The sequence below is a fragment of the Rhineura floridana genome, chromosome 12 (genome assembly GCF_030035675.1).
Source record: "Rhineura floridana isolate rRhiFlo1 chromosome 12, rRhiFlo1.hap2, whole genome shotgun sequence".
Classification (NCBI taxonomy): Eukaryota; Metazoa; Chordata; class Lepidosauria; order Squamata; family Rhineuridae; genus Rhineura; species Rhineura floridana.
In genome coordinates, this window is record NC_084491.1 from 32,371,478 (window position 1) to 32,637,429 (window position 265,952).

A 265,952-nucleotide genomic window follows, 5' to 3' on the forward strand; every position below is an offset into this window, starting at 1 on the left:
AGGTTGGAGCTTGTATGTGTGATGGGACATATCCATGTTTGAAGACGTGGGTGTGTCACCGTCACATGTAGTGTGGCCCTCCAACATGCACCTTCTATATAATGAAAGAGGACAGGCTGTCACACATAAAATGGAAATGGACTGCCTTCAAGTGGATCCCAACTTATGGCAACCGTATGAAGAGGGTTTTCATGGTAAGCGGTATTCAGAGGGGGGTTACCATTGCCTTCCTCTGAGGCTGAGAGGCAGTGACTGGCCCAAGGTCACCCAGTGAGCTTCATGGCTGTGTGGGGATTCGAACCCTGGTCTCCCAGGTCGTAGTCCAGCACCTTAACCACTACGCCACACTGGCTCTCGTCACACATAAAGGTTTCCAAAATACTCACAAGCCTGGGTGTAGGGTAATCCTGTGTCTTACTCAGAAATATGTCCACTTCGTTCAATGGGGCTTACTCACAAGACAGGGACATAGGAAGCTTTCTTATTCTGAGTCACAGAATCATAGAATAGCAGAGTTGCAAGGGGCCTATAAGGCCACTGAGTCCAGCTCCTTGCACAATGCAGGAATCCAAGTTAAAGCATACCCGACAAGTGAGTCAGTCCATTGGCTCATCTAGCTCAGTACTGCCTACACTGACTGGCAGTGGCTTTCCAGTGTTTCAGGAAGAGGGCACCAGTCCTAACTGGAGATGCTTGCATTGCACCTGGGGCCTTCCTCATGCAGGGCAGCTGCTCTGCCACTGAGCTACAGTCCTTCCTAGTCCATGTGCTCAGAGATTGGCTGCAGCAGCCTGGTGGAAGTGAATGGCTCTGTCCGGTTTACTCCTGAGCATCCTCCCTGAATGGTAGCCTCGGGCTCATCTGAGCAGTTTCTGAATTCCTCTGCTGTTAGCAGGTGGAGGTGATGAAGTTCAGCTCAACAATTCAACAGGTTCTTAACTGCAAAAAAAGAAAAAGGTGGCATATCAGGACTGCAGAGATAGGATGACCCGAGAAGTATTGCAGTCATGGATTCTTTGGGGGGTGGGGTGGGGGGACAAACACACAGAGACTATGGATAAAAGTAACCCCCGCACACAAAGAGTAAAGCGTATATGGAGGCAAAATTATTACCGTGACAATGTCAGCTGGGGGCGGGGGGGAGGGATGATTCATTTGAGACAGCAGGAAAGGTGGTTAAGTCCTGCTAATATTTTGTACAAAGGTGCAATGTGGCGGGGGCTTCTTGCAGGCTTGCTGCATCAGCACTAAGGCTGTGGACACACACTAACGTGCTTGCTGTGGATAAAAACAGTTGTTCTCAATGCTGCTTTCAATCTAGATTTATTCTAGATCAGCGGTTCTTAACCTTTTTTGGGTCATGGACCTCTTTGAGAATCTGATGAAATCTATGGACCCTCATAAATAAATAAAATAAATATTTTTTTTTTTGCATTGGAAATTAATTTTTGTTTTGTGCCCAGTTCACAGACCCCCTGAAGCCCATCCATGGACCCCCTAGTTCGGGTCCCAGGTGAGTGAAGAAGGAAGTGGTGATCGCGATCTTGATCAACACCCACCCGCGATGTCACTGGGTAGACGTGGATACATCCCCCATTGCAAGGACCACTGACATTGATTTTCATCTGTTTTCAAATGGGCATGCTGCAGGGTAATGCAGAATCAATCTGCAATGAACGTTTATTTTCGGAATGAAACATGTTTCTCAGGAAGCCCTTTTAAGGAGCAAAAAATATGCAACAGATCTAAACTGTGTGTGGACTACCAAGAACCCCCCCCCGGCAAGTACTCTGTCTCCATGGATTTCTAGAATAAAATGTTGCGTCTACACAGCCTAAAAATGGAAGTGCTACTGGTTACAGAAGGGCTCCACATCTTTAATGCATATTCAATGCACATTCTTCCTTCCCCAAAGAAACCTAGGAACTGTAGTCTACCCTCTCACAGAGCTATAGTTCACAGCACCCTTAACAAACTACAGCTCCAAGGATTTTTGGGAGGGGTGGGGGATGTGCTTTGACTGTGCTTTAAATATATGGTGCATACACAGCCAAGGTTTGCAAAATTGATTACTGTGGGCAACTCTTAACTCAATATTAATGTTAACAAAATAAACATTTAAATGTTTCTGTGAGCTGCTTTAAATAGCTTGCTTGGGCAAATGATGGATTCATTTATTTTCTGCAATAGCTGGTTTCCAAGGGGGGAGAACAAAACATGCCAGTCACATTTATCATGAACAAATATTAGGTGCTGTCTCTCTGGTACCTAGGGACAGTGGAAATATATGGAAAGGCAGGAAGTAAAATGTTAAAATTAAAAAGGTATGGATCCCTTGAAAGAAAAAGAGGGAAAGTTTCTAGGAAGGTTTGCTTTGCAGTGAGAGGAAGAGGGGTAATGCACCTGGGAGAACCTTGTGCTAGCATCACTGTTGCCCCTGCGCGCCGTGTGTCTTGCATCCAAGGGCCTTAGGGAGAAACATATTTAAAGGACAAAGAATCTTGGGAACTGTAGTTTGTTAAGAGTACTGGGAATGATAGCTCTGTGAGGGGTAAACTAAAGTTCCCAGGGTTCTTTGGGAGAAGCCATGTGCTTTAAATGGATGGTGTGGATGTGTGCTCCTGGGAGGAAAAAGACCCTTTATGTAAGCCCATTCTAACGCAATATAGGCAGAAGTATTCTTTAATTCAATTTATGTGTGCATGTGTAATGTGTGTGTGTCCCTAGAAGCTCCACCTCTGCCAGCAGCAGTCTTCTGAAGAACATAACTGACTGACTTAACAAAGAAGAGAAGAGACGTAATTTGAATATAATAGACAATGAAAGCCTCCTAGTGAGAGCTCAGGATGGGATTTTTGAAAACATCTAAGCCATTCAGAAGCACAAATCTCATTTACTTCCTGTGGCATGTACATGTCAAATAGCTAAGGTTTCAATGTGCAAGTATATGTTTTGTTTCTTCAATCTTTCTAGTGCAGCATTCTTCCAACCATGTGTGACTCTGTTTATTTACTGGGGGGGCTCTCTCCCCCTGCTTGCTTTGCTTGCCAACCCCCATGCCCAAACATACATACATACATCCCAGTCACCCCCTAACAACCCCCAGGACCCCAAACACACACACAGGGACTCACTCACACAGTCTCCGAAACACACTGCCAGGCTGCCGCTGCCACTTACCCTCCACTTGCTCACCCTCCCCTAGCTACTCACCTTTGCCCCCCAGCCATTTGCCTGCTCTTTCCACACTTGCCCACTCACCTCACTCGCTGGCCCGCCTTCCCCACAGCCACCCACTCTCCTCGCTCACTGTACACCCAGCTGTCCCGTCCACTCACTCGCCCCCCGCCCCGGCAGCCATCCTTGCTTCCCTCACTCCCTTGCTTCACTTGCTGCCCTGCTACCATGCCCCAGCTTGCCCCCACTGGATGCTGCGTGACAGCTTAGGAAACTATTATATAGTTAGACTTATTTCTAAATAAGGCTGTTTCTGATTAAGTAAAAAAAATTTTTTTCTTGCTCAAGTTTTCATTGATTGATTAACTCTGCATACACTCACATATTAATAAAACAAGTGGGCCCTGCCATAAAAGGCTGCTGTGTTCCTGTTCAGGGTTCCAGCATATATATATATTGTGAAGTAGGCAGACCTCTTTTTTAGTAGAATGTTTCTTCTCTCTAGGACAGGGGTCCCCAACATTTTTTGGGCCAGGAGCACATTTGGAAATCTAAGAAACTGCTATGGATACCACAAAATAGAGGAAGGAGGGGGGAGGAAATTGTCAGAGCTGTGTAGTTAAAGGTGTGGATTGGTCTTTTGTTTCCTTTGATTTTTAATTTGATTTGACTGTTTTGTATTTTGTGTTTTGACATGTATCTGTATTATATTTTTGTTGTACGTCGCCTAGAGTGACAGGATTTTACCTGCCAGATAGGCGTCTAATAAATTTTAGATAATAATAATAATAATAATAATAATATAATATAGCCACATAAGGATCCATGCTCGGAGACCAAGTTTGCTATTAGCAAATAAGAAGGTGCTGAACAAAAAGTGCTTTGTTTTTCAATGACATGCACGTAAGTCAGAGCAGGCATCATATTAGACCAGGGGTTCCCCAACCGTGGTCCATGAACCACCAGCGATCATTGAGCTTCATTCAAGTGGTACGTGGTGTGTCTCCATTAAATATTCACATTGATTCTTAAATGTGTTTTGTATTTCTTCTTTTATTTCTTATATCGTATTGTATTGTATTACCATTTGAATTCTACGGGATGCTTATTATAATCCAGTAAAACACAATATAAGAAATAAAAGAAACAAACATTTTTTTAAAATCATACAGCATCTAGCACAGTGCATTATGGTTGCTACAACAGGCAGACAAATAATTAAGTGCTCCACCAAGACGATCAACAATTTTCAAGTGGTGTGTGGGGGAAAAAAATGTGTGAAGCATTCCCTCCTCTGTGGAAAGCCTCTTCAGATGACTCCTGCCTGCCATGTTTAACTCTCATTTAAAAAATACTTTTTAAAAACCCTGACAGTTTGAGAGCATCTTTTTAAATCATCAGTAGGGTTTTAATTGATTAATGGAGCCAGTTAATCAGCTAAATGTTGCAGCCTCGCTTATGAGCTATGTACACCGAATACCACCCTTAAGTGTAATACTGTATGTGGCAAGTTACAAACGTTCTTATGTGCAATATTCTGGTGTGTGTCCTGCCCAAACTCAAAGAACTCAGACATGGCTATGTTTTTTTCTTTTATTGAAGTAACAGAAAGTTTCAATTCAGTGCTCTTCATGAATCTCCCTACAGCTTACACAGAACTCAGCACCTCTCTAGGTCTAACTAGGCATAAATTTGCTAATTCCACACCCCTTCACTCAGCTTAAGTAAGGCTGGGAGGGCACTCTACTTGCGCGTGCTAACTGCAAACCTATGTCCTCACTATGGCAGGCTGTGTGGATCCAGAATTGGCCTCCACAGTCACTTACGGACCCACTGTTAAAGACCTTATCCTGGAAGACAATCTTACAGTAGGGCCCCACTCATACGGCGGGTTACGTTCTGGACCCCCGCTGTAAAGAGAAAACTGCTGAAAAGCGGAACTCATTGAATGGAATGGTGTGCGATGCCAAAACCGCCGTAAAAGCAGAACAAGCGCTGTATGAGTGGGGCTTGCGTCTAATTGAGACCGCTGTATTAGCGAAGCGCTGTAAAGCGAAGCGCTGTAAAGTGGGGCCCTACTGTACTCGGCCACGAGTGATTGCCGAAGAATGAATGCAGACAAAGACTCCGCCTCAGCTGTGCCTCATGAATTTCCCACTGCATTCTCCTCCTGGTGCGAGGTGAAGGCAGAGCCCCCGTCATCATCCCATCTTCCCCCTCAGAGGGAGGAGGGCTGCCTGCGGGCGACGTGGGCACAGGGAGAGGAGAAATTTCAGGCTGGGAAACAACCAGTCAGTCAGGTCGACTCTCCACAGGGGTATCTGGAACTGCTGGGGTTGAGCTGTCAAGGTCCAGAGCTGGGGCGCCTTCTGAGTCCAGCTCTCCACTTGGCCCCTCACCAGCTTGACCATCCCACTCTAAATCCTCCTCCTCCTCTGCTTCATTCTTGTCGGTCCACCTTCCTGCCAGCTGGGCTCACAACAGTGTGGGTAACTTGCTGTTTCTACCTTTGCATATAATTTTGAATGTTTTTTAAAAATAAGTTAGTTATAAATGTATGGCACACACTGTGAGGTTTCATGGCAAAGAAAAAGGAACTCATAGAAATGGAGTTATTTACCCAAACTGACTTTTCCGTTATAAACCTAGAGGGACATTTGTTTAAGCAAGGTAAGGGTTTTGAAGGAATTAGCTGGGGACTATTAAACCACACATTCAGCTGTAACTGCTTTAATGATACTTTCTGACTGATAACACGAATATGATTAATATTCCTTGCCAAGAGGAAAGATAAGCACTTTAGCGAAAATCTGAGCACCAATCTAGGAGAAGGGCTTCATTTGTTTTTATAGTCTTCTGTTATAATGTTCTTTCTGTTTGAAAAGTATGATGAACTTCTATGCAACTGAAGTTACTGGTGCTACTACATTCCTCTAATGTCTTGATAATATTTATCATTTATAAAGCACTTTCCAACCTAAGCACTGTACAATATAGTTAAAGGCCAAGAGGGTCTGCCCAGGGCAGATCCTTGGCAGGCCAAAAAGGTCCCGGGTTCAATTCTTGGCACTTCTGGTAGCAGGTGATGAGAGCCCCGTTTTGTCCTGGAAAGCTTCTTCCACTCAGAATAGACCGGGGGTGGGGCACCTTTGGCCCTCCAGATGTTGCTGAACTACAACTCCCATCATCCCTGGCCTTTGGTCATGCTGGCTGGGGCTGAGGTGACTTATCATTTAGTAACATCTGGAGGGCAAAAGGGTCCCCACTCCTGGAGTAACCAATACAGGGTGAGATGGACAAATAAAGGGCAATTTCCAACTCAGTAGTTCCGTTAGCTCAAGGACTTTTGGCTGTACAATGCAACTTTCCTTCCCTCTGCTCTGCCTGCACGCCCCCTAAATCTGTTCTGGGGGTTCTTCCATCCCTTGTAGGAATTTTATTTTGTGAGATATTTTTATAATGACCCAACACCCTTCAATAGGGATCCTACTACAGTAGGGCCCCACTCATATGGCAGGTTATGTTCCGGACCCCCGCTGAAAAGCAAAAACCGCCGAAAAGCAGAACTCATTGAATAGAATGACACCCGAAACCCGCTGTAAAAGCGGAACAAGCGCCGTATGAGTGGGGCTTTAGTCTAATTGCATCTAACTGAGACTGCTGCATTAAAGTGCTGTAAAGCGAAGCGCCGTAAAGCAGGGCCCTACTGTACCGTGCTTGAAGATGTAAACCTCAAGTTCATTGACATCTCCTCAACTTCTGAAGCAATGACAGATTAGACAAGTTTCAAATGATTTTAACGCTTTAGGGCTGTATTCAACACTCTCTGTCTGCTGTCATAGGGGTGAATTTTAATGCTGCACAATAGAAGAATTCAATGCAACAGTTATACTAGCGGAAACTTGTTATGCAAGAGATTGTACAACCTGTGCTGCAACAAAACTACCATCAAGTTGCTTGTGCATTCTCTTGTGCAACAACCTCTCGCTGGCACAAGACATTTTGCCGGTGGCACTAAATTAGATACATCCCTCATTAAACTGTAAGAATAACAGAATAAAGAATGTAAGAAATAACACATAAAGGAATAAACAACACATACATAGGTTCCCATGTGTCTGAGACCGTGTCCTTCTTGCTTCTCCCCTGCTCTTACTTCATTAGTTTTTCCATTCCAGATCTTTTCCAGCTCTCTACCTCTTTTATCTATCCAACCATAGCTTTTTATTCCCATGCTTTTTATTCCCATCTCCATCCAACTTGGAACGGCCCTTTCTGATTGGCTCCCATATCCACCATTAGTCTCTTGATGATAACCTTTCACCCGCTTCTTCGCGATTAGTGTCCCGGACAAGAACATTGCTTCATCCTGTCTTGCAATACATGTGTCTTTGGCCCTGTTCCGCCACTCTGCCTGAGACATTCCTCAAGCTATATACTTCCTTAGCTAAGCATTTTATTGCCAAAATCCATAATGCAAGCATATTAGCTAATGGAATACTGTGTTCATCAATTTCTCTAATTGAAATGTTAGCAAAGCATTTTGTATGTGCCTTGGAATGCTTCTGCTTGTGTTGTAAGTTGCTGTCTGCTTTTAGGTATGATGTGTTATTCAGTTTCATGATTCCATGTCCCCCATCTTGAACCCTCTTGATTTTCCCTTACTTGGTCATAAAATGAATGATATAAACCTAAATGAATATGCACATGTCATTTCAGTCCTACACCATCTGGAGCAGATTTGAGGAGGGGAGAGAGGGAAAGTCCCACTGCACAGCCAGATGTCCTTGCACTAACAGAACTACTTTACTGGATCCTGCCCAGCATGATAGGGAATAAGGCACCTTTCTAGATTATCTAACCTCTAAAAGATAACTGATGCAGTGATGACTACAGTTTAGATGACATGAAAGAGAAGTAGCTATAATAATTAAATGATCAAGGGACCGAACAACTCCTCTGTGAGGAAAAGTTACAACATTTGGTGGATTTTGTTTTAATTTTAGAAATAAAAGTCAGACAAGGAGGGCCTTGTATAAAATCATAGCTGCTGTGAAGGAAATGGATAGAGAGAAGTTTTTCTCTCTGATACTAGAAGCTGGGGTCATCCAAGACAGACCAAAAGAAGTACATAGTGCATACTTAAACCAATGCAGTGCTTTCAAAGGGGATTAGACAACTTCATGGAGGATATGGCTATCTATGGCTACTGCTCATGATGGCTGTGCTGTAGCTCCAGAAACAAAAGTGGTATGCCTCTGAGTATCAGTTGCTGGGGAATTTGAGGGAGGAGAGTGCTCTTGCGTTCATGTTCTGCTTGCATGCTTCCCATAAGCATCAGGTTGGCCACTGTGGGGATATCCTGGACTAAATGGGCCTTTGGTCTGATTCAGCTGGGGTCTTCTTATGGTCTTAAGGGGAACTCTCATTTTGGAGACTGCATGCCACTAAATACCAGTAATTTGAAAACAACAGCAGGAGAAAGCAAGTCCTGCTTCTGGGTTTCCACAGAATATCTGGTTGGCCACTGTAGGAAACAGGATGATGGACTAGATCAGCCTTTCCCAACCAGTGTGCCTCCAGATGTTGTTGGACCACAACTCCCATCAGCCTCAGCCAGCATTGCCAATGGTCAGGAAAGATGGGAATTGTAGTCCAGCAACATCTGGAGGCACACTGGTTGGGAAAGGCTGGACTAGATGGACCTTTGGTCTGATCTTACAGCGCTTTTATGTTCTTATGACTGAGTTTGCAGCCTGACTCAAAAAATAATGGGTGCTCACTTAACTCTTTACTGGCCTATGGCCAGGGAATTGCGGCCAAGGCAATGGATGAAATCCTATGCATGTTTCCACTGATGTAAGCCCTGCTAATATCAAAAGGACTTCCTTTCAGAGAAGCATGTGGAGGGCACATCCTTTACAACAGGAATGGGGAATCTGTGGCCCTTCAGATGTTGTTGGATTACAATTCCCATCAACTCTGGCCATTAGCTATGCTGGCTGTGGTTGATGGAAGCTGGACTCCACCAACATCTGGAGGGCCACAGGTTTCCCATCCCTGGTTAACAACAAGCAGAAGGTGCAGAATTCACTCTTTGTCATGTCACCTAACAGATGATCACATTGAAAGTCTTTGCTAAAGGTGCCAGAAAGCTGTTGCCAGTCAAGGATAGACAATACTGGGTGAAACAGATAGTCTGATCAGGTGTATGCTCATGCTTAGGACTGTGACCTTAAACTGTCCCATCTCCACTTGGGCGTAACAGAGATGCACTGTACTTAATCCAGTCCAGTGGGCAGTCATATGACCACAACAACCAAGATGGTTCTGGCAGAGTTAAATATGTTTTTTGTTTCAAACATTAAGTAATAAGACTGAAATTCACAGAAAGAAATGACAAACCGATGATGGATTATACAATTTTAATGCTCAAACTCCAGAACTTCCTTCATACAAATAGCCATTACGTACATGAATAGTCCCAGTAAAGTTAAATTTTTCATTGTGCAATTACTCATTTAAGGATCTGCAGGATCAGATATACAATTTCTTTCAGGAAACGTTTACTCATCACACTTACGAATTCATGGCTTGGATCCCACTAGGACTCATGGTGGGTTTTCATTATATATAATTCCCAGTATGGAAAGAGAAGCTGATTTCAGGATCAAATGTGTATCTTTCCTAAGGTGCTAGATTTCTGTTTAATGCATCTAGACCAAGAAATCACTGACGCACACATCATCTGATAACAAGACAGTAAGTTATTAAATGCAAGTAAATTAAGCTTACATTTTGCAAGCATAGATGCATATTCTGGGCTGCTCCTAGAAAGAAATACAACTGTTCCCAATGCAAATAAGCTAGCTGGGTTGACTGGGTGGGTCTGGGGAACACGTCTTTGCAAGAGGGGGTGTGGTACAAACCACCCTGAAAGAGGAAGTGATACAAGCCTTTCTGAAGCAGCCCTCCCCAGATCCCGAGGTCTGTGGCAGCTACTACCCAGTTCACAAACTTTTTGGTGCAATGTTCTTGAGAGGGTGGTAGCTGTCCAACTTTAGATGTGCTTGTAAGAAACATATTAGCTGGACCTATTTCAGTCGGGCTTCAGGCCCAGGTTCAGCAGAAAGGTTTTGGTAGCCCTGATTGAATTTTATCAGGAGAGAGACAGGGAGAGTGAGATCTTATTGATTCTCCTTGATCTCTTGGTCACTTTTGATACCACTGACTATGGTATTCTCCTAAAGCGACTCTGTGAGTTATGAGTTGGAGTCACGGTGATACAGTGGTTTTGCTCTTCCCTGCAGAGCAGTTTCTAGAGAGTGGCATTAGAGGAGTTCTGATTGGCCCCTTGGCAGTAGCACTGTGGGGTCCTGCAAGGTTCCATTCTGTTTCCCACACTTTTAAAATCATCTATATGATGCTACTGGAACAGGTCATCAAGATATATGGAGCACAGCATCACCCATACACAGATGATACCAAGCTCTGCTTCGCCACAACATCAGAATCAGGTGAATCTGTGTGGGTGCTGTACTGATGTCTGGAAGCAGTTATGGACTGGACGAGGGCCAATAAACTGAGACTGAATCTTGACAAGTCAAAGGTGATGTGGCTGGATGGTTATTGCGTCTGGATTTTTTTTTGGGGGGGGGACCTATTTGTAATAGGGATGAACTCTCCCTGAGTGAGCAGGTGCATAGCTTGGAGGTATTCCTGAACCTAGCATTGTCACTAGAAGTCCAAGTGGCTTCAGTAGCTAGGAGTACCTACCTCCAACTTCGGCTGGTTCACCACCTATGCCTGGACCAGAATAGCCTAGCAACAGTAATCCATGCCCTGCAAACCTCTGTTTACTGTAATGCATTCTATGTGGCGCTACACTTAATGCTTACCCATAAAGTCTGGAAGCTTCAAGCAGCATCATTAATTTTTAAAATTTGTTAGTTTTAAAAAATCAACTGCTCCTACGGGTTGCCCGCTGTGATGCCAAAGGTTTTTTTGTATCCCCCAATGTTGTTTTGTTTAAAAAAAATAATTTAAAATGTTTTAGCTGATTGATCCCATAAGTCCCCTACTCTGATGTAAAAAAATTTTTGTGGTCCTCCAAATTTGTTGATTTTAAATTTTCTAAAAACTTTTGATAAAATATTTTAAAAAATAGTATACCATAGATGTTCCACTGTGATATTGCGATGCCAAAATCATTTTTGTAGTCTGCCATCCAAAAACTGTCCATTAATATTTTTTAAAAAATATTTTTTCCACTGACCACTCCCACAGGTCCCCTGCTATGATTCTGTGATGTCAAAAGTTTTGTAACCCTCCCATGTGTCCTTTAAAAAGCCCAAGACACTTCAACGCTCCAGCCACATCCACTTTGAGATGTGGTCCCTGGTGGGTTGACCATGGCTGAATGCAGCCCTTGGCCTGAAGAAATATTAGCCACCCCTGTACTAAACCATGGCTTGGTCTTACATCTGAACCTTGCCTAGCATTTAACTATGGTTTGTATACTGCCAACAAAGCACAATCTGAAGCCATGGTTTGTTGCTCGCTTATCTTATGTAAGTCTGCTGTTGCTGGTATGTGTGAACCCAGCACCCTGCCTTAAACATGGTTTGTCTGACCACCCCAACCCATATGCTCACCAAATTAAAAGGGCACGAGGCAAGAGCATCTGGAAAACAAAACAAACTTTGAAGAACACAAACTGTAGTTTGTTTGATAGCCCATGGGACAACTCAGGGCTACCTTGCGGTTTGTTAAACAAACCATGGCTTAGTGTTATGTGCAAACCAGGCCAGCGCAACCCTATGTATGTTTACTCAGATATACCTCCCACTGAATTCAATGGAATTTCCAGGCACGTGGGTATAGGACTGCAACCAAATTGTTTTACTTTTTAGCAAGCTATTAGGTAAAATACTGCCTCTGTCAGCCTTGTAAATAAGCCCACAGAAGTGACTGGCCTGCAGTTTTTTACTAGGCTGGCAAAGGAGGGACCATCTCTCCTTCAATAGACTGCTGCATTTCTATGGTGGGTGCAGAAGACAAATGGAGCGCTTCATCATTCCTCTTCCATCTCACTTGCTTGTTTGCATGCAATTCCTTCTCATCTATGAGTACCAAGTGCTTAAACACATGATTTTCCTTATTTCTCCACAAATACAAGAGCTAGAGATTTGCTCTCTTTTTAAAGGAAAACTGAAAATTTAAGAGGGGTATTCAATATATCTGAGGGAGCCAGGATCCCCTCCCCACTGGTTGCTACAGACCTTCATTCTCCATATCTGAAGAGGCAATATACTAATATCAGATTTCCTCCAACAAATCCATTAAGACAAAAGACAGAATGCTTTGTTAATATCATTTCATCCATCTCCCCACTTAAACATCCTAGAATAATGCTCATTTGTGCTTTAGAATGTTTGATAAAATAATAATGACTTCCATTTATGTAGCATCTCTCATCTTGAGTCAAAGCATGCTGCCAGTCAGGCATGTTCAGAATTCCTTCACTTGCTGAAAGGCAGCCAGCTCAAAAGCACAAAGTGTTATATTATACAGGAAGTTAACCTGATAGAAAGCTTCCTACATTAAAGCACCAGTAAGCCCATAAGACATGAGGAATGAAAAATGCAGGCCAAGGGGCCCTGGGGAGAGGCAAAGGGCATTTTCACAATGACTACAAAAGTTCAAATAATGCCTTTTAGCGTCTAATGAGTCACTTATGAGTATTAATGCAACACAGAAAGTGGAAGTGATCCATTTGAAAAGCGGATGTAGTTTTTTATCCATGTAGTTCTTTCACTTAGATCACAGAGAAGAGAAACAAAGGCTTGGTAGCACTGTTTTTGAAAACTCACCAAGGCTGGAATGGAATGTATTCAAGATACTTTGTGGTCCATGCCTACCTCAGTAGACCTTATTTGCAATATAAATCTGCCTACCCACCTATTAGTCACTCTCTCCCACCTCTTGACATATATATTTATTTATAAGCCTTTTAAAAACCAATATTTAGACATCTCTGAAGTGGTATACAAAAATACAACATAAAACCAGTAAAATAATATCATAAAAACAGAGACGCAACATCAAAACCAGTAAAACAGTATCATAAAAACAGATTAAAAACTCTGTCATTGTTCATGACTCATGTCTCTTACTGGATGCTGGCCAAACTCCTCTCCTAACGCCTCTCTCTGCTATCTAGGGCTGTTTGTATTGGGGAAGATTCAACAATACATTTTCCACCTGCCTTCTGAGAAATGGTATAACCCAGAGATAATTTTACCTCTCCTTTTTACTGTGTTTGAATCCACTCAGAGATATAGAACTGAGGAACAGCAGCTATCCCTGATGAATTAACATGGGCTTTAAGTCGGTGTGCACGACAGAAGCAACATCCATGATAGCCTAAGGAGCTCGTAGCTGTGAAAAGGGTTTGTGAAATCAGAGATAACTGTTCACAACTTCTCTCCTTGGTCTCCTGCATTATGATGATATAGCTTGCAACAGGGAAGGATACAGAAAGCAGGAGCCTCCCCATTCTGAGCAAAATCAAAGATGTGTAAGATGTTGCTCTAGTGCACAGATACACCACTGTTCCCTCTCATCACAATGAGGGGTTCCATTTTGCATTTGGGGGATAAAGGGGACAAGGTTCACAGCAACATTTAAAGATGCACTCTTCAATTTTAAATTGCAAAGGAAGAATTTTTTATATTAAAAAAAAAGTTTGGTGTGGTTACTTTTTGGGGCAGCCACTGCAGTGCCCTCCAGACATCATCCCTGACTACTGGCCATACTTGCCTGGGGTGAGGAGGGTTATAGTCCAACAACATCTGGAGGTCATAACATTGCCTGCCTCTGCCTCCTACTAACTGTAGCAAAGTCATCTACTCTAGACACATGTCTTTCTGACACTCAGAACTTTTTATGCAAAAGCTTTTGTGCCTTTGACAAGCATATTTAGTACATGAACTCTTATTTATAGCAACGGTGTGTAGAACAAGTGCACAGCCCACCTGTACAGGTGCTAATTAATAATCTCACAGAGTGTTATACATTGGGCAGGGATGAGAAGATTGTGTCTCCCCCCCCCCCGTTAGGGTGGTCACTTACACGTTGCTGGACAAAGGAAAATGCATCGCCAAAAAAGAGGCCCCAAGAGGATACTGATTTGCATATGCTAGTACACTGTAAATCTAAAAATAATTGTTATTATTTAAATAGGAACACATCTCAGTGTAGAACAAGGCACTGTCCAAGCAACCTGTGTTGTCTGCTCAGGTGTTAATTCCTGATGGGCACCTTCAAGGCCCTTGCTGCTCTCTCTTCTTGGGGGTTTTATGGTTTATACCAGACTAGGTTGAGGCAGCCTTTCAAATACAGGACTGTCCTCCAGCAGGTAGGATACAGGGCTATCCTACCCTTGACATTCATCATTTCTCACCCAAAAGGAATCTTTAACCACGAAGAAATGGTTATCCTATCCCTCCCCAGCAGGGGTCACTTATCCTTTTCCTACTCATCTTTGTAATGCTTTGTACCACCCCACCAACAGAGGGCGCTACTAAATACGTCCTTTCCCTACAGGGGGCACTACGTCGTTTCACTCTTATCGCCCTGCTAAGGGGTGAGGGAGAGCGAGCGGGGCTGGTATAAGAGGATACTCGTGATTGGTGGGTGGTCTTCTTGCAATGTTGCGATAAGCTGAGGGCTTTGCTGTGATTGGTGGATAAAGGTCTCTAAGAGATGGGAGGCCCGAAAACAAATGGGGGGGTGTCTCTGACCCCAAAGAGTTGCCCCCCCTTAAGCCTGTTTCAAGATGTAGGCGGCGTGGGCTTCCCGGGGATGTTTTTGGCGTCATCCCTTTAGATGAGCGTGGCCGCGTACCAATCAGCTCACAGTTCTGGCTGCGGTTGCTAGGCAGATTATGGTAATGACCTAAGAGGACCCCCCCCCCGCTCTGCAGCTACCATTGTGAGGTGAGGACAGGTGGGCGGGTTTGGTTTGCGGTGGGGCCCTGGGAGCCGGTCTGGACACGACACCCTCACTGAGCCCCCTCAGGTAAAGCGATGGGACGGTCCGGGAGGGAGTTTGGATCAAGGTTCCCGCAAAACTCCGTCAAGGGTTTTGGGGGTTGTTGTTTTAGTCGCACCCAAGATGGCGCCGGGACCGGGACAAACCGTTTGCTCCTGCGGGTGGGGGAAGAGGTATAGGGCGCTGCCATTCCCCCTCCCTGCCGGAGAGGTACAGTCCGCTCCCCCCTCCCCGCCCTGATCGGGATACCCCATCCGCCCCGGACAGGGGGGAAAGGGCTGCCCCCATCTGCGCCTCTCCCCCTCCCTGCTTGGTATAGTCCGGGCCCAGGCACCTCACTGGAGTAGGGGGGTGTCGAAGCCATTTTAATGCCCCCCCTCCCCGACAGTCTGGATCTTTCACCCCACCAACGTCAGGTCTTTCCCCCTCCCCAACGGTTGGATTATTCTCCTCCTTGTCGGCTTGTTCAGTTCGTCCCCCTTAAACAGCACCGTACGGTGCAAGCTCGGTTGCTTCTCTCCCCCCTCCCATTGCCCAGAGTGGTTGGGACGGCCGGGGATGACCGTTGGGCGCGAGCCGCTGGGGCTCTTAACGCCCTCGCGCTGGGGGAGTCAGAGGCTCAGCGACGTTCGAATCGCGGCGCTGGCTCTTCCGTTTGATTGGCTGGAAGCTTTTGCGCGCCCCTTTCGCATATTAGTCTCTTCGGGGTGAGGGAGGGGCACGGCGCCACTTGGATGGTTGTTGGTGTTTATCTGTCACCCCCCCCCCCTGCGCTTTCCCTTCATAGGGAAACTGCCTCATCACCTCAGATTATTTGATGGATTGACCCTCAGGGGTGCTGCCTTCTCTTTTGGATTTTTCTCTGAGGCCATTTTTAAACCACTCCTTGGCTGTTGATGTGTGGTAGACAATCCCATAAACGTGATGTGGTTGAATAACATGACAATTTTATCTCTAGCGCACCTTGGTAGCTGGGGTGTGATTAAAAACTGGCCTTACCACCTCTAAGTGATAAAGGTGCCCATTTTACCACATGTTGGCAGCTGGGGTTTGGTAAAAAGTGTCCTCTTATATCGTTGATAAAGTGCCCTTTTTACCACATTAATTTAATTTGTTCGTTGCTTTTCTGGACATATACGTGCACTCAAAGTGACTTACAGTTAATAAAAAATTAAAATTAAAAAGCAAAAGATTTTAATATATATATATAAACAAAACAGTACATAGGCGGAGGAGCAACCCTTCCTGGGAAGGCTACATAACAAGCCCTCCAAGAGCCTTCCAAAGTTATACTGTCTGTGCAGGGGAAAAAATCCTTACTGCTTGATAGGGTTGAATGAGATGGCCATTTCACCACACATCTTGGCAGTGGTCATCTGGTCAAAACTTTTTTTCCTACCTGCTGATAAAGTTGACACAAATCCCATTGTAACATACTATTACTTGCACACATTGACACATGGCATGTGGTAAAAATATCCCTTACTGTCTGATAAAGTTGAATGAGATTATCCTTTTACCTCAACATTTGTGCTGCACATAGGCAGTTGGCATGTGGTGACAACGTTCTTTCCCATTTGTTAAGGAGAAATCAGATGTGTGACCTGGGTTTATTTTTTAAAAACTATTTGCACTGGTGATAATGGGTCTCTGAGATAGCTCACACAAGTGAATTATAAATATGAATTAGGCCTCTTTCAAGCCTTCTCAAAAAGGGACTACCAGCTCTCATCTGACAGTAGCAGTTTTTATTTTTATTTTTGAAAAAGTTACTGATAGGGTAAGGTTACTGGTGACTGATTTCCCCACACAACACTGCTTTACCACACATTAGCTGATGTGTAGATATTTTTTTAAAAAACCTCTTTAGCATTTTGATAAGATTGATAAAGATTCCTCAACACATTTTGCCCTGCCTTCTACCATATATTGAGAGTCAATGTGTAGTGAATATATTCCTCAACATTTGATAAAGCTAATGCAGATCACCAAGTTCCCCCCACCCCGCTAGCCATTTTACCACACATTTAAATTTAAAACATATCTCATCCTTCCCAGTCTCCAAGAAAGCTTGCATCAGACAATTGCATATATCAATTCCTTAGTGACAGTCGTTATGTGGCTAAAATGGCTCCAGCCACACGTCAGGCTTGGAGGATCTCCAAGGTTTGCAGAATTGCAACAGTCTTTAGGAAAGAAAGAAAAACATTCCAAAACCAGCCCATTGAGGACAGCATGTTCAGTGGTCATAGTAAGCTGACTGATGGTTGAGGAGGAGGTACTGAAAAGGAATGTTTTAAGCAAATAAACCCACGAGAATGGAACGGAGTGGCTTGAATCTTAAACAACTGCACTTCATGCTGCAACATTTTATACCCACTTAAGATATTCTAAATGTGTGCTAAATAAACACATGAGGGAAGGACAAGCATGCTAATTGTGGCCCCGTTAATCATTCCAGTTACCCTCCATGAGTTGGAGGGTGACTGACTGAAGTAATGTGGGGAAGCTGCCTATACTTTTGGAAGCTCCCTTCTTCAAACAGTCACTCTCCCACTCAGGCCAGACTCCAACCAGATGAGCATGGTGGAGTTGGCACACTCATTCCCACTCACTGCCTTTTCACATTTTTACTTAACATACATTTAGAATGCCTGAAGAGGACTTTTATTGCAAGTCCCACCTGTTTCCTCTATTTACGATGTTCACAGGTGAGTGCTGGTGCTCATGTAGTCAGAAAAGCACCATCTATTTTTAAGAGGGGAGGTATTGGGCTCAGGGAAATCTCAAAGTTTGCAGAAGTACAATTTTTTTGAAGGGGAATCCCTTAGGTGGGGGGGGGGAAATCCCCAATATAATCCATTGAGGACTGAGTATGTTCAGTGGCCACAGTATGCTGACTGATGGATGGTTATGAGGAAAAAACCATACCAAGGCAAGAGGGAGGCAGAATGCAGTTGAGTAGTGTGTCAAGGCATGGGTGGGTGACTGGAACAGTGAACAGGAGTATGCCACACATTTTGGCTAGTAATATAAATTACCTCTCCTTCAAAGGCTGCTAAAAAGGGTCTTTCATCTGACATTGGCAGTTTGTATGTATTTAAAATGATGGTGGTCTGAGAGGCTGACAGACGGAGCAGGGAATGGGGAACTGTTCATTTGTCTAATGGGGCACTAGAAGTTTTCTTATTTGACTACTTGATTTCCAGTTCTTGTTGCCATTGGTTCTCTAAGGATTCTTTCTTTTTTTTGCAAGAGAGCTGCTTCTAGTGTGCCCATGTGATGAAGGGAGAGAGATGCATCTAAATACATGAATTCTTTTTCATTCATTTACAGTAGAATATAGTCTTCCTTATTTCCCCAAGATGCGCTCCTCAGAACATAAGAGCCTGATGGATCAGGCCAATGGCTTATCTAGTCCAGCATCTTGTTCTCACATCTGTTCTTCCCAAATGCTTATGGGAAGCCCACAATTCCCAGCAACTGGTATTTAGAGGCACAATTCCTCTAACGGCAAGGTAGAAGCCATTGTGGCTAGTAGCTATTTATAGCCTTATCCTCCATGAATTTCTCCAATCTTATTTTAAAGCTGTCTATGTTTGTAGCCATCATTACCTTTTGTGGGAGCAAATCCCATGCCACCCTGGACTCCTTTTGGGAGGAAGGGCGGGATATAAATTTAATAACTACCATAACTAACTATGCACTGTGTGAAGAAGTAAAAAACTCCGCTCAAAGCAGTTTATAAAAGAATCTCAAAATTACATTCAAAGCTAGGACAGGAACAGAAATAATGTTGTGTCCAGTTCATATGGAACCAGAATGATCTAGTCAGCATTTCCTGTTTTCAGCCATGTTCATACCAGGCAGCAGCTCCCACCAAAATAATCTGAGGCAAGTGAACGGGGTGGAGTGGCTGGATCTCATTCAGCCTGAGATGGAAGCAGTCTTCCCTTGGTTGCATTTGGTAGTTGGCAGGCAACATAGTGTTCCTGCCAACTGTACCTCTGACAGGAAACAGGAAATATGAAACAAAACGCTGATGTGGAAATTGACATAAAGAGCTAAATCACCACTTATGTTCTTGTTATCCTGTTGATATTGAACAGGTTGATTTCTTTGACCACATGATCTCAGCTTCTGCAATTTAGGGTTGCTATGACAACTATGCTACCCCACTGCAATCATCCGGCAACTCTTGCACAGCCAAAACTGGGACATTCAAGTCAATGGCAGGATGGAATTGATAAAATGAGCTATTTTATTTTAAAAATAATTTTAAAAATAATTCATTAACAGCATGTTAGTACTTGTGTGCTTCACAGTATCTGAAGTGCTACAAATATTCCCATAAACTGGGTTTGTCACTGTCTGCAAAAGAATACAAGTCATCTTGGAGGTGGGGGGAAGGTGGTTTGTAGAAGTTACAAAGTGGTGGCCTGAATTGTGGCCCTGCCATGCAGGTGTGTGGTACATTTGGATCATGTCATATGGGGCCAGAGGAAGAGGTTTATTTTTATTTATTTATTTAGTTTAATTTATATACCGCCCTAAGCCCGAAGGCTCTCTGGGCGGTGTACAAAAAGATAAAAACAAGCACAATATATAAATACAATAAATAATAATAATAAAAAAACAAACAATAACGAACCAAACAACATCCAAAATACGGAAATGCTGTTTAAAATACACTTTAAAATGCCTGGGAGTATAAAAAGGTTTTCACCTGGTGCCGAAAAGATAGTAGCGTCGGCGCCAGGCGCACCTCATCAGGGAGACTGTTCCACAGTTCGGGAAGGCCCTGGTTCTAGTCATCACCCTCCGAGCCTCTCGATGGGATGGTACTCGGAGGAGGGCCTTAGATGTTGAGCGTAGTGTACGGGTAGGTTCATATTGGGAGAGGCGTTCCACCAGGTATTGCGGTCCCATGCCGTGTAGGGCTTTATAGGTCAAAACCAGCACTTTGAATCTAGCCCGGAAACAAATAGGAAGCCAGTGCAGACGGGCCAGAACAGGTGTTATATGAGCGGACCTTCTGGTCCGCGTCAACAATCTGGCCGCTGCATTCTGGACTAGCTGTAGTTTCCGAACAGTCTTCAAGGGCAGCCCCACGTAGAGCGCGTTGCAGTAGTCCAATCTAGAAGTTACCAGAGCATGAACAACTGAAGCGAGGTCGTCACTGTCCAGATAGGGACGTAGCTGGGCTACCAATCGAAGATGGTAAAAAGCATTCCGTGCCACCGAGGCCACCTGGGCCTCAAGAGACAGGGAAGGATCGAAAAGAACTCCCAAGCTATGAACCTGTTCCTTCAAGGGGAGTGTAACCCCATCAAGAACAGGATGAACATCCACCATCTGAGCAGAGAAGGCACTCACCAACAGCGTCTCAGTCTTGTCTGGATTGAGCTTCAGTCTGTTAGCTCCCATCCAGTCCATTATCGCGGTCAGGCAACGGTTTAGCACGTTAACAGCCTCACCTGAGGAGGATGAAAAGGAGAAATTGAACTGCGTGTCATCAGCGTACTGATGACAACGCAGCCCAAAACTCCTGATGACCACACCCAGCGGCTTCATGTAGATGTTGAAAAGCATGGGGGACAGTACCGATCCCTGCGGGACTCCACAATGGAGAGTCCAGGGTATCGAGCAATGTTCCCCAAGCACTACCTTCTGGTGGCGACCCACCAAGTAGGAGCGGAGCCACTGCCAACCAGTACCCCCAACTCCCAACTCTGTGAGTCTTCCCAGAAGGATACCATGGTCGATGGTATCAAAAGCAGCTGAGAGATCAGGGAGAATCAACAGAGTCACACTCCCCCTGTCCCTCTCCCGACAAAGGTCATCGTACAGGGCGACCAAGGCTGTTTCGGTGCCAAAACCAGGCCTAAAACCGGATTGAAATGGATCAAGATAATCAGTGTCATCCAAGAGCCCCTGGAGCTGGCCGGCAACCACCCGTTCCAGTACCTTGCCCAAGAACGGATTGTTGTGATGAAAGAGCTATGATGGCAGATATATCAGGCCAATTTTAACACAGAAACCATGTTCACAATGAAAGATGCATTTGTACCCAAAAGGGGTCCATTCTCAATCTGATTGTGATTGACACTTAAATTATTACATTGAATTTGGTTTCTACTCTGATTCCCAATTCCAGTTGTATAGGGCTAGTGCCAAACTAGTGTAGAGTGATGACTTGTCTTCATCCATAGTTCATCATAGCCAGTGATAACTTCCAGTTTAGTACCTGAGGTTCAGATTATGTGTCAGTACAGTGTTTTTCCTAAGATTACATCACCTACCAGTTTGTGTTGGGTTATAGCCATAATTAGCATATTTTGACTGTAATTTGTTCATGTCCTCCACCCTCATTGCCCCAGTGAGCTTATCTCCCTCATTCTAGTCTGCCTTGATTTAAAAGTGAGTGATGCTTTTTGTGTACCTGGCTATTAAATAATTTTACAATTGAATTCATAAAGTGAGAGATGCCATATTTCCATTTTAAGTACTCCATTATGTTTTTAGCTAAGTCTCTTTAATGAAAAGAAAAATTACACTGATTTCAGCATCTCAGTTTCAGTCGCTAGCTGTCACCAAGTATTAACCTGCATATAGTTGATCTACTCAGAATTATTATGTGTCATTTTACATTTTGGATATTTTCACTTATTTTATGGAGCTAAACCATTATTGGATCTGCTGTCTTTTGGCATAGGTTGAATGCTTTTCATAGAATTGTCTTGAAAGGGGGAAAGTGACCCATAAATTACCACAGATGAAACAGTGCTGCCTAGATATGTCATTTTCCCCCAGTGCTGAATGCTGAAGACACATCACCATTAATGCTCACTACAGTCAGCTTCATCCAGTTGCAAAAAACCCAGTATCCGTTTGCCACAGATGGCATTGATCAACACTGTTGCTCATACTACCTACCTCTTATCTGGGATTAAATGAATTTGTACTAATACATCGGGAAGAAACAAGGCTATGTGTACTCAGGGCCAAAGAAGTGTAAATTTTGCACCAATGTAATAAAAACAGTTAGACAACTGTATGTCACAACTATAGTATATTATACAAATTAAGCAAATATGCAAATACCTGCAAATATTGCATAATTTATTTTGGTTCAAGATTCTAGATTTTACAATAATTTGGAATGTTGATTAGCAGTGGGAAATACAATGAGGGAAGTTTATAGGAACGCAGTAGGAGCAGAGCTTGATGTATTTCATGCCAAATGAGAAGTGAACAGAGCAGTACTTATAGCCAAGACAGTGACAAGAATACAGCAGTGACATGGGCCTGCATTTTCATTGAACGTGAGGCCTTCTGTTCCTTTAATAGTTTAATTTATCTCTGGTAGAAGCTAGGAATGAGTAGCTATGCGTTAAGGACAATCATCTGTCCAAGATACTGAAGAAGACCTAATTTCTAACCCCTGGAAGTCTTACCTACTCTTTTGAGTTTCTTGGACTTTACTAGGCACTTGCCATTTGTTTTTTGTTTTTGCAGCCATGATGTGTAAAAGTGTACTAAAACGGGAAAAAAACCTAGCAAACTAATTGTCAGTATGTCTCTACTATTCTATGATTCTAGGGCCCCACTCATACGGTAGCTTATGTTCCAGACCTCCTCCTAAAAGTGAAACCTGCTGAAAAGCAGAACTCTGTCAATAAAATGCCACCCGACGGCTGAAAAATGGCGTAAAAGTGGAACAAGCTCCGTATGAGTAGGGCCTTACTCTAATTGAAAGCCGCTGTATTAGCGGAATGCCGAAAAGCGGGCTGCCGAAAAGCAGGGCCCTATTGTATACAAAGCCCTGAATAACAAGAGGTTCTTAGCAAGTGCATAGGATCCTAGGAGGGAGCCTTTGAATATTTTAATTGTCAACAATTATCAAATCAATTTGAATATTGATCTGAAATATTTCTACCAGGGGCTTTTATATTTCTGGTATAACACTCCCCTCTCCCATTGTGCTGTTGCTATGGTAGTTTCATCCTGACTTGAGCTGCAGTCCTATATACACCCATCTGGGAATTCGTACCTGGTTACACACTATTGAACTCAGTGGGGTTAACTGCCGAGTTGACATCTATACATTGCATTGTTGAGCACTGATTTGCTAGAGCAGCATGTTTTAGAATTGAGAATGAGTAGGACAAAAATATGTGTCATTTACATAATGCAGGTGGGGGTGACATGTCTGTGTTACCCCAGGTATATGTTTTATATTAAATTGTGTCACCCTGCTGGCTGTTGTTTGGATCCATGCAAAATAAACCCATTATGATTTCCTTCATATTAACTTACCCTGTAGTAGCCAAGCACCTTTCTAATGTGTTTTTGGCCACCTGCAGTCATTGCCAGCTGGGCAAACCAAATTGTAACAAACTTGCAAAGGTAGCTGCAGAACAAGGCTCTTTTAAGATCAGGGATTTATTTATTTTTATCTTTGGAGAATGTTACTAGATCTGCTTACCAATTTTGTGTGCTGAATAAGTAATAAAAGAAGAGATTATTGGAGAGTAAATTAAACATGTAGCTTTCTGCACTAAATAGTTACCTTTATTCTTTGGCAAATCCTGTGCATATGAGATAGTTTAGCAGATGTAATTATTTTGGAATTGTTGAGTGTGTCTGCTTCTTGAAGGGAAATTGTTCCCATCATTGCCTGTTCTAGATGTTCTAATGACATGAGCTGAGTCCCTCACAATCATGAAATTGTCTGAAAGTAATGAGGGGATTGGAGAGGTGAGAAATAGTAGCAATTTGCTTTTCTCTGGAACTGAACAGAGCAGAATATCCTAATCATGCATTGCTTTATTGGATTTGAAGGCTTTTATCGCATAATACATTGTCATATAACTCTAGCAGCAGTCCTAGAGTTTGTTGGGATAGAAAAATGGGCTTTTCCTGAGATAGAAAAATGAGCTTCCCTCTTCCTCCATTGATTTTAAGAGAAACACAACAGAAGCAATTGAATATTTGGTACATTTTCCTTGTCATTTTGAAGTGAATTAGAGAGAACAAGTGAGATCGATGTGATGTTCCTATATATTAGTGTATATATGGTAAGTGCTGGTTGTTTAGAGTATACATGGTAAGTAGTGAAAGAGGAGGGGGAGTGAATGGGCAATAGAATGCTTGATGATTGGCTGAATGTTTAAAATGGCTGACAGTATAAATGAAAGGATGACAGGTAAATCTGGGTGAATGTGAGGTGGTGAATTGTGGAATCAGGGGGGAGAAGAGAAAGAGTGGATTGCTTGGTGGGGTTTAGAGAGTTGTTTACCAGGAGGGAGGTGGAGTTCGGATTAGTATTGAGTAAAACCATATGCTTATGTGCCTTAAGAAGAAATCTTGTTAATCTTGTTAGCTTTGTTATCTGTAATAAATACTTAATTTGGTTTACCAAAGGCCTGATCCTTGGCTGGGGTTTCACAGACCAGAAGGGAGGGTAAGGTAATGACCAAGGCTGAAGGGGAACTGTAACAAATGGTGGCAGCGGTGAAGAGAATAACAATACCAGTATTCAGAGTCTCTGGGAATACTAGTATTGGGACGTTACTGGTGGTTGCCTAGCAGGGGGATCTGTTGAGATCTGTGCTAGAGCGGGGAGAGAAATCATAAGAGAGAGCGGTCCGGACTGGTGGAGTCCCTGGTGGTGCCTAGAGACAGGCAGTAACCATGAGCAGGTAGGAACCTGACAGGGAGAGCCAGGGAAGGACGCCTCACATGTGGTGTCAGTAGCGGTGGGATACGAACAACAGAGAATCCAGATACGAACCAAAGAGAGTCCCAAAGACACGTGGTGACAAAGGAGACTACGTCACAGGTGTTGGCTGTAGCAGTGAGATACGAATACTAGACAATCCCTAATAGTTGTGTGGCAAACAGAAATAACAAAACAAGATTTCTTGTGAGAGTGACTGGCAAAGAGTGTGTGGCAAAGAGTGAGTGAACTCAAACACCATGGCTGAATACATAAAAATGAAAAGAGAGGAGCTGGTGGAGAAGTGCATAACATTCAATTTACCTCATGAGGGTAAAGGGGTAGATGAATTGAGGGTAGCACTTATAGGATTTGCAACTGCCCAGCAAAAACAACCTGTCAGAGAAGAGACCCCAGAAGGATATTTAAGCAATCCCGCTTAGATAGAGTACTTGAGAGAGAAGTTGAGGATGGAAGGTGCAGAGAAGGAAAAACAGAGAGAGTTGGAAGCTAAGAGATTGAGGATGGAGGCTGAGGAAAAAGACAAGCAGAGAGAGTTGGAAGCTGAGAGATTGAGGATGAAAGGTGCAGAGAAGGAAAAACAGAGGGAGTTGGAAATTGAGAGAATGAGATTGGGGTTTGAGGAGAGGGAGAAGCAACGAGCATTGGATGCTGAATTACAAGTAGAAAAGTTAAAATTTGATAGAGAGAAATTTCACTCTGAGGAGACAAGGAAAGAGAGAGATGGAGCAAAAATAAAAATTACTCCAAAGGACTTTGCTGTCTATGAGCCTGGTCAAGATCCTCAAATTTACCTCAGCACCTTTGAAAAAGCAGCTCAGTTGTGGGGGCTACCTGAAGATAAATACATGCAGTATTTATCAAACCTGATTAAAGGGGAATTGGCTGAGGTATACCAATATTTCCCCTCAGACAGGCCCGTCACCTATGCTGAATTCAAAGAAGCAGTGTTTAAAAGATTCAGACTGGGGCCTGATTATTTTAGAAAGCTTTTCAGAAACTGCCAGATACAGACAGGGAGGTCTTTTGTGGAACTGGGAGCAAAGTTGATGGATATATTTGGAAAGTGGATGAGTAGTGCCAAAGCTCAGTCAGTGGAAGAGGTGAAAAGCCTCATGATACTGGATCAATTATACCATCAGTTACCACCAGAAATAAGGCTCCTGGTCAAAGACCGTTCCCCTACATCTGTGCAGGAGGCCGCAGAGATGGCGGATCACTTCGCCTCTAATAGAACTGGCTGGGTGGGGAAAACATCAAGAGAGTTTAAACCCAGACCATATAGTGCTGGCAGAAGGGATGTGGTACCACAGCGAGTGAGTCCTCCATTAAAATCTGAAGGGCACAGGACACCCCAGAGTGGATCTGTGTACCCTAAAAGTGAGGAGAAATTATGCTACAAATGTGGTAGACCAGGGCACCTACGTTTTCAATGTGAGGTTGCCAACCCCATTAGTAATCCTGCTCAGACAAGGGCAGTGAAAACAGAGCCCAAGGCTTTAGAAACAGCGAAAAAGGTTCAGTTTTGCCAGATAAACTGGACAGAAGTAACAGATCTTGATTCAAGTCTGAGAGAGGAAGTGAATGTACAAGGGGCAAATTATTGGGCATTGCTTGATACTGGTGCCGCTCAGACATTACTGAGGCCAGATTTAATAAAATCTGAGGTAATATTACCTCAGGAAACTGTGACTATCCAAGGAGTGAGGGGTCAACCAGAAAGTTTGCCTGTGGCCCTGGTGGAAATGACTTGGAGAGGCCGAGAGGGCCGATATAAAGTAGGCATTAATGCCCAGCAACAAGAACCAGTAATACTGGGAAGGGATGTAATGGGCGCCCAAGGAAAGATCTATGTAGTGACCAGACAGCAAATTGGCAGAGAAAAAGAAGCCATATTAAGGGGGGCTGAAACAAACAGGGTGGAATCTGTTAACCAGCCTCAGGTCACCATAGCAACCACTAGCAGGCCTGCTGAAGAAGACAAACTGTATCAAGTGGTCTCTGGGGAAGAAGCAGAGCAATTCAGGGAAGAGCTGCATAAAGATATCAGTTTGAAGCAGGTAAAGGAACAAGCCCTGACCCAACAGATTCCTTTCACTGACAAACTGAGGAATCAAGTTGTGTGTGAGAATGGGATTTTATATAGACTGTGGATGCCTGCTGAAAGAAAGGATGAATGTGAACCAGTGAAGCAATTGATAGTACCTAGCAAATACAGAACCAGATTGCTAGAGGTAGCCCACGATGTCCCATGTGCAGGACATCTGGGAATAAAAAAGACCAAGAGGAGATTGGCTGCACATTATTATTGGTCAAATATCTCCAAGGATGTAAAACAACATTGTCTATCTTGTGGAATATGCCAAAAGGTGGGAAAGAGTGGAGTAAAGACCAAGGCACCCTTAAAGCCCCTTCCTATAATTGGACAACCCTTTTATAGAGTGGGAATAGATTTGGTGGGCCCTTTTTCCAAACCCACAAGGCATGGCAAGAAATATCTAGTGGTGGTGGTGGATTTTGCCACCAGGTACCCAGACGCAGAAGCACTGAGATCTGTAGAAGCCCCTGTAGTGGCAGAGGCTTTATTAAAAATCTTTATGAGGCTGGGTTTCCCTCATGAAGTGCTGACAGATCAAGGCAGTGTATTCATGGGAGAAGTGATGCAATGTATGTGGAAATGTTGTGGTCTAAAACATCTAAAGACCACTACTTACCATCCCGCCACTAATGGGCTAACTGAGAGATTCAATGGAGTTTTGAAGGGCATGATAAGAAGCTATGTTCAAGATCACCCACAAGACTGGGATGAACGTTTGGGATGCTTCTTATTTGCATACAGAGAAGTCCCTCAGGAGTCAACAGGCTTCTCACCCTTTGAACTAATGTTTACTAGAAAAGTGAGGGGACCTTTGGAACTGCTAAAAAATTCATGGGAAGGAACTCTGGGAGAGTACAAAACTTCTGTAGTAGATTTTGTATTGGAATTCCGCAATAAATTAACATCAATGATGGAAGTAGTGAAAGAGAATTTGAGTCATGCACAGGAGAAGCAAAGTTACTGGTATGACAGAACAGCCAGAGAACGTGTATATGATGTGGGAGATATGGTTATGGCGTTCATACCCAGGAAACATGACAAATTACAGGCTAACTGGGAAGGACCATATACCATCAGAGAAAGGCTTGACACAGTGACATATGTAATCACCACAGACCAATTAAACAAAAGCAAAGTGGTTCATGTAAATATGTTGAAGCCTTACCATACCAGGGATGCACAGGTGTTGCAAGTTACCTTATTCCCTGAGGGAAGTGGGGCTGAACTTCCAGATTTGGTACAGGAAAGCAAAGACAAAGGAGGGGTAGATCAAGTGGAATGGTCAGAGGAGGTAGAGGAGGAAGTAAAAGAAGAGATTCTGAGAGTTTTGAAAACCTATAGGAATCTCTTTAGCAACAAACCTGGCCGAACCAGTATAGTTATACATTCCATTGATACTGGAGATCATGCCCCAATTAGATCTGTTCCGTACCGTGCGAATGGGAAAGTTTTGAATGAGATCAAAAAGGAGGTGGAAGATATGCTGGAATTAGGAGTGATCAGGGAATCCATCAGTCCCTGGGCCTCAAGTATTGTCCTGGTTCCGAAAAAAGATGGAACGACAAGGTTTTGCATTGATTATCGGCTAATCAATAAAATTACTGTCCCAGATGCGTATCCTATGCCTAGGGTAGACGCTATGTTAGAGTTATTGGGGGCAGCAACCATTATCTCTACACTAGATCTCTGTAAAGGATTTTGGCAAATGGAACTAGACGAGCAATCCAGAGCCAAAACTGCCTTCAGTACACCAGATGGGTTATATGAGTTTGTGACCTTACCCATGGGACTAAGGAACTCACCAAGTTCATTTCAGAGGCTAATCAATACTGTGTTGCGAGGCATGTCAGATTTTGCAGTGGCCTATATCGATGACGTGGCCATTTTTAGCAAGTCGGTGCCTGAGCATGTCCAACACCTGACAACAGTATTGGAGGCCTTAAGAAAAGCAGGCCTCACAATAAAAGCTAAGAAATGCCAGTTTGGACTAAAGGAAGTAATCTATTTAGGACATAAGGTGGGGAGTGGGAAAATCACCCCCTTATGGAGCAAGGTGGAGGCAATACAAGCGTGGCCGATCCCCTTAACCAAAAAACAAGTAAGGGCATTTCTGGGTGTGGCTGGATTTTATAGGAAGTTTGTGAGAAATTTTGGGGAAATAGCAACCCCCTTGCATGAATTAACAAAGAAGAAGTGTTCTGAGCGTGTGGTATGGACGGATGAATGTCAGAAGGCTTTTGATCTACTGAAGCAAGCCTTGTGCCAAGGACCCATATTAATAGCACCAGACTATGAGAAACCATTCATCGTGGCTACAGATGCGTCGGACCTGGCGCTGGGAGTCGTCTTGCTGCAGGAGAGAGAAGGCACCAGACATCCAGTGGCGTATCTGAGTCGCAAGCTGACGCCGAGGGAGAAAAACTATTCGTCGGTCCAGAAGGAGTGCCTAGCGGTCGTGTGGAGACTGAACAAGTTGCGCCCATACGTGTGGGGACGAAGATTCACAGTGACTACAGATCATCGGGCCTTGTTATGGTTGCAGACTATGAAAAACCATAACACTATGCTGCAGAGGTGGTCCTGGGCCCTACAGGACTATCAAGTGGACTTCCAGTTCATCAAAGGCAAGGACAATGTACTGGCCGATGGACTTTCCAGGCAAGTGGCTGGGACTGCAGTGATGTGACCAGACAGAGGAACAAAGAAAGAGATTTTCCCCATAGAGACTTTTATTTGTTAACGGGACGTATAAATCCTGGAACAGGAATAATACTCTGCAGTTGTTTAAGGGGGGGGAAATGTGATGTTCCTATATATTAGTGTATATATGGTAAGTGCTGGTTGTTTAGAGTATACATGGTAAGTAGTGAAAGAGGAGGGGGAGAGAATGGGCAATAGAATGCTTGATGATTGGCTGAATGTTTAAAATGGCTGACAGTATAAATGAAAGGATGACAGGTAAATCTGGGTGAATGTGAGGTGGTGAATTGTGGAATCAGGGGGGAGAAGAGAAAGAGTGGATTGCTTAGTGGGGTTTAGAGAGTTGTTTACCAGGAGGGAGGTGGAGTTCGGATTAGTATTGAGTAAAACCATATGCTTATGTGCCTTAAGAAGAAATCTTGTTAATCTTGTTAGCTTTGTTATCTGTAATAAATACTTAATTTGGTTTACCAAAGGCCTGATCCTTGGCTGGGGTTTCACAGACCAGAAGGGAGGGTAAGGTAATGACCAAGGCTGAAGGGGAACTGTAACAAATGGTGGCTGCGGTGAAGAGAATAACAATACCAGTATTCAGAGTCTCTGGGAATACTAGTATTGGGACGTTACTGGTGGTTGCCTAGCAGGGGGATCTGTTGAGATCTGTGCTAGAGCGGGGAGAGAAATCATAAGAGAGAGCGGTCCGGACTGGTGGAGTCCCTGGTGGTGCCTAGAGACAGGCAGTAACCACGAGCAGGTAGGAACCTGACAGGGAGAGCCAGGGAAGGACGCCTCACAATCGACAACAACAGTTCTCTATACAGTGCTTATAAAATGTTGGCTGCTTTGTAAGTCTTATGTGATAATGCTAAAAACAGTGAGGAGTGTTCAGTATTCTAGTCTTCTTACCTTCTTTCAGGATTCTTCATTCCATCCCACCCAAGATACTCAGTATTCTGGGTTATATTCAGTGAAGTGCTAAGAACATTCTGTCAGTGCAAGGATTTCTCCTTGCATAATTGAACGTTCTCCCCATCTTCTCCCCCCAAGTGCCTCCTAAATATTTTCTGGGCTTTCCCCCAACCCTCCAAAGCAAAGCACATGAGTCGGGGGGAGGAGAGGGGAAGTCCCACTGCACAAGCAGAAGTTGTTTCACTTGCATAATTATTTAGTTGAATACTGACCTCTGTAGCTGCTGAGCATGTTCATTCCTCACTGTACTATTTTGGGACGACTTCTACCCCCACTTACGTTTTCTTTCTTATTTTTTTTTCTGCTTCTGCAGACCTGGGTTCTCCGAGGCATGCTGATACCTCCCTCTTTTTCTGCCTCAGGGGTCCCATTCTGATGATGTTAAAAGCCATTAGCACAATCATCTCCTTTCCTATAGAAAAATAATTTAGGAACTCTTACAATTCTGAGTGAACAGCATCCTTCAACATCATAATGATGCTCTGTATGTATAATTGCCAGATCCCCAACTTTCTATCTCGTTCTAGTTTAACCAAGAAACAGAATGCAGGAGGGACTACAGTATGTAGATATGGTCTGATTGTGATATGGAGTATAGTTTGAGGAGAGGACTGTATCTGGTTTTCATCATGGTATTTTCAAGTGCACACTCTCTTTATGATATATAAGTTGATAACTGCCAATGGTTCCTATGTGGAAAAGCAAAGTGCTGCATTTGGGGACAATTACTGCGGACCTGAAATCTGCCCACTATGTAAGCCTTTACCTGTACCCTGGCTGGCATAATGATGAGGATTTTGCTAGTAACTCTTAAAATTGGGAGGGGTGGTGGAGATAATTTTGCTAGCAGTAAAAAAAATGGAATCATTCTTTGCTGTCATATTGTGAAAAAATAAACTACATATGACAAAGGAGGGTTTAGCCCCACTAATTTGTTAAAAACATACAGACACAATTATTTATAAATAGCCCAACTACCTGAAGCCATTTCCCACTGTAGTCAAACTCCCCTATTTCAATCATATGTCTAAATTTTTTTTGCTCCACTAAATGTAAATGTACTGCCTTCAAGTCGATTTCGACTTATGGCGACCCTATGAATAGGGTTTTCACCACTAGTGATATATACATTCTGTGGTCATACACTGCCTGTGTGCCAGTGTCCAGCCAAAAACCACCCTCACACAATAAGTATAGTTGGATGAATGACAAAGCAGAGAACAGGCAGCAGTCATGACCCAGTAGTCAATGAGGCTATAAACCTAAGGCACTTTCCAGCTCTTTGCTGCCATATTCTTCTCAAAGGTTCTCAGGAAATGCACTAACTTCCCTTCCTATACATGCTGTGATAATTAAGCTAAGTGTAGGATTTAGCTTTTTGCAGGCATTTGTGGTGTTGCTTCTCAGCACAATGAGCTGCTTTGAGCTGAAAGCCTGCATGATGACCCGCAGCATAATTCTATACAAAACTTGCCTTTCCTAGTAATTTTGCAGCCTTTGCGTATGGTTTTTGGTGAAAGAGAGCATTCAGGCCTTGGCAGCAACAACATAAAATGAATAGCAACTGCTGAGCTTGTTGCAGGGAGCCCTTATCTTGGTGCCTGCTCTACTGTATCCTGGGGCTAAATCAAACAAGTCCTTCAATGTCCTAATATTGTGAACAGAATAAGATTTTGACATAAAACAGTGGTTTTATGACATTGGGCAGAAGAGTGGTGATTCTCCTTGTAAAGCTCCAGTCCATTCACAAGCACGTCTTCTCTTCTCAAGGTTGTTTCACACATTTTTTTTTTCATATACAAATGTAGATAGCACAGTGTTGCTTTCAAAAATATTGTATACATCAAAGATACCAACATGATTTTCATATCTGATTGTGTACAGAAGTGTATATGGTTTTTCCCCTTGCTATTGTGTACAATGTAGCTAGCACATGGCATTAATATTCCAGCTGCTGTCTTGGTGGTTATTGATATTTCTGTGTCCTGGGGATACCCAGGTTTGGGACAGTTTGGGGCAATATGGTTACATGTCTGCTTTTCATGTGGTTAGTGCTGTTGGAAGTACAAAGTAAATTATCCTTTCTTGGGGAACTGCCTTCGTGAATATTCCAAGGATATTACCGGACAAACGGTGAAGCTGCTGTTAATATAATATACCTAGCTACCAAGAGGTGACTTGGTTTGTCCAGTTCCGGCCCTTGTGGGATTAGAACAAGGCCCAGAGGCAGAAGCCCCAACCAGTTGGCCAACTTGGAAAGCATGACAAGTTGATTGGTGCCCAAATGTTTCTGAAGATTACAGAATCTTTATGGCCCTTATTGGCTGAGCCCCTTATAGTGTCCTGTACATTTTGACTGTGAGCAGAACTAGCAAACTAGAAAAATCCCTGCCACAATCTGCTTGAGCTCTCTTCTCTAGTTCTTACTCCTATCATTCCTTGTTTATTCCTTACCATCCCACTGGGCTACCTCCTCAGATTTTATCATCAGTTTAACTCATTCTGACCAAACTGTGAATGAACATTATTTGGACCCCACTGATACCACTTAGCTGCCAGCATCTAAATCTCTGGGGAGTTCTTGGTTGTTGGCCTAGATCCTAGCTTTTCAGATGAAGATATTTATTTATTTATTAGATTTATATCCCGCCCTTCCTTCCAATAGGAGCCCAAGGCTGCAATTTAGAGTGTGTGTGTGTTTATGTGTTTGCAACAATGAAGATAAATACCAGAGAAGGATCAGTGAACTTAAAGAACACCTTCTTCTGAGAGGATATCCTCCACATTATTGATTGCAACATCCACCGAGCCTCCATTCTGTCCAGAGAAAACCTCCTCCATCATAATGAGGTTTCAAAGAACAATGGATTCCATTTGTGGTAGATTCCCATCCAGCATCTATCACCAATCAAGGAGAGCTACCGATTGCTAGTAAATTCTGAACATCTTGGTAGAGCCATCAACAAGCCTCCTGTTGTAGCATTTCGCCAGCCTCTTGATTTACGCAGACTATTAATGAGATCTGTGCTTATCAGCAATCCTGGGTCTCATCCTTGTCACTCCACAAACGCTGTTTCACCTGTGTGTACCTCATGGAGACAGCTACTTTCAAAAGCCTTAGGACAGGCAGAACATATTACATCAAACAGAACATCACCTGCAGCTCCTGCAATATAATTTATGTCATCGAATGCAAAAAACCCAGGATGTCATATCCAATACATAGGAAAAACTACAACTGACCTATGCACACCCTTCAGAAACCACAAATCGGCAATCTTAACAAAAAAAGTGGAGCAACCAGTTGCAAAACGTTTCAACACTGAGGGCCACAGCCTGATGGACTTTTCTATAACAGCTATAGAGATGCCAACAGATCCAGCAGCATTGACTAAAAGGGAGAACTTTTGGATATACTCTCTGGACACATTGGCACCACATGGTCTTAACCTGGAGGACAGTACAATCATTACTTAGAATAATTCACTGTTGTGTACAGAATTGTGAATTAGCTCTAAAAAATAATAGAATGGAAGACAGGGAGTTTTGTTAAGGATGCCTTCTGAGTGAAAGTTTTCTTACTGAACTATCTTTTCCCCTGTGCCAAAAATTACATCCTTGCAATTACAGATTGATTTCTTTTTACAGCAGAATTCTCAATTGAAGAATATTTTAACATGGATCAAATACACCCACAATAGTACTGGTTTTCTATTTCCTACAGAGATTACGTTTAGAGAGCCAAGTTGATAGTTAGGGTTTATTTATTTATTTATTAGTTGTAAGCCATGTCTCTTTGAAAGAGAAATTGTTTTTCTGTATAATTGCTACTTGGTGTGGTGATCAAAATGGCAAAAGGCCCATTTTACATTCTCCAATTCAGACTCCCTCAGTTCGATATATGTCTGAGCAGATTTATTTTCTAACAAAATTTCTCAAAATAGAATGTTGGTAAAGTTGGTACCTGAATCACTACAAAATCAGCTTATTGCCTAGTAGGTGCTTCTGAAGACAGAGCTTGGAAAAGTTACCTTTTTTAAACTACAACTCTCATCAGCCCCAGCCAGCATGGCCACTGGATTGGGCTGATGGGAGTTGTAGTTCAGAAAAGTAACTTTTCCAAGCTCTTTCTGAAGAGGAACTGCCTAATGCATTTATCTTTTCCCCAGTATCTGCACTGGAGAGAATGGTCTTCTCTTTCAGTGGCCGTAGTTCGTTTATCACAGAGACAGATAGTACACTTCTGTGTTAGCAGACATTGAGGAATCTTGGTTTACTGCATTAAAAGAGAACTGTATAACACTTCACTGCGATCTAACACAACGTTCCAAAGCATTACTGACTTCTACTATTCTTTACTAATTTCTATAAACTGACATCTAAGCCATCCTGTCTCACCTTTCACAATGTAAGTTGACACTGAAAGAAGCAATGTTAAAAAAGGAGGGGACACCATCTTTTGCTTCCCAACAGTACCTTTGGAAATGGCATTGTAGGAGAATATGGCAGGCATCTTGGGCAGTCATTATAGGAATTCTAAACCACTTGAAGTGGAAGGAAAATGTTGCTTATAGGAATTCTAAACCACTTGAAGTGGAAGGAAAATGATGATTAAAAGCAAGAAAGGAAGGGGGGAAATACTGCTGCTTTTACAAACCACCCCTGCCCTAGAAAACTGACTTTTTCCTGCCACCTCAAAACAACTTAATTTTTTTTACTCCCCTTCTACTCCCAGTGCCCACTTCCCATTTGCTGGATAAGTGTTCAGTGAAAGCTTTGTATTACAAAACAGAAAACAATGCCGGTAATTTTGCTGTACGGGGGCTAGAATGGCTGAGGGTGGCAGAATCTTAATCCAGGGCTGGAAGCTTGAACCTGTAGAAGGTGTTTCACAAGGCAAAAAGAGAAGGCCAGGCTCCTAGTATAACAACAAACCTGTCCAAAACAAAATGGTGTAAGATGTACTCTGCCTGAAGAAAACTTTGAGGCATGAGGACACACAATCCAAGATAGCTCATATAGCTAGGTACAAGCCCCCGATCAGCAAGCACTGGAGTCACTGATACTTCCCAGCTTTGACAAACCCTTCTTCTGAAGACATAGATGAAATTTTATTTGCTTTTTGTGTCTTTTGATGGCGCTGGTTTTAGAATATATTTTGAGGTGTTTGTACCTTGTACTTGAGTTTCTGTTGAAAGGTTATGTTGGGTGCTTCTATTGGTTGTGGGATCTTGCATCACTGAAAGTTCAGTTAATACTGGCCATATGTCAAATTTCCTGTGTACATATTGCTTCTATGTGTGTAACTCGCATATATATTGTCACATATCATGAATGTACATGTGTCATTTTATAGCAGGAAGCCCTGACTGGTAGAGGTTCCCTATGCCATAAACCCGTGACAAAATAGTCATGTGTGCATAGGGTTGCCATATTGCCCGGATAGCCGGGTTTTACCCGGATTCTATGCATGCCACCCGGCGCCCGGCTAGCCCCTTACGTGGCCCGGATTCTCAGCTTTAATTTTAAAAAAAATTAAGTTTCCAGGTGGTCTGGTTCTCGAGATATACATAAAAACGTCAGCCACCCCCCTCGACTGTTAAATCTTTCTTTAAACAGTACTGTACTATAGCACTTTGTAGCTTTAACCCCGCCCGTTCAGCATTGCAGCCAATCAGGGATTGTGTTTCAGTTTCATTGACCTCAGGCAGTGTCTAGAAAACAAAATGGTGGTTTCAACCCCCCCCCCCGTTTATTTGAAAATCTCATAAATTGAGTAAGTATATACATTTCAGTTTCTTTTCCTCTTGGGTGCAGGAGTCAGAGCTTGGGCAGTGTTTTGAAAACCTTCCCAATACTTGCTTTTTGTAAAAACAATGCTAATCCCATATGCCCACAGTAAATCCCATTTAATTCAATAGGACTTACTTTGAGTAGACATGGTTATGAATGTGCTGAAAATCAGTGGGACTTTGGAGTGAATACAAAAAATAATTATGTTTGTGTTCTAACTCTTTCTGTCTCCAGTCCAATTTTAAAGCAAGTAGGCAGGGCTTACTTAGGTATTACAGTTTTTATTCTGTAGGAAAGTAATACTGATTTTTTAAAAACTAATACTGATTTTTCTGCAATGACCAACTGGTTTGACAATAAACTATTATATGGGCTGTATGTATTTATACATCTGCTGTGTGTGCGTGTATGGAGTCTTTCCAACACCCCTGTGAGGTAGGGTTGGAAACCAATGCAGCTCACAACAAGAAATAAAGCCATTTAAAATCCAATGACCATAAAACAAGTATAAACAGTAGCAAAACAGCGTAAAGTGGCATGATTCGGAATTTTGGGTTGTGTGAATGAAGTTGCTTATCACTTGAGGTTGCAGTTCTGTCCCTGTTTGAGTAAGCCCCACTGAATACGCTGGGACTTGCTTCTGAATAAATAAACTTAGGATTGCACTATAAATATCTTTACAGTTTGTGTAAATAATAAATATATTTGATAGTCATGCTTATATACATATTTCTTCATTTATCATATTTTTGGTTTTTGGTTAGGAATCCTGACTGGTTGTGAGATGCTTAGTTTTTTGCCTTACTCATAGGAATCTTGTTGTGGTTGGTATGGTATTACATTTAGGAAAGTGTTACTGCCTTCTGTGTTTTTTTTTCCTATTTGCATTTTACTTATCTTTAACCTCACTCCGTTACAGCCATAGAAGCAACAGCAGCATATGCAAGATAATTAACTCCCATTAGTGATAAGAACAAGGATTTATAATTATTATTTCAATTAAAACAAGAGGCTTCTCAATACTTTGAAGAGGACCAGATATTTATTTTCTTTCTGAGCCCAGGACTGGGTCTTTCATGATGCCCAGGGAGCAGGAGAGTAGTCGATAAGACAGACATCCTGGCATTGGTAATCTAATTAGCAAGGTATGTGTGGGGTTGTTGCACACTTCCAGGCCCAGTTTCATTTTGAGTATGGAGGTGGAACCTGTGTAGATGTGGTTGAAAAATTTTGAGTTAAGCAAAGCTCTGCTTTTATAAAACCTAAGAAACATACAGATGCTTTGAATGTCTGAGTGCCTGCACCAGTGGAATACTGGAGGAACTTGTAAAACTTGCTGCAACAGTATTTAAAACTGAGCATGTGGTGTGAAAGACTCCTTTTCCTAACATTTTGTCTTGTTTTTCTCCACCCACCACATCTCTGAAATATATTGTATATGTTATGGTTAACCGTGCTGCTGCCCTGACTTACTTTATGTTTGTTGCTATTTTGTGTTTTTATTATGTTTTTATATTGATTGTGTATTTTTATTGTTTTTACTATATTTGTAAGCTGTGCTGAGCTCTGTTTTTAACAGCAAAAGGGCAGGATATAAATTCTCTTAATCAATCAATAAATACTCCATAGTGTTGGAAACTAGAGTCTAGGCATTTAAGGCTGAAAATGTTCCTTAAAAAAAAAAGATTTTTCACATCTTTCCCCAGTTTTTGGTGGTAATTCCTAGGCACAAAAACAAAACAACTGGACAATCCAAATATTAATATGCAAATAATTTGCATAATATGCAAATTAACCCACCCGGATTTGTGGAACTGGAATATGGCAACCCTACGTGTGCATGTTGCACAGGACAGTATCTGTCCTTTCCAATATGGAAAGTGATCCTCATAGTGAAACTTTGTTATATGTGAGGTGGCCCAGAGATAATAATGTAGACTTTGTAGGATCATTGGCATTGAACATGGAGGTGCTTTTGTTGCTTCTGGAAACATTGGGGATTTAATAATGTATTTTATATTGTTGTGACCTGTCCTGGGACCTGGTGAAGGGCGGATAATAAATTTAATCAACAACAACTGCAATGCATGGCTTTTTGGTCCATATTAATAGGGTGATATTGTTATACAGGGGCAGAGAACCCTTTTCAGTGAGGACTGCATTTCCTTCTGGGCAACCTTCTGGGGGCTGCATGCTAGTAGTGGATGGAAGAGAGGCAAAACTGGGCAGAGCAACTAATGTAAATGTACTGCCTTCAAGTCGATTCCGACTTATGGCAACCCTATGAATTGGGTTTTCATGAGGTTGAGAGGCAGTGACTGGCCCAAGGTCACCCAGTGAGCTTCATGGCTGTGTGGGGATTCGAACCCTGGTCTCCCAGGTCGTAGTCCAACACCTTAACCACTACACCACACTGGCTTATTTATTTATTTATTACATTTATATACCGCCCCATAGCTGAAGCTCTCTGGGTGGTTTACAGCAATTAAAAACAATAAAAACAAATATACAAATTTTAAAACACAAAAAACAATTTAAAAATACAATTTAAAAATTAAAAACAATTTAAATACACATGCTAAAATGCCTGGGAGAAGAGGAAAGTCTTGACTTACCTTTGTATGATAGGCTAGTTTCTACACACACCCACACACTCCTCTCTACTCTCCATCTAGACAAGCAAGAGGGCACATTCCTGTCAGGGAAAAACACTTGAGGCCCAAAGCAGGACTAGCAAGGGGTGTAGCCTGGGAAGACATGGCCTAGGGAGAGTTCCAGTGGCCTGGAGGGCCACATTTCACCATCAAGCCTGAGGTTCCCCACACCTGCTGTAATAGAAATTTTTGAAAGGAGTTTGAGATGTGTATGGCAGGGAAGTTCTCTTTTTCACATCCTTTCACTTTTTCATCTTTGGACTTTTTAAAAATTTCAGAACAGATAAGCTAAGCTTCCTCAATTACAGGTTCAGTATTTTGCACCTTAAATGACAGTTTTGAATCTTGTTTTATTATACCTGCTTCTTCCTTTTAACTGACTTTGAAGAGTTTAGTCACATTGTTTTTGTACAGAATCTTTCTGATAGCAAGCTCTTGGAGCTGGTGATATGGGATTTAGTTAAAAGTACATTCACAGCACAGATAGAGTGTGAAAACAAAAGACTGGGAAACATCAAAAGAGAAAATATGACCTTCCAGTATCAGTTGGAAACAGGACGGAGAACAGATTAAAGAGAGCCTTACAGTGGAAAAAATTCTGCCAATGACTGATTTTTAAAAAAATGGGGAGAAGGATGGTTAGAGCACAAGAATATATATATATATTACAGTGTGTATGTGTGTGTGTGTGTGTGTGTGTGTATATGAACGTAATTGTGATTAACAAAACAGAGGTTTTTATTGTATTAACAAAATGTTTCAGCTTCCGCTGAAATGCTAGAGAGCCAGTGATGATATGTTCTCATGTCACAACAGCATCATGTGCTGAATAATAATGATGGCTACATTAAAGCACTTTTCCCCAAGCACTCCGAACGTTTCATATATACCACCTCAGTAACTATTAACAGTAACCCTGTTATTGTTATAACCCTGCTAAGTTAGTGGTCAGACTTGGCCTGTCTACCTAATGACTGAGGTGAAATTTGAAGTGTTCCTGCCCTTAACTCCTATGTCACGCCAGATTTCATTTAGCGAAACTCATTGTTGTGTGAGATTGTTAGTTGGGCTTCAAGAGACACAGACAAGTTTAACTGGTAACAGCATCATGCAAATATTATGTTTGCATATGAAGTTATCACTCAATGTAATGCAGTGCCTAAGTGTTAGATTTGGATGGGGAAAACACAGATTTAGATTCCCCCCCCCGTTCTTTCAGCTATGAAGCTCATTTTGTGGCCTTGGCAAAGTCACTACTTCTCAGCCTAACCTTCATCATACCGTGAGGCCAAAAATAGTATTCTGAATTCCTTGGAAGAAGGAGGTGATACAACTGTAATTAATCACTGAAAGGGATGTTAGAGAATGCTGTCAAGGTGGCATTGCAATGAATTTAAAACAAAGATTTTTCTTGATGCAAGGGAACTGTGTGGGCTTCCTCTTGTGTCCTGATGTACTGTTGGCACTGCCTTCTGTCAGCCTTGTGTTGCTTTCCCACTCTAGGATGATGACACAATGCATTTATATCCTCCTGCCACTCGCCTGGCTTTCTTTGCAGCTGCTCTTAATGGCATAACATCTTTTTGCACTGGCATGGTTGCTTGCCCTCTCATCACACCTACGCTGCTACCTTCCTGTAAGATGTTAGCCTCAGGGATGCTGCAGACATGCAAGAGGTATTGGCTGATGTAGCATCAGCCTCACATTGCGGCAAGCTGCATGTGTTTTTTTCCTGACACAACACAAGCTGCCACTGACATGCTGCCGTTGATGTTCTGAATTTTGCAGTGGTAGCTGTCAAGTGCCTGTATCCTATATGAAAATAAAAGGGGAAAGCACAAATTATCTAGACAAGGGCAATGCTGTGATAGAAAATGCATTCCTCTCCTGTGGAGGAACAGACAAATTCTGAACATGTTAGAAGCCTGAGAAAATAACAATACTTTTGCAGGATAGTAGGGTATTTAGTTTATGAAGAAATAGTTTCATTGCAGTCTCTTCTGATAGTTTTTGCTCTACTGCTCTCTGGGCTTGGCATGGTCTTAGCTTCACTAGTACTGCAACCCTATGGGGTCATGTCACAGAATGAAAACAATGTCTGTGTCCTAACTTGACACTACCACTCTGTGAAATGAAGTTTGTTTCTGTATGCTGCCATCTCCCTGGAAGATCTACAGTGGCAAAAAAGAAAGAAAAAGAGCCCCTCTGGTAGATACATATGAGATAAGCAGAACATACCCACATTAGTCATTTTACAAGCAATAACCCAGAACTGCACAAAAAATGATCTATATTCTATGTGAAGGTGCTGAGAACACTGGAGCTTGCATCCAATACTAGTCCTACTTGGAATAGACCCATTGAAGTGAATGGGCATGACTAATTTAGGTTCATTAATTTAATTGGGTCTCCTCTGAGTAGGGCTTGGTTGGATACAACCTTGTTTCATTCTGAATGGATTATGCACATTTTAGCAAGTGAATCTATTTGTTTATATGTTTATCATGTTTATACCATCTTTCAGTTAAAAAAAACACCCCAAAGTGGCTAACAATAAAATTCACAATATAAAATAACCACTCCACATAAGATAATAAGGGTTGTATCCAACTAAGTTCTACATAAAGGAAACCTATTGAAATTAATGAACCTAAATTAATCATTATTATTATTATTGCTACATTTATGTCCCACCTTTCCTTCAAGGAACCCGAGGTGGCGTACATAATTCTTCTCCCACTCCATTATATTTTCACAGCAACCCTGTAAGGTAGGTTAGGCTGAGAGACTGACTGGCCAAGGTCACCCAGCAAGCTTCATGGCTGTGTGGGGATTAGGTCTCCTAGGCTGTAGTCCAACACTTTAACCAATACACCAAACTGATTCTGTCCATTAACCAATGGGTCTGCTCTGAGTAGAACTAGCATTGGATGCAACCCTATGTAATAATATAATAAAGCTTTATAAAAATAAAGTAAGAACAGATTAAAAAATGAAAAAAATGTTTTTGGCTCATTTGGGGAAAAAAATTCTGGTTGTGTGCCAAACCTCCATACTGTGTCCAACAGAAATTCTGCATAGCCTTTTCTTTGGAAAATTCTTTCCAGACTTTATGAATACATTTCTAACTTATTGGCTCAGAGGTGCATTAGATAGGGTTGCATTTTGATCATGTTTTTCTTATAAAGTTTTGCTCAGATACTGTCAGAGGTGGGGGGGGTCTAGGGGCAAGCAGACGGTTCAGCATGCAGCTCAGTCTGTGCCAGTGTGACAAATTGTTTAGATTGAAGAGCCAGGTTAGACTTGGAAGCTTTATAGGACTAAAGGGTACACCCTATTGGCTCCATGTGTCACCTGATCCTTAATAGGCTAGTAGCTGCAGTATCACCCTACAGCCTTTTGCAGTGGTACTGCATCACAGCAGAGATCAGGCAAACTATTTTCTCTGTACTACCTGTAAGCTGCCACAAAATCAGAGGGAATAAAGTGCCTAGAGCAGGTATGGCTAGAACAGTTATACCTGTGGCCCCCCCAGATGCTATTGGATTCTAAATCCCATCATCCCTGACCATGGGCCAAGCTGGCTGGGGCTGATGGGAGTTGGAGTCCAACAACATTTGGAGATCACAGGTTACCCATTCCTGGCCTTGACCCTATTGACTGAGTCCTCCCTTTGGGACCCCATCATTTAGAGATGCCCCTAAGATAACTTTCCTACCATTACTGCTCCATTGGGAGGACCTCAGATGAGATGCTGAACAAAGCTGCCATTATTATTACTACTTTTTATGGATACAACACAGTTTTTGTTTTTTCACTTAACATTATGTGGTGGATTATCTGTCAGTTTGACTGTTTTCTGGATGTATAGACTCAAGGCTTTTAACACCCTACAGATTTAATCTGGAAGACAATACATTCTATCCAGCCTTTGATGTTTTGCTGTTTGAAATAACTTTCTTGGACATGCCACATTTCTTAGAAATGATTCTGACATGAGGGATAAAACTGTTTTAAAAATGTCACCGTAGTGCTATTTGATCATTCTCTAGCGGTATCACACAATTAATAATTAACAATTGCATGGCAGGGAGGCTAAGGATGCACCTTCTGGCTCCACTGTTGCATACCTGTGGGCTCCACTTGCACTGTCCACACGTGGGGGGCTGTATAGATTGAAACCTGCTCTACATGGGCTCTGCAAAATGCCACTGGAGCATATTCCCCTACGCAAGCATTCCCCCTCCACACATGGCTGGCTGGGCGGAGGGAAGCCTACTCTCTCCCCCATGCCATCTTTAATCATGTGAGGGGGAATAACTGAACAGGGTGCTTGGCTTACAGCATTCAGTTGAAATCCCAGCTGTGTTACTGAGGAAGGCAGAAGTCAAAATTTTAATTTACTAAACAGTGTTAAATCTGTCTCTGATTCATCATTCACTTATCGATATATACCTGTGGGGACTGTTTCTCAGCTACTGTATAGAAATCTATACAGAAACTTGGAAACTCAAGGCATTTCCAAAGTAATCTGTGATATGACCCAAGGGGCTTTGGCCAGTGAATAAAAGGGGGGGAAATCCAGAGGGTCTGTGGAAGCCATTGGACATGTTTAAAGTAGTTCTTTGGATCCCAGCCGTTGGAACACTTGTGGAAGTTTTCCCCTTGTCTTTTGTAATAGTATATGGCATACTGAGATCAGTATCCTTGGGTTTGCTTGTGTGGTGCATGTAAAATTGCCAGATGTTCCTTATTTCAAGGGAGTGTCCATAATTTCATCCCCTCAGTGCTCCAGTGCTATAAACCATAATGGATGCCTTTTATTTACCAGTGCCTTAGCTCCCTTGAACATTGTAGCACAGAGTACCCTAGCTCTGCAATATCCTATTGGCGGTGGAGGTGGGGAATAGATTTGGCAGGCTGAGATCTTTTGCTAAGCCGGAGATACTGAGAGGGAAGCTGTGTTTGGCATCTGTAGCATTATATGCAATCCAATAATGTAAAGAAAACAGTGTTACGTTATGTTCAAACATAGATATAGTGTTGATTTTTCTACTGTTCCACTGAGGGACATTATTGTTCGCTTTTCCTGCATTATTGATTTGAGCCTTCTGTAAAAATCACATAGAAAAAAATGTACCAGCTCGGAGGCTGCAAGAGTTCTAAAATGCTAGCAAGCAAGATGAATAGAAGACACAGTCTTTGTCCCCCCCCTAATTTACAAGCCAAATACCATTATGTGGGCATAATTTATGTCTAAAAATAATTTGCATTTAAAATTCAAATGGGTGAAGCAGTTAGCAAGGAGCCTTTTGCTTATTTTCTTGTGCTTTGGCACAGGTTACTAACTATTAGATCAGCTCAGCCAGCCAGTCAGTATAAAGTTAATTGGACTTCCCGAAAATCAAATGGCCTCGGCCTTGAACTAATTCCTAAGAATGTGATTTAATAATGACACTGGAGACGAAGGACTGGAAAGGTGCTGAATGACTGTCTAAACCAATCAGCAAAGCTGTAAATTACACTTCTGAGATTCCCAGTGGCAGATTGAGACGCTTAGTTAAAATCTCAAGGGGAGGATAAAGCCATACATGGAAGCAATTTGTTAAGATGCCCGAGCTTACGTAAATTAGAATTTAAGCTTCATTTTTAATTTTCTCTCTTCCTCAGCATTTCAGCTGCCAGGAGAGATTGCACATGCAGGATCAGGAAGAAGAGCCTCAGATCAGTGGGGCTGCTTAAATTATGAACTAGAAAATTAAAACAAATCAATTAGGGCCTGAAGGGTGGGGTTGTGTTTGTTTTTTTAAAAAACAAGCCAGGGTCAAGTTCCAATGTAACATTTTTTGCATATGAAATGATTTTGAACGTCATCTATTGACCACATATGTGAAAAGGTTATTTTGGAACTGTAATTTGCATAACTTCCAAATGTCATTCGTGAATGTGAAATGTTGGATAGCATCAGCTCATTTAAAACAGGATAATTTTAGTTATAATTGGATAATTTGCTCAATGCAATAGCACCAAGTAGCTATTTGTATGAACAAGTCCATCAGTTGTTTCCTACCTGCAAAGAAAGAACAAACCTGATTGCTATGGAGCACCCCCTCCTGGTCAGCATAAAAGCAAGTGCTGTGTGCTGACTTTCCATACAAATCTGGCTTTGCATCTGCTGGAAATTCACTTTGATTTGGGAAATGCAAAAGAGCGGGTAGGGGAGACTTGCTTGTAAACCCCATTGTCCACCACAGTATTGAGTGTTGGGCTGTTCTCAGGGGAGTGCAGCATGGCAGGAAGTAATGTAATGAGCGTCTGTCTCTTCCAGTCCCAACATCACTATTCTGTATGATTGTCTGTACACCTCTTAAATGTGTGCTGCATTCTACATGCTGAAGATTTTAAAAGTGTAATATGCTTTCCCAAGTGACACCAGAAGTGTCTTTTTGTTTCTCTTGTGAAAAGTCAAGATCAGATGCTTGCTGTTGGTTGCCAATCATCATAATTGCCATAGGGCAACAGCATTGTGGTCTTCGCATACTCCAGAACATGCTTGGCATTCCTAAGAGCACATAAACTAGGGTTGCCAGGTCAGAAGCATCCCAAACCCTGAGATTTCAGGGGTGTGCCCTAGTGTTGTCATAGGGACATGCCCTAGTGATGTCGTGGGAGCACCCTAGTGATGTCATAGGGGTGGGCTGTAGTGATGTCATTAAGCATAATATATTAAGCATCAACCACAGTTGCTTGGAGCATATCACTCAAACAAAAAAAAGTTAACTGATTATAAGATAGAAATCTTAGCTAAATGAGGGTGTTTCCAGGTCCAGCTGAAGTGACAGCATCATTTCTTGTCACCAGTTTAGGGAGCCTGGATAAGAAACATTTAATCTAGCCTACTTGCTTCTGGCAAGAAGGATTTAAGTGCCCTCAGGCCAGGCTAGGCCAGGCCAGTCACTAGAAGGCTATTGTAGGAAGAAAGCCTAGTGTTGTGGAGATGTTAGATGGGTGCACTCAGGAGTAAAGGTAGATGCCCTGAAGGCTGCAATTCTAAATACACTAAGCCCCAAATAACTCAACAGGATTTATTTCTGAGTAGATATTGTTAGGATTGCGCTGTTGGTAAGGCTTGACTAGGGATCCTCTGCAAAAATATCGCTATCAAAGCCGGGTTGCCAACCCCCTGCCTGCAATGCCCTGCCTACCTTTTAACGTGGCTGCTCCAAACTTCTTTACAGACTTGACTCTTCATTGCAAAATGAGTAAGAGTTAAGAAGATGCTCTATTCTTTCCTGCCTACTCTGTGGGCTGCTATAAACTCACTTTGACAGCCAACCCAATTCCAGTGAGTAATAATTGACACATGGCTTGGTCTACCTTCAAAGGCAGTAGACTGGGAACAGCAGCAATTGAAGCCACACTTCCCAGTATGTGAATTCTCTTTTACCACTATTGGGCAAGAAACAAACCATCATGCAAATAACAAGGTGCATCATCAGTGGGTTTAAGGGGGTTGAGCTGACCACATGAAACCACTGTTGTTGCTTCTATGGATGTAAAGGAATAAGATCAGAGGTAAATGAAATACAAATAGAAAAAGAAAAAGAAAAGACAGTGATGATTTCCTAAATGCAATATCATACCAACCACAACAAGATTCCTATGAGTGAGACAGAAAACTCAGCATCCCACAACCAGTCAGGGTTCCTATCCAAAACTAAAAAGATCCTGGCAGCCAGTCAGCCAAGGTCACAGAAATCCCCATGCAGCACAACCTGACTTGGGCGCTGCAGTTAGTGCAGAATGCTGTGGCACAATTGCTGACATGAGTGAGACCCTATCAGCACATAATACCTCTCATCTGAAATCTGTAGTGGTTGCTGATTTGCTACCAGGCCAAGTCCAGGGTGTGCTTTCATGTTACGGGTTCCACATAGTGCTTGTTCTGCTCTTGTAAGAAAACAGTCCTTTAGACAGCACCTACGCTTTGAAACTCCCTACCTATTGACATTAGGCAGACACCTTCATTGTACTATTTTCAGTACCTGCTAAAAACCTTTGTTTAGGCAAGCCTACCCAGGCATCTAGAAGCTATTATGTTTTTCATCTGTTTTTAACTCATTGTTGGTTTTATTATTTTGAATGTTTTTAAATATCTGTCTGTAACTGTTTTTGCCCATACTTTTATTGTTTTAATTCCTTCTGTAAACCGCTTTGAGGTTTTTTACAATAAAGTGGTATATAAATGTTGTAAATAAAACACATAAATAAATTTTGGAGTCACTGTGGCCCTTGGGTCTCTTTCCTCTTTTAGGCACAAAGGAATCTGCCTAATACCGAGCCAGGCCATTTGATCCCATCTAGCTCAGTACTGATGACATAGACTAGCATTGGCTCTCCAGGATTCCAGGCATTAGTCTCTTCCAGATATTAAATTTTGCATGCAAAGCATGTGCCCTACCACTGAGCTACAGCCCTGTTTAAAAAAGTATATTTTAAAATTGTTCATTTCAATTCATTAATGAATGCACAGCATACTAGGGCAGATCCGCACCATGCATTTAAAGCACATTCAACATACATTTAAAGCATATGAATCCCACCACGGAATCATGGGAACTGTTGTTTGTTAAGGGTGGTGGGAACTATTACTGTGCGGGAGAAGCTACATTTCCCAGGATTCTTTGGGGAAAGTCATGCGCTTTAAATGCAAGTTGGATGTGGTTTAAATGTTCTATGTGGATCTGCATTGCTTCATAAACTTTGCCTGCATATAAATAATTTTAATTAAATTTTAAAAGATAAATAAGGTACAAAGTTTACTTGGTGACCATGGGTTACTCACCATCTCTCAGCCTAATCTGCCCCTCAGGGTGAAAACAACAGAGGGGGATCATGACCACCCCAAAGAAGGGCACACTTAAAATGTAGAGGAAATAATAGTTGACAACCATAGTGTGAAATCAGATACATATCAAGACATAGTATGAAGAAATATTTATCTAACAATGAATGTCAAAGATGTTTATTATTTACACAACCTGTAAATATATTTATAGTACAATCCTATGCATGTTTACTCACAAGCAAATCCCATTATGTTCAATGGGGCTTACTCAAACAAGGAAGCATGCACAGGTCTGCTATTCAGTGATAAGGAACTTCAGTCACCCAATCTAAAATTCAGAATCATGCCACTTTAAGCTGTTTTGCAATTGTTTTATACTTGTTTTATAGTTATTGGATTTTAAATGGCTTTATTTCTTGTTGTGAGCTGCCTTGGTTTCTAATCCTATCTTACAGAGTTGTTAAAAATATTCCATATACACACATACACCCCATATAATAGTTTATTGTTGAAACGAGTTGGCCATTGCAAAACATTTTTTTTAAAAAAGTATTAGTTTTTTGCCAAATAAAAGCAGTGACACTTAAGTAAGCCCTGCCTAACTGCTTTTTTAAAGAAAGGATCGGAGTGGGAGAGAAAGATTTATAACATAATTCTTTTCTATGTTCACTCAAAAGTCCCACTGATTTATAGCACAATCCTAACCATGTCTACTCAAAAGTAAGTTCTACTGAATTCAATGGGGTTAACTCCCAGGTATGTGGAATTAGCATTGCAGGTTTATTCCCAGAAAAGCTTCATATTGGGAAGATTTTCAAAATGGGTTATAAACAAGGCAAACTGCTCTGTTCAGCAATCCAGCAAAATTTAAACTTGTTCAACTTCTTAATTAGAAAAGTATAACACTGCAGCATGTACACTTTTTAAAACTTCTGTTCAAAAATTATTGGAAAGGTAAAATGTATAAAATGCCATTTTTCCAAGTAATAAAACTCCCCTGCATGTACACTTTTTTATAATTATAACTGAACTTGTGTACTGTGTATGCCTACCAAGATCCTGCTGTGATCTTCTATTGTAGCACAATCTTATGCATGTTTACTCAGAAGCAAGTCACAATCCTGTACAGAGAAAGTACTCTTTATGCTGCTGAAAGCGATATACAGTATTTACTAAATTCCTGATGTGAGACAAGCAGGAAAAGGAAACTGTTCTCAGAACATGAAATGGGGTTTTTTAGGTATTGCCTGGGGGAGTCAACAAGTCAATCACAACCTTGACTTCACTTACTGGCTAAAAGCCTGAAAGGGCAGGGATTAGAGCAGCTGGTTACTAACAGAAGTTGCAGGGGGGGGGCAGCGGCTGACAGTTTGGTTTATATCTTTTAAACCAGACCACTTAGAAACTTAATTTTTTTTTTAAATGAAAGCTAAGAGTCCGGAGATTAAGGTGACTAACCTGGAGAGGACCCCCAAAAACCAGAGTCTACGGGCAAAAACCAGACACCTGGCAACCCTAACACAAACATTAGAACCTGCTTAGTATGGGTTAGTAGCAGGGCTGGCACCAAAGGGCGGCCAGGTCAGGCCCTGGCCGACGGCCCTGCAGCCCAGAGGGGTCCCTAAAGAGCCCCTCACACGGGTGGGAAAGTAGCACTCCCCTGCCGTGGATCTCAGGGAGGGAGCTTCTAGGCTGTCCGCCTGTTCACTCGCTCCACCTACCTCTCCTGCCTTCTGCTGCTGTGTGTGCTGTGCATGCAGGGCTACCATCAACCAAGATGGTGGCAGAGGCTTCTTTAAGGGGCTGATATCTCTACCGCCATCTTGGTTGATGGCAGGCATGTGCGTGCACACGTAGAGTACCACACATGCATGTCATCAACCAAGATGGCGGCAGAGGCATCAGTCCCTTAGAGAAGCCTCCACCGCCATCTTGGTGGATGGCAGTCCCACGTGTGCAGCGTGCACAGCAGTAGGAGACCGGAGAGAGGTAGGTGGAACAGGCAGGAGCTATGCGCCTGGGCAGGCTGGTGTCCAAGGGCCCAGTAATGCCTTGCCCCGGCCCTGGTTATTATGACATCATCTTCCAAGTATAGGTCAGGGGTGGGCAGACTTCCAACTTGCAGAATCTACTTTGGTTTTTTTATTTTCATGTTTACTAGAACCTCAAGATCCACCAGGACATCCAGAGGCAAGAGACTTACACAGAAAATTAAAGAATTCTGAGGCCAGGAATTTGTTCTGAGTGCCTGAACTGAGGACAGCCAGTGTGGTGTAGTGGTTAGAGTGTTGGACTATGACCTAGGAGTCCAGGATTGAAATCCCCACACAGCTGGGTGACCTTGGGCCAGTCACTGCCTCTCAGCCTCAGAGGAAGGCAATGGTAAACCCCCTCTGAATACCAGTTACCGTGAAAACCCTATTCATAGGGTCGCCATAAGTCAGGATCGACTTGAAGGCAGTCCATTTCCATTTACCTGAACTGAAAGAACTCCCAATCCTTCCACATAAAAATCCACTGGTAGTTACCCCAAGCTTTCTTCATCTTAGCAATTTTTTCCCCCGCAAGGTAATGGGAGTTATTTTGTTGCTATTATTATTAAAGAATTGGGAGTCAAAAACTTTGCCAAATCACGCAGAGATTTTTATTTTTATTTATTTGGCAAAGTGTATATACAGCTTGATTGTAAATAGAACCTCTAAGCAGTTTACCAATAAATAAATTAAAAAAACATTAAAATTGTCAATAAAAGACAAAATTAAAAATAGGAATTTAAAAAAATCAAGATATAAAAACAGCTAAGCAGATTAAAACACATGTCAACTTCTACATGATAAACTTACCTGAACAAAAATGTTTTTAGCAGGTGCCATAGATCTATCCTGATCTATCTTCTTCCCGCATCTGATACAGGAAATTCTGAAGCTGATTTAAGCATCTCTTGGGCAAGGAGCCAAAGCTTTAAGTATATTTACATGGATAAGGATTTTCATTTTTAGGGTAGTAGCAAGATTCTCAGCGCCATGACTGGCAAAGGTTGTGGGTGTGAAAGTCCCTGTATATTCCAGGAATTCTCAAGATGAACTTGGGGATACCACTACAGTAGTGGCTAAACCTGCCCTGCTGCTTGTGGCGATTGATTGTGCTGTCTACTTTTGCACTCTCTCTCTTTGCTATGACCCAGATTACCTGATCACTTTGTCCCATAGAACTCAAGGGGAATCATGGAAAACTGAGCTAGTCCCTATCTATACAGGTCCACGCTAGAGCAGGATAAATCCCAGGAAGCTGGATTTTTATATATTTATATTGATTTCAATATATATGGTTAGTCAAGCTTCATGGCTCCCTTTGTGTCAGACACTAAATTTATTGTAATATATTCAGTTATTTGGTTTTTTTCCCCTCTTCCTTCCTTTCTTTCAGTATAGCCATGTAACAGAAGATTACCTTGTCTCAAGACATAGCAGCCAGATGGATCTTTTCAGCCAAGCTCAGGTTCGATAATTAGTTATCATACTATGGAGCCCCACAGCAGGGACGACATGGACTTGAAAGAGGAAACTGCACAGGTGTGGTCTGAATCAGCTGAGCAGGAACAGAATACTGCTCAGGTGACTAGTGGCTATAGAGTTCTCTAATTACTAATTTTCACATGGTCTATGTATGAATAGGACAACCTTGCAAATAGCCCAGCATGCTTCTTAAGAGGGGAGAGAGAGAGAGAGAGAGAGAGAGAGAGTGTGTGTGTGTGTGTGTGAGAGAGAGAGAGAGAGAGAGAGAGAAAATTGTCATTGATATATGTGAAACTTTGTCTTGGGGGTTGGATTTCTGCATGATACAGAAATTTGCCTGAGTTTACATTTTATTTTATGAAGTTCTCCTAAGATTGTAAATGCCTTCCCAAAAAGCTTTTGGGTTTTTAAAAATTCATTTTTATTAAAGAGAAAAGTAAAAATCATAAGCTATAACACAAGAAAGAAAAGAGTGAAGAAGAAAGGACATTATAATTTGTGTTCCAACATATTATTAAGATCTAATTTTCCATAAATCTAGCAATCTACATTCCTAAAACACATGTTACAAGATATATATGTGAAACACAAAGTAATACAAACTTAAATAAGAGCAAACATAGAGGGTTTGAGGAGGATAGCATATTCTATTATATATATTAACAAAATGCATGTAACGATTCCTTTTTTTAATACTAATCTAGAAAAAACTTAATTATAAGTTCAAAAAAGGAAAAAGGTTATTGGGTGCCCCAGATATTAGCCTATTCTGCCATGACTGTTACATTATAATAATAATATTATTTACAAAGAAGATAAAGTTCTGCCACATACTCAAAAAGGTGCCCTTTTTTATTTGTCCCTGGCTCAGTCTTCATTGGGGTTAATTTTTCAGCCATGGCAAGAAACCATATTTGATTAAACCAAGTTTTTTTAGTCCCTTCCACAAAGTTCTTCCAATTTTTAGCAATAACCATTTGAGCTGCTGCCAAGAAAAACCAAACCAGCATTTTACAGAGCAATCCAACTCGCGGGAAGCCGGCGTAAAGTTCCACCGCATCCAACTGTCATTCAGGAGCCTCTGGGTTGGCTGAATGGCAGCTCAGCTGGGAGCTGAGGCAGGGAACAGAAAGTAAAAGCTGGCTCTCCCAGATACCCCTACTGGGCAATAAGCCCTCTCCATTGACTTCTGTTGCAATTGTTTTCATAGACCAATCTTTTTCCTGGGTTAACTTTTGCCTGGATAGGGAATTGTAGGAGCACTCCAAACACAAATTGGATGTGGCCTAATGCCTCACCTTGGCCCCTCCCCTGACACGCCCCCAACACGGCCCTTTTTCAGGCCTTACACCGGTTTAAGCCGGTTCCATTTGCCCCGGTATCAGCTGAGCTGGCTGGGTGCCAGCTGAGCCGCACTGGCCTGGCTGATCCTCACCTGAGCCAGGCTGAGGGACTTTCGCCAGCATAACCTGGCTGAGTTAGGACCCAGTTGGCTCAGCTGGAGATCCGCTGCATCCAACTCCCTTCAACCCGGTGTAAATGCAAGTTGGATTGTGCCCTTAATCTATTCCATTTCGGTGGGAAAAGCTTTTGGTGAAGTTAATTGGATCACATAGACGTGCAGGGCTATGAGGGAAACCAGGGCCACTTAGACCAAGGAATTCTTCACATATAATTCCTCTGTGTGTAAGCACATTTATTTTATTTATTTATAAATATATTTGTGTACTGCTATTTCATTATTTTTAAAAAAAATCAAATTGGTTTACAAGAAATAAAAACCATACAATAAAAACCATTAAAAATACAGTAAAAAACAAAGATCAGCTATTGTAAAAAGATATCTTCTTAATTGCCTGCATAAGCCTGGCAGTACAGAAAGGTTTTCACACCATCCAGAAGAGTTTTGTGGCACTTTACAGACTCATACATTTATTATGCATAAGCTTTTGTGGACTACAACCCACTTCAACAGATGCATGAAGTGTTATGTTTAGTTACTGGCAGTGTTTGTTTTCCTCACTGGTATGGAGTACCAGTTTTTTTTGCTGTCTGTGGCAACCATTGTGTGCTGGCACCCATGGCACTATTATCAAGGTATGAGTACTGTCACCTCATTTTTTACTAAAAGAGCACTGGTTACTGGTATATACACACATGTTTTTTGGGGAGGGGGTTATGAACAGGCCAAATCGAAATGAAATGCAGAAAAGTACAGACAGTGATAATTATATAACTAACCTTTGTAATTCACAAATGGCTGTTGGTAACACAGACATCCTGGCATTGGTAAGGCCACTGAAGATGAACAATTAGGATGTAATCTCATTTGATCAAAGCATCCTTACAGTTGTAATTTTTCCCCTTGATACAGATTTTGTCTTCTTAACAGCTGTATAGCAGGCCCAGTTTCTCCCACTCACTGATCTGCATACAAGTGTTAAACATATTGGATTTTTGTGTACCATGATGCTAATAAAGGCACACAGTATTTTTTTTTTTTTTAGGAAATAAAATAGCGGCTGTGATTGACCTTGGTGGCACTAAATTGATTTCAGTCCAAATATCCCAGTTGAACTGGGTCTTGAATTGGACTGTTTGTGATTTATTTTCAGTGACCAATTTTTTTTATGAACATGGCATTTTAGGTTGGATTTTCTTGTTCAAATGAGTTTGATTATTTTTGTGCTGTTTCTATAGGAGTTGGCTATGTAAGTTGGACCATTACAGATATGCTTATAGTAAGTGTCCCCATACATTCTCATTTTGTGTCTGGGCACTACTTTACATTTATTCTCTGCCCCCGTTTCTCTCATCCTCTCCAGGTCCACTTTGTCCCTGAAGGTGGAACTGTGGCTCAGATTGTATACAGTGATGACCAGGACCGTCCTTCACAACAAGTGGTCTACACAGCCGATGGCACATCTTATACCTCTGTGGATACCTCGGAGCATACTCTGGTTTACATCCATCCTGTGGAAGCCACTCAGGCATGTGACATCCCACACCCCTATTTCTGCCTACCCATGGCTTCAAAGAGTAATAATTTCATTTGGGACTTGGGCCAGCTGCCTGCAAAGCTGTGTGAATGCCTAATAGCTCTCAGCTGTTCTTAATCATCTAACCATTGGTGAACGGGGAGTTTGGACTTTTAATTCTAAATGAGAGTGCAGATGTTGTAATCAAAAGCTGCTGGGAGGCTATTGAGTATGAAGTCCTGTCCATTTCGCTTCTCTGAAACTGGGATAATTTATCTTTTTTCTTCTTCAAAGACCACATGAATAATCATTGTAAAATTTCAGCCATTGCTGTATTCTATAAAAGAAGGGGGTTCCTAATTCATTCTTTCCTAAGTCCTCATTTGTGCTGCCAAGTTTAGGTAACCACTAAAAAGTCAGTCATTTGTATTTTTCTAATCATTGTACCAGCTCATGGTCTTTAAATGGTGACATTTATTTATTAGTTTCAAACTTTCTATCTTTAGGAAATAATTCTAACAATGATTTGTTTGCATTCTCCATGCAATACTTGTGAGATGCAGAGGGGTTTGGAATATGTTATCAGGAGTGCACTTAGAAGAAGAAGCAGAGGAAGTAGCTGCCTTAAACCAGGTCAGATCATTGGTCCTGCCAGCTCTGTACTGCTGATGCTGATTGATAGGGTTTCAGATGGGATGGGAGTCTTTCCCAGCCTTACCTGGAAATGCCAGCAACTGAAGCTTGGACCTTGTGCATTCAAAGCACATGCTGTAACCCTGAGCTATAGCCCATTGCCTGTTCACACAGGACACTGATCAGGCTTCTTGGGATTTTCCATGGTCTTGTCAAATGAGAGCACACTGTAGAACACACCTAGAACTCCTGTGCTGCACATTACTGAGAAAGATTAGTAGAGGTTGGCAAGCTGTCTTTCAGGGAAGCTTATCTGTCATTACTGATCTTCTCACTGAGGACTCCTTAATAAGCATCTGAGGAACTGCAGGAACATGGTTTGGAAACCCCTGGTCTGATCTAGATAAACCATATAGTAACACTAACCTACTAATTTTCCAAATCCCAGTGCATCCTCTACAGGAGATTTTAGGACCATCATCCTCACTAAGTAATGCAGCCGAGGCTCTGCTCACGGCCGGAGTTCGATTCCAATGAAAGGAGGAAGTCGAATCTCCGGTAAAATGGGTCGAGGTCCACTCAGTCTTCCATCCATCCGTGGTCGGTAAAATGAGTACCCGGCGTACGCTGGGGGGTAAAGAAAGGCCGGGGAAGGAACTGGCAATCCTACCCCATATATATGGTCTGCCTAGTAAATGTCGCAAGACATCACCCTAAGAGTCGGAAATGACTTGCACTACAAGTGCAGGGACACTTTTACCTTTTTAATTGCACTCCAAGTGTAAAGAATTACACTTGGCTTAAATTGCCATGCAAAGTTTTATTTATTTATTACATTTATATACCACCCTATAGCCGAAGCTCTCTGGGCAGTTTACAGCAATTAAAAACATTAAAAACAAATATACAAATTTTAAAACACAAAAAACAATTTACATTTTTTAAAAAACAATTTAAAAACACGAGTTTTGCTTTCAAGCTTTGATGTGACCATCCTTGACACTTTGAGTGTGTGTGCACATGTGTGTCAATGCAAACAACTTGCTACACTTTGGAAGCTGTATCGGTGCTTTCTAGATGAACACTGTATGTAAATGTAACATCAGTACTCCATGCTTTTATAGGCAGAATGCTGGCATTTTGAGGCTAGGAGTGCCTTTTATGATTGATATATTCATACACAAACATCCACACATACATACAGTACATGTAGGATATCAGAATTAATTTGTTGTAATGGCCAAGATAATCCACATGGTGAACATGGAATAAAATCAGTCATTTGTCATTTCCCTTTCAGCAAGTTTGCTCTATCACTGTGAGCTTCAAGTAACCAAACAATACTGAGACTCTTCTAATCATACATTATTATTCTGTTCAGACTTTGTTTACAGACCCATCCCAAGTAGCATATGTCCAGCAGGATGCAGCGACACAGCAGGTAAGGCCTAGGCATTTCTCTTTATCCTAATGCACTCCTATTGGTGGAGTATGCAGAGAGTTACTTTTCTTGGAGGCAGATTTCACTGGTATACTCCATATTTCATCTGAAATATTCCAAGTTCTCTCCCAGGCAGGAGGCAGCCAATCATTTTTTCAAAGATGGTAAGATAGATCTGTTGTTGCCTGTGGTGTGCATACTCATTTCTTTTGTCCTGTTATTGTCCCGGCAACACCCGTTTGATGAGATATGATAGTGGGACAGGAAAAAAAAGAAAGTATTTGCAATGAAGGCGCTATCATACCAGCTTCATATTGCTGATTAAGCCCATTTGTTTCCAGCCATAGTCATGCAATTCTAGAATGATGGTGATCACAAACATCCCTAAATTAAGAAAGTGCTTTTTAGTTTAGAAAAATGATGAGTTGAAGGGAACATGATAGAAGTGTATAAAAGTATATGTGGTGTGGAGATAGTGGATTAGAAGATGTTTTTCTCTTCTCATAATATTAGAATCTGGGGCCATTCATATGAAGCTAAATGTTGGAAAGCTCAAGAAAAGCAAAAGTATTTTTTCACACGGTGCACAGTTAAACTATGGAATTAACTCCCACTAGTTGTAGTGACAGCTACAAACGTGGATGGTTTTAAAAGAAGATTAAACAAATTCATTGATAAGGCTATCAGCGGCTGCTAGCCACAATAGCTATATTCTCCTTCCACTGTGAGAAGCACAGTGAATTCCAGTTGCAGGGAATCATGGGTGTGAAGAATGCTGTTATACTCTGATCCTGCTTGTGAGCTTCATATAGGCCACTGTGAGAATAGGATGCTGGACTAGATAGGCAGCAGGCTTTTCTTATGTTGTTAAGGTGCTCTTACTCTGGCCAGTTAAAATGATAAAAGGCCAACAAGTGTATTAGTGGTGTTCCTTTAGTTAGCCCTGTAAAGTCAGTTTTTAAAATATTAAGAGGATTGCTTAGCTGAGACTTCCTGTTCAGAAAAGATATGACTTTATCTTTCATTTGAGTGATAAAAATCAACCTGTTTTATTGTTTTGTATATACTCCCACATGATTGGGAAATAACAGTATTTCCTTATGTATTCTGGCAGAAGTTTTTTGAGTTTTTATTTGGGATATAACTGTAAAAGCTAAAAATTCCAATTACTTGCTGCTGTGTCTGATGTATATAGTCCTGGTTTTCTGCTTGATGTGCTCACTAGTGTGAAATTGACTACGAGCAGCATGAAATTGAGGGCTGGGGAGGTAAGGATTGGAGGATGCAAAAAGATGGGATCCTCTATTTGAAAAGCACTAGCTTCTCATTTCATCTCCTACTATGTCATAGGAAATGGATGATTAAAGTGGCAAGGTTTAGTATCCTTTTAGTCCTAAGCTACTATGTACAGCTACTATGTATGTATGTAATTCACAGTCATTTTCATAGCTGTATTAGTGACATATAAAGTGATACGATACATTTCAGTTAATATTCTGGAAATCTCTAGTACAATAGATATTAAGCCATCACTGTTTAGAAGACGCTAGGGTGTTTTTTGGATGGAATTTCCTCAAACTAATGATTAGATGCTTTTGGGCTTGGCTGCATGTTACACTCACCCAGCATAAAGAGCCAGGTGCTGATGGTTGTAAATTTTGAAGGCTCCCTCCTGACATTTAAGGGAAGCTGGAGGGCTTTGATTTACAGTCATACTAAGAGAGAAAAGAGGTTACTACCTGGTGGGCTTTTATGGTTATCGTTAATCTCTCTGAACCAATCTCCCCTGCTCCCTAACTGCTAGGGGAGATTAGCTGAGTAAGATAATTGGAGTGTCTTTCCTTTTTTTTTGTATGACTTCAAGTGAGGTACCTTCAGCTTTTCTTGATGGTCAACTGTTGGAAGGAAGCCTTCAAAATTCTCTATAGTCAGAGTATGGCAGCTTTCTATTTGGTGAGTGTATAGCCAGGCTGTTTGTCCAAAAATGAAAATATACAGGAAGCACAGGCTTCAAAAATGAAGATACCATATTGTAACTCTACCTCATACCCAGTAAACCACAGAATTGACCTATGGGAAACAAAAGACACCTTCGGTAAATTTTATTTATCCAGTCTGTGCTCTGGATTAGGTTCATTTACCCAGAAACCAAGATCAGATGACTAAGATTTACCAAACATATCTTCCATCTCCTGTAAGTCAGCTCCAGAAATCAGTAGTGGTACTTGCACTGACCCTGCATTTTCCCAGTGAGGAAAAGTATATGTCTTGTATGCAGACCTGCCAGGTGACAAAATGGATTCAAGGGAGAAGACAGGAGTGGTCACCTCTCATGGGATAATCACAGTTCCCTTCATGCCACTCTGGGCTCCTATTGGGAGGAAGGGTGGGATATAATAATAATAATCAATCTGCAGCCCCCACCCCACCCCTGAAAACCCTTTTAACCCTGAAAAGCTATTCCAGAGGGACCCTAGCTGCCTGGAACTATTGTTGGCAGGGAGGATAGCAGGGGAAACAGGTGGTTCTTTCAATTTCTAAAATACTTTCTAGCCAGAGTTTCAAAAATAACTTAAAAAGCAATGTTTGAAACTGTTTTGTCAAGCAAAGAATAAATATGAACAACATTGTTGAAGGTTCATATGGAAAATAGAAGAAAGGCAAGAAGAAACATTGTATAAATATAACATTAAAAGAGGTAGAAGCAATTGAGAAACAGTTAGCAAAGCATTAAAAAGTTGTTCATATGCCTAAAAGGATGACATGACTGGAACATAGAGCAAGGCTGTGATCACTAGGGCAGGGGGTAGAACTGTTCAATTTATGTTAAGTCATAAAAAATTAATAGCAGTCTGAAGTCGATGATTGTGAAGGTGTGCAGGAAAGAAATATGAGGGGGCAAAAATCATGAACATACATAAATTAGAATGAATAAATGAATGCTTGAAATAAGTTGTCAAAGAAAAAGTAAAGCCAGATAGCTGCCATACCTGTCATGCCAGCGGCATGAATAGCACGTGTTCATTGAGCAGAAATAAGGAAGACTAGCGTAGATAATAGCAGTATGACAGAGTTTATTAAGTTAAGTGTCATGAAGCATCATTTTGAATTTGAATCCTTTTTGTTTCAAATACTAAAAAGTCAAATGAAGTTTTTTAGTATTTGAAACAAAAAGAACTGAACAATCACCTGAAAATTACGATTGATGTTTTAAAGGAATAAAAGATGGGAGGGAAAATGTGAATTATTTGCAACATACATCTGCCGTACTAAAGTTTGACTAGTTTTTTAAAGAATGTGAATGTGTTTTAAAGTTTTTTCCTTAAAAACAGCAGAAAAAAGTCCCTTGAAAACACAACAGGAAAAAAGTAATAAAATCAAATAAAAGCTTGTAACTGTTTTGCCATTAATAAGTTTTAAATAAGAAAATATTACATGAAATGGAAATGGTCTGCCTTCAAGTCGATCCCGACTTATGGCGACGCTATGAATAAGGTTTTCATGGTAAGCGATATTCAGAGGTGGTTTACCATTGCCTTCCTCTGAGGCTGAGAGGCAGTGACTGGCCCAAGGTCACCCAGTGAGCTTCATGGCTGTGTGGGGATTCGAACCCTGGTCTCCCAGGTCGTAGTTCAACACCTTAACCACTACACCACACTGGCTCTATTACATAAATACTTTTAAATACATTTTTAAAAGTTTTGCATAGAATGATCAACATAAAAAAAAATTAGGATCAAAAGAATGTTGTATCAGTTTATAGTAAAAAGGGGGATGCAACACAAAAAGTAGGAGCAAAATATACAAACAGTCCCATTTTTTCACTGGTCTAAACATTATTAGTTTCCTCCTTGTACATGGTGGTTTACACAGTAGTGTAACCAAATAAATGTTTCTGTCTTGGAAAAATGGAAATGGACTGCCCAAGTTGATCCCGACTTATGGCGACCCTATGAATAGGGTTTTCACGGTAAGCAGTATTCAGAGGTGGTTTACCATTGCCTTTCTCTGAGGCTGAGAGGCAGTGACTGGCCTAAGGTCACCCAGTGTGCTTCATGACTGTGGGGATTCGAACCCTGGTCTCCCAGGTCATAGTCCAACACTAACCATTATACTACACTGGTTCTCTCTCTGTCTTGAGGAACTTGCAATACAATAAATCTGAGGTTCATAAGGAAACATCATATGCACTTATTATAAAAAGGAGAGATCCATAATGAATAGACCAAAGGAATGAGCACAACTCTTGCTGCTGAAAAGGAACCCTTCAAAGAAAAGGCACATCCATTGGTAGGACTCCCCACACTATAGAGTCCAGTGTAATTGTGTGACATATACCAGTTTACTCTGGAGTAGAATGAAGTAAAGACTGCAACATGCTATATTCCAGTTCTGTGACAAAAACAGGACAGCATCCATGTATTTTCATCAGTCCCTTTTCTTTTGGCCAAAACAAACAAATCATACCCTGCTTCTTTCTCATTGTCTTTGTGTGTTATTTCAGCAGGCTTGCAGAGGTAAAGAGATGCTTCAACCTAAACACAGACACATCTTGCATGTGGTACAAGTCATGTATATTTCTAACAGTTGCATGCATGCCTTACACAGACTGATAATAAGAAAAACATACAATTGTTACAAGTGTGTTATCACTATACCTCAACGCTTTTTCCAACAGCCCAGCGCAGCCTAGACATCAACACTGTTGGCAAACCAAATGTTCCCAGGGAGAGATTTTCAGTTTGTTTGTGAATGGTTATCATTTTATTAGAGCAGCTGCTAGCCCTGCAGGTGTTGCATATACCCTCTTCCTGTGAGAAATCCCTAAATTGCCATAACTGCTAAAATAATAATCAAGGTCCCTGCTGTTTTTTTTTGGAAAGACCTATTGAATCTTAGCTCTTCCAAAGCCTTTGTGTATTTATCTCTTGATTTCTCCCAGCACACATAACAGGGATGAAACAAGAATATGATAAGGCTGTTTTTCCTTATAAGCTGTTCTGATACCCTGTAGCAGCAAGTTTTGTGCTGACTTCTCCTAGCCAGCACACATGGAAATTTGCTAACGATGTCTTGTGGGTGTGTGCCTGGCAATGAGGAAAAAACACTCCATTCATGTCAGCTCCTTCCTACTTGCATTTTTTTCTTGTTTGTGGTCACTTTATTCCTTGAAGCTGTGTGGAACAATGATTTTAAGCTATTTCAGAGATTAAAGTGAAAAGGCTGAGGACAGGAAGAACAAAGCATTAGGGATTTGCACATTTGAAGTACAGGATATGGGACAAATGGTGCACCTGCTTTATGGGGTGTGTGACGATCCCTCCTGTGGCTACCATCCTGTCAGGTCCCTCCAGTCCGGATCCTCGGTTTTATTTGTTCTCTCACCGGCTCTAGCACATATCTCGCAAGATCCCACTGCTAGGCAGCAGCACCAGCCACTCCCTGGTTCACAATATTGCCTTAGGACTTTGCCTTAGTCCCCTTCTGGCTTATTGTTAATTTGTGTCTGGGTGCACTTGCAGGCCACAACCCCCCTGTATCTTTGTGCCCATAAAGCATACAGTCATGGGTTGCCCTGGATACTTGATGATACACTATCTCTTCACCGCTGCCACATTGATACTGTTTCCCAACCTTGGTAATTACCCTGCCTGCCCTTCTGGTCTGTGAAAGCCCCAGCCAAGGATCAGGCTTTCGGTAAACGAATAAAATATTTATTTATAAACACCAGGAAATAACAAGATTACTTTAGGTATATTTAACAAGTGTATGGTTTCATATAGTGTCACTTTTTATGTTTCCAGTCATATATAATCTGCCTCAATACCAGCCAAATATAATCCAACCCACAACCAACCGACCACCTCTCAACTGTCATCCTCTTATTTATACCTTCAGCCACTCAAACGCTCAGCCAATCATCATACAGCATTCTCCAGCATTCTAGCCCATGTACTTCCCCCTCTCACTCAATCCACTTACCATGTATACTTTAATAAACCTGCACTTACCATATTTACAGTTATCAAAATACAGGGGCATCACAGGGGGTTCCACATTATTATTATTGTTGTTGTTGATGATGATGATGAAACTGGAGTACTGTATACAGTATTTTGCTTGTCATACCATGGTATATCTGAATCCATGGTACAGCGAGATTTGTTATAATGAGCTTCCACTGTATTAAATATATAAATATCTTGCAATAACATTTTTTTCAGCCATTAGGGGGAATGCACTGGTACTATCCTCTGGAATGAGGATCAGCAGCGTGAGACTTCTGACTCTTTAGGGAGAGTCTGCCATGCCCCACTTCCATTATCAACCCAGAGGGAAAGGGGGATTTATGGCATATGGAACTTGGCAACAGGTCACTATAAGGAGAGTGGAGCATTGTGGCCTTGGCTAGCCATCCCTCCCTTCTCAGACTGGTTTCTCCTACAAAACATCTTTATGTCTAGTCCTGCAATTCATATGAGTTACAATGTAACTTAAAATGTTTACATTAGGCAGCTCCAATATATTTTTATAACAGAAAGAAAGCTTGCACCAGTCTTCATGTGGATGGGAGGGATGTTATGTCTCCATTATCTCTGTGTTCCCCTGCTGTTTGTTTTACTGATACCCACTTCTACCTATTCAGACACCTTTTGGATACTGTATTTTAAATCCTCTAATAAAAGACCTGGCATGCAGGACTTACTGCTGCCAAACAAATCTAAACAATGGACATGCCATAGCGCTAAAATGAGTGCCTGTGATTTTAGGTAACTGTGCTGTTGCCTGCTACTCCTCCTGCTGTTGCTGCTCAGAGCATGAATTCCACCAACCTCTCCGTGCTCGGCAACGTTGCCGAATCCCCACAGCCAGTGGCTCTGGAGCAGGATCCTCAAGCAGACAGAGTAAGTTGCCAGGCACCCCTTTCCTTTTAAATTTGAACTTTCCATTTCATTCCACCATTGAAAGAAATCATGGGCCACAAAACCAGGAGAAATTCAAGTACACTTTTGAAGAGAGTGGATACACTTCAAGGCTTCCAGCATCTATTTTGTGTTTTGTTAGCACCTCCAAGTCGACTGGCTGGAGCCAGGTGGAAAAATGTGGCCAGAGTGTGTGTGTCGGTCCAAATACAAAACAGTGGCTGCAAGGGCAGTACCACTTCCCTATTGCATCCCATGAGCCATACACTGGGGTAACTTGTGTGAACCTACCTGAGGGTTACATTTTATTTTTTTATTATTTGATTTTTCTGCATCAGAGGCTCCGCTCTCTGGCTTACCACTAATAGAGATTAGATTGGCAGGTATTAGGACATTACTTTCTCTATGGTGGCCCCCGAATTATGGAATGCCCTCCCAGATGAGATACGCCTGGCGCCTTCTTTGTTATCTTTTCGGCGCCAGGTAAAAACCTACCTCTTCGCCCAGGCATTTTAAGCTTAAATTTAATTTTATTTTAAATTTTAACTGTAATTGTATTTTTATTTTAATTTGTATTCTAATTTTGTTTTTAAATATGTTTTATATTGTATGCTGTACTCCACACTTGTTCGTTTTTAAATGTGGTTTTATCTTGCTGTACACCGCCCTGAGAGCTCGTTGCTATAGGGCGGTTTAAAAGCGTAATTAAATAAATAATAAATAAAATAAATAAATAAATAAAATTCCCCTCACAGTGCCTTGCCAGCCTCCTTTTTATCAGCTTTTGTTATGTGGCTTGGTAACTGTTTTATTCCACAAGGTCTTTGGGACTGATTTTAATTTGGCTCTCAGTTTTTTTAAAAAAATCTGCTGCACTTTTTGTGTGTTTTAATGTAATTTTCTTTCTTTCTTTCTTTCTTTCTTTCTTTCTTTCTTTCTTTCTTTCTTGTTAGCTCCCTTGGGAGAACTTGTTCTTACATATGCACTAGAATAACCTGCGAATGCAGTAAAAGCTAGGAGTGACTACAGACCAGGGAATCCAACAGAAACTCTAAAACTGATCAATAGAGCTGCACAAAGACCTGGTCAAAAGTAACTAAGTAATATCACTATTTTACAAGTAAAGAGTAATGAAGCTAAGAGATAAGTGATTAATTCAGTCAGTCATGGCAGAGATTTTTTGTGTGCGAGACAATTTTATTGTTCTTCAATCAGAAATCCTCACCCAGTAGATTCTGCTCTACCTTCTCCCTAGGTAGAACATACTAAACATTTACCTGTGGCAGTACAGAGAAGACTGACAGTGGTAGGCAAGCTAGATTTCAGAATGCTTATCTGCTATTACTGATATTCTTAGTGAGGAATTCATACAAGGTTCGAGGAACCCCAAATTTCCCCAAACCTAATTTGAAATATGCTGACAGTGGATTGTGCCTAGGACTGTGTGTATTCTACACATTTGTAGTCATACCATACCCTCAGGGACTTTTGTTATTTAGTGCAGAAGTCACCGTTCCAATAAGCTATTACAAACAGCAACTGCAGCAAACCCCCTTCCCCTTCTAGCACTTATTGTTGACAGTGAAGTTAAACTTCAATATTTGTGGCAAATGCCTTGTGAAATCTCAAAAGCCAGAGTACCAGCAGCCAGTGGGTGCCTTCCACCTTGTTCTCTATTGGGCATAGAAGAAGTAGAATAAACTAGCATTCACACATTTTTATTTGCATAATTTATTCATACTGAAGAATTTTACGTAATTAAGCTTACAGATTTTTTAAAAAGCAAAATTTGGGCTGCCTTGACCCACAATTTGGGTTCATTTTATTTACATGCAAAGTGTACATAGCGCTTAGTGTGCTCAGTGTTGTTTAAATATTTCCTTGAGTTTTCACTTCTAATTTAGTGAAAGACTGCAATGCTTTGTGGCTTGTTTTTGATAGCCTGTTCCTTAAGCTCTCTTAGAGTAACTTCCTCCCCTCTGCACATATATATTATACTGACTTGTGCCTGATCTGTAATTGCTCTATGGGCATTTAATTCTTTGTAGAAAATAAAATATAACACTCTGTAAAATTAGAGCACCCGTTGCCCTTAAGCAGTTAGGAGGCTGCTTTTTGTTATTAAGGTTTTAGATTTTAATTAGCTTGTTTCTTAACTGAACTCTGTGTTTTAAGTACATTGGTGTTGTTTTCTCTTGCTTTCATGGAGTGAGAAAATTATAGGCAAGATCATTTTAAGGGCACATTTTAATGTCAAACTAATTAAAGCTGAAAATGGAGACCCTGGGTGGCTTCACTTCAATATAGAGTAAGAAAAGGGGTATGTGAAAAGCCTTTTTGAGGATTCAAAGGTTTTTCTGATTTAATGCATTCTCACTGCCAGTCTTCATCATTATGTTTGTGCTAAATACTTTCGTAAGACTTATATATTGGCCCTGTGAAGGCAAGTCCCTAATATAGTCTCACTTTAAGGAGAAGGCCTGAGGCCTGAGATGATAGTTTGCCTAAGGCCACCCGCCCCGCCCCGCCCCGCCCCGCCCTGTGTTCATGGCTACAAAAGCATTTGAACCCAGCTCTCAGAGCCAAGTATGATACTCTGTTCCCCAGACCCTATTAGTTACTATTCTCCCTTTCCCCTGCAGGGGTCTTCTGTATCTTTAAAAGTTGTGCAGGGGGAAGGGAGAATTCCACCTTGTGGTTTTTCCCATTACAGTGTTGCAAGAACACCTGCACTTGGCTGACTTTCTCTTCTCCTAAAGATACAGGATCAGTCTCAGGTCATGAACCTGGCAACCCTAGTTACTATATATAATATTTTAACATGCTTGGCTCATCCCTCTACCTGATTATTCTTTTACACACTTGAGCAATGTGAGCACATCTGTAGTCAGAAAGTGGCAGTGTCTAAGGGGGGCAGGCTACCCTAGGGAGCAAACAGAAGGCTGCATGGTCTACGCTACTTTGTCCTCTAACACTTCCCTCCTTCCCTTAGCATCAGCCACCTGAGGCAGCTACCGAACTCTGGCTAATGGTAGGGCCAGCCTACTGAACATCCCTTCCAGCATTCCAAGCAACAGTAGAAGACTCAGTCACAATTCTGCTGCTCTACTTATTTGTACCACTTGCTGTGGTGTAACTCTGAAGTCCTGCTTGGGATAGCTCATCTTCCCCAACTTTGGGTCTCCAGATGTTTTTGATCTCAGACTCCTGCCATCCCTAGCCAGCATGGCCAATGCTCAGGGATGATGGGACATGTGGTCCAACAACATCTGGAGACCCAAAGTTGGAGAATGCTTCTATAGAAACTGCGGGACAAGGGCAAATGACAGGACTAGGAGGGACTAGGACAAGACTAGAAGAACTGGAACAGGTTCAGAAGAGGGCAACAAGGATGATCAGAAGACAAAGTCCTATGAGGAGAGACTGAAAGAACTGGGCATATTTAGTCTTGAGAAGAGAAGACTGAGGGGAGATATGATAGCACATATGATAGTACTTGAAAGGTTGCCACACAGAGGAGGGCCAGGATCTCTTGTTGCTCATCCCAGAGTGTAGGACACAGAATAATGGGCTCAAGTTGCAGGAAGCCAGATTTCGACTGAACATCAGGAAAAAATCCCTAACTGTCAAAGAAGTACAACAATGGAATCAGTTACCTAGGGAGGTTGTGGGGTGTCTGACACTGGAGGCATTCAAGAGGCAGCTGGATAGCCACCTGTCAGGTGTGCTTTGATTTGGATTCCTGCATTGAGCAGGGGATTGGACTTGATGGCCTTATAGGCCCCTTCCTACTCTACTATTCTATAATTCTAGAAGAAGAACAGGGTAGGAGGCCTGGCAGCTCCATTCTTTCCTGTAGCCACAGAAACTTGAAGGGTATAGGCAGCATCAAGCCACCCTTTAATAACGGACCTGGATGCAACCTTCATTTAATTCTTAGAGAAAACAAAAGGGGAAAAGAGCAGCCTGCCACTGGTTATTGCTGGGATATGATCATTGTTATTTTCTGAGTGTCATTCTGAATCTTTTTTTTTTCAGGTGTCAATACCAGTGCATAGCCAAGTTTTGCCTCCTATGGAGGCCGTGGATGATTCTGGTCCCCTAGAACCTTTGGACAACCCAATAAGTGATATGGAAGCAAAAGAGGATGATGATGATGATGATGATGACGAGGAGGAGGAGGAGGAGGAGGAAGAAGGAGAAGATACAGACATGGATGAATGGGATCCAGATCCACCTCATCCCTTTGACCCAAATGACCTGTGTAAGAATTCAAGGATGTTTGTTTTTATCTTGGCTCATCTCTGTTTCATTTACTACTGCAATATGTGAATGAATCCAAAGCCATTTCATTTGAAATATACTCTCAAATTGTGTTTTGGGGAAAAACAGCTATGGAATTGTGTTGAGTCTATCAATGCCTGGAACCAGAGAAGTCAAAGGAGTGTTGAAACTACCACCACAGAGCCAGAGAAGTAGGATCAGGCTTACTGGAAATACTTTGTGTTTACTTGAACCCCATAATTCATCAACCAGAGCCAAGTACAAAAGACAAACAGAATTAAAGGATATGCGATGGGCCATAGCTCAGTGGTAGAGCATCTGCTTTGAATGCAGAAGGTCCCAGGTTCAGATCCTGATGTCCCCAGGTAGGGCTGGGGGAGAGCCACTGCCAGTTACAGTAGACAACAATGAGCTAGATGGACTAATGGTCCAACTAGATATAAGGCTGCTTCCTGTGTTCCTATGATAGGGTGCTTCTGAGCACATTCTGAGCACAGTCTAAGAATAGGTTTTCAGTCCCAGAACTGACCTGACCTCACAATCCACTTCTTTCACACTCCTGGTAGCTTTTTTTTACTTTTCAGCAGGCTGATACAGGTTGGGAAAGTCATTTTTGTTGCTGGTATGTTAAAACTATTGGGAGTCAGAAACTATAGATCGCCAGATCTGCCTACTTATTCAGCTGCTCCTAGTAGCTCATCCCAGCTCTCCACTGCACAGGATCTAGCACAAAGCTACTAGCGCTGCCATAAGGGAAAGCTTCCTCCTCAGCGCCAACATATGGGGGCTCTGAGAACCCTTTTAGCTACTCATCTGTGTTGTGCAGAGAGACTGCGGAGGGCAGAGGGGAACAGAAGGCAGTGGAAAGAGCTAGGTGGGCTTGTGCACTTTCCTCTGAGCTGCTCCACAACCATTCGCCATCAGGGAACTTTAGGGCAAAGTGATCTGCATTAAAACTGCCAGATGCTGCTGTTCCCCAGGAATTGACATGGGGAGGTGGAGAGAGACAGCTTCTGCCCCACAGATGCAGCTGCAATGGAGATGGATTGATTTCAACTAAGGGATGCCCTTTATAGCACATGAGGTTGTGGTGTCCTGCAGTAGATGTCTGCAAACAATAGATGTCCTTTAGAAGAAGGAACACCTAGCTATTCTAAACGTGGAGGTCATCAGTTGCTAGTATTTGGTCCAGAGATTCTGTGACTCCTGCTTTTATTATGTTAATGAATGTGGGTTTATGTCATATATGTCTGCCCTTTCCAACTATGTCTTTCAGGGTGTGAAGAGTGTAATAATGCACATCCCTCAGTATGCCCAAAACATGGACCCTTGCACCCAATCCCAAACCGACCAGTGCTGACAAGAGCAAGAGCCAGCCTTCCATTAGTGCTTTACATAGACCGATTCCTAGGAGGAGTGTTCTCCAAGCGACGCATTCCCAAGCGCACACAATTTGGTCCTGTGGAAGGACCCCTGGTCAGGCAGTCAGAACTTAAAGACTGCTATATCCATCTAAAGGTAAAGGTGTACCATCCATTTGCCATGCAAACTACGTTTTATAAGAAAAGCATTTTGTGCTATACAGTTCCCTGGAAGGAACTCCACATGCTCATAAGAAATGGAAATGACATAATCATGCATTCATACATATCCAGTACACAATGCAAATATATAAGAGGCAAGACACACATATTTCATGTAGTGTCAGAAGCATCTTTGCATTCAATATGTAGTAATCCCACTTTCTTATGGAGAAGACATAATGATCAGAAACAAGTCTCATGCTAACTTAAAGACTATTATGGCATGAACTTTAAAAAATGAGAGCCTGCTTCATCAAATGCATGAAGCAGACAATGTGTATAAATCTCTGTCTATATGTAAACACTCAGTCCTTACTGAGTCACAGAGTTATTAAAATTGTTGTTGTACTACAGCATGAAGTACGTTGTGTAAGAGGTCTATAACCTCTTCAGGTTTTAATTAAGAAGAGGGAGAATTACCAGTGAAAGCAGGAAACAGATATCTGCTGGCAGAATTCAAGTTTAATTTAATAGCAAATGTTAGTGATAGCACTGAGTTTCAAAATAAGGGGGTTCAAATTTCAACAGTTCAACAACATCCCCTCCCTCCCAAAGCTTATGTCAAGGCCACACTCCCCCCCCCAAATTTGCCCCCACCTCAACTTTGTTTTTGCCTACTCATTGTGAACTCATCATTCGCTGCTGATCCCTTCCCTGATTTAAACATGGGGCGGGGAGGACTGGCGATGGAGTCTCCGTCAGGACTTCCCAGGCTGTCCCATGGGCCCTGGCAGTCCTATGGAGAAATATGTGTGTATTTAATGTTATTTATTTATTTATATATGCTTACTTGCCAAAACTGTATATTCACACATGCACACAGAAGTCCAGTGCAATAAAAAAGTCTGTTTTGCAAGCTGAGATAAAAAACTGAATGAACCATTATTTAGGGTTACCATCATTTTGTCATTTCAAAAAGAGTACATTTGGCTTCGATAAGTGAAAAGCAAGAGTATGCTGTTGCACCATCTCAAGAAGAGTACATGTACTCTTAAAAGAGTACGGTTGGTAACCCTACCGTTATTGAAAGCTTAGATAGCATACCTGAATCAATCAACTGAAGTAAATGACATGAGACAAAGTAATCTATGACAAGCTCATAGATGTAAATGGGTCCAGGCACACTCATTCTTGCAATATGGTGCTCCATTTGCATGATATCACATATGAGATAAACACCGTTTATAATGACTTAAGCAACCTAGGTTATGATGCAAGCTAACAAAAAATGCTGTCAAATCTGTCACTCCTCAGCAGCTTCATGCTATCTCTGCTCCTAAATATTTTTTTCTAGTTACCTGAATTTATGATGAAAACTGTTCCTTTCATAGGGGTCGCATCACACTGATCTGTTTTGTGTATATATATATTTAATTTTTCTTTAGGTGTCCCTTGACAAAGGTGACAGAAAAGACAGGGGCCTGCAAGAGGATCTCTGGTTTGAACTGTCTAGTGAGGCTCTTTGCAACTGGATGATGTTTGTGCGCCCTGCCCAAAATCACCTGGAACAAAATCTAGTAGCCTACCAATATGGCCATCATATTTATTACACTACAATTAAAAATGTTGAGCCCAAACAGGAACTCAAGGTAAGGGACAACCTTCATTATATAGCTTCTTTTGCAGGGTGAAAATAGGTTGCATGCATTTCCCCCCGAAACAGAACAGAACAGCTTTCCAGCCTGATAGAAGGTCTCCTTGGTGCAATGGGGCAGTAGTCATACTAGGAAGTTTGGCTGGCTAGCTGCGATGGCTGCCAAGTAAAGACAATAAAATAGCTGCAGCATCACCATCAATATGGCTTTGCGTCCCATGCCACACCCTACTCTTTGGAAACGTGCTGCTCTTTATGCGATATGCATAGTAACAGAATGAAATAACCACCTCTGATTTACTTACCTTTTTAGTTGGTCTGCCCTCAACCTAGGATGATTATGTGAAAAAGAGGACCGGGTTCCTGCGCCTTTAATAATTTTGTAGAAGAAGGAATTTTAGCAGGTGTACCTTGTCATGCAAGCTGTACCTACTGAAATTCCCTCTCCTGCACAACTATTAAAGGTGCAGGAGCCCAGTCTCTTTTGCATCTGGCCACTGTCCTGCTACTTGTTTGGGATGCAGTGATAGTTTATTGTGCTCACCCACTGAAGGAATCTGTTCCCTAGGAGACTTATTTTTTAAATGAAGGGTGTAGCTTCAGAAAGTAGATAAATCATTTAAAGTTTCCATTGATAAAAACTGATAAGGGCCAGTTGTATTCAGTGGAGCACATAGTTAAGGGTACACATTTACTGTTGCAGGCTTCTTAAGTTCTGATGTGTGACTCGCTCAACCTCACTTCTAACCATGGATTCATTCCTTGGTTTATGAGGGAATTATGGTTTGTGTTAATCAGGAAAGGATTGGGAGAGGGATTATTCTGGATTGGGAAAGGAAAGCAGAAGCATGCAATCAGAGAAGGGCAACAAGGATGATCAGGGGACTGGAAACAAAGCCCTATGAGGAGAGAATAAAAGGACTGGGCATGTTTAGCCTGGAGAAGAGAAGACTGAGGGGAGATATGATAGCACTCTTCAAGTACATGAAAGGTTGTCACACAGAGGAGGGCCAGGATCTCTTCTCGATCGTCCCAGAGTGCAGGACACAGAATAATAGGCTCAAGTTGCAGGAAGCCAGATTTTGACTGGACATCAGGAAAAACTTCCTAACTGTTAGAGCCATATGACAATGGAACCAATTACTTAGAGCGGTAGTGGGCTGTCCGACACTGGAGGCATTCAAGAGGCAGCTGGACAGCCATCTGTCAGGAATGCTTTGATTTGGATTCCTGCATTGAGCAGGGGGTTGGACTTGATGGCCTTATAGGCCCCTGCCAACTCTACTATTCTATGATTCTGTATAATTGTGAGGCTGGCTACTGATTTGCAAACTGGGTTTGTTTGGAACCTATATTATATCTGCACTAATCAATATAGTGGAGAACACTCAGAATTATCCTCAGGATTTGTTTTATTCAATCACAATTCTGAGACCACTATCCTGTCTACATAGTCAAAGCATTCAAGGGTGTATGGGCCACATGGTTTATTGTCTGTATTGAATCACTTTGGGGCCTCTGTGGGTTTGTGAACTCCACCTACTGGAAATAACAACCTGGCTGTTCACTTACGCAGAGATACAGGAGAAGGTGAGTCAAAACCTTTTGGTCTTGCTTGGGTCTGTTGACTGCTCACTCCAGCCACTGATTCACCTTGAATGCATAAGGAAATTGGAGGTTGAAATGAGTCTGATATCATACATCTCCTGGTGTTTTTTTTAAGTTTAAAATGAAAGTGCACTGAAGCATCTTGGTTTACTTTTAATTCCCTCTTCCACTTTTCCTTTGTGGCACTTTGCTGTGCCTGTCCATGAATATGATTGGCTTTTCTTTATGTCAAGGACTTTGTCAAATAATGAGGTACCATTTACTTCAATCAGCGTGCCTCTGAGGTCTGCAGTCTGGCCTGTGTGTATGATAATCCGACTTTTCTGCTTGTGATTCTAATCATCATGAAGTTATTTTTATCCTATGCTAAAAACAAACCAAGTGGAACTTAGAGGGAACAGTTGGGAGAATAGCTTTTTATATTAAGCTTACAGCTTGAGATCTGGAGGGCAGTCAAAAGATGAGTACTGCCATCCCGGTTTTTCCTGTTTCCTGCAGTCTCTGCTTCCTTTTCTGTCTTGCATCCTAATCCTGAACGCTCTTGAAATGTCTGGGAGGGATCAGAGTCTAAGGCCCTCACATGCCATGAGGGCTGTGTTCTCCCTCCACTGTCAGAAGCAGTATGCTCCCGAATGCCAGATGCTCTGAATCACAAGTGGGGAGAGTGTTGTTGCGCTCATGTCCTGCTTTTGGGATTCCCACTCAGGCATCTGATTGGCCACTATGAGAACAGGATGCTGGACTAAATGGGCCATTGGCGGTATCCAGCACACTCTTCTTATATTATTATGTTCTTAAGAGCTTGACAGGACTAAGCAGTAACTTGTGGTGTGTGTTCTAGCTTTAGCCCCTGCCTTACCTCTCTCTGCCTTAGTCCATAGCATGGTGGGGATGACGCTATTGACCAATAAATCCATATTATATATGCTGTGCCTGGATGTTACATAGCCTGAAAGCCCCTTCTGCATTGCAAGTCGTCCTAGGGAGGGGACACTTTGCAGTGGAAAGCAGGCAGAGGCTTTAGCCTTCCCCTGCCATCCACTATTCCCTGAAACGCCACCCCTCCAATCCCCAGTTGTTTTATTCCTCACCAATCTTCTGGACATGTGTTTTGCTTGTTTTTAAGATACCTTTGAAAGCCCTATATCACTATTGGAAGTGCTGCTAGTATTATTTTGTTTTCACTTGTTTTAAATGGTTTTACCTAAGAGCATGTGAAAGGTGAAATCCAAGAGATAAAAGAGAGAAGCATATTCTTTTTTCTTGCAGTATTACTTGTGACATTTTGAAAAGGGCTCCCCCACCCCCGCATACATTCATTATCATGACAATCAATGAATGAGAGTTTGTGATGAAGGTCGAACCACTCAACCACACTGCCTCACAGAATGCGTGCCATGCAGCATTTGAAATAAGATGAAATAAATCCTTATAGGAACAATCTTTTAAGAACATTGAGGGCTTGACATGCTTAAAAGGCCTCTTGACACTCGTACAAAAATTTGTTTTTGGAGCTCCTAAAGACACATGTTCTTGATTTTTTTTCTCTCCCTTTCATGTCAGTGCCATCCTTGTATGTATAAAATGAATAGTAAAATGCTGGCAAATTCAAGTGAGAGCTGCGTGATGTAGTGCAGGCATGGGCAGACTTCAGGGATCTACTTCGGTTTTTACTAGAAATCCTGAAATCCACCAACAGGAGTCAGGTGCAACCCCCTCCCCCCAAAAAATATACATGTGGAATGAAAGAATTCTGAGCCTAGAATTTTCTTTGGGTACCTGAACTCAACTCTCAGTTCCTCCACAAAAATAAGTGGATTACCCTCATCTCAGTTCCCCCCCCCCCCATTTCAGCTGTATAATATGGGGACCGGGGGGATCATTTTGTTGTTGCCATTGTTAAACAATAAGGAATGGGAAATCCTTGCTGATTTAACCAGAAATTTACCAGTAGGGCCCAGCTGTTTTACAGTGAACTGAGTGTCTGACTTGGACCAGAACGACATGGACTGCAATCATTGCTGTGCCAAGATGCTTTCTTAGGGATGCTGGGCCAGTCACTCACTCCCAGCCTAGATAATGTCCCAAGATGGTTGTGATGATGATAAAACAAGATAACCTCTGTGGGTGCTGCCCTGATCTCCTTTGTGGAAGGGGCCAGGTTACAAATGTGACAGACAAATTGTGTTTTTTTCAGACTCTGGTGAAATTTTAATTAATTTCATGTCCATCTGCTGCAGGTGTGGTATGCTGCTTCATATGCTGAATTTGTCAGTCAGAAAATCCATGATGTATCTGAGGAGGAAAGGAAAGGTATTTCTTTTTGCTTTTTCAACTGAATTTTTAAATCAGAGGTATGTTACAACACTTAATAGCAATAGCAGAACATCCAGCTAGACTCGAATAATAATTTGATCTATGTTGAGGCTATATTGCCAAGTTTTGTTTGTTGTTAAATACATTTCTACATAATTAGTGGTACACATTAGTAGAGGTTGCATTTTATTGATTCCAATGGTAAGAGCTGGTGTTGGCAAACATGGCCTAAATTGAAGTACCAAAAAAACCGCTCCTCTCAGTTCCCATCACTATGATGGATGGTGTGCAGCCGCTGTCAGCTTGAATCTTTATGGGGGGGAAGGAACTAGAAAAACATACAGATTCTAGTGGCTTTACTGAAAGATTCTGATAAATACTAAACCTCAGAAATCTAGACTGACCTACAGATTGAGCAATTCATCTTCTATGATTTACTGTGGCACAGAATTTCCATTCCTGAGAATTTCCACGTCTTTTAAAACAAAAATGCAGGCATTAAGTTCTCATGATGGAGAGATGTTTGAAAATGTGCTGGCTGGTGCACTGTGGACATTTCCATGCAATTCACATGTATTTCAAGCAATTTCTGCAGCAACCATATTCAATTGGCTGCATCTAATATCTTCCAAAGCTGCAATAGATAGGGCAAATACCCTGCATGATTTTCTAACTTTTCTTCTTAGATTCCAGGAATGTTTCCTCCCCCATACCCCTCCTACTATCCTCAGTAGTTAATATATTTAATTCCTGCCCTCTCCTAGCCAATAATTCTTTGTGCAAAACGCAAAATATTTAATTAAGAGTAAAACATGGAAATTGAGTGAGTTTTTGCAAAGTAAATGTTGTAGAAGTGAATAATTTATTTGGAATGCAGAATTTAAGTTACAGCAGTAACCAGAAGGGCTCTTTCCAATGGGTAATCTGCTGAGCTCCTGAGTACTTTTGTAAAGTGGAAGAACTAGAAGGGATGTATTCCCTGTCTGCTTGTCATCCTCTTTGACCTTCTGAAACTCACTCACGTTAGAGGAGGAGAAGATATAGCCTGTGAGCAAAAGATGTGTGGAGCCATGTTCCGTAGCATCCTGATCTCTGTGGCCCAATGAAAGTACTGGGTGGGAGGGACTGTTTGGTAGAAATCTTGAAAGCTTGATGGTGTCTGAAGTTTTCCTTATCGATTGGTCTAACCTGAAAACGCAGTTCTCCGAGAGCAAGAAAAAAACTGGCCGTGTTATGAGTGCAATCGACGGTTCATGAGCTCGGAACAGCTCCAGCAGCATCTGAACTCCCATGATGAAAAGCTGGACTTCTTCAGCAGGTATTTATCAGTGTGCAGAAGCTCAGCTTTTCAAACCTAAAGTTGTTCCCTGCAGGCTCTTGTTTGAAAGCAGAGGAGAGAGAAACAGATTTCTGAGGAAGAATGTACAGAGATATAGGTTGTGTGGCACAATCTCTTGGACTCAGGTGTTTGTCTCCTTCCCAAGAATGGGGTGGATTGCTCCAATGCCATGTAGAAGATGGGGGCTAATTTCAATTTCTATATATTCCAAAGGTTCAAAAGGCCAGGATAACAGCAAGTTAAGTAGGCGGCAGAATAACTTACAATGTAATCAGGGAGTGTCTTTCAGGCTTGTGTCCTCCTTGACTGTAGGAGTGGTCTTGTCTTGCATCCCTTTGCCCAAGTCCATTTGGGTTCAGAGGCTAATACATTGCAGCATACCTGTGCATTCCCCCATGCTGAATAGCTAATGGCCCATTGGGAGATCTCTGCGGCAGAGGTGGGTGGTTGCCTTATTGTGAGAAGTCATCCATGCCAGTAAGAGATAGGAGAGGTCCTCATGGACCATCCCAGTGTTTGATACTTTGAACCATGTCACTGTGTGTTTCTGTGTGGGTCAGAGCCAGAGCTGATAATGGGCAGAGCCAGGGACAAAAACTTTCTGGATTGACCAAACCAAAAGAAAGTCTGTTTTCCTTAAATGTTCACCATGGCTGCCTCAGAGTAGAATCCCCAATCCTATGCAGGTCTTCTCAGAAGTAAGCCCCACAGGGTTTGAGGGTATTACTTTCAAATAAATATACAGGGGATTTTTAAAAAAATACAACAGACCAATACAGCTACTGTTCCAGAAAACAAATGAACATAATTCCTTTCTGACTTTAGTGTGTTATGAAACCTGAAGTCTACCATTTTGTTCTTAGAAAGCTGGCAGGGGATTTATTTTCTCCAAGCTATAGAACCAGGAAAAAAAGCTTTGAAATAAGCAAGTAAAATGCTCCTTCCACTTGTCTTGGCACTACATAGAAGGAGGAGAAAACATTTTCAAAAGCCAGGAAAAATGAGAAAGTGCACAGGAAGGAAGGGACTCTGAAGGCATGGGGCAGCCTCAGGAGGTATTTGGGGCCAGATAAAATGAGGTTGAGAGCCACATGCAGCTCTGGCATCACAGCTTGTCCATCTGTGAACTGAATTGACATGTTTTATATCATATCAACAATCTGGACCATATTCCAGCAGCAGTATATCTCTGGATACCAGATGCTAGAGACAAACAAGAGGGGAGGGTTCTTGCTTTCATGCTCTGCTTCTTGGGGAAGGACTGTAGCTCAGTGGTAGAGCATCTACTTTGCATGCAGAAGGTCCCAATTCAATCCCTGGCATCTCTAGGTAGGGCTAGCAGAGATTCGCTATATGAAACCCTGGAGAGGCACTGCCAGTTAGTCTAGACAGTTCTGAATTGATGGACTAATGGTCTTACTCAGACTGTTCCTGTGCTAATGAGCTTCCTGGAAGCATCTGGTTGACCATTGTTGGAAACTGGATGCTGGGCTGTTTGGCCCTTCATACAACCTGTTTCCATACTCCTTATAACCACATGAATATATGTCTTTGCCAGCTGATAGATAACAAAGCTTTTCCAGATTTTATGGTTGGAAGACTTTTGTCAAACTGATTGGACCGGTTAAGTGTTTGACAAGACTGCCAAATGCAGATCCCTCTCCTTTAACCCAGACTTTTTTACATTTTGCAGAGCAAGAGGCAGAGGCCGTGGACGAGGGAAACGAAGATTTGGACCTGGCAGGCGACCAGGTCGCCCTCCTAAATTTATGCGCTTAGAAGTAACCAGTGAAAATGGAGGGAAATGTGCAGAAGGGACACAGGTATAGTTGATGGGAGTGGGCAAACATGTATCCAATGAAAACTGGAGAATGGGTCTGCTTAATCTCATTCCTGGTCATTCCCCCAGTCCATATAAAGTTGATCCAGAACTAGCTTCATGTCATGCTGTGTCCAAGAACCGGAGAAATGGCAAATACTGGGGGCAACATGAACAGGCAAGCAAGTAATCCAGGAGGGGGTAGGTCAGTAGCTTCTGTCAGTGGCAAATTGCCAGTACTGAACATGTACAACAGACATTGAAGTTATATAGCAGGCAGTCACATGGAATTGGCTTTCCAGGATCTCCTGATTCCCAGACCAAGAGGATTCTAGTCCATGGTCTTAGTATTCTGGAATGAACTGCTATAGTACTCTCCTCTGAGAAATGACTCTGATAATGCAGGGAATAGAAAATGGATGCCTGACCTGCAAGGGTCCTGGCTCAAGTCCTCCAGAGTCTGACCTTGCAGTAGATTTAATTCTTATAGTTTGATGTATCATTTAATTATTTTGATTATTTCATATTGTTTTGGCAGTAATCAAGGTGGAGGAGAGATGGAGTAGTTGCCCTAGTTTTCTGCCTGCTTTGCTCATACGCAGGCCACATATTTCCCAGAAGTTGGGGGAAACAACACAATCATGGGCTCTCTGGAATATCTGACATGTCATTCTCCTGGTCTAGAGCTTATGTGCCAATGTGGCTCTTGTGTGAGGAGCTCTCCCATTCATTTCAGTGGAGATACAGATTGATGCATTAAGAGGAATTCCCATCTATGTGCATGTTGCAGTACCCATGCCCTCCAAATATCACTAGATTGGAGTCCATGAGTTTTATTCAAAGCCTCGAGGAGGATCCAGTTGGAGCTGAGCTGAAATTATAGTCAGTTTAGGGGAAATGTTGCCACCACCAATTTTCAGCACTCTTTTCAAAGGTTTTTCATTTATTTTTGCCTATTTTTAGTGCATTGCACTTGCAATGTGCAGTTTCCAAGCAAGCCTAATTTTTGGATGAGAAATCCTTGAGCTTGTGTTCAAAGGACGAGCCCAGGAAAGTGTCTGAGTCTCTGAAAGAGTGAGGTGTGCAGTCAAAAGACTTTGCTCAGGAAAGCTCTGTGCCTCTCTGAGCCCTGCTTCAGCCCACATAACTGTTAATAGCCTTGGCCCTGCCCTCATGGATGAAGCTGCTCACACTTTTAAATTTTAGAACTTTTATATTCATTGGGCTCCTCTTATGCTTAGCTTGCCAGATGAAGCAAGTTTGAATGTGCATGATACTTACATCAACACATTGTAACAATTTCTGGCATTTTCCAAAAGCTGCTTTTTAGGTTTATGTTTAATAAGAATACTTAAGAAAACCTTTCAAGAGGGCATGTGTGCAGCAGCAGCTTTTTATGCGATCCGATGCTAGTGCTTAAAGAAGGAGAGTGTGCCTTACTTGAGCCATCACCTTTTGTCTCCTACTTCCTGGTTCTGTCCTGCAAAGTTGCACTCTGTTTTCTGGAGGAAAGGGGTGAGTAGTCATTGCCACCAAGCAGTTCCACATCCCTTCCCTGAACTTTATATCAAAAGTGGCTACATTGAGGATGTTGCTTATTCTTGCCTTTCCTCAAAAATAGACAGAGACGAGAAGGGGTGGGAGGCAGCCTCTCTTTCTCCTCCCTACCCCACCAATCCATTTCTGATGAGCAGCAGTTCTTGGCAGGATATTTTGGATGCAGCCACCTATCTTTAAAATTATTCCCTTCACTTAATGGGAAAAGCTTAGGGAGCGGAGTTAAAGAAAAGTCTTTATCTCCATTCTGTTCCTCCAGTGGGTTACTTGAGAGTAAGCACCCCAGCAGGAATTTGCTCAGAGGTAATTCTGTATTGCAAACTTTTAGCAAGATGAGGACAATTCTGAAAAATCATGTCCTTCTCTTGGTATGCAATGGATTAGCACTCTAAAGCCAGCAGTCTGGGTTACAGCCATTGCTGTATTATGGTACAATGGGTGGGGGATATAACTGCTACCTATTTGATCTGCAATTTCAGGACTTGCTGCATTTCTCCAGCAAGGAGCAGTTTGATGAGGCTGGGCAAACCACGCTGAATGGACTGGACCAACAGGAACAAACGGCGGTGCCACAGGAAACGCCGTCGTCATTGGATCAAGAGCCTGAGAGCCACCCATTACAGCTCCAGCCGCATGAACAGACTGTGGTGGCTACCCAGAGCACAATGACCGCAGACGACATGCGCCGAGCGAAGCGTATCCGGGTAAGTGAAGAACTTGGCAGCTGGCTAGGGTTGTTTGTACTCCCCACACGTCTATTGGTTTGCTGTTAAGGTCATCACCATTTTTACTGGCTCTGTTTACTGTGCCTTTAGACAGCAGACTGATACACAGAAATTAAGCAGGCAAAGTTTTTCCCCATGATTTTATTTCCTTGCTTAAAATGTTTTTGCCTCCTTAATTTCTGCATTACAGGCTATTCTGTAAAGAAAGGGTTGCCAATGTGGTGCCCTCCAGAAGTTGCTGGACTACAACGTTCATCGCCTGTGATGACTGGCCATGCTGGTTGGGGCTGATGGCAGTTGTAGTCCCAACAACATCTGCAGGGCACCACATTGACCACCACCCTTTGCTCTAACAGCTCAGAAGCAGGGCTAGTAAAAATAATGGTAATCTTATTTGTACACTATACTGGCATATGGTGAAAAACTGATGCCCGGAGAATCTCAGATTTCAGTTTATAAAGCAAAGGGTTTTAGTGATTTTTGGTCACAAGCTCAGACACCAGAGGGTAGAAGATGATAGACCTAGCAGTCAGTGGCCAAGGCTTCAGTGCCACAAATAATTTCCATGGCAATCTCTGTTGGTCTATTTACCCCAATCTCCATACCTTTCCTCCCCATTCCTTTCATTCCTTGCATTCTTTTGCCTTTCCAAAAGAAAAAAATATCTGAATTTTATGAAAATCTGTATCTTGTAAACACTGCAGTTTTTGCCAGGTAAATACATAAATCTGTATAAGTATATTTAAGTAAACACATATATTTACTTAATTTTTATATTTGTTGCTGGGTATAGAATTAGAGTGTCATTAGTTCAAAACTGGGGAAGGATGGTTTGATGTAAAACACACACAGCCCTGCTGATAATTTCTCACTTAGCATTTTCTACTAGAAGCTTGATTTGCCTGTTAGATAGTAATGACCTTTTACCTGAAATTGGTGTCGGTTTCTAAACTTCCTACATGCGACATTTCAGGCTGAGCACATCTCATCGCTTGTAAAAAGACAGGCTGACTTCACACAAAGAGGTTGCTGCCTCTTTGTGGATGCTTGATTTGCCTGCTGGTTATTGCTGACCTTTTTCCTTAAATTGGTGCCAATCTTTAAACTTCTAGCATGGCATTTCAGGCTCAGCACATCCCATTTCCCTGAAAAGACACACTTCTCACAGATTGCTTAGTGCCTTTTGCAAGGAAGAACTGGGCATCAATTTGATGTTCATTTGCTTCTTGATTCTTTCCTGGAAATCTAGTTCATCCAGGCTGGCAGGTGGGAGTATTCCAAACAGCCAGATGAGATGGTGTGGCCTGCTTGCAGCACCATCTGTGTGTATGTCGCAGCTCTCTTGGCACTAAAAGACATTGCCAAAGAGGCACCATGACCTTGGCTCGTATCCATTTTTCCTCATACGGCAAATATTATTTTTAATGTTAAAATTCTTTCTCGGGGCTGCAGACCTCGCCTCTTCCTTTGTGAGATTAAGGGCTACATTGAGAACTTTGCATACCAAGAACAAACACTTTGAACCTCTCCTTTCTGGCAGCAGCGTGCTGCTCTTCTGCCAAGTGTAAGAGAGAAATTCAGACAAGTCATCCTCCAAACTATTCAGTAGGGAGATCATTTGATGTAGCTTGAAATCTTTTTTCCCCACCCCTGCTTTTCTGTGCATAAGATTTTGATTTAAAAAACCCAACAAACAGCTGCAAACAGGTTGAACTTTAATTCATTTGTAGTGAGCATTTTTTTTAAAAAAAAAAGTCTGTGGCTGCCTTAAAGAAAATGAGCAAGGTTTAAGTTAATTACACCAGAATGATTCAACACCATTAAAGAACTTACTCCACGGACAGGATTGTCACATGAAGAGTAAAACTTGGAATGTTCACCTTCCTAAATACAGAAACAGCAATGCACATTGAATAGCTTTTATTCATATAATTGTTTCTTCAAGAATCTTGCATTTTTAAATTTCTTGTATTTAAAAAAATCACTTATTGTCTTACTTTAGATGATTTCATAGCATTCCAGAAGTAGGTTGGACAAGAAATGATTCTCAACATTCCCTGAATTTTTTTTTTACTTCAGCTTGAAATGCATTGGGCTAGAATCACTAATGGATTTTTGTGAGAAGTATCTGGATATTCAAGACTGAATGATATTCTATATGTATCACTTATGTGAAAACTAAATTTTATAGGGCTCCATTACAGATTATGACATTGGTATTTGTAGGCTGCTTGTGTATTTGGCCCTGCAGTGGGATTAAACTTTGCTATATGGAGTTTCCATCTTCTGCAGTGTTAGACAAGGTTCATTTCCTTGTTTTACAGACTGTGTTGGCATGCCACACCTTGCTACCTCCTGAATGGATTTTGGCCATAGTTCCTCATCATATATGTAGATTAAAAGGGAGGATACCCCTGCTCCTACTTTCATGTACTTGTAGGAGTTTTGATTTTTTTTTAATAGCCCCACATGGCATGCTGTGTTTGAAACTGAGAAGATTTGCTATTCAGAGTGGGGAAAAGTCCATAATTCCACTGAAGGAGTTCTTTGAAACTTGGTCTGTGTTTTATAGGTTAATGTTAGCCTTGGTAGGAGCGGGCTCTGGCACAGTAAAGGGGCTAAGGCAGCATTGATGGATAGGGGTCCAAACTGACTAAACAAAGTGGGCACATGAGCAAGATGGGATAGGCCCATGAGTATGTAGGCATAGAACAGTGTGGGAAAGTCAAATGGCTTCCATGAGTGGTAAAGCCTTGGAGGCTAGATAAAGGAAGCTGAAAGTGGTTGATTGCCTTTTGGTTACATGGCTTCTAGGCTGGGCAGGATTCAGCCTGGTGACCACTGCTGACTGGCCTAAACTGCCTGCAGTTCCCTCTTGCCTCAAGTTCTCCTAGTGATGTATGAAGAGTCGGCACTCCAGGTTGACCCCTTTTGCTCCTAACAGGGAAATATGGAAATTGTCTCATTGGAGCAGCTTGGATTAGGATAATAAAACTGGACGGGAACAAAGGGTCACATAGTCCAGCCCTCTTTCCAGCAGCAGCAGCACCACCACCAGTAGCAGCCACTCTCCAGCTCTAAACAGATGCTGCTGTGCAATCCAAACGATATTGAGCCACATGCAAAGAGTGGCTGTTCTGCAGGTAGTCCAGGATGACTCTAAAACAAACTCACAAATATGCCACAGAGATTGACTATGTTGCTCCCAGTCCATTTCTGGGCACAATTCAAGGTAGTGGTACTTAACCTTCACAGCCCTAAATAGCATTGAGTCCTGGGTTCCTGAAGGATCATTTGCCTTCAAGGGAGGGAAGCTAACAGATGGGTCCCTTGAAGATATGCATTTGTACCTGCGCTATTTAATTTATTCATAAATGATTTGGAGTGAAAAGTCAGGCAGCCGAGTCTGTAGATGTCACCAAATGGTGAAGGATGGTGGAAACTTGAGCAGATTGTGAAGAACTCCAAAATGGTCTCTTCCAGAAGACAACAAAATGGCAACTAACCTTTAATGAAGGAAGTGTAAAATGTGGCATATATATGAGAGAGAGAGAGAGAGAAATCCAATTTCATATGTACCCTGACGGAATCTGAAATGACTGTGACTCTCCAAGGAGGACATCTTGGGGTTGTGATGGATAGCTCAATGAAAATGTCCACTTATTTTGTGGTGGCAAAGGAAACAGCAAATTCCATTTTGGGGAAATATGAAAAAAGGGGATTGAAAAGAAAACTGCTTGATATTGTAAATCTCTTACCTAGTGCTGCCACATTTAGCATATTTTTTTGCAATTCTGGTTGTTATCTTAAGAAGGGTATTTTAGAGCTGAAAAAGATGCAGAAAATGGCAACTAAAGTGATCAAGCAGTTGGAACAGCTTCCTTATCAGGAAATGTGAAAGCATTTTTAGGTTTTTCATTTAGAAAAGATGATGTCAAAGGGCAGACATGATGGAGATTTATAAAGCATGAATGATGTGGATAAAGTGGATAGAAAGAAGGTTTTCTTCCTCTCTCATAATAGTCAGTTTCGCTCAGTGGAATTCAGGGCAGCAGATTTAGGACAAATGAAAGTACTTCTTCACACAATGTATAATTAGCTTATGGAATTTGCTGCCCAAATGTGATGAGAGCCACTGGCAAGCTGTCAGAGTAGTGCCGAGAGTAAGGTAACTGGATCCTATTGCTAGAGTCTCCAGACTTGAGGCCCCTAATGCCTTACCATTTAATTTTGATGCTTTTGTTAAATGTTTTCCTTGTTTCCTATTCCCCAGCTGTCACTTTTGTTAGCACACTTCCCAAACGATGAAGGATATGAACTTACCAGTGAGTCACAGGGGCCTTTTAAGCAGACTGGTAGCAATGGGTGTATAAAAGGCCAATGTGAGAGGCCAGTAGAGAAGAGTGTCGGCTTTAGGTATGGAGTGGGAAAACTGGTTTACATTCCAGATTATCCCTGAAGTGGACAAGGTGGTCCTTGTATACATCACTATTTCTCGGCCTAGCCTACCTGAAAGGGCTGTCGTGAGGATGAATATATGAGACAGGAGATAGAAATGAATATATGATAGGAAGTACAAATCAAAGCCTTAAAATTTTATTGATGATAATAAATTGTGGGTAATCATCAATGCTAGCTCTTCTCAGATTAGACCCACTGAAGTTAATAGACAGGTTCACTAATTTCAGTGGGAATACTCCGAGTAGGATTTAGTTGAATACAACCCAATGATGATAATAATGGAAGATGATTATGTTCCAGATTGATGATTGGAACAGGACTAGAAGAAACTGTCCCACTTAATATAAAGTTTAACAAAGGGATTTAATACTTTTGGCAGAGATTATGGCAGAACCTGACATACCCTATTTTTCCCACTACGAGAGCCTTGCAGTCTGATAATGCTAGCTTTCCTTCCAGGGTGCTACATGAATGACAGTGGCTATCATCTCAGTGAAGTTTATGTCAGAAAGAATTTTACTGGATTTTATCCTGCATTTATGAAAAAATATGTAAAGTTTCCCCCCATCTTATGTGGTACTCTCTAGGCTATTATTTGCTGAGAGGCATCTCTGCTCAGGCCTGATTCAGGACTGAAATTACAGAGAAGCCCCATGAGACAAGGCAGTGGTGGAGGGAAAACAATAGCACCCTGCTCCCTTGTTCCAAAGGGCCCCATTTTCAGAAAACGCTTGTTTTGGAACAGCGAGGCTTCTCAAGGCTGAAATATCAAGCTTCAAGCCTGTTAGTGCATTCAGGAAACTGGCCACTGCAGAAGGCAAGGCTTCTGTTTTACAGTCTGTTTGGTAACAAATATTTTCTCTGCTCTGATGCTTCCTGCTCAGTTGGAGCTGCAGGTAGGTTTGTTTTGTTTTGTTCCCCTCCCTCTGCCCTCCCTAAGTGAATAAAATTGCCTGCCAAGTTGTTTCATGCAGCTTCCACTGGATTTGCCCATCCAGGTTTCCCCCACCACCACCATTAGGTAGCTGCTTTTATCAGTCACTTTGTGGTGGACATCAGGTGTATCCCCTATATCAGGTGTGGGGTTCTTTTGGCCCTCCAGGTGTTGCTGAACTACAACTCCCATCCGTGCTTGCTGGGGCTGATGGGAGTTGCAGTTCAGCAACATCTAGAGGGCCAATGGTTCTCCAGGCCTGCCCTATATATATAGAGAGAGAGAGAGATTTCTGCACATAGAAAATTAGAAAGTTAAAAAAGCTCTTCTCCCTATCTGCAGGAAAGGTGAGTTCTTTTTTCACATAGGGAAACATTCAAGCATGTGGTTCCCCACTTCTGGCCTGATATGGTTTTGCCTCTGGATGGATGTACCATGTAATATTTCCAGATGTGTAGTTTGGTTCTTATTCTCTTATTATTGGGCTTCTGTTCAAATAATGGGCTGCCTGGTTCTTTGCCACAATGTTTATAGCAGTTTTAATTCGCTGAGTGCTCTATGCACTTGATCATGTTCACCCTCTCAACAGTCCTTTGAGGTAGGTTATTTATTATTTCCTTTTCCAGACATGTAAAGGCTGCGAGCTAATGATTCGCTTTAAGACGTCCAGGACTGGTTTAGACAAGCTGTGTCTGTGCATGAGCTTTGTTGCCTGCCCTGGATATACATTTCCATAGGGAAATTTTAGCATGTGAACTGAGCACAGTGAGATATAGTGGGCAGCAATTCCTGTGAATTCAGTGGCTGGAAAAACAAGATTGCAGCAGCTGGAAAAGAGAACAGACTCTGCTGGGATTGCAAGAACCTGTTGGATATACTTATAACTGCTGTATTCAACAATTTTTCATGCAGGAAAGTGGCTGAGGAAGATCGGGATCATTTGCATGTAAGAACAAGGACATATTTGATTCAGACCCAAAGAACCTTCTGTATGCCTGCAGTGCATCTGAGTGTATCCAGAAGGACTCTGAGTTTCCCGTCTGCCCACATTCCCTTGCGCTTGATTAAATGCTACTCTGGAATGTCCTCTGACCATCAGGAGCAGTAGGTGGAGAGAGTTATGTGGACTGCAATGAGGAGGAGGCCGACGAGTAGAAGAAGAAACACTAGTGACCATGTAGCCCTTTAGATTGCATTTATTGTATGCTGTGCAACAGCTCTTGCTCATATAGCAGAGGTATCCTAGGGCCAAGGCCAACTCTAATAGCGTTTAGGATGAATATTGGTTTCTTCTAAGCAGCCATGATCCAGAAAACCTCATATCTGTTTACATGGTATATGTTCAAGGAACACACAAGTTCTTTTCCTTTTTCCTTTTTTTTAGCCAGCACTGGAGAAACCTAAACTGATTTCAACCAATATTTTTTGTCATGGAGGATGTTGAAGTTCCATGTGCTGCTCTGTGTGTTGTGTAAGAGGATGGTGGGTCACCTGAAGGAGAGACCCTGGCAGGTGTTCTTCAAGCCCCTGTAAACCCATCAGCTCTATGCATCTGACAGGCACTTTCCATTTCCAACCAGAGCTTTGTCCATGTTGCATTAAACTTTCCTTCATCATACCTACTTGCTATGCTAACTTGGGAACATGAAAGCTTTTCCAAAAGGAGGCTATCTGCTGCCTGATATATGGAGATTTGGGGTGCATACTAATAACTAGCATGGTTAAATACAATTGCTCCCCCAGTCTCGCCCTGGGATTTTTTTCCTTGTTGGTATGGATCAGAATTAATATTTAATGTCTTGAGAAGTAGAGTGGAAAACAGACAATGGTTAATAATAGAAGAGAAACTGCAGCCCGAGAGTGCAAATTTTCTTTAGTGTTTTCTCCCACTCTGTGGGGGTATAGAGAGTCCTGTTGCCTTTTCAATCTTCTGCTGCGCTGCTGTCTTGTAATTGAAGATCTAGTGTACAAAAACATAGAAATGGCTCCCACACCAGCTACCTGCCAACATCAAAATTCCTCTTTAATTACTGAAGCAAGACTGCAAAGCCAGCTGTGCACTGTTCCTACTGAAGCCAAAGCAGATATTAAGAGAAGACTCTGCTGAAATGGGTTAGAAGGACTAAAAGGACATGGGAAAAGAACGTTGAACATTTTAGTGCCATTTATATGGAAAGAAAGTGGTACTAAGAGCGAAGGTACACATAACATCAACAGAGGTGGTTTAGTAGCAACGCACATGCTTCTCTGTGAGGAAAAAATGATGCGGTTCTACAGGTTTTGGGAACTTGTAAAGTGAAATCAAGGGGAAGCTGATTCCTTTCTTACAGGGAAACAAATGCTAATTGTGGTGGTCCCTGCTTGTTAGTATATATGGCATCATCAATACGCTTCTTTCACCTTTCCTTCCTTCAATCCCAGAACAGTTTTACAACCTCAGATAATTTCTTTAAGGTAAAAAGTGGACACATGTATGCATATATGCTTCTTAATTAAAAATATCACAAGGCTACATGCTTGCCCCACACAGAATTGTCCTGTGATATAGAAAGTGACTTATTTTCTTCTTTCTAAAAAAAATTTTTTTGCAGTGGATAAAATCAATTTGCATCTGGAAACCATTTTATTAAAGGAGCAACGAGGCTTCTATTGCTGCGACAAAGAAACACTCTAACAGGAAGGCTGTTGCTTACATTTTGGTTCGTTGTCTCAGTTTTGAGGCTGCCTAGGGGCTATAGTAACCAAAACAATATTAAGGAATTCTGTCAATTTATCCTAATGTCATATCTATCTTTACTTCAGGGTGTATAATTAAGTTCATATACATAGCAGCAAAAAACTCTTCCACTGTAGATTAATGATAAAGTCAGAATCTGCAATGCTGTTTGTGAGCATAGATCCTGTAGAGGTTACTTGTTCCACATTAACTTTGCATGCAGGGTACAGAGATATGATATTATGGGTAGAGCACTTAGAGTAAACCCACTGAAGTTAATAGACATGACTGACTTTGGTTCATTAATTTGAATGGCTCTACTGTAAGTAGGACTTCATTGACTACTAACCTATGTATGTACCCTAAAAATTACACACTGGGCAGGAAAATGTTTATTGCAGGTACAGTTCAATCCATATACTAATTCATGCAAAAATTCCCCTTGGGTTTAGTGACTCTAAATCAAACCTGTATACTGTTCCAGAGGTATAAAATTTTACCAATTGCCCTTTTAATTCTGATTCCAGGCTTAGTACAGTAAAATCTCCCTTAACTGCTATAGTTCAGAACAGGTGTAACGCTCTGTATACAGATTTGTATAGCATGCATTTGTAATCCTATATAAAGAGCAAGGAAAATACAGAGTTACACTGGTAAAGGAGAAAGTTACAGGGAAAAACCCTTCATAATTGCTTGCTGTAATCAGTTTTTGTCTCATTTATAAATGGCATCAATTGTCCTGAGTTTTTCTAGAGCTAAACACATTTTTCTTCATGGCTAAGTACGACATGCCTATGTTTTTCAAGCCTGAACAACTAATATTTCAGTTGTCACTAAAACTTTGCCTCACATTGCCTTCATTAAGTTTCATTTGTTTTCCAGAGATCATGAATCATGTTAAAAAGAAAATGATGGGTTTCTGATATGCTTTCTGATTAACAGAATGAAAACTGATTTTTTTTTCTAGCGCCTCAGTTGTACAGAATGGAGAAGGAAAGAAGCAATTCCAGAGCATTCATATTAATGTCTAAAGAATTGCTGCTCCAATTCTTAAAACCAATTTAATGCCTCAGATTTTGAATAAGGCATGGCATGCCTTAATATTCTCCACAGGATCTTTTGTTAGATCTCAGCCAGAGTCCCATGAAACCTTTTCAGCAGCTAGCCTAAAGCACTGCTTCCTTTGGCAAGCAAAATAAAAGAATGAGTAGCCTGCTTCTCTCACACAGTTCTTCCAACAGAATTTGTTAGGCCTGGGATGGGAAGCCTATGGCCTTGGAGATGTTGTTGGACTACATCGTTCTTGACCACTGGCCATGCTGACTGAGGCTAATGAAGTCCAGCAGCATCAGGAGAGCCACAGTTTTCCCAACCCTGTGTTAGGTGAACCTGTGTTGATTGGAGTTTCTCCTCTTCAGCAATCTTGTATTGGTTAGAATTTCTCTCCTCCTCCCCTGATAATAAGCAGTTAAGGAAACCATTGCTCAGTGGTAGCAACCGTGCCACAAAGGTCCCAGGTTCAGTCCCTGGCAACTCACAGGGAACAGGCATCATCATGCTAAAAACATGCCCCCAAGGAAGGATTTGTTCCACAACAGGCCCAGCCTAGAATAAATTGCATTTCAAGCACCTGGAGTTATCACTCTTCCTCTCTTTATATAGTAAGTAAGTAAGTAAAATTTAATTTTTGTGTCGCCTATCTGGCCGAAGCCACTCTAGGCGACGTACAACATTGAAATTGATAAAATACAATATAAATACAGAATAAAATACAATGCAGTCCACCATAACCATTTTAAATAGCAGCAGTATAGAACAATGTAGGGCAATCAATAAACAATTTAAAACAATCATAGAAAAATTAGCCCACCCAGGAGATCCCGAAGGCCTGTCCAAAGAGCCATGTTTTTAAGGCCCGGTGAAATGTATCCAGGGAAGGGGCATGGCGGAGATCGAACAGGAGGGAGTTCCAGAGAGTGGGGGCTGCCACTGAGAATGCCCTCTCTCTAGTCCCCACCAACCTAGCTGTTTTCATTGGTGGGACTGAGAGAAGGCCCTGTGTGGCTGATCTAGTCGGGCGGCTTAATTGGTGGTACTGGAGGTGTTCCTTCAGGTAAACTGTGCCGAGACCGTATAGGGATTTAAAGGTTAATACCAACACCTTGAATTGGGCCCGGAAAACAACTGGAAGCCAGTGTAGATGAACTAACACCGGCGTAATGTGGTCACGGCGGCAGCTATTTGTGAGCAGACAAGCCGCTGCATTTTGTACCAGCTGTAATTTCCGGACCGTTTTCAAGGGTAACCCCACGTAGAGCGCATTGCAGTAGTCTAATCGAGAGGTGACCAGGGCATGTACTAACAGTGGGAGCTGATGAATTGGGAGGTAGGGTTGCAGCCTCCGTATGAGGTGTAGTTGATACCAAGCTGCCCGGCTCACTGCCGAAATTTGAGCCTCCATGGACAGCTTGGAATCAAGAACAACCCCAAGGCTGCGGACCTGATCTTTCAGGGGAAGTCTCACCCCATTAAGCTTCAGGTCAACAACACCCAACTTTCCCCTGTCACCCACAAGTAGCACCTCGGTTTTATCAGGATTGAGCTTCAGCCTGTTTCTTCCCATCCACCCACTCCCGGATTCCAGGCACTTGGACAAGGTCTCCACAGCCAACTCCGGTGAGGATTTAAAAGAGAAATAGAGCTGCGTGTCATCAGCATATTGGTGACACCGCAGCCCAAAACTCCTGATGATGGCTCCCAGCGGTTTTACATAGATGTTAAATAGCATGGGAGAGAGGATAGAACCCTGTGGCACTCCACAAGTGAGGGGCCAAGGGTCTGAAACCTCATCCCTCAATGCTACCTGTTGATGCCTGTCAGAGAGAAAGGAACGGAACCACTGTAAAACAGTGCCTCCCATTCCCAATCCCTCCAGGCGATCTAACAGGATACCGTGGTCGACGGTATCAAAAGCCGCTGAGAGATCCAGGAGGACAAGAAAGGTGAATTCTCCCCTATCTAATGCCCTCCTCATATCATCCACCAGAGCGACCAAGGCTGTTTCAGTACCATGTCCAGTCCTGAAACCCGATTGGTATGGATCCAAATAATCCGTTTCATCCAAGTGTGCTGACAACTGGCTGGCCACCACTCGCTCAATGATCTTGCCCAAAAATGGCAAGTTCGAAATGGGGCGAAAGTTGTTCAAGACTTGGGGATCCAAGGAGGACTTTTTTAAGATGGGTTTTATAATTGCCTCCTTGAGGGCCGGTGGCATTACACCCTCCTTCAAGGATGCATTTACCACCACCCTGATCCCTTCGCCCAATTTCTCCTTGCAGTTCATAAGGAACCATGATGGGCAAGGATCAATCAGGCAGGTGGTAGGCTTCACCGTTGAAAGTACCTTGTCCACATCCTCAGAAGGAAGAGGCCGAAACCGATCCCACTGAACCGGATTGCAACTGGTCAACTCTGGATCCTCTACTGCATCCACAGTGTACGGAATCAAGTTCTTCAGGTGTTCGACTTTATCGGCAAAGTGCCTTGCCAATTTGTCGCAGGAAGCCTTAGAATGCTCCAAGGGTTCCTGAGCAACTGGACCGACCAGGCTTCGGACCACTTGGAACAACTTCCTGGGACAGCACTCTGCGAATGCAATAGAGGCAGCAAAGAAATCTTTCTTTGTTGCCTTTATTGCCACCTGGTAGGCAGCTATTGCTGCTCTAACATGTGTCCGAGCATCTTCAGAGCGGGATTTCCGCCACCGGCGTTCTAGTCGTCTCACCTCCTGTCTCAGACTTCACAACCGGGGTGTGTACCACGGTGCTGTCTGAGTTCTGTTCAGGGGGAGAGGACGTTTCGGAGCCACCTGGTCTAATGCCCTGGTGATTCCCTCATTCCACTCCATCACCAGGGTTTCGACTGGGCGACCTTCAGCAGGTTCCAATTCCCCCAGCGCAGTCAGGAATCCATCCGGAACCATCAGGCGCCTGGGGCGGACCATTCTAATAGGTCCTTTACCCCTGCGGAGTGTGTGTGGCATCGAGAAGTCAAAGTTCACCAGATAGTGATCTGACCATGACACGGGGGTAAGAGAAATAGCCCCCAACTTCAGAGCACTCCCCACCACTCCCAGGACAAATACAAGGTCGAGGGCATGACCGGCTACATGGGTGGGCTCAGTGTTACTAAGGTGCAGTTCCCAGGAAGCCGTGGTTTCCAGGAAATCTCGAGGGGCTCCGATGAGAGTGGTCTCAGCATGTACGTTAAAGTCCCCCAACACTAATAGTTCTGGGGTCAACGTTCGCACATCCGAGACCACCTCCAGCACCTCGGTCAGGGAGTCTGCCGTGCAGCGGGGCGGGCGGTACACCAGCAGGATCCCCAAACTGCCCTTTGGGCCCAACCTCCAGTACATGCAGTCAACAAACTTGGTCCTTGGGAGCGGAGGCCTGGTGAAAATCAAGGACTCCTGATAGATGACTGCCACTCCCCCTCCCCGCCTTCCTACCCTCGGTTGCTGCGCATAATGGAAACCTGGCGGACACATGGCCTCAAGAATGGGAGCTGAGGCCTCGTCCAGCCAGGTTTCCGTAATACACACCAGGTCTGCGCACTCATCCAGTATCATATCATGGATGACAGATGTTTTTTGTGTCACAGACCTGGCATTACACAGCAGCAGTCGAAGGTCGGTAGGAATCCTGCATCCCCCAGTTGACTTATGGTTTTGGGCAGACCCGGAACAGGGAATGGGTATTACGCATCTATCCCCTGTTCCTCTAAATTGACGTGGTCTGCCCCTAGCATCAGTCCAGCGCCTGCCGCCCAATCTTGATATAACTTGGCCCCCATCCTTCTCTGTTCCATCCCCCCTTGGTTTACACATGCCCCTATCCCTGCTGCCTAATGGACAGGCCTGTCCTAAAACAATAATAAAAGCAAAGACCCACCCCGTACACCCCGGAGACTGCCAGCCACTCCTTTAAGACCGCAGTAAAAATAAAATAATTTAAATCATACACTGTCCACACTCATACATTCCAATGTACATTATAAATTATAAATTAAATCATAAACTATCCGCACTCATACATTCAAACATACATTTACTACTACACTATCACACAATCAATCTAACACACAGCAACAACAATCCATTTGATGGCTATAAAGTGAAAGTGGAGTAGTAGAGATGGTATCAGATGGTGTTAGATGGCATGACGTGACAACAAGAACACAGCAGAGTCCAGCAACAACGCCAGTGCAGAGATGGCACTCGCATCCAAGCGAGCTGGCAGGACAACAGCAATATCTTGTCTAAGAACCTGGAGTGTCATTACCAGTCAGAGCCAATGATTTTGGGCTAGAAGGACAAAGAACCTGACCTGTCCTAAAGCAGCAGGCAGTCTTCCTCTGATGTGATGTCATCACATCAGGTGTTTCCCTGACCCAGCTTCACATTATTGGCTGCTGGTGGGGGATGTGCTAGGTGAGGAAGAAACACACAACATGAAGATGCCTTGTCATGGGTTTTCTTAACGGAAAGGGGGGGAGCCTGACACAGACTGGTCATTTTTGGAAGCAATCCAACAGTCAGTGTGCGATTAACACATACAGATAAACCAGTTCAAAAATATATAAAGCATTGCTCACCCAAGATCTGTATACTGATATAGTCCTTCTAAAATTCCATACACAGTTCCATCCCAAGAAGAGCTTCAGAACAGACCATATGCACCTGGCAAGTGATGACTTCAGTGCGTTGAATATTCCATAAAGATAAAAATGTATAATCAGCCCCTGAAAAGACTACAGAATTTGCACATGATTAGCATTTGTCAGATTACTTTAGTGCAAGAGTGGGAAACCTGTAGCCCTCTGGATGTTGCTGAACTACAGCTCCCATCATCCCTGACCATTGGCTATGCTGGCTGGGGCTGATGGAATTTAGCAACATCTGGAGGGCCACAATTGCTTTAGTGGAAGGAGCTTGTTTCCATAGAAATTTGTAGCGCTCTATAGCCCCTGTGTCAGAATCTGTTGTCTTTAGGGGCAGGGCAACAACAAACGGAGCAAGGTGAAAGAGATCCATAGCCAGCATGAAGCATCAAGAATAAAGTCTTCTAGTTGTTCAGAGTAATGAGCAAGCCTGACCCAGAAGCATTTACAGAGGTCAGAAGGTGTCCCACCCAACCCCACTCTTGTCTGCTGGTATAAAAAAGGCTTTCTTGCCAGGTGCATTCAGTCCCCTTGCAGATCCCTTTTGGCCTGAGCTGGCTGGCAATGTACAAACTGAATCCCCATTAGAGATCCCCTGGGTTGACACCCCATATGCCCTGATAAGTGTGTGTCTGTGCTTTTGTGCATTTCATTTCACTGGACGGACCCATATTTTCTTCACCTATTTAAATGAATGGAGCAGCCCTTGCTGGCAGAAAAGCATCATGATGGTGACAGACCTAATGCTTCTGTAAACAAACTGCTGGATCAGGGTAAGAGTCTTTCAAAATGTGTCTCGATGGGAAATCATAATACAGACACTAAAGCCCTGTGCCTCTTCCTAGCTCTGCTGCTGAGTCAACGTTTTGTCCTTAGGCAAATCCATTTCCCTCTCTTTCTGTTTCTCCAAGTGCTTCTTGCAGATAGGTTATATATGCCATTTTTGGAAATTTAACTCTTCGGTGTCTTGTTTAGTTAACATGCCTTTGCTTGGATGTATCTTTTCAGAATGCTGCTCTCCAGCACTTGTTCATCCGAAAGTCATTCCGTCCCTTCAAATGCCTGCATTGTGGGAAGGCATTCCGCGATAAGGACAAGTTAGATCAGCACTTACGGTTCCATGGGAGGGAAGGAAATTGTCCCCTGACCTGTGACATCTGCAACAAAGGCTTCATTAATACCAGTGCCCTGGAGAGTCACATGAAATTTCACTTGGACCAAAAGACCTATTCTTGCATCTTCTGCCCTGAGTCTTTTGACCGCTTGGATCTGTTGAAAGATCACGTGGCAGTGCATGTTAACGATGGTTGTTTCATATGCCCTACCTGTAAAAAGCGCTTTCCAGATTTTATCCAGGTGAGTAATAGGTGGATTGAAAGTACTGACTTCCAAGTCTTTTTGTCACATTGGTGCCCAGTAGGGTCTCTGTATCGTTTTGTTTTCTCATGCTGAGAATCTGCAAGAAGTCAAAGGCAAGATAAATTGAAACATTTTCTTTACACGATCATTGCCGTGTAGGAAAAATTGTGCACACAATGATTTATGAAGTGCAGTTTGAGAGTTTATTCTGCTTTCAGTCCATGGGATGGCCAGCTTGATTTACTAATTAAAACAAGGGCTGGAAACCAGTTTGAATGTTTTAACTGATTAATCATCTGCCTTTAAAGTAATTAATTGATTAATACACTGAATGTGTTTTAACATTATCACGAACTCCATATAGATGCGTTTTTAGAGATAAGACTGAGATAACACAATTTGACAAACAAAAGCTATAATTTGTTACTGCAAATAAAGTCTTTACTATTTTTATTTTATTCATTACAGTTGCACCTTGGAACCAAAATAATTTCAAAAATATAAAAACTGCCCTTCACTAAATCTTGCAAATTAAAATTTGATCCTCAATGACTAAAATTGGCTTCTACTAATTGTTCAAGGAAATCTATAGTTAATTAAATTTATCAATTAAATCTTTTTTAAGCATGTTTGTATGCCACCTTGAGCTCTTCGGAGGAAAGGTGGGATACAAATATAATAAACAAACAAACTCCACACATCAAGAGTAATGATGCTGGAAGGGGGGGATGATATTACAAATGTAATGCTCATTTTTTCTTGTTCTTCATGGCTTCTATGCAGTCACACATACAGTTCTTTGCTTGCTCAGAGTTTTGTTTGGTAAGCTTCTGAAGGTAGGGTAGAGTTCAGGCAGGCACCGCACCCCTGCCCTCAATGCACATATATCAGTGGTCCCCCTCTTTCCTGCTCAGTTCCCTTTTGACTGCCACAGAGGTAGCATAGAACAATGCCTTACACCTAGGCAGGGCCGGATTATCCATTAGGCCTAGTAGGCTGAAGCCTAGGGACCCGGAGCTTTTGGGGGCCCGTGGGGCACTGGCCTGAGGACCCCTGGAGCTACAGAGGTCCCTCCACTCTCCTTCTGCGATCCACAGAAGCAGGACAGGAGCCACGGATCGCGGGACAAGAGCTTCTGAACCGCCCACCATCCCCCCGCTTCACTTACCTTTTTCTCCACTGTTTTTTGCGGTTTGCCATCAATCAAGATGGCGGCCGAGGTTTCCCTAAGGGGCTGAAGCCTCTGCCGCCATCTTGGTTGATGGCACACATGCGTGCCTAAGAGGAGAAGGGCCCCCCAAACACCAATCAGCCTAGGGGCCCTCCTCAGCTTAATCCCGCCCTGCGCCTAGGTAGACCATTGGTTCATCTTCCATTGTCTTTCCAGGGTTTCAGGCCCAGCCCTATCTGGAGATGTCAGGGACTGAACCTGCATGCAAAGCAGATGCTCTACCACTGAGCTACGGCTCTTGCCTATGTAACGGAACAGCTCTCTTGCTACAGTGTTCCCCCCCCCGTAATGATTATTACCACACAAACTACCTCTTTCTTTACTTCAGCTTTTATTCACTCTTTTTCTTATTCATGGTTATATCTGTCTTTTGTTTTGTTTTCTTGGTCACCCTTATGGGCATGGACTCTCTCCCCCCCTCTCCTGTTTGGCCTTGTGGTTCAGTTGGCAGGCTTTTTCCTGTGGCACCAAGCTGTCTCAAAATGATGAGCACAAGCTCTGTCTGTTGTGTTTGGGGGGCATCTCACAAAGTAGACATTTGCCATCACTGTCAAGTAGTTACCAGGTAGGCACAGAAGAACTGAGCCTCCGGGCTATGCATGTTCTTGTGAGAGAAGGCTCTTCAGATGGCTGACGAGGTCTAGACATAAGTGGAACATTCTAGCCACAATGGCTATGCTCTGCCTCTACTGTTGGAGGCAGTATGCTTCTGAATACCAGCTGCTGGAAACCATAGGAGGGGAGAATGCTCTTGTACTCAGGACCTGCTTGTGGGCTTCCCACAGGCATCTGGTTGGCCACCATGAGAAAAGGATGCTGGACTAGATGGGCCACTGGCCTGATCCAGCAGGCTTTTCTTATATTCTTATCTCAAAATCTGCTGTAAGCCAGCTCTGACTTCAGCTGTGTTGAGGGCTGACCCATCGTATCCTGTTGTGTCATCATTAGAGAAAGAGGGTTCCACTTGGGATGCTCATGCCATAACTACAGATCCCAAGACCAGGAATTTGCTTGCAATTCCATTGGCTGCTAGCCTGGCTAACCATACCCACAGCGAGACCGCTGCTTCTTTGATGTTGAAGCTGAAGAGTCTCAGATTCAAAACACCCACCATCTTCAGAACCCTTTAGGCCTAAAGAAGAAGAAACAGGTTAAATATTAGCTGGTCAAGGTTTCTAAGACATACGTACATGTATGTGTGACATCCTCCACATGTTACTTGTTTGCTGTAGGAAATTTATTATATGAAGAAGCTGTAATGATATGATCTGAGCAGTTATATTTCTCGTTTCCACTTCTGGAATTTTTACTACCCCATTTCATGTGATTTTGTGTTCATAATTAAATATGTTTTATCTGTAAAGTGGCTATTACTTCTCAACTTCCTAAGTGCTTGTATTGAAAAGATAAAAGTAACAAAAGCCCTCTGTGGTATCATTAGGTCTGAAAAATAGTAAGATTTCATGAGAGATCTGTTTTATCTTCAGTGCTCAGACTTTGAGGTTTCACTGAATATTTGATCAGAGATCCTGCTGTGAGCTTGATGAAACAAAGGCAGGATTCTTTCATGGGCCACTTCATAGTTTTCTGATAGGTTGAGGTATAGGAGAGACATCTCTGGCCCCAAACACTGAACAGAGCTGGATATAATGCTCAATCATAGCTCTATTATGCAATTGTTTGCTGAGTACATATACTCAAGAGGGTCCCAGATAAACATCTTGCACCTGAGTGTCCAGGGGAAGGACAGGGGAGTTTCCTGGGGCAGAATGTATACTGATAAAGGCAAGGTCAGCCTCTGTTCTCCCCCAGCCAGGTTTTAGAGTGTAGTATCTCAGGCATGATGCCGATGCTTAGACTGCTATCTGGCAAACAAAATAGAAGGAGAATGTATAGGTAAGCAGAGTTCTTGGAATGTACTCAAAATGAATCAATACCTGCCTAATGTTTGGATCATTTAGATCAGGTCCTGCTCTTGCAAGTGACAGGAAGGAAGAGAAATGAATGAGCATGTTGTTTCAGTAACAAAGATTACAGACATAACAACTTATGACATAATACAGAAAAATGATGTAAAACTTCATCCATCCTTTCCCCATCAAGCTTCTCTCCCTGTTACTCTTCTTTCTACTTCTCCCTACAACAAATGTCCAAATGACTCATTTTGCCCATACTCTGAATCACAGAACTCTTAATAAACATCTGTGGATCTGATTATAGTTCCCAAATCGTATTTTTTTTAAAAAACAACTCATTCACACAATGCCACCAGTCCCAATAACCGTTGATAAGTAAGGTGGAACATCTTTTTCCCAAGCTTCAACACCAGCCTTTCAGCCAGTAATGCAGTTCTCCACAGCCATAATTGATCATGCTTATCAATGGCCTAGATTAACTAGATATATCCTAGATGGTAGGATTGGCCAGTTCCTCTATTCTTAAAGCCACGCTATGCTGTGGGCCAGAATAATCCATGCCCCAACAGATGGTCAGGTTATATACTACTACAACAACAACCAAAACATAATATAATAATTATAAACCGCCTAAAAGCACTAGCCCTGCTGTACGAAATTTAAACATACAACACACCCTGGCTGCAGACTTAAGTTCTAAAATTGGCATCACCTAGCAAGAAGGGCTTCTCAGGAGGAGAACGTATGGACTTATATGAGACCATCAATGGGGGCGGGACTGAGGGACAAATGTCCCTTCTAAAAGATCCCCACAGTGATCTGATTAGATCTGTGCCTTTCCTAGAGTGTGCAAAAAAAAGTTATACAATTATAATTATATGAAATATGCAGTGTTTCATTTGTTTTCCTAACAAATGGAAGTACGAGCAATTTCTTTTTTAAAACACATCCTGATTAAAATGTGGTGAGGCTTCTGGGAGCTAGATAAAGATCATCCTAGGGCCATATTTGGTCCCAGGACCACCAGTCAGTCATTCCTGTTCTACTGATTATGACAGTTTTAAGATGCTAGTATGGTAAAAATGTTTTCCTTTATTGGAAACCTTGTTCTGCTTACAATGTATAATAACATAAGAAGAGCCTGCTTGATCAGCCAATGGCCCATCTAGTCCAGCATCCTTTTCTTACTGGCCAATCAGATGCCTGTAGGAAGCCTGCAAGCAGGACCTGAGCACAAGAGTACTCTGCCTTTGTGCAATTTTCAGCAACTGGTATTCAGAAACATACTGCCTCTGACCATGGAGACAGAGCACAGCCCTCGTGGCTAGTAGCCATTGAAAGTCGTATTCTCCATGAATTTGGCTAATCTTCTTTTAAAGCCATCCAAGTTGGTGGCCATCACTGTCTCTTGTGGGAGCGAGACACAACACTGAAGATGTTGTCAAGGACTATTCTTAGCAAGGTTACGTTGTTTCCAAAATAATCAGGTGAAGATTCATTCACATGGCTGCTATCTTGTTTGTTTTCTTATCAGCACTTCTGGTGCTGTGATCCACTCCTTTTGCACCATTTAGGTATGGTGTTTTGCTGTATCTGGGAAGATGGCTCTTAAGAGTTTTCCATCTTTGTTTCTCAGATGTTTAGAATTGGATTCTAAAGCCTCGCTGAAGAATTATTTCACGTACATTGTGTTTTTCTTGAATGGTTTAAGGTGTTTTTTGTTTTTTTTTACAGTTTTGTACGGAGATAGATACTATGCAAAGAAAGACAGTTGAGCAGTAACAGCAATAGAGTCTCCCACTAGTGTTACTAACTGGAATTGCCCGTTGGTCCATTTGCTGTATGTTTGAGCAATGATATTTTGGTTTCTTCCATTGATCCTCTCTCCAGGTGAAGAAACATGTGCGCAGCTTCCATTCAGAAAAGATTTATCAGTGTACTGAATGTGATAAGGCTTTCTGCCGCCCCGACAAGTTGCGACTTCACATGCTGCGACACTCAGACCGTAAGGACTTCCTGTGCTCTACATGTGGCAAGCAGTTCAAGGTAATGCAGTCAACAGGTTTGGTGTGTACCATAAGCAGTAACAGAGTGACAGCTTTCTCTTTTGTTGCCAAAACTGATTTCTCAAAAATAGCATTAATCTGCCAGCACACAAAGTCATGGTGATTTGGCACACACCAATCCACACTGTGTGCATTTTGCAATGTGCACATATGGAAGTGTGTGGGTAGTGCTTTACTTCAGCAACTCATGAGTGAGCAGCTCATCATGAAAAGCCACACTAGAAATATATTACTAGCTTGTGAGTCACAAATGTCTTCCTTTGATACCAATGTAATACACAAGTTCAAAGAATATTTCTGTTACTGTTACAATTTCTACTATGAGGCTAGACCAGCCTTGCGAACACATCCATAGAAATCACTCGCCCACACAAATTCTTACAAGCTCATTTGTGACCCAATTGGAAAAAATAACCAAGTTTTATAAATCGTTTTGGCCTTGTAGCCTAGAGGCTTATTTTACTTGCCATAAGTGACCAGGTGAATGGCTATCTACAACCCAAGATCCTATCATCTGGTATGAAACTTGGTCTACTAGCAGTGAACTGCAATCTGGAATGTGGATGTTTGCTTTCAACATTCAATTGCAAGTTCCTTGGGACTGGGGTGTGTCTTTTTTGCTTATGAAGCTCTGCAAAGCTCCACATATTGACAGAGCTTTGTATAGTAATAATAGAAATTTCAGTGTACACTTCTTAATGCTCAGCCATGTAACTAATACAAAAGGGAAACTTTAAGAAGGGCTTCACAGGAAGAGAACTTGTCCATGTTGCATCAGGTAAACCTATTGTAATTGGCCTAAATGTTGGTAGGATTTCCTATGGTAAAGAATCCATTCTCTTCAGCATTTTTTTGAGAGCAGCTGACAAAAAAAAAGGTTTTTATATCTTCAGCATTAGCCCTGGAGAATCTTCCTTCTTATGGAAAAGTACACTTTCTCAACTTTGGTAATGTTCATTTTTGACTCTGTGATTTGTCTAGCATTTTGTTTTCTTTCGGTAGCTTGTGGGTAACTAGAAGCATCAGCATTTCCCCCGTCATTATTTTTATTCCCTCACTTCTCAGAGAAAAGACAAGCTCCGAGAGCACATGCAAAGGATGCACAATCCGGAAAGAGAAGCAAAGAAAGCTGACCGAATTAGCCGCTCCAAAACATTCAAGCCCCGGATAGCCTCTACTGATTATGAGAGCTTCATGTTTAAGTGCCGTCTGTGCATGATGGGTTTCCGGAGGCGAGGCATGCTGGTTAGTTGAAGTCTAAGCCTCTCTTGAAGTCTTAGCCAATCAATCTCTGCCAATTAGAAAATGGTTTTACTAAGCAAGATGCCTTCTCTGAGCATGATGCAAATTTAGAGCAAAGACTGTAGGGGTTCAGAGACAACTAGCTTGCCATTGCGCTGTCAGAGAAAGCTTTTTTTTCTTGTTTTTTCCCTTCTTTATTCCTATTCATATTACTGTAATTATCACATGCCTTTCCTCCAAGGAACTCGGTGCTTCCAGATGACCTGTTTAATGAACATCCATCCTGACATGTTTGCAGAGAGATTAGATAACATTGGCCATTGAAAGAGCATTCATTCTGATTTGTTTGCGGGGAGGGAAGATGGTCATATCCACAGGATACACTGAAAGCACATTTTAAGTATATGGCTTCCCCCAAAGAATCCTGGGGACTGTAGTTTGTTAAAGGTGCCGGGAACTGTAACTCTGTGAGGGATAAACTACAGTTCCCAGGATTCTTTGGGGAAGCCATGTGCTTTAAATGTGCACTAAATGTATAGTGTGGATGTGACTGACACTGCATCAAAGCAAGTGTTATCTCATGCTTTCGAGTGCATTTTCTCATCACTTTCCTTACTACAAAAAATCTGATCTGTGGAAGAGTTCCAAATTATCTTTAATTGCATAAACTGAATTTGCTGAAAATAGCAACAGTCTGGAAGTGTCCTCAGTGTAGCATACATGATTCTATTCTGTGTTCTCCTCAAAACTGTTGAGAGAGTGAGCGACTGCTGCAAGGCTTATCCAGTCAGCCTGAGCAGGGATTTGAACTCTGATCTCCCAGATTCACCTTCAACACTCTGGCTAAGCATTATACTGGTTGTCAAAGTTAGGGCCAATTTGAATGAATCCTACGCAGCAAATGAGGTGTGCAGTGGTCTGTAAAATATCTATTAATGGTAAATGAGCAATGTGAACCATTCCCCACAAGCTGAGAACTGCCACAGCTTGCAAAAAAAGAAAAGAAAAAGGCAGCTGCCACATGTCCAGGAAAAGTGTTTGACTCTGCCCTCTCATGACAGGGTGATGTTATTATGTAGCCTTGTAAAATTACCAACACATGCTAGCTAGGAAAATCCGACAAGGAAATTTGCATTTTTCTCCAACTCTGTGGATTTCATACACCTGAGCAAGGTGCAGACATTACACTGTGCGGACAAGCTGCAGCAGCGTGAGCTTGTCTTGTCTGAATCCATACAACTTCAGCAGACACCCACCTGACAACTCAGCTCATATAAATTTACTGTGCCAGTAACCACTTGCTTTCAGCAGCGTTGCAGTGGCACAATAAGTACTGGACAAGTTACAAGTTGGGCACATGCTGGAAAAAAAAATCGCACAGCTGCTTCAGCGTGTGCTGAGCATACTGATTCACTCAAGTCCTATTCACAGCTCTGGTTACATGAGTTGGCCCTGTGTCACATGACATTCTCCTTAGGCACTTTAGTAAATCAGATTAAGCTCTCAGCATTTTTCAGTCCCTGTACTAGAGCAGTAGTAATAATACTTAGCTTTTTCACCGTTTATTCCAAGAGTTCACAGTGCTTCACATGCATAATCACAATAATCTTTACAAGAGCTTTGGAAATCAGGTCAGTAGGGGGACAAGGTGAGAGAGGGTGCAGCTTGCCTAAGGCCTTCTGGTGACAGGTGAGATTTAAACCAGGAACTTCCAGCTTTACAATTTAAGACTGCAAAAATAAAATGTGAAAATTCACCTTAGCACGTATCTACTAGTGCCAATATGCTTGTCTTTCTATCATCTATGAATATAGCAACCGGTAGAGTCTGATCCATTAGGGCGAATGGGGCACTGCCCTGCCAACCTTAGTCTGCCCTCAGCCAGTTGCCACCTGCCTGCCTTCCTGCTTATAACCGGTTTAGTGGGTGGAACTGCATGTCAGCGTCCTCCTCCTTAGTGTCTCTGTTGCCTCTACAGAATCTGCAGGGAAAAAGATGGGGCAAGACTAGGATTACTTGGCTCTGGCTCAATCTATTGTTGGTCTCCCTGCATTCCATCCCATCAGTTCTAGTGGGCAACAGCCACCACTGATGGCAGCAAGACTATTAAATGGCTGGTTGATGGCTCAGTTCCATTGCTAATCATTATCTGCACATAATTACTAACCATATTAGCAGTAGATAGATCTGACACTTCTCAGTAGGTCTGTATTACTGGGCCAAATTTATTTATTCATGACGTTATCCCACCTTCCCCCCCCCCAACATGCACATATTATCTTTATAACAGTATATGAAGCTGGGAGGTGATTGGCCCAAAGTCACCTAGTGAGCTTCATGGCTGAGCAGGGATTTGAACCTGGGACTCTCTGGTCTAGTCCGGTATTCTAGCTACACAGGTTCTCAACATCTCACTGGCTTTAAGCACAGGAGTTCCTGCTCCTTGCAGCAATATGAGGCAGTTTTTTTATCTGTTTGCTGTAACATTTTTTTAAAAAAACGTGTTGCTTTTTCATCTTAGGTGAATCATTTATCAAAGAGACATCCAGACATGAAAATAGAAGAGGTGCCAGAACTAACACTGCCTATCATCAAGCCCAACAGAGATTATTTCTGTCAGTACTGTGATAAGGTATGAAATGAACCTACCTATGGCACGGGTATGGAATCAAACTCCACATATGAATCTGTAACAGATCTTTAAATTTCTCTTCTGATTAATTTTTTTACTTGTTGAGAGGACCAAAAAATATTTCTGTCAGTTTCATAAATTAAATGAAAAAATGCTAGAAGAAGAAAAGTTGAGATCTGAGCTCATTGCCTACTTCTAAGAATCCAAATAGCAGTTTCATTAGGTTCTAGAGTGCTTTATAAATTTGGAGGCTTGTTGTATTGTGGTGTTGGATGATATAGAAGAGTCTTGCTCCACAAGCTGAAAGTTATTGTCTCTTTTGTTCTTCCAACTGGAATCTGCAGGATTTGAATAATCTACTTTAATATCAAATGCCTATGTTCCCAAAGTCGATCCAGATTAATCAGTGAAATTGGCCTAGTGTAGGGAGGTGACCACAATCAGGGAAACTGAGAGAACAAGAGCTTGAGATACTGTATTTACCTGGCATAATAGTTCCTAAATATCAACCTAGGATGCCGTGAATTTGATTCATACGCTCAGATACCAGTCAGTCACCTTTTCTCTTAGATACTGCTCCATAACGTTCTATATAAGCAAATACAACATGGAATTCTAGAATCAATCGCTGTGTGGGTTCATACTGGAGATTATCCAATACACCTTTAACAGTTGTATTTACAATCTGGGTGGCCAAAGAATGATAAAAGGGTTTTCAGTGCATACTAATGGATGACCGTGCATGCTAATGTGGTCGTTATTCATTAATGCAGAATAGAAATGTGTGATCTTGTATAATGATGTAGAATACCAAACAAAAGGCTCAGGTGATAGGAAACCTGTGGCCTTCCAGATGTTGTTGGACTATAGCTCCCATCATCCCAGCCAGCATGGCCAACGGTCAGGGGTGATGAGAGTTGCAGTCCAGCACCACCTGGAGGGACTCTGGTTTCCCATCCCCATCCTAGCTTATTTATAGCTTCCTAACGTAGTTAACACAAAAAACTTGTGTGTATGGTGTGCATATATGAAAAACAATGTATCTGATGTGATATTTAACTATTGAGCAAGCTAAGAAGTATTATTGTTACAGAGGATTGCATATGGTGTGGATGGAGATACATGCCTGTCTTCAGCACAGTGGTCAGTATTATTTATTCATGGTCCAAGTCTTCATCTCACAGGTTTACAAGAGTGCCAGCAAACGCAAAGCTCACATTCTGAAAAATCACCCAGGTGCTGAGCTTCCTCCGAGTATCCGAAAGCTACGTCCAGCAGGCCCAGGAGAGCCAGATCCCATGCTAAGTACACACACCCAACTGACTGGCACAATAGCAACACCGCCAGTTTGCTGTCCTCACTGTTCCAAGCAGTATAGCAGTAAGGTACTGTGTGTATATCATACCTCCAAATGTGCATTCTATTCACTGATAGTTTCAGCTGATTTTAATGTATAAATTCAGTGTGTCTATTCTTATATCACATTTTATCATCAGAGAAACCTAAACTTACCTTGATTGTTAAACTGGGAATTTGAAATACTTATTATTGCTATTATTATTAATTGTACATTTGGGAGCTTGGTGCACAGCACTTGGGTGAAATAAATTGCTCCCATTAGCTGGAATGATTAATGTTTCCATGGTTAACACTGATATTCTAACCATCCTGTAACTATCTTTTTTCCACCTCTCCACAGACTAAGATGGTACAACATATTCGCAAGAAACACCCTGAGTTTGCTCAGGTTCCAACTAACACAATACATGTGCCATTGACAACAGCTGTAATCAGTGCTGCCCCTGCAGTTTTAACTGCTGACAGCACTGGTGGGGAAACCGTTGTGGTGAGTATTTAAGGGTATAAAATCATATTGCGTACAGAAATATACTTCTCATAAAACCATTGGAAAATGCCAGGTTATGGCCCAGTTCAAACATAATGACAAACCATAGTTTCTTCTGACTGTGGCTAGCTAAAACAAACCAAGATATCATACCACAGTGTGATATCCTTGTTTATTTTAATTAAGCACAGTTAGGATAAACCATAGCTCCCTGAGTTGGACATAATGGAGAACTGTAGCTACCTAAAAAATGAATGCTGAAGCTTTCAGGCTGCTCCTCTCATACATGAAGGAGAACAGCGGAGTGAGTAGTGCATATGCCCAATACTTTGCAAGGTCTTTCTCATAATGACAAAACATGGTTTGTTGTTCCATTTGAATCAAGTGCATCTGTTACATCTCTTGTACTGGTTCTGTTTCTATGCCTTTAATTGCAGCATAACACCTGAAAATTAACCAGTGAATCTATTTCTCATCACTTTATCTCCCTGCCAAGAAAAATCCCTACATTCTGTCATGCTAAAGGCACAGGAGTAAGTGTCTGTATTCTGAACCAGTGTGTTTTCTGAGAATTCTAGAGGCTGCCTGAAGTAGAACAGGGTACAGTCTTGCAATCTGGGTTTCACCAAAGGATGAACAACCATGGCTAGGCTCTTCCCCAGCAGATCTTTCTTAGCAGACTATGAAAAGTGGTTCCTTGAGAGCAGGAAATTCAAAAACTATTGCACTATAGAAGGCCACATTCCATTCTGGGCAACCTTCCAGTTAAGACTGGTTGGCCAACTGCGTCCGTTTCTAGAGATGTCCGATCTGACGAGAGTAACACATGCCTTAGTTACATCCCGGTTGGATTACTGCAACGCACTCTATGTGGGGCTGCCTTTGAAGACAGTTCAGAAGCTTAAATTGGTTCAACGTGCAGCAGTGAGAATGTTGACGGGAGCAGGCCTTCGAGCCCATACAACGCCTTTGTTACAACAACTCCACTGGCTGCCGCTTCGCTTCCGGACTCAATTCAAAGTGCTGGTGTTAACCTTTAAAGCCCTACACGGCTTGGGCACTGTCTATTTGTCTGACCGGTTGTCTCGTTATGAACCTTCCCGTTCTTTGAGGTCCTCGGAAGAAATACTTCTTATGATCCCTCCAGTCTCACAAGTTCACTTGTCAGGAACCAGAAATAGGGCGTTCTCGGTTATAGCTCCTAGTCTCTGGAATGCTTTACCGATTGAGGTTCGGTTGGCTCCTTCACTTGCGGCATTCCGCCGTCAGGTGAAGACGTTCCTTTTTCGGGTTGCGTTTAACTATACGTAGAATAGGAATTTTAATAAATCATGGTAACGAGTATATAATTACTGTATTTTTTAACTGTATTCAGTCTATGTAGATTTGGTATCTTATTGTTTTATTCTTTTTTACGTACTGGTTTTAGGTTGTTCGCCACTCTGAGTTTCTGGGAAAAAAATAGAGCGGGCTAGAAATATTTTAAATAAATAAATTTTAAATAAATGGTGGGTGTGGCCAGAGGCAAAAGTGGGCATAGCAACAAATGTAAATTTTACCTTTACCATTGTACAGTAGGCTAGTTCCTACACGCACACTCCTCTCTATCCTCCATTCAGATAAGCAAGAGGCATTATCAGTGTTCAAGGACACATTCCAACCAGCCAAAACATTTGGGATGTGAAGCAGAGCCCCTGAGGTATATGGCTTGGGGAGAATTTCAAGGGCAAGATAAAGAGGTGCATTTGGCCTACAGCGTGTGGCTTGGGGTCTCCTGCATGAGTCACTTAGAGCTATTTGCTGAGTAGGCCCCGTTCTCTAACACACCTGTTCTGTTTGTAGCACACTGTCATCAGGATAGCCTGGGCTGATGGGTAGATGGTACCACCTCTGGGGTACAGGGTTGCAGTGAGTAATATTTTGTACTTTTCAGCAATATGTTTCTGTGATTTGTGTCTACTGATTGATTTCAAATCTTTAGACGCAGACTCCTGAGCAATGAAATTACGACAAGGTTGCCAAGCGTTTGTCTGTCTATCTAACCATCCCTCTGCTTATGTTTCCCTTCTTCAGACAACAGATTTACTGACTCAAGCAATGGAACTTTCGCAGACACTGACAACTGACTACCGAACTCCACAGGGCGATTTTCCACGAATCCAGTACATCCCTGTGTCACAATCCACAGCTGGCTTACAGCAGCCTCAACACATACAATTGCAGGTTGTGCAAGTGGCTCCAGTGAGTTCTGTTTGGTTTACTTTTGTGTTTCCTGCTGTCATAGACACTGCAGCTGTGACATTGTCTTGGCCCCTCTTGAGAAAATTGACCATCATTTGAAGATGAAATAGAGAGGAAAGGCTTAGTCTAACCCAGTGGTTCCCAACCTGGGGGCCATGAACAGTAAAGAAATGATTTTTTTAAAAAAGCCTTCCCTCCATGGATGCTATATGCTCCCCACTGCTGCTGCAGACAGCACCTCCCCCTTGCTCCAAACCAGAGGGGAGGACTTTTGCTGAAGTGGCAGAGTGTTTTTCAGGTATGCTGAAGGCAGGTGTCTGCCTATAAAACAATCTGTGCACCTTGTTGTCTGCAGTGCACAATTTAGCATCCCCATCACCAACACATTGCTGCTTCTTGATTATTATTAAAGAAAAGGGAAAAAAGCACAGCAGGTTGGCTGAGGTTGGGATCTTGGTATTGCAGCAGAAATGTAATTTATTTATTATTGCATTTATATCCCACCTTTCCTCCAAGCTGCTCAAGGTGGTGTACATGGTCCCCACCCTTTTCCATTTTATTCTTATACCAACCCTGTGAGATAGGTCAGCTGAGAGACTGTGTCAGGTCCAAGGTCACCCAGTGGGCTTCATGGCTGGATGGGGATTTGAACCTGGTTCTTAGTTCAACACTGTAACCCACTGACATTGGGAGACAGGACTGTACATCTTCAGACTATGTGTGTGTGGGAGAGGGATACCAATTTGATCAACCTTTGCATTAAGAAAAGAAAGCAACACCTCCCTGTCTGCAGGGACCGTTTAATGGAAAGGGATATTTGGAGATATGATTTTGCCACGCACCATTTTTTCAATTAACAGGGACTAAAATTGCAATTAGCATGGGGCGGGTGGAGGTCACAAAATTTTTTGAGCTTACAAAGGGGGTCCCATACTCATAAAGGTTGGGAACCACTGGTCTAACCAGTGGGTTGGAGAAGCTTCATAAGCTGCTTGCCATTCCGGTGTAATGGATACAATATTAGACTTGAGCCAGGGAGATCTGGATTCAAATCTTTGCTCAGCCATGAAGCTTACTGAGTATAGTTGGGCCTGTCACTATATCTCAACAGGCTTGCTGTGAAGATTTTTAAAATGCAAGAAAAATGCCATGCATGGTACCATGAGCTCCTTGGAGAATGGGTGGAATTCAGATCAGATCAGATTAGATTAATTATGGCAGTGGGCATTTGGGATAGTTCAGGTTAAGAGGGTAAGGTCTGGCCTCTGCTTTGGAGGGATGCAATTGACAAATGGTCCCAGTGTAAAAACAAAATTCTCCATGAGTGGGAGGCAGGGGAGAAATCATGTCACAGGGTTAATGGGAGGGTAAAATATGAAATTAATATATATTATAATTTGTTGTGAGCCTTTCAGGTGGGCTGCAAAAGACATCAAAATTGATTTTATTTATTTATTTAACATTTATGTACCGCTTTATTGTAACAACACTTCTAAGTGGTTTACAAGAAATATTAAAATTATCAATAAAAACAGTTAAAAACATTTAAAAGACAAAATCAGCAGCAGCAAACTAAAAAGAGATTAGTATACATCACCATCTACATGTCTGGATAGGCTTTTCTAAACAGCAATGTTTTAAGCAGGCACCGAAAAGAATACAAGAAAGGCACCTGCTTGATTACACATACACACACACACAGATTTTTTTAATGTTATGTATACATTAAAATTAATTAAAATGCTAGATTGCATGATAGACATATCTTCTGATAATTCTAGATTTGAAAATGCAGAGCGGATAATCTTTTCAATCCTATAATTTTAGTTGTTGCTGATAACTGGCTAAACAGTGCTGCCTTTGAGTCATTCTGAGCATTTCAGTGCATATTCTTGTACAATTGCATTTCCTTTGTGGTTATTTGTCATGAAATTGCTAAAATTAATTGGGCTTTGTTTAGCATGCAAGATTCTAGAAATGTTTTCTGTGCCTGATTTAAGAATCTGCACCTAATTGTAATGTTAAAAACATACTTTTTACAGATATGTGAACAAATCAAGATAATTACTTTCTGCTGGTGGTAAATGTCTTGTTTGGGTTTAAGTGCAGGGTTTGTTTTTGTTTTTAAAAAACAGGGTTTATTAATCAGCATGCCTTCCCTGTTATACCTGTGATGTCTCATGATTACTTGATATATTCAGATTGTGTTAGTGTCCAGAGTTGCTATCCGAGGTCCCAGGCCTGACAATTACATTATGGGCTGCTGGTTCCCCATGGCTCTATCACACACTGCTACCCTTACAAATAAATGAGGAATCACATGGGAATCACAAGGCCAGTCTTACTATTAGAAAGGACAACATGGCCTTCTTAGGCAGCTGGTTGTGAGAGAACTCTTAAAGGTCAGCAAATTGTCTATCATTGTTAATTTTTACCATCATTTGGATATTCTGCCTCAGGCACCAAAATTTCATGGTCTCTTTGTGAGATTTTCAGGGGCCTGAACCTGCGGTATATTAAAGCAGGCCATTGGCCCATCTTTCCTAGTATTGTCTGCTCTGATTGGCAAAGTCTCTCTAAGGTCTCTGAGAACATTCCCATCCCTACTACATGAGATCCTTCTAACTAGTGATATTAGAGATTGAGCTGATGCCTTCTGCATGCAAAGTACATGCTGTACCATTACACTGGATCCCTTCCCATCTAGCTGACTAATTTTGGAAACAGACTAAATGGACCTTGATACTATTTGGCGCACTTTTATTTCATTCTCATTGGCTACCTAGCATGATGGAGCAGGAAAATGTAGGAAGAACCATACTAAACTTTTATGCTAGCATTGTTCACTCTTACAATCCTACCTGTCTCAGATATTTTGTACATTCTTACATTGCCAGACCAGTAGGAACAGTGTGAGACAATCATGCCCCCCCCCCCGGTGTGAATCCAGTCCTGGTCAGAGTGCTCTTAAGACCTGTCGCAATACTGAACTAAATGCAGCCACAGCTCTATCAGATTTATAGGATGGAGTTTGTGTTTTTATGGGGTTTTTTTCCTCCCAGGCTACTTCACCTCACCAGTCTCAGCATTCCACAGTGGATGTTGGACAGTTGCATGATGCTCAGACATACACGCAGCAGGCCATCCAAGTGCAGCATATCCAGGTCACAGAACCAAGTCCGACACCCCAAACATCCTCACAGGTAGGTCATACATTCACTTAATATATATGTCTATATATCTACATACACGTATACATTTATTTATTTATTTATTTAGTTGCATTTCTAAACCGCCCTATAGCTAGTAGCTCCCAGGGCGGTGTACAACATGATAAAACCACAATATTTAAAATACAGCAAGTGTGTATTGGGCAGACAATATAAAACATTATATAAACAAAGTAAAAGAAAACTAGAAATAAAATAAATAAGATTAAAAAGCATAAAATACATTAAAATGCCTGGGTGAAGAGGTGGGTTTTTACCTGGCGCCGGAAAGATGACAGGGAAGGCGCCAGGCGTATCTCATCTGGGAGGGCATTCCATAATTCGGGGGCCACCACCGAAAAGGCCCTAGATCTTGTTACTGTTCTCCGGGCCTCTGTATGGGTCGGGACCCGGAGAAGGGCCTTAGACGTCGAGCGGAGTGAACGGGTAGGAACATAGCGAGAGAGGTGTTCCATCAGATATTGCGGTCCAGTGCCGTTAAGGGCTTTATAGGTAAGAACCAACACTTTGAATCTGGTCCGGAAACATATTGGAAGCCAGTGCAGTTGGGCCAGAATAGGTGTTATGTGGTCGAATTTCTTCGTCCCAGTAAGAACTCTGGCCGCAGCATTCTGCACTAGCTGAAGTTTCCGAATCGTTTTCAAAGGTAACCCTACGTAGAGAGCATTACAGTAATCCAATCTAGAGGTTACCAGAGCGTGAATAACTGAGGCTAGGTTCTCCCTGTCCAGATAGGGTCATAGTTGGGCTACCAGCCGAAGCTGGTAGAACGCATTTCGTGCCACCGAGGGTACCTGAGCCTCAAGTGACAGAAGCGGATCTAATAAGATCCCCAAACTACGGACCTGTTCCTTTAGGGGGAGTGTAACCCCATCTAGGGCAGGTCTGACATCAGCCATCTGAGCAGAGGGCCCCCCAACCAACAGCATCTCAGTCTTGTCAGGATTGAGTTTTAGTTAGTTCGCTCTCATCCAGTCCATTATCGTGGCCAGGCAGCGGTTCAGTACAGCAACAGCCTCACCTGAAGAAGATGAAAAGGAGAAATAGAGCTGCGTATCATCAGCATATTGCTGGAAACGCACTCCATAGCTCCTGATGACCTCACCCAGCGGCTTCATATAGATATTAAAAAGCATGGGGGACAGAACTGAGCCCTGCGGGACCCCATACTGGAGCACCCAGGGACTCGAGTAGTGATCCCCAAGCATCAGCTTCTGGAGACGATTCCCAAGATAGGAGCACAGCCACCGCCAAGCAGTGCCTCCAACTCCTAAATCCGCGAGTCGCCCCAGAAGGATACCATGGTCGATGGTATCAAAAGCCGCCGAGAGATCAAGGAGAACCAACAGAGTTACACTCCCTCTGTCTTTCTCCCGACAGAGGTCATCATACAGGGCGACCAAGGCTGTTTCTGTACCAAACCCCGGCCGGAAGCCGGATTGAAATGGATCCAGATAATCAGTTTCATCCAAGAGAGCCTGGAGTTGGCGAGCGACCACGCGCTCTAGAACCTTGCCCAGAAATGGAACATTTGCTACCGGCCTATAGTTGTTAAAGTTATCAGTTACATACACATATATGCCACCCTGAACTTCTTGAGAGAAAGTGCGGGATATAAATTAATTAAATAAAAATTCACTAATTGGCAAAAAACCTTGCGGTTTAAGAATGTACCTATGGAAACAGATATTTCTATCACTTTAAAGTGCAGGGAAATTGGACAGCTATAGTGAATGCACCAAGGGTGCAGGAGACCTGACCTCCTCTCTGAGGTATTGTACTGCCCTACCAATTTGTAAAAATGCAAACACAGTTTGGGTTGGTCTTTCACAGTACAATCCACTTCCCATGTGGCTTGGAAGAATTTGGTAACATGTGCCTCTGAGCATATGGTGAGTGGTGGCAACACCTGCAATCAGCCCAAAAAACAGAAGCAAGACATGTGCTGTGCTTATCTTGTTTTAGTAGGGAGGAAGCAACAATATTAAGACAGTTGATATACTTCAGATATTCACTTTAAATATGTTTGATTTATTTTGCAATTTTAGTGAAGTTTCCTATGGTAATTTTTTTTTTGCTTCTGTTTCTGTGAATATGGAAGTACAACAACACTTTGCATAATTTACATTTAACAAACTCCAAAAACAATTGTGGAATAATGGCACTGACTATTCTGCAGAATAGTCTCCAGTGGACATGAGGAGTGCCTCAGTTGCACAAGATAAAACAGTGGCAGGTGAAATATATTCTAGCAAAATTTTAGGTGTGCTCTATGTTTTTAATTTACCATGTCCATCCTCTTCAAGTGGAAGCCTAGCAGGCTGAAAACATGCATCTTGGGCAGACCAAGTTTGTTTTTTCCAACAGCTAGCTTCATTGCTTAAGTAGCAATATATTGTAATCAGTAACTTTACATCAAACTGCAGTTTCAGATTCAACCGTTAATGCACTTAAATAGAAACAGAACATAACCTCCAGTTTGAAACACAAAAGGCTGCCTTAACCATCATATGATATTAACCCATAAAAAAGGTTTGAAATTAATAAAAATAAATTTGACATAGAGGATAAATAATAAGTAAAATCCATTTTTCTAGGTTAGATGGTTTGTAGAAACAGTAGTAACACAAGAAAGAAGCAAAGTAAGAACAACACCAAAAAAGAACACCAAAAAAATACAAAAAATGTAATTCTCCATCTTTGGAGATGCAGTCCTGATTACAGGTGTTGCCGCCACTCACCATATGCTCAGAGGTACATGTTACCAAATTTTTCCAAGGGGCAGAGCAATCCAAATGGTGAGAAGCCAGCGGGGGGGGGGCTTGCATAGGAGGGGCCGGCAGAAAGCTCTGCAGCATCCACTTCCCACTTGAGAGCCACCAGCCCGGCTCAGCACCACCTCCATCAGAAGCTGTGCGAACAAGTGGGAAGGAAGAAGCCTGCTGCCATGTACTGGCGTTCCAGGGAGTAAAGACTCGCCGTAGATGACCATTACAATTTGTTTACTTCACCGTTATTTTGGCTGGTGGAGATTCTGGGTGGATCAGGACCCAGGGGAGGGCTCCAAACATGAGGAGGATCTCGTGTAAGTCTGCTTCCGCGACTCTGCCCCCAGAACATCCCATTTTTGCGGCTTCCACTGGGCCCTCTGCCCACTGGGGGTCCATAGCATTTAACTCCCCCCAGACTAGTGGAAAGGTGAGTTGGACTGTGCCATTACACAGGAAGTGGATTGGACTGTGAAAGACCAACCCAAATTGTGTTTGCACTTTTAAAAATTTGTAGGGCAGTACAATATCTCAGAGGGGAGATACACATCCTGGTGCATTCCCCATAGCTGTCCAATATACACCTCCTGTATAGCTGCCCAATTTCCCTACTTTTTAAACTGATAGAAATATCTGTTGGCTATAGGTACATTCTTAAACTGCAAGGGGTTTTTTTTTGCCTGTTAATGGATTTCTCTGCTTTTTAATCCAGGAGGTAACAAATGGGATCCTGTGCAAGTTTGCTCAGAATGGATTGATCATTTTGCATGTTGAGTTCACTGGGATTTACTCCCCTGCAATCATGCTTGGGATAGATGAAACTGACAATGGGGGAGCAAGATAAAGAAGAGGGAGGGCTGGAGTGGGAGGGGAGGAGGAGGGGAGGGAAAGGGAAGGAGGGGGAGCAGAAAGGTAGGTTTGATCATTTGCATGCTTATTGAGTTCCATGGGATTTACTCCCATGCAATCATGCTTAGGATAGGTGAAACTGACCACAGGGAGGAGGAGAGAGGGGGAGGGGAATGGGAAGGGGAATGGGAGGGGCAGGAGGGAGGGAATAGGAGGGTGGAGGGGGAGGGCAGGTTTGATCATTTGCATACTTATTGAGTGTTTGGTATTTTAAAAATATATGTGAAATAGGAATAGTTTCGTGGTCCTGTTTCTTAGCAGAGATATAAATGCAAGCAGCGGGATGAGAATCAACCAGTCCACCCTTTCCCTCAGACACAAATAATTACAGACACAATCTTCTTAAGTAAAAGATAAAGAATGTTTACTCATGACCTTTCATATGTTCAGGAAACATAGGCTGTAGCATAGATAGAAAAGTAGAAGTCTCAGTCCATGATAATGGTCATCTTGGAAGAGAAGCATGTAGATGCTTCTCTCACCTCAAGCTTAATGGAGAATATGCAAAAATTACCAGACAAAGGAGGAGGAAGAGGAAGCCAGGTAACCCCACCCTTTAGGAAGTTACATCACTGGTAAACAGGTACATGGGATATTTCCCAAATATCCCTTAAAGAGTACATGCAAGTTTGCTTATTCTAACATTGAGTTAAGTGGGATTTACCTCTGTGCAATCATGTTTAGAATATGTGAAACTGATGTGGGGAAGGGGCAAGGAGGGGGAGGAAGGGTACGGGTAGGAAGGAAGGTGGGAGAGGGGTAGAGAGGGTGGAGAAGATTAGGTGGGTAAGCACTGGGCAGAGGGAAAGCCCCTTTCCTTTCCAAAAGGAAAACACTGTTAACAGTATCATTATTTGGGGGGGGGGGTTCTCCCACCTTTTTATTCTATAGCAGACACATGTAGTGTGCCACGCAAATTTAACCCAAAGCTGTCCCTGGCCACATCCACCCCAGGCATTTATTCCACTTTAAATAGGCATGGCTTCCCCCAAAGAATCCTGGGAAGTATAGTCTGAGAAGGGTGCTGAGAGTTGTTAGGAGATGTCCTAGTCCCCTCAGCGAGCTACAATCACCAGAATTCTCTGGGAAGAGGGACTGACTGTTTAACCACTCTGGCCACTGGAGCTGTCAGAGGAATACGAATCTCCGAACAACTCTCAATACCCTTCACAAACTACGCTTCCCAGGATTCTTTAGGGGAAGCCATGACTGTTTAAAGTAGAATAAATGTCTGGCATGGGTGTGGCCTCAATTTGTCAAGCGAAAGAGCTGCTAGTCTGACTTTCAGAACACTGACAATTGGTTCTTTTTGGGCATGCCTGCACTATCACAGATTTTCTTAAATTCCTTAAATTAATTAAAAATCACTCATGCTTTTTAACTTTTAAACTGTAGAAGATGAAGGTCAGAGTACAGGGCAAGGTCAGTAATAGGATTACAGGTACTCTGTGAACACAGCTGATTTTTAATTAATTTCAACAAATTATAAGACCACTGAAAGAAAAAAGTCCAGTGGGTCAGGATTTTTTCTTACTCGTTTTAAATTTTGAATTCTGGAGTCTCTCTATTTTGTATATTGCCATGAAAACATAGATGGTTGTTAAGCAAGAGTTTCTGAGTTCAGAGCTATATGTTTTGTAAGATTTCATTTTGAAATGAGTTTATGGGAAGCATCAGAATGGCATGGGGATTATTTTCAATTAAACATGGCAGAACGTGAACAATCCATGCTGGCTATATTATACACACACTCTCGTGGCTATATGATACATAGAGCTGCATCCAGTGTTTTCTGTCCATTAGTGCAAGAGTTTTAATGTTGTGCTAGAGTAATCCAATGCAGCAGAAACTCATTGCACAATCTATTATGCAACAAAGTTACCAGCAGCAACCTGCTTATCCATTCTTTTGTGCAACAATGTTCCCCAGTGCAAAAGATTTCACCAGTGGAACAAGCATACTGCCGAGTAACATAGTACTACACTGGATACAAGTCCGTACTCACTATACTAAAATACACAATTTAAGGCAGCGGGTAAGTTCCTAATCCTTCCAGTGAAATAGCTTGAAGTTTTGCACACAAGTCACTTTTAGTACTTTTGAGGTTGTACAATATAATCTATGCATTCTAGTGGTCAAATGTTGAAATGGATCTAGGAATCCCGAGTTCAGATTCCTACTTAATCAGAAACTCATTAAGTGACTTTTGGACTAGTTGCTTTTCGTAACCATTGTTGTGAGAAAAAAAATGAAAAGCCTTTAAATACTTTTTAGGCTGTTTTCTGCTTTATACAAAGCAATGTTTATTAATGTAAAATTGTGTAGTTGCTGAATTAATTGTGTTTATTTGTTCAAGCTAAAAGAATAAGAACAACAGAAGGTGTTCTTAGCTCCATGGTGGAAGTAGATTTAATCATTACTTCTTTTGGAAAAGTTATTGGTGTGAAGGGTGTGAAGGCAAATCTAGTAGGTGCACTTGCTATAGGTGCAGACTGAAACATTAATCCCTTACGTCTTGCTTTGTGTCGTGATTTTTCATTGACTAAGGAGATTAGCAACAGGGTTTTTCAAATGGAGATTGTGTGATGTTATTCTTGAGCTCCTGAAGACATATGCTGTAAACTGCTTTTCCCTTGTATTATTCTAGGTGGGAAGTCAGTCCCTGAGCCCTTCATCCCAACCATCTCAGCAGGAACTCAGCCCTTCGCAGATGCAGACAACCAGCTCCTCGCAAAGCCAAACTCTCCAATCACAGCAAGGCTCTTCAGTCCAGCAAACATATCTCTCCAGTACATGGAACTCATTCCGCAGCTATCGTATGTATCATAAATGCTATTCCTTGCTCTCTGAGGTGTTAAAAAAGTGCCTGCACCTCATTCACTGTTTCCAACCTGTGATCTAATAAAATGGTTGAGAAGCCCATTAAAAGAGGAACAATTGCTAGATGCCATGTTTAGCCTTGACAAGAGTCACACGAGTAGTTTACCAAGATCCCAGATGGCACCTTTATTTTTACTTTTTTAATGCTGCTTGCACCCTACAGATACTAGGGCCATTTGTTTTCAACCTTAACCTCAATAATCACAGTGGCCTTTTTAGTAATAATATTTATATTGAAAAACCACATACTGAAATATAGACTTAAATGGCCTGCAGTTAGTCCTCAGGCTTTACTTTTGATCTACTGAACATTTTTCATACTGATGATGATTAAGCTGTAATCCTGGAGTAAGCCCAATTAAATTCAGTGGGATTTACTTCTGAGTAGACATGGTTAAGACTGCAGCCTAACTGTATTTATCTTCTGAATTCTATCCTCTAGCCTCCGATATTCAGATGATGCCCATCCAACAGGGTCAATATGTGATTGCAGAGACAGCCGTAGGTACTCCTGTTACTACTGTGAACACAGGACAAGTGAAAGCTGTCACCCAGGTAAGAAGGAAGATGGCAGCTTTAGGCATGGACTGAAATTATTCTCCCAGATTACTGAGAGAATATAGGTAAAGTACTTTGAACTAGAGATGCAAAATTTCCAGAAATTTTGAAGTCATGGAACAAAACCAGTTTTTTCCTGTTTTTCCCCCCAGAAAAAAATGGAAATTTTCAGAAAAATTGAAAAAATGCAATATTAGCACTTTTTACAGATTGAAAGGCACTTTGTTACTTCAGGAGTATCAAATGTAATTATGTACAAGTTGGTTTGGCATAAAATTATTACATTTGGTATATTAAAAGTACATTTTATTCAAACATTACAAATTGAATTTACTTTTTAAAATTTTTACTTTTTTTTGTAGCAAATGGATCTACAAGATCCTGAACTGTAAGGAACACCTGAACTGTAAGGAACCTCTTTCGTTTTCCTAGTTTATGAGCAGCAGGCAAAAAGTTTTTTAAAAAAACCAAAAGAAATCATCAACATTAATAACAAAGAAAATTATTTATGTTTCCGGTAGTCCTCCAATGTCAAGCAGATATAAAGCATCCATTCCCATAAAACGAACTGAGAAAAAGGAAAATGAAATGGACTGCCTTCAAGTCGATTCCGACTTATGGGCGACCCTATGAATAGGGCTCTCATGGTAAGCTGTATTCAGAGGTGGTTTACCATTGCCTTCCTCTGAGGCTGAGAGGCACCCAGTGAGCTTCATGGCTGTGTGGGGATTCGAACCCTGGTATCCCAGGTCATAGTCCAACACCTTAACCACTACACCATACTGGCTCTCTATGAGAAAAAGGGGGGAACCAAGATTCAATGAAACATTTTATTCATCATGCTAAAATAAAACATTCTATAAACCATTTTTTCTTCATTTTTTTCAATTTTTCAGAAAAACAAACAAAAAAGGCTTCGGAAAAAACCCGGAATTTTCCCATGCCTTCACATCTCTACTTTGAACATTTGAAATATGTGAGATACATGCTAAGCATTATTATTATGGCTGGACTAATAAATAAACAAAATTCTTGGATGTAATAATTGAAAGTTACATAGGGCTTTCTTGTGGTAGCCTATGGCTCTGAGCAATAAAGATTCATTTCATAGGGCCTTCCCTAAATTTTCCAGGACTAGTTACAATTTATACGCCTATGCACCCTTCAAAGCTGATACTTTCTATATTTTGTACTTGAATATTTGTATTCAGGTTCAGAATGACTTCTGAGAAATAGACCTAAGTGATGTGCTGGACTACAGGAATCTGTACAAGATTGAAACACAAACCAACATTCATAGTTTGGGAAAAAAAACAGAAATTACATGGTATATCCGTAAATATCTGAGTGTTTTGTTTTAGAACCTAGAGGAATTCTGTAAAAGTGCTTAGCACAATGAAAGTCTGTGACATTCAAGAAATCTGTACTTTATTTTACAAATATTAATTCAGAGTCATTTCAAATATCAAGAAATATTTAAGGAAGAACTAATCCAACTCCAAGACCTCCTTCTCTAAAAAATATATCATGTATGTGTCACAGGGTATAGCAAACACCAGTTTATTTTAGTGTTTCTGCTTTCGTTTAATTAATCCAACTTTTTTGTATATTCATTATCTGTTACATCTGAAGTTGAGGCAAAAATCATGTATTGAAGATATAAGAGAAAAACATGAAAAAAAGGATAACTTATATGGGTTTCTTTCCCTGTAGCATTATGTAATAGCTGAAAGTCCACCTGACCTGGATGTAAAGCCAAACCTATCACTTTCCAGTGGTGTAGAAGTGGATCTGTCTCAGCCATCAACACATTCTGACTCCTTGGCATCACAAACAGCTAATCAGCAGCAAACAACACAATACATCATAACAACCACCACCAACGGTAACGGAAGCAGTGACGTGCACATTGAAAAGCCATGAACTCCCTTCGTGGCAAAGAAATAAGGAGATCCAGTTGAATCTGAGAACTTTTTAGATCATAATCCTAAATATCTGAGGCACCAAGAGCTGTTTTAACAAGTTCATTTGTATAACTTGGAAGTTCTACGTCTCATGCTGTATTGTAGAATTTCAAGTCTAAAGAAGATACAGCCATTTTAAGATGCCACCATTTTTGGGACTCCTGAACAAAAAATGGTAAAACAAAATGGAAACTAAGCTTCTTCTGGACTTTATTTATTTATTTCAGATGAGCCTTTATTTTTCATTTGTGGATAAATTTACAACAGTGAAAGAAAAGATTTGCTAAACATGTAACTGCTGGTAGAATACGCCTCATGTCCATTTCTGATACCTAAAGGTGTTTGTTTGTTTTGGAAGTCTGCCTTAGTAGCTAATTACATGTCTTTTGGCTTTATTTCTTAAGTAGCCAAGGAAGAAGGAAATATAACACCTTGGGAAAAGGAAAAAGCAAGAAAAAAGCAAATTGTCTGAAAAGAAGGAGCAATTAGAAACCATTATTTCCCACACTGTTTGGGTCAGTGAAACTGTGAAGCTGTGCAGCAGATAAGTTATTTTTTATGCTTTCTTTTTGGGACCTTTGTGAACAGTTTACATGCCATCTGCCCTGTCCTGATACTCAGTTCTGGAGAGTATGAAGGAAGCAATCTCGGAACCCTCCCAAATCTCAAACCTATTCAAATCAGAGGAGCATATAAAGGTAACACTGAGTTTAAACCTTCACCTTTTTTACTGTGTTCTCTCTGTGCTAGAGGGATGATTTCCTTCCCCTGGAAACCAATAAAAAGGCTCAGTGATGTTTTAATGTATTCAGTGGCTTTCAATGTGTTTATTACCAACTTGTATCAGGAGAGAATGGACTGGTGGGCAGGGGAAAGCTGAAGTGTATTTTATTAAAGGAAAGAACAGCTTTGAACTGTGTTCCTTACACAGTTGCTTTTAGAGAGGCCCTTTCCATCACAGTACTGGAAGATAAATCTGACCTCCTTCAGTATCTGGAGGTATATTGCTGCTGCCTGAAAACCTTTTCAGTCTTCTTCCCCCTCCCACCCCATGCTAGGTGCTGTATGAAAAATTGCTGCTAATTCCTATGGGCTGTATCATAATATGAATGGCCTTGCACTCAGGAAGCACACACACAGACAGCAGTCCACTATTATTGGACAACAACAAAAACCATTTCAAAAGATTGCCTGGTTGAATAAGCCGGGGGGTGGGGGAGAGACATCTCCTATGTAAGGCATACTACTGAGATTCATGGGTCTGTGCTGGAGAGCTGTTCTGCTCTTGTAGACCTCCCATTCATTTCACGGCAGCTTGTGCTGCAAGAGGCATTTCAGGTAGGCTGAGGATAAAATCTGTGACCAGATAAAGGAGAAGCTGTTTCTTTAGTTTATTTGAGTGCAGCTCACATTCAAAAGTCTGCTTGTTTTTTAAACCAATCATTTCAACTGCAATATTGGGGAGAACAGAAGTTACAGTTTTCTTTACTGTTGTTAGGAGATATATACTAACTAATATGGATATATATATATTATCCATCCTAAGCTGTGTTTCTGGGATGCCACTGTGCACCATACTGCATTTATTCCTGGCACTAAGAGTTGTTGCTTCTTTTTCATCTTCAACTCTCTGTGATGTGATGAATAGTATATAAAATGCAGCAGCTTTATCTTTTCATTTTGAAGTCATTTAAATAGGAATAGAAGCTGTTCAGGCCATATCAGCCATCACACAATCAGCATGGCATCTCAGTCCTAAACCTATTACTTGGAAGAAAAAACCAATTAATTCCAGTAAAACAGACATCCATGTAATGCAGAAAGGATTGGAGAGAAAGAGATTCTGTTCTCAACAAACATTACAATGCTCCAAGCTTGATTTCATAATTCAATCTTCTTGCCCTTTATTAAAAAACATGGCTACTTTATTACTTCTGATTAGCCACTCTAGAAAAATGTAGGAGCAGATTTGCCAGGTGGTGGTATGGGGGGGAGGGGGAGGATGCACGAGGAGAGGAGAGGGAGGGGGACGTTCTGTTGCACACATGGAAATCCTTGTGTGACTGGAACAACTTGGTTAGATACAACCCAATGTACTTCTTTCTCTCAAACTGCTAAGACTGCTGGGCATTAACATCAGAACATTTCATGAGATAAGTTTGAAGCTTATCTAGTTGTCTTATTTAATAGTGTTATGTTTATTGTACATTCCGTGAATGATTGATGTATGTTAATAGTCTTCCTAGGTTTAAAAAGAAAGCAAATATTTTTCCCCATTTTATATATGAACTACTATTGATTTGTGGTTTCCTAGCGATTCTAACTTACTCCCTTTGGTGCAGGGATCTGTTTCACTCTTACATGTTGAGTATAACAATACAATCCTATACACACTTACTCAGAAAAAAGCCCATTGAGCCCAGTGAAGCTTGCTCACTAGTGTGTTTACGATTGTAGTCAAAGTAACGCAAGAGCCTTACGGTGCAATCCCGAACAAGTGTATGTAGAAGTAAGTCTCACTGACTTCAGTAGGACTTACACTGAAGTAAGTATGTGTAGGATTTCAGTCCTATTTATTTACATAGCTGTTTTAGAGCCTGAACCTTTTCAGCATGCCTAACTACATTGAAATCAATGAGCTTCAATACCTCACTCTCATGGAGGTCACAAGGATTTTTTGTTGTGGGGTGAGGGGAAAGGAAATACTCCAAATAAATTAAATATAACTAGCATCAGAGGTTTCCCATTTCTGGTGGATCTGGCGAGAAAGCAGTGGCGAGGTCTGGGCAGACCTGGCTGCTGAGAAACTTGTATTCCAGGTCTACTGCTCCTCCACTGGCTCTCAATGGGTAGACCTGCTGTCCATTTACAGATGGTCTTGCATCCAGACAACATCTTTCCACTCAGAAAAGAACCCTCAGTTCTTTTCCCTGGTTCCCTTCATCTCCACCAGCAACTTAACTGCACTGCTGCTACAATCAACTTAGGAACCTGCCTTATACCGATTCAGACCTTTGCTCCATATAGCTCAGGATTGTCTACTCTGACTGGCAGCAGCTCTCCAGGATTCCAGACAGGATTTTCTCCCAGGGCGACCTGGAGATGCAGGGGATTGAACCTGGGACCTTCTGCATGCAAGGCAGATGCTCTCTACCACTGAGCTATGGCCGTTCCCCACACAGTCCCCTTCCCACATAAGTTACCTAAAACACAGCTTAACAACCCTGGACTACATTCAGGGTTGTTATGCACTGCTCCCCCACCCCCTGCAATCGTCAGTAAAATGGGTGTAACAACATTGGGCTAATTTTCAGGGATGGTGTACCCTACACTATCTCAGTCAGTCTTGGTCCCTACAATATGGGTGTAATAATAACTTTTATCTGCACTGGCATTAATGAACTGATTTTTAAAATCTTTACAAACTCAGCAGGAAAATCCACGTGGTTTTGCATAAAATAAAACCTGAGTTAGAAAGGCCATGAACACCTGTCTTTGCTGCTGCTACTAATTGTTGTTTCTGACTTGATATACCACTCCCAATTCTAAAATCCTGGATACCTGAATTATTTTATGTGGGACAGCAATCACTCCTCCACTGGGGAAGAAGAGCAGAAAAGACTTAAACCAAGAGCCTAGAGATAATGAGTGTTTAACCTTCTCTTTGTCTCATTGGCTAGATCTGCGATGACTTAATTCAATTGGCTAAAAATACCAGAAAGTGGACAGGCACAACAAATGAGAATATTGCCTGTATGTTTTATCTAATATCTCAGGTTCTACAAATGATAGCCGAGAATCTCAGGATTATGGTTTGGGGGTGAGGAAATGCCCTCCCCTGCAGACACCCAGGCACACTCCACACAGAACTGCTATCCTTCACTTATTTTCTTGGGAGTCAGGCCCAATAATACTCAGCAGGGTTTATTTCTACTTCATCATGCAAAGCACCAGGCTGCAAGTGCTTTTCACTTAACTTTGTTCACCTGTACATTCACTTAGGAGATGAATTACAATCATTGTCATTTTATCCATGGAAAACATGTCCAAAGCAGAGCTGAGGAGGTATTTGATCCAAGGACTCCCAGGCTCAAGGTTAATAATAGTAGGTGCTTGCTTCGGCAGCACATATACTAAAATTGCATTAACATGGCTGCATAAACAGGCAGAAATCAGCAGGCAAAACATGTTTCAGTATGGAAGTTTAGTTATGCTGTAAGTTTTAAATGGTGCTTTCTCTATACTCTGTAGTTGTCAAAGGGCACAAGACACCTGCTAGAAAAAAAATCAGTATTGACTCCTGTTCACTTATTTGCATTGTAAAGTCCTGATATGACTATAGAAATTCTATGTATGTGGGGGATGGGGGAACAGCCAGAAGCACCTCCCTATATCTTCCACAGCAATTTTACATTTATGTTATACCAAAATTACAGTGCACACACACACACAGGCTCCTGCACTTTTAGCACCTATGTGATAGGCAGAAATGCAACAAGGTAAGCCTTGTGTATCACTGCATCTCTGTTGGAAAAACCTGTCTCTGTTGAGTATCTGCCTCAGGCAAAAAGAAAAAAACAACCCACCCAGCACCTGACAGGTCTTACTCCCAGCTGGTAACTTTAGTTTTGCTCATCACCAGTTTCATGTCAAACAAACTGAAGTACCACAGCAGGCTGTGTTTCATAGCCATACTCTGTCTATAAACATAAACACTTCTTCTGAGAGCTAATAAGAGAAAGCTGGGCCTGTATAATACACGTCCTACGAGAATAGAAAGATATCCAGCTCGATCCTATGATGCATGTTTACTCAAAGGTAATGCCCACTGAATTGGCCTTGGGGATAATTACTGCTAAACATGCATGCATCGTGGGATCGGGCTCAGTTGTACGCGCTTACCCAGAAAGAAGCCCTATCTTCCTCCAAAGAGCCTTGCAGTACATTAACATATTTATTGCAGCAGAACCATAAGCTTTCACAGACTGGAGCCCACTCTCAGATGCATGGCTACGTCGTAAAGGAGCTACATGCCTCTACGTTATTTTTGCTGCAGCAGACTAACTACAGAGGAGGGCTGTAGCTCAGCCGTAGAGCATCTGCCTTGCCTGCACAAGGTCCCAGGTTCAATCCCCAGCATCTCCAGGTAGGGCTGGGAGAAAATCCTGTCTTAAATTCTGGAAACCAGCTGCCAGTCAGTGTGGACAATACTAAGCTAGATGTAACTGTTACCATTGAACTCCTTCAGACTCAATTCCGAGTAGCTGTGCATCAGGATTGGGCTATATGTCGCAATCCTGTGCACGTTTACCCAGAAACAACCCCCACTAAAATCAATGGCTCCAATAATTTCCACGGAAGCAGCCTCCCGAATGCCATGAAAGACGCCCTGAAGACCCAAACGGAAAACACAAGGGACGCGGGGTAGTGACCTAAGCGCAGCCCTCGCGGCGCGGCGCGTGCGTAGAAGACACAAGAGGAACCCCGGGAAGAACACGGCTGCGCGCTCTCACCCTTTTACGCTACTTGCACGAAGAAGACAATCTGGGCCAAGGGCAGGGAGGCGCGCATGCGCGAAGTGTCGCTCGTTCTGTGGGCCGAAGAGCGACGAAACAGGCAGGGCGCGTTACCGCGCCTCCAATGGAGGGGGCTGTTGCCTGCTTCCGCGCATGCGCTTTTCTTCTGCCCTCTCCCCCGCCACCCCAGTCAACTTCTCGACCTGGAAACGGAATGCCTGAGCCGGGCGCAGGTGAGGGGAGTGGGGGGAAGCCACTCAGTCGCCTCAAGGGCTTCTGAGGCAATAAATGAAAGAGGGGTGTGTGTAGAGTAATAAAGGTCTCCTGTGGATCATCCTTTGAGGAGGGGGATTTGAAGCTTTGACTAGCTTAGTATTGTCCACACTGACTGGCAGCGGGTTTCCAGAATTTAAGACAGGATTTTCTTCCAGCCCTACCTGGAGATGCTGGGGATTGAACCTGGGACCTTGTGCAGGCAAGGCAGATGCTCTACGGCTGAGCTACAGCCCTCCTCTGTAGTTAGTCTGCTGCAGCAAAAATTACCTGAGATAATGTGGGGAGATAAGGGAAGATTAGGGGGTTCCTTGTGGGGGAAAATATTGGGGAGGCAAAGTTGGATGCGGGGGAGAACTGTATTTTCTCACTTTCTTCTTCTGCTTGCGTTCTCCTTCCTTCCCATCTTTCTCTCCCCCACCACCATTGTCTCTATTGCACTGTAAGCTCCTTGGAGGCAGGGAACTGTCACTGTTGCCTGTGCAAGTCTGCAGTAAGGTGCCCTCTGCACTGGTGCGTGATGTACAAATGAGGACCATTGCCTAATCAAAGAGACTCTTAGTTCATTAACAATGTGAGTTGTAGCTGATTGGCTAAGCTTGTTTAATGGGGAAAACTGTTCTACATGGGCAGAGGAACTGTGTATTTTTTGGGTGGTACGCAATTATGGTTTTGCATTGGTGCAAAACGCTTCCATTCACTTCCCCTTATTCACCCTAAAAAGTTACTGCTGAAATGAGGACCTTCTAGAACAGTATAGGGTATGACATAAAGGGTTGTGGTAATTATAGTGAAATAGGTGAAAGTGGGATGTTGTGCATGAGTGTAAGTGGAAATACACCACTGGAAACAGCCCTTTGTTTTTAGATGTTGCACACACGTATGTCTTCTACCTGGCATTTGCCATTTTCTCTCACACACAGGAGGGAATGCCTCTTCTAAGATGAAATCTTCAGTGATGTTGGTTTTCCAGAAAAATTTCCTATGCAGATTAGGGTAATTTTCCATTGAAAGGTCACTGGAGAGTGAGCTAATTTAGCTTTTTTATTTTACTTGTATTAACTAAGCTAAACACTTTGGGACTGCCCACCTTGCCTAATATTTATTTACAGTTGGCATCCATTCATTGTTACTAATGAACTTATGAAGCAGAAAAATTTCTTTGGAAAAATAAAATGGAAAATTTTCTGCCCCACATCACTGGAAATTTACTGTGTAAATTCTTACAAACGTTTGTACTAAAATTATTTTGAAAAATCTCTTACTTGGTAACTTGAAGGCATCTTATTAGCACAGCATAATATTTAAAAGGCGTTAATAGGTTGATCAAGATTAAGCTTTGGAGATACATTAGTTTTGATGCTATCAGGTTTATGTTCTTGTATTTTTATTGTTGGGCCTTGTTCTGAATTATCAGTGGATTTTTAAATGTAATGGTGTGTATTTATTATGAGATGCTTTCATTAGCCTGTTTGTATGGTTATTTCAATTTTGTAATTAGTGAATTATCTTATGTAAACTTTGTGATGTTGTGAGCTCATTCATTCATCATTTTATTTGTATGCCGCTTTTTCACAAAAAATTGTGCTCAAGGCAGCTCACAACAAGGTAAACACAAGTACATCTCAAAAACAATTGCAAAAACAATTTCCTAATAACAAAAACAATAAAGCAGTAACAACAAATATAACAGCAAGCAAAAATAACTTTTCAGTATTATGAACATAATAAAATAATCTTTAAAAACAAAGAAGTGAGCTGCTTTGTTTAAAATGGAAAAGTGGCATATAAGTAAACAATGATGATTGTGATGGTGAAGAAATATTATACCCCTCCTAGCAGAGTTGTTGCGGTTTATCCTCACAACTCAATGAGATATCAAGGTGACAGATTGTGATTCTCCCATTAACATCTACTAAGCTTCATGGCTGAGCAAGGATATGAACCCAGATCTCCCAGGTCCAATTCTAAGCACTCTACTAGACAGGCTGTTCAGTGGTCTGAAGTTAATAAGCCTACATATAAATCCTGCTTTTCCTAGGATCAGGTCTAAAGCAGGTGCAGGGAATTTTTGGCTGTCTGGATGTTGCTGAATTATAGCTCTCATCATTCCTGGCCATTGGCCATGTTTTCTGGGGCTGAGGGGAGTTATAGTCGAACAACATCTGGAGGGTCAGAGTTCCCCATCCCCGATCTAAAGGTACATGAGGCTGCCATCTGTCTGAAGCTAATCTGGTCTGGATCTGAGCAATGCTTGAATGGGAGACCTACTGAGTACAACAAGTATGCCTCCCTCCCATAATGGAGTGAAGTGGGATATAATTGTAAGAAAACAAATAAAATCTTGAATAGTCCTTATAAGGATGCTTTTAATAGTTTGTGAACTTTTTCTGATTTTTTAATATTTTGTTTTATTTAACACATTCAAGTAGAACCATAATAAGCTGTTATGATGTGTGAACAGTATGCACAGAAATTCTGTTTTGAATTTGAAACTAAATAACAATACTTCCAGCTATTGCTAATCTGATAGATGCTATCTCATTTAAAATAATAATAGACTATATTGATATCTGCATCTACTACTCAAGTTTAAATGTCTGAGGCAGCGAATTAAAGTTTAGGAATGCAACCATTTAACTGTGCACATCTATACATACTTTAGACATTTTTGGGTTTAGCTGTCAGATTAATTTTGCCCTTCCATGCTATATGTGGTGTTTTGCAGATAAGTGTTGTAGGCGTTTCAAATGCGGTAATTAACAGAATTCTTCATAGTACTCTAGAATGGAAAATTACCCCATGGCCCTTTTCCAGCTTGCATTTAAAAAGATGAATGGTGCTTTCCCACACTTTTTTAAGACATGTATGTAGGTGGAGAGATTCTAAAAGATGTTTGGGATTGTGAGTGCAAATGAATGTACTGTAGTTACTTTGGTTTGAATGTTCCATAGTAAGAAAACATGATCTTGATATGTCTAGGTGAACCAATGTTCTTGTTTCACTTTTAGCAGCCTGTAGTCATGCACAAAGCCAAGCTGTGATTTGTTTGAATGTCTAAACCCACCCCAGCAGACTAGCCCCATGGTTTGTTTTCTGGCAGCAAACCATAATGTGAAGCCATGGTTTGTTGCTGGTTTAGGAACTGTGGCTTGTTTTAACCATGGCTTGGTGTTATGTGTGAACCCAACAGCTTTGGTTTATTTAGCCACACCATCCCAGACACTGACCAAGCTACAAAGGCATAAGGCAAGAAGAGTTGGAAAACAAGCCAAACAAGGCATGTCTTGTTTGCTAAACTATGAGACAACTTGTGGTTTGTTGAACAAAACATGGTTTAGCGCTTTATGTAGATGCAGCCAGCAACTCTTTATAATGAAATTAGAAAGGTGTGTGGCCATGGAAACAGAATGTCCTCTTGCTGTCATTGGGATCTCAGCTTAATGAACCTTAGCTTAGACTAACCAGCCAAAAGGCAACAAATATTAAAAGAAGAACAATAATAATGTATACAACCAGATTTTCCTCTGAGGCTGTAGTGGGAATTCTCTTTGACTAGATGGCTGATGGTAAAACTTGTCATTGAAATCTGGTGTCTTGCAATTACTTAATACTGGCAGAACAGATAAGCTTCTGATTTTTTTTCTTCTGTAAGGGGATGAAATCACAGAGACTTCATTTTTTATTGTCTGAATTTTTGTCAGAGATAAGTGAGGTGTAGTTCTTTTGATAAATTATATGCATTAGTTCTTGTAAGGGGCACTAAATAAACACTCAACAGAAACTTGGTTGGTTTGGCAATATCTGTTTAATAAAATACACTGCCTTGAATGTAAATCTTGTTCATTTAAGAATAAATCTCTTTCCCAGGACCGATATATCAGATGGCGACTACATGCCTGCTTCCACCCTCTGTAACTGATGTGTGTTCTTCAAAATAGAAATAAAATACCACCAGTTCCAAGTGATGAAATCACCTTTTCGGTAATGTATCAAGGCTTGACACTGTAATTATTTTGGAATATGAACATTTTTCTGCCAAATAGGAATGTATTTTTATTATGTCAGTTAAATGTTGCTGTTTTGACATTGACATTGTTCTATAAGCATAGAGCTAATTTTTTAGTAGATTTTTTTTGTTTACTTGACCCTGGAACAGGCTTGCAAAAAAGTAACTGTCTTGGTTGCCTGTGGTGACTTCAGAATAGCCGCTTACTGACCAGGTGTTCTCCGGCTGCACCTCTATTGGGTTCGCGCTTTCCCTTCTCTCCTGTTGTTACACACAAATCCTGTAAGCCCTAGTGAGGAATGCAGCAAGGCTTGCTAGCTACTTTCTTTCTGCATATATGGACTCAGCAAGAGCCTTTGCAGACAGAGACAGAGAACAAACTATAATGTATTGCAACACAGCTTTTACTGATAAAACATGTTTAAAAATGTGAAGTGTTAAACTAGGCTACTTTGTCCCAGGGCAGTAAAAACCACCACCATCACTCCCCTCAATACATATTATTCTGGGAACAGCCAATGCAGTGCCCTACAGATATTATTGGAACTTCCATCAGTCCCAGCCAGCATGGCCAACAATCAAGGATGATGGGAATTGTAGTCCAACAACATCTGGAGGTCACCACGTTGGGTACCCCTGTGCTGCACCAATCCTGAAGTGTTGAATTTGGTCTGTACTAATCGAATAAATCTGGTTAATAATGAATCTGCTTCCAATGGAATTGTAAAAAAAGCTTGTTAGTTACAGTACATTTATTTTTGTTATAGGATTTTATTGTGGCATGAACCATGGATTCTCTGGATCACATGCTCACCGACCCATTAGAGTTGGGGCCATCTGGAGAAGGAAATGGTACACAAATTATGGAGGACTGTATGCTGGGATCAATTCGAATTAGCTTGCCAGAAGATCTCTTGGAAGATGTAAGTAGAAACTGGAATAATTCTTTTCTCCAAAATAATGTAAAACAACAAAAAAATCTGAGCAAGGACCATCTTTTGGGAGGAATAATTCAAGTGGTAGCATCACAGTAAGCACTAGATAATTGAATTAGATAGGAATAGCTTCAGGAAGGAATACCTCAGGAAAACTCACAAGCAAGGCACAATTGAGAGAGCCATCTTTTGTTACTTTTGCCCAGCATCCAATCCTTGAGTATACTGCTTCTGAGTATGAAAGTTGTTGTGAAGATGAAATAGAGTTTATGAAGGAAAGCTAAATAATGTATCTTTGCTTTTGTTGTCTGTAATAAATTAGTAAGTAGCCCAGACTGCATGTCCTGGTAAGCCATGGTTAATTGCTCACCTCAACCATTGGTTATGTTGTCTGGAACTGAGTCCAACAACATCTAGAGGTTCATAAGTTTCCTGTCCTGGTCTTACAGTGAGTGACATGCTATAGCATGCTGCTTGATAATTCCCTGCTTAGCTTCCCCCACCCCCACCCCTCTGCAAGCAGGAGCAACAGGCTATGAAGCAGGCTATTTCTTTCGAACCTGAGAACATGATGTGTTTCTCCTGAAACTAAAACTTCAAAGGATGAGAACCCAACTTAGCAAAAGCTGAATTACAAAATTGGGCTAAGTAATATGCTAGCTTGAGTTAGTGAAATGATTAATATGAATTTAATATAAATTTAATAAATAACACAACTGAACATAATTTAAACCATAATATACAATTAAAATATAATCAGTACAAACATTTATAGAGATGGGAAGCTTGCATAATAAACAATTTCTCACTATATTATATATCTGAACATGCCAACTTCACAAGGGAGTCCTATTGGTAGGACTTTGCAAAAGAACAATGCACACTATCAAGAAAGTCTAATCTTAGACTAAGTCTGTAACCAAATGCATTTTGATCTTTATTAGGTTTTCTTCAGTGAACAGTATGAATAATTTTTAGGTCATGATTGTAGTGAATATGACCTACAGATAGAGTGAAAATCAAGGATGACCATTTACACTTGCATATATATATATCCCTTTTCTGGATGTCCTTCTCACCATTGAAAACAACAAAATAGGCACTGATCTCTACAGCAAACCCACTGATGCCCACACCTATTTAAACTGGAAATCCTGCCATCCTAGGCATATAAAGAAGAACATTGTGTATAGCTTAGCTCTGAGAATCAAACTTATTTGCAACACTGAAGATAAATACCAGAGAAGGATCAGTGAACTTAAAGAACACCTTCTTCTAAGACGATATTCTCCACATATTATCAATTGCAACATCCACCGAGCCTCCATTCTGTCCAGAGAAAACATCCTCCATCATACTGAGGTGTCAAAAAGCAGAGAGCAACAGATTCCATTTGTGGTAGATTTCCATCCAGCATCTCCTAACTATCACCGAGCAATCAGGGAGAGCTACCCATTGGTGGCAAACTCTGAACATCTTACTAGAGCCATCAGCAGGCCTCCTGTTATAGCATTTCGCCAACCTCCTAATTTGCGCAGACTTTTGGTGAGCCACCTATCACCAATCCAGGGTCTCATCCTTGTCACTCCAAACGCTGTATCACCTGTGTGTACCTCAGGGAGACAGCCACTTTTACAAGCATTAGGACAGGCAGGACATATTACATCAAACAGAACATCACCTGCAGGTCCTGCAATATAGTTTACATCATTGAGTGCAAAAGACCAGGATCTCATATCCAATACGTAGGAAAGACCACAACTGACCTATGCACGCGCTTCAGGAACCACAAGTTGGCAATCTTGACAAAAAAAGTGGAGCAACCAGTTGCAAAGCATTTTAACATCGAGGGTCACAGCCTGTTGGACTTTTCCATTACAGCGATAGAGATGCCAGCAGATCCAGCAGCATTGACTAAAAGGGAGAATTTTTGGATTTACTCTCTGGACACATTGGCCCCACATGGCCTGAACCTGGAGGACAGTACCACCACGACTTCTGCAAATGAAGCCCCTCTGAGCATTCGATCCTCAAAGCTCTATAACTGCCACCTTGGTAACAGCATTTGTATGTTAGCAGATGATGAAGGCGGAAGCGGAAACGTTTTGTTAATACAATAAAAACCTCTGTTTGGTTAATCACAATTACGTTCATATATATATACACACACATACAAAGTATATATGTGTGTCCTCTGTATCTGCAGAAAAAAACATTCAGCTGTACAATATATGTATGTATCCAATTCAGTCCTTTGCTCTAGAACTGGTCAACAGATGTTTTAAATCTAGAATAAGTTATAGAAAAATACAGTTAGAATACCTCATTTAGAAAAAATTAAGATTCAACAGCATTTAATGAATCATATTGTAACTTAACAGTTTGTCTAGCTACAGCACAGCCAGTTAATATACTTGAAATCTACTAACATATGCATGTACCAAGTAAAGTTTCATGTCTATTTAAAAACATGTTTTTTAGTTTATCTATTAGTCCATAACAATTTATATTCTATTCTTTTTAATAAATACAAAATTGAGGAGATGTATATGATGCTTTCCCACTGTTGTATATGTCACAAGTGGAATATTTGGATCACATTTTCAAAGATTTTATTTCATTCCTATCTTTTCTTTCTTGATGTCTTGTGTAGCCTGAAATCTTTTTTGAAGTTGTCAGTCTTTCAACATGGCAAGAGGTGCTGACGGACTCACAACGAGAACACTTGAAAAAGTTTTTGCCTCATTTCCCAGAAAACAACACTGAACATCAGGATAATCTTATCCTGTCCCTGTTCAATGGAGAGAACTTCCGGTTTGGAAACCCCCTACACATTGCCCAGAAACTCTTCCGGGGTCAGTGGTCACTCTGTCTATATTTAAACCTGATTTCATCATTTTGCTACTGATATAATGTGACAAGTTGGAGGTGCTGGAAACGGAAATAAATTTCAATTTCTGCTTTAGCCTTAATACAGGCTGATGCATGTGTTGTGGTGCAAAACATTTGCAAGTGCTCCCATATGCAACACATTTACCCTGTAAGTCTCATCCAGTCTCTGTCCTGCCGTTTGAGTGGTAGTAGAGGGTGGGAAGAACACAGGGCAAAAGAAGAGATAGTATCACTTTTTCTTCTTTCCTTGTGTGTGTTGAAATTACTTGGTCATAAGTCTCTCCCCCCCCCCCGCACATTTTGTTTGCATTATCCAATTCCCCTCTCTCTATTTGTCATTGTCTCATTGGCAGAATAACAACTAGATACACTATTTCGTCTTCATCTTCAGTAACTGTTGTGTAATCTATCATAATATGTCTGATTATTTCATAAGTGGGGCAAGGGAAGAGTCCTCAGTGTTTTCTTTCTTTTGAGATCTTATCTGTGGCAGATTTGGGGTTGGGGCAAATAAATAATACCTTTCAGACAATAATACCCCAAACAGTAGTAACAATAGCGTATGTTCTTGTTACAGATGGACACTTCAATCCCGAAGTGGTGAAATATCGACAGCTTTGCTTCAAGTCTCAGTACAAGCGCTACCTCAGCTCCCAACAGCAGTACTTCTACCGGTTGCTGAAACAGATTCTTGCGTCCCGGAATGTAAGGATTTGAAGAAATTAATATGGAATGTAGAATATGAGATTTATAAACACAGAATTTATCATTAAAACTGGAGAAATCTTGCATTTGGTTGCCCAGGTGCCTAACATTAGGCTTGGATCCAAAAAGCTATGAAACCAATTCTGTGCACTTAAGGGGACTGTAGTCTTGAGGGTTTTTTTTAAAGCACCATCACATCTATGAACATAAGAAGCTGCATGTATTGCATCTGATTATTGATCCACCTAGCCCAGTACTCTGGCGGCAGCTGTCCAAGGAGGTGCTACAAGGAACTGAAATTTCTGCATGAAAGGCAGAAGCTATATAACTGAGTAGTGGCCCCTCCTCTATGCCACATAGCCAAGCTAACCATATTGGAAACAAGACTTCCAAAAGCAGCTTGTGATAGGCATGCGAGCCTGCTATTATTATTTTTTTTTTATACTACTGGAAGTGTTCAATCTTCTTTGCATATGAAATAGCCACTTTTTGGATCTTACTCTTTGTAGTGACATCTATTATACAGGGCTGGTGCCTGAGTAATGACATGTTGGCTCCTAAAGCTTTGATTTTGGTCCCTGAGAATTGGAATTTCTCCAGTCTTGTATATTATTTATTAAGAAAATATTTACCTCCCCCTATTGACTAAGGGTTGTATCCAGTACTCAGGGTAGACACATTAAAATAAATGGAATTTAGTTACTCATGTCCATTGATTTCAATGAGTCTGAGGAGTACTAGCATTGGATGCAACCCTTGTACATCATATAAGTCATGATAGCTTTCAGTTTAAAAGTTATGAAATGAATGTGTAGCTTTCTTGTAAGTCACGGGTGCTTAGATGGCATTCAAAATGCTACCCCTATATATATATGTCTGTTTCAGCACTTGTTAGAGCTTGCTAGGAAAGGTGGTCCAGGTCTAACCCTGAAGAGAAAATACTCGGCAGCTGCTTGTGCTGCTGAGGAACGGGACAGACGAACACATCAGCGGTATCTGAAAATCCTCAGGGAGGTGAAGGAGGAATGTGGAGACACTACCTTATCCTCTGATGAAGAAGGTAATGGTGGGGATTCCTGGAATAAGCAGAAACATCTTAAGTGGAGACTTATTGAGAAGTCCTTCCTAATGCGGTATTAACTAAAAACCTCTAATGAAAAACCTGAACGTGGAAGTCAGCAATATTTATTATTTATTTATTTGATTTATATCCTGCCAGTAGGAGCCTAGGGCAGCAAACAAGAGCACTAAAACACTTTAAAACATCATAAAAACAGACTTCAAAATATATTGAAGCACAACAGCAATTAAAAACATATTAAAACAAAACAGCTTTAAAAACATTTTTTAAAAAAGCTTTAAAAAAAGGTTTAAAATATATTAAAAAGCAATTCCAACACAGATGCAGACTGGAATAAGGTCTTTACTTAAAAGGCTTGTTGAAAGAAGAAGGTCTTCAGTAAGCGCCGAAAATATAACAGAGATAGCGCCTCTCTAACATTTAAGGGGAGGAAATTCCAAAGGGTAGGTGCCACCTCACTAAAGGTCCATTTCCTATGTTGTGCAGAATGGACCTCCTGATAAAGTAGTATCTGCAGGAGGCTCTTACCTGCAGAGTGCAGTGATCAAGTGTGGGTATATAAGGGATAATATGGTCTTACAGGTATTCTGGTCCCAAGAACCTTGAACTTAGCCCAGTAGCTGATAGGTAGCCAGCACAATTCTTTCAGTAGCAGAGTGACATGCAGTGTCGTTGCCGCATTTTGCACCAGCTGCAGCTTCCAGACCAACCTCAAGGGTAGCCCCACATAGAGCACATTATAGCAATCCAGTCTGGAGGTTACCGGTGCATGGACAACAGTGGTGAAGCTATTGGAAATGGCCACAGCTGTCTTACCATCCAAAGCTGATGAAAGGCACTCCTAGCCATGGAGGTCACCTGGTTCTCTAGCAACAAAGATGGATCCAGGAACACCCCTAGACTATGGACCTGCTCTTTCAGAGGGGGTACGACCCCATCCAAAGCAGGCAACTGACCAATTATCCGAACTTGGGAACCACCAACCCATAATGTCTCCGTCTTGCTAGGATTGAGAGTCAGTTTATTGACCCTCAGCCAGCCCACCACAGAGTCCACGCACGGGTCCAGGGCTTGCACGGCCTCTTCTGATTCAGACGTTACAGAGAATAGAGCTGGGTATCATCAGCGTATGGCTGACAACTTGCCCCAAATCTCCTGATGACCACTCCCAAGGGCTTCATATAGATGTTATCCTCCAGCACCCCACAGCACAACTGCTAGGGGGCCAAAATACAATTGCCCAGTGCTATTCTCTGAAAATGACCCTGGAGATAGGATCGGAACCACTAAAACAGTGCCTCCAATACCCAGCTCACCAAGTCAGCCCAGAACAATACCATGGTCAATAGTATCAAAAGCCACCGAGGGATCAAGTAAGAATAACAAGGTCGCACTCCCCTTGTCCTTCTCCTGAAAAAGGTAATCCATCTGGGTGACCAAGGCTGATTCCCCCCCATAACCAGGCTTGTACCCAGACTGGAAAGGGCCAAGATAATCTGTTTCATCCAAGAGTACTTGCAATTGCTGCACCACAACCATCTCAATCACCTTCCTTAAGAAGGGGGTATTTGTGACTGGGCGGTAGTTGTTGCAAACCATTTGATCCAGGGTGGGCTTCTTCAGGAGCAGTTGAATCACTGCCTCTTTCAAGGTGGCTGGAACCACTCCCTCCCACAACAATATGTTGACCACACCCTGGATCCACTTGGTCAAACCCACTCAGCAAGCTTTAATAAGCCAAGAAGGGCAAGGGTCAAGAGGACAGGTTGCTGGCCGCATTGTCACAAGCACCTTGTCCACATTATCAGGCTGCATAAACTGAAACCGTTCTCAAGAAGTTGCAGCAGACGTTGCACTGGATACCTCACTGGGGACTACAGTAGGTGTGGATGAGGCATCAAGATTGCTTTGGAGGCAAGCAACTTTACCCTCAAAAGTGCCTTGCAAACAATTTACAGTGGGCCTTCAAAGGGCCTAAAACTCCCATTTCCTGGAGTTGATGTCAACAGACCCCTGACAATACAGAAAAGCTCCACTGGATGGCTACTTGAGTCTCCAATGGTGGCAGAGAAGTGGGCCACCCTCACCGCCACAGTAGGCACAGTTATGATGTTTTACTTGTGCCCGATCAGCCTCACAGCACATCTTTCACCACTTGCACTCTAGCCATCGTCCAGCCTGTTTCATTGCCCTTGGCTGACTGGTGTACCAGGGTGCAAACTGGACTCCATAATGCCAGAGAGGGTGCTCAGGGGCAACCGTGTCAGGAACCCAACACGCCTCGCTGTTCCACAGCATGACAAGGGCTTCAACAGGGTCACCTGCTCTATTTACTAGGAACTTCCCCAGGGCATTCAGAAATCCAGTGGATTCCATTAGTCTCCGGGGGTGGACCATGTTGATCTGTCCATCACTCCTGCAGGGGAGGATCGGAGCAATAAGTCTAAACTTCACCAGGAAGTGGTCTGACCATGACAATAAGGGGAGGGTGGATGTCACCCATTGTCAGGATGCAGGGTTGGGGTCCTGAGGATTCAGAAGAAGAGGAGGAAAGGGAGGGGGCCATTTCGCCAGAGTGGAGTGAAGGAGAAGAAGAAGAGGAAATTCCAGAGATAGAGTTGCCTAGCAACGGAGACCTTGAAAGCTTCACAGTCTCAGAGCCTTCCCTTGAAGTTCCCACGCCTCCTCTTCTCCGAAGTTCAGAACAGGTGGGGGAAGAGGGAGGGCCTCCTAAGTCAGAGACAAGCAAAGAGAAACCGCAAGACAGTTTAAAACCTGACCCCCCTCTTTCCCCCATACCGGAGTCGGAGACTTCAGAAGGGGAGGGGCCCGTGCTTCCCCCGTTGCCGCGTACTCGAAGACAGTTGAAAAGACAAGAAAGGAGGGGGGGAAGGAGAGTGGTGACTGAGGGCACGTTGAGGCGGAGTGAAAGACTTCGCGCCCGTTTGGCCCCTTCTTAAGAGACAGGCGGGATAGCAGTCCCTTGCTCTGTCAACTCTCTTTCTATGTCGCAGGATCTGTAACTCTGTGTTGCTTCCTGAGAAGGCGCAGTCTCTGTTTGGATATTACCTTAATAAAAACTGAATTGCTTTCAACCACCAGTCTGGTTCCTGAGTCCCATCCTGGGCCTGACACCCATCTCCAGACCACCCCTTCCTTCATATGGAGCAAAAACCAATTTGAGGGTGTGCCCTGCCCTATGTGTCGGGTTGGTGACAACTTGAGACAGTCCCATGGTTGTCATGGAGGCGATGAAGTCCCAAGCCGGAGCACGAGAGACAACCTCAGCATGGATATTGAAATCACCCAGGACTATCGTTCTGGGCTCCTCCAATAGCACAACCAAGATGGCCTCTTGCAGCTCAGTGAGAGAAGCTGCCGGGCAGCAGGGTGGATGGTATACCAGCAGCAACCCTAGTTTACAGGAATACCCCGCTATACGGACCTTCACTTTAAGGACACTCGCGAGTACAGACATACTTACAGTAGCACCATTCCCCTGTTTACGTATGCTCGCTTCTCAAGAATGGACACTTAACCTTTGATTGTGGCCTGTTCTTTCAGTGCATGGGGGGGTGGAAAGAGACGGGATGGCGCGACCGCGAATCAGCTGGGAGTCGCTATTAGCTGAGAGGCACCGCAGCACAGTAGCAGAGGCTTTAGGGCGGGGCTTTGAGCTCTGTGTGAAGGAGAGCTGGCACAGTGGTGGCGCAAGTGAAAAAAGGTAGCGCTTCACTTGAAGTACATTTTCGGTTTACGTACTCGCTCTGGACCCATTGCGTACATTAATGTGGGGTATTTCTGTACTGTCTCCTTAGCTCAACACCAAGCGCAGGCCCTCACAGCCATCTCCAAGACAGAGTGGTTTCCTGGTGACAGAGGTGGAAGTTCTGTAGACCACAGCAACTCCTCTCCCCCTTCCCCCCCCCTGGTCCGTGCAATATACACTAATCTGTGTGGCATCCCAGTCATAATAATGGTGCAGTGTCATGCTTTACCATAAGGTGAATTATAAATGCCAGACTAAATGTGCATTTGCTGATACAGGGATCATTTCAAACCCTAAATATATTAGTTTTTAAGGTTAGGCTAGACGTATGTAGAACTGATGTCCTTCAGAATATTTTTTTTCTCCCTTCAAGGAGATTATTTCATCAATGCAGTCCTCCATTTGATTTCCCTCTCGTGCTTCTTCCTTAAATTCTGTTCTGCTTGAAAACTGAGCACATCTTATTTCCAATCCACCTGTCTGAACATTTGGACTATCCTTCAAGTAAAGTTATGCTTACAGAGCACTCCTCTATTTTGAACGCTTCCTAATGTGCCTTAGTATAGTTCCCAGTGTTCTGATTAAAGCAGTATAGCCTCATGACTGGCTTTAAATGTTAGAGTTACAATTAGAAATAGCCCTGGTTAACAGCTCTGCCCCTTTCTATGGCCTTTTAAATAGATCCACGCTTTGCAACTCATTAAATTGAACAAGCAAAATTACTAGTAATTATGAGTGCATCTGCCATCTAGAGAAATAAGCTTGTGCTCAGGTTTGATGGTTTTGTTCTGCTTTTATCCCTGTAGAAATCTCACTATTGTGTTGCATTTCAGATCTGAGCTCCTGGATTCCAAATTCTCCAGCCCATTGCCCAAGTCCTGCTGTTCCCCTGAGAGTGATCCCCACGTTATCAACCCAAGACATGAAAACAGCAGGTAAGATCAAGAGGTATCTTATTCTGACCCAGCCTGAGTGTTTTATACATTTAAAGGTTGTGATCTTTTGCACAATGTTTTCTTTTTTGTTTGTTTTAGAATTTATAGAGCTATTCCTTCCCATTTTTTAAAAAAAGCCTGGTCTACTAAAGACAACTTTGCTTCCTTTCTTCTGTGTTGGGAATAATTGCCTTCAATCAGTATACCTTGGCATTTTTCACATAATAGCTGCCAGCATAGTAATACAAGATGCACCTTACTTTACTTGATCTACTTTACTTGAAATGTCAAGGCTCATTTTATTTCTGCTTAATTAGCCATAACCCATACATCTTCATTGTGCCACCAAGTGAAAATGACTTCATTTTACAAAATAAAATGTTTAAAATTGTATTTATACCAGTCTAATTTTGGAAGCTGATTTGTGAAAGCTTGTTTGCTTTGTAAAGAGGAATATAGTCCCTAAGTATGTTTTTTCTCTCTCCTATATCTGTATAAGAGCTCACAGTAGAAAATTTCCCATTTGGTAGGCTGTGTAACTGACTAGACTTGAGGAAAGTTAGTTATGAAGACTTTATGCTTGTTGAAGGTGAAGGTGGTTCAGCTCAATGTGTTGCTTAAATGGATTCACGGCAAACTTTTAATAGTATTAACTTCATTTCCCTCCAGATAAACTGGAGTTTGGTGAGAATGGCCTCAAGATAATGCTGAAAAAGCACCAGGAAAAACGCAAGCATCAACCTGTAAGCTAACCAGACAACACGGCTGCTTTCCAATACTGTTTTGCTAGTGCCACATACAGTTGCAAAGGAACTGGAGAAACAGGTCCTCCTTCCTTGCTAACAGTCCAGTCTTAGGCATGTTTACTTGAAAGTAAGTCCCACTGTAGTTCAGTCGGGCTTACTCCTAGGTGAATGTGAATAGGATCATAGCCTAAATTTGCCAGCAGATTTTCAGTCTCAAGAGCCCCTAATGCTCAAGAGAGAACTTGATGCTCTTTCCTATACAGCCCCAGTGATATTTGTAAGCTGATCTTACACTTCAGGTTCTTTACAATGAGGGGGCAGAAGGATTGCGTTGAGATTCCAGGTTGTTTTGGTTTGTGAATTAAGTTTGTGGCATTCAGGCAGAGAGGAGAGTTTGTCATAGCAAGGTGAGAATCCAGCTTGCATCTTAGTCAGGGCCTGGGATACATGAGACCATTTTGGAACCTGCCTGAAAGACATATTGTGACAGCATGGTGTTGTAATTTGGGTTTTATTCTATCTTACAGAAAACAAGACTGAAAGCTTAAGCAAGGGGTAGGGAATCTGTGGTGCTCCAGATGCTGTTGGAATCCAGCTCCCATAAGCCCCAGGCAACATTTGGAGGGCCATAGGTTCCCTGTCCCTAGTTTAACCAGTATATGCTGTACAAGCCTAAGCATGCTTACTTAGAAGTAAATTCCATTGGCTTCAATGGGGCTTTCTCCTATTGAAGATTATAGCCCAGAAAGGTTAGTTCTTTGTGTTGCTGGTTTCTGAGTGTTCTGTTTTGTTTGAACTGTAATTTTAAGTGTGGGTTTTCCCTGAGTGCATCTGAAAAAAATATCAACAGCAACAGGTGGTTTTTTTATGACAGCTTAGTCTCACTAGGCTGTTTTCTGTTCTCCATTCTTGGTTTCTGATTGCTGTTAACCTTATTGAATGTCTCCTATACAGAATCATCCTGATCTAATGATTGGAGATCTGACTCTGAATGACATAATGATGCGTGTTAATGCTGGTAGGAAGGGATCCTTGGCAGGTCAGTGAATCAGGTTCAACACAGCTATCTGGCTGTGTCTTTACTGTTTTCTTTAGGTGGAGTTGTTAGCAGATGAACATGCATGGCTGTATCTTCCAGGCTTTACTACAAATAGTAGCTAAAACCATAAGCTAATAAAATATGACAATGTTTACAGCATCAGTCAATGATATTAAGGAATAAGCCATAATAACATAATGCTTTCCATGTTGGGGATGCAGTTTGTTTCTGAGCAACCATTTCATAGACAAAATACATTTGGTTGACATATTATTCCTCAAATTTCTTTCAACTTGAGCTCTCCATGTCTCATTTCTGTTTGAAAAAGGAGGCATGCACATCTCTTAAAAAGTATCTGGGAATTAAAGTACTGTGTGTCTACTAAATGCAAAAAACACGAGGTTGACTTGAGCATATTTGCTCCCTTTCTTAATTATACTACATGGTACATCTTGAAGCCCCAGGAACAATTATTGGAAGTACTGTTGGCCCTAACAGGGGTGGGTAGACATGCTGTGGGCTCCACTTTAGTCCAATTCAGGCGCGAAATGCTCGGATTCTAAATCATAGTTGCTGTGACTCACAGAAGTATATGTTTTTAAAACCATGTACTCAGTTTGCCTTTCAATATTTTCTGTAATGTGGCCAAGTGCCTCCCTGAACACCTTCACCAGCTGCTTTTGAAATGGTGTGTCAGCAACTGTAACAGTTGCAAAAAGCTGTACATTTGCAGTCGCATGAATGGGCTGGTTTGATTGCACTATGTGCAATTAAGGTCACAATCCTATGTACATTTATTTGGGAGTCCCACTGAATATAGTGGGACTTGCTTCCAGACATGCACATTTAGTATTGCTCTACATGTTTAATTTCAGTGTAAATACTTTCACTCTTAGGAACGAGTCTTAAATTGTTTGCTTTGGTACGGCTTTTGTTACTGACATGATGCAAGTAGTGGTCATATCTGTGCTTCTGTATTCTTCAGTTAGCAAAGGCTTGATAAATTTACTTTTTAGCTAATATTTGATATCCAGTTAATACATGATGTGTAATTCACAAATTCTTCCTCTCTTTTTAAACTGAAGCCCTGTTTGACCTTGCTATCCTCAAAAAGAAAGTGAAGGAAAAGGAAGATAAAAAGAAAAAGAAGCTAAAAGTGATTAAATCGGAAGCAGAAGACTTCTCTGAGTCCCTTGGCAACCCTGAAGGGATGCCTTCAATGTCTCAGGATCCATCCCCCGTCCCTCCAATCTGGGATCCCCCATCTCTCCCATCTGTGAAAGAAGAGTAAGTTGCCTCCACACACTGTATAAGGAGGCATGTTTTACAATGAAGCTAGTTCTAGTCATGCTGGGATGAATCAAAATAGAAAGGTTCAGTACAATTATGTTTTTTTTTCCTGGTAGGAGTGATGTTCCATAGTTAATATGGTCTGTATAAATAACCCACGTGAATAAGGTATCTATTTGCTTTCTGTACTGCATAATTGTTGGAAATAAAATGGATGGTGTGCAGCAATGCAGTGATATAAGTTAAAGCCAGCCTGCAAAGCATGCTGACAACAGGAGGAGAGACCATAATTTGAAAATATACATATACAGTGACTCCAGGTGAGGAATCATGATCTACGTTCCTCTTGTCAAAAAGCTGAAGATCCATTTGATAGCCACCAGTGATTAGAACCTTTTCATTCTTTGGTGACGGTGGTGAGACAGATTCCTCTACTGGGAGAAAGGGCAGGATATAAATCTAATAAATAATAATAACTTGCATCAGCTGCAATTCATTAGGTAACCTTGTGCAATCTACTATTACTTGGCCTTAGCACCTCCCCTCAAAAAAATGCAGTCCAGGGATAGCTTGGTATTACTATCTCTTGCAGCAGAGGTGGAGAACTTGTGGCCCTCCAGGTGTTGTTCAACTCTCTTCAGCCCCAGACAGCATGGCTGGTGGTCTAGGATGATGAGAGTTGGAATCCAGCAACATCTGGAGTCCTCCTTCTTGTCTTATAGGTTTGTTTGTAAGATCACTGAAATATACGTATATGAAAGTGCGGTGAATACAAAGAAAGCAACAGATAGATATGCTTAGTGTCTTCATCTATGGAACTGGAATTTTCTAATTCAGTTAAAACAAATTCATCTTCTTTCAAAGACCTCTTGAAGACATCAAGCCAAGTCTTGGAGTAAATGAAATCTCCTCCAGCTTCTTGTCTCTGCTTCTGGAGATTCTGCTTCTAGAAGGGCCTACTAGTCTCTCAGTGGTAAGAGTTTACATTTTCACATCTCTCCTAGACATCTTTCTTGAGTTGGGAGTTGTTGGAATTAGATGCAATTGTATATATTTTAACTTGGGAGTAAGTCCCACTGAAGTCAGCAATGTCGTAATTACTTGTTAAAGGAATCTGTTCTTTTTGTATTTGTTGCCCTTCCTTTTTCCTCCCTCCAAGAACTGCTTCCAAAATTATGGTTTTAACCCATTATTAGATAGCCCATTCCTGTAGGCTTACCGTCTTCTTGATTATTATATATTGTAGTGTGATTTGATTTGAAAGTGTTTGTTTATACTCTCTGTTGATTAAAATATTTTTATCTCTCTCAATCATGATTTCCAAGATGGTTCAGGGTTTTATTATTTATTGTTACCATCACCATCCACATCAGTACTCCTGCACTTGTACTGTTGGAAGGAACAAGGCATGTGACTACCTGAAAGGCAATCATGGCTTGGCAGTCAGATGCCAGGTTTTTTGTGGATTCTCAGGAAACTGACTGTGAGCCTTCTACTGTACATCAGGCCTTTGAAAGTTTACGCAAATGATATGTATTCAAGTGTCCTCTTCTTTTGCTCAGCTTGAGGATAAAGTCATGGATTGGCAATCTTCCCCTGCCAGCACATTAAACAGTTGGTTTTCCTTCGCCCCCAACTGGTCAGAACTCGTTTTACCTGCGCTGCAGTATCTCACAGGTGACAGCAGAGGCAAGTCCCACTTTTCCAGGCAACATTTGCTTTGACCCCTATTTCCATTATTTCAGATTCTTTCTTGATCTTTGCCAAGAATGAAGTAAGTTGGCTATCTGACGTGGCCTGTAAACAGCTGTTGCTTATAAAATGGCATTGTGTTATAGATGGCTTAGATTTAGCCCTTGCTTGCTGTTCTCTTATTTATGATGCTGGCCACTTGATTTCAAATAGTAACTTTTTGCAGAAAAGATACCTTGATGATTATCCAGACTGTTCTCTCTCAAATTAATTCAATTCAGCCTTCATATAGCATCTGATTCTGCTCCTGATAAACTTGGTTCAAACCCTTTTTACGCTAGTTGGTAAAAATGGCCAACAACCTGTTGTGTCTGTGAGTTAAGTCCAATGATGTCATTGCGCAAACAGAACAACTTCTGCTTTTGCAACAAAACCCTTGTCCCACATCACATCTGCTCCAAAGGGTTGAGGGAACCCCCACTGCAGATTTTGGGGGTGCACAGAGGAAGAAGAGGGAGAAATGCCATTCTACAAGCAGAAGTCTTTAAGCTCGCGCAGTGACTTCATTGAATACAACCCTGTGTGTTTTATACTGTCATGATAAAGTGGCCTCTTACAGACAGTGGCTTAGATTCAAAGACACCCTTCTACATCCACTTGTAGAAATAATACTTCCATCTTGGCAAAGGAGCATTGCATAAGAAAAGTGAACTGAAATCCAGAGGTGATAATCTTGTGCAAACCGTTGTACAACCATTTGCACAAGAGCATTTGCTCCCCACCCCGAGTGCTTTACAGACAGTAATGCTGGATGTGTGGTTGCTCAGTTTCTTTGTATACTGTGACAAAGTTCCAGATTTGCTGTGGGAGTCTTCTACTACCTTTTATGACAGAACAGTGCTAATGAAGGAAATGATTCCATTGACAGTTCTTGGCTCCAGCTTCATACTTTAGAATGAGATGTACAATAGTTTATTGACTATCTCATCCTATAACTTGAATTGGAGACAGTTATTACAGTAATGTCTAGACATATGAAACATTTATAATTTTTTATTACAGATGCTCCTTCCAGTTTTTCTCCATTTGTCGAATTCAAAGAGAAAACTCAGCAATGGAAATTGATAGGTAAAGTAACTTGGCTGCCTTCTCTTTTGTTAATAAATCCTGTTAGCTGTTCTCGCAAGGCATTTAGCTTCCAGTTGGAGACGGAACATCTTATTTGGCAGCCTCTATAGCTGTGTTTTATAGCTATATATTTCTATATATGTAGTAGTCTCTTTCCTATATAAAAATATGTGGATGTTTTTTAGAAAAAACAAAAACAAAGGGATGAAAGTAGCATTTCATTTGTCTGCTATGAGGCAAATATTACTTTCCATTTTTTATCCTCTTCTAAGTCATTGCAGAGGGTTTAAATAAGCTTGCTTCTGTTTTGACATCAGGAGATGTTCTTTAGTGCTATCAGTGAGTTCCTCCTCAATGCAATCACAATTCCAATTGTATAACAGGGGAGACAAAGCTCCAGATTTGCACTTGCTGCCCGCTTGACTGCACTCCTGAAGATCTGGTGTCACTATCCTCAGGGTATTGGGGTTGAATGTCTATAGCAGGGACCTGGCTCAACTGGTGGAGGTTTCACCAGTAGACCCAGTTCCCCACGACAGATGTTCAGACCTCCAACAAGTGGAGGATGACAGGGGTGCAACAGAGAGGGTGAGTCTGCAAGCATGCACACATTATCTCCCCTTTGTGCAATTGGAATCTTGTGAGGGAAATGCATGAATAGGCCTTTGGTCCATTGCTTTTTGCATAATGGCCTTGGCTAAGGTGGGAGTATCCCACAGGTATTCACTACTACTGTTAATGCTAACAGTTGGTAACGACTTGCCTTTTCTTTTTTCTGGTTCTCACACTAGGCTCTTCCCAAGACCACGAGAAGGAGCTGGCAGCACTCTTCCAGCTCTGGTTAGAGACAAAAGACCAAGTCTTCTTCAAGGTGAGAGAAAATATTTGTAGGAATATGGAATGATCTCACTTGGCTTGTCCACTATGTTGACACTCATCTTTATCTGATTGACAGGACAATGAAGACAGCTCAGATGCCACTACACCTATTCCCCGGGTGTAAGTATATGTTCAATTCAGAAATGTGCTTGGAACCCAGAATCTGTGATGTCTGCTAAATTTTGGGATCCATCTCCTGCAACAGTGTGCCCCTCCGTACACTGAGGGGGCAGGGTGTTCATTTGTTGATAAAAGCTTGTGCAAATGTTGATTGAGAAAAGAATTTGGAGTCACAATTGCTAGTTATAGGCACTCTTATTTCCCCTCTATTTTTTAAAATAAAATTTATTATATCAGCTAATGCAAAACAAACAAGTTGTCTCAATAAAAAGCACAACATTGCTAATAAATCAAAAGCATAAATTATGATATGAAGTGTGGGTTTGTTGTTCCAAATAACAAATATCTGAATTTTGATAATTTAATTTTATCTCTCTTTTTTGGACACAAATAATTTTGATTTTATGGCATGCATATTCATGCAACGTATTATTTTCCTGTTTGAACAGTTTATGTATTAACAGCTTCTAGTATCTTGTATAGCATATTGTTGCTACAATTATTATGTATGATACTATACTCTCAGTATGTCAAAGGTACACGTTTTGTGAAGGCCCATAAAAAAAATCATATTAAGTTGTTATGTTTTCCATTTATATATTAACAAGATTTACAAAATTCATTTGCTAATTTACATATAAAAATAGGTGCTGCCCTTTTTTATCTTTTCAACATACCCAACTAAACAAACCAGTAATTAATTTAGAAGTTGCATACAAACTACTCATAACACTCCTCTCTAATTTTTGAGCGCAAGGAAAAGTAATTGCCATATAACCAGATAAATTCCTATATGTCAAAGCTAATTAGAATATTATGGGCACTTTTGTGCCTCGAAAAATCCTTCAATTGCACCAAGGCAAGAAACTTGATAAATAGTCCCAAACTTACTTTCCTGGAGTTGCCTTGTATATATTTGAGTCATTGTGCCTGATTGGCACACATCTACTTCAGTTCATATTAGCTGTATTGAGCCAACACAACTCCAAGATAATGAGCTGAATTCTGCCCTTTTTCGGGCATCAGTTTTAGTTTATTTCTGACTGTAAAGTCTTGGCTAGCAATGATCACACCAGAGGCAGAAGGAACTTGGCAAGATTCCTGGGAGTGTATTGGCCAAATTACACTGTCCACATACATTCTCTCTGTAATTTTAAATGTTGGATTGTCTTTTACTTCCAAATCTCAACTGCACTGCCAAAATTGCAGTGTTTGTGGCAAATTAGTGAATACTTGCCAATAGGTAATAACTTCCTTTCTACAGTTCGTTTTATCCTACTCAGGTCCCAATAAAAGACTGCTCCTTGGATCATGGTATTTTATCTTATAGATAGTAAAACTAAACTCAGGAAAGGTGATTTGATTTTTTTTCCTAGACATGTTGCAAAAATTCACTAGCAGAACTTGAGAGGTAATCCAGGTTCTACACTGTCTTTTTTTTTTCTTCTGTAACTTGGACAGGCCCAACAATTAAAGTGTGTAAATTATGGATACCTTTTTCCTTGCCCTTTTCTCATGTGATCATCTTTTGAGGAAGTTCATGGGGCTGACTCTGGAGGGTTATGGTTCAGTTTGGAGGGCACCAGGTTGGGGAAGGCAATTATATACACTTGGACCTCATACTATTCTTTCTTTCCGAAGGACTGACTATGTGGTCCGGCCTAGTACTGGGGAAGAGAAACGTGTTTTCCAGGAACAGGTGAGGAGAGCATTCTGTCTTGTATACTCTCTATGCTTGCAGATGAGCATGGGAACAATTCGGCAGATTTAAAATGCACAGATTGCTTTATGTTCTTAACTACATAATTTTTATTTATAATATTAAGTATTAATTTCCCAGTAGCTGTATTGTATGTGCTGGCTGTGTTATAACACCTGGTTAAATCCTGCTCTCCGCTGTAGGCTAAACCCTGGGTTTTCCCGTACTTTCTTGGCAGCAGTAAGAGATTCTGCTTAAATTGTTAAGCTTTATAACATCTTTGCAGCACATTGTCCACTTTGGTCAAATGCAAGAATAAGATAATACTGACCCTTAACTAGGGTTAAGGGAGTCGGAGCAACCCATTGGATCATTTGCTCCCTTTCCACTCTCATACACAAATTTCTTCCCCATTTGTCTTTACCAATTTCATCAGTGTTAAATCTGACCAGTATTGTTGTTTATTAAATTTATATCCCGCGCCTTTCCTCCCAGTAGGGAGGTTAATGCATACTTGAGGGATCAACTACACATTTAGCTGAGGGTTAGTGGTTAGTATTGCAAAAAGAGCTTTGCTGTCTACATGTACCTCGATATACATAATTGATATATAAGCAGTTGTCCTTCCTGATCTCGGTCTCTCCTTGATAATTTGTTATTAACTCAGTCCAAGTTAAGAGTTATGTAGATGTTTCTGTAGATGTTTTCTGGTTAACTAGAAACCTGCTCTATTCTTTTCTTGCCCTGTCAGTCTATTGCTCATCTGGGCAAATTTCTTTCTCCCATGCATGCAGGAACGTTACAGATACAGCCAGCCCCACAAGGCCTTCACGTTCCGCATGCATGGCTTTGAGTCAGTGGTAGGCCCTGTGAAGGGGGTGTTTGACAAGGAAACATCTCTGAACAAAGCCCGGGAACATTCTCTACTGCGATCAGACAGGCCTGCTTATGTTACCATCTTGTCTCTTGGTAAGTTGGCAGTCTCATTGTGAGTGTGTGTGCGCTTGTATGAGAGAGAGAGGAAGAAACTGTTCTAAATAAATAAAGCAAAGTCCCAGGTTCCGTTTCTGGCATCTCCAGTTAAAAGACCTTATGAAGTAGGACTAGGAAGCCTTCTGCCTAAGACCTTTGCAGACACTGCTAACAGTAGTCAGCAAGATAGGAAATATTTTTTTAAAAAAAGATAGGAAATAGCATTCTATTGCTTGGTATACAGAGGCATGTTGCATCTGATACTGGAGGTAATAATATATAGCCATCATGATTAATGGTTACTAGTCATGATGGCTATGTATTCTTACATCCAGCTCCTTTTCTGTGTGATATGGGGCAGTTGACTGGAGGATTTTTTGGGAGGATGGGGATTGCTGTCAAAGCAAGCATTGAATTGCTATTAAGCCCAAAGTTGAAGTGGGAAAGCTTCAAGGTGAATGGAACGTTTTTGGAAGAACTGCAGCTTCAGTGTTTGTGTCAGTGGAGATTTTTACTATGCTTTGATCTTTTATCTTTTTTGCTGTTTCAGTTCGGGATGCTGCAGCCCGTCTTCCTAATGGAGAAGGAACTCGTGCTGAGATCTGTGAGCTGCTTAAAGACTCCCAGTTTCTTGCTCCTGATGTCACCAGTGCTCAGGTAAACTGGACAAGCATGGACTGAGCTAAAGGCTATGATTTCATAGATCACTGGATGGAGAAAGCTGCAGACCATCTTATGGTGGTGTTAGTGGTTGTTTTTTTATGAAGCCTGAACATTGAAACAGCAGGTGGTGGTGGTGTGCAGAGGTATGTCATCTTTGTTGTGTATCTACAGCACTCCCACAAGCTACAGGTCTTAATGAGGAGAGGTCTGTTTTGATCTAGCCTGAGAGCTTGATGTGTGTTCCTCAGATGTTCTTCCATCTCTATATAGAGTAATTTTGGATATCCAGATCTTTTCTATATGTCATGGCTTTTTTTCTTCCTTTCTGCACATGCAAAAGATATTTGCTATCATGACTCAGGGTTGATGAGTTTTGCATCCCTAATTTCATTGTGAATTCTGTTCTCAGGTTAACACTGTCGTGAGTGGCGCACTGGATCGATTACATTACGAGAAGGATCCCTGTGTAAAATATGATGTTGGACGTAAGCTCTGGATATACTTGCATCGAGACAGGAGTGAAGAGGAGTTTGGTGGGTGCTTGCTGAAGAGCCTTACACCATCCAGTTTACAGTAACATTGCAATAAAATGGATTGATGTGGTATTGGCTTAAATGAAGAGAACAACCAGTGCTGAATTTGCAGAACTCACATAGCGGTCTACAAATACGGGAACAGAAAATGTAGTTCTGAGTCCCACTCCTGGAGAAGGGTCCTGCATCCCCACATGTAGTATTTGGGCTAACTTGATTGTGCAACAATATAGTGGGGTAGTGTTCACACCATATATGCATGGATAGATATCCAGTTTTAGTATGTTTATTTTTAAAAAAAGGTGTACTTAACTAAAACCCTTGCCTGCTAGTAAAAAAGGGTTCTAAACATGTTTTGCCCTGTTTACTGTAAATTCGGCCATTATAGAGATGGAACGTGTAATTTTCCTCTTGTTCTTGACTGAACAGCAATCACTTTCTCTTATTCATCATCCAAATTAAAAAGCATAAAAGCCTCCTCCAGGGACACATTTACAGAAAATGTCATAAACATGCATACAGAGCTTTGGTTATTTTCATGCAAGTCCTGCCTCTTCTTGGCTGGCAAATTATCATGTTTGGTACATATTCTAAGTGGGAATTCTTGGAATTGCAAGTGTACTAAAAAAAAAAAAAAGGCTGGCTGCGTAGGTGTGTATTAGCATCTGTTTGAGAATTATTACTTATTCTTCCTTGCAGAACGGATTCATCAGGCCCAAGCTGCTGCAGCTAAAGCCAAAAAAGCCCTTCAGCAGAAACCCAAACCTCCTGCAAAGATAGTAAGTTGCTTTGTGTAAATATGTGATACAAAGGTTTTTTTAGACTATCAACAGTTTGGACTGAATGGATTTGCTGCCCATCCCACCCCAAGGGCTTGTGGTGTGTAACAGTACTCTGATTATTCTTCCTTCCTTTCTTCCAGAAAGTTGGTATCTGCTTCTTGAGCTTTTGCCCTGTATCCTGCCTAATGAGAACATCACAAGCTTTCTTTATACCAAATCAGACGTTTGGTCCATCTAACTCAATATGTTTTACACTAATTGGCAGCAGTTCTCCAGGTTTCACACAGAAGTCTTTCCCAGCCAGTGGTGTATTTTGAAGTGCAGGAGCTCATTATGAAGGCCACTACACCCGTGTGATTGTGCATTCCCGTAGGTTTCTAACTACACTTCAATACAGGTTTTACAATTGTTTATGGCATACTGAGACCTTATGCGTAGGTATCTGGGAGTAAGTTCCATTGTACTTGATGGAGCTTATTCCTGACTGCATATATTCAAATTCACTGAGCTTTCACAAATGATCTTCAGCCAGCTCAGATGCAGCCTTTAGCATTTTAATTGGAAATGGCAACCATCTTGCAAAGAACTGTTACCATTTAAACTGCTAGTTTGAAGTAGGAACCCTACCAAAGAAAAGTAAAGAAGCATCTAGTTTCTACGTGATTATTGTCCACATTCTCTGACTTACTATATGCTAATCTGTCACCAACAATATAGTAAAACCTGAAAGCCTTGTTATTGGCTCATTAATTGCCAAGGCAAGGAGAGTCCTTCGCACCAGCAGATGACATCATCACTCCTGCTCTGAAAAAAGCCCAGGAGTTCTCTTCCCCCGCATTCCTCCTCCACTGCACCACTATTTGCAGCCCTACCTGGAAATGTCAGGGATTGAACCTGTGACCTTTTTGCATGCAAAGCATATGCTCTTGAGCATTCGCCTGTCCCTAAAAGGCCCTCTTCTCCCTGCTTGTTTAAGCTTATCCAGGATTGTCTGGGCTTAGCACAATTATTGTTTCAAGGATTCCTGCTATTTTGTTGTCTTTGTAGAAATCCGGTAGCAAGGAGAGTTCTGTGAAAGTGGTTACTAGTGGCACCTCTGAGCCTAGCCAGCTGAGCCTTAGTGATTCCAGCATGCCACCAACCCCTGTGACTCCAGTAACACCCACTGCTCCTCAGTTGCCAGCAATGCCCATCTCACCACCGCCAGTCTCTATGGTTAACAAGAGTTTGCCAAATGTTGCATCAGAGCAAGCTAAACCCAACCAAAGGTAACTCTGTTGTTTGTATTTGAAAGAGAGAGAAAAACATGGGTGGCGCTATTCAGTGGATTAGAATCAGATACCTCAGGTAAGGAGGAGAATTTAGTGGTAATAATGGGTCATACAAATCCTGTTAATCTGCTGTCCTAAGGCAGAAGCTTCCACAAGTGAATCCTTCCCCAAATTAGCCAGTGGGATCCAATTCCGGTACAAGATCGTAAAACAATTCAACTTGGCTTGCTTCCTGGGGAATCTCAAAACAGCAGTGAGTGTGGTGGAGAAGCCAAAAATCACATAGCTCTTGTAAATCAATTGGGAAAATGGGTTGAGGTAGTCTTGGAATGAATTATCTGTTCAGTGAGGTAATAAGAATTTGATTGTGGGTAAAATTATTACTAGTATTAATGCTACATGATCCATTTTAAACACTTAATTGATTTGATAGCTTACAGTAAAATGATCGACCAATTAAAACTTAATTGATTAATAGACAGTTCTAGAAGAAAGCTGTGCTGTTCTTTAACTTAACCGACTTTTAAAACTTATTCACAGCATCCTTTTGGTATCATCTCCCACCATGCCACAGCTTGGGACATTGCTCTCCACAGCGCAAAGTACCCAGGCACAGACTGGGCCCCAGCAGACCCCCTCTCGGGTGGCCAGCCACACTGCTTCTTCAGGACTCCCACAGGTCCGAGTGGTTACAGCACAGTCTAGCCTCCCACCTGTGTCTCAACCAGCCCCAGCAGTAACACAGCAGCCGCCGCCGCCACCAGCATCTGTTCCTCAGATCCGTGTCCCTTCCACTTCTGCACAAACCAAAGCTCTGTCTCAGGTGAGGGATGTCTGTGTGAAAAATTAGTCAGGTATAAGCATTATCAGTCTTCTTTCCAAATGATCTGCTCCAACACTGAATGTGGTACATCTCTAGTTTTAATTCTTTGGGCAACAGTTGTGTGCGGTGTAGTGGACTTAAGCTAATACACTGTTAAAGACACACCTACATGACGTGGTAAAGCTGAACATATTACTCTCCTCTTTTCCTGTATCAGCAGAAGTCTGCCTACTGTAGAAACAGAGGGGGACATGCTTAGGCTGTTCCACTACAAAACATGCCAGTCCTCAGAAGTAGCTATCATGTCTCTGGAGTTTTAAACTGTCTAGCACAGCTGCCCTTTCCATTTCATGAAATCTTTCGTGCCTTTTGTGAGCTTTGTTTCTTGCTTGAAGGAAGAGAAGGGGGAGGACAGCCCGTCATTGCTGAGTCTTCCCATCCTTTTCTGGAGCCAGAACTTCTGCTGGGAGGAGCCCCCTCTCTATTTGAGGAGGTTGTTCTTGCCTCTTTTTACCAAGGCTTTTGTCTCCGCTCCCCAACTACTTTGGAGCAGATGCAAGTGGGGTTTGTTCTTTTTTTTTTTTTTTTAGGTAGCCTATTCTTGAACAGGTCAGGGATCCACAAAACATTCTGATGAAAGGAAGACCTTCAGCCTCCAAGCTTTTTCAAGAGTGACAGATAACAGATATACATTCCTGCCAGGGACAGTGAACATGTGATCCTCCCAGATGTTGTTGGGACTTCCAGCTCCAATCGACCTGAGCCAGCAGGCCAGTTGTCAAGAAGATGGAAGTTGTAGTCCAGCAACATCTTGAGGGGCCATAGATTTTCCATCCTTAACATAAGCAAAACTACTGTTGGGAGCTCCCCCACTTTAACAGAACCCGAGCAACTTGTACTTTCTGCATAGGGCTGTTTGAACTTAATTTTAAATGAAACTTCAGCTGCTTTGCCCCAAAAATTGATGGAACAAACATGAGAATGATGGTCTGTGGTCATCTCTTACATACATCACATACTTTTGCAAGCAAGTAAATCCTTGGACAGTTTATAACTGAAGGAAAGCCATACAAATAAACAGAGAGCATTCCTGAAGAAAATGGGTTTTAAGGGATTATCAAAAGAAAGCATTGGAAAGAGTATTTCCAGTAGTTATTTTGGAAAGGAGGGAGGATTGTTGCCTTAGGTTTTCTGATAATTTGGGGCATCATGGAATGGAATGGAAAGGCATTGCATAAAATAGGCAACCATTGATGACATCTACTTTCTCTTGCCATTAGGCTGTTATGACTGTCCCAGTGAAAGCTCAAGCCAGCCCAGTCCAGGTGCCGAGGCCGACAGTGTCTGTAACAGGACCAACTGGTGTTGCTGGAACAGGAATCTCTGCAGCACTTAGTCCTGTCCCAAAGCCTGTAACTAGTTCTCCAGGCAGCTCTGCGCCCAACTCCTCCACTATTTCTTTATCAACAGCCTCTTCATCATCTTCCTCTTCTTCATCCACCACAGTCCTACAGAACATAGCTGGCCAAAATATCATCAAACAGGTGAGGAGAAATGACTGTAGAGCAAAACAGCCACTTAGGCTGATCTGACACAGGGTCTGTTAAGTCTGGCATTCTAACTCCAGCACTGGCCAACCAGATGCTGCTGGGAGGCTGACAAGCTGACAGTGATTATATTGTGCTTAAATTTCAAGCATGCACTATAAGCAAAATGCCATGGGGTCATACCAAAAAGATTTACAATTTAATAGACCTAACTCAAAAGGAAGAAGAGGGAGTGAAAAGGAAATTTGGGTACATTAAAGTTACATAGTGGCCATTGATTAAAGTAACCACCCCCAAATAACCATCCTCTGGTAATCAGAGGTATTTTGCCTTTGACTGCAGAGACTACATTACAGGTAGTGGCCCCATTTCCATACATTTGTCAAATTCTTTTTTTAAGGACATTTCCAGCAAGAGGCCATAATGTAGCTTGTCTGGTAATTAGTTTCACGCACAATACATATTGTGACTACTTTCTTCTTAGTCAATTCTGGAGCTATTGCAATGTGGCCTCACCAGATGTTGCTGAGTTGTAATATTACATGAACAGAAGAGAAACTTCTCTGTATTTGCACCATTAGCGTTGCCTGTTTCTTCCAGCATCTAATCACCGAGTGGAACTTCAGTACACTGATTGGAAGAGCTATTTTAAAATCCCAGAGTTTATTGCTCCTATAAACATAGGTGATCATAAGCTGGCAAAATGCTACAGCTTGCAAACTATACATAGACATGTATAGTGAGACTGCAATGAAAATCTTGTCCTTTTCTAGTGACTGACTTGGGTGTGTGTTGTCTGTCTGGAAGTGGTGGTTAAAAGAATGGCTTCCATCAGTATGACTGGTACTATATAGCATTCTGTAACAGTAACTCTCTCTCTCTCTCTCTCTCTCTCTCTCTCTCTCTCTCTCTCTCTCTCTCTCTCTCTCTCTCTCTCTCTCTCTCTCTCTCTCTTCTCTCTCTCTCTCTCTCTCTCTCTCTCTCTCTCTCTCTCTCTGTGTGTGTGTGTGTGTGTGTGTGTGTGTGTGTGTGTGTGTGTGTTGTGTGTGTGTGTGTGTGTGTGTGTGTGTGTGTGTGTGTGTGTGTGTGTGTGTGTGTGTGTGTGTGTGTGTGTGTGTGTGTGTGTGTGTGTGTGTGTGTGTGTGTGTGTGTGTGTGTGTGTGTGTGTGTGTGTGTGTGTGTGTGTGTGTGTGTGTGTGTGTGTGTGTGTGTGTGTGTGAGTGAGAGAGAGAGGGGGAGAGGGGGAGGCAGGGAGGGAGAGGAAGAGAGGGGGAGAGAGAGAGGTTCAGCACAATATATTTTGCCTTACAGGTGGCTATAACTGGACAGCTAGGTATGAAAAGCCAACCTGGGAGCGGCATTCCACTTGCTGCCTCAAACTTCCGCATCCAAGGCAAGGATGTACTGCGTCTGCCTCCCTCCTCCATCACCACTGACGCAAAGGGGCAGACCGTTCTCCGCATCACCCCGGACATGATGGCTACCTTGGCCAAGTCCCAAGTCACCACTGTCAAACTGACTCAAGACCTCTTCACCGCTGCCGCAGCGGGAAACGCTTCTGCTGGGAAGGGCATCTCTGCCACTCTGCGTGTGACTTCTAGCCCCATCCAGTCTTCTGACTCTCCCGCCAAGACCAGCACACCCAACTCTGCTTCGTCCAGCCCAGCTGGGCCCACGGTGGTTAAAGTGACTCCAGACTTGAAGACTGTAGAGTCTCCCAGCTCAGCATTCAGATTGATGCCTGCTCTAGGCATGACCGTAGCAGACCAGAAGGGCAAAGCCATTACTACGGTGGCATCCACTGAAGCCAAGCCAGCTGCCACTATAAGGATTGTGCAAGGAATGGGGGTTATGCCACCGAAAGCTGGACAGACCATTACCGTAGCCACCCACGCCAAGCAGATGCCTGCTTCCTCTTCAGTGAGTGTGCCTGGTGCCACCCATGCTTCAGCTGTTTCTCTGCCAAACATGACCGCTTCAGTCTCCAAGGCAGTTGCTGTAGTGTCAGGAGGGGCAGGGACACCCATAACGATAGGAACAGGAACCACGACTGTGCGGCAGGTTCCAGTGAGCACCACCGTCGTATCCACTTCCCAGGCAGTAAGTATTGTTGCTTTTCTGTGGGATAAGCAAGACTGGGAAGCTTCAGTTTGAGATGTCATCTTGTCTGTCTTAACTATGCTCCGACTTACGGCACAGCACTGAATTCCATTAGGTAACATTATGCCTGCCTGTGTGCTGGGCTGTATGTATTCTGTGAATCCTTCTCTGCAAAAAGGGAGAATTCAGCATCCTGAAAACTTTAATTTTTGGAAGGGTATTTTTTCCCCTTCTTGGTAATTGTGTGGCAGAGAGGCTGCTGCTGAAAGTTTATCATTTCTGTGTCTTTTTTTTTTTCCTATAGGGGAAGTTGCCTGCCCGAATCACAGTGCCCCTCTCGGTCATAAGCCAGCCTGTGAAAGGCAAGAATGTAGTGACGACCCCCATCATCAAGGGCAATCTTGGGGCCAAGTGAGTAATGCAGGAGGAATCTCTGTCATCTTCAGGATTGTGTTTGCATAGATGAGTGATTATTACAGGCCACTAGTCACAAAGGCTTGAAAGTACAGAAATTTGTAGATTCATTTAGTTACAGAAAATGAGTTAAACATAAATTCTGCCTGTAGGAAGTGCTAATGAATGCTTTTCATTGTCTCTTCCCAAACCCAAGTAGTGGTTAGTGACTCAGGGTTTACCAGTGTTGTTGTTTTTATGTGGGTATCCCACATTTCCCCTCTAGGGTTGCCAATTTTTCAACCAGCTGCTGTGGCTGTGTCTTTAAGAGCTGCTTGGTTTGCAGATATTAGCAGGTGAGAACATTTTATTACTAAACAGTGAAAAGCTGTACCTACTAGTTTTTACGCAAAACCAAGCTACTCTTTAAAAGCACAAAAGCAGGCCTGGTCATTTTTCTGAATGATTTAGCAATTCTATTTCCCTCTAAATCAACATGGATAGTGCAGAAATTCCTCATTCTCCCCTGTAATGAGAAGTGTAAAGCGCAGCTGGCTGTTCTCCTGAGCACAGAACTGTATTTAGACTGAAGTGCTGGGAGCACAGTCACATTATAGACTTACAAAAGTGAATTGTACATCCCTTAAAGAAAATGCAACTAATGATGCATTTAGCTACACAACAATTACTCTGCAGTGACATTACTGTTTACATTAAATGCTTCCAGAAATTCTTGTAACATACTCAGAGCCTGATCAGTACTGAAAGGCCATTGTGGTGTATATAAGCTCCCTAGGCTTTGTTATGATGCAAGAGACACCTGAGAAAGATCAAGTCCCAATGCATCACCACTGACTTCTTGATGGGTTTTTTCAATAGTATCAGCGGACTGGGTAGAAATATCATCCTCACAACAATGCCAGCTGGGACGAAATTGATTGCTGGGAACAAACCAGTGAGCTTCCTGACTGCACAGCAACTACAACAGCTGCAGCAACAAGGCCAGGCTACACAGGTTAGGTCAATGTCTCTTTGTCTCTTATTCTCTATTGCATTAGTACTTTGTTTTTGAGTGCACAGTCCCAAAAGCATTGTACCACATGCTTGTTTTGAGGGCAGGGAGGATGTGCCTATGAAAAGGCTTGCATAAACACTGAAATTGGTAACTTTGTGAAAACAAGTGCAAGATACGAGTGGAGAGCTTTGCTTAATTAACAGTTCTGTTCCCAGTAGTATTTATGTTTCTGCTATGTGGCAGAGGCTGTATGCTTAAATGTAATCTCTTTTCTTCTTCGTTCCATTTTGCACAGGTGCGCATTCAGACCCTCCCAGCCTCCCATCTCCAGCAGGGAACAGTGTCTGGCTCTACAAAAGCAGTCTCCACGGTAGTTGTGACAGCAGCGCCATCTCCAAAACAAACACCGGATCAGTAAATTCAGCAGGAAACATAATTTTTCAAGAGTTATTCTAGCCCTCTTATCCCATTTCCACCTTACTAGAGTCTGACTTAGCAAACCCTAGTATCTGCAAGTTGGTTCCTGACATTGTGGAAGTAGCCATGGGAAGTGTTTGCCCTTTGGTTGGAGTCAGAATAAGCAGAACCTATAACATAAACATCTCAACATGCTATATTTTAATAATCTTAATGTCTTCATGTTAAGTTGCCAGACCCAGAAAGGCTGGTATCTTGTTTTTGAATTTTCAACCTAATTGAATGTAAGTTTCAAAGAAGCTTGCTGAATTAAGGTAAGAAGACCATGGAGGGACTTGGAAGAAATGGACAAGTTCTGTCAGGCTGGATTTCAATGTTAACCCCTTCATGGTGGTTCTTATTGCTATTCAGACTCTGGATTTTTAATGTTTGATGTCTAAGCTTTTTTGTCTGTTTATTTTATAATTTTAACCAGGTTTAAAAACAACAACATAAGACAGTTTCTTGGTAACTGTCCCTCTCTGTACATAAACTTCCCCAGTCTGTTTATCCACATCAGACTGAGTATTTTTTAAAATTGACTTATGTGACATGCTTAAAGAAAGCCTGTGCATTGTGTGAAAGAAGAGAGCCTTCTAAGCTAGTTCTGGAAAAAGAGCCAAAAGCAACCCTCTTCCCCCTTCCCAGAAGAACTTTTAGCTTGATGTGATTGGGAAGGCCTCTTTTCTAATGAACAGTTAAAGCAGACCTGACACTGTGTACCAGGCTCAGTGAATACAAATTCATTTTACTGATGTTGATAATCACTGTTGACTTTTCTATTGTTAATTGTATCTCTAAAGTTTATCAAAGCATATTTTATCCAATTAGGAACATTTCCACACTAATAGAAAACATTATTTCTCCATACAAACATTCACACACACTTTTTATATGATAACTATCTCTCCCATGGCTCCAGAGTTGGTATAATAAGCAAATTGTCAGTTTCAACATCTTCCTTCTTAAAAGGGAGCTAATAGTACTTAGTGGAACAAAGTAGATCTAAGATTCCAGGGTTGCTGTCATGCACAAAGTAATGGTTTTGAGACAATTTGTCAGCATAATACAGTATAATATTAAAGGTGACTAAACCTCTTTGGTAAGGCCTGTCAGTCGTTGATATAGTTACTGTTGTGCATTCACCCCCAGATAAACTTGACGAGCACCTGCCACCTTTTAAAAAAGTTAGCCAAATTTATAGCCCTCTTGATTAACAGCATCTGCTACATTCAAAAACAAGGAGAGATGCTGAGCCCTCTACTGCTCCCATGCTGCAACTCTTTTTATTTCTTCCTCCCATCTTGCCAAAAAGCAATGTAACAATATAATTCTATAGGCGAAGTTTTGGCTAGCAGAAGTCCAAAATATATGTGTTTGAACTGACCCTGATTTCATGGCTAATAAAGGATATTTTTAACTGGAACTTAATCAGGCATTTAACTACTAGGCCCCTCTCTTCTGATGCTGATGGTTCAACCAAAGGGGGATAGATGTAGTACTGAGTCTTGTGGTTTTCTGCAGTCTCTTTAAACTCATATTTCTTTGTTAGGTGCATTTATATTCCTGCCCTGCTGCTGTTTAAGAGCTGTGGGCAGCTTGAAATATTAGGAAAAATTCTGTTTTAAAGGACGATGGCTGCCAGATAAAAGATGGCTGCCCTGGCCTACTATTGGGAGCAAGGGCAGGTTATAACTTTAATAATAAATAAATAAATATGGATCAGTAAAATTCCATCCACCCAACAGGATAAATGACTCCTAGAATAAAAATGTCTTCCAACAGATGGCAGAAGGCTAAAAGAGAGAGGGCCAAACTATGTACCTCCCAAGGTACAGAGTTCAATACATAATCTAGGAGTTCTCAAAGAGCAAGGCTTCTCCCATGTTCCACCCAGTTACTATTGGTTCCAGAGAAGAGCTTCTCCAGCAAATCTGAAGTGGATAGTCATTCAGGTATCCTGGGCCTAAGCCATTTAGGAATTCCAAGGTAAATTACCAGCACTTTGATGAATCATGTCTGGAAATGAACTGGAAACCCATGCACCTGTTATAAAATGGGAGATGCCTGCTTCCAAGGGCAAGCACTACCAAAAGCCCACCTGCACATTCTGGATCAATAGAAGTTTCTAGGGACTCTTCAAAGGCTGTCCAATGCAGAGGACATTGTGGTAGTTTTAATCTAGAGTATTGAATATCAGGTAACTGCTTTTGTGAATAAATGGGAACGGCTGTTTGGGGACACACACACACACAGAGAGAACAACTTTTGATTTTGCAGATCCTGAATAATGAATGGTGCAGGAAGGAGGTCCTGTTCTTAATACTAGCCTTATTTCTAGACCACAACAATACTACATTAATGAAAACGGAAATGTTTTCTTGTAGGACTCTTTGTTTAAAACCAAATTAACTTGGTGAGTGTCGACACTGGAGCCTTTGCACTTGTGTTCTGCCTCGTAGTGAACATGATCTCCTCTCTACTGTGTTGATGTCCTTTTTTTTATCCCAGGGGATGTGCCTTGGAAAATATTCTTTTCAAATGTTTCCTAGTACCCCACAGCTTAATCTCTACTGCCACGATCCCCCCCCCCTGTGCTTACAGTCCCCCACCTCCATGCCTTCAAAGTGTGTAGGTGTTCCTTCCAAAGCATTTCCTTGAGGGCAAATACGTCCTGTATGTAAACCAGCTATGTGAGATCTGTTGCAGTTTCAACATATTTGGAAGACAACTGTAACTAACATAAGCATGTGGCATATATATGACACCAGAAAGCACTTGTGTCCAGTAACTTGCTTGGGTAAAGAAATGTGGTGGTCAAGGCAGGGAATGAGACAGGAGGAGTCTCCTCTTCCATGGAGGCTCTTAAGGCTACAAGTTGCCTGGCTGTGCCAGGCCTTCTGGTAGAGCCCCGCAAACTCTCTAACTAGTCGGGTTACTTGCCACTTTAAAAGAAAAACTATTAGAAGGACACAAAGGCAGAACAGGAAGCAGCCCCCTAAAACTGATTTTAAATGTCAGGCCGCTGCATATGGGAGAAGGCAGTCCTCTGTTCTTAGGTGCCTCACCATCATTCCCTTAAAGGGTTAAAGATGGCAGTATAAGCCATCTACAGTACCTCTGTCAACTGAAGTCCCTCTCCCCCCCCCTTTAAACTTTTATTCAACTCATTTCTCCCACACAACCTTACTGAGGCTGCTGAAGACTTGCCTGTTCTTTTAGTTCTTAATCCTGCTCAAAATTTGAGACATTTCCTCATTTTTCTCTTTCCATTTGCTTTGTGTGTTTGTTCGCCCTCTCCCCCCTCCTAATGCTAAATCCTCCAGGCAGTAACTTACTCCTGTGCTATGTCTAAGAAGATCATTTTTATCACTGTATTTATTAATGTATTAAATACACCTAAGAGAGCTACCGGAAATCACCTTTTTAAGTTTTTCCAATTTCCCACAAGGGAAATTGCAATTAAAATAAATCTTCTGGCATGGCTGATAGCTATTAATTGCTTGTTTCTCCGCCTTTGCATGCCTCAGCTGTACATATCAGTATTAATTGATTACTTTTAGCCAAGTCTTTGAGCAGCTCTTCTGGCCAGTTTTGGGGTGCAGTCCTAACTCTGGCCAGCAGTTCTGGGCTGAATGGTTTGGGGGCCCCACAACCCCACCACTTGTGCCAGCCAGGGCAGAAGATGGGGGATGGGGGAAATGCCAGCTCCTAGCCTGTCAAAGTGAAGAGACCTGCATCGGGCCTGTTGCTGTCATGTGATGGCAGCGGGGTCTGCACAGGATCCAGCTGATCCTGTGCTGGCCTAGCACCTTCCCCAAAACACCCTGTTTCAGGGCATTCTGCTGGCTATTGAGAACGAGGTTGCCAGCAGCAGCAGCAGGAACTTCTGAGTAAGCACATTGGGGTGCATCTTACTGATGGCGGAAGCTGGCAGAGCTAGATGGAGAGATGCCTCTGCTCCATTTATACCTCTTCCAGCATGGTAGATCAGGGCTTTGGATTGCTCTCCCCCAAGATTTTTTGTATTGGAATCCCTAATCTGGAGTACAGGGGTGGGGAACCTGAAAACCAGGGGCCAACTGTGGCCCTCCAAGCCTCCCTATCTGGGCCTTGTGGCTCTCCCTAGGCCATACCCCTGACTGACCCTGCTTCATACCCTTCCAGTAGTGTAGTGGCAAATTCAGAAGTGCAGGGTCTCTTCATGTCATGCCCCTCCCCCTTTTTTGCCACAGGGTTGAGAATGAGATCCTTGTTAATGCCTTCTCCCACAATAGACATCCCTAGGAGCCAATGAGCATGAAAGGGGAGAGTGTTAGCTACTGAGAAGACTCTTCTCAGTGGGGGCGCATGCGCGTGCGAAGCCCAGCAGCAACATACCACATTTGCATTTGAATTACCTCTTCTCACCTCTTTGATTACTGACAAAAGAAGCTTAGAGGCATGATTTAAGCCACAGCTTGCTGCATTTTAAGGCCATTTACTACCTTAAAATAGCAATCTAAAAATTGTCTCTAGCGGTGACCCAAAATGGCAGCAAAAGGGAGGAAGACGGGACAAGCAGAAACGGCGCTTTTTAACGTTGACTACTTATTGGAGACAGTAATGGACAGAGTTCAAAAATGCACACCTCGTTAATTGCAGAATGGCAGAAAGCTTTTGATTGAACAAAGAACACGCTGGATAAACTAACGCAAAAAAACTCTATTGAAAAAACAGCAAATGAAGCCATGGAAATGAGTATTAAAACCTCTGTTGAAGTCCAACTACTTTTAAAAGCTAATAAGGAATTAAGTGCAAAGGTGGATGAACAGGAGAACAGGGCTAGACACAGGAACATACGCCTTCTTGGGGTCTCCACAGAAAAAGAATGGGGATATGATTGCATTTCTTACAACATGGTAGTCTATAGCACTCCCTGATGCCCCAATTACTCCATTGGACCTAGAATGCTCTCCTAAACCTAAAACTGCTACAATATCACATGATATTTGGCCTTTGTCCATTTCCAATTGAAAGACAGATTTACGAAAGCCATTAGAGACAAAGAGGGCCTGAAATATGATAACAAAGATATGGTTCTTCAAGTTCTTAGTTTGGAGACACTGAGGAAGAGACGTGAATTGAGACCAGCAACAGAAAAACTACAAGCTGCGAAAATTAAATATCGCTGGGGGTTCCCTTTTTGCTTATGTGTTGAAATAGCTGTATATAACATGCTGTCTACTTCAAAAAAAAAAAGTGTGCCACATCCTCCGCTTACTAAACTTCGAGACCACATGGGATATAGAAGAATTGGATAAAGAAGACGAATTCGTGGACTCCAGGATTCTGAAAAATGGATCAGTCTCTTCCAGAAAAGCTCCCCAGATTTAACAAACAGCTAGAAATCCTTAACACTCAACGCCCTCTATGTTCCAACTCCTTCTCCCAGACAGCGAAATGACACTAACAGCCAAATCTAACTTTCCATCTAAAAACAAAAGTAGTGTCAGACTTACAAAGATACGGAAGGACAGTTAATATTTGTTAAAGGGAGATTGGGGACTCAAAAGCTAACCGTAGCATCACTATATGCACCAAATAAAAAACAATTATGCTTTCTTGCTTCCTCTTTTCTAAAATTATATAACTGCAGAAGGTGAGTTAATAATTGGAGGATATTTCAGCTGGGTCTCAGACCCTCTATGGGACAAATCTTATGATACTACTCTACCTACAAAGGTCCAATCTACCAACAAATCAAATTTAAAAGATATCTAAATTTAATTTAATAGATGCCCTCCGTGGCGCAGAGTGGTAAGCGGTGGTAACGCAGCCGAAGCTCTGCTCATGGCCGGAGTTCGATTCCAACAGAAGGAGGAAGTCGAATCTCCGGTAAAAGGGGTCGAGGTCCACTCAGCCTTCCATCCATCTGTGAAAACGAGTACCCGGCATATGCTGGGGGGAAGAAACTGGCAATCCCACCCCATATATACGGTCTGCCTAGTAAAATGTTGCAAGATGTCACCCTAAGAGTCGGAAATTACTCGCACTATAAGTGCGGGAACACCATTACCTTTTAGATGCCTGGAGAAATTACATAAATCAGAGAGGAATTACACATTTTACTCAAACAGATATAAACGTTATTACAGACCAGATTACCTCCTTATTTCCAGGACATTGCAAACCACACTACAAGAATCTCAAATTGGTTCATTTTTGGTCTCTGACCACACTCCAGTGTGGGCAACACGATCTTTTAGAGAAAAAGAAACAATTACACCAACCTGGCAATTTGACAACTCTTTACTCACCAGTCAATTAGCTACAGAGACCATCCAAACGACCATTTAAGATTATTTTACACACAATACAGGGAAAGGAATCAAATATAGTATTGTTTGGGCTGCAATTAAAGCTGTAATATGAGGATGTTGTATCGCAGAGAAAAATAAATTGCAAAAACAAACTTCTGTCCTAAAAAACAACCTCTACGTCAAATTGCAGAAACTGGACCAACAACATAAACAAATAGGCTCCCTTAAAATCAGGCATAAATTGGACTCTGTGAGGAGGAAAATAGAAGCTTTAGAAATTTCAAAGGTATCAAAAGCTCTGATTTATCTTAAACAAAGATTATATGAAAAAGGCAATCAAAATTCTGTTAGCTAATTACGACTTATGGCAACCCTATGAATCAATGACCTCCAAGAGCATCTGTCATGAACCACCCTGTTCAGATCTTGTAAGTTCAGGTCTGTGGCTTCCTTTATGGAATCAATCCATCTCTTGTTTGGCCTTCCTCTTTTTCTACTCCCTTCTGTTTTTCCAAGCATTATTGTCTCTTGTAGTGAATCATGTCTTCTCATTATGTGTCCAAAGTATGATAACCGCATCATTTCATCATTTTAGCTTCCAGTGATAGTTCTGCTTTAGTTTGTTCTAACACCCAATTATTTGTCTTTTTCGCAGTCCATGGTATGCGCAAAGCTCTCCTCCAACACATTTCAAATGTTATTTTTCTCTTATCTGCTTTTTTCACTGTCCAACTTTCACATCCATACACAGAGATCGGGAATACCATGGTCTGAATGGACATAGTTTCCAAAATACAGTTCAGAGATTGGAATAGGATGTAGGAACTATGACCGTTCAGATCGGTTTCTAGCTATGTAAAAGAACAGTCTCTAAAATTAGTACATCATTGGTACTACACACCTGTCCCACTTTCACATATGTTCTCAACATCCTCCCCACTTTGTGGGAGGGGATGTGGGAAGACTGGAACCTACTTTCATTTGTGGTGGGGTTGTGAAAGAGTACAGGATTTTTGGTCATTGATTTATAATGAAATGTTAATCATATCCCAGGAGCACTTTGCATTTTTCCCTAAATTACTATTGCTAAACATTTTTGACAATACACACTCAAAACTGCTCTCTAAAGAACTGATTATCTACATGACTCTGGCAGCAAAATTGGCAATTGTGTCACAGTGGAAAACTGCAGACAGTCTTACAATTGAACAATGGTACAATTCCCTTTGGAATATTGCTCTAATGGAAAAGCTTACACACAAATTGAAAATAAAACAAGGAAAAGAGACACCAGACTGTTTCTATATAGCTTGGCATTCATTTATTGAACATACTTCCGAAGATTCCTTTGGGCATCGCCCAACCATGGAGGCCTAGCAGATTTGGAAACAAATATGACTACGGAAACTACTCCATAGGAGATTTAAGTGTGACATCTTCCCATAAACTGGTCAATATGCGGGTTCTTTTTTTGGATATGTTCCTCAAGAGATCTTGTTCCCTTTTTGTTTCTATATTTTTGTTGAATATCGTTTATATTGGATTATGTTGTTGATAGACTGATAATATGTACGAGGTTTTACCTAAAGATTTCTGTAAAGAAAATTTTTTTTTTTTAATTATACAAAAAAAGAGAAGACGGCAACTCTTCTCAGTGGCTGACTCACCTCCTTTCACTCTCAATGGCTCCAATCCGCAGGAAAGGTCAAGGAAGCCGTGGCTAAGACACGCCCCTTTCATGCTGATTGGCTCACAGGATGCTAAAGACACAGGCACCCTGCTGGGACCCTGCTCCCAAAAAAGTACAGGGTCTAAGACACACACACCCGAGACCCTGTAGCCCTGTACCCCCCTGTAGCCTTCTTGAGTGTTTTTGCCTGGTTGGAATGCGTGCCTGAAGTCTGATAATGACTCTTGCTTGCCCGCACAGGGGATAGAGAGTGGTGTGCGAGTTGTGTAGGAAGTAGTCTACTGTACAAAGATAAAATTTCCATTCATTGCTCTACCTACTTTTGATTTTGCCCACCACTGGCATGCGGCCCCTGGAAGGGTGCCCAGAATGAAATGAGGTTCTTGGGCTCAAAGGTTCCCCACCCACATTGTGCTACATTTATACTTGTATATGTAGGTTACCCCACTGTATGGTTCAAAGGTGTACCAGGTGGTTGGCTCCATCCTTGAGCCATTATTATGTGCTGGGATCTCCTCTCTAGTCACTATTTTCTATTTTGTTCTGGTTGATGGACCTGTTTTCTAGTTAAAAAATAATAAAAACCCCAATTAAAATCTTACAAGCCTGAAGTCTACCCATTCCTGATTTACAGGATCAATCACATTTTGTTAATAGTATCCAGCATTTTACAGAGTGTGTGTCAAGTGTTCAAAGTACTTTCTATTATCTCAGTAATCCACACAACAGTGCTGGAAAGTAGGCCAGATTTTTTTGTGTGTGTGTCTGAATATTGTAGGAGAGAGGCTGAGAGAAGCTAGTCGCTTGTCTAAGGTTACCTTGTGCATGTGTAGCTGAGAGCTGAAGTAGCTGCTTGCTTTTAGCCACTATTGTTTATTTATTTATTTATTATAAAAATATTTGTATATCTGTTTGTATATTTGTATATTTGTATATTTGATATTTTGTTAAAAGCATCAAAGCGGCTTACAACACGTTAACAAACCCCAACAACCATAGAACAAAAACATTAAAAATACAATAAAAATATGGTCAACTGTTGCAAAAAAAAGCATCTTCTTAACTGCCTGCACAAGCCTGGTGGAACAAAAAGATTTTCAGCAGGTGCTTAAAAGTTAAAATAGAAGACACCTGCTGAATCTCGGTTGGCAGAGCATTCCAGAGAACTGGGCCAACGACACTGAAGGCTTGCTTTTGTGTCGATGTTAAATGAGCCTCGCCAACTCGGGGGACAACCAAAGTCGTTCCTGCAGATGATCTCAGTGATCGAGCTGGGATATAAGGGTTCTGGCGGTCCCTAAGATCCCCTGGACCTAAGTTGCCCAGGGTTTTGTAAATTAATACAAGGACCTTGAACCTGGCTCGGTAGCAGATGGGCAGCGAGTGCAGATGTTTTAAAAGTGGTGTCACATTTTCTTGGCCACGTGCTCCCATCAGGAATCTGGCCGCCACATTTTGCACCAACTGGAGCTTTTGAAGGAGAGGTCCTATTCCCTTCACAGAGCTACAGTCACCAGAAGAGGGGCTGACTCTGGCCACTGGAGCTCTGTCAGGGGAATAGGAGTCTCCTAACAACTCTCAGTACCCTTCACAAACTACACTTCCCAGTGTTCTTTGGGGGAAGCCATGATTGTTTAAAGTGCAAAAAATGACTGGTGTGGACGTGGCTTCCTGATTAGCCAAGCCAAACAGCTGTTAGTCTGGCTTTTAGAACATTAACAGTTGGTTCTTACTGTATGCCTGCATTATCATAGACTTCCATGTTAAATTCCTTAAATTAATTAAAAATCAGCCATGCGTTTTTTTTCACGTTTAAACTGCAGAAGATGAAGGTCAGAGTATGGAGTAAGGTCAGTGATAGGATTACAGGTACTCTGTGAACATGGCTGTTTTTTAATTAATTTAAACAAATTATGAGGCCACTGACAGACGTCAACGGGGGTCTGGATTTTTTCCATTGTTTTACACTTTGAACTCATGATTCTCTCTGAGCATTTTGTGTATCACCATGAAAACTTAGAGAGTTGTTAAGAAAGCGTTTCTGAGTTCAGGACTGTAAGTTTTGTAAGGTTTTGTTTTGAAATGTGCTTATGGAAAGCAGAAGAATGGCAGGGGGTATTTTTAATTTAACATTGAGGAATGCAAAAAATCCATGCCGGCTAGAGTATACAACCACTCTTGTGGCTGTATAATTTATTTTATATATTTATTTATTTAAAATATTTCTATCCTGCCCTTCTACCCTATAATAGGTCACTCAGGGCGGCTTACAAAAATAAAATCAAACACATACATAATAAAATTGTAAACAATAAAATCACAAAAATATTAAAATAAATTAAAATACATAAAATACAATTAAAATACATAAGATACAACACACACACACACACACACATATATAGGGAGTGGTACTAAAGGAGACTACAAGGGTAAAATTTAATGTAGAAGGCATAAAATCAGTGTCTTGCTCTACCTTCAGTCCCTCCCAAAGGCTCTCCAGAACAAGATCGTTTTCAGAAGTCTCCAGAAAACCATTAGGGAGGGAGCAGAGCGGACTTCTTGGGGTAGGGTGTTCCAAAGCTTGGGGGCCACTTAATTAATTAATGTCCGCTTAATACAAGATTACAGCCTCTCCATGTTAAAACAGCTATCTTCAGTCATTTCCCTGTATTGAACATAAGCAAAAAAACAAACAAACAGTATGACAGTACTGAGCAAACTGGATATCTTTAAAAACACTTTGTCTTATATATAACCAAACCAATTTTTCTTATATATAACCAAACAAATTTCTCTGTGTCTCCTGACTAGGGTGGAGGTTGCTGAGTAGAAATAAAAAAGGATTGAACTGGGCCTAAACTGAGGCTGGGACAATAGCTGAACGGGCAATGTCTGCCAGAAACCTTCTGAATTTATTAATGCACAAATACTAAACACCTGGAAGAAAACAGGGTGAGTACCTATCTCCTATCCTGTAGGATACCTTCACCTTTTCCCGAAGGCCAAATTAGTGACAGCCTTGGCTTTTGACCATACTCTCATTATGTAACACACTTCTTTGTTGCTTCTTCTCACTGAGAGCGTGCAGGGTGATCCTTGATGATGTTTTCTTGGCTTGCCGCTCCCAATGAATCATTCTTTGATGTGCTCTTTGAACCAGAAGCTAACATGCTGGTTGGCACATTGTCTTGCTAGATCCCACTGGAATTTTGACACTGTTAAGAATAACTCTGCCACAGACACCCAACAGTGGTTGGGCTTAGGGCTTTGGGTTTGGCCCTACCTGCCTGCAAATCTGTCTGTGTGTAATTCTGCACCAAAGAACTTAGGGCCTTTATTCTGAACTGTATGTCACATAGTTTCTGCTGGTTGTACTCACACGGCCACATAAAGAGGCAGGCTCATTTGTTCTGCAGTTTTCTCTCCTGAATCTGGCTGCGATGGAGAGCGAACCTGACCTTTGACTGCTCTCAGTGCTGACCACCCGTCAAAAGAAACATATACTAGTTTCCAAATAAACACTCTGTTGTAGGCAAAAGAATATATTGCATTGTGTGTGGTGCCTACATCCGTTTATCTGGTTTGCAAATGTGCCCAGAGGCCCAGAAATCTTGCCAACCTCTGCTTCTTACTGTTCCCCTGGCAGGGCCAGCACTGCCTGCTCTTTGTTCTGGACCACTTTGTATACCTCTACATTTCTTTATAGTGTCAGGTAGGGAAATTGTAATGATCTCCAAGAAGTTCAAGGCAAGCACAAGAAAGTGCTTCCCACAATGCATAAGGGAAATTATGAAATCCACTGCCATGAGGTGCAGGGATGGCTGCTAACTTAGATGACCTTAATGGCAGATTAGATAGATTCCAGGAAGATAGGTATATCAAGAGCTATTGTCTATGTTGGCTGAATGGAACCTCCAGGTTCAGTGGCAGTCTACCTTGAGTACTAGTTCCTAGGGAGCACCAACAGGAGAGGGATATTTGTAGCTGTCCATTAATATTTGTTGGCCAGCATACTAACAAAGCAATATTAAAATACAATATGCAATAGTTTGAGATGATGATACTAAGTCGTAGGACTTACATAAAGGGGTTCGTTTCAGAGTTATATAGCCTGTTACTGGATATATTCACTAGCACTTAAAGCTCTTTGGGAAGATTTGCATATGGGTATTAGTGATGTTAAATGGAGGTACATGTGGGTTTCCAAACCTGATAGTTCTGTCTCAGCATATTTCAGAGAGTGCTGTATAAAGGTGGTACACAGATGGTACTGTACACCTGCCAGGGGTGTAGTCCTGCAGGGTCTCAGTGGGTCTTAGACCCTTTACTCTTTTGGGAGCAGGGTCTCAATGTCCCCAGCATCCTTCAAGCCAATCAGCGTGAAAGGGAAGTGTGTTAGCCACTGAAGAAGCTTCTAACATGCTTCCTTGTCCTTTCCTGCAGATTGAAGGCAATCAGAGCAAAAGCAGGTAAGAGGTGCACTGAGAAGACTCTTCTCAATAGCTAACATTCTCCTCTTCCAGGCTGCTGGACTTCTAGGAACGTCTGTTGTTGTGGGAGAAAGCACAGGAAGGACTGAGGAGTGTGGAGATGACCATGGACAGCATGGAAGTTAGAGGGTGTGGCATGACTATCACGAAGGGACCCTACACTTCTGGATTTGCCACTATATTGCTAACCTTAGTCTGCCCTCAGCCTACCTCTCTTCTTATTTGCGACCAGTCCAGGGCATTGCATTGGCTGCCAGCTTCCTCCTCTTTAGTCTTAGTGTTGCCCTTGTAGAACTCCGCAAGAAAGAGGATGAGGACAAAACTAGAATTAATTTGCTCTGGCTCCACCTATTATTGGGATCCCTGCCTTCCGGCCTGACACCAGTCCCCGTGAACACTAGCCACCACCACCTCTTGATGGCAAGACAGCTGCATAGTTATTTATTTATTTGATTTATATCTCGCCCATCCTCCCAGTAGAAGGCCAGGGCAGAAAACAAAAGTACTAAAAACACTTTAAAACATCATAAAAACAGACTTCAAAATATATTAAAACACAACAACCATTAAAAAACATATTAAAACAAAGTATCTTTAAAAACATTTTTTAAAAAAGCTTTAAAAACATTACAAAACAGAAAGTTTAAAAATACATTAAACAGCAATTCCAACACAGACTCAGACTGGGATAAGGTCTCAACTTAAAAGGCTTGTTGAAAGAGGTGCTCTGCCAAGACCCTCAGCAATTTTCAAGTGGTCCATGGGTAGTTGGGTAAGTTAGGGATCCACTGTACTAGATGGACCTTTGAGCTGATCCAGCAAGGCTCTCTCATGCATATGATCAGACTGTAAGGTTACAGTTTTAAGCACCAAGTTGTTAAATAAATCTCCTGAGTATATTTGGGGCTTTTTAGTTTAGAGAAAAGGCGGGTCAGAGGAGACATGATAGAAGTGTATAAAATTATGCATGGCATTGAGAAAGTGGATAGAGAAAAGTTCTTCTCCCTCTCTCATAATACTAGAACTCGTGGACATTCAAAGAAGCTGAATGTTGGAAGATTCAGGACAGACAAAAGGAAGTACTTCTTTACTCAGCACATAGTTAAACTATGGAATTTGCTCCCACAAGACGCAGTAATGGCCACCAGCTTGGACGGCTTTAAAAGAAGATTAGACAAATTCATGGAGGACAGGGCTATCAATGGCTACTAGCCGTGATGGCTGTGCTGTGCCACCCTAGTCAGAGGCAGCATGCTTCTGAAAACCAGTTGCCGGAAGCCTCAGGAGGGAGAGTGTTCTTGCACTCGGGTCCTGCTTGCGGGCTTCCCCCAGGCACCTGGTTGGCCACTGTGAGAACAGGATGCTGGACTAGATGGGCCACTGGCCTGATCCAGCAGGCTCTTCTTATGTTCTTATCCCAGCAGGCCAGGGATGTTACACACTTCCTGTCCCTGAGAATCCCCTGCCTGGTCTTGCCTCACCAGGGGTTGCAGTGGGTCATAGACACCTTACTTTTTTTGAGAGCAGGGTCCCTATATATAAACCAATCAGCATGAAAACCACTGAGAAGAGTCTTCTTACTTGGCTAACAACATGCTCCTTGTTCTTTCCTGCTGATTGGAGCCAATTGGAGTGAAAGGAGGTGAGTCACTCATCGCGAAGACTCTTCTCAGTAGCTAACACATGCCTCTTCTCAAACGCTGATGGGCCCCTAGGGTAGATGAGGTGTGAGCTTCATGGCAAAGTACCTTGGTTCCCCAAATCTTAGTCCCACACTCGGTTTCATTTTAAGAATTCTTAAAATCAAAACGTTTCTTGCAACAATTTTATGACAGATGCTTTTGGAGGTCACTGATTTATAGGGTCGCCATAAGTCGTAGTCGACTTGAAGGCACATAACAACAAACAAAGAGCTTGAATGGGGGAGCGGGAGGGAGGAAGCCTATGCACACAGCAGTTTTATTCTGGTTCTATAATTTTGTAATTGCAGGAGAGATGGTGCATCCTTGGAGTGTGACTATCATGAAGGGACTCTGCACTTTTGATTTTCTCACTGCACTCCTGCGCCTCAGACTTCCCACCCGCAAGGGTCGCCAAAGAAATCAGCGACGAGGGCGAGTGATATTTCCTGCTCAGTTCACCTGCCAGGAGGAGGGACACAAATGGGAGGGGCTCAGGCCCAGGTAAATCTCGTGTGAGTGAGCGCGCCGAGAGAGCGCTTCAGCCCCACCCATGAAACTGGTTACCTGCCTGGAAAGGGGCGCCGCTACAAGGAAACTGCAGCGGAGAGGAAAAAGCACAACGCGAACATCCGCCAGCGCCCAGGACGAGCAAAGAAAAGAAAAACCCAGGTTTTCGAAAGAGTCGCATTTCAAGGATCGGATGTGGAGGGTGGAACTACAGTGATCAGAATTGTTTCCCTTTTTTCTGCCTTCCAAGGGGGGGGGGAGTTGCTTTTTGCTTTCTGCTTTCTCCTTCTTCTGAGGGCGTGCAGACTGCGACTGAGGACTGCCCAAACCGTCGCTTCTGGTTAAAGTTTTTTTCCCTTTTTCTTCTGATCAGTTCGGGAACTGAGAAGAACTTTGTACATCTACAAAACCGTGAAAAGGGAGGGCTCTTTAGAAACTTTTCTTTCGTTTCCCCCTCCTCTCCCCCCCCATCATAATTTTGTTCTGCAAAGGGAGAGAGAGAGCGCGCGCGCGAGAAAGGGGAACATATTTATATGAAGGATTACCGACTTCCCAACGAAAGGAACATGAACATTTATCGCCCGCCTCCCGGGGCAAAAAAGAAGGACTTCGAGACTTCAGGCCTAAAGTACAACAGTAAGGTAGAGGTAAGAACTTGTTTGCTGGATCTTTTCTCGGAGGGGTTGGGACGGCTACTCCTTCTGAAAGGAGTGACATCAAGAGCATTTCCATGGAAAGGCAATGCAGTTACTCCAGAGTGAGTAGGCTGTGGTGGATCACAATCATAATTTGCACGGGAGTCTTACTTCCGCCTTGGGTGGCCGGTCACTTTTGTTGCTGCTGCCGCTGTTGTTTCCGAAGCGCCAGCTTTCTGAGCTCATGAAAAATAAGTCAATTTCACAGTTGACAACTGTGCCGGGATGGACCCTCTTACACCTCGATCCTCATCGTTATGTAGGGCTCGGCTGCACTCTTTACGTTTAAAGCAGTGCCATGTCATGGCTGTCCCCCAAAGCATCCTGGGAACTGTCGTTTGTGAAAGGTGCTGAGAGTTGTTAGGAGAGCCTCAGAGAGCTACATTTCCCAGAGTTCCCTGGGAAGAGGGATTGATTGTGAAATCACGCCGAAAAACTGTAGTTCTGTGTGAGGTCTCCAAACAGTTTTCAGCACCCATAACAAGCTAGTTTCCAGATTTTTAGGGGAACCCCTGTTTAAAGTGGTATGGTACAGGGATATATGGTACAGGGATATATAGTACAGATAGGGCCTTACTGGAATGTATGGTGTGCACACACTTCAGTGGGGCTTACATCCCAGGAAGTGTGTGTCAGGATAGTAGCCTTTCAATAGAAGGAGAGTAAAGAGAGAGCAGGGTTAGTCTCAAGTTCGAGAGACGCATTGTATAAACCAGGAGTGGGGAGTCTGTGGCCCTCCAGATGTTTTTCTGCACTACAGCTCCTATCAGCCCTGACCACTGGCTATGATAGCTTGGGCTGATGGGAGAGTCCCAAAAAGGTCTGGAAGGCCACAGGTTCCCATCCCTGGTAGAAAGAGCTCAAATGGCTTCTTGAGGCAGGAATGTGAACTTTAGGGGTGCCAATGTGCATTGTGGGAACCCTTGCAATGTTGCTTAGGAAGTTGGAGTGCAATGCCTGTGTTGTGTATTGCTAGCTCCGTGTAGTGCGGCCTGCCTTCTAATGGGGCTGGGTCACCTGGCAAATGTTATACTGGTGTTTTCATTGCTCATCCTGCCTCCCTCTTGCTTTCTACTATTAATCTGAGGTGCTGGCAGTGAGCTATAACACCCTAAAGAATCTAGATGGCATTGCCAAGAGATTATCGCCTCACTTCCTGTTCCATCGCAGCCTTTTGTATCCACTGCGAAAAAAGGAAATGGACTGCCTTCAAGTCGATCCTGAGTTATGGCGACCCTGTGAATAAGGTTTTCATGGTAAGCGGCATTCAGAGGGGGTTTACCATTGCCTTCCTCTGAGGCTGAGAGGCAGTGACTGGCCCATGGTCACCCAGTGAGCTTCATGGCTGTGTGGGGATTCGAACCCTGGTCGTAGTCCAGCACCTTAGCCACTACACCACACTGGCTCTCCACTGGAAGCAGGCTCTAAAAGCCTTAGTCTACCATCTGTGCATGAAGTCAGGATGGCAGTTGTCAGGATGAAGTTCAGATGGTAAACACGGACACTTTTAATGGCTGCTCCCTAGCTTTGGAATTAACTTTCCCTGGAGACTTTCCAAAACCTGAGCCTGTGCATCTTCCAAAACAGTGTAAGAAATCTGTGTTCATCGCAAACTGGCTTTTGGTGGCCAGGGGTAGGATGGAAAAATTACATGATTAAGAAATAAAATGATCTGTGAGCAGCAACAGTACCATTAAAAAATGGGGGGGGGACCAGAAAAACGTTGGGGGGGGGACAGAAGGGGCAAAGTATTTCTAGATGGGTGAAACTCCCTAGTAGGAGGGCAAGCTTCTTGTTGGGGGGGGGGCGCTGCCCCTGTCTGTGATATTGCGAAGGATCCTGGGATGTTGTAGATCTCATGCTGCTGCCTGACGTATTCTGTCGTGAAGCAAGTAGGGCTACATACACACAATTTTTTATTGAATTTTTGAAAGAAACATTTTTTATACATGAAAGAAGAAAAAGAAATAACAGAGAAATAAAACAATAATAAAAACATAGATACCGGGTACATGCTTGGGGGGGTGGAGGGTTCAGGTGATGTAAGGAGGCCTCGATTGACAGTCTTGGGTTCCCCACATGGGGTGACCGAATGTCTTTGCTGTCCTGACCCAGAATGAGAAAGATGGTTTTGTGCTGAGGATTTTGAAAAATTCTTGGAGAATGAAGCAGATTGTCGTTTTTTGCTCGGTCAACTTTTATGGTGACTTAAAAGTGTAGATACAGCAGACTCCAAGTGAATTCTCTGATGTGGATATTCTCCATGTGCCGTTTTTGTTGTTGCACCAAACAGGGTTAATCTGCCCTCTCTCGTTAAGGTCAAGGGCCTGGTTGTTCTTATCTAAGTAAACTTTCCAGTTGGGCCAGTGAAGGTGGACACAGACAAGCTTGGGGATTTGCCTGTGTGGATGAGGTCAGCGAAGGCTTCCTTATAACGTGGAAGAATGTGGGTTTTCCTTAATTAAAGCTAATCTAATTTTAAAATGTTTACATTTTTAATTAAAAGCCTCTTGAACTTAGTCCCTGCATTGTTCCTGAAGTGTACTGTTAAGATCTTAATGAGACGACAACAAAATGTATTCTCCCCATTTTGTCAGACTTGTAAAGAAAATTGTGGGTCATAAACACGGACATTCTGTCTCTCTCCTCCTCGCTTAAAAATGAGATGAATGTTCAGGGCCAGTTCCGGGTTTGGGGCCCCACATCTGGGCTCCATGTTACGTTTGTGGGTCCCTGGCTGCGGGCTTTCTTGGTGACATTGGCTGCCTTGATTAACCACTATTTTACATTTCCCACAGTGCTGTGGAGTGATGCTACATTGGGAGGATTACATTGTTGTGGTGTTGTTGTTTCTTTCCTGCCCTTCACCATGAGGTCCCCAGGACAGGTTACAACAATTTTAAAAATGCAGTATTAAAATCAGTTAAAACAGATCACACTCGGGATAATAGAGTGGGTCTTAAAACATATCACATCAAGACATAAAGAGGTGTGTCTTTAGCATACAGTGAAAAGTACATAAATAAGGTGCAAGACACTTACAGAGAATGCCCTCTGTCCTGATCCGCTCCCCCCCCATTCCTGAGGGTGGTGAAACTACCAAGAGGGCCCCCTCTGCCGATCTTAACCCCAGAAGGGTCTGCAGGAGAGAAAGCTCACCAACCTGGCATGGGGTAGTGATGCCAAAAGCACCTTTTGGAAATGGGAAAGTGCTATCTTGGCATTGCAGAACTCAACATCTCTTTACACTGATGGATGGATTGGCTTTGTGCAAGCCTTGTTGCGCCCCATTGGCTTTCTTCGTCCTCTTTCTCCTTTAACTTTTATTGCTCCTCCTGTTGCTGATGGGATGCCCCCCACAATACATCAAAGACCTCCTCCTTTTACAAAGCATCTTGGATTACTACAGCAGCTGAGTTTATATCCTGCACTTCTTTTTTTAAAAATACATCTGTCCAATTAAAGTTGAATCTTGTACCTGAAGCAAACTTGCATTGATGGCTTATTTGACATAACCCAGGGTCCAATCCTATGCTTGCTTACTCAGAAGTAAACTGTACTATGTTCTGTGGAGCTTAGTTCCAGGTATGTGTGCATAGAACTTCAGCCTTACAGCACAATTCTAACCATATCTACTCAGAAGTAAGTCCTATTGAAATCAGTGGGGTTTACTCCCTTGTAAGTGCTATTAGGAACGCAGCCTGGTTCTCTCGCAGCCCCTCTTCTCCTTTGTTTTGAACTGATTTCCTGTCTCATTCCTGACTTGACTTTTATCATAAATTCGGTTCTTGTTTTTAGCCATAACAACATGAAATACAGCTCCAAGTGTTGGTTTGCGCAGTAGCTGATCAGCTTGTATAAAACCAGAAAGCGGCACATCTTTGCAGCACAATTTATATAACATGATGATCAGCAAATTCAGCACAAGGTTTTGTTAAAGCCTGAAAAGCCACCTGATGAATTTCTTGATTTTACTGTCAGTTCTCTTTCAAAAAGATCCCAGTCTATGGTCTGAAGGCAGATGAGCCAGCGCCCTGCTGAAGCTAAGCAGTATCAGGTCTGGTCAGTGCCTGGATGGGAGACCACCTGGGAACCATATGTAAGCCGCCTTGGGTTTCCCTCATGAAAAGAAAGGTGGGGTATAAATGTAATAAATAAATAAATAATAAATAAAAAGACACCCCCCCCATTGTTTAAGGTTCACAGTTCAGTATATTGGGAGATTTCTTTCCCCTCCCAACTTTGTGCTCTGTGATGGTGAGTCACTAAGGAATAGTGAGCTAGATTCTTGACTTGATGACTACAGAAGGGAGAGTATAAAAGCAGGATCTTACAAAAATTCTCTTCTGTTATTAAAAATGGCAGAGAATTTAATTCTCTGCAGTGTCTGAGTAAGATCAGTTTTACTTGACTAGTGATGCTTGAGGAATTTGACCTTCGTGAATTCCTTTCCAAAATTACCTAATTCACCCACCTTTGACTAATGAACGCATTGAAACTTTCCTCCAGATGTTGACAAACTGCACCTCTCATCATCCCTGGCCATTGGCCCAAGGTTCCCCATGCCTGATTCAAAATTTGTGTTTTGATATTTTAAGAGGAATTTAAAATTAATATATTATTGTGGAAGCAGAATGGAATGATCGGTTAAAACATACAAAGTGATACAGACCAGAAACAGATAGATTTCATCCATCCATAGGTTTACTATGCATGATTTGTTTTAAGAGTTTTTCTTTTTGTTTGTACACTGCCTTTACTTTTTAAAGCCCTTAAGGCAGCTTACCAAAAATCAATATAAAATACTGATAATTCAGAACGACTATATTCGGCTTTGCCACTTGCCTGGGGCAAGTAGTGGCTGCCTGGGTGAGTGCACCCCGAAAACACACACACTTTACTTCCTTTTTTAGTGTTGCCCTGTGGTGTTAATTATTCACATTTATATCCTGTCCTTCTTCCAAGGAGCTTGTGGTGGCATACGTATGGTTTTCCTTGTTTATCTTCTCAACAACCCTGTGAGGTAGCTTAGGTTAAGATGGGCTGATTGGCCCAAGGTTACCCAGTGAACTTTATACCCAAGCAGCAATTTGTAGTGGATCTTATATAAGGCAGTGCTGAACTGGCTGCACCCACAGTTTCCTTTTCTAGCTCAAAGAACTAGCAGTCACCCTGGCAACAGTGGTACCTTGGAGAGTAAGCCAGGGGCTGGGCAATTCTTTACAAGGTTGTTATGTAAATGCAAAGCATTCTACAATACTGTTTAGCCTTTCTGTAGAGTTCCCAGAGCACTTGTTGTTGTTGTTATATGCCTTCAAGTTGATTACGACTTATGGCGACCCTATGAATCGGTGACCTCCAATAGCATAAACCACCCTGTTCAGATCTTGTAAGTTCAGGTCTGTGGCTTCCATTATGGAATCAATCCATCTCTTGTTTCGCCTTCCTCTTTTTCTACTCCCTTCTTTTCCCCCCAGCATTATTGTATTTTCTAGTGAATCATGCTTATGATATGTTCTGCATATAGATTAAACAAATAGGGTGATAAAATACACCCCTGTCTCACACCCTTTCCTACTGGGAACCAATCGGTTTCTCCATATTCTTATCTCAGAAATTCTTACAATAACCCTGTAAGGAAGGTCAGTATTATTACTATGACCATATTGCAGATGATGAGCTTAGTCTGCAAAATAGTAACATGCTTATGAACACTGAATGAATGCATGTCATAGGCAAGACTTTGTGGCTTGCAGAAGCTCCATGGTTAAGAAGATACAACTGCAGTCCCGTGTACACCTTCATGGAAGCAAGCCTCATTGAACAAAGTGCGTTTTACTCCTACATTCTACACAGAGCAAGCCATATCTCTCCTTCCCCTACCTACAACCTTGGAGTTTTTCTGCCGAGCCCTTTGACCTCCTAAACAGTCCAAAAGCACCTATTTCTCTGGAAGGGAAGATCTTTTGAATGCAGAGATGGAGTATCTAGATGTTGTCATTGTGTTCTTCAACCTGCCTCATCTTGTCTGCTGAGGGAGGAGTGTAGCCTGTGCTTAGTTCTTCCTTGAGGCATGCACACCCAGAATGTAAACAGAGTGGTTTTACTAGTCTCTTTTCCAGGTACAAATGGTTAAGTTTGCAGCTCCTTGAGTATCTAGGTTGCAAAGAAGAGGGAGTGTTGCAAAGATATGTTTGCAGAAGATGGCAATGAAAATGAATAAGTTTTTTCACCCTTTGTGATTGGGCTAAGATGATCATGATCATCATAAAATAAACCAACTACTAGTTAGGGTGAGTATCTCCTGTTGGTAACTGAAGGCCTTTTAGTGTGTGTGTGTGTGTGTGTGTGTACGTGTTAAAGTATACACCATAGAATATCATGTGTTAATTTGACAAATGGCTGTTTTGCAGCTCATGCATCGATGAGTACTTTTGTTGGAGAGCCAAAATTAGCTCTTGACTCCCTGTTGAGTGTTCTCTCAATGTTAAACTTGGGTTTGTTGCAAATATAATGTATGAAATGACCCTGATCCACCAACTGTAAATCTTTGGGTGGGTCCCGACTCAAAATCTGATCAAAATCTGAAGGGAAAAGGCCCTTCATGCTAGTAAGCCTAACCAGTCACCTGCAGTAGTTGTATGTAGCATATGTAAAAGAATAGGGAACAATGGGGAAAAAATGAAGGATTGGTTTTACCAGTTGGAAAGCAGGCATAAAGCAGTGTGGTGTTTTGTTTTGATTTTTAAAAAGGGCAAAAGATGAAAGTGAAATGTTGGAGCAGGTAAACCCTCATGCTACCTGTAGCAATGACTTGGGGGGACTGGACTTCATTCATAGACATTGGCATCCAACGTCAAGATACCTTTATACAGAACTCCTTGAGTATTCAAAGTGCTTCCGGTACATGTTCTATTTCTCATGAAAAGTCAGCTCCATCAGGCTCCTCTTGCCTTTCCAGAGGGAGAGAAGGGAAGCAGAGCCACTCCATCAGCTCTATTGAAAGACTGGCTCCTTTTGGCTCCTCCTCTGCCTGAACTACTTCCACCCCAGTTGTTTGTGTGAAAGAGCACCCTAAACTGTAACTAGACTGCTTTTTTCTCTTTCTCACTTCCAAACACTTTCCTTTTTTAGCCTGTAATCTTGAGGTTAGATGCTGTCTTATTATAGGTCTTCGGTAGACACTCTGGGATCCTTTTTTGACTATTATATATGTATCTGTATCTATCTATCTATCTCTCTATCTCTCTATCTCTCTATCTATCTATCTATCTCGTGCCCTTCCTCTCAATAGGAGCCCAGGGCGGCAAACAAAAGCACTAAAAACACTCTAAAACGCAATAAAAACAGTTTTTAAAATATATTACAACAAAACATCCTTAAAAACATATTAAAACAAAACATTAAAAAAAAAGCTTTAAAAACACATGTTTTAAAAAACAGCTTAAAAATATCTTAAAAAGCAGTTCCAATGCAGACTCAGACTGGGATAAGGTCTCTACTTAAAAGGCTTGTTGAAAGAGGAAGGTCTTCCGTAGGAGCCGAAAAGATAACAGAGATGGTGCCTGTCCAATATTTAAGGGGAGGGGATTCCAAAGGGTCGGTGCCACAACACTAATGGTCTGCTTCCTGTGTTGTGCAGAATGGACATCCTGATAAGATGGTATCTGCAGGAGGCACTCACCTGCAGAGTGTAGTGATTGACTGGATATAAAGAGTGGAACAAAATGCTTTAAAAAATAACTTTGCAGTCCTTGTAACAACCCAGTTAGATAGATCAGTGTTTTATGGCTGTATTGTGGTTTGGGATGCAAAGAAGGCTCTAACAGAAGCTTTCTTGACAGCAGTCCTATGCATGTTTACTTAAAAATAACCCCACCATGTTCAGTGGGGCTTACTCCCAGGTAAGTGTGCATAGAATTCATGGCAGACTTCCTGGTTCAGAGTATAGCAAGCTCTTTGTTGCTGGAGTAATCTCTGTAGCAGGATTACTTTGGTTAATCTTTACAACAAACCAGGTTTATGATAGATCAGTACTGGCCTCATATTGCAGGACGGGTGGGTGGGTGACTGCTGAATCGGACAGTAAGTGGCTTTTTACTTTATTTCCAAAACGTCTCTTCTTTACTGCCCAATAACCGAAGTCCTCTTGATGGATTCCAACAAAGGTTAAAAATATAAAAACAGAACAGTAGCAAAAACCTGAAATGGAATAAAACAGCACAATAAAACTAGCAATTAAACTCGCAACAGTGTGTGAAAGGTCTTAAGTCTGAGGTGAGATTTGAAGTGGAGATTTGGACAGCCTCGCATTTGTAACTCTCTTTCTGCCCCTCTCTTCCTTCCCACCCACCCTCCAAACTCATTCCTGGTGTGATGATCTCTGTTCTGCACATCCTTGGAGAATCTCTATATCATTGTTTTTCTTTATTTTACCTGTATCTTAATTGTTTTTTTCCTTGTATGTAAACTGCCCTGGGAATTTCTACGGAACAGCAGGGGAGAAATTTCTATTGCTCAGAACTAGTTTGCTCTCTTTTCCTCCTCCCTCCCAATTGCTTTTCCTTTTGTGTCATGCCTTTTTAGATTGTAATCCTGAGGGAAGGGATTGTTTTATTAGTCACATATTACTGGGAATAAACTGGCTGACTGCAGATAGAAACAGTGATGTCAGCGCTTGTCATGGTTGCATAGATTACTGCACCACTGCCCCTGAGTTTGTGATGCATGAGAAGAAGCTGGCAGAGTCATGTTCTGGAGCAGAAACCAGCTTTCTGCTTGTACTGATTCCCTTTCACCTTGGCTAAACTCTTTCCTAACTTTACTCCTTCGCTTGCATGAGAGTTACTAGTCCAGTTAGAACATGCTGTGCAGATGTGTATTCTCTTGACCTCCTCATCTCTAGTTGAAATCTCCAAACTTTTTCTTTTTTTCCATTTCACGACATTTATATACCGCTTGACTGTAATCAAACCTCTAAGCGGTTTACAATTTTTTTAAAAAAAACCAATAAAAGACTATTACGAACATTCAAACAATAATTGAAATCAGCAGTAAGCAAAAAAACAACATTAAAAGGCATGTCAACATTCCACATACCTGGATCAGCTTGCTTAAATATTTTTTTTTTAAAGCAGGCACTGAAAAGAGCACAGCGAAGGTGCCTGCCTGACGTCAATAGGCAGGGAGTTCCAAAGGGCAGATGCTGCCACACTGAGAGATTGGTTGCTTCCAAGTGTGGAACAAGCATTATGTGGCACCTGCAACAGTACCAGCTCCGCAGATCGAAGTGGTCGAGTAGGCATATATAGGGTAGGGCAATCCTACAAGAAGTTACTTTCTCCTCAACTCCCCCACCCCACCCCACCTCCAGGCAGAACAGGCAAGAGGAAGCACTTCTTCACTTGGCACATAGTTTAATTATGGCATTAATTACCGCAAGCTGGGGTGATGGTCACCAACCTGAAAAGCTTTAGAAAGGGTTGGGTAGACAGATTCATAGGGAATAAGGTGATCAGTGGCTACTAGTCATGAAGGTTATTCACTAATAGGCAAAAAAACTTGTGGTTTAAGAACATACCTATAGCTCAGATATTTCTATCAAACTTTTAAAAGCAGGGAAATTGGGCAGCAATAGTGAATGCACCAGGGGAGCAGGAGACCTGACCACCTCTCTGAGATATTGTCCTACAAATTTGTCAAAATGCAAACACAATTTGGGTTGGGTCTTTCACAGTCCAATCCACTTCCTGTGTAGCTTGGAAGAATTTGGTAACATGTGCCTCTGAGCATATGGTGAGTGGTGGCAACACCTGCAGTGAGCCCAAACAACAGAAACAAGACATGTGCTGTGCTGATCTTGTTTTAGCAGGGAGGAAGCAACTATATTAAAACAGTTGATATAGTTCAGATGGTCGCTTTAAATAGGTTTGATTTACTTTGCAATTTTAGTGAAGTTTCCTATAGTAAATAATTCTCTTTTGCTTCTGTTTCTGTGAATATGTGAACTACAGCAACACTTTGCAACACTAAAAAAAAGTTCCAAGGGGATTGGAAGGGAATGGGGGAGGGGAAGGGAAGGGTGAAGGAAGGGAAAGAGAAAGGAATAGAAGGGAGGAGGAGGGGAGGGCAGGTTTGATCATTTGCATGCTTTTTAAGTGGGATTTACTCCTGTGCAATCATGCTTAGGGTAGGTGAAACTGACCTGCAGGAGGGGCAGGGAGAGGAGGAGGGCAGGAGATTAGGGGGTGGACACTGGGCAGAAGGGAAGCTCCTTTCCTTTCCAAAATGAAAACATTGTGAACAGTATCATTCTTTTTCAGAGTTTCTCCCAACTTCTTATTCTACAGTAGGCGCATGTAGCCTCTCACCCAAATTTAAACCAAAGCTGTCCCTGGCCACATCCACACCAGACCTTTATTTCACTTTGGACAGTCCTGGCTTCTCCCGAAGAATCCTGGGAAGTGTAGTTAGTAAAGGGTGCTGAGAGTTGCTAGGAGATGCCCTGTTCCCCTCACAGAGCGTCAATCAGAGTGGCTGACTGTTAAACCACTCTCTTGCCCTCTCTCATAACACTAGAACTCGTGGCCATCAGCTGAATGTTGAAAGATTCAGGACAGACGAAAGAAAGTATTTCTTCCCACAGTGCACCATTGAGCTGTGGAATTCACTCCCACAAGGAGTAATGATGGCTACCAACTTGGATGGCCTTAAAACAAAATTAGACAAATGTATCAATAGCTACTAGCCATATTGGCTATGTCCTACCATTACTGTCAGGGTCCTCTGAATGTCAGGTGCTGGGAATCGCAAGTGGGGAGAGTGCTGTTGTGCTCCAGTCCTGCTTGTGGGCTTTCTATAGGCTTCTAGTTGGCCACTGTGAGAACAGGGTGCTGGACTAGAACAGGATGCTGGACCAAACACCCTAGAGAGGTGTTTGGCCTGACCCAGCAGGGTCGTCTTATGTTCAACTCTGCCTGTAATGGCTGATCTTGTCATCCACATGTGCACATCATTGCATGATACCACAAGCATGCAAGTGGCAACTGCCCTAGAGATTTTCTGGTTCCCCATATCTGCTACTGGGGAGTGAAATAAGAACTTCCAGTGATAACTCCCCTTTTAAGATTTCTACTGCCGTGTGGCTGATTAGTCTGTTGTGGACACGCACCAGTGCAACTTGCAAAGGAATGTAATAATTAAAGAGACTTTGTTCTATCCCAGGGGTGGACAATGCGGTGCCCTCTAGATGTTGGAGGACTCTATCTCTCATCTTCCCTGACCATTGGCCAGTGCTGACTGGGGCTGACGGGAGTTGGAGTCCAACACTATCTGCAACAACCATGTTGACTTCTCTGTCCTCTCTGAGTTGCCATTCTGGCCACACGGATAGCTATCCTCCTGTTTCTTCTCATCCAGGCATTCCCAAACTGTGGCCCATGGGCCACCAGGAGCTTAATTCAGGGGGTCTGCAGCATGTCTCCATTAAATACTCATATTGATTTTTAATTTCATTTTTATTCCTTCTTTTCTTATCATAGAATAGTAGAGTTGGGCCTATAAGGCCATCAAGTCCAACCCCCTGTTCAATGCAGGAATCCAAATCAAAGCATTCCCGACAGATGGCTGTCCAGCTGCCTCTTGAATGCCTCCAGAGTCGGAGAGTCCACTACCTCTCTAGGGAATTGGTTCCGTTGTCGTATGGCTCTAACAGTTAGGAAGTTTGTCCTGATGTCCAGTCGAAATCTGGCTTCCTGCTACGTGAATTATATTGTATTGAGTTACAATTTGAGTTCCACGGAATGCAAACTGCAATACCATAAAATACGTTGTAAGAAATAAAAGAAGCAATTAAAAATACAGTGGAAAAATCATGCAGCGTTTAAGACAGGCCATGACAATTGCTACAACAGGCAGAAAAAGCATTCAGTGGTCCGCCAAGACCCTCAGCCATTTTTAAATGGTCTGTGAAGGGGAAGCAAACAGACAAACTTTGGGAGTCACTGTTGTAATCCATGTAATCCATACGGCTTGAGACTTCCAGCCAGTCGTGGCTGTAGCCGAACCTGATGCAGGGAGCAGCGTGGAGGAAGAAAAAAGCTGTTTCTTCCTGCTGGCTAAGCCTACAAACTTTTACGGAATTGCTTTTACTGACCAACTAATCCACTTATGGCCTAACTTGGACATGTTTCCTTTGTGTACAATTCAAGGACTGAGTCATCAAAGGGATGGTTAACAAACAGGGTTGAATGAAACCAGACTTCAGATTACACAGCAGCGGCGTGAGAGGACTCTGTCTTGGAGAAGGAAGCGAGCCCTAAGTAAATGGCTGGAGAGAGTTGCAGAGGAACATAAGAGGCTGCCTTATGCCATTTGTCTGTCTAGTTCAGTATTGTCTGCACTGACTGGCAGCGGCTGTCCAGGGTTTCAGGCAGGGATCGCTCCCAGCCCTACCTGGAGATGCCAGGGAGTGCTTCCCTTCTGCCCTCCACTTCGCAGGAAGCTGCTCTATACTGACTAAGTCTATTGATCCATGTAGCTCAGTATTGTCTTCACTGACTGCTGGAAATGGCTCTCCAGGGTTTTGGGCAGGGAACATTCTCAGCCTTACTTTGAGACACCAGGTTTCGAACCTGGAATCTTCTGCATGCTGTGCATGCAGGTCTGCCACTGAATTACAGCCCTTCCCAAATTGGGCATATCCGAGGTGGCTTAGCTGCGAGTTGCAAAGGTTTCCTGGTGGCTTCAGCAAGTTGTTCTCTCCCAGCCGAAATCGACCTCGCAGGGTTGTTGGGAGGATAAAAGGCAGATAGGCAGAGAGTGTTTTTCCCCCCATTAATGAATGTACAAGAAATCTTGGAAGCATTTCCAGTGTACTGAAGACTGGAAGAAATGCTTTTCTATTCTTTTTTTTTTTACATGGTGGTTCCCCACATCTTAAGGATTTCTAGGATGTTGTAGAATTTGTTCACAATCTTTCCACAGTGTGAGCATGGGGTTCACCACGTTCTAATGTTAAGCTTTGCGCAATGTGCAAACTAGCTCGAACTTGGTGTGTCCGGTTCATCGAAACCATCTGAAGAGCACGTTGCTCATCCTTGAAGTACTTAAGCCAGCCTTTCCCAAACTTTGGGCCCCCAGATGTTCTTGGACTGTATAACTCCCATCAGCCCCAGCCAGCATGTGCAATGGTCAGGAATGATGGGAACTGTAGTCCAGCAACGTCTGGGGACCCAAAAGTTAGCAGAGGCTGATTTAAGCATTTACCCTCCTAGAGATGCAAATCTTCTGGCTTCTTCTTTTTTTAAAATGGGGCATTCCACATGGTCAGAGAGGCGAAGCTGTTGGACCTGGAGCCTCAGCCGCAAAAGGCTTTGAGTGTAAGAAGAGCCTGCTGGTTCAGGCCAAAGGCCCATCTAGTCCAGCATCCTGTTCTCATAGGGGCCAACCAGATGCCTATAGGAAGCCCACAATCGGGACATGAATGCAAGAGCACACCCTTGCTCTTGGTCCTCAGCAACGGGCATACTGCCTGTGATAGCGGAGGCAATATAGCTATTGTGACAAACAATGCAACAGGTGTCCTTGGGCGAATGATGGAACTGGTTTCCCCTAACCCTGAAATATGCTCTGGTGCAGCTTCCCCAAGCAGATTCTTCTTGACTGCATTTCCCATCAGCTTAGAACATCTGAAGGGAACCGGGTTGGGGAAAGCTGCCCTGTTGCAGCTCCCAGGAGTGGTTCTGTGCTCTGAGTGGCCCTGCCTTTGCCATAGGAGACAGTTATGCAATTTGGGAGGGGGGGGACCACAGTTCCTCTCTGATCCCTGGAAGCCTCCTCCGTTTAGTTTCTTAGTGGTGGACACAGCATGTCAGGGATGGGGAACCTGTGGCCCTGTAGATGTCGTTGGACTACAACTCCCATCATCCTCAACTGTTGGCCCTGCTGGTTGGGTCTGTTGGATGCTAGAGTCCAACGCCCTCTGGAGGGCCTCATGTTGGCTGTCCCTGACATATGTGAGCCATTTCCTTAGTCACGCTTGGTCAAGGGTGTAGAACCCGATGGCCCTGCCGTGCGTGCAAAGCTCCAGCTCCAGTTTAGACAGCATGTGTCGCAAGCTGCAGACAGTGCAGCCAAAATAAAGCTGTTGTGCAAGATCAAGCTGCAGCTGTGGTTTATCCATCACCCTCTGTCTATGTGGAGCGTTTTCATAAGCAAATAATAGAAGGGTCCCTGCTCACTGAGGATCTTGCATTCTGCAACGGAGGGGCTGGCCGTGGAGAGAGGGGAGGGAGCATCCAGGTTAACAAGAGGGGCATGCGGGCAAAGTGTTTCATCCTTCAGCTGGGTCACAGTTCAGAGTGAGGATTAAGGGGTTTAAATTAAGCCTTGGGGGAAAAGGCGGGCATTGAGGAGGGATTTAAAGGAAGAGAGATAAATTGGAGGCCAGAATCTCTTGTAGCCACTGGGAGAAGAGTATTTGGGGTGGAGGATCAATAGACCAATTGTTTGGCATCCACCCTAAGAAGCTGCCTTTTTAGATTGAGTCAAGCCCTTGATCTATCGAGCTCCAGAACTGTCCAGCCTGACTGATAGCGGCTCTCTAGGTTCTCCAGCAGAGAAACGTCTTCCCCAGCCCTGCCCAGAGATGCCAAGGATGGAGCCTGCAACCTTCTGCATGCAGAGCACATGCTTGGCCCCTGAAATATGGGCATTCCCCATCTAAAGCAGGAACAGAGAAAGCGGCCTTCTCTTGCCTCAGACCCGCGGTCCATTAGCTTAGTATTGACTAGGGTGACCAGCAGCCAGTGGCGTATTTGACAACCGGAGCGGATCATTCTTTAACACCCCCTTCCTCTATACGACAAAATTATTTTCAGTAATAATCATGAAATGAAATGAATAATAATAATGGCCAGAAAAAATTCTCTTATTGAACTTTGTATATATAATCATGCCAGTAAATAAATAAATAAAATTCCGCTGGCAGGAGCACCCCCTCTCCAGTGAGGGACCTACCTCTAGTCCATGCCCAGGATGGAAGAGCCGGTCTGCTGTAGCCTGAGAGCCAGGCAATGGGAGACTCCTGCCTGCTGCATGAAGGATGTGAGGAGCAGGTGCCTGTGGCAGGGCAAGGGAGAGAGGCGGCAGGGCAGCTACACCTCATGGGTGGATCCTGAAGGAGGAGCTGCGCGAGGGCTCCTCAAGGGAAGGCACTGCTCAGGAACCGGGGGTGGGGAGGTGGGTGTGAGCCCCCTCCCAGGAGACCATCCGAATGGGAACAGACTGCCTTAGGTGCCCCGAAAGCTCTGCCCATCTCTCCGACAGCGCCCGGAGCGCACAGAGTCAGCCTTTCCCAACCAGTGTGCCTCCAGATGTTGTTGGACCACAACTCCCATCAGCCTCAGCCAGCATTGCCAATGGTCAGGAAAGATGGGAATTGTGGTCCAACAACATCTGGAGGCACACTGGTTGGGAAAAGGCTGGCATGGACTTCCGGGAAGGGTGACTTAGCCTGTGCCTGCTTTTGAGACGGGCTCCTGCCTCAAAAGAAGCTTATTCAGATATATCAGTCAGTTTTTTCTTTTTTTTTGACTGATTAAACTTCTCCCGGGTAGGGAGAAACGAAGAGATTAACCTCAAAGCCTATTTTTGTTGGGACGACCAGATCTCATTAATTTATGGGACGAGGTCCAGCCGACGAAGGTGGGACGGATTTTCAACAGCAAGCTCTATCTGTTAAAGCGAACGTTCATCTTATCTTCTAAGAGAGAACGCACTAACAGGCAAGCACCCTTCTTTCTATATTTTTCTTTTACTTGACTTAAATTGTTGCTGTTTAAAAGAGATTTGCCAGATTGATCGGTTTTTGACATCTCACTGGGGAGCCGTAACTTCTCTCTGCTACGCACTAATTAATAGCTTATCTCTGTTTTTGTTGCAAAAAGCTGTCCTGGATTTGCATTCTAAAGATACACACAGAAGAGGGATTTCTATTCCAGATTTTTATTTTGAAAAATATTATACTGTTTTGAGACTACTCTCTTTTTGGTCTATTTTATTTTGACGAATCTGTTTCTTGACGATTGCCATTAATTGTTTCGATCCTGGGAACTGCATTTTGTTTACTTAACTATTGGAGAGATAAGACTGTCTGCTCTGTTTATACTGTGATGTCACCAAGTTTGGAGTATTAACCCAATTGTTGCTGAAATAAGAAGTGGTTTTCCTATATTTTTCTTTTAAAATGGCAATTAAGAAAGTGGCTGAGAATCTGGAAATAACTATGTTTCAGAAAATAATGGATGAGATTGAGATAACGAAAATTGAATTGAGTAAAATGAAGCAGGAGATTAAAGATATAAGGGTCCCTGTGAGAGAGGTGACCCTGGAAGGGGTCCCTGTGAGAGAGGAGACCCCGGAGATTGGAACAGGGGTCCCTGTGAGAGAGGAGACCCTGGAGACTGGAATAGGGGTCCCTGTGAGAGAGGAGATCCCGGAGATTGGAACAAACGTGGAACAGGAACAAGATTTGGAGTCTATGGACTTTAGAAATAAAATCTATTGTTTGGAACTCAATGTTATCTCTGAAGAAATTAATGAAGATTCTAGAGATAAAGTTATCAATGGCATGGATTATCTTCTGGACTGGAATGATGTGATGGAGCCCAATATAGAGAAAATCTATGGAATTAACTGCAGCCATGTGACAATGGAAAAACTTTTAAGAGATGACCCAGTGTATTTTGAAAAAAAGAACAGAGATATGATTTTACAGCAGTATTTCAGCAACCTATTCAGAATGGATGGCAAGAAAATATTTGGGATAGAGGTAATTCCCATCAGACTCTTACTATATGACTATGGCTTTGACAGCAAGATTATTATGGAATACTGATAATGGAAGATTGGATATTGAAATTACTGGACTTAACAAGACTACTGAAGATGGAAGATGGAAAATGGAACTAATAGAGATAATAGAACAATGGCTACTGAAATTACTGAACCTAACAGATTCTGATGTGATGGATTAATTGAAATGTTTATTTTGACTATGGTTATGACAATAAGATTATCATAATTAGTAATGAGATGGATTAATCGATATGCTTATCTGGAAAAAAAAATTGATAGATATATTTCTTAAAGAATTGAAACCTCTCTTTGACTTTTTGTGGAAAGAATAAAGTAATGTTTATGAGATTTGATGATTAAGTAAGATAACTACTGGAGGAAAGTGATTTTATAATATGACTTAAGAGACAGGATTGCTATATATTATAGACTTATAACTGATTTGATCTTTGACAAATGGGAAGTCAATATTTTACTCTTTATTTTTTATTTTTGTTTTTTTTTTCTTTTTTTCTTTTTGTTTAACTATTTTTGATTTTGTTTTTTGTCTTTGAATGTTTTATGATTTTGTCTTGTATGTTTTATGAAAATCTGAATAAAAATTATTGAAAAAAAAAAAAAAAGGGAAAAGGCTGGCATGGACATTCTCTACAGACAATACACCCCCTTATTGCCTGCATCCGGGGTGCACCGCCCCCACCGCTCCGCCCTTGGTACGCCGCTGCTAGCAGCAGCCCTCCAGGATTTTGCAAAGGGGGCATTTCCAGCCCATCCTGAAGACGCCAAACCAGGCACCTTCTGTGGGCAAAGCCAGTGCTCTGCTGCTGGGCTGTGGCCCCTCCTCAAATGTCTTGGACCATTTGTGAGCTTCTCAGAGGCATGTGAACCTGCATTATATTGAGTTTGGCCACTGGCCCTTCTATCCTAATATTATCTCCTCTGACTAGCAGCACCTCTCCAAGGTCTCAGGCAGGGGGATTGTCCCAGCCATGTTTCCTAAGAACGTTTTAACTGGAGAGGCCGGGGACTGACCCTTGGACCTTCTGTTTGCAAGTGTGTTGTCAGCTGCTGATCTACAGTCATTCCCTATCTGGTTGTGGTTGGTCTACTTCATGGGTGGGGAACCCTTTTTCAGACTGAGGGCCACCTTCCCTTCAGGACCACCATCTGAGGACCACATGTCAGTGGGTGGAGCCAGAGGCAAAAGTGGGTGGAGCAACAAATATAAAATTATCTTTGTCTAGTAGGCTAGTTTCTACACAAATGCACACACCCCTCACTATCCTCCATCCAGGCGAGCACCCAGGCCTTCTCAGAGTTCAGGGACGCATTTCAGTCATGCAGCAGCACTTGGAGAAGCTGCAAAGTCATGTCCATTAATTTCAGTGGTTCTGTACTGAGCAGAACTAAGAGTGGATTCAACCCTGAATGTTTATGGGTGGTATTCACTGCATTCATAGTAGACTGACTGAAGTTAATAGACATGGGCTCCTACTGGGAGGAAGGGCGGGATATAAATCGAATAAATAAATAAATAATAAAATAAACCAACTTAGGTCCATTAATTTCAGTGGGTCTCCTCTGAGTAGGATTTAGTTGAATGCAACCCTAAGAATGGTTAATGTCAAAAATGTATGCATAAGAAGAGTTATTTTTTAAGTTTAGAAGGTTTTGCATGCTTACAATCAACAGTTTTCTTTAAAAAGTTAAGAGCCTGGGTGTGTAGCCTACAAAGTCATACTCTGGGTAGACCTATAGAAATCAGTGGACTTGTGACTAATGTAAGTCCATTGGTTTCAATGGGTCTAGTCTAACTGAGCCTACAAACCTTGCTTAAGTTACCTCCTCTAAGCTGCAATCTGTTGCCCTCCAGATGTTGGACTCCACCTCCTATCAGCCCCAGCCAACATGGCCAATACTCAGGGTTGATGGGAGTCGGAGTACAGTAACATCTGGAGCTGAGATGTAAAGGCCTGGATTTTTTTTTCCAGTTTCCCCCCCAAAAATATATATTTTTAAAAGCCTCCCCCCAATATTTTATGCATTCTCCCCCCCCCCGGGGCCTTCACCTCTCTAATCTGGAAGGCCGTAGGTTCCCAGCCTCCTATACTACAGAGACAGCAGCCACGTGAAGCAGAAGGGAGCGTCCGGGATTGTATCTTGTGTTTGAGGTGTTGCCACAGGTGAAAGGAAAGAGACTTTTGTAACCTTTTCCATTCTTGGAGCAGCCGAAAGTTGCTGACTTCACAGACGGAAGTCTGTCACCTTGCAGCTCTTGATGCCAAAAGGACAAGGCATGAGGTGTGGCCTGACTGAGCCAGCCTGGTTTGGTGCGATCCGCTGCACAGGTGCTGCCTGAACGGGGATGGGCGGGAACAGTGAGAAAAAACCAAGTTCCTGAAACTGAAGCATGTGAGCAATGCTTGTGTGTTTTCCTCCAGTTTCTGAGGATGAGTGTGCACGTTCTGATGCAGGCTCTTTGTTCAAAGCTGCTGTGTCTTCGAGATGGAAGGGGAGAGGTGTTTCACCTCATTGACTTTTGATTCCCAGTAGGGTTGCCGCTTCTTAAGCTGGTGCAGCACAGTGGCAAAAAGCCAGGAACAAGAGTTGGCAAGTCCCCAGGTCTTGCTTTTCTGCCATGACTTTGCTGTGCCCTTGGCCAGATGGCTGTTTTTTGTCTCTCCCCTCTTTGGTGGGCTGATGGGGGCTGTAATCCAAAACATCTGGAGGGTGCCAGGTTTGGGGGTGGGGGTCTGCATAAAATGGATCTTTTCGTTTGATCCAGCAAGGCAGCGTAGAGCAGAGAACTCCAACATCATCACATTGCTCTGCTGAATGCAGTCTGCATACTGAGGGAGAGCCGGTCCTACTATTGGGCAGAGTGAGCCAGCTGCCTCAAACACAGTCGATTTTGTGGTACCGTGTAAGGGTGCTGCATTGGCTATTTAATTTTTTTTTAACTGCCAGGGCAGAGGAAGAGGTGCTTGTGAGATTTCCTGCCTCAGCTGCCAAAACGACTTGACAGGGAGGGGTGCAGGGGATATTGTATGGTTTTTATTGTAATGCTCCCCCCCCAGTTTTATGCCATGCTTTATGTTTTTAAATGTTATAAGTCACTTGGATACCCCTTATGCATTGAGAGAGTCATAATTTGAATAAATAATGATTTGCTGAACAAAATGTCTTGCACCGGCCCTGTTACTGGGGGTGGGGAAACCTGCAGGAATGAGAAAACTCTGACAACTCCTGAGGAGCACAGTGCCGTAACTAGGCAGGTGCAACAGGTGCACAGGCCCAGGGCCCAGGACGAAGGGGGCCCTGAAATGGAAGAATTATTTAAGATCAACTATCGGACAAGAACGATTATCCAATATTTCCATAATTTTGATTGAATATAATATCATTAAAGCTATTAATTATGATGATGTAATCAATGAACTTGCTGAAATGAAAGCCAGAAAAGTGCAATTAAAATAATTATTTTCGTTTATAAATACATGTGAATGATCTTGTATATTTCTGGTGTACACAAAAATTATTTATAAACAATTGTTATATCGTATTTGTTTTATTATTATTCCCCCCCCCCAAAAAAAAATTAAGGGGCCCAAAAATAAAACCTTGCACAGGGCACATGAAAAGCTAGTTACGGCACTGGAGGAGCATATGAACGCTTTATTGGGAATCCAGCCTGATTTTGTGTCTGTCTTGCTCTAGGACATGAATGGCCTGGAAGAAGGGGTGGAGTTCCTCCCCACCATGAATGCCAAGAAGCTGGAGAAGCGTGATCCAAAGCGTTGCATGGTAGTGGTCGCCGTTGTCGTGGCCTGTCTCCTCCTTTCCCTTTTGGTTGGGTTCTTGGTTTGGCACTTCAAATGTAAGTGGTGGCGGGCTGAGGTTTGCACTCAGCAGCTAAAAATGTGTGGACAGTTCTATTTTTATTTATTTATTAAATTTATTAGTCGCCCATCTGGCTGGCTGTCCAGCCACTCTGGGCGACATACAAAATAAAAATATACAAATACAGTAAAACATTAAAAATCTCAACAATAATAATAAAACCTAAGCCACCCCCAAAGCCTGCCTGAAGAGCCAGGTCTTCAAGGCCCAGCGGAAGCTCATCTTAGAGGGGGCATGGCGGAGAACATTTGGGAGGGAATTCCACAAAGTGGGACCATAATTGAAAAAGCCCTCTCCCTAGTTCTCACCAGGCTAGCTGTTTTAACTGGTGGGATAGAGAGAAGGCCTTTTGAGGCTGATCTTGTTGAGCGGCATCCCTGATGATGTTGGAGGCGCTCCTTCAGATAGACTGGGCCAAAACCGTATAGGGTGTTAAAGGTCAGAACCAACACCTTGAATTTGGCCCGGAAAACAACCGGATCTTAACAGTTAAGAGACGGCAAGAAACGGAAAGGAAGCAATGAGAAGCAGTAGTAATGGGACAGACTGAGCAAATACAGTTCAATATATCTGTAGGGCGTGGGTTGTATCCGATATTCGTCATGCTAGGAGGAGACCCATTGAAATGAATGGACGTGATTACCTATTTCAGTGGGTCCACTCTGAGTAGAACCTAGTTGGACACAATCCTTTGTTTCTGTTCAGGGTTGAAGACGCACAAGTAGGATCCTAGCATATAGAACAGCTTTACTTGCAAGGAAACGCCCAGCAGAAAAAACTAGTGAAACATAACAGGTCATGTTCAAGAGCTTTAAGAGTGTTCACAGTTAATTTCAGCTTAAATTGGATTTTGCTGTATTGTATCAAAAGTTTTATATAATTACATTGTATTTTAATCTTATTATTGTATTACCTACTTTTATCCTATGGTATACAATGGAATTGTCAAGGCCAATGGCTAGTACAATAATTTCTTTTTGATGATGATGATGAAGTAGGTTCCTAGTGCTGTCTCTTTCTGAGGCTGTTGTGCTTTGAAGCTCAGCCTCTGTGTGGAATACGATATTCCTATGGAATGGTTCTGCTGCTTGTGGGGTCTTTTGCAGTTGTATCAGAAACTACCCATCAAAATGTATGGAAGTGAGTGTGTGTTGATCATGCCTCCTTAAAAACTACACTGTAGGGCTTCGAGGGTGGAAGTTGAAAGAGGGAGTGCTTATTTTCCAAAGGCTGGCACAAGGTTGCTTGGCTCTGCCAATGGGTGCCCAACAAATAAAGGCTTTCCTGTATTCGGAGTGGTTGCACTGGGACAGAACTGTCCAAATCAAAATTAACTGGAGCCCATTCATTCCACGCACCTAGCTCTGTAGGGCAGAACAAATCCCATTCAGCATTCTTCTCATCTTCCTCTGTCTCCCCGCCCCCCCCATGGCTTCTTTCAGACAGGAATGCCCATGTTCAGAAGCACTACAATGGCCACCTAAGACTCACAGGGACTCGATTCATTGATGCTTATGAGAATTCCAACTCCTCTGAATTTGCTGCTCTGGCCAGGATCGTAAAGCAAATGGTAAGGAACTCCAGAACTCCCATGGCAGCCATAGTGGAGCATAATTTATCGCTCTGTGTGCTTCTCTCTGTTGGTTATGTGGCATTGGATATGTAGGGTTGAGCTGGGGAAGGGCTGTAGCTCAGTGATAGAGCAGAAGGTCCCAAGTTCAGTCCCAGGCGTCCCCAGGTAGGACTGGGAGGGACTCCCTGCCTGAAACCCTGGAGAGCTGCTGCCAGTCAGTGTGGAAAACACTGAGCTAGATGGACCAATGGTCTGACTTAGTATAAGGTAGCTTCATATGTATCTATGTTCCTCACAGGTATCCATAGTGGAGCTGCCGTATCTTGAGTTAGATCATTGGTCCATCCTGCTTATTATTGCCAGTTCTGGTTGGTAGCAGCTCTCCAGCGTCTTTTTAGGAGACTAGGGATGCTGAGGATTGAACCAAGGACTTCCTGCACACAACACATTTATGTATTTTTTATTGTATTAATCTCCTCCTACACGAGGCGATGCACAATAAAAACTTTTTTTAAAAGTGAAAAACACAAACAAAAAACCAGCATATATATTTCAAAACAAAACAGACCTCCATTGCAGGACCCATTCATCCCGCTGGAAAAGTCTGACTTCAGTTGTTTCTGGAAAGCGCAGATAGTGGGTACCTGTTGTATCTTGACAGGAATGTTATTCCACAGAACAGGAGTGGCCACACATGTGCTCTGCTGGGGTCCTTTTCGGTCCCATTCATGCCCAATGGGACTGGAAGCGTGGTAGGCACGAGACTAATAGTAACTGGAACCTGAGCCAAGGATGGGCAGAACCAACAATTTCTAGTTTTGTCCTTGGTCTCTTCCATGCTTAGTTCTACTAGCAACACTGAGACTAAAGCTCATGGCCAGGGCCATCCCCCTGGGCAGGTTGTAAGTAAAAAGGCTGGCTGACCACAGGCTAAGGTTGGTGGGGCAGTGTCCCATTCACCCAAATGGAGGAGCCTCCACTGTCCCAATCGGTTGATCTTTGGCAGCCTTGCCCACAGCTGCAACCTTCAGACTCCATCCTCTTCTCATCCTTTGGCATCCACAGTGCAGCTGATGGTGACCAGACTCTGAACAAGCCTTTCCCAACCTGATGCCCTCCAGATGTTTTGGGCTGGAATTCTACCCTCCCAGAATGTTGGCTGTGCTGAGTGGGGCTGATGGGAGTCCAACAACATCTGGAGGGCACCAGGTTCAGGATCACTGCTGTAACCACTTCTGTACATCTGATCTCCTCTGTTTATGACCTTACAGACTCTGTAATCCTCCAGTCCTACAAGAAGAACATAGGAAGCTGCCTTATACAGAGTTAGACCATTGGGTCCATCTAGTTGAGCACTGTATGCACTGACTGACATTGGCTCTCCAGGATTTTGGACAGGTAGTCTCTCTCAGCCCCACCTGGAGATGCCGGGGACTGAACCTGGAACCTTCTGCATGCAAGGCAGACATTCTACCACTGAGCTATGGTTCTTCCCCAACAGAGTATACCCGGTTGTTCTTTCCTCTGTGTCTTCCATCCAGTAGGTTTACATCAGGGACAGAGAAACTTGTGGTCCTCCAGATGCTGCCAGACTCCCAACTCCCATCAGACCCATCCAGTGTGACCAAAGCTCAAGGATTATTGAAGTTGTAATTCAGCAATATTTGGAGGGCCACAGGTTCCTCACCCAGGTTCACAGGTTTCCTGGCTCAGGTGTGATGAACCTTCCTCTTTTCAAACTTAAATTCTGTATATGGTCTTTCAAATGCAAAGACCTTCCTGGCCTGATTCTTCCTTATTTGAAAATGGCTTCTACTGCTCTATTGTGGACTTGCCCAGAAGATGTTCTCTTGACTTAAATGTTATCTATGTAATAATACCCTCCTCCATTTCCTTTCTAATCAATGGATTCAGCATTTCTTCCAAATACGCCTACAAGAACATAAACCTTGAATTTCTAGAGATTAGTTCAACTTGCAGTCCGAGGACTGTGTAGGCTCAGATGTCAGCAAAATGGGCAAATCTGCTGATGAAGCAAGAAAATCAGAACACCAGTGCCCAATAACACACAATTAACCCGGGGCACATAATTAGAAAAATGGGTTCAGCCAGAAAGTGTAGGCCGGTTCTAACATCTGAATTTGGCAGTAACTTGCTTGTTTTCTTTCTTATACTGAATTTTAGCCTCCCCTTTTGTCTTTAGGTTACAGACATCTATAAAAATAATCAGGATGTCGGTCCTTTTCACAAGGAGACTGTGATCACTGCGTTCAGGTGGGTAATGACCAAGCTTAAAAAGAGGCAATAAAATGATGATTGAAAGTCACATTTTAGGCATTGTATGAAAATAAAAAATTTATCTGACTGTATAACTTGGGGGGGAGGGGCAAACTGAGAGGATATCAAAATCCACATCACAGCCCAAAGTTGTACCCATGGACAGCAGAGCAGCTAAACTGTGTACAATGAATATCACAAAGCTACCTTATGAATTGTGCACCTTCCTGGTCAAAGTCACCCCTGTCTAACAGAGCATCTTGAAATGGGATGTTCATGTACTGTATCAAGGTTCTAGGCAAGGGAAATCCAGGTATCACACGTGTTTTTTTTAAAAAGCAACTGTTGACAGATCAACAAAACACTAAAATAAACCCAGCACCATAGAGGGCCTCCTGCAGATACAATCTTATCAGGAGGTTTGTTCCATATTATATAGGAATTGGGCTTTTAGCGTGGTAGCACCTACTCTCCTCTTACACATCAGACAAGTGCTGTCCCTATTGTCTTTTAGCAGCCTTTTGAAGACTTTCCTTTTTCAACAAGCCTTTTAAGTGGAGATCTTTATCACATTTTGCATCTCTATTGGATTTGAAATTGCTTTTAATTGTTTTTATTGTTGATAGTTTTACTGTGAAGTCACTTTGAGATATTTTAGGGAAGTGATTCTTAAATGGAATCAAATACATAAATACAACAGCACCCCCCCACACACATAATTATAAGACAGCAAGAACTGTGTCCTAAAACCCCAAACATTTGTTTTATTATGCAGTCACAGAGCTGTTTAAGGAAATTCAAAATAAATCAGCAGAAAAAAAAACCCCAGCAGGAGCTAGGTTCCAAGCAGTAACTGACTGCAACTGCTGTCATTTCAGCCCAAATGCCTTACAACGAAGCCCATGTTTAACTTCTTGCAGGAATCTGTATGAGGCAGGAGTGGTTAGCCTGTGGCTGTCTAGATGTTCTTGGACTCCCAGCTCCTATCCGCTCCAGCCAGCATATCCAATGGTCAAGAATGATGGGAGCTGCAGTCATGCAACATCTGCAATTGTGGGGAAGAGCCATAGCTCAGTGGTAAAGCATTTGCTTTGCTTGCAAAGTTCAATCCCCAGAATCTCCAGCTATGGCTGAGAGAGATTCCTGTCTGAAACCGTGAGAGCCACTGCCGGCCAGTGTAGACAGTACTGAGCTACATGGACCAAGCTTCCTGTGTTCCTTCCCATGGAGAGCCACAGGTTAGCTCCCCCTGGTATAAAGATTCTATGGCATACAATTGTCACTGGCCACAGTAGCAAATATAGGAATATTTGCAATTTGCTTAAACAAGTGGCCAATTTTAAGAATGAATGAAAACGTAATGTTGGTCCCTTGAAATGACTAGAAGAAATCTTTTTACTGCTTTAAAAATCGTACAACAGCATGATTTCTCCTGGCCCAAATACAGTCTTGGACAGAAAAATCCACATCATGGGAAGCCAACTGGAGGGGGAGGTGGCAGCAGAGAAGCCGGCGGAAAGCACTGCAGCATCCACTCACTGTTTGGGTGCTGCCAGGCGGGCTGCACGCCGGCTCAGTCTGGAGCGGCATAGACATACAGAAAAGCGACTTCCGGGAAGGGTGACTTAGCCTGTGCCTGCTTTTGAGACGGGCTCCTGCCTCAAAAGAAGCTTATTCAGATATATCAGTCAGTTTTTTCTTTTTTTTTGACTGATTAAACTTCTCCCGGGTAGGGAGAAACGAAGAGATTAACCTCAAAGCCTATTTTTGTTGGGACGACCAGATCTCATTAATTTATGGGACGAGGTCCAGCCGACGAAGGTGGGACGGATTTTCAACAGCAAGCTCTATCTGTTAAAGCGAACGTTCATCTTATCTTCTAAGAGAGAACGCACTAACAGGCAAGCACCCTTCTTTCTATATTTTTCTTTTACTTGACTTAAATTGTTGCTGTTTAAAAGAGATTTGCCAGATTGATCAGTTTTTGACATCTCACTGGGGAGCCATAACTTCTCTCTGCTACGCACTAATTAATAGCTTATCTCTGTTTTTGTTGCAAAAAGCTGTCCTGGATTTGCATTCTAAAGATATACACAGAAGAGGGATTTCTATTCCAGATTTTTATTTTGAAAAATATTATACTGTTTTGAGACTACTCTCTTTTTGGTCTATTTTATTTTGACGAATCTGTTTCTTGACGATTGCCATTAATTGTTTCGATCCTGGGAACTGCATTTTGTTTACTTAACTATTGGAGAGATAAGGCTGTCTGCTCTGTTTATACTGTGATGTCACCAAGTTTGGAGAATTAACCCAATTGTTGCTGAAATAAGAAGTGGTTTTCCTATATTTTTCTTTTAAAATGGCAATTAAGAAAGTGGCTGAAAATCTGGAAATAACTATGTTTCAGAAAATAATGGATGAGATTGAGATAATGAAAATTGAATTGAGTAAAATGAAGCAGGAGATTAAAGATATAAGGGTCCCTGTGAGAGAGGTGACCCTGGAAGGGGTCCCTGTGAGAGAGGAGACCCCGGAGATTGGAACAGGGGTCCCTGTGAGAGAGGAGACCCTAGAGACTGGAATAGGGGTCCCTGTGAGAGAGGAGATCCCGGAGATTGGAACCAACGTGGAACAGGAACAAGATTTGGAGTCTATGGACTTTAGAAATAAAATCTATTGTTTGGAACTCAATGTTATCTCTGAAGAAATGAATGAAGATTCTAGAGATAAAGTTATCAATGGCATGGATAATCTTCTGGACTGGAATGATGTGATGGAGCCCAATATAGAGAAAATCTATGGAATTAACTGCAGCCATGTGACAATGGAAAAACTTTTAAGAGATGACCCAGTGTATTTTGAAAAAAAGAACAGAGATATGATTTTACAGCAGTATTTCAGCAACCTATTCAGAATGGATGGCAAGAAAATATTTGGGATAGAGGTAATTCCCATCAGACTCTTACTATATGACTATGGCTTTGACAGCAAGATTATTATGGAATACTGATAATGGAAGATTGGATATTGAAATTACTGGACTTAACAAGACTACTGAAGATGGAAGATGGAAAATGGAACTAATAGAGATAATAGAACAATGGCTACTGAAATTATTGAACCTAACAGATTCTGATGTGATGGATTAATTGAAATGTTTATTTTGACTATGGTTATGACAATAAGATTATCATAATTAGTAATGAGATGGATTAATCGATATGCTTATCTGGAAAAAAAAATTGATAGATATATTTCTTAAAGAATTGAAACCTCTCTTTGACTTTTTGTGGAAAGAATAAAGTAATGTTTATGAGATTTGATGATTAAGTAAGATAACTACTGGAGGAAAGTGATTTTATAATATGACTTAAGAGACAGGATTGTTATATATTATAGACTTATAACTGATTTGATCTTTGACAAATGGGAAGTCAATATTTTACTCTTTATTTTTTATTTTTGTTTTTTTTTTTCTTTTTTTCTTTTTGTTTAACTATTTTTGATTTTGTTTTTTGTCTTTGAATGTTTTATGATTTTGTCTTGTATGTTTTATGAAAATCTGAATAAAAATTATTGGAAAAAAAAAAAAAAAGAAAAGCAAAAGCCAGCTCTGACAAATACCCCTAAGTGGTGAATAAGCGCTCCCCGTTGAACGCCATTGTAATTATTTTCCTATGCCGACCTTTTTGCCAGCAAAAATATTGCCCAGATTGGGATCCGTGGGAGCACCCTGAATGCAAATAGGATGTCATGTAAGCCCCCCCCCGGTTCCTCCTCTGCCATACCCCGTGATGCCCCATTTTCGGGTGTTCTGCCAGCTCACTGTCTGGCCGTCCCCAGTGGACTCTCAGCTGAACCAGCAGGGTCTTGGTGGTGCCGTGGCTCCGCTGGGACGAGGGGCTTCTGCAACGGGTCTACCACATCCAACTCCCCCTAGCCTGGCACAAATCCAGGTTGGATTGCGCCCGTAAAATTATTTCTAGTAAGGCAGTAAAAAACAGCTTTGTGGTGCAGGGAAAAAAAAGTGTCTACAAACAGAGAGGCATGTAAACTCATACTTGCTGCTCTGAATCATTTTAAATTGTTTTCTCCAACAAGGGTTTGTCACAGTATGGGCTAAACGCTTTGGGGGAAAGCTGCTTAGATGAGACTATTATCTGGCCTTTGCAAGATGGCCTCTGTTGTCTTGGCAGTATGTTTGAGGGAACGAGGCCTTAAAGAAGCCAGTTCACAATAGATTTAGTGATCAGGGCAACCAGGGTTACCCAAAGCTTCTCTTTGCAATCCTGATCGTTTGGTCTAGACTCTTAACCTGCCTTTTTTTTTTTTTTTTACCCTTTTTCCAAGCAGCGAGGGCAGCATTATTGCTTACTACTGGTCAGAGTTCAGTGTTCCTAGATACAAAACAGAAGCCCTCAACAACGCCATGGCAAACATCCACCCTTCAAATCAAACGGGGCCCCAGAAACCGCGAAATCCAGATTGGCGAATTCAATCGATCGATGCTTTCCGTAAGTCTATTTTCTGTGTTTTACAATATTTTTAACAGCTTTACAATGTTTTTGATTATAGTTTTGCTTTGGATTGTTTCTGTTTTTAGTATGTTTTTGTTTTTCTTGTTTAATTGTTTTGTTTTGAGTTTACTGCCCTGGGCTCCTTCAAGAGGAGGGGCGGCATATAAATTCAATAAATAATAATAAAATAGTAATATATTTCCCCTCTTGTCCTCCAACCTTGGCCTTGCTTGCGGGAAACTGAGCGTTTGATCTCAGGGCAACACGAGCTGCATAGTTGACTGTGGCAAATAAGAGACAAGTATGTGGGAAGGCAGAGCTAGGAATCGGCAGTTGGAGCCTGGTTGCCAGTTTTGGCAGTGAATCAGCAGCTTGTAAGACCCGGGTCACCCACGCCCTGAGTCCTAACTGTGCAGATCCTGAGTGGCAGGGAAAAGCTTGGAGAACCAATCTTATTTATTTATTTATTTATTTATTGCATTTATATCCCACCTTTCTTTCACCATGGAACCCAAGGTGGCATACATGTGGTTCCCAGGCAGTCCCCCATCCAGGCACTGACCAGACCCAGACCTGCTTAGTTTCATTCATTCATTCATTGGCGATCATTCATGGCCGAGTAAGATTGTCTTCCAAGATAAGGTTGTAGCTTGGAAGACGCCTGTGTGTGAATTTGTTTTATGTGGGGAGATCAGCGCACAACGATCAACACACAATCTTGACAGAAAAAGGCTTTGATGGCATGGATACCATGACGAATGGAAGTCTTTTGTCTGCTGCAGCCTTCATCCGCCTTCACAGCCGTTGTAACGTACACATTGTTATCCTCCGCCTGTTCTGCTGTTGAGGACTTTCTTGGATCGTTCTTTGTCTGGTTCCTCTCCCTTGACCTTACCGCCATGGGTGACCCTGCTGGGAGTACATGACTCCCGACGGCATCGCTCACAGGGTTCATTGGAGCACACAAGCCCACTCACCACTACAAGGTGATGATCCAGCTTCAGCAAGGTGGTGGCCTCATGTGCTTTCAGACCATAGCCTTGGACCAATCTTAGCAGGGACAGTTGTTAATGACGAGCCTGATGTGCTTTATTGATACAACAAGGTAACAGGAGCTTTAAGAGGTATCTTGGCTTCAGGCTTTCTTTCTTGTTTAAATCTTGGGGGTTGGGGTGGAGGCGAGAAGACCAGAGTTGGCATATAAAGAGTTCAGAAGAAATTTGAGTTCTGTGTTGAGAATAAATGATGCAAAATGATGTTCTCCCCCCAGCTCCCCTCCCATGTTCCTGTTCTGATGGTAATATCTTGCATTTCCACAGAAATGGCACTGGCTGCAATGGTAGAGAGTAAGAGAACACAGAGCTTGGAAGATTACTTTTAAAAAGGGATAAATTATAATTACTGTTGTATGGCCCCCAAAAGAAATAAATTACCATTACAATTATTCTGAAAGGAAATGATTATTGTTACCATTACTTAAAGGTAATCACTACGATTACAGTTAAGTTACTTAATAAAACCCCTAGAGTTCCAACAAGGTGCTGGCCTTGGCTGCTGCACATCTAAGTAGCCTAAAACAACATTAAAAATAAACATACACATACAGAGGTAGTAGAATTATTCTTTTTATCCATAGGATAGCAATGGTGGTCTCTCCGCTGGTAAGGGAAGCAGGAAGGGAGGCAGAGGCCACTGCTCAGAGCTTTATGGGTCAAACCAAGTGCAAAAAACCAACACACAGCCAGCAGGTGTCTCTCTCACTCAGTTACCTCCAGGATGCTGCCCTATCACCAGCCAAGGCACACCCCCTGAAGCAGATATTTTCCCCTGGAATGCAAAAAAGTTGAAACACTGCAAATGCAACAAAGTAACCAGGGAGGGAGGGCAGCAGAGGGCACTTTGCCCACCAAGTGCAAACACAGTATTAACACATACACATGTTGTCATCTCTCACAGGACTTCATCACCATTCCACTGCTGCCTCCTTCTCCTCCTTCATCCAGATCCTTGCCCTCCAGCTCTTTTCTCCCTCCACTCCATTGTTCACCACCACAATCATTTCCCCCCTCTCTACTCCACCACTGTCTTGCTCTCCACTTCCTCCCTCATTGCCTCTTAAACACCCACAGAGCACGAGGGAAGAGTGATGCTGCGCAGAAACCCAGTTTGAGGCACATGATCTTCATCCACAAATCAGAGGAGCAGAAGACTTCCCCTGCTCCCCCCCCCAGTAATGCCCAAAAGTAATGCTGGAAACATTACAATTACTCCTCAAAACTAATAAGATCACTCCTATTACAATCAAATTGTAAAGAAATTACTCACTCATTCCTCAGAAAAGTAATACATTACAAATAATTAGTTTTTCCTAACGAATTACTTCCAAGCTCTGGGAGAACAGCAGGCATGTGTGCGTATGGGAGGGTTGGTCCATCATCTCCCCGCCCCCCAACTTAAAATGTTCCTGCAGTGATATGTGCAAGCCAAAGAACAACAAGAATGTTACTTGATTTGTACTTTGGAAGTTTATTGCTGGGCATGAACTACCGACCGCAGCATTGGATGGATTTTGGGGAGGGGGGTTATTTTTGACACCAAAATGAAATATATTTTCAGCTGAGTCATTTGCTTTTGCTGAAGGCTTCAGCGGAGATTCTCGTGAAGCACTTGCATCAAAGGACATCAAAACAGGGAAGATACGCCACCCATTGCATTTATAGGGTGGCGAAGGGCTGTAGCTCAGTGGCAGAGCATCTGCTTGGCATGCAGAAGGTCCCAGGTTCAATCCCTGGCATCTCCAGGTAGGGCTGGGAATGGACTCAGTCTGGAATCTTGGAGAGCTTCTGCCAGTCTGCCGAAACAGTACTGAGCTGGCTGGGCCAATGGTCTGACTGGGTATGAGGCACTTCCTGTTATAGTTGTCTCCAGGGCATGCATACTGTCTGGGATTCCCCTACATTGGGGCATGCAAAGTTAATATGTGTTGTTGTTTTCTCTCCTAGCTTCTGATCCAGATATTATTAAAGCTTCACGGGACAGTAAGTAATAAGTTTTGTTTTTTAGATCAGTAGCAATAAATGAATTGTCAGGTCTTCTGAACAATAGGATCCATTCCTTCTCTCCATTTGGTATGGACAGAAGCATCCAACTCTGAGGATCAAGGTTGTACTAAGTTATTAAGGAGAGGCCACCAAAAACAACCTCTCTGAAGCCAACGGGATGGCTGGCTGGGATGGATCTCTCAAGCAAAGCCACCTAGATTCAATTTGCTTCAGATACATAGAACCTCCCTCTTAAAACTTTCAACTTTCCTAATTGGGGAATTTTAAAGGTTCAACCAAGCTGGATAGAACTCTCTTTTTCACACACACACATATACCAGATTTATTTACAAAGCAAAAATGAAAAAATGTGTCCAAAGCATTGGGCTATAGCCAGTGTTAATCCTACTTAGAGTAGATCCATTGAAATGAAGGAACATGACTAACTTAGGTCAAGTAATATCAATCGGTCTACTCTGAGTAGAACTTAGTTGGCTAGAACCAATTATAAATATGCCTTCTTACCATGAGGGGAAAGAGTTTAAATTGCCCACCCCCAAAAAAGCACATTTTAGGAGAGTTATTTTGCCCAATAATAACCAGAAATACCACCGATCATGTTGATTTTGACAATTTGGCTCCAAATTTGTATCCTTCTCCTATTGGACACTTTTTTGAGAGAGAGAGAGAGAGTTGGGGGTGGGGGCTTTCTTGAAACTGCTCGCCTGCTCCTTTGCTGGCTGACTTGTTTACGGAATAGAGGTGCTTTAGCATTCTCTCTATTGAGACCCTTCTCTTTCTCTGCCTCGGCCTGGTTAGATAGCTGCAACTATGCTTTGCATGCAAAGGAAGGTGTGGTCACCAGCTTCACCACACCAGGATTTCCCAACAGTGCCTATCCATCCAATGCACGCTGTCTCTGGGTGCTGAGAGCTGACGTCGACTCTGTCATCAGCCTGACCTTCAGAACTTTTGATGTGGAGCCATGCAACATGGGGAATGACTTTGTCAAGGTGTATGACTCGCTGAGCCCTGTGGAACCCCATGCGCTGGTAAAGTAAGTCTGCTGCCTTCCCTGTTCAACGCTGGTTGGGACATGGGATGCCACAACTTTCAGGCACATGGGTGGCCAACTTGTTAGCACAGATCCTTCAAAAGGCAGGGTCAGTAAGTGTTTGCGGCATGCCTGGAAAGGGCTGGTGGGCTTGGCCTATACTCTTGCTTGCCACTTCTATGTTTTATAAAAGGCTGTTCTATGATCACCCTTCCTAATATAAAAGAAGGGTTGGAGCATCTGCTTTGCATGCAGAAGGCCCCAGATTCAATGCCCAGCATCTCTAGGTAGAGTTGGTAGACCCCTGCCTGCAACCCTGGAGAATTGCTGCCAGTCAGTGCAGGCAACACTAAGCTAGATGGACCAGTGGTTCCACTGGGTATAAGGCAGTTTCCTATGTTCCTATATGTCCAAGGTGATTTACAAAACAGTTAAATAACCACAATGATAAAATAAGCAACAACTTGATTTAAAATCAACAAAACACAAATATCAGTACCGTCAAAGTTTTTGTAAAAAAAGAAAATACGGCAGCCTTCCAATATCTAAAATGCAAATTGTTAATATGCTTAAGAGCAGCTTTCCTGATGCTCTCCAGATCTAACAGTAAGAGACTGCTCTGAGATGGAGCGGCCAGACTGTGATGGATGTTGTGTTTAGCGAGGGCAGCCATGCCACGCATCGCTCATCTTCCTTGGGGGCTTTTTGATTTCTCATTCCCACTCCCAACGCTATAGAAGAGGGGTCGCTGCAATGAGTGACCATTTGGTGGCTGACTCTCTCTTTTCTCTCCTCGCACCCCACTTGCCGCCTTCCTTCCTTCCTCGCAGGTTGTGTGGCAGCTTCAACCCAACATATAATCTGACCTTCGTCTCCTCTCAAAATGTTCTGCTGATCATGCTAAGCACAGATGCCTCGGGGCGGTATCCTGGATTCAAGGCAACGTTCTTCCAGATACCAAAAAATAAAAGTAAGAAGAGTGGCAGCCACTCCATCTCTCTCTCTCTCTCTCTCTCTCTCTCTCTCTCTCTCTCTCTCTCTTTTGCACCATATGTTTATTCCACTCTTACTCCACTTTAAACAGTCATGACATCCCCCAAAGAATCCTGGGAACTGTAGTTTGGGAAGGGTGCTGAGAGTTGTTAGGAGATCCCTATTCCCTCACAGAGCTACAATTTCTAGAGTTCTCTGGAAAGAGGGACTGACTGTTAAACCACTCTGGCAATTGTAGTTCTGTGAGGAGAATAGGAGTCTCCTAACAATTCTTGGCACCCTTCACAAACTACACTTTCTAGGATTCTTTGGGGGAAGCCGTGACTGTCTAAAGTGAAATAATAGTGCAATGAATGCATGGTGTGAATGAGGCCTCTCTCACACGAATGTTTGTGTAGATATTTTTTTATTTGGGTTGGGGAGATGTTTTCAGCCCGAGGGCCGCATTTCCTCCTGGGCAACCTTGAGAGGGCCTCATGTCAGTGGTGGGCGGGGCCAGAGACTAAAGTGGGTGGAGCACTGATTGTGAATGTTACCTTTGCACAGTAGGCTAGTTTCTGTTCACACTCACACACCCCTGTCTTATCTTCCATCTAGGCAAGCAAGAGTCACTATTAGAGTTCCAGGACACATTCCAGCCAGGCAAAAACACTTGGGAGTGCAAAGCAAAGGGCAGTGAGGCGTTTGGCCTGGGAAGAGTTCAGAGGGCCAGACAGAGAAGCCTGGAGGGCCACATTTGGCCCCGGACCTTGAGGCTCTTCACTCGCGATTATAAAGGATTGAATTATAGTGGAAGAGGGGAAGAATGGGCTAAAAAGCAGCTATGGTTGAAAATATCTTGTGGGTAATCCTTGCTTTCATAAGAAGGAACCTGAGGCATAATTTTCTCTCTTGATCTGGGAACAACTGGGTTATAAATAGCATCTCCCCTGCCCCCCTCCCCCGGTTCCTGGCTGCTCTAATGATGCCTCCTAACAAGAGGTGGGCAGGGATTACACTGGGCTGAGACAGAGGACAGAAGAGAACAGGCGAGCCGTAATTGGTCTCCTGAGTTAAATCCATGCCTTTGAGTCAGGCTGGTATCTCCAAAGACCGGCTTAACCTCATTAAAGGCTCCTCTCTGCACATCTTTCTTCCTGCCGGCTTGTCCGAGGGTTAACTTTTTTTTTTACTTGCTTTTTCCCTTTGTTCTAGACTGTGGTGGGGCTTTGACGGGAGTATCTGGAACCTTCACCAGCCCTTATTACCCAGCCCACTATCCTCCCAATACAGATTGTGTCTGGAATATAGAGGTAAGAAGCCCAGAACGAGATCTCCTTTTCTTTGTTCTTGGATTTGCAGTGCAGGCCAGAAGAGACAAGAATTTCTGACTTTTATATCAACCTACCAATTCTCAGGAAGCTTGGAAGGCAACGTTGGCCTTCATGCGTTGCTTGTGGGCTATCCAGACGCCTCTGGCTGGCCACTGTGGGGAAATAGGACACAGGACAAGATGGACCTTTGGGGTGGTTCAGCAGGGCTGCTCTTCATTTCTTAGCCGTGGTACCTCCATGGTCAGGGGCAGTATATCTGCATCGGGAGAAACAGAAGAGGAGGGTTGTTGCCTACATGCCCTGCTATGCCATTTTCCAGAGGCATCTAGGAACACAGGAGGCTGCCTTAGACCACTGGTCCGTCTTGCTCAGTCTACACTGAGTAGCAGCGGCTCTCTAGGGCTTCAATCAGGAGCCTTTTCTAGCCTACCTGGAGGTGCTCGGATCTTCCGCATGCAAAGCGTGTGCTCTAGATGGCCAGGGTGGAAAAAGAAGGATGTTGGACTAGGTGGACCATTGGCCTGGTCCAGCAGGCTGCTCTTCTGTTCTGATTACTCCCAGCTGAGAGACTTTTTTTGCTGCTGCTTTCTTGTCAAAGTAGCTCAGGAATGCAACGGAGATGGAAAATCGACCTTTGTAGTGATGCCACTGCCTCTTTTCTCCCTCCCCTTCCACCCCCCAATCTTGTTCTCAGGTCCCCAGAGGGAGGAACGTGAAGGTGCGCTTCAATGAGTTCTTCCTCATGGAGCCCGGAGTTCCGCTCGAGTCCTGCCCCAAAGACTACGTAGAGGTTAACAACGTAAAGTAAGAGCCAAGTATTGGATCTGTAAACCTCAGCCACCCGAGGCTGTGGCTTCTTTGGGGGGAGCTGCATGGATCAGACTGTTGCTGCTGGCATGTAGTCTTGGCTTAGGCCTCAGTGCCACGTACTGTGCCACGCAGGGTGGCAGCAAGGTCATGGTGGTTGATGTGCACCACCCGTCAAAGGGCCAAACTGGCTCTGCCAGAGTGCAAGCACTTCCCCATCCCCCAAAACTCACTGCTGCTCTGCCACACTGTCTTGCCTTCCTGGGACTTGGTAGTAGGGTTGTGCCCCTCTCACTGGCTGCAGCGGCAATGGGGATGGAAGACTATTTGTAACCCTTGATTGGAAAATATGTGTAAACAATTGCGGCTTTAAAATCTCCACTTTTAAGGATCCCATTATTATTGTTAATGTTAATAATAATAAAAAGTTTTTATTACTTCAGTTTTACGATAAGAATGAATAAAAGACAGAAAAAAATGTGACCATACAAAACAGAGCAGTCATGGAAGTTCATGCCAAGATTTGATCCAATTATATAATAAAATGAAATGCCAAATGTAAGATACATAATTTTAAAGGAAAATTGCAATATATGATGTTATTTTTTATAACTATTGGCATATATACAGAACTATAAACAAGGTGAAATACACATTGCAAAGAAGAGTTTATTCTTCACCAGTTTCATCAAAATTCAAAGTAATTTGCACGTTTTTAATAAATGTGAAAGATCACTCCAGATGAAAATTGTTGCTTTTTTAAATGATTTGTGTCATTCATCATCCAGCTGGTTTCTTTGGTCATGAAGGACACAAATATAAAACAATTAAAATGTATTAAAGACACCAACTCAAAATGTACAAGATTAATGAACAGGAATGGCAAATATACATTATTAATAGAGGTAAAAATGGAAAGTAATTGAGTATAAAAAAGGCTTATCCAGCGTTCCTTAACCTAGTGCCCTCCAGATGTTGCTGGACTACAACTCCCATCATTCTTGACTGTTGGCCATGCTAATTGGGGCTGATGGGAGTTGTAGTCTGGAGGGTACAAGGTTGGGGGAAGGCAAACAAGGAGGTTTTCAGAGCACACTTGAATGGAGGAAGAAAGGGATTATTTTTACTTTGCCAGGAAAGGTGTACCAAAATTTTGGTGCCACCACTGAAAAGCCCTTGCCTGCTACATTAGTCCATTAAACCTCTCACGGTGACATGATAGAGAGCAGAGCCTCTGATGCCAAGCTCAATGGTCAGAGCTCATATGGCATATGGGAGAAAGCAGTTCTTGAGATAGCCTAGCCCCATGCTGTTACAGGAAAGCTAACTCTTCAATGCAGCAATTATAGATGAGCAGGAGACAGCCACTTCCATAACAGCCTGGTATAATGCACGATGGGTATGCTGTTTTAAGGTGGGGAAGTACAGGGAGTAAAAAGACCCCCCATCGACTTCAGTGTGTGTGTTTGGAAGGTATGATATGTGTTTGATTATATGTGTTTGGAAAGAGGACCATCTCTCCTCTTATTGGCTCTGCCTTCATGTGACACCTGCCTTCATGTAATTCCCCTCAGGTACTGCGGTATGCGTGGGAAATTGGTGGTACTGAGTAAAACCAACACAATTACTGTCCGTTTCCATTCAGATCTTTCCTTTGTAGACTCTGGCTTTTCGGCAGAGTTCATGTCCTACGAATCCAATGACCGTAAGTAGAAATGCTGTGAGCTTGGGGCTGAGGGGTATGTGTGTGTGAACCTTCCTTACTGGGATCCCCTAAAGCAGTGGTTCCCAATCTTTTTAGTATGGCAACCAACAAGTCCCACTTTACTTGGTATGGTGGCCAATTGATTTATTGTCACGTGCGTTTTGGGCCTTAGGTCTTCTCTGCTGTCAGCAAGAGGTTCCCAAGTGTTAAAATATAAGACTTGAGCGTTTCAGATGTTTGGCTATAAGTGTCAGCGCAGCGTCATAATATGCCAACCAAACAAAACGTTGTAAGAGGTATTCATCCTACCAGTTAAGGATTACAAGCAATAATTGTCTGGGGTTAGCTAATAAAGCCTGCAGCCCACTTGCACAGGTTTCATGACTCACTTGTTGAGAAATGCTGCCCTAAAGCATATGGGCCCTTTTGTTTACTAAGGAGGGCATGAGAGAGGTTTATCAGATTGGGCTCCACATGGAGAAAGGAGAAAACTTTCTCTCTCCGTACTAATGCTGGTACTCTGGGCCAGCTGGCAGTGCATGGAAATGGCTCATCCTGCTAGCAAATTCCCTATGCTTTTCTTGTGTGTGTAAGATTGCATAAGTAGGATCATAGCTCAGTAGGGGAGTACATGCTTTACTCTACTAACAATCCCAAGTTCACTTAAAAAAATAAATCTTGGGTTGTGTTCAACTAAGTCCTTCTCAGGTTCATTTATTTCAGTGGGTCTACTCTAAGTTAGCCATATCTATTAACTTCAGTGGGTCTACTCTGAGTAGGAATAGCACTGAATACCACCCCTTGCATTTAACATTGGCTACCCCTAAGCTACATGGACGATAGGAATGTGCCTTATAATAATAGGTCAGAATATGTTGCTGTTGTGTTAACTTTAATGATCTGAGGCTCCACAGTCGAAACTGGATAATCCCATGATTTAATATTGGAAACGGAATCTCGAATCTTGCTGAATCTTGATACTTTGAAAAAATATCTTTGGTAGTCTAACCAAACAGGGATGGACAAACAGGGATCCTGGGATTTTGCACTAAAAATCTGCAAAACTGTAATGACAGAACCTAAACTGCAGATGGGGAGCCTGTGGCCCTCCAGATCTTGTTGGACTCCAATTCCCATCATCAGTTTTCATTGACCATCCTGGCTGCGGCTGATGGGAGTTGGAGTCCAACAGCATTTGGAGTGACACAGCTTCCGCAGCCCTGACCTGAACCTTTATTTAGGATAATGTAACTTGACAAAGTCCAATTATTCCATTTGGGTGCCTAGGTTTCTTCAGGTGGCAGCCTGTGTCGAGTGACCTGTGCGTTGCACCCCAACATGAGTCCTCTTGGCCACATTCTCGGTGCACGTTAGAAGTTATTTCTGAGATTCCTTTCAGAGCCTCTTGCATCCAAGGGTGGCCTTAGGCATTGCAAGGCTGGGTGCCAGGGAAAGAGAGCAAACTGAAAGCATCCCATTCTAAAAAGAGGCCAGGCCCTCCTCCAGGGAATTGGTGCTGTGAACAATTTGCAAGACTTAACCTCTCTCTCCTTTCTCTCCCTGCAGCTTGCCCAGGCAGATTCACCTGCAAGACTGGCCGCTGTATTGAGAAAACCCTGCACTGCGATGGCTTTCTTGACTGCCCAGATGCTAGCGACGAACAAAACTGCAGTGAGTCATCCTTAGCCCAGCCTCTTGGCAGTGTGAATATAGAACAGGGCTATGTATACTTTGTGTCCTATCCTGCACTATGGTGATCCAGCTTCTACAACATGATTAAGCTATGCAACTTGGATTACATCTCTTATAGTTTGCATTATTCTTCCGTAGTTAGCAGGACGAGCTATTCAGGGCACTGAAGGCTTTCCCTAGAAGTCCTGGAAATCCTGCTTTCCATGCATAACCCTGAGTGAGGAGGTTTCCGCAGAAATTGCTTGCTACATCCTTTGAGGAATAGCTGTGCCATCATATGGGCTAGAAACCTGCTTTTAAAAAGTGAATTAAAGCCACAGTTCTCAGGGTGGTGAACTCTGTAGCCAGCACCAAATTATGTAGCCGTGTTCAAGGGCAGTTTTCAGATCTTTTGGTTCCCCCACCCCCGTTCAGATAGACAGGATGAGTGGCCCAGCTGGACTGACGGGCAAGTCCTCATCTGCCATACAAAGACCAGTGAGAGAGCAATGCTGTTCACCTGGTTGGTTTCTTAATTGATTTTTCACCTGGGTTGTTTTCTTAATTGCCGCCCTGGGCTCCTACTGGGAGGAAGGGCAGGATATAAATCTAATAAATAAATAATTTTAAAATACCTATGCCTTGCTTTTCCAGTGCCTATAACAACATCCAAGGCAGCTTGTGATCAAAGACTTGTATCCAATGTAGCACTAAATAGCCGTCCTGTAAGCACAAGGATTTCCACTTGCGCAACAGGACTTTCCCACTCTCTTCCCCCTGCACCTCCCTAAATCTGTTCTGGAGTTTCCCTGAACCCTCCAGAGCAGATTTGGGGAGGGCATGGGACACGCTCAGGGAGGAGGAGGGAGGGGAGTCCCATTGCGCACACAGAAATCTTTTAGCTGACGGGATGGCTGCTTAGAGCTACTTTGAAGACCAGCCAAAATAGTTACAATGCCATCTAAGAAAACAGTAAAGAAAAAGCAACTTGGCAGATTGCGACCCCAAAACCAGCTAAGCCTGTAGACCTGTTAAAATAAAACAGTTCATGAAATGCCAGGGGAGGGGGCTGGGGCAGGCAGGAGTCTCAGGATCCGGGCCCCACTGCAGAGAAAGCCCTCTTCTGTGTACCCACCAAGCAACCCCCTTCTTTCCCTATGGGAGAGGAAGCTCATGCAGGAAGAGAGCATTCTTCCAGCATCCTGTCCATAAACCATTTAGGGCTTTAAAGATAACATATGGCACTTTGAATTGGGCTCAGAAACTTGAACGGAGGCTCTTTTTTTGAAGGTGCTCTTGGCAAAGTGGTGGGTCCCTTCCTACATCGGCAGGTTCACTTGGTAGCTGTGGTAGAAGCAAGAGGATTTTTAAGTTTTCCACAATGCTCTGAAGTGACATGGTGTAATTTTCCATGCCCTGACGAGTGTAGACTTGGACACCAAGGCAGTTGTCAGTGCTTGGACAGGCACGTCTTGAAGCTTGGGCCCTGACTGCTCTCTGTTGGTGCCTGGCAGGGAAGCCAGTGAAGTTCATATAATAGTCACATGGCCTGAGTAACTGGCCCCAATCAACATGCTATTTAGACAGTTGCCTTGTTAACATGCAACACTAAGTCAAACATGGCTTAGCACGAATGAGCAATCAGGCAGGTTCCCAAAAAGGTGATAACAACCTCTTTGCGTCTTTACTCCTCTCCGGGTGTGTTGCTGCTCTGAGCGAAACCATGGCTTGGCTTAGGATGTCATCCAAACACGGACTTATGGTTTAGCTCTCGCCAGAAAAACCACAAACTGCAACCAAGGTTTGTCCTATGGTTTACAGCTCATTCTTTGGCTCTACCAAACTCTGTGTTGCTCGTCCTGTATTTGAAGCTCTTTAGGAGCTCTGCTGTACTGTTGCTTGCAAGTTGGAGCCGACTCTCTGCCCGCTTTGCTGCCTCCTTCCTCAGATTGTACCGAGAAGCAGTTCCGATGCCGAAACGGTTATTGTAAGCATAAGTACTGGGTCTGTGACGGCATGAACGACTGCGGGGACAATAGTGATGAACTCCAGTGTGGTGAGTATGGAGGGATGGGGTGGAAGGAGCCAGTGTGGTCTTTGTCAAAGGTTGGCCAACTCCCTGCCTCTGCTGCAGCAGTGGCCTATCTTGGGGCCTTTTTACTTTTGCACATGTAACGCTCAGATTCTCCTTGCGTTTGTCAGAATGTCCGGCAAATAACTTCAAGTGCGGCAATGGCAAATGCATCCTGGAGCTCCAGAAATGTGATGGCAAGGATGACTGCGGCGATGGCAGCGATGAGGGAAATTGTGGCTCTGGTAAGGGTCTAGCACCAAGGCAGTAGGAGCTGGTCCGTTAGGGCGAGTGGGACTTTGCCCCACCAGCCTCAGTCGGCCTGCCTTCTTACTTGCATCCGGTCCAGGGGGTGGCACTCCCTGTCAGTTTCTTCCTCCACAGTCTGTAGAACCAGTTGCCCTTGTAGAACTTGGTCGGGAGGCGGAAGGGGGCAAAACTAGAGTGAATTGACTCTGCCTGTCATTGTCTCTCTCCACCTACTGTTGGCTGCTTTGCCTTCTGCCCTGCCAGTCTTAATGGGCACCAGCCTCGACTGCACCAAGGTCCCTGGAATGGGAGTTGCAAGCAGTTGCTTTTGCTTGCCTGTCCCCGTGGTTTGGGCATGGAAGCAGAGCACAGTCTTTATGATCTTGCCTTTTTTTTCTTTCCTTTTTTGGCTGGGAGGCGTCATTTGTAGCAAGGGGGAATGATAGATCACCACCCTACTGGTTCAGGCTCTCTGAAAGCTCCTTAACACCATAGTTGGGTTCATGTGTGTAATGGCACACAGCCTTTCTGCACAAGGAAGATGGTTTTCAGTGACATGATGTCCAGATGTCCCAGAGTGCTCTGTTTGGCTTTGCTCTGATCCTTGGCAGGGTAGTTATTACTGGAAGCACCATGATAATGACATCTGCTCTCATAAGGAAATGCAGTGGTTCCAGGAGTGATGCAGATCACTTCCGTGGTTTCTTCCTCTGAGTGACCCCCTCCTCAGCCCTCAGACATAATATCCTCTCTGAACTTGAATGCTGCTATGTTAACCTCAGTTTCATCCTTTCCTGCTGATGAGCGCCCTTTTCTGTGTTTGCTTGCAGTAGCCGTGGTCCCCTGCCAGGAATATACCTACAAATGCCGCAACAACCTGTGTGTGAACAAGAAGAACCCAGAGTGTGATGGAAAGAAGGACTGTAGCGATAATTCGGATGAGGAGAACTGCAGTGAGTTACAGTTCTAGCTGTTGCCTCTCAGGAGGTTGCTGACCTGAGACACAAACATCCATATCTAGCAACGAGTCAGCAGTCCCTGATCACCAGGGGTGTAGCTGTCCAGTAATACCGTGTGGTGGTGCTGTTTGTAGACCTGTTACTTTTTTCGGAGCTGGGTCCCAGCCAGATCCCTATGTAGGAGCCAATTAACATGAAAATGGAGCATATTAGCCATTGAGAAGAGTCCTCGTGCTTTTGTGCTGATTGGAACCAACTAGAGTGAAAAGAGTTGAGTCAGCCACTGAGAAGACTGTTCTCAGTAGCTAACACACAGCCTCTCCTTTCATGCTGATTGGCTTCTAGGGATGTCTGTGGTAGTGGAGTGTGGACTTGGAAGGTGACAGGGAGAGCAGTGGAAACAAGGGAAAGTGGAAAAGAGGGTGTGGTGTGACTATCATGAAGGGATCCTGCACTTCTGAATTTCCCACTACACTACTGATGATCATTTGGTAAAATGTCAGGAACCTAAACATCAACCTGCTGTTCCTCTTTAATCATTACTTTTTGGCTTGCTCAGTGCTTGCTCTGTACGTTCTAAAGTTTGCCAACCTCGTGCCTGCAGACGTTTTGGACTACATCTCCCATTGGCCCAGAGCTTCCTGGGATTGATAGGAGTTGTACTCCAAGACATCTGGAGAGCATCAGGTTGGCAAAGGCTGTTCTAGACCCGCCACCCAAAGTACTAGGTCTGTCAACAGGTTAAAGAATTCTAGTTTATTTAGGCTGCGATTCTATACCTGTTTACCTGGGTGTAAGCCCCATTGGATTCAAAGGGAGTGACTTCAGAATAAACATGTATAGCAATCAATTGATTTTTTTTAAAAAAAATATGAAATTAGAAGTTCATATTGTATAGAAATCCAGTAAAGATACATTTTTAAAAAAAAATTTTTTGAAGGTGTTGAGATAATTTAGGGTACAACAAGAAAACGCTACCATTGACTGGTAGAAGGAAAGAGCGTCTGTAACTTTGATTCATGTCTGACATAACCAGCATCAAAATAGCTGCAGAAAAATAAAAAACACCGTAAACTGTCACCCATTGCTTATGTAGCTGAAGATTTTTAGTTGGTTGGTCCGTCGGTTGCAGCCCTACACTTGAAAAAGCAGTGCTCTCATTTGTTTATGGCCTACCCAAATATATAAGGTGCACAACAATTGGTTCAGGATGGTGGGTAAGACTGAGCTGCAAATTGGGGAAATCGCTCCCCTGATTCAAATTACAGGAAAGGGCTGTAGCTCAGTGGGAGAGCATCTGCTTTGCAGGCAGAAGGTCCCAGGTTCAATCCCTGGCGTCTCCAGGTAGGGGTGGGAGTGTCCCCTGCCTGAAACCCTGGAGACCCACTGCCAGTCAGTGTAGACAGCACTGAGCTAGATGGTCCCAATAGGCTTGACTCGGTATAAGGCACTTTCCTGTGTTCCTGCATCACCTGCCCTAACCTTGCTAGATATTCTTAAGCAAACCATACTCACAAATGCAGTAATAATAATAATAATAATATGATGATGATGATGATGGACTACCTTCTAGGGCTGTTTTAACAATGCTGTATTTTAAAATTGTTGTAGCCTGCCCTGAGACTTTTGGGTGAAGGCTGGGTAATAAATGAAGATGACACTCTAGCCCCTTTGGCCTGTGTTGCAAATGCATGTAATAACATCCCTCTTCAGTTATCAGCTGATTTTGCAAAAGCATTTGGAAGCATCTTCTCTTCCATGCGGGGGTGGGGAACCTGTGGCCCTCCAGATGTTGCTGGACTACAACTGATGATCAGAGATGATGGGTGTTTTAGTCCAGCAGCATCTGGAAGGCCACAGGTTCCCCACCCCTGCCATAAGGCAGTCCCTGGAGTGATGGAGGGTATCGCTTGGGGATGCCAGGAGAGCCAACGGACTCATTCTTTGTTTTCTTGGGGCTTCTGAATCTTGTTCCTTTCAGGCTGTGGCAAGCGCTTCTTCAGCAAGCAATCCCGGATTGTTGGGGGGCAGGACTCCGATGTGGCCGAATGGCCCTGGCAGGTCAGCTTACATGGCAAGGACGAGGGTCATCTCTGCGGGGCTTCCTTGATATCTGAGAAGTGGCTGGTGTCAGCAGCGCATTGCTTTTACAATGACAACTCCAGGTTTGTAGAGATTTAGGAGTCCTCTAGTAACATACCAGCTGATATTTCTCCGTTTACCTGTGTGCTTTTTGGTGTGAAGTTTTAATGCTGTCCTTTCCCCCTGCCCCCATCCCAATCCAGCGGCATAGCAGATATCTTAGAATAAGGCCCTCGGATACAATAGTAGCCGTGCAGGCAGAACAGAGAGCAGCCTTGCCCCAGTTATCTGAGCTGAATTCTGGGCTCGACAAATGGGATTCATATCCCAGTTGAGGCTTTCTGAATTCTGGCCGACATATCATGAAAAGCTGCATGGCTAGAATACTTGGTTGCAAAACTCTTGCAGACACCACACGTCCGTCTCCCCTGCAGGTATATGGATTCCAAGATCTGGACAGCCTTCATGGGGCTTCATGACCAGCGGGACAGGGCCAATAACTACGTTCAGCAACGGAGCATCAAGAGCCTCATCATCCACCCGTTCTTCAATGACTTTAACTTTGACTACGACATTGCCCTGCTTGAATTGGCAAGCCTGGTCAACTTCTCCAGCTACATCCAGCCTATATGCCTGCCTGACGTCTCCCACGATTTCCCGCCTGGCAAATCCATCTGGGTGACCGGATGGGGACACACTCAACAATCAGGTGAGTTTGGGGTAGCGAGGGGGAACTTGGAGGAGGAGGCTGGAGGAGCAAAACAATGACAGGCCTGCAGTTTGGTGGGACGGGGTAATATGTATTAATATGTATCTAAAAAGATCGCCATTGGTTGCAATTTAGGTAGATTTTCATGGCTGGGGAAAGCACCAGGATAAAAGAACCAAGAAATATAAAACTTAACCTCAGGAGATAAAATTGGGTAAATCTACAACATATAATTCCAATATAAATCAATAAAGAATATTCAACTTTGTCTCCTTAATCCAACCGTATGTATATAAAAATACAGAAAACAATTGGAAAATATATAACAAATGAATAAAATATCTAAAACACCATTATTGTGAACATATATTGAGAATTATATCCAAGCATCAGCTGATAGAGCCAGCAGTAGTATGACAAACAATTGTATTATAGACCAAACCTGTTCCACCCTGTAAGGGTCTTCTTCAGTGGTCAATAATTATATATAACTCAATATTGGGACTACTTATAATTGTTTACTGGTGTGACAATATGGGGAATCATAGAATAGTAGAGTTGGAAGGAGCCTATAAGGCCATCGAGTCCAACCCCCTGCTCAATGCAGGAATCCAACTTAAAGCATACCTGACAGCTGACAGCTGCCTCTTGAATGCCTCCAGTGTTGGAGAGCCCACCACCTCCCTGGGTAATTGGTTCCATTGCCGTACCACCTGTTTTTCCTGATGTTCAGTCGAAATCTGGCTTCCTGTAACTGGAGCCCATCATTCTGTGTTCTGGACTCTGGCATTATCAAGAAGAGATCCTGGCCCTCCTCTGTGTGACAACTTTTCAAGTACTTGAAGAGTGTTACCATATTTCCCCTCAGTCTTCTCTTCTCAAGGTTAAACATGCCCAGTTCTTTCAGTCTTTCTTCATAGAGCTTTGTTCCCTGATCATCCTTGTTGCCCTCCTCTGAACCTGTTCCAGTTTGTCTGCATCCTTCTTAAAGTGCAGTGTCCAGAACTGGATGCAGTATTCAAGATGAGGCCTAACCAGTGCCGAATAGAGGGAAACTAGTACTTCATGCGATTTGGAAACTATACTTCTGTTAATGCAGCCTAAAATGGCATTTGCCTATTTTACAGCCACATCGCACTGTTGGCTCATATTCAGCTTGTGATCAACAACAATTTGAAGATCCTTCTCACATGTAGTATTACTGAGCCAAGTATCCCCCATCTTATAACTGTGCATTTGGCTTCTTTTTCTTAGGAAAGCACCAGGACATACGAAGCTTCCTTATAATGAGTCAGACCATTGGTCCATTTAGCTCACTGCTGTCTCCACCAGGTGTGGGGAGCCTTTGTCCCTCCAGTTGTTGCTGAAGTATAACTCGTATCATCCCAGGCCATTGGCCATGCTGGCTAGGGCTGATGCGAGTAGTAATTCAGCAACATCTGGAGGGCGAAAGGTCCCGTCCCCCCCGGTCTGCACTGACTTGCAGGGGCTCTCCAGGTTTTCAAACAACCAACACAAACTGGAGCATCCATTATATGAAGAACAAAAACAACAATGCTAACAAGCACACAACTGGAGAAATGTTGTATACACAAATATGTAATTTATAAAATATGGGGGAAAGGAACAACCAGCAAAATACTGGACTAGCACGTAGCAAATGCTAATGACAATCTGACAGAATAGGCAACAAGATTAAAGCATGCAGCGTACAAACATGTTAGAGACCACATCAATTAACAGACATGCTGTATGCAAAGATGTAAACAGAAATCTTGATGTGAACGTAGATCTTACAGGATCCCAGTATAATCCTTCAGAAATGAAATATCTTTCTAGTACAATCTCAGTAATGCCTCAGAAACAACACACGCCATGCCATGGGAGCAATGATAAAAACTGGAAACTGTCTTTCATTGTACTTTAGTGTCTCTTACAACAAAAACATATTTGTTGTTTCTCCAGAGGGGAACATAGCTCGAACCACTGGCAGCAGCTCACATCAACTCTAATGGCAGTGAGTTGTTTAGGCAGGCCCTGCCATATACTGGGATCCTGTAAGTTCTATGTTCACAGCAGGATTTATGTTTACATGTTTCTACACAGCATGCTTTAATCTTGTTGCCTAGTTTGTGAGATTGTCATTAGTGTCTGTTATGTACTAGTCCAGTATTTTGCTGTAGCCCCGTCAGAAGACAATGAGTCCATGCCACTGGCTTAAGTTGCAAACCATTGCAAATCCTGCCCCACCCCATTAATGCACTTAATCCAGACTGCAATATGCTCTGTAAATGGAGAGCAATGGCAGATCAGATGCAAAAAAAAACCCCTTAAAAAGTAACATTGCAAGAGTATTTTATGTATTTGTTTAATTTATATCCCGTCCTTCCTCCTAGAAGGAGTCTAGGGCGGCAAGCAAAAACACTAAAAACGTTAAAATATCTTAAGGACAAAAGACTTCAAAACATATGAAAACAAAACATCTTTAAAAATCTTTAAAAAACATTTTAAAAAGCAATTCCAGCGCAGACACAGACTGGGATAAGGTGCCTACTTAAAAGTCTTGTTGAAAGAGGAAAGTCTTCAATAGGTCCCAAAAACATAACAGGTGTCTGTCTGATATTTAAGGGGAGGCTGCAGCTGTCTTACTAGCCAAAGCTGGTAAAAGGCACTCCTAGCCACTGAGGTCACCTGGGCCTCTAGCGACAAAGATGGGTCCAGGAGCATCCCTCAGGCTACAAAGCTGCTCTTTCAGAGGGAGTACAACCGCATCCAAAGTAGGCAATCAACCAATTATCCAAACTCAGGAACCACCAACTCACAGTGCCTCCATCTTGCTAGGATTGAGACTCAGTTAATGGGCCCTCATCCAGCCCACCACCAAGTCCAGGTATCAGTCCAAGGTTTGCACAGCCTCTCCCAATCCAGATGTTACAGAGGAATACAGCTGGGTATCATCAGTGTACTGCTGACACCTCGCCCCAAATCTCTTGATGACTGCTCCCAAGGGCTTCATATAGATGTCAAGCAGTATTGGGAACAAGATAACCCTGCAGCACCCCACAGCACAACTGCCAGGGCCCCGAAAGATAATCACCCCATGCTGTTTTCTGAAAATGATCCAGGAGATAGGATCGGAACCACTGTAAGTGCCTCTGATACCCATCTCGCCAAGTTGGCTCAGAAGAATACCGTGGTCAGTGGTATCAAAAGCTGCTTGAGAGATCAAGTAAAAATAACAGGGTTGCACTCCCCTTGTACTTCTCATGATAAAGATCATCCATCAGAGTGACCAAGGGCAATTCAGTCCCATAACCAGGGCTGGTTGGAATGGGTCAGGATAATCTGTTTCATCCTAAGTACTTTCCGTTTTTTGCACTACAACCCTCTTAATCACCTTCCCTAAAAAGGGGATATTTGCAACTGTGTGGTAGTTGTCACAAACCAATGGGTCCAGGGTGGGCTTTTTCAGGAGCGATCAGATCACTGCCTGTTTCAGTGTGGCTGGGACCACTCCCTCTTGCAAAGACATGTTGACCACACCCTGGATCCACTTGGTCATAACTCCTCGGCAAACTTTTAATAAGCCAAGAAGGGCAAGGGTCGAGAGGACATGTTGCTGGCTGTATTGTCGCAAGCACCTTGTCTACGTCATCAGGCCACATCAACTGAAACTGATCCCAAGAAGTTGCAGTAGACATTGCACTGGACACCTCACTGGGGACTACAGTAGATGTGGATGAGGCATCAAGATTGGTATGGAGGCGAGCAACTTTGCCCTCAACGTGCCTTGCAAACACTTCACAGTGGGCTTCCAAAGGGTCCAAAGCTCCATTTCTTGCAGTTGATGTTAACAGACCCCTGATAATATGAAAAACTCCACTGGCCGGGTACTTGAGGATGTGATGGAGGCAGAGAAATGGGCCTTCTTTGCCGCCCTCACTGCCACACAGTAGGCATGGTTATGATGTTTTACTTGTGCCCAATCAACCTCACAGCACGTCTTTTGCCACTTGCACTCTAGCTGTCATCCAGCCTGTTTCATTGCCTTTAGTTTACTGGTGTACCAAGGTGCAAACCGGGCTCCACAGTGCTGGAGAGGGCTCTCAGTAGCAACTGTGTTAAGAGCCCAATGCATCTCGTTGTTCCACAGCATATCAAGGGCTTCAGCAGGGTCACCTGCTCTATCTACTAGAAACCCCCCAGTAGTGGAGAGTTCCATTAGTCTCCATTATTTGACAACACTTCTTCTTTCTCATATTTACTGCAAAAGTTTCCACGAACACATCAACATGAATTATAGTTCCTTGAAGAGCCTTTGCTGTAGGGCTATATAGACCACCACACACACCTTACATTTGTAGAAAGACGAGAAGGAATGCAGCTCTTGTGCAGTTCTGTGTGTTGTAACAGAAAGGTGCAGCTGCCTCACTGCTGTTTGCTTTGCAGCAAAACCAGAAGAAAACATGGAAGAACCAATTCTGATTAAACATGTTTAGATCCTCCCTCAATCTGATTTCTGCCCTTTTTGGTGGATGTGTTTAAATGTCCTCCCACATGTCTCCCTTTGCAACAGCCAGCTCACTCAATGCATTTCTCACCAACGGAAGCAATTTTGGTCTCCCGTGGTTGCATGCTCGTTGCAGGCATGGGCAGCAGTAGAGACGCCGGCAAGGTTGGACTCCAACTCCCATCACCCCTAACTAGTGGCCATGCCGCTTGCAGCTCATGGGAGTTGGAGTCCGGCAACATCTGGAGGGCCATGGGTTCCCATCCCTGCCCTGGACCTCACCCAGAAGTGAGCTTCAGGGACTGAGTAATGCCTCCTTAAAGAAGAAGTGAACATTGGAACCTCCCCAGTTCTGGCTGGTTTGGATTTGAAAGGCATGATTTACACAGGGAACCTGGTGTTGGGTGATGGCGGGAGGCAGAAGCCCAGCAACTAGAGGGATCCCTGTGTGTATGTGATTCCCCTCCTCCCAGCAGCACACACACAAACAGCAGTTTTACCAGGGCAGCTCTTCAAAGCATCCCGCTTGGCAAACCAATGGAGAAACGTCTCGCATTCGGTTTTGCCTAGGGCCTCTCTTTAGAGGGCTGCCTCCGGGAACATTTAATGAATTTGGATTGGTTCTTAAATGAACTGAGTTATTTCCTGATTTTGGAGGAAGCAGCTCTGCTTCTTCCTAAAGGTAATCTGATGTGCAGGGCGGTGCAAGTTCACCGATCTCTGGAGAACAGTAACTTCTGTGGCTCTTCTGCCCTGATGTACCAAGGGGGCAGGGGAATGGCATATCTTAATCTGTTTGGAGGTGTTTTTTTGTGGGGGTGTATATCCTAATGGTTTTTAATTTGAGAATGTTTTGTACACCCAGCAGAGTCATTTTTTTTTAAAAAAGAAAACCCATATAAAATGGTATTTTCTCCTGTACACCTTTGTGATCCTTGGCAGGAACCGGTGCCAGCATCTTGCAGAAGGCCGAAATCCGGGTGATCAATCAGACTACGTGCAGCTCACTGTTCCCCACCTCAATCACACCACGAATGATATGTGTGGGGCTCCTGACAGGAGGAATTGATGCCTGCCAGGTAAGGAGTCTACAGCTGAGTTTCCCAAATTGTGGGCCATGAGCTTCATTCAGGTGGTACACGGGACGTCTGTAAAAATACAATTAAATACAAATACAATTAAAAATTAAACAGTATGTAGCACAGCACATTGCAATTGCTATTTTCTGTGATGTTCTTTAGGTTGTTTTTAACTGTTTTTAATTATATGTTTTTAAATTATTGTAACCTGCCCTGGTACCCTTGGGTGAAGGGTGGGTAATTAATAAATAAAAATGATAATGATAGCTACAACAGGCAGAAATATTATTGTGGTCCTCCAAGACCCTCAGCAATTTTCAAGTGGTCCATGGGATAAAAAGTTTAGGAGCGACTGTTCTCCAGGGAGAGGGCCGTGGCTGTGGAGATCACAGAATGAAGCAAAGTTGATGTGCTCCTTGAACCACCACAATCATTTGGAAGCCACCAGCCTCCTTTGGTGGTTTTACCAGCCCTGTGCCTTGCTTGGCCCCTTCTTGACATGACTGGTCACTGTTCAGTAGGTTTTAAGCAACAAAGCAGCTATTATGTCTAGCTCATAGAGTTGCAGCCAACAAAACTACTCAGAGTAGACGCATTGAAATGAGTGGACTTATGTTAGTCCATGTCTATTCATTTCAGTGGGTCTACTTTATATAGAACTTAGTTGGCTACAACCCATAGACTGCATGGGGAACCTCTGGCCCACTAGGCCTCTCCATTTACCCTAGAGGGCATTTTGGGGAAGCCAGACATGCCCACCCAACACCTGGCATCATTACTCTGATGTTTTTCAGAGGCTTAAGGAGCACTCCAGGGCTGCTTGCAAAGGGCTTTCAAACAACCCTGCACTGCACTTTGAAGTCTTGCAGCATCACTTGATGTCAGATTGGGCACACCAGGGTTCAGGGAGATAAGGATCCTGCCCATCTTAGCCAGAAAAGTTTCCCCACACCTGTCATAGATTCTACCTTTTGCTGTGCCTCGTCTGTTCCGGCTTTATAGCCTCATCTTGCAATCCCTATCTCTGCCACTTCTCCCTCAGAGTTGTCCCGACCCCAACCGAGGCCCGATTTATGGCTGGTTACAAATGCTAGTTTTCCCTTAGAACAAAGTGGCTTCTTGGACTGCCAGCAGGTGAAAAGGGACAGAAGAGTGGTCCTCTTCCTAAACATGCGCTCTTGTCTCTTGGCAGGGAGATTCTGGCGGACCGCTGTCCAGCTTAGAGGCCGACAACACGATGTTCCTGGCTGGCATAGTCAGCTGGGGGGAAGGCTGTGCCCAACGGAACAAGCCAGGAATCTACACTCGGGTTTCACAGCTTCGGGACTGGATCAAAGAGCGAACAGGCGTGTAGGATGCTGTAGACATTGGAACAGTTCATACAGCTCCCCTCCCTTTTTTTTTGTCTCTGGGTCTATCAAGCTTGCAGTTAAAGACACTCCCACGTGATGTGAAGGGAACTCTGCATATCTTGTTCACTCCTATATTTCCTTCTCCATTTTTTCTCTGTTTTTAAATTATGAAGCCAGTGACACTCCTGGATTGATTGTACAATGGCCCCTTACATGGACTTTCGCCACGTTGAGAGCCCTCCCGCTCTTGCTCACAGAGACTGGCTGACTTTTTAATTTTTAATGTGAACCTGCTTATGGATTTAAATACGCGAAGGGGACGGTGCTCCTGCCTCTGTGCAGGCCGCATGAGGTGAGGGCCGGACAGCTGTTCTTTGCTTTTCAGATAGGACTGCAGCACCCCTGTGTGCTGACCAGTTGGCAGTGTGAGGCCCAGTTGTCTCATCTAAAAACCAAGTTGCCACCGTGTGTGTAGGTATGTGTGTTTGTGATTCTGGAGACCAGGTGAAATAATGTTGGGTTTTTGTATTTTTGGGACTGGTCCAGTATAGCATCTGTGACCTAGTCTGTTTTTCTCCTCTCTACCCCCAAGGAGGCTTTATCATGAATAGGCAGTACCCAAAACGTTGATCGTTTTCCAAAACTGCTCAGAGGAGGGAAGGATTGCCCTTATTCTGTGGGCTTTTCTGCAGGTGCCTGAGGATTTTAATATTACAGGGAAGTGTCCTTATCCATCACTCTCTGCTGGATAAAACATTTGCTAACAACCACTAAGGGCAGATGGGTTGATGAATTGCCCTGGCTAATGCGATTAGTTATATTTTTTTATTTTGTATTGTGTGTGGATATTTTCTTCTAAAAGTATGTTTGATAGTGTGTGTGCAAAGTTAACTACAAAGGTCTGCAGTCAGAAAGGTAACTGAGTTATAGCTGGCTGCTCTTACCTCCACCCAGTCCCGTCCAGTCTGCCAGTTTTTAATTTCCTTGCTGCACTGGGTTAAAAGAACGCTGCAGCTACATCACTCTATCCAAGTGCTCCCTTCAGCACCTACAGCTCTGTCACAGGTGCAATAAAATGTTTATATGAGTATCCAGCATCTGCCTATTTGCTTACCTGTAACCTCCCTTTGATCTAGTTCCCCTCCCTCTCTTGATTTTTATGATGCTTCTGCCCTTCTCTAAATCATTGGGATAATGGAGCTGGCTGCAAATTTTTCTGGCTCGTGGGCTAATTAAAAAGTGTTTAACTTCTGTGTTGGTACCATCCTGCAATATGTTGATCTCCTTACAGGTTATATAAGGGACACCACATTGCGTTTTGCATTGTCTCAAGCTACAAGGATGACGCTGATGCCATCCTAAAACCAGATATGAGACTGTTGCAGTCCTGCTGGAATATTTGTGACTTGTGCACGCCTGACTGGCTGCAGGATTGGGCAGCAGTTACTCTGAACATCTCGTTAGGGTATACTCGAAAATCCCTCTCGTGCAAACCAGTTGGGCATGCTCCTTTTTGCAAGGGTTAAAGACATGTCTGTTCCAACTGACAGCAGAGGGGTGTGGCTGTGAATAGAAGGGAGTGTTGGATCTCAATATTATGAATTGCTTGGCATTTTAAAAGCCAAGGGCCTTGTGCCTTAGTCTGTTTCTCAAAATCCTGTATATCCCATTGAGCAAGAAGGATTCTAAACTAGACATCAGTTTGATGGGGCTTCCAAGACTACAGTGAAATGTGTCAGGTTCTGGTTGTCCCATAAATGTTTTGAGCTTGTCACACCACTATATCCTGAGAATGGCATTCTGGGATTTGTAATCTCCCTCCACTGGGTTTTTCCTCAAGGTTCCAGCAGATGTAATACATTTAGACACTAATTTAATGTGATAAGGGGAATCTCTTGGACTCCCAACTCCCATCAGCCCCAGCCAGCATGGATGATGATCAGGGTTGATGGGAATAGTAGTCGAGCAGCATCTAGAGGGCCACACATCCCCCACCTCTGTTTTAGGAGAATATTACAGGGTTGGGCATCCCCCTAACCTGTTTCTTTGTATTAGAATAGCATAGATGTAGGTAGAGCCTCTCTGTGTGTGAGAAAGAGAGCAAGCAAGAGAGAGAGCGTGTGTATGCATGAATGAGATTTTTCTGTCCCATTATGGGTCAGATTGGCATTGCCACAATGTGCCTTAATGCATAGCTTGTTCAATGTATGGAACTCAGCCTGCCTGGGTTCTTTACTGTTAGCAAGCAGCTTTATTGATATAAGCCAATAACGGATGCTTTTAGTTAGCGTGTGGTGCTGAACTTTTGTTTTGGGTTTGATGTCAGTGGTGGGTGGATATACGGGTGGTCTTTTGTCTGTGTTTGCTATGTGTGCCGAATAACTGTATTAACGCTGTAGATCCCTGATCTTGTAGTGGCTGTGAGGAGCAAAGAATGCTGGTGAGCATGTTTGGGAAATAAGCACCCTGAAGTATATATGGAAGCAGAGAGGAGGGAATGGAGGGCGCTGGAGAAATAGAAGTCATTTTCCAGGCTACCTTATCAGACTTCCTTTTTGTGTCTAAATGTGATTTTCTTTTCTTTTTGTAATGGTTACTTCTCCACAAGGATGACATTTTCTCTCTGAACCTTTGTTACGCTTGCTACATATGCCTGGTATTTCCCTATTGTTGGTCCAGATGGTAGATGTGAGAAAATAAACAAGATGGGGGAAAGTGCCTGTTTGTGTTTTTAATAATATAAGAAATGCTTCAGTGATCCTCATTTTTGCAAAATGAAGCCACAAGAAGAGTCAGATAAGGGATCCCCCCCCATAATTTATCTGTTTCTATTTTTTAAAAAGAAAATGTTGCAAAATTGTTTTTAAATGGGTTGACTGTCAACTTCCTATTATGTTTGTAAATATTGTATCTTTTTAAGAAACCACTGTAAATATATCTAAATGAATGGAAACCATACCAACTTCAATTCCCACCCACTCCCTTTTTTCTTATTGAAGATCTGAATGAAATTGTTATGTGTGGTGATTTTTAATCTGTATTAAAACTTGGATTTTTGTACAGAATGTTTGTCTCATTTGATTGTATATAAAGGTGTTGAAGTGTTTTAACAAAAATGATCTGAGAAAGTTGCCCCCCCCTTTTTTTGAAGCAAAACATTTTCCTTGTGAGAATGTGAATCATAGAGGTAGAGGGTATATCATTGATCATCTAGTCCAACCCTCTGCTGTTGCAGGAAATTCACTACTACAGGATCCCTGATAGGTAAAGCTTGGTAGTGGAACACTGGAAATATACCATGGGCTAAGCTGTGAGTGTGTAAACTAGCACTGCCATGCTGGAAAAGAATCAAATGCCACACTTCATATATGTCCTCTTTGGGCATGATGGAAGGGGAGAATGAAGTGGTTTGGGCACTCTAAGAGAAGTGGTTTGGGCACTCTAAATCAACGGCTAGAGCAACTCCGCAAGGAGGAAAGGTTACAACAGTTAGGGCTTTCTGGTTAAGAGAAAAGGTGAGTAAAAAAACATGGCAGAGGTCTATAAAATTATGCGTAGTCTGTTGAGAATGTGACCAGGGAGATGTTTTTCTCCCCCTCTCATAATAGTAGAACTTGATGACGTCCAATGAAGCTAAATATTGGAAGATTTGGGACAGACAAAAGGAAGGAGCACTTGGGATTCACTCCCACAAGATAGATATAGCCACTCACTTGGATGGCTTTCATAGAGGATTAGATAAATTCATGGAGGAGATGGCTATCAGTGGCTACTAGCCATGGTGGCTACATGCCATCTCGAGGATCAGAGGCACAGTATGGCTCCCAATGCCAGTTACTGGGGAGAGTGCTAGACTCAGGTCCTGCTTGCGGCTTCCCAGAGACATTTGGTTGGCCACTGGGAGAATGGGATGCTGGACTAGATGGGCCTTTGGCTTGATCCAGCGGCGGGACACTTCTTAAGTTCTTATAATAATAATTATACTTTAAGAGGAAAAGCAAGAATATATATTTGCTGTGGCTTTCTCTGCCAGCAGACGGCACTGTAGTATTCCACAAAAAAATGGAAATGGACTGCCTTCAAGTTCATCCCAACTTATGGCGACCCTATGCATAGGGTTTTCATGGTAGGCGGTATTCAGAGGGGGTTGACCATTGCCTCCCTCTGAGGCTAGTCCTCTCCAGATGGCTAGGGCCTGCTCAGCTTGTCACAGCTGCACAAGCTAGCCCCTTCCTTGTCTGCCAGCTGGGGGGCAACTGGGCTCCTTGGGACTATGCAGCTTGCCCACGGCTGCACAGGTGGCAGGGCACGTAACCCCTGAGACACTCCCTGTGGGGGTGATCTTTAGCTGGCCCTTTACACCCAGGAGACACGAGTGGGGATTTGAACATTATTAAAGATTTGACTGAATTTCTAAAGAACACAACAAAACAAATACAAAGTGTTAGATTATTATTTCAAAAGAGTAGACCCACTGACATTAATGGACAAGGCTGACCTAGGTCCTTTCATTTCAATGAATGTTTCAGTTAGTTGGCTACAGCCCCACGCTTCTTGCACCTGAAGCAAGGAAGCGGCTGGACTGTTGTCTCAACGTGGGCCTTGGCAGCAGGGGTGTAGTCATCCGGAATCACAGGGGATTGTAAAGCTCTTACTTTTTTGGGAGCAGGGTCCCAGCAAGGTCCCTATCTATGAGCCAATCGGCATAAAAGGGGAGCATGCTGGCCACTGAGAAGAGCTTTCTCACTTAGCTAAGCACATGTTTTCTTGTCTTTTCATGCTGATTGGAGCCAGTCAGAGGGAAAGGAGGTCAGTCAGTCACCGAGAAGACTCTCCTTAGTAGCAAACATACACCTCTTTCATGTTGATTGGCTCCTAGGGTAAGTGAGAAGTGAGCTTCATGGCAAAGCACCTTGGTCTCCCAAATCCTAGTCTTGCCTTCATTTCTCAGTTCTTAAAATAAAAACGTTTTTGGCAGCATTTAGTCCCCAAAGAAAGAGATTGAGAAGGTGGGGGGCGAAGCCTATGAACATAAGCAGTTTTATTCTGGTCCTACAATTCTGTAATTGCAGAAGAGACAATGAATCCTGGGGGCATGGATGTGAGGGGTGCGGTCGTGTGACTATCATGAAGGAACCCTGCACTTCTGAATTTGCCACTGTACTACCACTTGGCAGGGCACCCTCTCCCTCGGGGCTCGGCTAGGGAGCATTTCCCACTGTCACTGACACTACCTGTCAGCCTGAGCTCCTTAGCAGACTGAGCTGCTTTTAAGCATCCTCCGCAAGGGTGGATTATGGGAGTCACTCGAGGCCCGTCACGTAAATCTCCGGGCCTGCAACATGTCACACCACTGCCGGAAGCCAAATGCAGTTTGAATCCGCCCAGGCAAATTTGCTCCGAGATGAAGCTAACTGGCAAATTTGCTCCGAGATGAAGGGCTTCATTTGGGTAGTTCTTAAGAAGGGAGGAGAGTAGGGTTGCCAGGTCAGAAGCATCGCAAAACCTGAGATTTTAGGGGCGGGCCCGAGTGATGTCATTAAGGATGATACATTAAGCATCAATCACAGTTGCTTGGAGCATACAATTAAAAAAAAATCTGATTGGAAATCAAGCTAGAAATCTTAGCTAAAAGATGAAGCCTGGGTAGGGAACATTTAATCTAGCCTACTTGCTTTCGGCAAGAAGGGTTTAAGTGCCGCCAGGACAGGACAGGCACCAGAAGGCCACTGTAGGAAGAAAGGAGCCTAGTGTTGTGGAGACAGTGCTATTAAATTAAACATACATGTAACTGGCCAATTGCCAAGAAAATCCAACATGGTCACATTTGACTTCAAAAGAGGAAACTTCACAAAAATGAGGGCATTGGTAAAAAGAAAGCTGAAAAACAAAGTCCAGAGGGTCACATCACTCGAAAATGCTTGGAAGTTGTTTAAAAACACTATATTAGAAGCTCAACTGGAGTGCATACCGCAGACCAGAAAAGGTACCGCCAGGGCCAAGAAGATGCCAGCATGGTTAACGAGCAAAGTCAAGGAAGCTCTTAGAGGCAAAAAGTCTTCCTTCAAAAAATGGAAGTCTTGTCCAAATGAAGAAAATAAAAAAGAACACAAACTCTGGCAAAAGAAATGCAAGAAGACAATAAGGGATGCTAAAAAAGAATTTGAGGAGCACATTGCTAAGAACATAAAAACCAACAACAAAAAAATCTATAAATACATTCAAAGCAGAAGACCATCTAGGGAGACAATTGGACCCTTGGATGATAAGGGAGTCAAAGGTGTACTAAAGAACGATAAGGAGATTGCAGAGAAGCTAAATGAATTCTTTGCATCTGTCTTCACAGTGGAAAATATAGGGCAGATCCCTGAACCTGAACTAACATTTGCAGGAACGGATTCTGAGGAACTGAGACAAATAGTGGTAACGAGAGAGGAAGTTCTAAGCTTAATGGACAATATAAAAACTGACAAATCACCGGGCCCGGATGGCATCCACCCGAGAGTTCTCAAAGAACTCAAAGGTGAAATTGCTGATCTGCTAACTAAAATATGTAACTTGTCCCTTGGGTCCTCCTCCGTGCCTGAGGACTGGAAAGTGGCAAATGTAACGCCAATCTTCAAAAAGGGATCCAGAGGGGATCCCGGAAATTACAGGCCAGTTAGCTTAACTTCTGTCCCTGGAAAACTGGTAGAAAGTATGATTAAAGCTAGATTAACTAAGCACATAGAAGAACAAGCCTTGCTGAAGCAGAGCCAGCATGGCTTCTGCAAGGGAAAGTCCTGTCTCAGTAACCTATTAGAATTCTTTGAGAGTGTCAACAAGCATATAGATAGAGGTGATCCAGTGGACATAGTGTACTTAGACTTTCAAAAAGCGTTTGACAAGGTACCTCACCAAAGGCTTCTGAGGAAGCTTAGCAGTCATGGAATAAGAGGAGAGGTCCTCTTGTGGATAAGAAATTGGTTAAGAAGCAGAAAGCAGAGAGTAGGAATAAACGGACAGTTCTCCCAATGGAGGGCTGTAGAAAGTGGAGTCCCTCAAGGATCGGTATTGGGACCTGTACTTTTCAACTTGTTCATTAATGACCTAGAATTAGGAGTGAGCAGTGAAGTGGCCAAGTTTGCTGATGACACTAAATTGTTCAGGGTTATTAAAACAAAAAGGGATTGCGAAGAGCTCCAAAAAGATCTCTCCAAACTGAGTGAATGGGCAGAAAAATGGCAAATGCAATTCAATATAAACAAGTGTAAAATTATGCATATTGGAGCAAAAAATCTGAATTTCACATATACGCTCATGGGGTCTGAACTGGCGGTGACCGACCAGGAGAGAGACCTCGGGGTTGTAGTGGACAGCACGATGAAAATGTCGACCCAGTGTGCGGCAGCTGTGAAAAAGGCAAATTCCATGCTAGCGATAATTAGGAAAGGTATTGAAAATAAAACAGCCGATATCATAATGCCATTGTATAAATCTATGGTGCGGCCGCATTTGGTATACTGTGTACAGTTCTGGTCGCCTCATCTCAAAAAGGATATTATAGAGTTGGAAAAGGTTCAGAAGAGGGCAACCAGAATGATCAAGGGGATGGAGCGACTCCCTTACGAGGAAAGGTTGCAGCATTGGGGGCTTTTTAGTTTAGAGAAAAGGCGGGTCAGAGGAGACATGATAGAAGTGTATAAAATTATGCATGGCATTGAGAAAGTGGATAGAGAAAAGTTCTTCTCCCTCTCTCATAATACTAGAACTCGTGGACATTCAAAGAAGCTGAATGTTGGAAGATTCAGGACAGACAAAAGGAAGTACTTCTTTACTCAGCGCATAGTTAAACTATGGAATTTTCTCCCACAAGATGCAGTAATGGCCACCAGCTTGGATGGCTTTAAAAGAAGATTAGACAAATTCATGGAGGACAGGGCTATCAATGGCTACTAGCCATGATGGCTGTGCTCTGCCACCCTAGTCAGAGGCAGCATGCTTCTGAAAACCAGTTGCCGGAAGCCTCAGGAGGGGAGAGTGTTCTTGCACTCGGGTCCTGCTTGCGGGCTTCCCCCAGGCACCTGGTTGGCCACTGTGAGAACAGGATGCTGGACTAGATGGGCCACTGGCCTGATCCAGCAGGCTCTTCTTATGTTCTTATGTTCTTATGTTCTTAGATGTTAGATGGGAGCATTCGGGAGTAAAGATGGATGCCTCTGAAGGCTTCAATTCTAAAACACTTACTAAGGGACTAAGCCCCATAGAACTCAACAGGACTTACTTCTGAGTACTGTAGATATAGTTTGGATTGTGCTGTTGGTAAAGCTTGACTAGGGATCCTTTGCAAAGACATCCATATCCAAGCAGGGCTGGCAACCCCCTGCCTGGAATGCCCTGCCCTTTCTGTCTACACTGTGGGCTGCTATAAACTCACTTTGACAGCCAACCCAATTCCAGTGAGTAATAACTGACAGAGAGAAAACCCACATGGTTTGGTCTACCTTCACAGGCAGCAGCTTTGGATCAACAACTGCAGCCACACTTTCAAATATGTGAATTCTCTTTTACCACTATTGGGCAAGAAAGAAACTGCCATGGAACCAACAAGGTGCATCATCAATGGGTTTTAGGGGGTTGAGCTGAGCACATGTAACCACTGTTGTTGCTTCTATGGTGTAAGGGTTAAAGGTAAATAAAATGCAAACAGAAAATGAGAAACAAAATACAGTGATGCTTTCCTAAATGCAATACCATACCAAACACAACAAGATTCCTATGAGTAAGGCAGACAACTTAGCATCCCACAACCAGCCAGGATTCATAACCAAAACCAAAACTAAAAAAATCCTGGCAGCCAGTCAGTTAATGCAGAATGCTGGGGCATGATTGCTGACATGAGTGAGATTGTATCAGCACATAATACCTCTGCTCTGAAATCTGAATTAGTTACTGATTTGCTACCAGGCCAAGTTCAAGCTGTGCTTTCCATGTTACGGGTGCCACATAATACTTGTTCTGCTCTTGTAAGAAATCAGACCTGTAAAGTGGCAGCATTTTGGATACTCTGTTCATAGGGTTTTCGTGGTAAGAGGTATTCAGAGGTGGTTTACTATTGCCTTCCTCTGACTTTGGACACATACCATACTTTGGACACATAATGAGAAGACATGATTCACTAGAAAAGACGATACAGAAAAACAGAAGGGAGTAGAAAAAGAGGAAGCCCAAACAAGAGATGGATTGATTCCATAAAGGAAGCCACAGACCTGAACTTACAAGATCTGAGCAGGGTGGTTCATGACAGATGCTATTGGAAGTCACTGATTCATAGGGTCGCCATAACTCAAAATTGACTTGAAGACACATAACAACAACAATGAAGTGGCAGCACCTACACTTTGGAACGCCTTGCCTATTGACATTAGGCAGACGCCTCTTTTCAGCACCTGCTAAAATCATTTTTGTTTAAGCAAGCCTATTCACGCATGTAGAAGCTATTGTGTTTTTAAATCTGTTTTTAAGTCATTGTTGATTTTATTAATTTGAATGTTTTTCAATGCATGTCTTTAACTGTTTTTGCCAATAATTTTATTGTTTTAATTCTTTCTCTAAACCGCTTTGAGATTTTTTACAATAAAGCAGTATATAACTGTTGTAAATAAAATACATAAATAAATTTTGGAGTCACAGCTTTTAAAAATGTTTTTAAAGATGTTTTGTTTTAATATATTTTAAAGTCTGTTTTTATGATTTTTAAAGTGTTTTTAGTGCTTTTGTTTGCCACTCTGGGCTCCTACTGAGAGGAAGGGCGGGATATAAATCAAATAATAAATAAAAATAAATAAATAAACTTCATTCACCCAACCCAAAATTCACAATCATGCCACTTCAAGCTGTTTTGCAGCTGTTTATACTTGTTCTATGGTTATTGGTTTTTAAAGGGATTTATTTCTTATTGTGAGCTGCCTTGTTTTCCAATCACCAACCCTACCTCACAGGGTTGTTGGAAAGACTCCATACACACACACACTTGTAAAAACACACCCATATAATAGTTTATTGTCAAACCAGTTGGTCATTGCAGAACATTTTTTAAAAAATCAATATTAGTTTCCTACATAATAAAAATGTGATACCTAGGTAAACCCTGCCTAATTGCTTTAAAGTAGGATTGGAAGGAGAGGGAAAGATTTACAAAACAAACACAATTCTTTGTTATGTTTACTCAAAAGTGCCATTAATTTACAACACAATCCTAACTATGTCTACTCAAAAGTCAGTCCTAATGAATTCAATGGGGTTTAATCCAAGTACATGGGATTAGCATTGCTCCCAGAAAAGCAAGTATTGGATTAAATACTTTCATATTGCCAAGGTTTTCAAAGCACTGCCCTCTCCCACAGCCTAGGGTCTGACTCTCACACACAAGAGAAAAAAAACTTTAAGCCATATTCTTACTCAAACTGAAGATCTCAAAGCCACCATTTCCTGATGTTGCAATTAAGTGTAGCACTGCCTGGGTCAACAAATCACAACCCTGGCTTTACTTATTGGCTACAATCCTAAAAGGGCAGGGTTAGAACCAGAGCTTGGGAAAGTTATTTTTTGAACTATAACTCCCATCAACCCAATCCAGTGGCCATCTTGGCTGGGCCTGATGGGAGTTGTAGTTTTAAAAAAGTAACTTTTGCAAGCTCTGCTAGGAGCTGCTGTAACAGATCTGTTAAACAGATTTAACAGTCTTGGGGGGCAGCTGATGTTTTGGTGTATATCTCGGGAACCAGACCACCTAGAAACTTTTTTTTTTTTTTAAATTGAAGCTGAGAGTCCGGAGATTAAGAAGGGTCAGCCGGAGGGGACCCCCAGAAACTGGAGTCTCAGGCCGAAAAATGGAGATCTGGCAACCCTAGAGAAGAGAGATGTACAGAAGGAGTGAAAAAAGAGTCAAGAAAAGTAATGCTGCAAATGTTGTCTATGAGTATTTTGAACAGATCTGTAGCCTCCGCGATCCTTGCTTGCTTCTAACTTTTTTTAAAGAAAACCTGGCAGTCATACTTTAACTGTTGCTTATGTAAGCCATGCTTCAATTGTTGTTACCAGCATTGTTTAAAAGAATGATAATTCCAGCATGCCTGTGTTTGCTGGCATTGGGTGTGGCTATTACCCTCCCCCTCTCTTTCTAGAACCAGCTATTGGCGCATGCTCAGTAAGTAACCTTCAGGGTGGGCTGCCTTCTCTGAGAAGATTCCAGCAGACCGGCCCAACTCAAGAAGTGGGAGCTGCCCCAGAGGGGATGGGAAGGCCAGCAAACTCTGCGTTATTCACAGGCCTGCTTTGATTGCTTTTAGGAGCCAAGCAACAAAGAAAGAAGATTTTGGTTCCTGCACAAGCAAATAGCAGCAAACCTAAAGGACTGTGAGCTTATTGTTTGTTTTGTGTTTTTTTGTTGCACCCTGTTAATTGCGGTGTGTGGGGGAGGAGGAGATTGAAATGTCTTCACTGCTATGAAGCAATAGCAACCAGATTGCTAACAGTATTATTATTCATCTGATAATGTATGAGAACTAACTTTTCCCTTCAATATATATTTAATTTTGTTCCTTGTTTCTTTTCCTTATCTGTGCAACTATGGATGGGAATCACACTGTCAGAAAAGACTGAACCCGCCCACTTCTCCTATTTAATGTGGGGATATTTGTGGGTTACGCTTACATCCTGATGTTTTGTTGAGAGGCGGCTCGAGGGGTATTCACAGCTGTTACATTCAACGGGTGTACTGTGTACCTGTGTGCACAGATAGTGGAGTCATACACTTGTACAGTTATACACATGTAGCATTTCACTAGTGTAGATCACAGCTGAGCTATCCAAACCAAATGATTGGGTGTCAGAACAAACTGAACCAGAACTATCACTAGAAGCTAAAATGATGAAACTGAGGTTGCACTTTGGACTCATCATGAGAAGACATGATTCACTAGCAAAGACAATAATGCTGGGGAAAACAGAAGGGAATAGAAAAAGAGGAAGGCCAAATGAGAGGGATTGATTACAAGATCTGAACAGGGTGGTTCATGACAGATGCTATTGGAGGTCACTGATTCATAGAGTTGCCATAAGTCATAACTGACTTGAAGGCACAACAACAACAGAGGAAACGCTGGGAACTGGAGACATGCAGGGAGGCTGGATCTCTGCACTATGGCTTTAGGATGCCCCCTATAAGCCTGATGGAGAAGCAAGATCTATTGGACTGCTAATGCTTTGAACCCCTCCATCTTAAGCTCAGGTCTGAATGTGTGTAAATAAAAACCATATTTCCTAAAAGACACCACAGTCTCTGCTGACCTTCTTTCCAAGGAAACCAAACCCTAGGTAAGCACAGGGCCCCCTGGAGATCTCTCACCACTCAGAGATTGGGGTAGCATGCAACAGTATGTACAAAAAGCTGTACCTTTTAACTCTGAAACTGTATATTTCTACACTCCCCAGAAGAGTTGTAGGGCATTACCCAGGCCTGCATCACACATTGAAAAAAAAAGTCCAACGCGGGAGGTTCTACAATAGAGGAATTAATGTGCTACCCCCTTAGATGGTCACATGTTGACAGGTCTTCATTACAGTGAGCTGCAGATTAAGTGGTTGGGGAGGAGGCAGATTCTGATTTATTTAAAGGACTGTCTTTTAACACTGTCGGGTCTTAAATCACAGCTCTCTCTGGAATTTTGCAAGGTTAACCGCGTAATCTTAAGAGCTGCTGACCTCTGGCGTGTCCCCACTAACCACAAAACCCACAAGCAGCTGTGTGAAACTTTGGAGGGAATCTTCAGCCCATTAGGGTTTCAGTTACTACCTTGATGTCCCCAAGAAGCAGCTGTAAATGCTGAGAAGCACTTAAGGGCAAGTGGAGATTTGCAACTTTCACTCTCAAGGTGGTGCTTTCACCACCACCACCCCTTTACAATGAAACCAGCTCTAGGCAGTTAGGATGAACTAGCACACGTTGTACAGAGGATGAGATGCTTGTAGGAAAACAGACCTTAAATATACTTGATAGTCCAGAAGGGACCAGGTCTTGCATTGTGAGTCATGTACATGAAACCCAGTTCCTGCGTTCTATCACATTCTCACGTGCCCAAGAAAAGGTCCTGATGGTGGGATTGTGTGGATAAGAGCAATCTGGATTCTCCATCACGCCCATGTAGTGTATGGGGAATAGTAAATGGACTGCAATTGATAAAAGCCCTTCCAGACTGTAGGGTTGTTTTTTTTGGGGGGGGGGCAGGCATGTATTTTGTAACATGTCTTTGATGCAATAATAATGTGTTAGTGGTGGATTTGTACTGGACCATCCACATATAATTCCTTCATATTGTTCTGAAAGGGTTTCCCACTGTCACCACATTATTGCTGCTGGGGACACTCTTGCATCCCAACAGCATCACAAAAGCTGAACCAAAAAAGAAACAAACCACAAATACCCCGGAACATTTGAGGTAGAAGAAGTTACAGGATTTCAGCAGGAAGTGATGGCACATGCACCAACGGGAAATGTTGCAGCATGTCAGCACCAAACTTTTGCAGGCACAAACACTATTGAAAATGGGATCACACGTTACCACCTCAATATCAAGAGTGGAAATAATCACAAATGCACAATAAAAAGGCATCAGGAGGAGTCTTTGTGCTCTCTGGGAAGAGACAAAACTGGTCTCCCCACCAGTGGCACAGTAAGGTAAGTTTAAACTTTGGATTTAATGGCTTGGCAAGGTCCTCTCCTTTAGATGGAAATATACACAGCTGGCCCCAGGTTTTTGTAAGCCTGCCCAGGCAACATGATTGGCCTCCCCGCTTGTTCTCTATGAGTTCAACAACTCCCTTTTCAATTATTTTAAAGCCTTCCCTTTGCACATTCACTTGAACAAAACCCTGGACTCCCCCCAGCAGAAACAATTCATGCCCCAATGGCACCATTGCTTCCCATCAGGGTTTATTCTAAGCTTTTTTTTCCCTACTGCACAAGCAGCCAGCCTACTCAAACTAGTCAAGCAACTAGCCCCATAATATACTATTAATATAAGGTTATGAAGATTTGAGAAGCAACCCATATTTATCTTCATTTTCTATTTTTTATTTTTTCTGATCTATTTCTTTTTTTTAGACATCACCTAGGTAGCTCCTTATTAAATCCCATGTGCTCATCTGCACAAAATCCTATTTCACCCTGCACAATGTCTTTTGACGCTGCACCAGATGTGTCTAGCTGCACATTAGAAGAAACCCTGCTTCCCATTGCTACCAAAACAGTAGCCACCAGGGGCAGATTTAGTGGCCATTCAGTGTTCTTCAAACTGCAGATGGGCAGCTTTTTCAAGATCAGCACAGCGGCAGAATGGGAAGGCCAGGACAAGAATCCTCTTCTTCTACCACTTCAGACAGTCATCAGTTTGAGATCTTTTCCGCCTTCCTTTGGGGAGGGAGAATTTCTTAAAAACCTTTTTTTTGGCTCTGAGTCTGCATTCACTGACTCCTTTGTGAAAACGGTATTCCTTACACTTATGTCATATATATGACCAAAGTCAGATCATCTTCCTATATTGCCTATGATGTGTAGAGAAATGTTGCACCAAAGAAGAAATGGGTCTTGCAATGATGACCAAGTATCAGTGTTGTTTAGTAACATAAGAAGGTGCCATATACTGACTCATTCCATTGTCCATCTAGCTCAGTATTGTACACTGACCACCAGCAGCTCTCCAGGGTTTCAGACAGAGAGTCTCTTCCAGCCATACCTGGAGACACCAAGGACTTCTGGGCCCTTCTGCATGCAAAGCAGATGTTCTACCACTAAGCTATGACTCTTCTGCCTTTGGTGTTGGGATTGGCTTGTCGCCTGAGAATAAACAAAACTGTCCATCTCGAACAAATGATTAGGAGGATGGGCCAAGATTGTGAATAGGTGAAATGAAGCAGTCTGGGCTAGGATGACCAGTCCAGAGGGGCATCATTCAACTCAAAGAAAAACATTTATTGACTCGGCAAGTATAGAATCTTATAATAGAATCATAGTCTGCCTCACACGACATTTTATTCTAGAATCAATGGAGACCACATTCCTGTTTTTTCTACCGAGTCCTCACACAACTTGGATCTCCTGCATATTTTGTGCCCCTGAAAAGGGCTTCTTTTTATTTATTTATTTATTTATTTATTTATTAGTCACCCATCTGGCTGGTTGTCCAGCCACTCTGGGCGACGTACAGAATAAAAAACATACAAATACATTAAAACACTATAATCTCAACAGTAGTAATAAACCTAACCCACCCCAAAAGCCTGTCTGACGAGCCAGGTCTTCAAGGCCCGGCAGAAGTTCATCATAGCAGGGGCATGACGGAGATTGTTTGGGAGGGAATTCCACAGAGTGGGAGCCACAATAGAAAAAGCCCTCTCCCTAGTCCTCTCCAGTCTAGCTGTTTTAACTGGTGGTATACAGAGGAGGACTTTTTAGGCTGATCTTGTTGCGCTGCATCCTTGATGAAGCTGGAGGCGCTCTTTTAGATAAACTGGGCTGAGACCGTATAGGGTTTTAAAGGTCAAAACCAACACCTTGAATTGGGCCCAGAAGATAACCGGCAACCAGTGCAACTCCTTCAGCACTGGAGTGATGTGATCTTGCCGGCGGCTGCCTTTAATCAGGCGAGCTGCCGCATTCTGTACCAGTTGCAGCTTCTGGACCATTTTCAAGGGTAACCCCACGTAGAGCACATTACAGTAGTCTAGGCGAGAGGAGACAAGGGCATTCTTGACAATGTCATTTCATTCTGAAAACAAACACTCATTGCAGATTGATTCTGTAGTGTCTCCATTAGAAAACAGGAAGGGGGTCCCATAGTGGGAGGCGGTATAACCATTTCTGCCCAATGACATGGGTGGGCATAGACCAAGATCACAAGCAGAGGGTTTTCAAACACATCAGGTAACCACACCTACCTGTCTGGACAGCATGATTTACACAGTCAATCTAGACTGAAAGCAGCATGTTGAGGATGAGCATGAGTGATTCTGTGGCTGCGTACACACTAGCCCACTTGTAGAAGAGAGAAGTTATTTTTATCAACCTGGGATCATTCATGCTCATCCTCAGCATGCTACTTTCAATCTGGGTTGATTCTACATCCTGCTGTCTGCGAGGGTGGGTATGGTTAGTTGATACACAGTGGAAAACCCTCCCTTTGATTAGGTTATCCATGCCTTTTCCTCCCTGCACATGCCCCAGGGGAATGAAGAAGGAAGTGGTGATTGCAATCTTGGTATATGTCCACCCAAAGCATCATTGGGCAGGTGCGGATCCATATCTCATTGCTGGGAGCACCTACATCTCATTTCATCTGTTTTCAAATGGACACTGCGGGGTAATGCTGAATCAATCTGCAATGAGCTTTTATTTTTGGAATGCTGCCAGTTTCTCAAGAAGTGTTTTTCAGGGGCAAAAAAATGCAGTTGATCTAGACTGTGTGAGGACTAGGTAGAAAAAACAAGTACTTGTGTCTCCACTGTTTCTAGAATAAAGTGCTGTGTGTACACAGCCTCAGCCTCTGCTGAAAGGTCTCCAGGTAAGGAGAGCCTTCCACTGCCTGGTTCTTACCATTAGATAGTTCCTCTTAAGGTTTAGTCAAAATGTGCTGAGCTGTACAATGACTGGTGGCAGATGGGCCAAGCCATTTCCCTTGCAGTAGCCTGCCTTGCGCTGATCGAAAAGCAAAGAGGATGGCTACAATTCCCACCCTTAGACCTGCCCTCTGGAGCAATAGAGAACAAAATTCTGTTTCATGCTAGGCATTTGGATGGATGCCATGGTCCAAACTTGCAGGGTTGCATGCAGTGAAGCGCTAATAAGTCACTTGGAGGTATACTTATTCCGCTGGTGAAATATTTTGCACTAGCAGAACGTTGTTGAGCAAGTGAATGCATAAGCAGGTTGCTGGTAAAGTTTGTTGCACACTAGATTGCTCAATCAGTTGCACAGTAAGTTTCTGCTGGTGCAGCTGTTGTGTTGGATTCCTCTGTTGTGCAACATGAAAACTTACCCATTCTTTAGTGCAAGAGCCCTTGTGCTAGGCTAGCAGACAGAACTCGGGATACAACCCACAGTCTTTGCATTTTTCCATTAGCCCTGGAGCAAATTGTAATTTATAAATCCAGTTCCAAGCTCAGATTGATGCAGGAAGACACAGATAGTGAATGCCCAATAGGCCAGTGCTCTGCATGAATGCCAAAGACATCCTGGAGTGCCTCCCAGAATCCTCTGCAACATGCAAGCGCTCCATGGAAGAGAGGCATTTGAGTTCCTCGACAAACAAACCAATGTGAAAAGGACCTGAGAAGCACTGCTCTGGATCAAGGAGATGAAATATTTCCAGCTTCTCTTTTGTGTAACAAAGTTTAAATCCAGGTCTGGGAATTGTTGTTTATGCCACATATAGGATTCCTCATCCCGCAGCCCCCTCAAGAACAAAGAATGTCCCCCTTTCCTCCTTGCTTTATAGTGCTCAATGTGCAGATCAGCATGTATGCAGCTTGTTGGAGAGGGGAGAGAGGTTTGCAATGCCAAGAGTGGGATTTCGGGAACAGACAAACATTAAATCTAAAGATTAGTCCTGCCTCTGGAGATCCAGGAGATTACAGGTGGTGGTCTGTGCTGGTACATGTGTCAAACAAGAAGGGTCTGTGTATTATCATAAACTGCTTCTAATATCGCAAATCATTCCTCCGTCTCAAGTATGGTAGATGTATCAATTCCCTCTTTTACAGAATCATCCCAGAAAGGGGGAAATCACCAAAAGGAGTCCATACATTTAGGTTTCCTATGTCCACACCCCCAATTACATTGCCCCTTTGATTTTTCTACATTGCACATTCCCACTTCATAATAGTCTTCTGTTGGATCCCACTCTCTTTCCCTTTGTGACTTCTAAAGTAAGGCTCTCTCAGTCAAGGACAGCCTTCTTCTCACTTGGTCAAGCCAATTCCCTCCTTAATGTCCATATAGAGTTGAGAGAGACCTCAAAAGGTCATCTAGCGCAACCGTCTGCCAATCAAAGAGGTCCTGCTGCTACAGGATCTTCAGGAGACCATCCAGCTTCTACTTAAAAGCCTCTAAGGAAGGAGAGTCCACTACCTTCCCAGGCACTCTGTTCCACTGTCTTCTCCGCTGACTTAAACTGGTTTTATGGTAAATTCCCCCTCCCCAAGGAACTATAGTTCTGCGATCTATCACATGATTATCAGCACCTTTACCAAACTACAATTCCTAGGACTAAGAACATAAGAAGAGCCCTGCTAGATCAGGCTGAAGGTCCATCTAGTCTAGCATCCTGTTTCACATGGTGGTCAACCAGCCCTATACTTCCTCCTTAAAACACACATATTTAGCACTACCCTCTTCCGTCTCCCCTGTTTAGAAACACACACACACTAGGACCTTCTTGGTAGTGCTTCCACATCTGTGAAATTCAATTCCTTGTGAGCTTCATCACAACTTGGAGCCCTTGATATTTTCAGATGGGCTTTGAAGACTCATCTCTGCAGCCTTTTTCTTTAAATTGGGTTTTGTTTATTTTTTTGAAAGCACAGCTGTTTGATTTGTTATTGTTTATGTCATGCTGCTTGTTGTTCGGTGTTGACTTTTAAAGATCATTATGAATTTTGGATGTTTTAAAAGTATTTTAATGGCATTTTGTATTTTGGGGGGGTGTTTTAATTTATTTGTGTTAGTAGATCACTTTGTGGAGAGTTCATCTCTTAGAAAACGGGTTATAAATGTAGAGTTGTCTCCAATGTTAGCCATACTCAGAACAGACCTACTGAAATTAATAGACAGGACCAACCTAGGTCCATTAATGTTGGTGGGTCTACTTGGGGTAGAACTTGGTTGAATCTGACTCTTATGAAATAAAGTGAAATAAAAATGCCTCTGTGCATGTACAGAATGCCTCTTTCCTCACTGTGGAGCAAGTGCAGCATGCCCCCATATCATTCAAGAGCAGGGTTCTCACATAAGTCTCAGATCCATCACCTCTCTTTTCAGAAGGATAAAGCATTGCTTATGTTGTGTCCCTCGAGGACACAGTCCCTCCGCAACTTGGTGTGAATGTTATCAGTTATCAGTTTCTCCTGACAGTATTTTGCGGGAGGGATTCAAGCACATACTGGAAATTTAATTTGCAAAATAAAAGCGGAATAAAGCTCACTGTCACCCTAGTGTAACAAATCCACTTTTTTTTAAAAAAAATGGACTTTTTGCAGTTAGAAATGTGATGAGGAAATTCATTGAAAAATGTGGGTGGAAAGAACTATTAAGAGGAAGGCGTAGAAACACCCTGCAAGCAAATCGGGATGAATGCAGGACGAGTGCTCATTGCCATATAATTTCCCTGCAAATTGGAAAAAATGCTCACGAAAAACCAAACACAGTCTAACTTCTGTGCAAACAAATGAGGATGACCGCTCAGTAAACAGGTTATCTGGAGGAGCTCATAGTGGTATCACCACAAACCCATTAACCTGGTATTTTGCATCTAATTCTGCTGATAAAATATCTCAGCACCTCAAGCTCCCACTAGATGTCACTCTTTGATAGGCTATTGTGGGTTTCTAGTCTCCTGTCTTCCAGTTGCAGAATAGAAATGGAAATGGGCTGCCTTCAAGTCAATTCCAACTTATGGCGACCCTATGAACAGGGTTTTCATGGTAAGCGGTATTCAGAGGGGGTTTACCATTGCCTTCCTCTGAGGCTGAGAGGCAGTGACTGGCCCGTGGTCACCCAGTGAGTTTCATGGCTGTGTGGGGATTCAAACCCTGGTCTCCCAGGTCATAGACCAGCACCTTAACCACTACGCCACGCTGAATATCTGGAGCTAAGAAGTTAGCTAGCCTCCGAGTCCTGCCATCCATGCTTCCATTTCCCCAAAGCAAAGCAGGCTCCTCAGTGGCCCCCTGCAGAGTCAAGGCCTCAAGGCAAATTATGGGGGCCCTAGGAGCAGGCTGGACACCTGGCACAGTTGACTGCAGGTGATGGACAAAATGTTGCTGTGGCTTTTCATGCACACTAGGAGGCAAGACAGGAAAGGAAGCTTTGTAGGCTGTAGCCCTTCAGAGTCAAAGTCTCTCTCCCCACAAAGACAGGGAAAACATAGCCCCACCAGGGGCTATGATCTATGCCAAGAGAGGGAGCATAGCTGAGTGGTTAAATCTGTGCTTTGCATGCAGGAAAATCTAAGGCTTACTCTCCAGCAACCCCAAGCGGTAGCGTAGTGGCAAATTCAGAAGTGCAGGGTCACTTCATGATAGTCACAACCATGCCCCCCCTGTTTTGCTGGTGGGTTGCAAATGAGATCCTTGTTAACACCTCCTCCCACAAAAATAGATGTCCCTAGGAGATAATAAGCATTAAAGGGGAGAGGATTAGCTACTGAGAAGACTCTTCTCAGTAGCTAACACCTCCTTTCACTCTGATTGGCTCCAATCATCAGGAAAGGACAAGGAAGCATGGTAGGAGTCTTTTCTCACTCCCTTTCATGCTGATTGGCTCATAGGATGTTGGAGACATAGGGACCCTGCTCTCAAAAAAGTAAGGGGTCTAAGACCCCCTGAGACCCTGCTTGACTACACCCGTGCCCCCAAGTTAAAAGACTCTCCCAGTAGGGCTGGGAAAGCCCCCTTGCCTAAAGCTCTAGAAAGGCCTTATGGAAGAGGGTCTTGTTCAATATCCTGCACTGGGGTAACTTCAGCCCCTAATCCTCTAGAAAGGGGCATCAACTAGGCAGAAGCAAAAAGACAGGTTTAAACTCATGTCCAGTTGGATAGTCACAGGACCAAATGCTGAGAATTAGTCCCTCCACCCAATTACAGATCTATTGAGCTAGATGTTTGAACAGGGGTGGGAACCCTGTGGTTCTCCAGATGTTGTTGGACTCCCAACTCCCATCAGCCCCAGCCAACATGGCCAAAGATGATGGGAATTGTACTCTGGTAACATCTGGAGACTCACAGGTTCCCCATACCCTTGAAGACGGTCCGGAAACTCCAGCTGGTACAAAATGCGGCGGCACGCTTAATAAAGCAGACCCGCCGCCGCGATCATATCACCCCAGTGTTGATTTAATTACACTGGTTGCCAGTTGTATACCGGGCCCAATTCAAGGTGTTGGTTTTAACCTTTAAAACTCTATACGGTTCCGGCCCAGTTTATCTGAAGGAGCGCCTCCAGTATCACCAAATATGCCGCCAAACAAGATCAGCCTCACAGGACCTTCTCTCGGTCCCACCGACTAAGACAGCTAGGTTGGTGCGGACCAGGGAGAGGGCTTTTTCGATCATGGCCCCCACCCTCTGGAACTTACTTCCCTTTGACCTTTGGCATGCCCCCTCCCTGTTGACTTTTCGCCGAGCCTTGAAGACCTGGCTCTTCAGGCAGGCCTATGGGATCTCTGGAGTGGGTTAGGTTTTACACTGTATTAATGTAAGATGGTCTTCAGATGAGATGTTATGATATTAATAATGTGATGATTATGTATATGAGCAATATTTTATATTGTATTTTATATTGTACGTCGCCCAGAGTGTCCGTTCAGTTGGACAGATGGGTGTCTGCTAAATAAAATTTTATTATTATTATTATTATAAAGGTGTTGTTTTTAAAATCACCAGCAAGCGTAATACTGGCATGATGCCCTTTCAAACAGGGATGGGGAACCGGTGGCTCTCCAGATGTTGTTAAGCTCCAACTCCCATAAGCCCCAGCCAACATGGCCAATCATCAGGGATGATAGGAGCTGGAGTCCAGCCACATCTGGAGAGGCCCAAGTTTCCCATTCCTGCGTTAGATGATTCCACACTGCTACCACTCAAAACAACAGATGTTACCGTAGGAATGTAACAAGCGGCCTTACATTGAGTCAGACCAGTCACCCATCTAGCTCAGTATTGTCTATCGGCAGGGTCCCATTCCCCACCCAGCCTCCCAGAGATGCCAACAATTGAACCTGGGACTTTTTGTATGCAAAGCATGGGCTACACCACTGAGCTATGGGCCCTTCTCAAAGTAACACATAATCAGCTGTTATGGAATGGGTGAACCAGTCTCTTTGCTCAGGGGCCTTAGCAGGTGATGGCCATGGTCCAAGGTAATGGGGCAGCATAAAGGAGAGAAGACAACCTGTTGTCCTTGGTTTGTGGGCTTGAGACTTGAAAAACATCAGGAGGTGCTGACGATGTTGAAGAACATTGCAAAGCAACACAGCCTTATGGCATTTTGTTTTTTAGTGTCAGAAGGCTAACACATTTACTGAGAAATGAGCTTTCATAGACAATAATCTACTTCATCTGATATTTCTGGTGAAGGAGTGGGAGGGAACTGATTTCTCAGCTTATCCAGGAAAGAAAAATCCAATTCCAGGATTCCAAACTCATGCCTGTTTTAGCCAATCTCCAGCTCCGCCTCCCAGATCTGTGCAAATTGCTTCCAAATGTTCAGGCACAAATTGGGTACTTTACGCTGTTTGATTCATCATGTGTCACTACTCCTGAGGCCTCTGTGTGTGTGCGCGCGCACGTGTGTGTGCGTTGCCATCTCTTTTAATCCATTTGAGATTTGATTTGGGATTGGGGTGGAGTTGGTCCATGTTCCCCATCCCTTCGCAATCAAAAGCATAGCTTAACAACAACAAAATAATTTCTGGAATTCTGCACTATGAAATCTGAAATTTTGCAAAAAGAAAAATCTCCTAAGAATCTTCTTTTGGAATAAACTATTTCAGGAAGATAGTTTAAACAGCAACAACATAAAAACTCTTTTCTTATTTGATTGCTGGGAATAGACAAAACACAGAATTAATTCAGTGCACATATTTTTGGATTGCTTCGGGGGACATGCTTTGTACTCTTCAGTTCAGACACTTCCTGTAAATTAGAAAGGCCCTTAACAGGATAATAGATGAGCGTAAAGACACAGAGCACTGGTAGCCATGGGGAGAGACTGGTGGTTCAGTTACACAGCAGCTTCCTATGCCAAGTTGAATGGCCCAAATGGATCATTTATTGTCATGTGTTCATTCATTAAAAAAATTGGTAAGCTGTTCTCTGTTTAATCCTGCCTAAACTCCCATTTGAGATCCAGTGTGGTGTAGTGGTTAAGGTGTTGGACTATGACCTGGGAGACCAGGGTTTGAATCCCCACACAGCCATGAAGCTCACTGGGTGACCTTGGGCCAGTCACTGCCTCTCAGCCTCAGAGGAAGGTAATGGTAAACCCCCTCTGAATACTGCTCCCCCTCGCTGGATCGTCACCTTGCAGTGGTGAGTGGGCTTGCGTGTTCCAATGAACCCTGTGAGCGATGCCGTCGGGCGTCATGTACTCCCAGCAGGGTCACCCATGGTGATAAGGTCAAGGGAGAGGAACCAGACAAAGAATGATCCAAGAAAGTCCTCAACGGCAGAACAGGTGGAGGATAACAATATGTATGTTACAATGGCTGTGAAGGCGGATGAAGGCTGCAGCAGATAAAAGACTTCCAATCATCGTGGTATCCATGCCATTGGATCAAAGCCTTTTTCTGTCAAGATTGTGTGTTGATCGTTGTGCGCCGATCTCCCCACATAAAACAAATTCACGCACAGGCGTCTTCCAAGCAAAGACCTTATCTTGGAAGACAATCTTACTTGGCCATGAGTGATCACCAATGAATGAATACCGCTTACCATGAAAACCCTATTCATAGGGTTGCCATAAGTTGGAATGGACTTGAAGGCAGTCCGTTTCATTTTCAAACTCTGATTTAGAACTCAGTGCTATGGCCTCATTGTTTATATGAGCTGTATTGGGGAGAGTTAGATGTCAGGCAGATGACTGTTTTGGGATCCTCGCTCTTGTTACTTTTCTCACCATGGCCCCATCCATACTATACATTTAAAGTAGTATCATACCACTTTAAACAGCCATTCTTCCTCCAAAGAATCCTGGGAACTGTAGTTTGTAACAGGTGCTGAAAGTTGTTCGGAGACGCCCATTCCTCTCACAGAGCTACAAATCCCAGAGTCCCTTGGGAAGAGAGACTATTGTTAAGTGACTCTGGGAATTGCGACTCAAGGTCACTGTGGTGTCTCCTGGGGATTCCTGTGAGTGCCTGGGCCCATAACCTGTTGCAGAGGATGTTCTTTGTCTCACCTCAAAGAAGACAGACACAACTTGAAACTTAATCTGAATCCTTTACTTGACAACATCAGCAATTGCTTGTTAAAGCAAGGAAGAAAGAGGAAGGAGAATCTAAACTTACAATTTAGAAAGGCCACCCAGCTTCCTGGGCCTAAATATATTAACCCTTTTGTGGCTTTGTCTCTCAGTGCAGTGGGCATTAATTACCAAGTCTGCTGCTTATTCCAACACAAATGTACATGGGAAAAGCCCAGTTAGTTATGGACCAGAGGGAGACCAAACAAGACACTGATGAATATTTAAAAGACACGGGGCACAGGCCCACAACTCAAAATTTGCATATGCTAATTAATACAAGTAAATGCAAACTTAGGGGAAAAGCAAACTCTTTGTCTTGCTCTGAGGACTTACTCTGAGCCAGGGTTAACTCCAACATGGCTCCCAAAGACACCAATGTGACTGCCAGTCCATCTTACAGCCCCCACGAAAGGTCTCACTAAATATCCCCTAAAAAATCCACAATGCACAAAAGACTACTTGCTCTTCCTGTTTAAGCTAAGTCTTTCCCACACTGAACAAATAGCCTTAAAAATGACCAAATTTTACTGGATACCAGAATACCTTTCCATTCTGAACAGAGGAGAGGTGCAAAGACATTCTGTCTGTGACTGAGCGTGACAGTGGCGAATGTAGGTGCCTTTCCCCCCATTGACGGGGTAGCTAATGGGGGAAGCTTGTCCACACCATTTTGCAGCCCTGTCTCTTTTTTTCACTCTTTTAAATGTGGCAGCCATATTATGTTAGGCCATGCCTTGACAGCAGCCATTTTGTGACTTGCACCCACAGGGCTTTATCAAAATTCTAAATCTCAGTGGCCCAAAAAGATAGTCAATCCCTGCTTTAAGCAATGGGGTGTCAGCAGGATTTTCAACAGGGATGGAAGGATCTGTCAGTACTAGTTCTCTGGTTTTCATTTTTCCATTCTTAAATTCAGTCCGTCACATTTCTGCTGCAATTTGTGATTTTTTTAAAATCCTCATGAAAATTCTTCCGCATTCTAGTGTGAATTTTCCCTAATAAATACATTTTTCTGTGCAGTTCTGACTAATGTACACATTTTTGCAAGCAATTTCTCTTAAGGTAATGCATTTTACTTTCATTTTTGTGCACACGTTCACCTAATATATGCATTTTTGGAAACACTGGTTGGTGAACTGCATTGTGAAATTTGGATATGTGTGAATTTCAAAGGATGACTGTATTTCAGTTCTCATACTATTTCGGAAAGTGCAAATTTGATAGATTCAGCTTTAAATGTGAACTGTAACAAATTTCTCCCCCATCCTTAACTGGATGCACAGTAAAACCTATATACCAGTGTGGTGTAGTAGTTACAGCAGCCTTTCCCAACCTTTGTGTCCCCAGATGTTGGACTACAACTCCCACCAGCCCCAGCCAGCATGGCCAATGGTCAGGAATGATGAGAATTGTAGTCCAGCAACATCTGGGAACCCACAGATCAGGAAAGGCTGGGTTAGAGTGTTGGAATGTGACCAGGGAGACCAGGGTTCAAATCTCCACTCAAACAAGAAGCTTACTGGGTGACTGTGATGTTCCTGCTTATATTGTAAATATGGTAAGTGCTGGTTATATAGAAGACATATGGTAAGTGGAGTGAAAGAGGAGGGGGAGTACATGAGCAGTAGAATGCTGGATGATTGGCTGAGCGTTTGAATGGCTGGGAGTATAAATGGAGGAATGACAGTTGAATCGGGGGTGGATGTTGGAGGTTTAGAGAGGTGAAAGAGAGGTTTTGGTGGTGTTTGGAGGTTGTTGTTGTTGTTGAGAGTGAGTTGTAGTTCTGAGGCAATTAATGAGAAGTAAAGTACATGTGAGAACATATATGAAACCATAAGCTTGTCAACAAAGTAATTAAGTAATCTTGTTATTTTTAGTGTTCAATAAATATTTCTTGGTTTACAAAAAGCCTGATTCTTCAGCTAGGATACACAATCCAGGGGGGATGGCAGAGTAACCAAGGCTGAACAGTAATTGTATCAAATGGTGGCATCGGCGGAGGAAGAGATATTGTATCCAGTACCACAAAGAAACCCAGGGCTGTAAGCTTCAGTGCAAGAGGCTGCAGGGGGGGTTGAGAATTACCTATACCCATAGACACAAGGTATCGAGATAGCCTGGCAGAGACTAAGGCACAGTCTAAAGGTTATAAGAGATACAGAGTGTTGGGTAGTAAGGCCTAGCAGGGGGATCTTCTGAGAACTGTGCTAGAGCTGTAAAGGGTAAGAAGAAAACCTGACGCTCCTGTCTGCTGGTAGCCACAAGTGAGAGCTTCACAGGTGGTGCCGGGGAAGGACGTCACAGTGACCTTGGGCTGATCACTGTCTCTCAGCCAAACCTCCCTCACAAGGTTATTATGAGGATAAAATCAAGAGGGGAGAACCATTTATGTAGGCCACCTCGAGCTCCCTGGAGGAAAGGTGGGATATAAATGCAATAAATAATAAACAAACAAAACTGTATGGCTTTTTTTAAAGGAGGGAAGGAACAGGAGATCACTGGCTGGGTGCAGAAGACCCAGGACTCAGTGCCCTGGGCTCACCTGCAAAGAATGCAGACCGTGTCTGCACCCACTACTATGCTTTTTTATGTTATGGAAAGCAGGACCCAAATACTTCCCAAGCCTTTTCCCCACATGTGCCTGCTGGGAAGGCTCAATCCAGGCAACTGAAAGTCTCCCCTTCAGTGAACTTCAACCCCAGGCCTGGGGAGCCTGTGTAGGATGGAATGAGTAAGGAGTCTTCCGTCTTTCCTTCTCACTCCCTTACATGGGCATGTAATCCACTACACAATCAAAAGATTGTTGGGCAGCTGCACAAGTAACAGATAATAGAATATCCGAAATAAATAATATCCAAATAAATCCCAATCAGTCCTTCAGAGCAGAATGGCCAGACGAAGCTGCTGCCAGCTGAGCAGCTCCCATTTAGCTTCCAAAATTCCCAAAATAGGGCAGCGTTTCAAGCTTTGCAAGATTCACGGAAGACAGAGAGGGTGATGGCTGAAGGTGTGTGTACATGAATACTGGCTGAGCAACACAGGCAGGGCCTGTGTATAAGGGATGTTGGAGACTGTTGAAAATGGAAACAGGAGTGGAAATTGCTGATGTTCCCTTCTTCATCCCACGTCCAGAATGGAAATCAGTCCAGTGAATATGATCAGTATTTGTTGCTTTGCACTGAATTGAATAGGATGGAATAACATAATGACAACTTAATTTATGTAATTTTGCCACAGCACAGTGAGATGATTAATGTAGTTTTTGGTGGAAGATGAACTGCAGCAGAATGGAAACAGTGCTGCAGGTGACGAATACAGGACAGAACAAAAAAGCAATGTCTTCTTACATCCTGTGTGTGTGTGATCTGTCTGTCTGTGTCTGTCTGTCTAACTGAATTTGCTCTTTTCCTTATGAGTTGATGACCATAAATTCCAGATTACTTCAGCTCAGGCTCCTTCAGACAAACTGTTTATTGAACATTCATCCTGGTTTGCTTGCACAAAGCTTACACAGAGGTTGGACTATGCCCAGCCTTTACTAAGCAGCTTTCACTCCAATGTATTTTGGGAGAGATTATATGACAATGAGCATTCATCCTGATTTGCTTGTGCGGTGGTTATGCATCTTTCCATTAATCATCCATTCACTGCACACTTTTTCAGTGCATTTCCATACCATTTTCCTAACTGCAAAACCCCATTTTTTAAAAACAAAAGGTGCATTTGTTGTGCTAGGGTGACAGAGTGCTTTAATCCACTTTAACTGTGCAATCCTAAATATCCGGTAGGTGCTTGAAACCCTCTGACAGTCTGGAGGTGACTGCAGAGTCTTTTTCTTTCTTTCTTTCACATATCTCTACACAACCGCCTTCCTCTAGCCACTTGCCCAAGCACGAACTCTGCAAGCCCAGCATTCCTTGATCACGTGAGATGAGGCTACGAGCTACTTCTGTCAAACATGGAGACTTCCTTCCATCACATTCCTGGCCGACTAGCTTCCTACCTTCCTTCTCTTCACCCCCTCCCCACCCTTCTTCTCTTCCTGCTGACAGGTGGGAACAATAGACGCTCCAAGCTGTCATGCCAGCGGCTCAGATAGTTTTCTAATCCTGGAGGGAATAAATGGACTTGAATTTGCAACCCCGGCATGAACTGTACCGTTATTGGCATGCCTGTAGCGGTAGTTATATGTTGACGATGGGTGTGTGTCTGTGTATGTATGCTGTTGACGGTATGTACAATGGAATTAAGCATGTACCAAGGGTACAAACAGTTGATGGAGTCCGATTTAGAAGGTTATCTATTTATTCTGATGCTGTTGAGAGGCTGGCATCTTTTGATAAACTCATGGCAGTGCCAAAGGTCAGTGGTCTTTTTCTGGATCTCTCGGGCTGCCAGGATGGTCTCTCCCTCCTGTCTCAGTGTTACTTCTGGGGCATGTGCAAAATGCTGCTTAGGACCAGAAGAATGATCAGAGGACATGATGCTTCAGAGCGGAGCTTTGCCAAGTCCTGGCTTTCAGAGGAATCCTTTTCACATCAGCTCTTCATTGAAGAACTCCCTCATATCTCACGCACACCTTGAACTCCGATAATGCTTTTTGCTTTTCTAGATGGAGGAAAGAGAGGTGTGTGTAGAAACTTGCCTGGTGTGCAAAGGTAACATTTATATTAATTGCTCCACCCACTTTTGTCTCTGGCCACGCCCATCACTGGCATGAGGCCCCTGGAAGGCTGCTTAGTATATAAAATTATGCAGCACAGAAATGGGTGGACAGAGTCAGGCTGAAGAAGGCATCATGTCACAATTAGTGATGTAGCGCCAATGTCATGAGCCAGCCAAGGATTCTGCATAGCTGAAGTTAGGGACAACCAGAGCTGTACACTGTTCCCCATGTGTGGCTGCCGCATTGATGTGTATAAAGTTGGGATGAATTAACCTGTCAATTTTAGGTTTCCCTCAGTTCCCCATTTTCCAGTCTCAAATTCATTTATCTTCATTTCTGAGCAATTTGTGATTTTTTTTAAAAAAAACCTCTTGAAAATATGTCAGCATTTTAGTACAAATCTCTCCTAATAAGCACATTAGTCAAAGCACATTTGACTAATATAAGCATTTCCCCAAGCAATTTTTGAATGCTATTTTAAAATGCATTTTATGCACACTTTCCCCTGCATTTTTGTACACATTGAGCTGTACACAATGCCAGTCCTAACCAAAGTAGATCTATTGAAATTAATGAATATGATTAATGTAGATCCATTCATTTCAATGGGTCTACTACAAGTAGAACATAGTTGCATAGAACCCATGGTCTGGTTGGAGAACTGTCTCGCAAAATTCAGAAAAGTGCAAATTTTGAAGGATGTCTGTGTTTCAGTTCACGATGCATGCGTTTGAGAAATGCAAATCCGGTTGTTTGTCGTTCAAATACAAATAGAATTATCAACCCTAGGATAACACAGGAACCTAGAAAGCTGCTTTATACTGCATCATTGGTCCATCTGGCTCAGTATTGTCTGCACGGACTGGCAGAGGCTCTCCAGGATTTCAGGCAGGGAGTCTTTGAGAGCCCTACCTGGAGATGCCAGGGATTGAACCTGGGACCTTCTACGTGCAAAGCAAATGCTCTGCCTCTGAGCTATGATCCTGCAGCTGATGGGTGATTAAAATATGCAGCTGAGTACTTAGTGCTCTAGCCGTTGCTCTCTGCTCTGCTACAGCCGCACCCATCTAGGAGGGATGGAGAACCTTTTCCAGCCTGAGGGCCACATTCCATTGGGAGTGACCTTCTGGGGGCCGTATACCTGGGATGGGCATGGCCAGAATAAAATGCGGGTGGAACAACAGACATTTAAAGCCATGCAACCTTCAGTGGTTTCTACATGCACATCTCTCCATCCAGGTACATAAGGTGTGTTACAAGAATTCAAGGACGTGTTCTCATGTTTCAACTGAGAAATGACATTGGAGTCCCTACACCTGCTTCTCCAGAACGCAGGGACACAGGAAGCTGCCTTAGACCAAGTCAGGCTTTTGATCTATCCAACTCACTACTGCCTGCAAAGAGTTAACAGCACCTCTCCAGGGTTACAGTTAAGGTTCTTTCCTGGCTTTATGGAGGGCTAGACTAGAGACTGAACCTGGAACTAGGGATGGAAGCATCTGTCAATTTCAGTCCTCTCAGTTTCTCATTCTTCCAGTCTTAAATTCAGTTCTCTACATTTCTGCAACAGTTTGTGATTTTTTTGGGGGGGGGGAAACTTCATGAAAATTTCTCAGTGTTTTAGTGTGAATTCCTCCTCACACACATGTTTTGGTATGCAGTTTTGATTAATGAGCACGTATTTGCGAGCGGTTTCTCCCAATATAATGCATTTTTGTATGTCATTTTCACTAATAAAGTCATTTTATGCACACTTTCGTAAGCATTCTTCGGTTGGAGAACTGCATTGCAAAATTTGGATGCATGCAGATCTTGAAGGACGACTGTGCTTCAGTTCTCTTATTGTTTCAGAAAGTGCAAGTGTGATAGATTCAACTTTAAATGGAAATGATTTTCTCCCCCCCCCCGTCCCTAGTTACAGATAAGGGTCTTTCTTAGCTTTATTTGGAGGGGCTGAAGATTGAACCTGGAACCTTCTGCAGGCAAAGCATGTGCTCTGTCACTGAGCTGTGGAGATCAAGGGGTTTACACTGCAGTAAACGCCGATTGTAGTATCATTTTCACAGCTACAAGGGATATAAAAAAGAAATAAATCTCATCAAAGCTCTCGCCATCTGTAAGCAAGAATGATGCTTCATTATAATCACAGGGCCTTTCCCTCTGGGAGAAGAAGCCCAGTGGGCAGGCACGGAGGTGTGCCCCAAAGGCATCAATGTGCAGAGAACTGGCAGATGACCCAATCTCAGGGAGCTCCTGCCAAACCTGCCATCACAGCTGAGTGAATTGTGCTATCAAACATTTCCCAGGGGAAGTCTGGGAGCTTGACTCGCTTGGCCTCATGCAAACAGGGACTCTCTTTTAAAAAAAGGAGTTGGTTTGTATTTGTTGGCTTTGTTCCCCAATGCATGGACGGCCAGTGGACCCGGTAGGAAAGTTTATTCTTCCACCCCACTGCATGCAGGAGAAAGCATTTGTTCTTTTGTGCACACAACATGCGGCAATTGATCCAGTATCCTGGATGGACAAGGTGGGATGCTCTCTCCCAAGAGATCTGCTGTTATGTTCTGCCACCTAGTAAGCAGCAGTGTAGTTGTCTGAGGTTATGGGAGGCAGAGAGCCCTTACTTCTTTGGGATCAGGGTCCCCTATGTATGAGCCAATCGAGCATGTTAGCCACTGAAAAGAGTCTTCTCATTTGGCTACCAATATGTTTCCTTGTCCTTTCATGCTGATTGGAGCCAATCAGAATGAAAGGAGGTGAATCAGTCACTGAGAAGACTCTTCTCAGTAGCTAACATACCTCCCCTTTCATGCTGATTAGTTCCTAGGGTAAGTGAGAAGTGCACTTTATAGCAAAGTACCTTGGTTCTTAGCCAATGGAGAATCTCTCAGATCCTGGCCCACACTTTTAACTGAACCAACAATACAGTGAAGGTGCCTGCCTAATATTCATGGAAAAGTAGTTCCAAAGTGTAGGTGCTGCCACACTAAAGGATTGATTTCTCGTAAGGGCAGAACAAACATTATGTGGCACTTGTAAGAAGATCTGCAGATCTTAAGTGGTTGAGTGGGCACATATGTTACCTTAATTCTGTTAAACCTTTGTTTTGTAATGGTCTGATTACTAGACGATGATGATGATGATACTAACAATAATACCTGCATCTAACTATGAATGAATGAATGTTTATTTCGGTCCATGACCAGCAAGCATCTAACTATCTGGAACAACTTAAGAGCCATGAGTTGGTCACCTGAGTATAAACTCAGGCACTGCATGGAACTGTCCCTCAGAAGAAGAGAAGGACAGAAGCCTCCTGGTTTAAGTGACTTCAAACTGGATGGAGCACAGGAAAATCCAGAATAAAGGAACAAATCTGCAGTAGTGGATGGGTTGGGGTGCTGGACAAAATTAGCATGGCCTTTTCCATCTCGGTTGTCTTTTCCAATTCTAATTTCTATGACGTTAGGACTTTCTGCACGGAGGCCAGAAAGATGGATGTCTTACAGAGCATGCATGGTGAATAGCAGAGGCAAAGCCAGATGCAAGATTCAGGGGACCACAATGCAGAGTTTTGAGAGCAATTTCACAGTCTGAGTCCGGATAAGTGTTGAACTACCATACAAAGTGGTTGCTGTTGGTGTGTGTGGGGCGTGTACTAGAGAGAGAAACATTATCTGCTCCTGCAGTTTGGGTAGCCTTTCCCAAACAGATGTTTTGGACTACAGCTAACATGCTGGTTGGGGCTGCTGGGAGTTGTAGTCCAAATCATTTGGAGGGTACCAGGCTGGGGAAAGCTGCCTTAGGTAGCCAGGGTAATGGTTAGAGTGTTGGACTGGGAGACCTGAGTTCAAATCCCGTTTAGACTTAAAGCTCACTGTATGACATTGAGCCATTTGGTCGCCTGTATGACCATTGGACCAAGTGGCTTGGCTGCCATTGTCCAACTTGCATGGTCTAGCAAACCATAGCCTGGGTTTAGGGTTGCTGGGGTCCACCTACAGAGGTGGTGCCTGCCTAGTCTGAAATGCACTGAGAGAGGGCATGGCGGCTGCACTTCCTGCTGTGCCCTTCCACAGGGCTGCTTGCCTGTCTTTCTCCCCTGACCTGCTGTAGCCATTAGGGTACATGGTGTTTTATTGTTGCAATACAACAAGTCCCTGCCCTGAGAAGCTTGCAATCTTGAATTTGCCAGAGGGGAAGCAACAGAGCAAAGGGAGAGAAGAGGAGGCTTGGGGAAACGGGGATACAGTGATTTCAGTTGCACATGCTTAGGCTTATTTACAAGCTGAGATACGGTAGGGCATGGGAATTAGGAGTTGTGGCTAAGGCGTCATAGAAATGGTGGGATTTGAAAGATGTAAAAGCAGGGGCATCATGCAGGTATTCTAGGAGGCGAGTCTAGGCTCGAGGCAAGAAGGGATGATAAGGGATGGGGGAGAAATTCAGTTTGATTTGAACTTTAATGCAAACTTTCCAAATCCATGTTTTCCAAAACCAGGTGCAAACTGAAATGCAGCTTTCCTTTGAGATTTGCACATCTCCGAATGTTGGGATGCAGTTTCTCCAGCCAAATGATACATACAAAAATGTGGGTATTAGGAGACAGTGCATACTGATACATACATTGTGAAAATAACGTCTAAAATGCATCTAATCAGGGAAAGTTGCCTGCAAAAATGTGTATATTAGGCCACGTGCATACAAAAATAGGTATTTTAGGAGAAATATACACTAACATGCTGATGAATGATCACAAGGAAGGTGTATTTTTTAATTGTAAACTGGTGCAAAAATGTGGAGAACTGAATTTAGGACTGGAAAAAAGTGAAACGGAGAGAAACCAAAACGAAGAGGTTTGTTAATCCTTACTTGTGTCTCAGAAATAGCAGTGGGGAAGGGCAGGCAGAAAGAAACATTAAGAAATCTAAGGCTCTTGAAGAGTAGCTGGGCAGCAGGGAACAGATGGGAAGAGCTGGCCCACTTCCCTGTGTGTGCATATGGTGTGTTAACAAAGCAGGCCTGTCTGCTTTTTGACACATTTAAAAGGGAGGCCGAGCTGCAATCCTCAAACTAGCCCAAGTGCTCAAAGTGTGGAAAAAGTCTCTCTGGTGAGGTCCAGACAATAGAGGCTGATGGCTCCAATGTCAGTGAGGCAGTGAATTCGCTCCAGGTTTTTGTCCAAACTTTCAAGGAGCTGTCCAAGGTGCTGAATCAAGCACAGTTTAGTTTGATGTTCACATGCTAAACTCTGGTTTACTTTAACTATGGTTTGCTGAAACAAGCTTCATAAACCGTGGCTGTGAGCACATTAGTCACCTACAGCAAAGCATTTCCATTGGTCATACCTAGAGGGGGAACTGGTTGATCTGCCAATCAGTTGCAAAATCTCTTTGAAATAAATTTTTAAAAAATGCACTCCAGCTGATCCTGCCAGATTTTACAGTAAAAAGGGGCGGGGTTTGACTAGCGTCATGTGCTCCCTTTTTCAGAAAAGAGAGCTGGAGACATACTAGAACTGGTAGAACAGCGAGTGTGTCTCTACCCCATGTTTTGAAATTGGCTTGTTTCAAGCAAACCATGGTTAACTACAGTTTGTTCGGTTTGGATGACATGACAAGTTCTGAGGTTAATCAAGAGACGAAGAAAGGCTTCCTTGAGGCTGCACCAGAGGAGGAAGGGTTGTGTGTTAGCCCTGGGGGCAGCTAGGCTCATTTTCATCATAATAAACTACAGTGTATTGCGATGTCTGAACACAGCCTATGGCTGGCAACCGAATGTATGGACTGACTCTACATGAACAACATTGTGTTTCAGCATATATGAGGTGATATGAAGTATGTTCCATGTTGTTATATCTGTGATGGCCCATTCACACATGCTATTCACCACTTGAAATTGCGGTCATTAAGTTGATGAGCATGAATCACCTCTGAGAATAGTTTCATTGAAGCCACCTCTACAAATTGCAGCCTAATAAATACAACATTCGATTATGACCCACAGTTGCACCATCAAACAAATGAACGCAATGGCACAGCTGCAAATCCATCCCATCTCTCTCACTCTCAGTCTCTCTCTCTCCCCGCCCCACAGAAAGCCTTTCCCTAACCAAACTGCTTGAGCCCCTGTTGCAAAATAAATTAAAATCCTAATTGAACAATTGTACCTTGGCATACACAAGCGTCTACTTTTGAACCAGAAATTGTTCTTAACTGCTGTAGACGCATATTTCTAATTCACTATAGCAATAAAGTAGAGGACCAGACAGATAAAAGAGAGACCTTTGGCTGGCTTGAAGCCTTGGCCAAACGTCTGCAACTCCCCAATGGAGACCGCAATGCAGCGATGCAGACAAATGCTTGTGCAATGACATCTCTTGGCCTCAGCTGCATGTTTTTGGCGGAATTCCTTGCATGCCTCTCTGCTCACCCCTTCTTTCATTGAGAAAAACAAGCGATTTCTTATGTGTCTTTTAGGATGCGATCCATCAGAGGAAGCACAAACATTTTGTTTCTCTGCAGGATCCAAAGGGCCCGGCATTACTTTTTTGTACAAATGTATCTCTAACATGCCATGGTTGTAGGGATGGGCAAATCTATTAATTTCTCAGTTTCTCATTTTTCCACTCTTAATTTCAGTTCTTCGCATTTCCACATCAGTTTGTGATTTTTTTTTTTAAAGTCCTCCTGAAATTTCACCCGCGTTTTTGTGCCCATTTCTCCTAATATACACAATTTTGCCTAATAAGCACATTTTTGCAGAGCTGGTCCCCCTAAAATAATGCATTTTTGTGTATTATCTTCATGAATATATGCATTTTTATGGACACTTTACCCCAATATATGCAATTTTGAATGTGTTACTCGGCTGGATAACTGCGTGGCAAAATTCAGAGGACTGCAAATGTCAAAGGATGGCTGTGTTTCGGTTCTCGTGTTGTTTTGGAAAGTGCAAATCAGATAGGTTCACCCTTTCATGTGAATTGAATCAAATTTCTCCCCCATCCCTATGTAGGTGTTGGATGAATAATAGCAATAAGAATGAATAATACAAGTTAGGTTCATAGATTTACCTGCAAGCTACAGTGACGCCTTTATCTGGGCTGTACCACTTTAGTCAGCAGTTGGGAGGAAATCACTTAATTGAATGCTTCCCCATATTACAAACAAACAAATCCCTGCACTTAGAAAACCAGCATGCTAGTCTTCTTCGCATCTGCTTTTCTATGTGAAAAGAGATGCTTATTTATTTTTTTTGTAAGGAGAATCATTCAGTCATGTGAGCCCACACCTGCAGTCCGTGATAGTCCAGCCCCTGACACAGGTTGACCACCTGAGTCAGGCCCTGGTTTCCTAGTGTTGTGTTTTCATCACATTTAAACCCTCCCTTTCCTTGCCCAACCCCATTACACACTTTATTTTCTAAACGAGCTGAGGTTGCTATGTTTATTTAGGAACTCAGTGGGACTTATTTGAACTCAGTGGGACTTACAAGCCTTGTTTGGACATAACACTAAACTGGTTTAGCACTGTGTGAATGAGCCTGGGCTAGGGTGCCATGAGTCTGAGTTCACAAAGGGCAGTCCTCTATTCGAAATGCTGTCAGAGGATAGTCCTTTATTTGAAGGTCTCTTCAATCCAAGTCTGGTTTAAAGCTGCAGAATCCTAAAAAGGGATAGCAAGCCGGGGCATTGACGTTACCCATCAACAGTTAGCACCTGCGCCTGGTCTTAGTCTCCTCCGCTATGGTGAGAGATATCTTGTCTAGTTCCAATTGCATTAGCTGCCTGTACACTTCTGAGCCCAATTCAACCTGCTGGTTTTGACCTATAAAGCTCTTTACAGCTCAGGACCCCAATATCTTCTGGAATGCCTCTCCCAATATGAACCTACCCAGACCCTTAGATCTTCTTCCAGGTTCCCCCTTTGACGGAGCTCAGAGAGTGGTGACAAGGGAAAGGGCCTTTTCAGTTGTGGCTCCCCATCTGTGGAATATGCTCCCCAGTGAGGTTCACCTGCCACCATCATTGACATCTTTTCAGCACCTGATAAAGATGTACCTTTCCTCTAAGGCATTTGATAGACTGGATGATGTTTTGTTTTTAATATGCTGCCAAACCTTTCTGTGGCTGCATGGAGGTGTTATTGCTATTGTTTTGCTGTTGTTTATTGTTATATTTTCATAGTGTGTTTTATTGGTTTTGTTTTAACGTTGCGTAAGTCGCTTGGGGACCTTCAGATATCGAGCGGCTAATAAACCTAATAAATAATAGTAATAACATTTCTATTTAAATTATGGAAATTATTTTTAGATTGCATCTATACCTATACCATTTGCAAATTTTATGCAAATCAGTGTCCTCTTATGCCTTGGTTTTTTGGTGATGGCTATCCTACTTTTTAGATGGCAGGTAAAAATTGTTTCAATTTATATTTATTCATATCTGGATCAGTAGCAGACGGCATGGTGGGGTGGCAGCACTCCCTTGACCTCTAGTTGGTCACATTGCTGTTGCTTACTGGGAGATGAGGCGCACTGGTGGTAGTGCCAGATGGGGTCTGCTGGTGTGTTTCGCCATGGCGACCATACTGCTTCACCCTTCCACTTCCCGGTAAGCAGCAGCAATGT

General features: G+C 42.7%; 3 protein-coding genes and 1 non-coding gene across 18 annotated transcripts; all 4 read left to right on the top strand.

Moving 5' to 3' along the window:
• Positions 1–14,829: 14,829 nt before the first annotated feature.
• On the top strand, positions 14,830–121,834 carry PRDM10 (PR/SET domain 10). 13 transcript variants are annotated; one of them, XM_061592655.1, is made up of 23 exons: positions 14,830–14,870; positions 51,467–51,649; positions 54,376–54,540; positions 56,543–56,602; positions 63,373–63,507; positions 67,564–67,789; positions 69,086–69,327; positions 70,778–70,981; positions 74,835–74,907; positions 76,111–76,228; positions 77,943–78,072; positions 80,105–80,329; positions 95,194–95,541; positions 100,582–100,737; positions 101,823–102,002; positions 104,521–104,631; positions 105,816–106,016; positions 106,331–106,477; positions 108,551–108,718; positions 111,781–111,921; positions 118,273–118,441; positions 118,948–119,060; positions 120,777–121,834. In XM_061592655.1, the coding sequence occupies exons 2-23, from the start codon at positions 51,557–51,559 to the stop codon at positions 120,984–120,986; spliced, it is 3,615 nt and encodes a 1,204-aa protein (XP_061448639.1). In that variant the 5' UTR covers positions 14,830–14,870; positions 51,467–51,556; the 3' UTR covers positions 120,987–121,834. The 13 variants fall into 13 exon arrangements, with proteins under 13 accessions (XP_061448639.1, XP_061448640.1, XP_061448637.1 ...); XM_061592656.1 differs by having other exon boundaries at positions 14,846–14,870; positions 51,462–51,649; XM_061592653.1 differs by lacking the exon at positions 14,830–14,870 and adding an exon at positions 14,955–15,127 and having other exon boundaries at positions 51,462–51,649.
• Positions 121,835–126,482: 4,648 nt separating this feature from the next.
• NFRKB (nuclear factor related to kappaB binding protein) lies at positions 126,483–163,782 on the top strand. 2 transcript variants are annotated; one of them, XM_061592752.1, is made up of 28 exons: positions 126,483–126,776; positions 127,264–127,390; positions 130,687–130,800; positions 131,593–131,748; positions 134,414–134,615; positions 135,230–135,357; positions 136,243–136,417; positions 141,041–141,142; positions 141,812–141,885; positions 142,843–142,927; positions 144,013–144,214; positions 145,082–145,190; positions 145,780–145,906; positions 146,972–147,037; positions 147,829–147,908; positions 147,993–148,036; positions 149,678–149,735; positions 150,530–150,704; positions 151,258–151,364; positions 151,780–151,903; positions 152,603–152,682; positions 153,733–153,953; positions 154,497–154,779; positions 156,060–156,323; positions 157,638–158,426; positions 158,731–158,837; positions 159,699–159,834; positions 160,130–163,782. In XM_061592752.1, exons 4-28 carry the CDS (start codon positions 131,614–131,616, stop codon positions 160,250–160,252), a joined length of 3,996 nt encoding a protein of 1,331 aa, XP_061448736.1. In that variant the 5' UTR covers positions 126,483–126,776; positions 127,264–127,390; positions 130,687–130,800; positions 131,593–131,613; the 3' UTR covers positions 160,253–163,782. The 2 variants fall into 2 exon arrangements, with proteins under 2 accessions (XP_061448736.1, XP_061448735.1); XM_061592751.1 differs by lacking the exon at positions 127,264–127,390.
• A 7,336-nt stretch (positions 163,783–171,118) lies between these two features.
• ST14 (ST14 transmembrane serine protease matriptase) lies at positions 171,119–231,401 on the top strand. Of its 2 annotated transcripts, XM_061592682.1 has the most exons (21): positions 171,119–171,237; positions 172,729–172,754; positions 174,766–175,611; positions 196,234–196,393; positions 197,859–197,986; positions 200,193–200,263; positions 204,623–204,783; positions 207,789–207,824; positions 208,647–208,884; positions 209,712–209,851; positions 211,069–211,166; positions 211,882–211,991; positions 213,569–213,699; positions 215,266–215,370; positions 217,319–217,426; positions 217,573–217,686; positions 218,521–218,643; positions 220,631–220,814; positions 221,166–221,440; positions 226,893–227,029; positions 228,222–231,401. In XM_061592682.1, the coding sequence occupies exons 3-21, from the start codon at positions 175,498–175,500 to the stop codon at positions 228,381–228,383; spliced, it is 2,595 nt and encodes an 864-aa protein (XP_061448666.1). In that variant the 5' UTR covers positions 171,119–171,237; positions 172,729–172,754; positions 174,766–175,497; the 3' UTR covers positions 228,384–231,401. The 2 variants fall into 2 exon arrangements, with proteins under 2 accessions (XP_061448666.1, XP_061448667.1); XM_061592683.1 differs by lacking the exon at positions 172,729–172,754.
• Positions 207,518–207,586, top strand: TRNAA-GGC (transfer RNA alanine (anticodon GGC)). The gene has a single exon. It is a non-coding gene; the product is annotated as a tRNA-Ala (tRNA).
• Positions 231,402–265,952: the final 34,551 nt, after the last annotated feature.

What these genes read in the sequence shown, in the direction of transcription:
- NFRKB (XM_061592752.1), top strand. Translation starts at nt 131,614, where the DNA reads ATGGATTCTCTGGATCACATGCTCACCGACCCATTAGAGTTGGGGCCA. An exon ending in TAGGAAGGGATCCTTGGCAG is followed by an intron (nt 142,928 to 144,012) that starts GTCAGTGAATCA and finishes TTTAAACTGAAG; the next exon opens with CCCTGTTTGACCTTGCTATC. An exon ending in TGTTACCATCTTGTCTCTTG is followed by an intron (nt 150,705 to 151,257) that starts GTAAGTTGGCAG and finishes TTGCTGTTTCAG; the next exon opens with TTCGGGATGCTGCAGCCCGT.
- ST14 (XM_061592682.1), top strand. Translation starts at nt 175,498, where the DNA reads ATGAAGGATTACCGACTTCCCAACGAAAGGAACATGAACATTTATCGC. An exon ending in ACTGTGATCACTGCGTTCAG is followed by an intron (nt 200,264 to 204,622) that starts GTGGGTAATGAC and finishes TTTTCCAAGCAG; the next exon opens with CGAGGGCAGCATTATTGCTT. An exon ending in TTTTACAATGACAACTCCAG is followed by an intron (nt 220,815 to 221,165) that starts GTTTGTAGAGAT and finishes TCTCCCCTGCAG; the next exon opens with GTATATGGATTCCAAGATCT.
- PRDM10 (XM_061592655.1), top strand. Translation starts at nt 51,557, where the DNA reads ATGGAGCCCCACAGCAGGGACGACATGGACTTGAAAGAGGAAACTGCA. An exon ending in AGGAACAGAATACTGCTCAG is followed by an intron (nt 51,650 to 54,375) that starts GTGACTAGTGGC and finishes CATCCTCTCCAG; the next exon opens with GTCCACTTTGTCCCTGAAGG. An exon ending in AATGTGCAGAAGGGACACAG is followed by an intron (nt 78,073 to 80,104) that starts GTATAGTTGATG and finishes CTGCAATTTCAG; the next exon opens with GACTTGCTGCATTTCTCCAG.